This window comes from Dendrobates tinctorius, unplaced genomic scaffold, assembly GCF_039654945.1.
Source record: "Dendrobates tinctorius isolate UK_male_01 unplaced genomic scaffold, ASM3965494v1 ptg000103l, whole genome shotgun sequence".
Lineage (NCBI taxonomy): Eukaryota > Metazoa > Chordata > Amphibia > Anura > Dendrobatidae > Dendrobates > Dendrobates tinctorius.
This window is the reverse complement of record NW_027361771.1, coordinates 42,411,703-42,700,060: the sequence shown is the minus strand read 5'-3', so window position 1 is coordinate 42,700,060 and position 288,358 is coordinate 42,411,703. Positions and strand designations below refer to the sequence as shown.

Below are 288,358 nucleotides of genomic sequence, written 5' to 3'. Positions count from 1 at the left end.
CATACTCACCTCCTCCAGCAGTGCATGCAGCTCCAATGGTCTCCAGTGCCGGTATTTTCTTCCTGTGTAAGTGGTCACGTGGTACCGCTCATTACAGTAATGAATATGGATGCCATGCCACTCCACTCATAGGTGTGGTGTCCATATTCATGACCTTAATGAGCGGTACCACGTGACCGCTCACACAGGAAGAATATACCATCGCCTTGAGCGGTAACCATGCAGGGACCTCGCGAGCACTCAGGCGAGACCGAGGGAAGGCTGAGAATGAGCCCGGAGGGGGGGGAGGGGAGGATGAGAATGAGCCCGGAGGGGGGGAGGGGAGTATGAGAATGAGCCTGGGGGGGGGGGGGGAGGATGACAATGAGCCCAGAGGGGGGAGGAGGATGAGAATGAGCCCAGCGGGGGGGGGGGGGGGGGAGGATGAGAATGAGCCCAGGGGGGGGGGGGGAGGATGAGAATGAGCCCAGCCATGCCTACAAGGGGAGGGAATGGGCCCAGCCATGCATATAAGGAGGGATGAGCCCAGCCATGCATGCAAGGGGGGGATGAGCCCATCCATGCATACAAGGGGGGGGGTGAGCCTAGCCATGCATACAATAATAATTTTGCACTGTATTAAGTTTGAAAGGAATGTGGCCCACCAGCTTACATTTTTTTTTTTATGTGCGGCACATTTACTCTGCTGAGTTTGAGACCCCTGCCCTAAACTTAGATTGCATTGTATTATGTTTGCATATTGATGTATATTACAATATGTCCAACATGGTGACACATATAATATGGCAATACCAATGAGAACAGCGGTAATACACAATAGTGTAGCAGTACCGAGGCATAATCATATCTGTACAACATTTACAATATATTTATATTAGAACTCCTTAAAGGGGAGGTGGCATTAAAGGGATAGTCTACTTCAATCCCCTACACACATCATAATGCGGGAACATGACACCTGCTCATGACGTGCTATGGCCCTCATTGGTCGTTAAGGAGCTAAGAGGCACCACTAACCAAACACCATGAAGACCAAGGAGAACTCCAAACATAAAAAAGCTATAAAAAAATATTTCAATCTCTGAGGATCCCCAGAAGCACCATCAAATCCATTATCCACAAGCTGCAGAAATCCCAATCAGAGACTGGAGTAACTGTTCATAAGACCACAATAAGCCGTAACTACATAGAGGTGGCCTTTATGGAAGCGTGGGCAGAAAAAGCCTTTACTTCCACACAGGGTCGGACTGGGGCGTCTGGGGCCCACCCTACAGTTATATGCAAATATCTGTCAGTCGTTATCCCCATTATAGTGGAGCATCGGCTGTAAAACACAGGCGGCTCCTGCACATCTACTGTGAGCCCCTGGGATGTATAATTACAGTAGCTTACATTAATGGGGTTCTTTGGTTAAAACAAGTTATCACCGATCCATGGGCTCCACAGGATAGGTGATCGCTTAGGTCCGACCATTAGAAACTGCACCGATTGGAAGAATGAGGAAGTTTTATCCCTGAGTACACTTATCCCCATTTTAAAATGGAGTGGCAGGTGGGATGTCTTACCAAAGCTCCATTCATTCTCTTTGGGGCTTCTATAAAAAAACAAGTTCAGCCACTGAGGGAATGAATGGATCAGTGATCAAGTCAGACATGCCACTCCAGTTTAATGGGGATAAAAGCTCCACATTCTGCCAATTGGGTCCACATAGTCCGCCATACAATATTATTGGCAACCACATTGTCCGCCATACAGTATTATGGTCACCACATAGTCCACCATACAGTATTATGGGCACCACATAGTCCGCCATACAGTATTATGGGCAACCACATAGTCCTCCATACAGTAGTATGAGCACCCACATTGTCCACCATACAGTATTATGGGAAACCACATAGTCTTCCATACAGTAGTATGAGCACCCACATAGTCCACCATACAGTATTATGGGAAACTACATAGTCTTCCATACAGTATTATGAGCACCCACATTGTCTGCCATACAGTATTATGGGCATCTCATAGTCCGCCATACAGTATTATGGGCAACCACATAGTCCGCCATACAGTATTATGGGCAACCACATTGTCCGCCATATAGTATTATGTGCAACCATAGTCTGCCATACAGTATTATGGGCACCTCATAGTCCAGTAAACAGTATTATGGGCACCACATAGTCCACCATACAGTATTATTGGCAACCACATAGTCCTCCATACAGTATTATGAGCACCCACATTGTCTGCCATACAGTATTATGAGCACCACATAGTCCACCATACAGTATTATGGGAAACCAGAGAGTCTTCCATACAGTATTATGAGCACCCACATAGTCCACCATACAGTATTATGGGCACCTCATAGTCCACCATACAGTATTATGGGCAACCACATAGTCCGCCATACAGTATTATGGGCAACCACATTGTCCGCCATACAGTATTATGGGCACCTCATAGTCCGCCATACAGTATTATGGGCACCTCATAGTCCGCCATACAGTATTATGTGCCCCATATAATGCTACTCCATACAGTATTATGGGGCACCTGCTCCTTCATACAGTATTATGGGCCCCCTGGTCCTCCATGCAGCACATTATGGCCCCCCTGCTCCTCCATGCAGCACATTATGGCCTCCCCTGCTCCTCCATGCAGCACATTATGGCCCCTGTACTCCTCCATGCAGCATACTATGGCCTCCTCTGCTCTGGCACAGCTTCCAGCGAGCATGGTGACGAGAATCATATACTATTAAACTGCGTAGGCGACAACCATGGGCCCCCAGAAAGCTATTTTTCCTCTCAGTGGGACCCCATCAGGTAGCCGACACTTCCAGGGAGGATGGTGACGCACTATTAACACAGCATAGGGGCGACCACCGTTGCGTGGGGCCCCACACACCTAATTTTCCTCTCATTGGGGCCCCATCACCAGGGAGGGTGCAGAGACAGCAGAGCAGCTCACCACCCAGGCTAGCCAGCTCTACACAGGGCAGGCCGCAGGGCAGGAGTCAGACAGAGGGAGCCCGGTGGAGAGCACACAATCACACACCACCACAGAGCGAGGCCTGGGCTGTCACTGCAGGACAGCGGTAGTCGGGAGCCAGCAGAGCTGAATGACTCCGAGGAGGACACTGGACGCACTGGGCAGGCCGCAGGAGTCAGACAGGGAGCTTGGTAGAGAGCACACATCAGCACCACCACCACCACACAGCCGGGTCGGCACTGTAAGACAGCGGTAGTTGGGAGCCGGCAGAGCTGCATGACCGAGGAGGAGGAGGACACTGGACACATCACCACACAGCCGGGCCAGCACTGCAGGACAGCGATAGTCGGGAGCCGGTCGAGCAGCATGATCGAGGAGGACGACACTGGATGCACTGGGCAGGCCGCAGGGCTGCAGGAGTCGGACAGGGAGCCTGGCAGAGAGCACACAACAGCACCACCACCACACAGCCGGGCCGGCACTGTCCGGCACTGCAGGACAGCGGTAGTCGGGAGCCAGCAGAGCTGCATGACCGAGGAGGAGGACACTGGACGCACTGAGCAGGCCACAGGGCTGCAGAAGTCAGACAGGGAGCCCGGCAGAGCGCACACAACACCACCACCACCACCACACAGCCGGGCCGGCACTGTCCCGGCACTGCAGGACAGCGGTAGTCGGGAGCCGGCAGAGTTGCATGACCGAGGAGGAGGACACTGGACGCACTGGGCAGGCTGCAGGAGTCGGACAGGGAGCCCGGCAGAGAGCACACAACACCACCACCACAACACAGCCGGGCCGGCACTGCAGGACAGCAGTAGTCGGGAGCCGGCAGAGCTGCATGACTCCGAGGAGGAGGACACTGGACAGGCCGCAGGGCTGCAGGAGTAAGACAGGGAGCCCGGCAGAGAGCACACAACAGCACCACCACCACACAGCCGGGCCAGCACTGTCTGGTACTGCAGGACAGCGGTAGTCGGGAGCCGGCAGAGCTGCATGTCCGAGGAGGAGGAGGACACTGGACACACTGAGCAGGCCGCAGGGCTGCAGGAGTCAGACAGGGAGCCTGGCAGAGAGCACACAACAGCACCACCACCACACAGCCGGGCTGGCACTGTAGGACAGCGGTAGTCGGGAGCCGGCAGAGCTGCATGACCGAGGAGGAGGAGGACACTGGACACACTGAGCAGGTCGCAGGGCTGAAGGAGTCAGACAGGGAGCCTGGCAGATAGCACACAACACCACCACCATACAGCTGGGCCGGCACTGTTCGGCACTGCAGGACAGCGGTAGTCATGGGCCGGCAGAGCTGCATGACGGAGGAGGACGACACTGGACGCACTGAGCAGGCCGCAGGGCTGCAGGAGTCAGACAGGGAGCCCGGCAGAGCGCACATGTGGCGCCCCTGAGGCTCAGTCGCCACAGAGGTACTGCACCTTCTCCTAAGGTGTAGTGCCCCACCAACTAGGTAAGTTGGGAACTCCTTTCCACACTCCAACACCTGCACCCACACACAGGATAGCTAAGCAATGGACCAGATTGCGGCTCCATGCTCAGAGGATAGCTGAGCACCTTTCGTGGGTCCTTGCTTCGTAACACGAGATGTGCTGGGAGGTGGGTGGAATGAGATATAAAAGAGTGGGGAAGTTTAGAATTACAGGTCAGTCTGATGGGAGGTCAGTCGAAAGAGGAGGCTAGGGGGTCAATCAGTCAGGAGAGACTGAGGACGGACCTCTAGAAGGAAGGATGGAGGAAGGAGTGCTGCAGCTGCCTCAGTGACCTGAGACAGCTGACACGGGAAAGGAACAGAAGGAGAAAGACGTAGAACTGCAACTTAAGCTTCCATAAGAGAGAGAAGGAACAGCGCGGAACGAAGGAGTAGGAGAACAGAGAGGAGTTGTGGGTTGGAAGAGGAACCTTGCCTATAGGTTCTCAGTGCAAGGCTGGGGCCTGGTCCCCGAGGTTGTATGGACACTTATGGTTCTGCAGCAGACACCGGTGGAGTAGTTGGCTGTAAATGCACTACTCCCATCCAAGACTTGGGGCACAACAGCATCTGTATAGAGAGCCGGGACTCAGGATAAAGGGAGTCCCCGAAGTAGGCTACAGCTGTCTGCCGTACAAGGAAGAGTTGTTAGGAACATCTGACAGGAGGAACTTCAGAGTACCACGGTACTGGAGCTCTTCACACTAAAAGGCGCAATAGAGGAGTCGTTCAGGACAGGTACATGTTGGCGGAGTGTTGGAGAGGAGAAGCCTGACTTGCCCGGGAGGTTGATTGAGATTTACTTGCACGGCAGACAGCTGTAGCCTCTCTCGGGGACTCCTCACTTGAGTCCTGGCTCTCTATCCAAGCTGCTGTTGTGCCTCAAGTCTTAGACGGGAGTAGGGCATTTACAGCCTCCTACCCCTCTGGTATCTGCTGTAGGACCATTAGTATCCGTACAGCTATGGAGACCAGGCTCCAGTTCTTGCGCACTCAAGCTGAGGGAGCTCTCCTTCCTAGCTCAACCTCCAGCTTCTCTCTACACATCTGCACACGTCACCCTCCGCAGACCAACTAACCACTCCTTCCTCTTGGCCCTCAGAGAGCACTCCTCCCCTTAATCCTGGCTCAGAGTTCCCCCTGCTGGCCTGGAGTGGAACTGTGTTGCATGTATGGATTGACTGCGAGAGAGACCGATCATTGCCTCCAATACCCTCCCCTGGAGGAAGGCAAAGCCACTGTGGTGGTCATACTCCTGGGGGCGCCACAAATGCACTATGCCATGATTTGTAGTTTTGCCCTGTCCTGTATTTTGTATAATATGTCATTTAACTTTTCTCTGGTTGTTTTTGCTGGAAAATTAACCATGTCTCCTTCCCCAATACTTTGCAATGTCTTGTGATGTACCTGGACCATAATCTAATTTAGGCTTGTGTCAACAGCTAGTGGAACTTTGGCTATTGTTTTCCTAAGCAGAAGATAACCTACAATACACATCCTGTAGACTCAGTGGAGCCCTTACATTTCTAGAATCTTCTGATATACCAAACCATTGAATAGTAGGTGTGACCCCTACCCCCCTTCAGAAGGGCTGATCCCAGGAGCCCTGACAATACATTCTTGTTTTAAGATCAGTTGTGATTTGAGTGCGGACGTGGAAGGAGTCATGAACTGAGTTGAGGCCAGCTCGTGACGTCCGTGGGATTGTGTGGAATCCTGTGGACTATTGCAAGGATTATTGTTATCGTATCTGGCACAAGAACTATCGTGAGGTGCCCGGTTTTGTTTCCATTGTGTGGACTTCTCATGGACTCCAAGGACATTATGGATATTTGATGTTGTATGCTCCCTGCCTTAATAAATCTCGTTGGATCGTCCCTCGGCCTGTTGTCCCTTCTTGCTCTGTCGTATACCCCGTCACACACTACTCCCATCTAAGACTTGGGGGCACAACAGCAACATTGATAGTGAGCCGGGACTCAGGAGTAAGGAGTCCCCGAAGCAGGCTACAGCTGTCTGCCGTACAAGTAGAGTTCTTGGGAACATCTGTCAGGAGGAACTCCAGTGTAACTCAGTACTAGAAGATCTTCACACTTAAAGGCGCTATAGAGGAGACGTTCAGAAAGGCACATGTTGGCGGAGTGTTGGAAGGGAGGGTCCTATCTTGCCTGGAGGTCGACTGAGCCCCTGTACTACAGACTGTGAGTAAAGCTTTGGAACTGCAAGCCTTGGTGTCCTCTATTCATTCCTGCGCCAACACCCCTGGTGCCGCTGCATCTGGGTGCCAGCTTCTGCACTGTCTGCGCCTCCCAGCTTCCCCTACATCTACACTGCCCTGGAACTACAGCTCCACCTGTGGGGAGCTTCACCATCTTGGCTGCAACACACCACCAGTCCCAGAGGATCCGCATGCAGCGTCGGCCTAACATCTCACTTGCCGAACACCACAGGTGGCGTCACGAACTATTCATAAACTCTATTCACCCCATTTTGCCATGGACCGGGTCACAGCTTCCGTGACAACTCCCATTGAGATCCACGGGCCCGGTACCGAGTACCCCGCCAGCCCTGGTTGGGCGCTCCATTCTGGCGTCACGAACAGGATGATGAGACCCAATGCCATCGGGTTCTGTGTGCCTAAGATTTGTTGGACTTAAAACTTTTGAGAATGTGCAGAAGACCCAATTTGATAGACTGTGAAATGAATACTAAAAATGGCCGACAGCCTGGAGAAGAAGGGCGTGATCATATGGGTGGTCCTAAGAAAAGAGCCCGGACTGTTATGAATGAGTCACCGTAGGAGGCAAAAGCAGAAATACAAGCTAAGTCCAGAAAACCAGAGAAGTTGGCAACTATCAGATTGCAGACCCCTGAACCTATCAACACAACTAGCAGTAGCCGTGGGGGGTTCCTACGATGCCCTAGACCCCTCGATCACAGCCGGAGAAATACATAGGCCTAAAGAAAGAAAGGGGAAATCTAAACTGCCCCAGAGCAGACCCCAAAGCAATAGGCAGCCCCCAACATATAATGACGGTGAAGCAAGATGAAAATACTAACACAGACAGAAAGATAGACTGAGCAAAGACGGGGCCCCAAAACTACCTAGATAGGAAAGGACAGGAAGGCTGCTGTCTGCAATCTGCCAAAACCCTATCAAAGACATAAGCCAACCATCTGATATGAAAAAGGCCCTGAGGTAGCTAGGCTTCAAAAACTGAATCAGAACTCAGGTATTTTCAGAAGACAGAGCTAAATGAATTCAGCACACCCCAGCAGGGAATGGCAGAAATCCAGAAAAACAAAGCAAAAACAAAGTCAAAGCACAAAAGCAAAAGGCCGAGCAGCAAACTTAGCTTTGGAGGAGCAGGAATTCAGACTGGTCTCCAAGGATCCCACAGAGAAATCACCCGCAGGGCAGAAGGGCGTCGGCAGCATTATATCCAGTCCGTAACTCCACTCAGCCAGTCACAATCATCAGCCTCAGGTGTTTGACAATCAGGCTCACTACCTTTCTTTACCAGAAGAGGGAGTTCCTCGGGCCTCAGTAATGAAGGGGAAAATGAACTCACAACAGTACCTCCCCCTTGAGGAGGGGTCACCGAACCCTCAACTATGCCACCAGGGCGATCAGGGTGAGCCCGATGAAAGGCACGCACCAATCGTTTGGCATGAATATCAGAGGCGGAGACCCAGGAATTATCCTCCTGACCATAACCCTTCCACTTAACCAAATACTGGAGTCTCCGTCTAGCCAGACGGGAATCCAGTACTTTCTCTACCTCATACTCCATGTTACCTTCAACCAATACAGGGTCTGGAGGTGCCACCCCCGGAACAACAGGTTCAACAAACCTCTTCAACAAAGATTTATGGAACACATTATGGATTTTAAATGTGACAGGAAGAGCCAAACGAAAAGAGACCGGATTAATAATCTCCACAATCTTGGAAGGTCCAATAAATCTAGGCTTAAACTTAGGAGAAGCCACCTTCATAGCAATATTTTTTGATGATAACCACACCATATCACCAACCTTAAACTGGGGACCAATGGTCCTATGTCGGTTGGAAAACCGCTGGGCCTTCTCCTGGGAGAGAGATAACTTATCCACCACTTGGTCCCAGATCTGGTGCATTCTCTCCACCACAGTGTCAACACCTGGGCAGTGATAGGAACTGAAGGAGTTAAATTGAGTTCTGTCTATGTTGCATTCTCTTGTTTAAAACCTTATCTGTTCTTCGAGGAGATGTCTCAGACATCTCCCTTGTGAACCAAGGTCAAATACCTCTGCTTTTTCGCCTAAGTGACTTTCTTTGTAGAAAACAAGTTGTAAAATCATTTGTACTGCGCATGTCTGTAAAATGTTTAAATTCTTTACTATAAAAGACGGAAGCCTAACTGATAAGCCAGAGGCGTCTTGAGAGGCATCCCGAGTGGTTTTATACAGCTTGTGTCTGTGTTATCCTTCTCGACGGAGCAATTGATTAGAGACATATGGTGCTTCACACCTAAGAACATCGGTCCTTCAGATGAAAGAGTAATCTGAGGGATCCCGACAGTTTCCTGGCGCCCGAAACAGGGACCTGATATAGGCACCTCTCCAAGACTACCCGATCTACAGACCACTCCAGTTACTGATGAAATTGTGAACAGCAGACCTAAACACCTGGCCAGGTAAGAGATCAATTTTTCTCTTCTCTGCTCTTCATAATCTATCATTATAACTAAGGTCCGTATAAAGGGGAATCTAGTAGAGGAGGGGGCCGTAAAATCAGGTCCATATAAGAACTCTGAGGAAATCGGGTGTGACACGCATATGTAATTTCTGCTCGACTGAGAGGTTACTGTAGGTTCTGTCTGTGCACAGCTATTTTTAGAAAAAGAGCTGATGCAAATCAAAATGGGAGAGGTCTGACATTACGGAATATAAGGCTGGGTGAACAGTTCATACTGCGCAGCCCGGACGGACAAGTTTTTCACAATAGACGGTTCCGCACTAGGAATAGAGGAGGTTGTTGAGTGACTGCCTTGATTTGAAAGACTGTGAAAAGTAGACAAATAAGCTGCACAGTAGGTATTCGTTCAAAGAGTGGTGATATTGCCTAACTGGGTCATGTGACAGCGTCCTTTCGGGGAGGTCACCGCCTAAGCTTAAATCAACACCCTTTACGAATAAACCTTGTGACAGATAAGAGTGTGACCGAATGAGCACAGGACCGTGAAATGAGCCTGTGACAGGATATGACTGAAGAACCCCAGTAGATGGACACTTTATTTACAATCCTGTGTGTTGTGGGAGTATTTCTGTTCGGATGCTACATAGCATATAAGTACACGAAACACGTACTACACCTTGGAACAGACACTCCATTTAGCCTGTTAGCACCTTAGGAAGAAGGTAACGAGGTATAGTAGAGCCTAGTCTTGAGCTTACCCAATACACCACCTAAGGCAGGGGACTAACAGGAAGACAACAAGAGAAACAGGATAAGAATAAAAGATAAAATGGGGAACAGTCAGGGAAAGACACCTGAAGAAGGAAATCGGTTATGTGATATAATTGAGGATAGATATGGAAGTAGTGCAGCAAAGAACCTGGAAAAAGTATTAATCAAATCCAAAGTGCAAGATAGGCAGGCTGTGTGAATCCTTGTATATATGTCTATGAGAACCTCTGAATAAGATGAGAGATGAGTAATTGAGTATAAAAAAAAAAAAAAAAAAAAAAAAAAATCAGTGAATGAGCACGTATGAATGAATCATCACACATCATTTTTGTGTCAAGAGATTTGTGACCTTTCTAGTTGTGGTGGAATCCCGGACAGATGCGTTATAGATATTTCAAATCTACATCTGAGACTGAATGAATTGAGTAATGATATAGTTCGTGTTATATGTGGCATTACATTGTAAAGTTTCCTGAATGCATTTGGCCAGAAAAAGGGCAAGGCATGGTTAATCTCATTATACAGTTATCTGCCCTTACAGTGAAATCCCGTGATTTTGAGTTTCTTTGTAGAAATTGATTTTGATAAGTCTAAAGAACTACAGAATTCTGTGAAGGACGACGCTGCATTCTGATGGGAGGGGGGAAGGATGGAGCTGCGTAGTTTTTCTTCTCCCTTCGCTCTTATCTCTGCTGAGTGTGAGCTGTGCTAAAAATTCTCTGTAATTCTATCCGTAAGGTACGCGCTGAAAGATTTGTGCATTTTAAAGCAACAGTACTTAATTGAAGATTGGAAGTTAAAAGTAAGATATGGTGCCTAATTTAGAAGGGAATTGTAAGTGATTGCTTGGTCATTAATGTGTTTGAACCTGCTTCTAGTTGTGTGATTGATTTGTATAGCAAATTGTGTCAAATTACAAGAGACAGAGAAGGAAGGAAGCAGTAAAACAAGTGGGACAAATATTGAAAAAGGCAAAAATACCAGAGTGTGAATGTTTGGATGTACAAAAAGGCACAGACAAGGGAAGAAAATAGCAAGTGAATAAATGATGCTTGAGAATGTGCAGCAGTATGGGAGGTGTATTATGAATGTTTGATTGACAAAGTGTAACCAGAGACCCAGACAAAACAGATGGACTTGTAAACACTGTGGTCAGACTCAGACAAACCCAGACTGAATAGCTACTTGTGTGACCTGTGCTACTGACCTAAGAGAATTGCACTAAATCCTATCCAGACAAGATCATAAGAAGCTGACATAATAGTGTGGATAGTGGGTAGTGGGGACATTGGCCCTTGAGGAGTAAGCTGACAGTAGACATCAGACGGCCAACCCCATCAGGACCTAGAAGTGTGACTAGAATAAGAAAGATGCAGGTGTATTATCCCTGGAGCCCCTCTGACCAGCTAGCTTTGCTGAAGCAGCTGCCTGCCCCTGAAGACCAACCATTCCCGTTTTACAGACACATAAAGGAAGTACAGCAGACATATAAGTGTACCTGGGCAGACCTAGAGAGGTTGGTGAGTTTAAAGGCAGGTGACGCACTAGATCATATAATTAAGACACACAGATGTGACAAAGAATCAGGCTTGGGGCATGGATGATAAATCTGCACGATCTGGGGAGACGTACTGTGAGTCACTAAGACAATGGGCTGCAGTGGAACAATCAGAGCAGTCTGTACTCCTGACTAATGTGACACAGCAAAGAGGAGAGAGAGTAGAGATATACCTTGGACGGTTACAGCTGAAATGGGCAGACATGGGGTACATTTGCATAAACCCACTTGATGTTAGAATACTGGTGAATGCATTCATTGACGGTATGAACAAAGACTTACGAGACGCAGTACAGACAGCCAGACCTGAATGGAGACATGTAGATCCGAAAGACCTCCTTAAGGTAGCTAAAGAAATTGAGCAAACAAGGACAATAAGACAACCTGTCATGTATGCTGGAGCACAAGGAAAAAAGTGGAGACGTAATAGGGAAGACATGTGAGATGACACTGACGTTTCTTTTGACAATCTATTCCCCACATGACATCCATGCCATACTCCTACAAGTTCAACCAAAACATCTGTCTATGGCCAGACAGCTCCGACTTGAGTGTGCTCTACTAATTCCTGAGTATGTCACTCCTCAAAAGATGTAACGTTCTGAATCCAGCCACCCTCCTGCCTGTGGATTCAGAAAAGGGGGAATTGGTGACCGTATTGGCAAGTGAGGAAGGATACTTTGACATGACGCATGAACATGTCTGCATAGAACTGATGAGTCAGGAGACTGGGTTTGCACACATTCATGAAAAACCTGTTCCTAATGCAGACTTTGAGTTTCTTTTTTGTAGATGGCCCCAGATACCACCAGGATGGACGATTCTACACTGGATATGCAGTAGTATCCTCACATGAGGTAATCCGAGCGGAACCACTCTCTCCTCACATGTCGGCGCAGGAGGCAGAGTTGAAGGCACTCACTGAGGCGTGTAGAGCCGCTGCAGGTAAAGTCGCTAATATTTTCACAGATTCGAAGCCCATTAAAAATGCAGAGCTGGTGAAACAATTGATGGAGGCATTGATGTTACCAGTCCAGGTTGGCATTGTCAAGGTAAAAGCACACACAAAGGTGACTCCGTGGAGGTAGAGGGCAATAGAAGGGCAAACGAGGCTGCTAAAATAGCACAAGGCGGCCTAGAGAGAGCAGTGGACGGTGGCGGGGAGTCAGCGTATTCCAGCCACATTGGGTCTAGATGTCCTGAAATCCCTCCAGCAAAAGGCTGCCCAAACAGAGAAGGTACACCGAGGGAGACTGGGAGCTGAGCTGAACTCAAATGGAGTATGGGAGAATAAGGATAAAATGTGCCCACCAAAGTCCCTGTTCCCAATCATGGCGCAAGCAGCACATGGCCCCAATCACACCTCAAAAAGTCACATGTGTGCCATGGTAGATGCCTTCTGGATCGCTCCTGGCTTCAGTTGCGCAGCCGCGAAACTTGTACAATCATGCCTCATCTGTGCACAGCACAACCCAGGTAAAACAGTAAAAGCCCCTAAGAAAGCGACACCTAGGCCTCTCTACCCGTTTCAGAGACGGCAGATTGACGACATACAGCTACCAAGGTAGGAGTGTATGCAAATATCCTAGTATGTGTAGATCTCTTCTCTGGATGGCCAGAGGCCTACCCGGTGAAAACGGCTACAGCTCGAGCCACTGCAAAGAAACTGGTGATGGAACTAGTACCACGATTCGGTGTCCCTGAAACAATTGAATCAGACAGAGGTACACACTTTACTGCTGAGGTAATGCAAAATGTCATGCAAATGATAGGTGTAGAACAAGCATTTCATACACCCTACCACCCACAGAGTTCAGGGAAGGTAGAGAGAATGAACGGGACACTAAAATTGAAAATACAGAAAACCATGGAACAAACCCATAAACCATGGCCAGAGTGTCTCCCATTAACATTATTCTCAGTAAGGTACACACCCACGGGGAAAACTAAACTGTCACCCTTCGAGATACTGTTTGGAAGACCACCGAACACAGGGTTGTACTACCCACAGGTCTTAACACTCAATGTGGATAATTTGACAAGTTATGTAATCCAGTTGCAAAAGCATTTAACTCAAATGCATTCTCTAGTTTTCTCTTCCATTCCAGATCCAGATAGTGTGGAAGGAACTCACTGTCTACAACCTGGTGATTACGTATATGTCAAGAAACACTCCAGAAAGACCCTTGAACCCCGATATCAAGGACCTTACCAAGTACTCCTAACAACGCCTACTTCTGTTAAGTTGGAAGGACGACCAACCTGGATCCACGCATCGCATTGCAAACTAGCCACAGGAATTAACAAAGCATAAGAGTGCATAATGTTTTGGTTTGGTTTTGTTGCATTATCTGTAATAATGGTAGCTGCGTGGGACAATCTAAATTCTCCAATGTCCTTGAATAATAAGTTTATACAACATCATGAAAAATTACTGAATGATTGGTCAAATCATTTGCTGGATCTGCACACATTCACCAGTATCAGCCACTAGTATTCCGTTCCTTGTTATTCCTATGCCACCCGAGGAATTATTTGCCTGGACCAGTTGTTCTGATACACTTGCTAATAATGCCACAAATAATGTGAAGTTATGGAACACAACTGTTGGAATACCTATTGTGGGATGGGTAGGATACCCTTGGTGGCAGGGTAATCTTTCAGGAAGTAATACATACCTTCAATATCTGGCATACAAAGGGGGGGCTTGGGTACCCAGGAATAGAACTCGATTAACCTACCTGGGGCAAATTCCAATGTATGGCCTACAAGTTAGTTTTAATGTAACTTTCCACTCTGCTGATGCCTTCAAACCAATACTGCTAGAAAGAAGGTTGCATAACACGTCCTGGGAGTATTCCAATTTATTTCCCCAGGGCAATAATGAAACTTGTTTTAATATTTCAGGTAATATACCTTGCAACGAGTCATCTGGATATGAGAAAGGAACTCCCATCTGTAGAAATCCCGATGTAGGGTAGTGTAGCCCTTTAGGACAACTTCCAAATTGGTGTATGCTTCAGAATGTATCTGCGTTCATAGATTTAGTTCATAGACTGGTATTACAGCATTCAGCCCTATGGGACCTACCTAGTGACATGTACTGGATATGTGGAGACAATGCATATAAATGGTTACCAGTAGGGGTAAAAGGTGCTTGTACTCTGGGTCGTTTGACTCCAGCTACCTTTGTTATTCCGAATGACCAGTTGAATACTCAGAGCATACCTAAACACACGTTGTACAAAAGAGCTGCTGACAATACACCTCGCCTCTCTGGGAGACCACATATAGTGCAGATGAGTGTGGCTAATAAAATTGTCAGTTCTATTTTTATTTATCCTATGATTACTCAAATGTGGGATAAATTAGTCAGGGCTACAGATTACTTAGATGACCAAATATGGGATATATTGGATATATTGAACACCACCGTTGCTGTCCAAAATCAGCTTATCATAGTCACTAATCAGCATACCATAGTATTAGATTATTTAACTGCAGCGCAAGGAGGTATGTGTCAAGTCATCGGACCAGCTTGCTGTCATTATATAGATCCCAACAGCATTATAAAGTTAAAATTGAAAATAGAGGATGTTCAAAAACTTAGAGATCAGTACGATAAAGACAATGATCGTACTAAGGATAGTTGGTGGTCAGATACATTCTCCTTTCTTAATCCAGCTAATTGGTTTAAGGGTATTGGAGGCTGGATAGCTGGGATTATACTAAGTCTATTACGTATTGTTGTTTGTATCTTCGTAATATATGTGCTATTGAAACTTGTTTTTTGGTGTATCTCTGTATGCAAGAAAAGATGTAGAAATAGATAAGGAAGTTTGACTGTAAACAACAAGAATTTAACTATTATTCCTTTGAGTCCTAGATTGACATCTCATTTCTGGCATGAAGGAGCGTACTCTTGCAATGATGGACGTGGCTTCAGTATCTGGGGGATGGAGAAGGTAGAAGACCTGTCTCCCTTGGGCAACCCGTCGGCCTGGGATAGTACCTGGTGAACGAGCCACTATCCGCTGTTGTTGCAGGATCCAGTGTTCCAGATTGTGGAAAATGAAGATGTCAAAGGGGGGAATGATAGGAACTGAAGGAGTTAAATTGAGTTCTGTCTATGTTGCATTCTCTTGTTTAAAACCTTATCTGTTCTTCGAGGAGATGTCTCAGACATCTCCCTTGTGAACCAAGGTCAAATACCTCTGCTTTTTCGCCTAAGTGACTTTCTTTGTAGAAAACAAGTTGTAAAATCATTTGTACTGCGCATGTCTGTAAAATGTTTAAATTCTTTACTATAAAAGACGGAAGCCTAACTGATAAGCCAGAGGCGTCTTGAGAGGCATCCCGAGTGGTTTTATACAGCTTGTGTCTGTGTTATCCTTCTCGACGGAGCAATTGATTAGAGACATATGGTGCTTCACACCTAAGAACATCGGTCCTTCAGATGAAAGAGTAATCTGAGGGATCCCGACAGCAGGCAGAGGGCTCCACCTGCCCTGAAGAAAATCGAGGATGAAACCCAAAGTTACAAAAAAAAGGTGACATCAAAGTGGCAGAACTAGCTCTATTATTCAAAGCAAATTCGGCCAAGGGCAAAAATGAAACCCAATCATCCTGATCAGCAGAAATAAAACATCTCAAATATGACTCCAAGGTCTGGTTTGTTCTCTCTGTCTGCCCATTGGTCTGAGGGTGAAAAGCAGAGGAGAAGGACAACTGAATTCCCAGCCTGGAACAGAAAGTTCTCCAAAATCTAGACACAAACTGCACTCCTCTGTCAGATACAATGTTCTCAGGAATCCCGTGCAAACGAACCACCTGTTGTAAAAACAGGGGCACCAACTCAGAGGAAGACGGCAACTTAGGGAGTGGTACAAGATGAACCATCTTAGAGAACCTATCACAAATCACCCAAATAACAGTCATCCTCTGAGGGACAGGCATATCAGAGATGAAATCCATTGAAATATGGGTCCATGGCCTCTTGGGGACAGGCAAAGGCATCAACAACCCACTAGAGCGAGAACACGATTTAGACCGGGAGCACGTCCCACAGGACTGCACAAAATTCCTGACATCACGAGACAAGGAGGGCCACCAAAAAACCCGACTCACCAGATCTCTAGTACCAAAAATACCTGGGATGACCAGCCAAAGCAGAGCAATGAACTTCAGACATCACTCTCTTCTTCCACTGGTCAGGAACATACAACTTTCCACTGGGACAACGCTCAGGTTTGTCCTCCTGGAACTCTTCCAGAGCACGTCTCAAATCGGGCGAGATGGCAGAAAGAACTACCCCTTCGCCTAAGATGGTAGCAGGCTTGGTCACCACAGGAGAATCAGCAAGGAAGCTCCTAGAGAGGGCGTCTTCCTTGACATTCTTTGTTCCAGGAAGAAAAGAAACCACAACCGACCTGGAAACCATCTGCAGAGACTTTGAAGACTTAGGCAGGAAAGTGAAAGAACTGGGAGCACAGGTGGTCTTCTCTTCCATCCTCCCAGTGGATGGCCATGGAACAAGGAGGTGGAATAAGATTCTGCAGGTGAACAACTGGCTACGTCGATGGTGCCGTCAGCAACGATTTGGATTTCTGGATCACGGAGTGAACTACTTATACGATGGACTACTTGCTAGAGATGGGGTGCACCTTACGAAGACTGGAAAGCATGTATTTGGAAGTCGCCTTGCTACACTTGTAAGGAGAGCTTTAAACTAGAACAACATGGGAAGGGAAGCAAAAGACCAGAAAAAGCCATACACCTGACAAATGCTATTGAGAACTCTGCTATTAGAAGTGGAAAGGAAGAACAAAGACAAAAGAATCTAATTAATAAAAATATTGGAGAAAGAGAAACCAATCACAAACTAAAATGTTTCTATACTAATGCACAAAGCATGGGCAACAAACAAGGAGAATTGGAACTACTTACACAGGAAAAGAAATATGATGTCATTGGAATCACTGAAACTTGGTGGGACAATACACATGATTGGAATACAAGACTAGAAGGATACAACTTATTTGCAAGAAACAGACTTGATAAACGAGGAGGGGGTGTCGCATTGTATGTTAGAAACGCGTATATCTGCACAGAGATTGAAGCTTCAGAGACTGGGAGTTCTGTGGAAACTGTTTGGGTAAGAATACAAGGACAGAACAATGGAAAGGACACCATTGTAGGCATTTACTACAGGCTGCCTGTGCAAGCTGAAGATATGGATGAACTCTTTATGCATCAAATCGCCAAGTTCTCCAAAAAATATGACATAGTTGTCATGGGAGATTTCAACTATCCAGACATTTGTTGGGAATCTCTCTCAGGCAAAACTAACATGTCAAGGAAATTCTTATCCTCTCTTGCTGACAACTTTATCTTCCAAAAGGTAAGGGAGAAAACAAGGGGAACTGCTACCTTGGATCTAATCCTTATAAACAGGGAGGAAATGGTTGAGGAGGTAAAAGTGGCTGGGACCCTAGGAGGTAGCAACCATGCTATTTTAGAATTTTGGATAACTAGAGGCGGAAGACCTGTGAAGACTCAGACGTCAAGGTTAGATTTCAGAAAGGCAGATTTTAAGGGATTCAGAAAGAGAATTGGAGGGATCCAATGGCTGGATATCCTTAAAGACAAAAATGTCCAGGAAGGATGGGAAATCTTGAAAAATGAAATTCTCAAAGCACAGTTGTTAACAATTCCGAAAAGAGGGAAGAATAGTAAGCATTTAAGGAAACCAGGATGGATGAACACAGAACTTAAGCACATGCTAAAAATGAAGAAAAAAATGTTTATAAAATGGAAAGAGGGAGGCATATCTAAAGAAGAATATAATGCTGTCTGCAGAACCTGCAGGGCACAAATCAGATTATCTAAAGCTGAAAATGAATTGAGGCTTGCAAGAGATGTCAAAAGCAATAATAAAGGATTTTGGGGATATGTCAAAAGTAAAAGAAAAGTCAAAGATGCTATAGGATTTTTACAGGATGAAAATGATTAAATGGTAAGACAGGATGTTGAGAAGGCTGAACTTTTAAATTCCTATTTTGCATCTGTTTTCTCTCAGAAAGGAAATGTAACATCAACTGTTCTTCACTGTCCTATTAAGGGAATAGAAGAATCCAGGATATCTATAAACAGAAAGATAGTGAGGAAACACTTAGCTAACCTAAATGAATTCAAGTCTCCAGGTCCAGATGAATTACACCCCAGAGTACTGAAGGTGATAGCAGAAGAAATTTTTGAACCCCTCTCCATAATCTTTGAAAATTCTTGGAGAATAGGAGAAGTGCCAGAAGACTGGAGAAGAGCAAATGTTGTTCCTATCTTCAAAAAGGGGACGAAGGTGGACCCAGGCAACTATAGGCCGGTGAGTCTGACTTCTATACCAGGAAAGATCTTTGAACAAATTATTAAGCAACATGTATGTCAATACCTGGATAAGAATGAAGTGATTAAACAGAGTCAGCATGGGTTTGTAACTAATAAGTCATGTCAGACTAACTTAATTTCCTTCTATGACGGTATCACTGATTGGGTGGATCAAGGAAATGCTGTAGATATAGTATATCTTGACTTCAGCAAAGCATTTGACAAAGTCTCTCATACAATCCTTATTGAAAAAATGACTAAGTATGGAATGGACAAGGCAACTGTTAGGTGGATTCATAACTGGCTTAGTGATCGGACCCAAAGAGTGGTCGTAAATGGCTGCACATCCAGTTGGAAGAATGTCTCAAGTGGGGTACCACAGGGCTCTGTCCTGGGCCCTGTATTGTTCAACATCTTTATCAATGATTTAGATGAAGGAATTGAGGGTAAACTGATTAAATTTGCTGATGACACAAAGCTAGGAGGGATAGCTAATACTAGAGAAGAGAGAGAAAGGATTCAAAAAGATTTAAATAAACTGGAGAAGTGGGCAGCAACTAACAGAATGGTTTTTAACAGGGAGAAATGCAAAGTACTACATCTGGGCAATAAAAATGAAAAAAGCATATATAGAATGGGAGGAATAGGGCTAAGTGACAGCACATGTGAAAAAGACTTGGGTATACTAATAGATCACAGACAGAATATGAGTCAACAGTGTGATGCAGCAGCAAAAAAGGCAAATGCAATTCTAGGATGTATTAACAGAAGCATACAGTCTAGATCACATGAAGTCATTATTTCCCTCTACTCCTCTTTGGTCAGACCTCATCTGGAATATTGTGTCCAGTTTTGGGCACCACATTTTAAAAAAGACATCAACAAACTGGAGCAAGTTCAGAAAAGAGCGACCAGAATGGTGACCGGTCTGCAAACCCTGTCTTATGAGGAAAGGTTGCAGGAATTGGGAATGTTTAGTTTGCAAAAGAGAAGACTGAGAGGAGACTTAATAGCTGTCTACAAATATCTAAAGGGCTGTCACATTGTAGAAGGATCAACTTTATTCTCATTTGCACAAGGAAAGACTAGAAGCAATGGGATGAAACTGAATGGGAGGAGACACAGATTAGATATTAGAAAAACTTTTTGACAGTTAGAGTGATCAATGAGTGGAACAGGCTGCCACGAGAAGTGGTGAGTTCTCCTTCAATGGAAGTCTTCAAACAGAGGCTGGACAGACATCTGACTGGGATGATTTAGCGAATCCTGCTCTGAGCAGGGGGTTGGACCAGATGCCCCAGGAGGTCCCTTCCAACTCTACGATTCTATGATTCTATGATTCACAAAATCAAAACGTGTAAAAAACAAGGCCCACCTAGCCTGTCTAGGGTTCAAGCGCTTAGCCGACTCTAGGTAAATCAAATTCTTGTGGTCAGTGAGGACCACGACTTGATGCTTAGCTCCCTCCAACCAATGTCTCCACTCCTCAAATGCCCATTTCATGGCCAACAGTTCCCTATTCCCCACATCATAGTTACGTTCAGATGGAGAGAACTTTCGGGAAAAGAAAGCACAGGGATTCATTTTAGATGTTACAGGATCCTTTTGGGACAAAACAGCTCCTGCACCAATCTCAGAAGCATCCACCTCTACCTGGAATGGAAGTGAGACATCAGGTTGCCGCAAAACCGGGGCGGAGGTGAATCTTCGCTTCAACTCCTGAAAGGAAGAAACAGCCTCCGGAGACCAATTTAACACATCAGCACCCTTTTTAGTCAAATCAGTCAATGGCTTGGCAATACTAGAAAATTTTGCTATAAATTTCCGATAAAAATTAGCAAAACCCAAAAACTTCTGGAGGGCCTTCAAAGAAGTGGGCTGAACCCAATCGTGAATGGCCTGTACCTTGGCCGGGTCCATTTCAATAGTTGACGGGGACAAAATAAATCCCAAAAAAGAAATCCTCTGTACTCCAAAAAGGCATTTAGATCCCTTGACATACAGGGAATTCTCCCTCAAGATCCGGAACACAGTCCGAATATGTTCCACATGAGAATCCCAATCCTTGGAGAAGATCAAAATATCATCCAGATAGATAATCAAAAATTTATCGACAAAATCTCGGAAAATATCGTTCATGAAGCACTGGAAGACAGAAGGGGCATTAGTGAGCCCAAAAGGCATCACCAGGTACTCAAAATGTCCCTCCGGAGTATTAAACGCCGTCTTCCATTCATTCCCATGCTTAATGCGAATAAGATTATACGCCCCCCTGAGGTCAAGCTTGGTAAACCAGCAAGCACCTTCAACTCTGGAGAATAGATCAGAAATCAGGGGTAACGGATACTGATATTTAACAGTAATTTTGTTGAGGGCACGATAATCAATACAAGGTCTTAATGATCCATCCTTTTTGGCTACAAAAAAAAAAGCGGCACCCAAGGGTGACGAGGATGGTCTAATATGACCCTTCTCCAACGCCTCCTTAATATAGGATCGCATAGCCTCGTGCTCGGGTACAGATAAATTGAAGAGCCGACCCTTGGGAAATTAACTGGGGTTTATTTTTAGCCAAAGGAGTAGCATCAATTCCCCTCAAAGGGATAGGCGTCTGCAGAGGTGTCATCGGAAATTCACAACGTTTAGCAAAATCCAAGTCCATTAGGTTTAGGGCTGCTCCCGAATCCACAAACGCCTTGGCGGAAAATGTGGACAGGGAGCAGATCAGAGTAATAGCCAGAAGAAACTTAGGTTGAACACCCCCAACAGAAAACGTATGTGCAAAGCGTTTCTCTTGTTTAGGACAGACAGAAATAATATGCGAGGCATCTCCACAGAAAAAACACAACTTATTACGCCTTCTGAATTCCTGACGCTGCTCTCTGGACAAAACTATCACATTGCATAGGTTCAGACATGGAACTTCCTTGACGAGTTAGGCTTCTAGGCAAAAAATAATTTACAATTATTTTTGAAATTCAAAAATTTAGACCGGTCCCCAAAAAATACATCAGGTGTAGGAATCTTTGGTTCAGCAGCATGTGAATGAGCAAGGTAGGCGGAAATTCCCCGCACTTCCGCAGCGAGCTGCTCCACACGATCAGACAATCGCTTTATCTCCATTGAGAGAAAAAAAAAATTCCCCTACGGTCTCAGAGATATAGAGGAAAAAATATGCACACTTTTTTGTTTTTTACAATTCTTTCCTGCTATTGAGTACCCTAGAATCTGCGGTATGGCGGGTGATTCTGTTATGAATGAGTCACCGTAGGAGGCAAAAGCAGAAATACAAGCTAAGTCCAGAAAACCAGAGAAGTTGGCAACTATCAGATTGCAGACCCCTAAACCTATCAACACAACTAGCAGTAGCCGTGGGGGGTTCCTACGATGCCCTAGACCCCTCGATCACAGCCGGAGAAATACATAGGCCTAAAGAAAGAAAGGGGAAATCTAAACTGCCCCAGAGCAGACCCCAAAGCAATAGGCAGCCCCCAACATATAATGACGGTGAAGCAAGATGAAAATACTAACACAGACAGAAAGATAGACTGAGCAAAGACGGGGCCCCAAAACTACCTAGATAGGAAAGGACAGGAAGGCTGCTGTCTTCAATCTGCCAAAACCCTATCAAAGACATAAGCCAACCATCTGATATGAAAAAGGCCCTGAAGCAGCTAGGCTTCAAAAACTGAATCAGCACTCAGGTATTTTCAGAAGACAGAGCTAAATGAATTCAGCACACCCCAGCAGGGAATGGCAGAAATCCAGAAAAACAAAGCAAAAACAAAGTCAAAGCACAAAAGCAAAAGGCCGAGCAGCAAACTTAGCTTTGGAGAAGCAGGAATTTAGACTGGTCTCCAAGGATCCCACAGAGAAATCACCCGCAGGGCAGAAGGGCGTCGGCAGCATTATATCCAGTCCGTAACTCCACTCAGCCAGTCACAATCATCAGCCTCAGGTGTTTGACAATCAGGCTCACTACCTTTCTTTACCAGAAGAGGGAGTTCCTCGGGCCTCAGTAATGAAGGGGAAAATGAACTCACAACAGCGGACTGTCCTGGGCCTCCCCTGTCTAAACTTCTATGCGACAGCAACTTGGCCCACCCCCCGAGGGGTTCGTATACTGGCTTGGTATGGAGGAGTTGGAAGAAGATGCCGCCCCCAGAAGGAGGAGTGGAAGCCAGTGGCGGGAAGGAAGTCGAGACAGGAAGGAGAACGCCAGAATGGGATGAAACTGAATGGGAGGAGACACAGATTAGATATTAGAAAAAACTTTTTGACAGTTAGAGTGATCAATGAGTGGAACAGGCTGCCACGAGAAGTGGTGAGTTCTCCTTCAATGGAAGTCTTCAAACAGAGGCTGGACAGACATCTGACTGGGATGATTTAGCGAATCCTGCTTTGAGCAGGGGGTTGGACCAGATGGCCCAGGAGGTCCCTTCCAACACTACGATTCTACGATTCTAACGCCATGATGGAAGAAGAGGGAAGGAGGCCTGTGGAGCGCGGCGAGGCTGAGCTGGATCTCCCCGGCGCCATGGCTGAAGGCTCGGACCCTGCTTCTAGGCTGAATCGACGGCAGCTGGAGGAGGAGATTGCCGACTGACCCAATGTTTGCAGCTGAGGCAGGAGGCCTTGTGGAGGTTGAACTGGCAGCATGCCCGGGAGGGGCCTACACCTGCGGTAACCGCCGCTGCTGCACCGGAGCTTCCCCAGGCAGATTCCACGGAGCCGCCATCACACTACCGGCAGCATCCGGAACCCCTTCGCTGCTGCCACAGGAGGAATTGTATGAAGCCCCGGGAGCCGAAGCGGAGGAAGAGGAGCTCCCGCCCGGACCTGACGCGGCTGCGCAGGTCCCACCCGTGGCCCCCGTGAGCCCGGAGCCACCATCCGCTCCACTGCGGCCTGCTACCACCGGCCAGCTCCGACCTGCACCGGAGCAGAACCCACACTGCCAGGAGGCTCCAGGTATGTTTGATGTCCCTGCACCTGGGAAGGCCTTGGGGTGTACCGCGGTCGCAGTGGCTGGCCAGGTCGTGCTAGTTCTGGTCTGGGACCGGGATACCAGCCCCCGGGGGGAAACACCAGAACCCCTGATAGTGGCGCCGCGGTACAAAACTAGTCTTGATCGGTCTCGGGAGGAACGGGAGGACAGGGGGGAACTGGGCTAGCTGCCAAGCGACTATCCAGCAACTGGCAGCTGAACACCGAGACAGAGAGCGGCAACGGTTAGCTGTGCTGGGCCCTGATTTGGACCGCAAAGAACAGGTCAGAGCCGGTCACTACGGCCTCAGAGATGCAGCAGGTTGGGGCCACGTCCTGAATGTCAATCATGAGAGGGGGTTCGGCTTCATCCTTGACCCTAGCCGAATCACCGATCTGTTCTTCGATCGGAGGGACGTGGAACCCCACTTGAGAAAAGGACACCCTGCTAGAAACCTAAGCCTGGGAGATCATGTGACCTTCACCTGACATGAAGGATTGAGAGGCTGGTACGCGATGAATATCAGACGGGTCCCGGAGGATCTCATTAAGACCTGCAGGCAGAAACCGCCTACTGCCCCCATGTGCCAAGCTGGATCAACACAAGTCCCACAGCCAAAAGTACAGAGAACCACAAGTCTGACCCCACTGGAGGAAGAATACCTGAGGACTGCCAATGCGTTTCTCTCAACTGGTAGCAGTTCCAGTCCAGAAACCCCAGGAGGGGATAACCATTAGTCAAGATGCTTCTGGAAAAAACTCTCGTTACCCAGGAAGGTATTTGCACAGTTGTGCCTGTAACAACCCTGCTGGCATCACTGCATGGCCTCCCATCCCCCGCACACCAACTTACTTTCTGCTTCAAGCCATGCTGTGAAATTTGTCTGTTGCCAGTCCTGTGCTCCGTGCTTCTGCTCTCCATGTTTCCTGACTGTGTGTATAGGGGGGCGGCGCCAGAACTCTCTGGTTCTTATGCAGTCAGGGTGCACCTGTCTAATCTGTCCCTGACCAATCACCTAGTGCCCTTGACTATTTAGTTCCGCCACAAACACTGAAACATTGCCTGTGCAATGTCTAAACTCAGTTAGCTCCTTGCTGCTGAGCTAGCCAGGCCCTGTCCTATGTCTTGCCTTCTCTGAAGGCTCTTATCGCGTATTCCTGTGTCTTGGTACCTTGCCTAGTACTTCTCTGTCCGCCTGCCAGGAGGCAGAATATCCTGGTCCTTGTGTCTTTGTCCCTGTGTCTCCGTCTGAACTCAGTCTTACCTCTGTCTGTCAGTCTCCTTGTTTGTGGTTCCTTCTCTGCTGTGTCTTTCCTTGTGTCCTCCCTGTCTGTGCATCTGCACCCTAGCCGCTCTGCCTGCTCAGCTCCCTAGCCGCTCTGCCTGCCCGGCTCCCTAGCCGCCCAGCCTACTCCACACTCCTGCCTATATCCATACCTGCACCTCCTGTGTGAACAGGTCCAAATCCTGTTCCAACATACACCACTCCCTCCTGCCTACACCTGCTGTGTGAACAGGTCCCTACCTGTCCCTTCTCATACAACGCCAGTCTGTCCTGTGTCTCCAAGCCGTGCCTGCTTGCCCTGTGTCTCCAAGCCGTGCCTGCTTGCCCTGTGTCTCCAAGCCGTGCCTGCTTGCCCTGTGTCTCCAAGCTGTGCCTGCATGCCCTGTGTCTCCAAGCCGTGCCTGCTTGCCCTGTGACTCCAAGCCTTGCCCGCTTGCCAGTGTACCAAGCCATGTCTGCTTGCCCTATGTCTCAGCCATGACTGCTTGCCCAGTGTCTCAGCCTGCCTGTTAGTCACACCTGTCCAAGTGACTTGTCCCCGAGTGGGATCAGCAGCCACAGCCAGACACCACCCTGGAGTGGCACCCGACAGCTACCTGCCGCATAAGCCTGACCTCACCATCAGAGGCTCCAGTGAAAACTGAGGTAGCTGTCGTAGTGACGCCCCTTCCAGGGTTGTCTGGTTTGTGGCACAGTGGGGCCACACCCCCCGGCTCGCGCCATTCAGCCAAGGCGCGAGCGTGACAGTGCTTTGTCTTCTATTAAGTTTTAGTTTTGGTTTTCCAGTGTTGCCCTGTTTTGTTGGCAGCCTTAACACCTGAACTGTGGAGATCATGAACGCTAAATGATCCAGAACTGTAATTTGTAAATAGTTTGCACCTCTTTAGGTGCTCTCTCTTGGTTTTACATAGGACTCTCTCTTCGTGAAAGAAGACCTACCTTGCTATAGGGACATTTCCAGACACGATGGCCGGACCAGTGTCTACAATTGCACTTATTGATAATGCTTAATGTCATTCTTTGAATAGAAATGAGAAAATTGATATAATGAAAGTATTATTGACAGACAGAACTTTGAATAAAGATATTGAGGATGTGAATATAGAATTGAAAATACAGGTGATGAACCAGGTATCCACGGTTGTCATCCTACGTCTAGAAGAGACAGTAGAAAGAGGAAAATGTGAAAGATAGCAGAAAGAAAATGTGTTGCTAGCAAATGTGAATGTATATTGAGTTTGCTTATATAGCACTTTAAATTAGGTAGCATAATTTAATATTTAGATAGCGAGTTAAGCTGTTTGCAACGTTCAAGAAACCGTGCCTCCTATATTAGGAAGTTTAGTATAAGACATGTTTATTCAGCATTACCAAAATTTTGTATGTTCCTGTATTGTCAACTTTGTTTGCCTTGCAGCCCGCGGACGTGCGGTGTTTAACGGGGGGGTGTGGCACCCCTGAAGGTTCAGTTGCCACAGAGGTACTGCACCTCCTCCTGAGGTGTGGTGCCCCACCATCCAGGTAAGGTGGGAACTCCTGACCACGCTCCAACACTCGCATCCCACACAACACAGTAGTTCAGCAAAGCCACATTGCGGCTCCCTGCTTGGAGTGTAGCAGAGCACCTTTGGTGGCTCCCTGCTTGGAACACTAAACGTGCTGGGAGGTGGGTGGAGATTAGAATACCTAATAGAGGGGGAAGGTATAGGATTTGAGGTCAGTCAGTCAGAGTCACTCAGAGAGGAGTGAGGAAAGGAGATCCCTGAGAGAGGGATGGAGAAAGGAGTGCTGCAGCTGCCTCAGTGATCTGAGCCAGCTGGCACGGGAAAGGAAAGAAGGAGAAAGACATTGAACTGAAACCTGATCTTCCATAAGAAGGAAAGACTAGTACGGAAAGTAGGAGTAAAAGGGAACAGAGGACGTGGGTTAGAGGAAGAACCCTGCATAGAAGTTCTAAGCGCAAGGCCGGGGACCGTTCCCCGAGGTTGTATGGACATTAATGGTTCTGCAGCAGACACCGGAGGAGTAGTGGGCTGTAAATTGCACTACTCCCATCTAAGACTTGGGGGCACAACAGCAACATTGATAGTGAGCCGGGACTCAGGAGTAAGGAGTCCCTGAAGCAGGCTACAGCTGTCTGCCGTACAAGTGGAGTTCTTGGGAACATCTGTCAGGAGGAACTCCAGTGTAACTCAGTACTAGGAGATCTTCACACTTAAAGGCGCTATTAGAGGAGACGTTCAGAAAGGCACATATTGGCGGAGTGTTGGAAGGGAGCGTCCTATCTTGCCTAGAGGTCGACTGAGCCCCTGAATCGGAGGACACAGCACGGAGGCAGGCACCTGTGTGTACTACAGACTGTGAGTAAAGCTTTAGAACTACAAGCCTTGGTGTCCTTCATTCATTCCTGTGCCAACACGCCTGGTGCCGCTGCATCTGGGTGCCAGCTTCTGCACTGCCTGCGCCTCCCAGCTACCCCTACATCTACACTGCCCTGGGACTACAGCTCCACCTGTGGGGAGCTTCACCATCTTGGCTGCAACACACCACCAGTCCCAGAGGATCTGCATGCAGCTCACTTGCCGAACTCCACAGGTGGCGTCACAAACTATTCATAAACTCTATTCACCCCTTTTTGCCATGGAGCCCCAGGGCCACGGACCGGGTCACAGCTTCCGTGACAACTCCCATTGAGATCAACGGGCCCAGTACCGAGTATCCCGCCAGCCCTGGTCGGGCGCTCCAAGCACACAACACCACCACCACCACACAGCCGGGCCGGCACTGCAGGACAGCGGTAGTCGGGAGCCGGTCGAGCTGCATGACCGAGGAGGAGGACACTGGACGCACTGGGCAGGCTGCAGGGCTGAAGGAGTCGGACAGGGAGCCCGGCAGAGAGCACACACCACCAAAACACAGCCGGGCCGACACTGCAGGACAGCGGTAGTCGGGAGCCGGCAGAGCTGCATGACCAAGGAGGAGGACACTGGACGCACTGGGCAGGCCGCAGGGCTGCAGGAGTCAGACAGGGAGCCTGGCAGAGCGCACACAACACTACCACCACCACCACACAGCCGGGCCAGCACTGCAGGACAGCGGTAGTCGGGAGCCGGCAGAGCTGCATGACCGAGGAGGAGGACACTGAACGCACTGAGCAGGCCGCAGGGCTGCAGGAGTCAGACAGGGAGCCCTGCAGAGAGCACACACCACCACCACACAGCAGGGCCGGCACTGTCTGGCACTGCAGGACAGCGGTAGTCGGGAGGCGGCAGAGCTGCCTGACCGAGGAGGACACTGGACGCGGCACTGGGCAGGCCGCAGGGCTGCAGGAGTCAGGGAGCCCTGCAGAGAGTCCACCACTGTCCACCACTCACCACCACCACAAACCCGGCAGAGAGTCCACACCAGAAGGTCCAGCCAGGTCCACCACCACAACCACACAGCCATCAGCCGAGGACAAATTTGGACTAGTCTGTGACTGTCTCCCCTAGTGTCCCCTGGACCCCTTCCCCTGCTATTTTATACACTCATTGGACCCGGAGGGCTCAGGGCTGCCTGGCTGTGTAAGTTAACAGGAGCGGGAGCAGCAGGATGAGCGGCGTCGGCGACATCCTCTTCTGTTCTGTGTGCTGGCGCTGCTATTAGCCAGGCAGCAGCCAGCTACAGAAAAGGAAAGTGCGTGGGGCGGGGTGACTCACCGCCCATCAAGAACAGGCCGCCGCCGCGCAAACCACTGCAGCAAGGTCACGCAGCGGCCAGGGTGAGACTGAGAGTGACTCATCGCGTGCTGTTGTGAGCTCATTTTTGGGTTTGCCTCTGGCTTCTGGTGAGGGTTATGGAGCTGGCTGTGCTGACAGAGGAGTAGTGAGTTCTCTATCTGGACTCCCTCTGTTGGTGAAGGGAGGTAATGAAGCTGATCTAAATGGCAGAGACCGGCCACCTGAGGAAGAGGACTGTGATTGGACATCAGGAATTTCTGATTGGATTTAAGGCAGCCGACTCCCTAGTTTCTTGCTGGTGATTTCTACTGACTGTGGCTTCTGGTTTCCAGTTTGGTTCCTGCCTTCTTAAAGCTAAGTTTTCTCTGCTATTGTTCATATGAGTTTTCGTCTGGTTTACTTAGTTTTTGTGTTCAGCCAGCCCTGGCTGGGACTGGGCTGAATCCCCATTTTGTCTCTGATCAGTTGATCTCTTTTGCTCTGTCTTCAGAATATACCTGAGTGCTGATATAGGGAATTGAAGTCTAGCGACTTCAGGGCTTTTTTCTATCAGACATGTTGGACATTTTTTGGCAGGGTTTTTTGCGCGATTGCAGACAGCAGCTTTTCTTTCCTGTCCTTTCTAGTTAGTGAGGGCCCCATCGTTTGCTCAGCTTATCTTTCTATCTGTGTTTGTGTTTTCATCTTGTTTCACCGACAATACATGTTGGGGGCTGTCTCTTGCTTTGGGGTCTGCTCTGGGGCAGTTTAGATTTTCCCTTTCTTTCTTTAGGCTTATTTAGTTCTAGGACCACCGTAGGCACGCTCCACGGCTACTGCTAGTTGTTGTGGATAGGATCAGGGGTCTGCAATCTGCTAGTTACCAACCTCTCCGGTTTTCTGGGCTTAGCTTGCTTTTTGTTTTTTCCTCCTCGGTGACTCATTCATAACAGCGTGCTCTCATCAGAGATCAGGAGCCGCCGCCAGAGACAGACAGCCAGGGGGCCGCCGAACGCGCGCGCAAAGGTATGCACACGCGTGCTCTTAAAGGGCCCGGCCCCTAAACATTTAAAGGGGCAGGAAATTTAAAGGGCCCCCCGCGACCCTCGGGGCCCACCGGGCATTTACCCGATACCCTGCCAGGCCAGACCGAGCCTGCTTACACATGAAAATTGTAAGTTTTGTTTTGAGTTTGCCAAAAGACATGTGAGAGACTCCCTAAATGAATGGACAGAAGCGTAGCTAGGGTTTTGGCTCGGGATGGGGTGACAAAACTTCTTAGTGGGTCCCTAACCAGGTATCCCTCGTTACAACTTTGGTGGCGCAGCCTAATAGAAGATGTAGGAGAACCTCAGCAGATGACAGATGTTACTGTAAAAAAAATTCTATACAAAGACCAACAGATTACAGAAGAGATTATATCACAGTTATAGATCGTGATTACAGATGATGAGGTGTCTGATGAAATGGTTCACTTTTCCTGTCTTTTCCATCTGGCCCAGACTGACATGACAACTTCTTCCAGCCAGGACTCGTCTGCAGAGATTACAACAAAAACACATCTGAATTCTCACATTTCCATTCCCATCCCCATCTATTCCCAATATGCTCAAAAGCCTCATCCTGCTGATACCCCAATACTGAGCAGCTGCTGCCGTATGTGTCCCTATTACTGCATCTGCTGTGTGGAACAGTGTGCCCTATAGATGGTAAGACAACCCTCTAGAATATAGTAATGCCCTGTGCGAGTGCCCTTGAAAACAGTGCCCACATTTTGCCCCCTAGAAAGTGATAATGCCTTCTGTGTGCCCCTTTGATAGTCACAATAACCTGAGTTCCCCTATAACAGTAAGTGTCCACTTAACATTTAAAAGTGTCCCAAGTCTCCCCCCTACAGCTCCTCTCTACTCAATATGATGCCCTCTTATAATACCCCTTCACTATATAGTACCCCCTCACGGTATATTGAACTCTTAGTAACCTCAAACTGTTTGATGTCATATGATGACCCCCACACTGTACAAAGATTCTCACATTATCTCCCACACTATATGATGGCCCCCTAAATAGCCTCCATATAGTATAATGCACCAGATATAATGCACTTCCAATAGGTCTCCATATAGTATAATGTACTCCTCATAGGCCCCTATATAGTATTATGCACTCCCCATAGGCCTCAATATAGTATAATGCAATCCCCATAGTCAGATTCTATATAGTATAATGCACTCCCCATAGGCAGACTCTATATAGTATAATGCACTCCCCATATACCTATATATAGTATAATGCACTCCTCATATGCCTATATATAGTATAATGCACTCCCCATAGGCCTCAATACAATATAGTATAATGCACTCTGTTATGAATGGGTCACTGAGGAGGAGAGCAGGTTCAGGCTAAGCCACAGAAAACCAGAGAGGTTGGTACCTAAGCGGATTGCAGACCCCTAATCCTATCCACACAACTAGAAGTAGCCGTGGAGCATACCTACGATGATCCTAGATGCCTCGGCACAGCCGGAGAGCTAACAGCCTAAAGCAAGAAAGGGGAAATCTAAACTGCCCTAGAGCAGGCCCCAAAGGAATAGATAGCCCCCAAATATATATTGTCGGTGAGACAAGATGAAAACACAAACACAGGCAGGAAAATAGACTGAGCAAATGATGGGGCCCACACTGACTAAACAGGACAGGAAAGGAAAGACACTGTCTGCAATCACACAAAAAACCCTGCAAAAAGACCAACACGTCTGATGCAAAAAACTCTGAAGTCACACGAATTCGCCCCCCACTATATCAGCACTCTGGTATATTCTGAAAGCAGAGCAAAAAGAGACCAATCTAATAGGGGATAAAACAAACTGGCACAAGCAATAACATATGGGCTGTGATTCAGCACAGCCCCAGCCGGAGCTGGCTGACCCGCACCAAGATGAGATAGACAAAACCAGATCAAATGCAAACAGAATAGCAAATAAACCACTTAGCTGAACATGCAGGGACAGAGCTGGAGAAATCAGACCTCAGGAGGAACTGGAAGCAAGTCACCAGCAGGGATAGAGGGAGTCGGCTGTCTTAAATCCCAATCTGAAACCCCAGATCTCCAATCATCATCATCATTATCAGGTGGCAAGCCTCTGTCAATCAGATCAGCTCCATTACCTCCAGTAACCACCAGAGGGAGCCCAGAAAGAGAACTCGCAACACCTCTGTCGATCTGACCAGTTCCACTCCCTTCAGTAATAACCAGAGGGAGGCCAGAAAGCAAATTCACAACAGCACTCCCCATAGTCAGATTCTATATAGTATAATGCACTACCCATAGGCAGACTCTATATAGTAAAATGCACTCCCCATATGCATATATATAGTATAATGCACTCCCTATAGGCCTCTATATAGTATAATGCACTTTCCATACTACTCTATATAGTATAATACACTGCCCATTGGCCTCCATATAGTATAGAACACTCCCCATAGTCAGATTCTATATAGTATAATGCACTACCCATAGGCAGACTCTATATAGTAAAATGCACTCCCCATATGCATATATATAGTATAATGCACTCCCTATAGGCCTCTATATAGTATAATGCACTTTCCATACTACTCTATATAGTATAATACACTGCCCATTGGCCTCCATATAGTATAGAACACTCCCCATAGTCAGATTCTATATAGTATAATGCACTCCCCATATGCCTATGTATAGTATATTGCACTCCCAATATGCCTCCATATAGTATAATGCACTCCCCATAGTGAGATTCTATATAGTACAATGCAGTCCCCATAGGCAGACTCTATATAGTATAATGCATTACCCATATGTCTATATATAGTATAATGCACTCCCGATAGGTCTCAATATAGTATAATGCACTCCCCATAGTCAGATTCTATATAGTATAATGCACACCCCATAGGCAGACTCTATATAGTATAATGCACTCCCCATATGCCTATCTAATATATAAAGCTCAAAGTGTGTATGTATGTATGTGTGTATGTATGTGTGCATGTCCGGGATAGGCATCCGCACCGTCGCAGCTACAGCCACAAAATTTGGCACAGTCACACGTCTGGACCCCGAGAGCAACCTAAGCTATGTTGTGAGGTGAAATTTTAACCCCGCGCGTTCCAATTCACCAAACAATTTTGCCCCTATCTACATACTGGGGAAAAAGTGTGTGCGCGTCAAGCCCCGCCCCTCATTATGATGTCATAATGCCCCTATTTGCATACTGGGGAAACAGTGTGTGCGTATCAAGCCCCGCCCCTCATTATGATGTCGCAATGGTTGCCATGGCGACGCTGATGTCATCATAGGTTGCAAGCCCTGCCGCCGCTCATTATGATGTCATAATGGTTGACTATGGGATGGAGGATGTGTGATGGGTATATGGGCACTGGACTATGGGATGGAGGATATGTATGATGGGTATATGGGCACAGGCCTATGGGATGTTGGATATGTATGATGGGTATATGGGCACGGGACTATGGGATAGAGGATGTGTGATGGGTATATGGGCACTGGACTATGGCATGGAGGATGTGTGATGGGTATATGGGCACTGGACTATGGGATAGAGGATATGTATGATGGGTATATAGGCACGGGCCTATGGGATCGTGGATATGTATGATGGGTATATGGGCACGGGACTATGGGATGGAGGATATGTATGATGGGTATATAGGCACGGGCCTATGGGATCGTGGATATGTATGATGGGTATATGGGCACGGGACTATGGGATGGAGGATAATTATAATTTTCTATAACTAACCACAGTTAGTTACTATGCCCGGGCAGCGCCGGGCTCTTCAGCTAGTATAGTATAATGCACTCCTCATATGCCTATATATAGTATAATGCACTCTCCATAGGCCTCAATACAATATAGTATAATGAACTCCCCATAGTCAGATTCTATATAGCATAATGCACTTCCCAGAGACAGACTCTATATAGTAAAATGCACTCCCCATATGCCTATATATAGTACAATGCACTCCCATAGGCCTCTATATAGTATAATGCACTCTCCATAGGACTCTATATAGTATAATGCACTCCCCATATGCCTATATATAGTATAATACACTGCCCATAGGCCTCCATCTAATATATAAAGCTCAAAGTGTGTATGTATGTATGTATGTATGTATGTATGTGTGTATGTCCAGGATAGGCATCCGCACCGTCGCAGCTACAGCCACAAAATTTGGCACAGTCACACGTCTGGACCCCGAGAGCAACCTAAGCTATGTTGTGAGGTGAAATTTTAACCCCGCGCGTTCCAATTCACCAAACAATTTTGCCCCTATCTACATACTGGGGAAAAAGTGTGTGCGTGTCAAGCCCCGCCCCTCATTATGATGTCATAATGCCCCTATTTGAATACTGGGGTAACAGTGTGTGCGTATCAAGCCCCGCCCCTCATTATGATGTCACAATGGTTGCCATGGCGACGCTGATGTCATCATAGGTTGCAAGCCCCGCCGCCGCTCATTATGATGTCATAATGGTTGACTATGGGATGGAGGATGTGTGATGGGTATATGGGCACTGGACTATGGGATGGAGGATATGTATGACGGGTATATGGGCACGGGACTATGGGATGGCGGATATGTATATGGGCACAGGACTATGGGATGGAGGATGTGTGATGGGTATATGGGCACTTGACTATGGGATGGAGGATATGTTTGACGGGTATATGGGCACGGGACTATAGGATGGCAGATATGTATATAGGCACGGGACTATGGGATGGAGGATGTGTGATGGGTATATGGGCACTGGACTATGGGATGGAGGATATGTATGACGGGTATATGGGCATGGGACTATGAGATGGCGGATATGTATGATGGGTATATGGGCACGGGACTATAGGATGGCAGATATGTATATAGGCACGGGACTATGGGATGGAGGATGTGTGATGGGTATATGGGCACGGGACTATGGGATGGAGGATATGTATGATGGGTATATGGGCATGGAACTATGAGATGAAGGATGTGTGATGGGTATACAGTATGGACACTCGACTATGGGATGGCGAATATGTATGATGGGTATATGGGCACGGGCCTATGGGATTGTGGATATGTATGATGGGTATATGGGCACGGGACTATGGGATGGAGGATAATTATAATTTGCTATAACTAACCACAGTTAGTTACTATGCCAGGGCAGCGCTGGGCTCTTCAGCTATATAGTATAAAACACTCCCCATAGTCAGATTCTATATAGTATAATGCAGTCCCCATATGCCTATGTATAGTATAATGCACTCCCAATATGCCTCCATATAGTATAATGCACTTCCCATAGTCAGATTCTATATAGCATAATGCACTCCCCATAGGCAGACCCTATATAGTATAATGCATTACCCATATGTCTATATATAGTATAATGCACTCCCCATAGGCCTCAATATAGTATAATGCACTTCCTATAGTCAGATTCTATATAGTATAATGCACTCCCCATAGGCAAACTCTATATAGTATAATGCACTCCCCATATGCCTATATATAGTATAATGCACTCTCCATATACCTATATATAGTATAATGCACTCCCCATAGGCCTCAATACAATATAGTATAATGCACTCCCCATAGTCAGATTCTATATAATATAATGCACTCCCCATAGGCAGGCTCTATATAGTAAAATGCACTCCCCATATGCCTATATATAGTATAATGCACTCCCCATAGGCCTCTATATAGTATAGTGCACTCTCCATAGGCCTCTATATAGTATAATGCACTCCCCATAGGCCTCAATACAATATAGTATAATGCACTCCCCATAGTCAGATTCTATATAATATAATGCACTCCCCATAGGCAGGCTCTATATAGTAAAATGCACTCCCCATATGCCTATATATAGTATAATGCACTCTCCATATACCTATATATAGTATAATACACTGCCCATAGGCCTCCATATAGTATAAAACACTCCCCATAGTCAGATTCCATATAGTATAATGCACTCCCCATATGCCTATGTATAGTATAATGCACTCCCAATATGCCTCCATATAGTATAATACACTCCCCATAGTCAGATTCTATATAGTATAATGCATTTCCCATAAGTCTATATATAGTATAATGCACTCTCCATAGGCCTCCAGATAGTATAATAGTATAATGCACTCCCCATATGCAGATTCTATATAGTATAATGCTCTCCCCATAGGCAGACTTTATATAGTGTAATATAAACCTAAAGAAGTGTCCACTCGGCTAAGTAGAGCACACCCTTAAGCCATAACATTAAACCAACCAAAATAAGGATTTCTAAGTACCGTAACTAATCCAGATTTATTGAACATAAGTTCTTAATGATGAAGCCTAACACAAAATCCAACATAAAGGGTTTATAGCAAAAAAATATAAAATTTTATTAAACATAAATAACAGACAAAAAATAGGTAATATGGTGAGGAAGTAACAGCAGCTAAAAGGCCGATGTGAAAAGAGATGGAACAAAAAGTTTCAGTTACAGTACCTTGAAAAAGCATTCATGTGCTGAGAACATTTCCCCATTTTTTCATGTTACACCTGGTGACCTGGAAAGTTAAATGTATTTTATTGGGATTGTATGTGATATACCAATACAAAGTAGCAAGTATTTGTGAAGTGTAAAAGAAATGATACATGGTTTTCTAATTATTTTCAGAATATAAATCTGAAAATTGTGACGTGCATTTGTATTCAGCCCCCTTGAGTCAAAACTTTGTAGGACCATCTCTCACTGCAATTACTGCAGTCTTTAGTGTATTCTCTACCCACTTTTCACATATACAGGCAGAAATTTTTACCAATTCTTCTCTGCAAACTAGCTCTAGCGCAGTGAGATTGGATGGAGAGCAAGTCTTGCCACATATTCTCAATGGGACGTAGATCTGGACTGTGACTGGGCCAATCACACACCTTAATATGCTTTTATCTAAACCATTCCATTGTAGCTCTGGCAGTATGTTTAGGGTCATTGTCCTGCTGGAAGGTGAACCTATGCCACAATCAGGGCCAGTTTTAGGCAAAGTGGGGCCCCAAATGCTAACATATTACACATTACACAGAAGCATTTCTGTTGTAGTTACATGCACTGAGTTCAGGCCGCAAAACGAGTGTGATTGACAATATTGAAGATGTTTGCTTGTTTCCCGGCCTCTTTCCACCGTCTGAGAAGGAATGATGGGAACATAACAATCACTATTAGATCATTCTATCTCCATACAGTATCATGTTATCAGCAGCACATCTACAGTTTTTACGGGGCGATGTGTTGCTGAGAACAATTATTTTTTTTCCGGCATAAGCAATCCAATCACTCAATGAATATGCAGCATTTTGCTTGTTTAGTATAATACACCCCATAGTCCTTCATATATTATAATGTGCAACGCATTCCTCCATATTGTAAAATGCACACCCCATAGTCCTCCATATAATATAATGTGCCCCATAGTCCTCCATATAGTATAATACACTCCCCATAGTCCTACATATAGTATAATGCACTCCATATAGTCCTCGATATATTAAAATACACTGCTCAGTCCTTCATATAGTATAATAAACTCCTCATAGTCCTCCATATAGTATAATACACTCCTCATAGTCCTCTATTAAAATACACTGCTCAGTCCTCCTTATAGTATAATACACTCCTCAGTCCTCCATATAGTATAATACACTCCTCAGTCCTCCATATAGCATAATACACTCCTTATAGTGCTCCATATAGTTTAAAGCACTGCCATAGTCATCCATGTACAGTAGTACAATTTACTTCCCATAGTATAATGCACCCCATAGTTCTTCATATAGTATAATGTATTCCCCATAGTCATCAATACAGTATAATGCAGCCCACATATAGTATAATGCAGCCATCCCCAGAGTATAATGCAGCCCAGCCATACAATATAATGTAACCCCCATAGAATATAATGCAGCCCCTCCATAGAATATAATGCAGCCCCCTTATATAGTATAATTGTGATGTCATGTGTGACTGGATACATCGCCTCCAGCAGGGTGAATTTTTATAACACCCGTGAACCTGGATACACCGCCTCCAGCAGGGCGAATTTAAACAGAGTTAAGGGAAACACCGGGGAAAACGTTACAATGGAGGGCCCTGCAATAGGGAACGGGGACGTGGAGACCTCCTGCACTCCCCTGAGTCAGTGTCCCTACACTCCTGACGATCCCTAGGCAGGTTCCGCACCTGGCGACGAGCTGGATACCTCAAATCCCTAGCTCGCCCTGCACCTATCCCTTTCAAGTGAATTGTACGGTGCAGAAACATCCCACCACTGCACTAATACACACACAAGGAAAGTAACAAACAGGGAAAAACATCACTTAGCTTAGCTCTGTTACTATTGCTCCCAGCAACAGAGTATGACACCAAAGTTCAGCTTCACCCCTGAAGCTCGACACCTGAATTCAGCTTCCGCCTGAAGCAATTAAACCAGAGCTCCCCTGAGCTGCAAGGAACTCTTGGACTATCGTCTTATTGTTTGCTGTGTATGGTTACATCTATGGTTTTGAGTTCTTTAGTCCATGTAGTAATTTAGGGATTACACTACTCCCAGTATCAATTCTTGCTGTTTTGTCCTCTTGTTGCATTACGACGATATTTTTACCTTCCTCGTTTCACTAAAGCACTTAGTGCGTTAGGGCTTTTGAGCCTTTGCACTATTCTAATGTTTATATAATGCTTAGTGCCATTTTTTACTGTTCACAGCGATTCAATAACAATCATAATTTATAGGGGCGGACATCCTGCCTCTCCTATGATAAGTGTATGTGTGCATTTATACTTGTTCTAAAGAAGTTTCTGGCCGCGTGTTTACACAATGTTCAGTGCTGTCTTTTACTGTTTACAGCGTTTTAACAACAATCAAAATCTATAGGGGCTGACACCTTGCCTCTCTTATGATAAGTGAATGTGTGCACTTATAATTGTTCCAAAGAAGTTTCTGGCCGAGTGTGTACACATTGCTCAGTGCCGTCTTTTACTGTTTACAGCGATTTAACTACAATCATAATTTATAGGGGCTGACACCATGCCTCTCCTATGATAATTGAATGTGTGCATTTATACTTGTTCCAAAGAAGTTCTTGGCTGCGTGTACCCATATACATATCTGCACAGTCGATTTTTGCCACTTTGCTATGCTGTGTCTTCCTTTCTGGTATTGTTTATTTATTTATTTGGTAACAGTGATTCTATCTATTGTTTATTGTTTATTGAGATTATAATGCACGCTCATCTATGTGGGACTTATTATGGTAAAATGTAAAAATCAAAAATAAATATGCATGCACTGCAGTGTACTACCTTTTGTGGTTCTGCCTATTTCATGCAGGAAGGAGACTATTTACTTATGCGAATCCAGTATGCTTTTTGTGACACGTAGTTAAATATTGCGTTGCATCTTTTTTCAAAAAAAGCAGTATGGATTCAACCTGCATCTGCTGCGGTATTGAGCTGGGTAAGGGCTTTAATAGCCCATTGCCACCGTTGCGGTATTTTTTGGGCCTGTATGAGAGTCGTGTGTACTGGCGCTTACAGTAATGCTTATGTGGCACTGCTGCAGTAGAGCATATGCAATTGGTGTATATTATGGTCTCTATAATAGATGAGGGCTATGACGCTCCATATGTCAGCAAATACCGGCGCTTGTAACATGCAACTGATCCGGTTTCTGTGGTAAACAAGGGCTATGATGCTCTTCTTTCTAGTGGACGCATGCGTTGTGCCACCACTATGCAATGTTTGTAGTGAACCATATTTTGATCTCTTACCTTCATGACAAGCATGTTTTGCGATGCGCTTTTTGTGCCCCATGGAGAACACACATACGGCTTTTTAGAGCGCATGCAATTGGTATATATTATGGTTTCCATGGTAAACGATGGCTATGACGCTCTGTCTGCCAGCAAATGCCGGCGCATGCGTAGTATTGCCTGTAACTTGCAACTGACTCGGTCTCTATTTTAAATGAGGGCTGTGATGCTCCTTCATCTTAAGTGGACACATGCCTTATGTTGCTGCAGTTTAGCGTGTTTTGAATCTCATTCTGGTCCTTTTGTTATGGCAATCACGATTTGTGAGGGTTGTAGTACTCCAAAAAGAGCGCATGCGTGGTACTGCTATAGTAGAGCGCACACTGCTCGTATTTGAGGGTTATGACGCCCTTTGTGTCAACAAAAGCCGGCGCATGCGCAGTACTGCCGGTAACTTGAAATTAGTCCGGCCTCCATGATTAATGAGGGCTATGATGCTCTTCCTGTTAGCAAACGCCGGCGCATGCGCAGTATTGCCGGCAAAATGAAACCAACCCGGTAAGCGATGCAGCTGGGTTCCATGACTGAAATTTTATTACATATATAAAGAATCGTCCAGACCACACTCACTACCCCTGACGAAGCCACTGCACGTGGCGACACGTGTCGGGTATCTTCTTCCCCCCTGCTTCCACCCCTTACAGGTTATGCTATCTGACGCCAATGCTCCAGGGCTCATGCACAGAGTATGGACTTGTTTTATTTCAGTCCATGCTGCTGGTGCTGGGTTATATTAGCACTGCATATTTGTGTATGGTTGCCATTATAGGGATTTTTTGGCTAGGGTGACCAGCCTCTATGCATATCCATGATCTCTCAGATGCCTTTTCAAGTTTTCAAATAAGTACAGGAGTTATTTTCTCCCACTCTTGGAGGCCTCAATCATATTTAGTTATTTTGTGGTATGCTGTTTATATGAGCTGGTATTTGATCACCTGTCATTGTGGGGTGCAGCTATAGGGTGGGTGCTCTATTATGAGCTTTTGTTTGTCATGTCACATGTGTGACTTTTTTAATGTTTTTATAGTGTCTGTGGTGTTTATGTGTTAATAAAACTGTCTCTTTTTAAGCCAAATCATGTGTTCTGTGGTGATCCCCCATTTCATAGTTTATTCTTCTTTCTTCTTGTTGATGCATATGCTATTTTGAATAGGCTGGGGCTGATCCCACTATATGATCTGTGCATTGTGGTGCCCCCACTGCTTGGTTTCTATACACACAAGGAAAGTAACAAACAGGGAAAAACATCACTTAGCTTAGCTCTGTTACTATTGCTCCCAGCAACAGAGTATGACACCAAAGTTCAGCTTCACCCCTGAAGCTCGACACCTGAATTCAGCTTCCGCCTGAAGCAATTAAACCAGAGCTCCCCTGAGCTGCAAGGAACTCCTCTCTGTCGTTCCTTCCTTCACCAGACTTGGTTGGAAATGAACAATATCACCAACAGTCAGTGAGACTACCTGCAACTCCTTTATAGGTAGGAGCCAGGGAATCACACCTGCTTCATAATCACGTGCAATAACACTAGCGGCCACCGGGGGCAGCTAAACTAAAGTAACCAGAGTGCAATGACCCTAATGGCCACCGGGGGCAAGACTACAACTAAAACAACCACAGTGTAATGACCCTAATGGCCACCGGGGGCAAAAATAACTTTAAGCAAACAGCTTAAAGGAAAAAAAAAAGGTTACTTGTGCAAAATCTGTCATAATCCAACCTGGATCATGACAATAATGTAGCCAGTCCATAGAATACAATGTAGCCCTCCTCATATAGTATAATGCAGCCCCCCATAGAATATAATGTAGCCCCCTCAGAGTGCATTGAAGCCCCCCATACAGTATGATCTAGCCCCCCATAAAATATAATGCAGCCCCCCATAGAATAGAATGTAGCCCCATCATATAGTATAATGTAGCCCCCTCATAGAGTATGATGCAATCACCTCCATGGAATATAATAAATATAATACAGCCCCCATAGAATATAATGTAGCCCCCCCATAGAATATAATACAGCCCTTCTCCCCATGGAATATAATGTAGCCGCCCAAAGAATATATACAGCCCACCTCCCCAAAGAACACCTTTAGTGGAACAACCTCAACAAATAAGAAAAAAAATTCATAACCAAATGACATTATATTAGCACAGGAGATGGTGTGAACATTAGACCCTTGTAAGGTGGAGGTCCACACAGGGGCAGTGAGAAAGACACAGGCAAACAGTGACTAGGCGGGCAGGGGAGAAAGACACAAGGGGCTAGGGGAGACAGGCACATGGGTGACACAGGGGGGCTAGGGAGAAAGGCACAAGGGGCACACACAGGGACTAGTGGGCAAGGGAGATTGGCACAAGGGGACACAGGGACAAGGGACACAAGCACAAGGGAGGAAGGCACAAGGGGACTCATGGGGAATAGGAGAAAGTCAAGAAGGGCACAAGGGGACACACAGGGACTAGGGGGCAAGGGAGACAGGCACAAGAGGACACAAGGGAACTCCGAGGGCAGAGCAGATAGGGACGCACGGGGAGACAGGGCTGCAAGGGGACAGGGGAAGACGGGGGCAGACTTGGGAGCAGGGAAGAAGGAAGCACAGGGATTATGAGAACAGGGTAGATGGAGTCACAAGGGGACACACGAGAACTAGTGGGCAAGGGAGACTGACACAAGGGGACACACTGGAACAAGGGACACAAGCACAAGGGACAAGGGAGACAGGCACAAGGACTCATGGGGACTAGGAGGAAGGGGAGAAGGGCACAAGGGGACACACGGGGCAAGGGAGACAGGCACAAGAGGACACAAGGGGACTCCGAGGACACTGTGAGAAAGGAGAGACTTGAGAGCAGGGCAGACAGGTCACACGGGGACAAGGGGTAGGGAATGCATGGGGGGTGCAGGACTCAGGGCATGGGAGATGGGGAGCATTGGGGGACCAGAGGAGGAGGGACAAGGCACGTACGGGGGCCCAGAGGAGCACAGTGACCTGGGGATCTACAAGGACATGGGGCATGGGAGAGCAGGGAGAAGGGGCAGAGCATGGAGGAAACGGGGCTGGTGTCACAGGGGGCCGGTGACGCTGGGGGCCGAGGATGGCGACACACGGGCAGCAGACACACCTCACTGCCACCGGTCCCATACACCTCCATGTTCTTCCCCGGTCCGGATCCTCCAGATGGCTGAGCTGCTGTGGCATCCATCTCCTGGGCGGCTTGGTCCATGTGCCTCCTGCCACCTCCTAAAAGGGGAGCAGAGAGGTGAGAATACCCCCCTCTGGAGCCGCCTGTTCACCGTCACATGTGCAGATGCTGCACAGCAGGTGCGCGATGAAATGTCATCGCGCACCCGCAGTGTCAGAGGGGAATGATGGGAGAGGGAGCATCATCTGATGCTCTCTCCCCTATCATTGCTTTGAACTGTACCTGTACCTGTAACTGTAGTTCAATGTGGCAGCGGGGGGAGTCGGCGCTGGCGACAGGCGGGCCTTCCATCTCACGGGCACCATAGTGGCTGCGGTCACTGGCTGGGGGCCCCTGGAGGAGCGGGGGCCCTAGGCAGTTGCCTGGTCTGCCTGCCACTAATGCCGGCCCTGGCCACAGTCTCAAGTCTTTTTGCAGCCTCTAACAGGTTTTCCTCCAGGATTGCCCTGTATTTAGCTACATCCATTTTCCCATCAACTCTGATTGGCTTCCCTGTCTCTGCTGAAGAAAAACATCCCAACAGCATGATGTGGCCAGCAATATGCAGAGAGGTCAATGGTGCTGTGTGTGTGTCTGTGTAGGTGGAGGAGAGGGGAATGATGGGGGTGATGGGGAGAAGGCAATGATGGGGGTGATGGGGAGAAACAATGATGGGGGTGATGGGGAGAAGAAAATGATGGGGGTGATGTAGAGAAGGCAATGATGGGGGTGATGGGGTGATTGAGAAGGCAATGATGGGGGTGATGGGGAGAATGCAATGATGGGATGATGGGGAGAAGGCAGTTGTGGCGACAAGGCAATGATGGGGGTGATGGGGAGAAGGCAATGATGGGGGTGATGGGGAGAAGGCAATGAAGGGAGTGATGGAGAAGGCAATGATGGGGGTGATGAGGAGAAGGCAATGATGGGGGTGATGAGGAGAAGGCAATGATGGGATGATGGAGAAGGCAATGATGGAGTAGGCAATGATGGGGGTGATGGGGGTGATGGAGAGAAGGAAATGATGGGGGTGATGGAGAAGGCAAGGATGGGAGTGATGGGGAGAATATATATATATATATATATATACACACACACATATACACACACACACAGTACAGACCAAAAGTTTGGACACACCTCATTCAAAGAGTTTTCTTTATTTTCATGACTATGAAAATTGTAGATTCACTCTGAAGGTATCAAAACTATGAATTAACACATGTGCAATTATATAATTAACAAAAAAGTGTGAAACAACTGAAAATATGTCTTATATTCTAGGTTCTTCAAAGTAGCCACCTTTTGCTTTGATTACTGCTTTGCACACTCTTGGCATTCTCTTGATTAGCTTCAAGAGGTAGTCAACCCACAGTGGTCTTCCAACAGTCTTGAAGGAGTTCCCAGAGATGCTTAGCACTTGTTAGCCCTTTTGCCTTCACTCTGCGGTCCACAACTCACCCCAAACCATCTCGATTGGGTTCAGGTCTGGTGACTGTAGAGGCCAGGTCATCTGGCGTAGCAACCCATCACTCTCCTTCTTGGTCAAATAGCCCTTACACAGCCTGGAGGTGTGTTTGGGGTCATTGTCCTGTTGAAAAATAAATGAAGGTCCAACCAAACGCAAACCGGATGGAATAGCATGCCGCTGCAAGATGCTGTGTTAGCCATGCTGGTTCAGTATGCCTTCAATTTTGAATAAATCCCCAACAGTGTCACCAGCAAAGCACCCCCACACCATCACACCTCCTCCTCCATGCTTCACGGTGGGAAGCAGGCATGTAGAGTCCATCCGTTCACCTTTTCTGCGTCGCACAAAGACACGGTGGTTGGAACCAAAGATCTCAAATTTGGACTCATCAGACCAAAGCACAGATTTCCACTGGTTTAATGTCCATTCCTTGTGTTCTTTAGCCCAAACAAGTCTCTTCTGCTTGTTGCCTGTCCTTAGCAGTGGTTTCCTAGCAGCTATTCTACCATGAAGGCCTGCTGCACAAAGTCTCCTCTTAACAGTTGTTGTAGAGATGTGTCTGCTGCTAGAACTCTGTGTGGCATTGACCTGGCCTCTAATCTGAGCTTCTGTTAACCTGCGATTTCTGAGGCTGGTGACTCGGATGAACTTATCCTCTGCAGCAGAGGTAACTCTTGGTCTTCCTTTCCTGGGCCGGTCCTCATGTGAGCCATTTTCTTTGTAGCACTTGATGGTTTTTGCCAATGCACTTGGGGACACTTTCAAAGTTTTCCCAATTTTTCAGACTGACTGACCTTCATTTCTTAATGATGGCCACTCGTTTTTCTTTACTTAGCTGCTTTTTTCTTGTCATAATACAAATTCTAACAGTCTATTCATTAGCACTATCAGCTGTGTATCCATCAGACTTCTGCACAACACAACTGATGGTCCCAACCCCATTTATAAGGCAAGAAATCCCACTTCTTAAACCTGACAGGACATACCTGTGAAGTGAAAACCATTTCCGGTAACTACCTCTTGAAGCTCATCAACAGAATGCCAAGAGTGTGCAAAGCAGTAATCAAAACTAAAGGTGGCGATTTTGAAGAACCTAGAATACAAGACATTTTCAGTTGTTTCACACTTTTTTGTTAATTATATAATGCCACAAGTGTTAATTCATAGTTTTGATGCCTTCAGAGTGAATCCACAATTTTCATAGTCATGAAAATAAAGAAAACTCTTTGAATGAGAAGGTGTGTCCAAACTTTTGGTCCGTACTGTATAAACATGTCCAGGTGTTAGAATGGCCAAGTCAAAGTCCAGACCTGAATCCAATCGAGAATCTGTGGAAAGAGCTGAAAACTGCTGTTGACAAGCGATCTCCAGCCAACCTCACTGAGCTCGAGCCGTTTGCCAAGGAAGAATGGGCAAGAATTTCAGTCTCTCGATGTACAAAACTAATAGAGACATACCTCAAGTGACTTGCAGCTGTGGACCACAGAGTGAAGGCAAAAGGGCAAACAAGTGCTAAGCATCTCTGGGAACTCCTTCAAGACTGTTGGAAGACCATTTTGGGTGACTACCTCTTGAAGCTCATCAAGAGAATACCAAGAGTGTGCAAAGTAGTAATCAAAGCAAAAGGTGGCTACTTTGAAGAACCTAGAATATAAGACATATTTTCAGTTATTTCACACTTTTTGTTAATTATATACTGTAATTCCATATGTGTTGATTCATAGTTTTGATGCCTTCAGCGTGAATCTACAATTTTCATAGTCATGAAAATAAAGAAAACTCTTTGAATGAGAAGGTGTGTCCAAACTTTTGGTCTGTACTGTATATATATATATATATATATATATATATATATAGCTTTGTCGCCATAAAAGGAAGGTGGCCCAGACACATTTCTTGCACGGGGGCCTCAACCTGTCAGTGTCCGCCCCTGGCGTGCCTAAGCAGTGTAAACGCCCCATAAGTGACTCCATTTTGGAAACTAGACCCCTCAAGGAATTCATCAAAGGGTGTAGTGAGTATTTTGAACCCATAGGTGCCTCACAGAATTTTCTAACATGGAGACATGGAAATATGACATTTTCGTGGAAAATTTTTTTTTTGTATTTGCTGCAAATTTGTCAGGTACACAAGGATTAATAGGTGAAACTAGACCCCACACTTTATTGCACAATTTCTCCTGAATGCGGTGCTGTCCCATAAGTCGTCAGAAATTACTGTTAGGCCACACGTCAGGGCTGAGAAGGAAGGAGCGCTATATAGGTATTGGAGCACAGATTTTGCTAGAATAGTTTACTGGTGACATTTGTGGAGCACCAAAAGGTGCCAGAACAGCAGAAAACCCCCAAAAGTGACCACATTGTAGAAATTGCACCTCTCAATGAATTCATCTAAGGCTGCAGTGACTATTTTGTAACATCTATGCCAGGATTTTTTCTGGAAATCTGTCAGTCTAGTACCCATACATTGTGTCCCCATACAGCTTAGAGCTCCCATATATTGTAGCACTCCCATACATTGTGCCCAGTTTTCTGATTCTGGCGATACGTACTCATATTTACTGCCTTCTCTCCATTACAATAATGCCAAACATGTGGCTGCTTACTATAGTCTAGGTACATTGGGGGTCAGATGGAGGGGGACATTTGGATTTGGGAGTGCAGAATTCACTGGATTTTATTTGAGGAGTTGGGAGTCTCATGCACTGTGTACTGCAGTGCATGAGAGCAGTCAGTGAGTCACGGACTCAGCCTGTGAGACTCTGCTTATAGCTGGATCTCACAGGCCACTATACTCTGGGGTCATCACAAGACCTCAGGGTACCATGGTTACCATCCGAACCTGCGATTCTTTTTGTGTCGGTCCGATTGTTACTAAGGGGGTCTTGTGACCCCCTTGCAACAACTTAAATACCACTTTCGCTATTGACAGCAGTTTTTAATGGGTTAATTCTGCCCCATCTTACTGAGTTTAGATTAGAACATAGTTTAGATTTAATGTTTTCAGTGTTTGCATATATCTTGGCTCATACAGAGTGCTGCTGTGTTTCTTTTTTATAAATAGTGCAGTCATCGAAACTTACACCTGTTCACACTTAGGAGGTGCTGCTCAGGTCTATCTATCTATTCATCTTCTTATGTTACAGCTGTTATGAATGGCGCACACATTCCTTTGCTGTGCCATTGGGGTCATTACCTGTCTGGCATTTACTGATACCCTGCGGACTATGTTCCTCCCATCATCCTGCCCGCTCTTCCCCGTGAGTGGGGGCGAGTAGTAGTATACTGTTACCTATCAGCCTGAAAGGTAAAAAGTTTCTTTTCTCCTTCCTTCCTGTTGCAGCAGGCAGGCGTGTTGTCTGCGGCTCTCCCTCATGATATTGAGTCATACTCTACCCTCCCTCTCTTTTTTTCCTATTTAAAAAAAAAAAAAGCCACAGACTTGTACAAAAAAGCAAGCCCTTAAGAACTAGCAGGGTGTGGTGAGTAGCTCTACTGAAGACAGCAAGGAAGAAAGAGTGAAGACAAGCAAGGTGAGAATTAGGGGGCTAAAAATCTGCATTGAGGGGATAGTGTGAGAGGGTAGGACTGCATAGCTACATCCACTGGGCACAGAGAGCAAATCTTGCCCATGGGCAATGGGTCCAAGCAAACAAGACTCCACCGTTTAGTCCGGGGACCAGCCTGCAGCTATTTGAGCTGTTCATTAATTTGTCCATCTCTTTTCACAGAGTCAAGATGTACGGAGGTCCCAGTGCAAAGTAAGAGCTCAGTGTGCAGACAATGTGTGTGAGCCTGTCACCCGATACCCGTACAGCCAGATACACAACACCCGGCAGGAGAAACGTGATGGCTTACCAGGGCGCACCTACTTCGGAAAGAGTAGACAATACATGTCGCATATACAGGCTTGTCCGACACTCCTATTTCAGATCTTCAGAAGTGCCTTGGGGGGGTCATGTGAAGGCGTCACTGACTAAGGTTGTGGTTGGGTGCAATGACATGCTGCGTTTTTCTACTTCATTCCCTGAAAGGATGAGGTTTTTGTCTTCAGACATTTTTATTCCTTGAACTTTTGACCAATTTACGTGACCTACGGATGTTACAGCAAAAATCGATATTTCCAGTCTAAGGTTATTTAGTACCAGTTTTTAGTCCCTCTGCATCTGTTTCTCAATCTCTTAATACATTTCGGTTTCCTCCCCTCAATTCTTCCGCTACTCACCCAGCCTGTTTCCTTTTTCACCGAGTAACCTCAACTTGAATCTTCTCGCTATCCCACTTTGCAAACCACATTCAATCTAAGGAGCGTTTCACCTAGCCACCAATGACTTAAAAGAGTTGTCCACTAAAAACAAGTTATTACCCATCCAAAGGATAACTTGCTAATTGGCGGGTGTCTGAGTGCTGGTACCTGCACTAACCTGGGATCTTTTATCTGTTACAAAATGGAGTGGCAGGTTGGACACCCAACCACTGCTACCCTCCCTCTCTATAGGGCTGCCGGAAAAACCAAAGCCCAGTGCTCGGCAGTCCCATAGGTCACACATGCACAATGCAACTATATGAGTTCCCCTTTCTGCTGATTGGTGGAGATCCCAGCTGTTCGACCCCCATCGACTGCTAGCTATCACCTGTTTTGTGGTTATTTTCACTGGACTTAACAATTGGCCATGTAGGATCTATGAAAAGCCCCTTCAAAGCGGTTGGCCCTCCATTAAATATCACATCCACTATATAGATAGTAAAAAAATGAAAATTTGTAATTACTTGCTGTCAACACTCTCCAGCACCCCCCCAAAAAAAAAAAATTGTTGGATGAAGAGTTCTGCTAATGGTTTCTTACATAGTGTAGTGCCAGCTGGTTGTCACAGTATATAGCAATGTGTAGGTCCTTCTAATGAGCTAAGTGCTGGTCACAGATGCTCATCACTCTCCCTGCAGAGAGTTCTTGGCACAGTGAGCCCTTAGTGAACCATTAGCCATTAGAAAAGACTATATTCTTTGAAAACCAATTGACACCATCTTATTTAAGTGATTTTCATTATTCTACACTCGATTGTTATTTTTAAATCATACTAGCTGAAGAGCCCGGCGCTGCCCAGGCATAGTAACTAACTACGGTTAGTTATAACAAGTTATAATGAATATATATATATATATATATATAATCTCTGAGTGTATAGCCCCGCCCACTCCGCATAGCCACATTCACTATAATATCCCACATCATCCCGTCAGCCAGAGCCACCAGACTACTACCCCTAATATCCCACATCATCCCGTCAGCCAGAGCCACCGGACTACTACCCCTAATATCCCACATCATCCCGTCAGCCAGAGCCACCAGACTACTACCCCTAATATCCCACATCATCCCATCAGCCAGAGTCACCGGGCTACTACCCCTAATATCCCACATCATCCCGTCAGCCAGAGCCACCGGACTACTACCCCTAATATCCCACATCATCCCATCAGCCAGAGCCACTGGACTACTACCCCTAATATCCCACATCATCCCGTCAGAGCCAGTAAAAGTAGAATAGTGAAATTGCACAGAAACATGGTTCACTAAGATCCCAGGTTTTCTACTGATTAGGCTGATATTCTCACTTATCTGCCACCATAAATATCAGTCATGCTTTTCACCAATGGACAGGCACAAACCTTATACATTAGTACAGTAGAGAAACCTTCACACACATTTTCATGCACCGTCAACTTGTAATTTGTCCGGCTGAGTTGCTCATGGATGTACAGCATCTGTATGCAGTATAGTATCATATTTAATGGGTTGTTATGGGAAAAGCATTATGGGTTATATGGGTATATTCAGGTGAATTATGGGGAAAGTAGCACTTTAAAAAAACTCACAGCATCAGAGCACAGTAACACATCAATAATGCATAAAAGTGTCCGTGAGAAAATATTACATCCACATGACATTTAATATGTGCACTTTCCTACATTCATGTGTGTCACTTAATGATACCACACGGGAGGGGGGATTCATTTCTGTCATGTACTCGCTGCTCCTTTCTAGGGGACAGACGATGGCTGGAGCTTATATTCCTGGGGATACTAGATTTCTCCCACCATGTCAGTGTCTGTTGAGGTGTTGTCAAGTGGGAAAACTTGCGCATAGCAACCAATCACAGCTCAGCTACTTTTAACCAGCTCTGGTGAAATGAGAGATGCTTAGTGATTGGTTGCAAGGAAAACTGTTGGTCATAGCAACCAATCACAGCTTAGCTTCTTTTGAACAGCTCTGGTGAAATGAAAGATGCTTCGTGATTGGTTGGTGATACACACACACATTGATTTTTATATATAGAGATAAATTGCAATTATTCACATTTTATACAAAATGGTGGGCCAACCCCTTTAAGAACCCCTTTACGGACCTTCAACGTCATTCACTTTCTACTATTATTCAGTATTAGGCAGTAAATTTACTTTGTCTGATGTACCACATTTTTCATGGAAGTATCTTTATACTGTCTACATTTTTTTTTCTTTCCAACCATAGAGATCTAAGATTTCCCTCATCGATAGCTGAACCAGGGCTCCAGATATTCCGCATTGAAAAGATGAAGTTAATTCCTGTGCCCACTGAGAGTCATGGCGTGTTTCACTCCGGAGACACCTACCTCCTGGTCTTTAACTCAAAAGAAGGCAGCTACATCTATGTCTGGAACGGTGAGGTCCTGCTCTTATGTTCCTTAGAAGGAATAGAATATTATATTGTAAATGTGGGAAATGGTCAGGAAATTATTATTGGGAGTTCCGTGTGACAAAGAAAAAAAAAAAAGATTTCAGTTCCCTTTAAAAAATTCTGACACTATTCTGAAGGTAAATGGGTAGATTGGGGGTATATTACCCAGAAGAACAATTTCCAGGAGTGCACAAAATCCTGTACACTTAAAATTCACTCATCCAAAATTTGTTGAACAGTGCAAATTTGATATATATCGTATAGTCCCTTTTACTGTTAAAACCCGTAGAGGTATTCTGCATACTCCATATTATTAGATATTTTTAGGGAACATACTGTATGTGTTACTTATTGGTATTCCCTTCAATCATCAATTTCACCCCTAAACTATTTATATGCACATGTAGATCTTTCTAAAAGACAAGTCCAGACAAGAGCTACATACCCATACAAGTAGTTTGGGGAAGGAAAATCCTGTGGTCAGATTCCGTTTAAGCTAGGGATAGGATGCATCATTTCTGGTGTCTCACTCACCTTTTATCTTTATGCTTCAGGGAATGGAACCTCGGTCGATGAGAGGGCTGCTGGCGCCATCTACAGTTCTCAGCTTCACATGCACTTGGGTGAAAAACCTACTCAGAACCGGGAAACACAGGGTAACGAGACTCCAGAGTTCATGTCCTTTTTTCCTAGGGGAGTTACTTATCTGGTAAGTGAGAGTGACAAATACTGGGTAGATTGTAGCCCCATCATTTAATTGCACCCAAATTTAATAAAATGCTGTGCCTGTGTTAAAATTTTCGGCGCGCGCGTTTTGTCGTGTCGATTTTATAGACCACGCCCCTAACCACACCCATATCCACACCACCACCACACCCTTTCAGCATTGCCGATCACATTGTTTTACTTGTGTGAACCATAATCTAAAACAGAATAAATATTTCTGACAAGAATTAACCCCTTTCTGACATATGTCATAATAATCCATCCTTGTGCCCTGGGACTGTTTGACCAGGGACAGATTACTACATCATCTCGATCACACGGGCTGTGCGCAGGCGATCACCGCTGGGTGTCGTTTGATTCTGACAGTCATGCACCGCTCCTGGCACTTTAATCTCCTAAATGCTGCTATTGAATGGGATCGCGGAATTCCGGGAGCCGGCAGAGGGATAACAGCCAACAGCCCATCTGCCTTTGGATCGGAGACCCCGCGGGTTACCAGAGCTAAGAAAGTTGCTGATCATGTGGCTCAGTGGTTAGCGCTGCAGTCCTGGGTTCAAATCCCACCAAGGACATCTGCAAGGAGTTTGTATGTTCTCCCCATGTTTATGTAGGTTTCCTCCGGGTACTCTGGTTTCCTCCCACACTCCAAAGACACTGATAGGGAATATAGATTGTGAGCCCCATCGGGGACAGCAATGATATTATGTGCAAACTGTAAAGTGCTGTGAAATATGTTAGCACTATATAAAAATAAAGATTATTATGTGCAGTGTATGATCAGCAACTTTCTCTGTCAGAGCTGACAGTTTGTACAGCACAGAGATGCTGCAGCATCCCCATACTGTTCAATCGATCAGCCTGCAAAAAATGATAGTCCCATAGTGGGCCAAAGTAAAAAAAAAAGGAAAAAAATGTTTTTAAATAATTGTGCAAATATAAACAAAAATCAAATATATATATTTGTATGAAAAAAAATATAAACAAAAAAAGTACACATATTTGGCATTGCCGGGTCCTCAACGACCCGACTTATAAAACTGTCCCACTGGTTAACCCCGTTAGTGAACACCATAAATAAAAAAACAAGGCAAAAAACAATGCTTTATCATCATAGCGCCCAACAAAAAGTGGAATAAAACGCGATAAAAAGATGCATATACTGTAAATAAACACGGTACTTCTGAAAATGTAATCTTGTCCCGCAAAAAAATAGATGCTATATAGCTCCATCATAGGAAAAATAAAAAAGTTATAGTTCTCACAATAAAGGGATGCAAAAATAATAATTTTTTCTATAAACATTTTTATTGTGTAAAAACGTCAAAACATAAAGATATAAATGAGGCATCACTATAATCGTACTGACCAGAAGAATAAAACTACCTTAGCAAGTTTTACCATGCACAGAAGGCATAATCCCCCCCCAAAAAAAAAAAACACGAATTGCTGGTTTTTGTTTATTCTACCTCCCAAAAATTGGGATAGAAAGCGATCAAAAAATGTCATGTGCCCGACAATAGTACCAATAAAAACATCAACTCATCTCGCAAAAAACAAGATCTCACATGACTCTGTGGGCCAAAATATGGAAAAATTGAAGCTGTCATAATATGATGCAAAAAACTATTTTTTGCAATAAAAAGAGTCTTTTAGTGTGACAGCAGCCAAACATAAAAACCCGACATAAATCTGGTATCACTTTTATCGCACTGACCCAAAGAATAAAGTCGCCTAATCACTTACACCTCACAAGGAACAGCGTAAAACATAAATAAAACCAATTCTTCACATACTGTTGATTTTTTCATTCTGCCTCCCAAAGATCACAGTTAGGTTCGGCGCACATTTATCCTGCGCTCTGCGCTGAGCGCTTACACCAGGGTCTCCGTGTAAATCTCTGAAACAATTGAGACAGAACCTCTGGCAGTAGATTCTCTATAATGAGGCAGATGGATGCACTGTGGGCGCCGTCTTGTCTGTGATCCAGCGGTGGCCATCTTTTTAGGATTGCATAAAAGTGCCATAGGCCACAGTTTTGTGCACTTCTGAAAAGAAGGACACCGCAGAAAAGAGGCCAGACAGAGTCCAGAGTGGTCAGCATAGAGTGCCGGATAAATGTAATCCCAAATGTTATTTAAAATGTTCCCATTAAATGTTTTTTAACTCAATCAACAAAAAAGCAAGTCCCCTCTCAGGTCTGTAATCTGTTACCGGAAATATAGGGGGCTTCCACGTTAGTGGTAATACAAAGGCTCTGGAAAAGCGAAAAGGCTCCCCACCCACCAAAAGAAATTCAGCAAATTCTCCACTCCCATATCCAAATGCCCCTTCCCTTTTAAGACCCACAGTGTACCTACACCACATATTGCATCCAGGTTTTTCATTTCTGAAGCAATGAAAGCCTGCCTAAGTCACGGTGCATGCCTCCGGAAGCACGGGCAGTTCATAACGTACAGGTGACTGCAACGTACTGGTCACTACAGCGTACTGGTCACTACAACAGCAGTTTGCAATTTTCACTTTGCAACATTCATTACTGCTTGATTCTAGAAAATATCCATGTAGTCAAAATTGTCACTACACCTGTAGATAAATTAACAAAGGAGTGTAATTTCCAAAATGGGGTCACTTGAGAGTAGATTCTGCTCTTCTAGCAACTAGGGGCTCTGTATATGGAGTCAGCAAACTGTTCTAGGAAATCTGCGCTCCAGGAGGCAAACAGCGCTCAGTTCCTCCAGAGTCTCTTCGTATGGCTAAGCAGTACTGTACAGCCACATATGGGGTAATGCCACATTCAGTAGAAGTTCTGTGGTTAATTTTGGTAACATTTTAACTCACTTCTTGTGTGAAAATATAAAATCTGGGGCTAAAACAAAATTTTGGTGGTAAATTCAGTTATTTTTTTCTTCACTGCCCAATGGTATAAAATTCTGTGAAACACCCATGGTGTCAATATGATCACTGCACCCCTAGATAAATTTATTGAGGTGTAGTTTCTAAAATTGGGTCACTTATGGGGGGTTCTGCTGTTTTGGCACCTCATGGACTCTCCCAGTGGGTCATGGCACCTGCAAACCATAGCAGTAAAATCTGGCGCTCCTTACCTTCTGAGTTTTGCACTGTGCCTGAAAAATATTTCCAGATTACATGTAGGGTATTGGCGCACTCAGGAAAAAATGCACCTCAGTTTGTTGAAAAAAAAAAAAAAGTTTCCTATTAGCCCTTAGCAAAATTAAAAACTTGGGGCTAAAACAACATTTTAGTTGTAAAAATGTAATTTATTCTTTCTTCACCGCTCATTGGTATAAAATTCTGTGAGGCACATGTGTCAATATGATCACTACACCACTAGATGAATTCATCGGGGAGTGTAGTTTGTAAAATGAGTTCACATACATACATATATATATATATATATATATATATATATATATATATATATATATATAGGGTTTCTCTTCTGGCACCTCAGGGGCTCTGCCAATGTGACATGGCACCTTCAAACCATTCCAGCAAAATCTGACCTCCAATATGGCGTCTCTTCCCTTCTGAGCTTTGCACTGTGCCTCAAAAGTAGTATTTCGCCATATATGGGGAATCGGTATACTCAGGAGAAATTTCACGACAAACTTTATGGTGCAATTTCTCCTGTTATCCTTATGAAAATGCAAAATGTGGGGCTAAAATAACTTTTTTTTAGCAAAATGTGATTTTATTAGTTTCACGGCTCAACGTTCTAAACTTCTGTGATGCACCTGGGGGTTCAAGATGCTCACCAAACATCTAAATATATTCCTTGAGGGGTCTAGTTTCCAAAATGGGGTCACTTGTGGAGGGGTTCCACTGTTTAGGCACATCAGGGGATCTCCAAATGGGACATGGCACAGCATTTGATTACCAGTGATATGAAAGTGATATGTCACTGGTGATCGAATGCTGGGCTCCTCAGGGTCACCCCCAACAGCAGCTGCAGCAGCTCCTTTATGCGCAGTTCTGGCTGCTACTGTTGTGCACAAAAGTGTACATACCCCTGCAGAATGTTTGCTTTCTTGGCCTTTTTTCAGAAAATATGAATGATAACACCAACATTTTTTCTCCACCCATGGTTAGTGGTTGGGTGAAGCCATTTATTGTCAAACTACTGTGTTTTCTCCTTTTAAATCATAATGACAACCCAAAACATCCAAATAACCCTGATCTAAAGTTCACATACCCTGGTGATTTTGGCTTGATAACATGCACAGAAGTTGACACAAATGGGTATGAATGGCTACTAAAGGTACATCCTCACCTGTAACAAATGCAAGGAAAATTGTTCGGGATGCAAAGAAAAAACCCACAAATAACATCAGCTGAAATACTGGACTCTCTGAAAACTAGCGGTGTGGCTGTTTCAAGATGCACAATAAAGAGGCACTTGAATAAAAATGGGCTGGAAAAATAAGTACCTCCTTATTGTGCATCTTGAAAACAGCCACACCGCTAAACTGTAAACCTTTGAGCACAGCTGTATCTGAGTAATCATATGTACCTGCTTCTTCACTGCTGTGACTGACTCATGATATGCAGGTACACGGGGACTCGGAGAGAAGCCACAGAGGAGCACACAGGAGCTGCTGCTGCTGGAGGTCATTGTTCTTTCTCTGGCTGTAGAAAATACCTCAGTCCAGGAGAATGTAAGCAGGACGATGAGCTGAGCTTTCTGAACAAGGAGAAGAGGGGGTGACAGAGGGGGCGTATCCTGATACACAAGGGGGCGTATTGGCTGCTTCTCACTAATACAGTGCGGGAAAAGAAGCTCTTGGCCGGGACTACGGGACAGAATCTCAAAATCATGACGGTCCCGCTATATATGGGACGGTTGGGAGCCATGCATTTCACAGCTGGCAAAGAATTGTACGTATGTTTTATAGATTTTCTTGCAAATTGTCTCTTCAGAGAGAAAGAAGGCTGGAACTCTAGTGCTATAAGTAGCAATCCTAAAAGTCAATATTGACCGCGTACCGAGCCTTGTCACATGACTTAGGATAAAAGCCAAAACCAAAATCTCAATTTTGCAGACACCGTGTTTTGGGGTACTGCCTCTTGTCAGTGTAAACTGTGTTTGGCTGGGTGAAAGGCATCTGAATTGAAGGGGTATCATTTCGTGTAACATGTAAAACTATGCACATGTATTAGCAGTACTGTGATTTATTCTAGGATTTCATAGACAGAATCTTATAGACCACTCTGAGCTGTTCTCTTTTCTTCACTATCTGTCATTCAACCTTCTTAAGAAGCAGACGTTATTACTTTGTTGTGTAATCCAATGAAAATACAATGCCTATAGGAACCCTAGAAATTCCTTTTATCTGGTATCAGTGGGTCTTGATAGGTTTATCAAATTTTTTGCAATATCGGATTCCAGATTAAAGAAACCATACTGATAGCGACTCTGATCATTCCCATCCCTTTCTGTGTGTTATAGGATGGAGGAGTTTCTTCAGGTTTTCAACAAGCACAAAAGGATGCTGTTGCTCCTGCCAACCATCTGTACCATGTGAGGGGAAGGAAACAGATTCGGGCTACGGAGACTGACTTGACCTGGGAAAGTTTCAATACTGGAGATTGCTTTATTCTGGACACTGCAAAGGTAATAACAACAGGATGCTGTGATCAAGGGTGAGGAGGATTCTGGTGGTGTGATCTCACTTATAAAGGGGAATTGGAAAGGGGGCACTGATCTTACAGTAAAGAATGACATGCATAATGCCACCCTCTTGTCATCATTGTATTATTATACATTTTTGTTATTATTGTATTATTTTACCTTTAGTCCCATAGTTCTCATATTATGTGCCAACCACAAATATGACTGTATTAAAAGCCTTTTGAAAAGTTCAGATAGCGTACAAGTCATTATCCCGGTGTAGTCTGGAATTTATCTCATCATAGAACCTGATTTGGTTCATTTTACTGCAGCGTGCCACAATCAAACAATTGTGGGTTAAATTATTTTTATTGAGATATGTCAGAATAGCATTTCTTATAAAAATTTTTTCCCACAATAAAGTTTAGTTTTAAAAGTTGAAAGTTTCTGGGCTCAGTGGTTTTTTTTTTTTTTGTTTAACCCTTTTTGGATATTGGCACTACATTTGCTGTGCACCAGTCCTGTGGTGCAGAGATTTTCGTTATACTTGACTATTAGATATAAAAGGTATCTAATTCCTGCAGAACTGCGGGTTCTCTGAACCCAGTGATTGAGGACCGTTTTAGTATTTTCTTTTGTATGTGGCACCGCACTTTTTGCTGCTTATTCAAGTAACAAGTATTGTAGAATTTATTGCATGCCTAAACATGTCATCTACCATTGAATTTTTTCTGTGTAAATGCTGAAGGTAAGATTTTTTTAAAAAGGTATCGGCCTGTCACTCACCCTCTTCCGCCACTACAACCAGGCCATTTCTGAAAATAGTCTGAATCGCATTCTCAGGAACTGCTCTCCTGTGTTATTGAGTCTACGCTTAGGAGTTACAGCCCCTCCATTCATGGGATTATCATGGAGATGTCTAAAGCCCCCTTTACATTTAGCGATGCACCAGCGATCCCGACCATGATATGACCCGGTCAGGATCGCTGGTGCATCGCTAAATGGTCACTAGTGAGCTGCTAAACAGGCAGACTCACCAGCGATGTAGCAACGCAGCAGCGGTTGTTACTTACCTTTCAGACGCGGTGATCCTGACGTCCTCCCGCCCGCATCCAGCAGGAAGCAGCCGACGAGAAATGGACCTGGACGATCTCGCGCGATCAGCGATAACCAGCGGGGAGCCGGTCGGAGGTAAGTATCACATGTAGCGATATCGCTAGTGATATCGCTGCTGCATCACAAAATCGGTGACGCTTTAGCAATATTGCTAGCGATATCACTATGTGTAAAGCCCCCTTAAGATGCTGTCTATGGCTACAATCACAGTAATGGTGGTGATGGTCAGGTCAGATAAACCTTCAGGCAGAGGAGATATCGGTCCATCAGATCTATAGCCTGCCTATATAGGGGCTTACACCGCTAGGATCACTGATATGTATGATTATGAATGTTTAACCCCTTAACGACCGCCGATGCGCCTTTTAACGGCGTCATTTAAGGGTGCTTAAAGCACAGCGCTGTTTTTTAACGGCACTGAAGTTTAAGGTTATATCGCCCCCCAGCGTCAGAATTTCTACGGGATATCGGATGCTGGGGTTAACAGAGACCCCAGACAACATGATTTGGGTCGGTTTTTACCGACCACAGTGTTGCGATCGGTATAACGGTGACCGCAAAAAAAAGTCAGATTTTCCATTTAATTTCTCTCTCCTCTGATCAGGAGATCTGCCGGCCGGCACCCGGCAACAATAGATTTTTTTCTATTGGTTCATTTTGATCACTGTGATAGACCCTATCACAGTGATAAAAAAAATAGTAAATCAAACCCCCCTTTATCACCCCCTTAGTTAGGGAAAAATTAAATAAAAAAATATGTATTTACAATGCCATGCAAAAGTATTCGGCCCCCTGGAACTTTTCAACCTTTTCCCATATATCATGCTTCAAACAAAAAGATACCAATGTTAATTTTTGGTGAAGAATCAACAAGTGGGACACAATTGTGAAGTTGAACGAAATTTATTGCTTATTTTTAATTTTTGTGGAAATACAAAAACTGAAAAGTGGGGCGTGCAATATTATTCGGCACCTTTAACTTAATACTTTGTTGCGCCACCTTTTGCTGCGATTACAGCTGCAAGTCGCTTGTGGTATGTCTCTGTCAGTTTTGTACATCGAGAGACTGAAATTCTTGCCCATTCTTCCTTGGCAAACAGCTCAAGCTCAGTGAGGTTTGATGGAGATCGTTTGTGAACAGCAGTTTTCAGCTCTTTCCACAGATTCTCGATTGAATTCAGGTCTGGAATTTGACTTGGCCATTCCAACACCTGGATACGTTTATTTTTGAACCATTCCACTGTAGATTTTGCTTTAAGGCCCTGTCACACTAAGCGAGATCGCTAGCGAGATCGCTGGTGAGTCACTAGAACTGTGACGTTATAGCGATCTTACCAGCGAGATCGCTGTGTGTGACAGTGACCAGCGACCAGCCCCCCTGCCGGGTATCGCTGATCGTGCCCGAAATGTCTGGACATTTCTTTGGTCGCTCATGTCCCGCTGAGTTGCTTGTATCGTCACGTTTGACACCTAGCCTAACGACCTCGTTAGCGACTCAGAAGCAAGACAAGGCGGGGATTAGCGTTCCCGTTTCCACGCCTACCTCGGCTCCGATTGGTGGTCACTACAGCGTCCTGATTGGCGTCTGGGTAAATCAATCTGGAATCACGGCCCGTGAACGCTATTTGGACAGCCGGTGAACGCTACTAGGGCAGGCGGTGAACGCAAATAGGACATCGATGACCGTTACTCGGGTGTGCTAGCCAAAAGACGTGTTCGAGAACAATGAAGTGGAGCGCTAGTATGTCACCTTCTTTTAAATGCACGGCCAATCAGGACGTGGTAGCGTCCACCATTCAGAGCTGAGAGGGCTTGAGAAAGGGAGCGCAATCCACTCCTGTGTAAATATAGCGTCACACAGTACATCCCTCATCGAGGTGTGAATCGTCAATGGAACATGCAATGTGACAGGGTCCCAACAACCACCGACATCATTAAAAGGTCGCTATGACACGCTAGATCGTTGCTCCGTCGTTGGGTAGATTGGACTGTCTGACATCTCAATAGCGACCACATAGCGATGCGGCAACGATCCCTGTCGTGTCGTATCGCTGTCGGGATCGTTATAGCGTCACTAGGTGTGACGGGACCTTTATGCTTGTCATTGTCTTGTTGGAAGACAAATCTCTGTCCCAGTCTCAGTCTCCAACAAGTTTTCTTCAAGACTGGTCCTGTATTTGGCTCCATCCATCTTCCCATCAATTTTAACCATCTTCCCTGTCCTTGCTGAAGAAAAGCAGGCCCAAACCATGATGCTGCCACCACCATGTTTGACAGTGGGAATGGTGTGTTAAGGGTGATGAGCTGTGTTGCCTTTATGCCAAACATATCGTTTGGCACTGTTGCCAAAAAGTTCAATTTTAGTTTCATCTGATCAGAGCACCTTCTTCCACATGTTTGGTGTGTCTCTCAGGTGGCTTGATGCAAACTTTAACCCCTTCCCGACCTGTGACACAGCGTATGCGTCATGAAAGTCTGTGCCAATCAGACCTGTGACGCATATTCTGTGTCATGGAAGGATCGCGTTCCTGCGGGTCAGGTGACCGGGGTCACTGAATGGTCACCTGACCTGCAGGCACAGGATCCTTTGTGCTTTCCCCCCCGGGGGGGTGGCTTAGCCCCCCCGTGGCTATGATCGCTCTGATTGCCTGTTTCACTTTTGACATCCAATCAGAGCGATTGTAATATTTCACCAATGAAATTTGGTGAAATATTACAATCCAGACATGGCAGATGCTGCAATAGCACCTGCCATGGCAGGAGACCGAGATCCGACCCCCCCCCCACGACTAACGGGGCCGATCAGCCGCCGCCACCGACTGACGGCGACGATCAGCCGCCGCCGTCATCATCTGTTCCCCCTCCCCTTCCCTCCGCACCCCCCCACCTTCCGATGACCCCCCCCTCACCCTCCACGGTGCCTCCTATGTTCCCCTGGCCGTGCCGGTGTCCCTCCGTCCCGGATCATGGGCGCCGCCATCTTGGAAAATGGCGGGCGCATGCTGGAATCTGCCAGCTGCAGATTCATTCATTTATTTTGATCACTGTGATAAACCTCACAGTTTTCAAAATAAAAAAAAAGTAAATCACCGTCCCCCTTATCACCCCCATAGGCAGGCACAAATAATAAAATAAATATTTTGATTTTTCCATTAGGGTTAGGGTTGGAATTAGGGTTAAGAGTTAGTGGTGGGTTGGGGTTGGGATTAGGGTTAGGCTTGTGGTTATGATTAGGGTTGGGATTAGGGTTAGGGGTGGAGTTAGAATTGAGGGGTTTCACTAGGTCTCCAAACGCAACATGGCGCCACCATTTATTCCAGCCAATTTTGCGTTCAAAAAGTCAAACAGTGCTCCCTCCATTCCGAGCCCCGAAGTGTGCCCAAACAGTGGTTTACCCCCACATATGGGCTATCAGCATACTCAGGAAAAATTGCACATCTTTGGGGGTCTAATTTCTTCTGTTACCTTGGGAAAATAAAAAATTGAGGGCTAAAAAATTTTTTGTGGAAAAAAATGATTTTTTATTTTCACGGCTCAGTGTTATAAACTTCTGTGAAGCACTTGGGGGTTCAAAGTGCTCACGACACATCTAGATAAGCTCCTTGGGGGGGTCTAGTTTCCAAAATGGGGTCACTTGTGGGGGGTTTCAACTGTTTAGGCTCTGGGGCTCTGCAAAAGTAACATGACGCCCGCAGACCATTCTATCAAGTCGGCATTTCAAAACGTCACTACTTCCCTTCCGAGCCCCAACGTGTGCCCAAACAGTGGTTCCCCCCCCACATATGGAGTACCAGCGTACCCAGGACAAACTGGATAACAATTTTTGGGGTCCAATTTCTCCTGTTACCATTGTGAAAATAAAAAACAGCGGCTAAAAAATCATTTTTTGAGGAAAAAATAAATATTTTTATTTTCACGGCTCTGCATTATAAACTTCTGTGAAGCACCTGGGGGTTCAAAGTGCTCACTATACATCTAGCTAAGTTCCTTAGGGGGTCTAGTTTCCAAAATGGGGTCATTTGTGGGGGAGCTCCAAAGTTTAGGCACACAGGGGCTCTCCAAACACGACATGGTGTCTGCTAACGATTGGAGGCAACTTTCTATTCAAAAAGTCAAATGGCGCTCCTTCCCTTCTGAGCCCTGCCGTGCTCCCAAACAGTGGTTTCCCCCCCACACATGGGGTACCAGCGTACTCAGGACAAACTGGACAACTTTTGGGGTCCAATTTATCCTGTTACCCTTGGGATATAATATAAATAAAAAAATAGCGGGCTAAGAAATCATATGTACTCAGACCCTTTGCTCAGACACACATATTTAAGTCACATGCTGACCATTTCCTTGTGATCCTCCTTGAGATGGTTTTACTCCTCCATTAGAGTCCAGCTGTGTTTAATTAAACTGATAGGACATGATTTGTAAAGGCACACACCTGTCTATATATGACCTCACAGCGCATGTCTGACCAAATGAGAATCATGAGGTCAAAAGGAACTGGCCAATGAGCTCAGACAATTGTGGCAAGGCACAGATCTGGCCAAGGTTACAAAAGAATTTCTGCAGTACTCAAGCACAGTGGCCTCCATAATCCTTAAATGGATGAAGTCTGGGACCACCAGAAGTCTCCCTAGACCTGGCCGTCTGATGAGACAAACTTAGAGCTTTTTGGTGATAATTCTAAGCGGTATGTGTGGAGAAAACCAGGCACTGCTCATCACCTGCCCAATACAATCCCAACAGTGAAATATGGTGGTGGCAGCATCATGCTATGGGGGTGTTTTTCAGCTGCAGGGATAGTGTGGTGCTTGCAGGTACGCAGGATGGAGTGACGAGTCGCGAGACGGGTTTGTGCTTTTTATAATAACGTTTATAGGCCTAGAGGTAACTATCCTCAGTCTCAGCCTGACCAGCAAAAGGGGTAGCAACGGTTGCCCTTGCAGGGGCTCTATACAAGCAAACACAAATGGGGTAGAACACGAATAGCCGGTCACTATAGGGCCGCGGTATGGCCGACTACGGGTCCTTAATTATATAGTCAACTTAGCCGTCCAGACGTCCCTCGCCGTTCGGGATGGTGGTCTTTCGGCGTAGCAGTCGCTGGGCCCAGTTGCTGAAGCGATGACGAAGTCTTTGAGCGTTCCGGCTCTCTGATGATACTGGAGCACCACAGGCCCCGGCGGAGTCCTTGGACGGATGGGCTGCAGCCCCCGGACTGGGGCAAGTGGCAGAAATGCGGGGTGGCGAGGGGCAGGCCACCTGGCAGCTAACAGCTGCGACAGGGAGTCCGCGGCAAGCCGAGGCTCGGCCCCTGCCGCGGACCGGAGCGGGACAGTGGTGGCCGCCGACGGCACTGAACTTGCCGCGGCCGCCGACGGCACTGGACTTGCCGCGGCCACTGTTGAGAGCAGGGCGGCTGCGGGTGGCGGGGAACAGGCCGCAGCCGCGGACTGAGGTGAGGCGGCAGCGGGCGTGGACGACCGCGGGTAGGCCGCAGCCGCGGGCTGAGGTGAGGCGGCAGGGGCCACGGGCTGAGCTGGGGTCGTAGTGGCCACGGGCTGGAGCGGGGCAGCAGTCCCAGATGGTCATCTTGGCACCGTCCCTCTGGAGTCCTCAGTGAGCGTCTTCCCTGGCACTGGTAAGTCGCTCTAGCTTCCAGTCGCTCCCACGGTCTCCTGCTGCCTCTGTCCCGGTCTGCTGACTCATCGTCCCGGGCGTTTCCCGCCCCCTTTATACTGGCTCCTCCCCCAGCCCATCTGTCTATCACAACGGTCCGTCCCTGAACTCTGTCCCCCGGGGAAAGTTTCCCCCGGAACCTAGATGACAGCTCCCTTGGTTTTCGGCCCAGACACTCGACGGGGGCCGTTCCTCCCACAATAGGACGACTGGTTGCAATTGAAGGAAACATGAATGCGGCCAAGTACAGAGATATCCTGGATGAAAACCTCTACCAGAGCGCTCTGGACGTCAGACATGGCCGAAGGTTCACCTTCCAGCAAGAAAATGACCCTAAGCACACAGATAAAATAACAAAGGAGTGGCTTCAAAACAACTCTGTGACCATTCTTGACTGGCTCAGCCAGAGCCCTAACCTAAACCCAGTTGAGCATCTCTGGAGAGACCTGAAAACGGCTGTCCACCACCGTTCACCATTCAACCTGATGGAACTGGAGAGGATCTGCAAGGAAGAATGGCAGAGGATCCCCAAATTCAGGTATAAAAAAAAACTTGTTGCATCATTCCCAAGACGACTCATGGCTGTACTAGCTCAAAAGGGTGCTTCTACTCAATACTGAGAAAAGGGTCTGAATACTTATGACCATGTGATATCAGTTTTTCTTTTTTAATAAATTTGCAAAAATTTCTACTTTTTTTTTTTCAGTCAAGATGGGGTGCAGAGTGTACATTAATGAGAAAAAAAACCTTTTTTTTTTCAATTTACCAAAAAGCTGCAATGAAACAAAGAGTAAAAAATGTAAAGGGGCCTGAATAGTTTCCGTACACACTGTAAATAATTGGCCCTGCCATGACGCACCAGTCACCTGTATTTGGTTTGAACAGTCATTTTGTGCTGACAGAGTCTCTTTATTAGATTTACTCATACGTAGATACTTCATACACAAGGCAGATTTTAAAGTATAAAAAAAGCTTTTACAGACATCATTGACACTTGGAGAGGAGTTAGGCTGTTTGCACACGTTGCGGATTCTGCTGCGGGTCCGCAGCGTTTTTGGCCCTGCGGATCCACAGCAGATTTTGCTGCGTTGTACAGTACCATTGTATTCAATGGAAATGTAAAAAATGCAGTGCACATGCTGCGGATTATTCTGCGGTTTCAAATCCTCAGTATGTCAATTCTATGTGCGGAATCCGCAGCGGTTTTACACCTGCTCCATTGTCCAAGTGTCAAACAGCAGGGGAAAACCGCAGGCAAACCCGCAGGTCTTTTGACCTGCGGATTTACCTGCGGATTTTTACAAATCCGCAGCACCATCCACTACGTGTGCACATGGCCTTATTGCGACATATGCCTAGAATTAAAAGCTTAGCTTTCAACATTTTTCCAAACCAAAGTGCAAGAAAAGAGTGCACACAAGAATATTGCACAATGCTTTACATCCAGTTCTCAATTTATCATGAAGGTGGCAATAATAAAGTAATATCGTAAGAACACAGTCTGAGAACTCCATTTATCTCATGAAGATGAACCCTGTCCATATATCCTAGTATGCTCCTCAATAGTGCGAGCAGAGACACAATAGCCCCCATTCCATACCAACTACATGGTGCCTGTAGCCATCAGCTAGGCTTAATGCTCTTCCCCTCAACTATTGACTATGTAATGGCGCCACTGGTCTAACACCACTGATATTGTTCTCATTACTCCCTAGGTTATTTATGTCTGGTCGGGGTCTCAGTCAAATATACTTGAGAGGAACCGTGCCCAGGATCTGGCCAATCAGATACGAGACAGCGAACGTCGGGGAGCTGCAAAGGTGGAAATTATACAAGAAGGAGAGGAGCCAGAAGAAATGATCCAGGTATCACCCACTACCCAACAAGGGCTTGTCGAGAAAGGGAAAGCCCAAAGGACGAAAAGCATGTTTGGGTTTTTCAAGCACTTGGGTCCCTTCTGTGACATTGGTCACAACACCTGAAAGGGGAATAGCCCAACTGCATTTCTATTGCCATGATATGCCTCAATCCCCAAAGCGTGCAAAGTGTTTATTTAAGAGGGAAAAAAAAACCTTTGCAATTTACATATTAAAAATGCTCAGTTTTTCAAGAACAAAATAATTTTTTTTCACTTCTTTGCTGCTTGTTGCCTAGGATAATCGGCTACTGCTGCAGTCTACTGAGATATGCGCAGTGCTTGCAAGTTTTTTTTTTTTTAAAATAGAGATAGTAATGCTGTGAAGCTGGCCAGGATAGCAGGACTACACGGTTAGCTCCCAACCCGGTCAGCTTCAGTGCAACTGTGTTCCTCCGAAACTCCAAAGGCAAAAGCAGTCTATGCTTGCAGCATCTGAGCCCGCATAGATTGTTCCGCTGGCCCTATGAATCACAAAAGCACACCGGCAAGTAGGAAGCCTGAGGAGTGATCCTGCCGACGAGACGACAAACCTTTAACCACACTTAAAAGCTGAGGGGAAAAAAAAGGGAAGGAGGGTGACTGAAGTTTTAAGAAATGGTTAGTTTTCCAAAATTACAACTCTCGTGACTAAAGACCTTCATTCACATTAGACAAGCGTCAGCAGGTTTGGATAGCAGCCTAATGTGTACGGAAGGTGCCCACACAACAGATTGTCGAGGTAGATGTTGATTGGACAAGTCCGATATTCGATTGCCATTTGCCTTGTTCTCCTGGAGATTAGCTGCTGCCAGTCACTTCTGTTGACAGCTCTCATGGAGAATACAGGAATGCTCCTATGTATGGAGGAGCTAGCAGAGATGGCTGGATGCCAAACGATTGTTCGTCCGATAGCCATCTAATGTGTTTGGGCGGTTTAAAGCACCACTCCAGCATTTTGTTTTTTTACCCACTGGAGTGGTGCTTTAAGCGCAAGTCCCTTGCCCCGTTCATATACTTCACCATTTTTGAGCACCGCTCTGGTCCTGCTGCACCATCTTATGAGCGCATCTTCTAAGTTGCAAGTCTACGAGAGCCATGACGAGTCTGTCATAGACTAACATAGATTAGTGGCCTCCGGCGCACTCCTTGAAACACCGGAGCAAACAGTAGGTCACAAAAAAAATATATATATATGCAGTGGCGAAAATAGATGAAAACGACAGAAGGCTAATATCAGAGACATGGGGCAAGGAACTTGGATTTTAAGCGCCACTACAGCGGTGAAATATTTTACTGAAAAAAAAACCCATAAAAAAGCATGAGTGGTAGTGAAATATATAGTCTACTAAATGGGCAATATATACCCAAAAGGTATATTCTGTATTGCTACCTTCAAATTCACAATATTCAGAGATAATTTGTGTAATTTCTAGATTTTGGGGAAAAGACCAGAATCTCTCAAAGAAGGATGTGCTGAGGATGACAAAGAAGCAGATAAAATACATACAAGAGGAGCTGTGCTTTATCAGGTATACACCAATTAATGCTTTAGTGTGGCACCAAGTTCATGTTACAGTCTCACAGGCATTGTCAAATGGCACAGGTCTCAAACGCAAGCGGCAAGATGCAGGTGTCTCGAGTGGCCGATGGGGCAATCTTCCGAAAAGAGCAGTTATTATCAGATGACTGTTTCATCCTGGACACTGCGGGGAAACTCTACGTTTGGAAAGGTATTCATAGCTTATAATGAGCAGCAACCAAAGTGCATATAATGTTAAGCAAACCATTACAAAGCAGAACAGTTACGCTAGTCACATTGGCAGTCGAGTGACTGACTGACAAAGTAAATCTGGCACTTAGTAATATATTTAGAAACTAAGTTTAGAAACAAGTCTACCTTTTTACGCTATGTAATAAACTTTAAACAACATTGCTTTTTACGTAGAAAAAAAACCCCTCTAGAAATCAAATAGGTAGTCCTATCGTCATGAACCAGCAACACGCTAGAGTAGGTCATTGTAAAGTCCTGCGACATCTGGTGACTAGTGATGAGCGAACAAGTGCAGATAAGGCGTTACTAACAGTGTCTTCAGCATGCTTGAAAAATATAAATCCTACACAAAACACGGAGATATATTCCAAAAAAATATGATAAAAATACATTTTATTGTTGCAAATACATAGAAACTGGTACGAAATACAGACAAATGACAAAAGTGCTCATACAAGGCTCACATGTGGTAACCGCTAACAACACCCTATATAGCAGATTGGGTAATGAATGTATATGAAGCAATGAATCTCAATGCTGCCAATATGTTCATATCATAACGATATTATATATGCATAGTGCACAGGCCACCATATAGGGAGAACAGAGCTATCACACTCCAAACAATTAATTAGATAGAGCACAATACAAAGAGTTAATATCATACCCATATAGTAACTGCACGTGAGCGCGGCACAAGACAGAGCAGCCCCGATGTGCGTTTCGCGTGGGCTTCCTCGGGGGGCTGTGTCTGTGTGTTGGACATATGGCCATTTTATGTAGGGGATCCTGGTGTACATAATTCTTAGCGCCATTATCGGCGCATGCGCAGTGTTAGGCAAGACGCCACAAAGCATCGCCCACAGCCGCCCATGTGACCGGAAGGCAGAGGGAAATCCCTCATGACGTCAATAGCCTCCCGTGTCACCGCTAGCCGCCGGAGAGTTGAATCATGGGAGCCACCACACTGGGCATGCGCACACACTGAAGCCACCATCTTTAATAGGGGCAGAAAAGAGGGCAAAGATGTCGCTGTATCTCATGTTGATATAGACAATATTATAGTGAGTAAAAAAGATATAAATACCGCAAAATCTCATATTAATGAGAACAATAATAAAGTGCAACATGTGACTATTATAATAGCAAGGGCAATAAAAAAATCACCCCTGCTAAACAGACAATATAAATATAATTATGCAATAAAACATAATATATACAAATTTATATGTGATAACAACAAAAATAAATGTATATGTGAAGTATGAATACTAGGATTATACTAATGAAATCCCAGGAAAAAAGGGGGAATTATGTTGTGAATGACAAGAAATATATATAATACATAGTGATAATACATCAACATATAAAGATACAAAAAAAAACCCCATATGGAATAATCAACCCAGTAGTGAAAGGACCGCTTCAGGATAGCCGTATCTTGAATAGCCAATTATTCTGAATCCACTCGATGATCCCCAATCATAAGATACTCGAACATCAGACAATGATGGAATGAATACAATGAGCGATAATACTAAATAAACAAAAAAACAACAACACAAATTAAAATCCATGAAATAGGGACATAGTTCATATTAGAATTACTTACAAAAAAGATGCGAAACTCAGCTGCTCGTTCAGGCCTAGAGGACTCATAGTCCCTAGGACAATGATCCAACGACATTCCACCTGTGCCAATAAACGTTTCATATCCCCACCCCTAATGCCGCATCTAATTCTGTCAATGCCAAAGACCCGCAAGTCACCGGGGTTGGATTTATGATGTATTTTAAAATGTTGTGGAACAGTTTTTAGAAGTGCAATGTCCTCCACCTCCTTTGCTGCTATGATATCTCTGACATGCTCACGAGTGCGAATTCTCAATTCGCGTGATGTCAGTCCCACATACAAAAGATTACAAGTACACTTAGCCACATAGACTACAAATGTAGTACTACATGAAATATACTCTGTAATTTTAAAATCTTTTTGGCCATCAGCAGACATAAAGGAAGTGGTACGCAGGGGCGTATCTAGGGGGGGCAGCCGGCAGGGGGTGCAGTCCGGGCCGCGTAATGCAGCGGTCCGCAGTGTCCTCCCTGGCGGCTGCGTTCTGCCGCCCCCCTGGCCTGAGAGTCGGCGGTTCTCTGTGTCAGCTGTCAAGCTGACAGCTGGCGCAGAGAAGGTGCGCGTGCAGGCTCCCAGGCAACAATTGTACTGGCATCAGTACAATTGCAGCTCTGACCGCCGGGCCAGAGCGACATCAGTAGCGTGACATGTCATGTGATCACGCTGCTGACGTCACTCCCCGGCGCCCAGAGTGAACGCTAAGCGCTGGTGGTAAGTGTGCTCCAATGTGGAGCTGAAGAAACCACCGAAGATGGGGGATGTTAATGTGTGGCGATGGGGGTTAATAAGTGGGGATGGGGTTAATGCGTGGGGGGTTAATGAGTGGAGATGAGGTTAATGTGGGGATTAATGTGTGGGGGGTTAATAAGTGGGGATGGGGGTTAATGTGTGGGGGGTAAAGAGTGTGGATGGGGGTTACTGTGTGGGGGTAAAGAGTGTGGATGGGGGTTAATGTGTGGCGGGTTAATGAGTGGGGATGGAATTAATTTGTGGAGGGTTAATGAGTGGGGATGGGGGTTAATGTGTGGGGGATTTGGAGTGGGGGGGTACATAATGTGTTGGGGGATTTGGGAGTATGGACGGGGGGTTAATGAGTGGGGATGGGGGTTATTGTTTGGGGGGGTAATGAGTAGGGATGGGGTTAATATGTGGGGGATTTGGAGTGGGGGGTACATAATGTGTGGGGGGATTTGGGAGTGGGGATGGGGGGTTATTTAATGTGTGTGAGGGATTTGGAGTGTGGATGGGGGTATTTAATGTGTCTGAGGGATTTGGAGTGGGGATGGGGGATTTAATGTGTGGGGAGATTTGAGGACACAGTATGTATGAGGAAACAGTATGGGGGTAGGGTGCAGACAGTATGGGAAGCGAACGGGTTAATGTATGTGGACACAGTATCGGGAGTCAGGGGTATGTGTGAGGGGGTAAATATATGATGAGACAGTATGGTGAACAGGTGGGATGTTAGAGGAGACAGTATGAGGAGGGAGGGGAATAGTGTGAGGTGACAGTATATTGCAGACATTTTTATTTAGGGGCATTATAATGACACTTCTATCTTTAAGAGCAACGTGTGGAGATTTGCTGCAGAAGACCGGAGAAGATGGAAGTCTGCAGAGACGGCTGTGGATGAGAAAACTCATCATGGGGTTTGGACACGAAGAAGAAAAGGAGAACGATTCCAGAGACGACGTCATCTAGAAGGTACCTGGATGTAAATGTTATTTGTGATACTGACTTATTCTCATGTTTTTATTTGTTAGGAGCATTAAAGGGCTTGTTTAGGTTTGTACGGAGTCTGCAGTCATTCCTTGTGACTGCAGACTTCTGAATTCTCACAGTGTTCACTGAACGCTGTCAGGATTCTCTCGTGCCGGTAATTTACATACGAGGGGCGATCCAAAAGTAATGATAATCAATAATAAACACAATGAATATAGTAAAAAAATTTTTTTTATTTTTCTACATAGTCTCCTAACAAGTCTATACATTTAGTCCATCTCTTTTCTAAACTTAGAATTCCCTTCGAAAAAAATTCTTGATCTTGACCCTCAAAAAACTCCCCAACAGCGGTTATCACGTTGCTATTGTCGTCAAATTTCTTTCCCCGGAGGTGTTCCTTGAGCCGAGGAAAGAGAAAGAAGTCACTGGGGGCTAGATCTGGCGAATAGGGGGGGTGTTCCACCAGTTCAAAGCCCGCTTCTTGAATGGTAGCCATGGTAACTGCAGCTTTGTGAGCCGGTGCGTTATCTTGGTGAAACAGCACTCCAGCCCGCAGTTTGCCGCGCCTTTTCTCCTTGATAGCCTCCTGCAATCTTCTTATTTGTTCTGCGTAGTAGGAGCCCGTAATAGTGGCAACCTTCTCCAAATAGTCCACCATAATAATTCCTTCAGCGTCCCAAAAAACGGACGCCATAACCTTCCCTGCTGAGCTTGACACTTTGCATTTCTTCGGCGTCGGTTCGTCGGCTCGTTTCCATGTCATCGATTGTTGTTTAGTTTCGGGATCAAAGTGGTGGATCCAGGTCTCATCCATGGTCAAAAAACGTGACAAAAAATTCTCCTTGTCTGCTTGGAACTTTTCGAGATTTGCTATTGAAAAGTCAACTCGTTTCTTCTTTTGCTCGTCGGTTAACATTTTTGGCACCCAACGCGCGGAGACCTTTCTCATATGCAATTCTTTTGCAAGGATTCTTTGAATACTGCCATATGAGATCCCTGTGACCTCAGCTACATGCCTGATAGTCACTCTTCGATCTGCCAACACAACTTCAACTTTTTTCACGTTTTCTTCATTGAGGGACATGGATGGGCGTCCTTCGCGATGTTCATCTTCCGTCGATGTTCTTCCCAGCTTAAATTCCTTGGCCCAACGTGCAACTGTGGAATATGTAGGAGAAGAGTCCCCCAATGTTTCCACCAAGTCGCTGTGTATGTCTTTGGTAGACATTTTTTTCAAGCAGAGGTATTTGATGACAGCTCTGAGCTCGTTTTTTTCCATTTTGATGTTCACTCCTCGGCAGTTCATATTCAAATGAATGTAGCTCCCGGGAATCGTGGCCTATTTAAGTGATTTTTTTTTCCTGATCTAGTGGGTACCTAAGAGAGAAGAAAACATTTTATTTTAATTTCTGTGTGCAATAGAAATAACCGATTATCATTACTTTTGGATCGCCCCTCGTACATGCGGTTGCATGCTGACTAGACATGTGTGGCCTCACTCATTGAAAATGAACGGAGCGAGGCCGGGCACGTCTAGTCGGAATGTGGCCAGAAGTATATAAATCACATACTTGTGCTGACATGACTGTACATCGGCAAGGGAGAATCCTAAAAGTGTGCAGTGCATTCGTTGTGAGAATTCAGAAGCTGCAATGTCAGGATTCAGCTCTGCAGGTTCCAGTAGTCATCACACGGACACTTCACTCATATGCGATTTTCATACTTGACAACGAGCTTCTCTCCCTGCTTTCAGTTTTTTACTGAACATTGAGAGCATTAGGGAGAGCAGCTCGTGGGTACATGGCTAAGTGTGCAAGTCGCATATGTACTTGGTGTGGGGGGGCCGCCAAACCAAATTCTTGCCCCGGGTGCCAGGAAGCCTAGATACGCCTCTGGTGGTACGGACATGATTTCGGCATGCTAGGCAGTCCCCACAGGGATAAAAACCCCATTTTCGTTTGCCAGCTCCAAAGGGATCAGGTTTTTTGGGGACATAATGACTCTGTACCAGAATATCTCTCAGATTCCTACTCCTCCTGGCCATCATGAGGGGAGAATCCGAGAGATATCTGGACAGCGTCTGGTCAGTTTTCAATATTGGCCAATGTCGTTTGAGAATCGATCTCATAGTCTCCCACCTGTGATTAAATGTGGATATAAACCGAATTCTTAAATCCTCTTTTTTGACCTTCTTGTTCATTGTGAGCAGTTCAGTCCATTTAGAACTTCTCGCGCGATACTATCCTCTCTTAATACTCCTCTTACTATATCCTCGCGCTTGAAATCTCTCCCCAAGGTCCACAGATTGACGCTCAAATGTCTCCTCAGTAGTACAAATCCTCCTCATCCGTAAAAACTGTCCAATAGGAATCGTTGCTTTGTGGCGTCTTGCCTAACACTGCGCATGCGCCGATAATGGCGCTGAGAATTATGTACACCTGGATCCCCTACATAAAATGCCCATATGTCCAACACACAGACACAGCCCCCCGAGGAAGGCCACGCGAAACGCGCGTTGGGGCTGCTCTGTCTTGTGTCGCGCTCACCTGCAGTTACTATATGGGTATGATATTAACTCTTTGTATTGTGTTCTAATTAATTGTTTGGAGTGTGATAGCTCTGTTTTCCCTATATGGTGGCCTGTGCACTATGCATATATAATATCGTTATGATATGAACATATTGGCAGCATTGAGATTCATTGCTTCATATACATTCATTACCCAATCTGCTATATAGGGTGTTGTTAGCGGTTACCACATGTGAGCCTTGTATGAGCACTTTTGTCATTTGTCTGTATTTCGTACCAGTTTCTATGTATTTGCAACAATAAAATGTATTTTTATCATATTTTTTTGGAATATATCTCCGTGTTTTGTGTAGGATTTATAGTATAGTGGAGTTTCCCGAGTCATTCTAATGTCCAAAATTAAGGTTTGTTACCTATATGAGTAATGGATGTGTATTGGTAGTTTATATTATTATGCTTGAAAAATGTTAGATTATTCGGTCGTCCATGACAGCACCACCTGAGAGAGGGGATCCACCCCTTAGGAACAGGAAACCTACAGATACAAAAAGGGTGGCACCTCTCCCACGCATCAGTTGGTTTCCTGTTCCTAGAGGACAGGACTCTCTACAGATCATCCGTCATGGAGTCGTCGTTGAGTACCCAGGCCGGCTGACCGACTCAGGTAGCGAGGGGGTCTCCTACCTCGGTCAGTGCGGGGTCCCTGGAAGCGCCACGGTGGGGCCGGGTAGGTCACCATGGCAGTGGACGGAGCAGGTGGAGCAGGGGTCCGGTGGATGCCGTCTCCAAAAACGCCAGCACCTGGTACGTATGCCCCGGTCCTGCTGCGCTTCCCCAGGCCCGGTCCTCCCGGTCAGTGCTGGCCCCTGGCGGGCTCATGGCGGCGTGCGCAGAGGGGCAGTGGGGCATTCCGGCCAGGAGGCGCTGCGCGGCTCCTTCGCGCGCGCTCCCGCAGGGCTCTAATGAGCGGCGGAAGTGACGCGACGGAAGGGGCGGAGCGATAGCGCCGATACCGGAAGTCGGGTGCCGGCCGGCCTCCGGCGCGCGCCGCGGGTGCATGCCCGTCCGGGGGTCGCGCGGCGACCCGGGTAAGGCGAGGGGGGCCGGCGCATGGGGGAGGGAGTGCGGAAAGCCGGGTGGGTGGTGCTATGGCAGGATACCTGCTGACCCGGACACCAGGAGGCCATATAAGGCAGATGGGGATGCCGCTGGGGTGCTTCTGAAGGCCCCAGCAATGGATTCAACGGAAGCCCCCTTGGACCAGCAGGACAAGGCGCAGGAGCGCCCGCAAAAACAGGCCACGACAAAACCGCTTGCGAGTGGCCAGCAGAAAAAACAGAGACGAACTAGCGACCAGAGCCGCGAAAGTTCCTCCAGAAAGGACCCCCCTGCCTCCCTCCGTGATCCGGTACCTGCTTCATCTGCATGGGTAAGAGATCTCCGTGAATGTACCCTGATGCAGTGTTCCCTTATGTTTTTTTTCAGGGGAAGAAGGCTACGGGAAAACAGAAGCACAGGGAATGTGCCCTCTGTAGTTCCCCCCTACCAGATGGCCACCCTAAAAAATTATGCCAACCATGCATTCGGCAAACGGTAGGGGTTATTAAAGACAGGGAGTCCAGGGGTAGATTGTCAGGCCCTTATACTCTCCCCCGTTTATGCAGGTAGCGGAAGAGACACCTGACTTCACTTCGAACCTGAGAGAGATGATCAGGGCAGAAATGAAAGTCTTACCTCAAAGAGAACCTTCTAGGAGAAGAGAGGCTAGTGGTTCAGGCTCGGAGACCTCAGTCGCCCCTAGGAAAGGTGACAACTCCTCGGACTCCTCGGCCTCCTCGTCGTCTTCCTCGGATGAAGACTCTAGCCGGTTCTGCTTCCCCTTAGACCAGATGGACAGATTAGTGAAAGCAATACGGTCCACCATGGGGGTAGCGGACAAAAAACGGGAACTCTCAGCACAGGACATAATGTTCGGGGGTCTAGACCCCAAAAAACGCAGAGCTTTTCCATTAAACGATAAGGTTCAGAACCTAATTGACAGAGAATGGAAGAGACCGGAAAAAAGGGGCTCCATGCCACCAGCCTTTAAGCGGAGATACCCCTTTGATAACCCGGTAGTAAACAGATGGGATAAAGCCCCGAAACTAGACGCAGCAGTAGCCAAAGCATCTAAAAATCTGCCATACCATTTGACGATATGGCCTCCTTGAAAGATCCGCTAGATAAAAAAGCGGATTCTTTTCTTAAAGGGACATGGGAGATGTCAGCAGGCGCGTTAAGACCAGCGGTAGCTGCCACCTGTACAGCCAGATCGATGATGGTCTGGCTAGATCAGCTGGATTCCGAGCTAAAAGACGGAGCTTCAAGATCATCTATTCGGAAAAGTTTGCCGATCATTCAGAATGCCGCGGCGTTTTTAGCCGATGCTTCTGCAGACTCTGCAAGAATGGCGGCTAAAGCCGCGGGTCTATCTAATGCAGCGCGAAGAGCGCTCTGGTTAAAATGTTGGCCAGGAGATATTCAAGCCCGGTCCCGTCTCTGTTCAATTCCCTGCGAGGGGGAGTACCTATTCGGCCCTGTCTTGGACGAATTGTTAGAGAAAGCTGGAGATGACAAAAAGAAATTTCCCAGTCTCCCGAACCCCTCGTACAGACGTCCTTTTACCAGAAAAGGTTTTTTCCGGAGAAGGCCGTCCAGAGATTAGGGCAGATGGGAGGAGAAAAAAAGGAAAGGTACAGGATTCATGTTTGGAGGGGGGCGCCAGGAAGGTCCAGCTCGAGATACGAAAAAGCCGCCCCAATGACTAGTTACCCCGGTAGGAGGGAGACTAGCTGCCTTCTACCCATCCTGGTCTCTGATCTCTAATAGCAGCTGGATATTGGGGATAATAGCCGTGGGACTACGACTAGAGTTTTCTAGGGTTCCCCTTGATCAATTTAAAATCACCCCACTCAGGTCGTCTGCTTCAGAACAAGCTGCCCTGGAGGCCGAGGTTCATGACCTGTGCGCCAAAAAAGTCCTGATAGAGGTTCCAGAGGCAGAATGGGGGAAGGGATTCTACTCCCCTCTGTTCCTGGTCCGCAAACCAGACAGCTCCTTTAGGACAATAATAAACCTTAAGGCCCTCAACAAGTTTTTGGTCATACGTCCTTTTAAAATGGAAACAATTAAATCTGCAATAAAATTGCTGTTCCAAAACTGCTTTATGGTGGTGTTAGATCTGAAAGACGCATACTACCATATACCCATCCATGCAGGCCATCAGCGGTTTCTCAGAGTGGCGGTTCAGTTGGATGGGTCAATTCGACATTTCCAATATGCGGCCCTCCCTTTTGGAGTGGCAGTCGCTCCCCGAGTGTTTACTAAAGTAATAGCGGAGGTCATGGCCCATCTACGTGAATCGAACAGTCTGGTGATCCCCTACCTGGACGATTTTCTTATTGTAGGTAAAACGGCGAATCATTGTTCACAACAGCTACAAAAGGCAATGTCCGCCCTAGAACGGTTAGGATGGTTGCTGAACATCAAAAAGTCTCGGTTGCAACCAATGAAAGTCCAACAATTCTTGGGCCTAACCCTGGATTCTGAAAAACAGGAATGCCGTCTGCCCCCGGAGAAGCTTGTTCGCCTCCGTTATCAGATCCTGAACGCCTCCAATAACCCCACCATGTCCCTCAGGAAAGCCATGTCCCTTCTAGGCTCTCTTTCGGCCTGTATCCCGGCAGTCCAGTGGGCCCAGTTTCATGCAAGGAAACTACAGAGCGAGGTCTTATTACATCAAAAGGTCCTTGGGGGTTACTTGGAGGGTCAGCTAACCTTGTCCCGTAACACAAGGGAGTCCCTAGAGTGGTGGTTAGACAAGGATAACTTGTCTAAAGGGGTGCCCTGGGAGTATAACGTAACCCGCATAGTCACCACGGATGCTAGTCCTTACGGTTGGGGAGCTCATATGGGTGAAATATTAGTCCAGGACCAATGGCAACATGATCAGTTAGGAATGTCATCTAACCTAAAAGAATTGACAGCAGTAGAACAGGTGGCTAAAAAGCTCCTTGTGTATCTACAGGGCCATCACGTGCGGGTGTTCTCCGACAATCAGGTCGCCGTGGCATATATCAATCACCAAGGCGGGACCCGTTCCAGACCCCTGATGATTGTAGCAGAGCGGTTGTTCCATCTAGCAGAACAATTCTTTCTATCTTTAACAGCGTTGCATATAAAAGGAAGAGACAACATCACGGCAGACTTTTTAAGCCGCAATCAGCTAAAGCAAGGGGAATGGTCCCTAAACTCCTCCATATTCAATCTGATTGTTCAAAAGTGGGGATATCCAGAGGTAGACCTCTTCGCCACCAGAGACAACAGGCAATTGAAACAATTCTGCTCCCTAAATCCCAGAGAGAATCCTCTGGCGGTAGATGCCTTCCTGATAAAGTGGGACTTCAAACTAGCCTACGCCTTCCCTCCCCTATCTCTTCTACCCCTGGTGATGAGGAAAATCAGGAAAGACAGAGCGAGGGTTATAGTCATCGCTCCATTTTGGCCCAGGAGAGCATGGTTCTCATGCCTCAGGACCATGTCGGTGTCCGATCCTTGGGTTCTGCTGGACATCCCGGATCTCCTGTCCCAGGGCCCAGTCTTCCATCCTCAGGTAGCTGGCCTTCATCTGACGGCGTGGAGTTTGAACGGTCATTATTAGAAGAGAAGGGCTTCTCCGCAGACCTAGTTAACACCCTACTTAAGAGTAGAAAAATCATTACCACAAAAATTTATGTCAGAATTTGGAAGAAATTCCTTCAAAACTCAGGAGTAGTCGCTGGGGATTCAGCGCCTATAATGCAGATATTAGAGTTCCTACAAAAAGGTCTGGACATGGGGCTCTCTACCAGTACCCTTAAAGTACAAGTGTCAGCCTTGGGGGCTCTGTTTAGCTGTAACATCGCTGGTAATTATTGGGTAAGCAGATTCATTAAGGCGGCAGGTAGATCCAGGCCAATAATGAAGGATAGGTTCATGCCGTGGGACTTGAACCTAGTCCTCACTGCTATGACAGAGACCCCATTCGAACCTATCTCGTCGGCTTCCCTAAAAAACCTGTCCCTCAAGGTAGCCTTCCTGGTAGCTCTAACATCAGCCCGCAGAATAAGCGATATCCAGGCTTTATCTAGGTGTCCTCCTTATTTACAGTTCAAAGAGGATAGGGTAATACTTAGACCTGACCCAGCATACTTGCCGAAGGTAGTGTCTAGTTTCCATAGGACACAGGAAATAGTTCTTCCATCCTTCCTCCCTAATCCAACTAACGAGAAGGAAAAGAAACTACACACCCTGGATGTCAGGAGAGGCCTCATAGAATATCTGACAGTCACCGATCCCTGGAAGAAAGATAATGCCCTATTTATCTCTCATCAAGGCCCCAGGAAAGGTTGTAGAGCATCAAAAAATACACTAGCCAGATGGATTAGAGAGGCGATTTCAATAGCATACACCTCAAAGGGCAGGTCGCCACCCGGGAAGCTGAGGGCGCATTCCACCAGAGCCATGGCAACCTCATGGGCCGAAAGATCAGAAGTCTCCATTGACCAGATTTGTAAGGCGGCTATTTGGTCCTCTCCGAGCACCTTTTATAGTCATTATAGGCTAGACCTGGGTGCTTCCACAGACCTCTCTTTTGGTATAAGGGTGCTGCAGGCTGTAGTCCCTCCCTAAAGCTGATATTACTCTCTGTAAATCTCTCAGGTGGTGCTGTCATGGACGACCGAATAAAGTCTTAGTTACTCACCGGTTAACGGTATTTTTCGGAGTCCATGACAGCACCCGTATATTCCCTCCCTTATAGTTTGATTGGGGTGTGCACATCTATTTCTTGTATATGCTCACTGGTGATAAAAGTTTATAATTGTAAAGAATACTGTACATAAATCATGCATTAACCTTGGAAGTCCTCTTGTGCTCTGTAATCCAACTGATGCGTGGGAGAGGTGCCACCCTTTTTGTATCTGTAGGTTTCCTGTTCCTAAGGGGTGGATCCCCTCTCTCAGGTGGTGCTGTCATGGACTCCGAAAAATACCGTTAACCGGTGAGTAACTAAGACTTTCCCTGCGGGTGCATGTCTCGTGGCTGTTAGACAGGCGCAACACATGCAGGGAATGCCTGTCTGTTAGGCAATCTAAGTTTACAGGGCAGTGTAGGCTGAGATTACACGCCCAGTAATCAGTTTTTTTTTTTTGTTTACTCACTTGGCAAGAAAAAAAAAAGTTAAATCCACCGCTAGCCCCCCCCCAGAAAATAAGTATTTGATACACTGCTGATGTTGCAAGTTTTCAACTGTGAGAAACAAAAATTATTTTTCCTAGATCTCTCTGAATGGAATATTCCAGTTGCAAATTTTTATTCATTGCATAGTGGAATCTGTTCAGAACAATAAAACATAATTATCAAAGTAGATCAAGATGAATATCCCATGGAGTTCTTGATTTGTAATGATACTTAAAATCAAAGTGGAAAATCAAATTACAGGCTGATCCAACTTCAGTGGAAATGCCTCATGACAAGCTAAAGATGCTCAGTAGTGTGTGTGGCCTCCACATGCCTTTATGACCTCCCTACAACGCCTGGGCATGCTCCTGATGAGGCGGCAGATGGTCTCCTGAGTTCTGAGGGATCTCCTCCCAGACCTGGACTAAAGCATCTGCTAACTCCTGGACAGTCTGTGGTGCAACATGACGGTGGATGGAGCGAGACATGATGTCCTCAATCGGATTCAGGTCTGGGGAACGGGCAGGTCAGTCCATAGCTTCAATGCCTTTATCTTGCTGGAACTGCTGACACACTCCAGCCACATGTGGTCTGGCATTGTACTGCATTAGGAGGAACCCAGGACCAACCGCACCAGCATATGGTCTCACAAGGGGGTCTGAGGATCTCATCTCGGTACCTAATGGCAGTTAGGCTACCTCTGGTGAGCACATAGAGGGCTGTGCGGCCCTCCAAAGAAATGCCACCCCACGCCATTACTGACCCACTTCCAAAACGTTCATGCTGAAGGATGTTGCAGGCAGCAGATCGCTCTCCACGGCATCTCCAGACTCTGTCATGTCTGTCACATGTGCTCAGTGTAAACCTGCTTTGATCTGTGAAGAGCACAGGGTGCCAATGGTAAATTTGCCAATCCTGGTGTTCTGTGGCAAAAGCCAAGCGCCCTGCACGGTGTTGGGCTGTGAGCATGACCCCCATCTGTGGACACCGGGCACTCAGACCATCCTCATGGAGTCGCGGGTGCAGTCACGCACGTGGAGACAGAGCAAAGGTTAAATAGGTTTATTTACAGGGGGATGTGCTCCACGCAGGGAGTGAGGGATTGTAGGGTGACGGCGAGGAATGGGGCAGAACTGGAAAGTTGGCAGGATAGGTGAGGGACAAACAAGAGTTCAGTAATAAAAAGGTTAAACTTATCGGACTGTAGCCTTCTGTTGTGAGGGAGTACAGGGTTCCAACGATGGCACAGGCAACAGCGGCGCGGGTCATCTCGTCGCAGTCTCTGACAGGCGGGAATCCAACGGTGCCACCGACAACAGCAGCACATGCAGTCTCTCAACTCTCTATCCACGATAAAGAAACAGCCTCCAGGGAAAACAACAGGATGCTGGGCTGTGAGCGGGGGTCCTGCTCTCAGCACTCTTAGTCACAAGTCCACACTCAGAACGTGTCACCGCAGGAACAGTGCCACGCTCCTTGGTCAGTCCAGCTACTACTCTCAGGGGCTCAGGTCTGTCACTGCGCACGCCGGCCTGCACACATTAGCGTCTGTCTCAGACTTTTCAAGGGAGTCTACTCCTGTCACGGAGGCTGGCGGGTCTACGTTTACACAGAGGGCACTCATTGTGTACTGTCGGTTTGTCTCAGTCCTCAGCAGGAGGTCTTTGAGTATACGGTCACTCTTGGGCACAGCGGGTGCGGTACTCACTGTCTCCTAGTGTACGGCACGTGGCTTAGCTCCACTCTGCTGACATTGCTAGTTCCCCCAGCACCACAGCTCCTATTCCGGGCAGCAGCAGCATGGCCTTTCACAGGGCCAGCACTCTCTGGAGGGGGAAGCAGAACGTGCTCTCCTCTGCTCTGCGCACTGCACTTACTTGGCACCAACTCCTGCTGCAGCGCGCACTTTTCCTCCTTATACCCATGTCAGCATGCTCTCTCTGGACTCTCCCCGCCCCCTTCTGTCAGCAGGAATCTCAGTCTCTCCTCTCCTTCCCTCCTGCAGCAGGGGAAGGTCCGCCTCCCTCCAGCTTCCCCCCAGAAACAGAGGATGCAGCACCTTCAGTTCCAGACCTGGCATGCAGGTACCCACGGTTCGGTCCACCTCCTTACGCATGCACATTTGTGGCCTGCGGAGGTCATTTTGCAGGGCTCTGGCAGTGCTCCTCCTGTTCCTCCTTGCACAAAGGTAGAGGTAGCGGTCCTGCTGCTGTGTTGTTGCCCTCCTATGGCCCCTGTTGTGAACACTCTTGACCTGACTTCTGAGTTTGGGCTCCCTCTGGTGGTTGCTGCAGGTAGTGGAGCTGGTCGGGTTGACAGAAGTCAATCACCTGAAGACGATGAGTGGAAGTCAGGTGTTACAGACTGGGAAGATATAAGTGAGCAAGCTTCCCTCAGTTGCTGCTGGTGATTTGGTTTTCTTCCTGTGCATCTTGAAGTCCGCTTGTCCCCTGCTTGGTTCTGCATCATTCAGATAACTTATTTGTTTGCTGGAATTTTTTTGCATTTGATTCAGTTTTGCCTTTCTCTGCTTTGCTGTGTGGATTCGGCATTGTTCCCTGCTGGGACCGGTGCTGGACCCCGTTCCATATGCCACAGCTTATGTCAGTCAGTTCAGTATTGCTAATCCCCTGTTATATCAGTATCTTTTGTTTTGCTTCCAGTTCACACCAGAATGGTGATCTAGTGGGGGAGAGCTCGTGTGGCCTCAGTATTTTTTGCATATCAGACGTGTTGGATTTTTTAGGGTTTTTTGTGTGATTGCAGACAGTATGTTTCCTGTCCTATTTAGACAGTTTGGGCCCCATAGTTTGCTTGCTCTATTTTCTGCCTGTGTTTGTGCCTCATCTTGTCTCACCGGCAATATATGTTTGGGGTTCTGCTCTGGGGCAGTTTAGCTTTCCCCTTTCTTGCTTTAGGCTTAGTTAACTCTTTGGCTGTGCCAAGGCATCTAGGGCATCGTAGGCACATCTCATGGCTAATTCTAGTTGTGTTGTTAGGTTTAGGGGTCTGCAATCCGCTAAGTTACCAACCTTTCTGGTTGCCTAGCTTATTTCCCAGCTATCTTCCTCAGTGACCTAAATCATAACAGGCCCCCTCCACGTCTCCTGGTAGCGCCTCCAGCCTCTGGACACTACGCTGACAGACACAGCAAACCTTCTTGGCACAGCTCGCATTAATGTGCCATCCTGGATGAGCTGCACGACCTGAGCCACTTGAGTGGGTTGTAGAGTCTGTCTCATGCTACCATGAGTGTGAAAGCACAACCAACATTCAAAAGTGACCAAAACAGCCAAAAAGCATTGGTACTGAGATGTGGTCTGTGGTTCCCACCTGCAGAACCACTCCTTTATTGAGTGTGTCTTGATAATTGCCAATTTCTGTTGTCTATTCCATTTGCACAACAGCATGTGAAATTGATTGTCAATCAGTTTTGCTTCCTAAGTGGACAGTTGAATTTCACAGATGATGATTTACTTGGGGTTAAACAGAACATAAGTGTTCCCTTTATTTTATTGAGCAGTCTAAGTTTTACATGGATCTAAAAAGCAAGAGAAAAAACCTGCCACTCAGCCACCTTTAAACTGCCAAGGAATAGCCTTTTAAGATTGGGTTGTCTGAGTGGCTTATAAGAATCAGTATGATCCTTTGAAGAGTTCCAGAGTTATTACCACAAAGTGATAATGGTCAGTTAAAAAAAAAAAAAAATTTGGACTGGTCATTAACCCCTTCACGACCCAGCCTGTTTTCACCTTCCTGCCTCTGCCAATTTTTACAATTTTGACCAGTGTCACTTTGAGGTCATAACTCTGGAGTGCTGCAACGTACCCTGGTGATTCTGAGAATGTTTTCTCGTGACATATTGTACTTGATGATAGTGGTAAAATTTATTTGATATGACTTGTGTTTATTTGTTAATTTCACAATATTCAAACTCTTAATTTTTACGCCCAAAGAGTCATATCACAAAATAGTTAATAAATTATATTTCACACATGTCTACTTTAAGCCCCCGTCACACACAGCGAGATCGCAGCTGAGTTACAAGTTTTGTGACACAACAGCGATCTCACCAGCGATATCACTGTGTGTGACATGGACCAGCGACCGCCCCCCCCCCCCCCCCTCCCCCTGCCGGGTAGCGCTGATCGTGCGGCGCTTAGCAATCCGCTGTTTACCTTGGTTACCAGCTCCCAGCGCCAGCATACTGGTATCTAAAAGGTACACAGCGGGTAACTAAGCGACGCGTGCGCTTGTTACCCGTGTCGTCGCAGGTCCTGATCGCTGGCGAGATCTGCCTGTTTGGCAGCTCACCAGCGATCATGTAGAGAGGCACCAGTGATCCTGACAAGGTCATATCGTTGTCGGGATCGCTGGTGCGTCGCTATGTGTGACGGGGGCTTTACATCAGCACAATTTTGGAAACAAAAAAAATTGCTATTAGGGTTAAATGTTGACCAGCAATTTCCCATTTTTACAACAAAATTTGAAAAAAAACCTTTTTTTTTTTTTTTTTTTTTAGGGACCAGCTCACATTTGAAGTGACTGAGTGGTGCAGTTTTTAGAATGGTGTCACTTTGGGGTATTTTCTGGCATATAAGGCACCACAAAAAGTACTCAAAACCACATTCAAGAAGTTCATTAACCCTTCAAGTGCTTCACAATAATTTTTGGAATGTGGAAGTTAAACAAACTTTTGTGAAAGAAAAGTAAATGGTTAACTTTGGACCTATTTTTTTTTTCTTTCGCAAAGGTGACAGGAGAAGATGGACAATAAATTTTGTTGTGCAATATCTCCTGAGTTCACAGATACCCCATATGTGGTTGAAAACTACTTTTGAGACACAATGCAAAGTTCAGAAGGGAAGTAGCATCATATTACAGTGCAGATTTTGCTGCACTTGTCATGTCACACTGGCAGAACCCCCCCATAAGTGACCCCATTTTACCAATTAAACCTCAATTACTCTAGGGGTGCAGTGATTATATTGACACCACAGATGTGTCACAAACTTCTATACCAATGGGCAGTGAAGAAAAAATCATTTACATTTTTACCACTAAGATTGTGTGATAGCCCTACGTTTTACATTTTCACACTGGGAAATAGGTAAAAATAGCATAAGAATTTGTCCCACAATTTCTACTGATCGTGGCAATACCCCATATGTGGCTGTACAGTACTTAGCCATACGGAGAAACCCGGGAGGCACAGAGCGCTATTTTTCTCCTGGACCACAGATTTTCCTAGACTAGTTTGCAGACTCCATATAAAGAGCCAGTAAGTACTAGAAAAGCAGGATCCCCCTCAAGTGACCCCATTTTGGAAATTATTACCCTTGGGGAATCTATAGATGTAGTGACGATTTTGACTCCATAGGCGTGTTCCAGAACACATGCAGAAATGGATGTTGCAGAGTCAAAATTGCAAATTGCCATTGTAGTGACCAGTTCGCTGTAGGGACCAGTACATTATGCCCAGCTCATGCTTCTGGAGGCAGGCACCCGTAAGTTAGGCAGGCTCTCATCACTACAGAAATGCCAAACATGGGGGTGTTATATGTGGTTTAGGCACACTGGGGCTCAGAAGGGAAGGTGGCATTTGAATTTTGGAGCAGAGATTTTGTTGAATTACTTTGGGGACGAGGAGCCATTTAGCTTTTTCCAGTGCCTTTATGCTACCAGTAACAGGGAATCCCCCTATATTTCCGTTAACATGACAGATCTGAGTGGGAACTTGCTTTTTTTGTGGATTGAGTTTACATAACATTTGGGATCATAGCATTGCGATGTCCCGTGGACGCGCACAGGGAGCCCCCTCCCTGGGCGATGATTCTCTATGCCGCTGTTGACAGCGGTATCAAAGTTGTTAAATGCCCACGATCGGTGCTAGCACCAATCGTGGGCATTGATGTGGGGTGTCCACTGCCACATACAGCTGACACCTGCACATGATCATCGCGGCGCAGTATATGTACGGCGCATGTCGGGAAGGGGTTAAAGCATTTGCCCCACAAACAAAAGTTTTTTATTATTCCAAGACCCATATATTATACACGTGCCCCTGCTGTGTACTGTGTAATGTCTGTGTCTGACTGTGCAGGAACATGATCTGATCATACCACAGCTCTTGGGCAGGGGAGGAAGCAAAATAATATACAAACATTACAGCACGGGATCACAGCTGATTCTTTTTGTGAGAAAACATTTCCCTGAGGTGTTTTAAACAATGTTTTACTTGAAAGAAAATTATTTGGGATCTCATTTTGTCCTGTCTGTATACTCTTGCTTCCCTCCAGTCAGACACAGCCATTACACAGTACAAAGCAGAGGCATATTTATAAGATTAAATAAAATGTTCCTGTGCTGAGATAAACACATCCTGTTGTGGAAATTATTCCAAGATCTATTGATTAAAATGAACTTTTGTTTGTGGAAAAACCCTTTAGGCTATGTGCCCACATTGCGTGTTAAAACGCACACTGAAAACCGGACTCCTTCCCAGAAATCGCACGTTTTTTTCCACGCGATTTTCTCAAGCACTTTCCAAGCAATCTGAAGCATCGCTTGGAAAGTGATTGACAGGCTGGTCACACTCGTCAAACAGTGTTTGACAAGTGTGAGCAGCTTTTTACTATTGAGGCCGCCTATGCGGCATCAATAGTAAAAGATAAAATGTTAAAAAAAATAAAAATCGGGGTATATTTACCTTCCGACGTCCCACGCTGCATTCCCGGGCCACAGCGTTCCCAGTAATGCCTTGCGAGACCTGTGATGACGTTGGTCTCGCGTTACTATAGCGATCTCGCGAGATCACGTCATCACAGGGCCTTGCCGCAAGGCATTACTGGGAACGCTTAGGCCGGGAATGCAGCGCGGGACGTCGGAAGGTAAATATACCCCGATTTTTTATTTTTTATTCTTTTTTTTTTTACAGGGGTATGGTACCCAGGGCCTGGAGGACAGTCTCCTCTCCTCCACACCGTGGGTACCAACCGCACATGAGACGCTTAACTTCCCGCATGGTGGGCATAGCCACATGAGGGAAGTAAGCGATTCTCATGCATTCTATGGGTGCGGAATCGCGGCAATTCTTTGCGATTCCGCACAAAAGAATGAGCATGCTGCGATTTTTTCCGCAATGCGATTCAGCCGCGGAAAAAAGCGCAGCATTAGCACAGCATGTGCGGAATGCCACAGGAATGCATGGGGGGCGTTCTGTACACGATTTTTAAATGTTTTCGCACCAAAAACGCTTAAAAATCGCATCGTGGGCACACAGCCTTAGACTGCATTATAAAATTTATAACAAATCAAGACACTTCACATATCACCACAAGACAAAAGCGTTAAATTGAATCTGTCTGAATAATTTCACACCCCAAACTATTTACAGTATACCCAAATGTAGCGCTTTTAAAAAGTCCAGTACCTTCACCTAGCTGGTGCATTCTTGTGTTATTGAGAAATCAGTGTTTGAATGGATATGCCATTTTTAGGTCTGAAGTCTCTGACTCCATTTCCCACCCAGAGCACCTTCTACTCTTGACTGACAGCCTATGCTTTACGGCTTCAGGCAAAGGAGCAGTCAGTTAAGTAGGATAAAGCAATGCTTGAAAGGGTATAGAGCTTGAGTGACAGAGGCTTCAGATCTACAATTAGTTCTTTAACCTCATTTACATACCAATTCAAACACCGATTTCTCATAAAGGCTGGGATCACACACGCGAGAAACTCTGACGAGTCTCGCATGTAAATAGCCAGCACTGCCTCCGGCACTCGGGAGCGGAGCGTGCGGCTCAATAGAAATACATGCAGCCGCACGCTCCGCTCCCAAGTGCCGGATATTAAGATGCGAGACTCGTCCGAGATTTTCTCGCATGTGTAATCCCGGCCTAATGGAGGAACAGGTAAAATGTATTTCTGGACTTTTTGAAAGATTTACATGCAGATAAATAATTTGTGGTGTGAAATCCTACTGACCGATTCTTTTTAATATCACTCTCCCTGCATTTCAAAATATGTCACATTATGATAATGCACAGGTTAACTAATAATTACTAAATTTGGATGTACTGGTGATCAAATGAAAATGACATTGACAGACAAGGTGATTTTTACAGGAAAAAAAGCAAATAAAGAAGAACGGGACCAGTCACTGGAGATAGCCAATGAGTTCCTGACACTAATGAAATATTCTCCAAAAACTCAGGTGAGTCTCAGCCCTTCCAACTAAATTCCAGATTAGCTTCTGTGTTCCAACTGTACAGTTCTTTTGCATCACACATCTAGGTTTGTTCCCTCTGTGTATGTTCTTCTTGCAAATGTATCAAAAGGCACGTGTATGTTTTTAGCAAAATATAAAACAAACATTGCAGAAGGAGCGATAATAAAATGCTGGGTGGGAGCAAACAGGTTTCCCTCTGTCTTAATTTTACGTTATCTGCTAGACAATGTGTTATTCCAGAGAAATCCATATATTTCTTAATATGCAAAATGTGCCGTTAAGATCAATGGGCCGGAAATTGATCTCAGAATCTGCCTCCAGAGCTTCTTTTAAATGGAAAGGGGTGTGACCAGTGTATATCAAAAGAGCAGATGGTCACACTGATAAGGTCCCTTTTATTTAAAAGAGGCTCTAAAGGCAGATTCTCAGGGAAATCAATGTCTGGCCCATAAATCTTAACTCCCTCCACTGGAATAAAGGCCCTTTTACATTTAGCGATGCACCAGCGATCCGACCCGGTCAGGATCGCTGGTGCATCGCTAAATGATCGCTAGTGAGCTTTCATACAGAAAGACCTCACAGCGATGCAGCAGCGACGCAGCGCACGATACTTACCATTCACACACAGCGATCCAGACGTCCTCCCGCCCGCCTCCACGCGTCGCTCGTCTCACACAGCAGGAAGCGCCCGACGAGAAATGGAGCCGGACATTCTCGCGCGATCAGCGATGGACAGCGGGGGAGCCGGTCGTTGGTAAGTATCACACATAGCGATATCGCTAGCAATATCGCTATAACGTCACAAAACCAGTGACGTTTTAGCGATATTGCTAGCGATATTGCTTAGTGTAAAACCCCCTTTAGACATCGTATTGCAGATAAGGTATCATTTTATTCAACTGTGTGACTGCATGCCCATATAGATGGCTTAGGAGGGGTGGATCCTACTGACAGATTCCTTTAAATGTCAAAACCCATTATTATAAGGGATCCTTTTTGAACTTGCTATGGAGCCCAATATTTTGTTAAACATTTATTTTTTTTTTACCCTCAGGTCCAAGTAGTGTCTGAGGGCAACGAGTCGCCGCTCTTCAAACAATTCTTCAGCAACTGGGTGTGATTCTCTACAATGTAACCAAGAATGGTCCAAGCCGGCTCAGTCTGGAATAGTACAATGCATTTCAGCCCTGCGCTAACTTTGGTATATATATATATTTTGCTATCAAATAAAGAGCAGAGTATTGGTGACTGAAACAGAGGAGGATGTCTGGAACACTCTGCAGACTGGGACTTTTTATTCTGCACATTAAACTTTGATTGCAATCTTTGTATAGAGTTAATCATTATTCACTTGGATCCCAAGCGTGTGCTACCTACCAGCTGTAGTTACAATGATCTAGCCAGCATTAACAATGCATGAAAGCTAGCACCTGGATGACACTCCACACATGGCCTTCTAAGCATTCATTGCATGCTTCACTACCCAATCCTTGAGATAATTAGACAGGAGCACATTGGATTCTCAGAGGCCACACTTTTTTTTGTAATTGATCTTTATTTCAAGAAAAAAAAAATATAGCGAAAGAATAAAACAATTGTTGGAAGACCGAAATATCAAGATGAAAGTAAATCACTAGCAGTAAGATCAGAGCCTTTAAAAAGGAATAACACAGGATAAGACAAGTTCAGGGCTTTACTTTCTTCGTGACATTCAGAGAATTAAAAATTAACCTATATAGACATTTTGATCCATCACACCAGTAATGTCCAACCTGTGGCTCTCCACCACCTGCAATCCCACTTTTGGAATAACTGACAAGTCCAAGGTAAATGACCACTGCATTAGACAATCTGTGGAGACAACCCTCCTCTTTCATCACCAATAAAAGGGTAGCCGATATTTAAGCAAGTCTCCGCCCAATTTTATGTGACCAAGGTACAGTCACTATATATTGACATCTGCTCCCGTTTCTCCTCATCGAGGATTAGTAGAATTATGGAAAGTCTGAATCACGCTCTGGCTGTAAATGGACACAGCACAGTTGTCATAAGAGTTGGTCTATCCCACACCAAAGGTAAGGCAGGTGAGACATGATTCACACCAACCCCAGCACTCTTCATGCCCAGCAACAAAGAAATTGGGGCACTGATCTCTGGCAATAAAAAAAAATGCAGGTCATGGAGGGTCTTTAAATGCTCAAAGAATAGTTTCAGAGCTAATTTGGTCCAATACACAATGTCCCTTCCTTAAAAGGAAATCTGAGCCAAATCTATACAGCTCTACGACTTGTTCATGACTGAGGGGGTTGTGCATAGAGTGCCTGGAATGCTCCTTTAAGCCCCTGCAAAAATAGTAATAGGCGAGGCTATCACAAATAAGCAAAAATTCTAAGCAGTTTACAGTCACAGACCAAAAAAAGAACTGCTTGAGGTTCAGGACATCAGATCAGATTTTTTCTAAAATAACAGCTGTCATCGCTAGACATATAGACCATGTAAAATGATGTCATCATGAAGGACAAATGCATTTATTTTGCATTCATTTACATCTACTGAGTAAAACCACTTTTAACTTTAAGAGCACCAGCAGAAGCAGCACCAAGAAGAGGAACGTGGCAGCAATGATGAATCCTGGGAGGGTTGAGGTCAGGTTCTGGAGACTAGTCACTCCTGAGGAAACATTTGTAAGATCCATATGAGTACCTTGAATAATTTGGGATCTTGGTTAAAAAAAAAAAAAAAAAAAAAAAAAAAAAGTTTACTTACCCAATTCTTGCTCCCGATGGAAAATCAGGGGTCCAGGTGTGCCCACCACATACAACGTAGTATCACTCTGAGCACGGCGACCTATAAAAACAGTTTTGCTAATGTTAGCATCAAAGCCCACCACTGTAGGGAAGGAGCCATTGACCAAGTTAGAGGTTGACTTGACATGTAATATAAAATATAAAGCCTTATGTGCATTTAATGGAGAGGCAAGAGACTGCTGGAGACCTCTCCCAAAAATAAAGAGATCCAGCAGGTCAAATTTAAAGTCCCCGACCATCCTCATCATCCCAACTGATGAGTCAGGGAAACTTCCATACACATGAAACAATCGGGTTGTGCAGACTTTAGTCTAATGTGTATGGAGGGCCCAAGCATTCTCCGAGTATTTGAGTTAGGCAGAAATGCCTCAATGCATTGTGCAAGCAGCCGAGGCAACAGAGGTGATCTGTTACTTCAGCAAGACTAATAACTACTGGTCAAAAAGTGGTGAAACAAAAGGCATGGGAGGAATAACTTATCTACCCCCAAATAACACGCGCTACCAAAGGTTTTCTTCCCTCTAGGAGAGTGTTAATTTTCATACAGTTTCCCCATGGAACACAGACAAATTGATTCCATGCATAATTTTACTTATTTTAAACGAAATCTGGCACCAGGTTTTTGCAGTTCGTCTGAGCATGCTGTAGGGGCAGGAACCCAGATTCCAGTGATGCATCACATACTGGGCTGCTTGCTGCAGTTTAATAGCCATGTATTATCAGTTGCAGAACTACCAGTTTGCTAAATGTGGAGTTTTGTATAACCACACACACACACCAGATTGGCAGCTGTGTAGGAGGGTTGAAGGGTAGAAGAAGTCGTGTCTACAGGGGAGTCGATTGATAGTTTGTTCTTGACTTATATGTGTGATTTAGAAATTTCCATTTTATTCCTAAGGACGGTATTGTGTTTTGGTTCTCCTAGAGACCATCTACCTCAAGGCCAACCCTGGGAATGGGGGAGGTCTGTCCACTAGGCGGACCATTACCAGCATAGGGATACAGTTTGACCGACACAGAAAAACAGTTAATTCATGGGAATAGTCCACTAGTTAGCAGAAGTTACATTAATTTATAGGTAAGCACTTCCTGCAGTGGAGTATTAGTCAAGAGTCGAGTGAGGACTTTAGGAGAGTCAAGTGTGTGAGGTAATTCTAAGGAAAGTGCTAGAAAATGATGGAGACAACAGGTTCTAACAAAACGGATGCAACAGAGGCAGAAGGGTTCTTGCAGTACAAGTCTCCTAACAGTAGGTCACGTCCCACGGTTCATGTGGACGCCAGGACGGTCTTGGGCCTAGGACTCAGAAGAGACCGAGCAGGGCAGTTTCTAGGGAATTTTGCCAACAGGGCGAACATAGAAAAGGCGCCCCACCCCCGAACATTAACATGCTGAATACTTTAGATAAACGTGTCCTCATGTCACTGTTATTAGCGGCAGCAGGTGTAGGTTGATAGGAGTAATAGTCCCAAAAGCCTCCACTTGCTGTCATTGTTCTCACCTTAATATAATGCTCATCATTCTCCCCTGCTCGCGCCGATCGCTGGCAGAGCAGGGGAGAATGATGAGAGCAGTCTTCGGCACCCGCTGCCGGGGAACAGTGCTTCCTGTAGCGCTTCTGCCCCGGCGGCCTCCTGTGTTGTACTGTTGTGGCACACGGGCGGCACACGGTTGCCACACGTGTGCTGCAAGTATTACACACTCAGTCACGGATATCTCCGGTACCGGTTTTTCCAGTACCAGAAATATCAGGACGTGTGAAACCGGCCTCACACACAGTGACTCACAGACCCTGCGCTATCTGCAAATTGCAAAGATTACAGTGTGTGAACAGTATATGTAAGACATCCATCTCTATTCTAGGAAACAATGGTTTTCATTTGGGATGATAACGTATGAGAATAACGAGAGTGGCTCCCGTCCTCACCGAACATCTGTGAGCCGGTAATGGTCCACCATCATCTATAGGAGCCGGCGCAGACCTCCGACCCTCTCCTGTGCCATTACATCACTCACCCCCCTACCAACCAGGACATGACAAGTGACATCAGCGAAGCCTCCCAAAATCACTGGGGCAGACACTGAGGTATACACACACACACACACATCACTGGGGCAGACACTGGGGTATATACACACACATCACTGGAGTATATATATACACACACACACACACACACACACACACACACACTGGGCTATATACACACACATCACTGGAGTATATACACACACATCACTGAGGCAGACACTGGGGTATATACACATCACTGGGGCAGACACTGGGGTATATACACATCACTGGGGCAGATACTGGGGTATATACACACACACACTGGGCTATATACACACACATCACTGGAGTATATATATACACACACACACATCACTGAGGTATATACACATCACTGGGGCAGACACTGGGGTATATACACACACACACATCACTGGAGTATATACACACACACACATCACTGAGGCAGACACTGGGGCAGACACTGGGGTACAGTTGTGGCCAAAAGTATTGACACCCCTGCAGTTCTGTCAGATAATACTCAGTTTCTTCCTGAAAATGATTTCAAACACAAATTATTTGGTATTATCTTCATTTAATTTGTCTTAAATGAAAAAACAAAGAATTTTCCTAAAGCCAAATTGGATATAATTCCACACCAAACATAAAAAAAGAGGGTGGACAAAATTATTGGCACTGTTCGAAAAATCATGTGATGCTTCTCTAATTTGTATAATTAACAGCACCTGTAACTTACCTGTGGCACCTAACAGGTGTTGGCAATAACTAAATCACACTTGCAGCCAGTTGACATGGATTAAAGTTGACTCAGCCTCTGTCCTGTGTCCTTGTGTGTACCACATTGAGCATGGAGAAATGAAAGAAGACCAAAGAACTGTCTGAGGACTTGAGAAACCAAATTGTGAGGAAGCATGAGCAATCTCAAGACTATAAGTCCATCTCCAAAGACCTGAATGTTCCTGTGTCTACCGTGCGCAGTGTCATCAAGAAGTTTAAAGCCCATGGCACTGTGGCTAACCTCCCTAGATGTGGACGGAAAAGAAAAATTGACAAGAGATTTCAACGCAAGATTGTGCGGATGTTGGATAAAGAACCTCGACTAACATCCAAACAAGTTCAAGCTGCCCTGCAATCCGAAGGTACAAGTGTCAACCCGTACTATCCGTCGGCGTCTGAATGAAAAGGGACTGTATGGTAGGAGCAGGGTGGATAAAAATCAATGTTTTTAAAAAAAAAAAAAATCGGATTTTTTTTTATTTAAATCGGATTCTTTTGATTTAAATCGGATTTTTTTTTATTTAAATCGGATTTTTTTATTTAAATCGGATTTTTTTCAATAAACTGCTTTTTGAGGAAAATATTTTACCATCCAAAGGTTCTTCCATCATGAGATAAAGCAGAGTTGTTTAACTCAGTAGAATAAAGGCTGTATATGTGTAACATTCACAATGCCATGCTCTTCCAGAGGTTTCTGTAGGATTAGTGGGCAGTTTCTCTCCTATATTATCACAGACGCTCGCTTTACTTACGCAGTTCTCAAAACTGAATTTGACTCCGCAGAGGTCCCAGCCTCTTCTTCACGGCAAAAATTTTACAACATGAACAGAGTTGAGAAAAAGACCTTAATCCTATTGTTCTACAAACCTATGAATACAGAATCAACCCCTTCAGTGCCAAGTCCAAGAAGTTAGACAATATGTTTCTGATTGTTTGGAGTGGAATAGATCTGCACAACACAAGAAGAATGTGAATCTAAGTGTGAGGAGGAGGAAGGGCAAGCAGACAAGAAAATGAAAGTGAAACTTTGAGCACAATACTGCAGCATAGCCACAGACAGACAAGTCTGGATCTGTTTGTGTGTACGATCTGAGGTTTATTACATTCTTTCCTTATAATGGCAGCAGGCCGTAAAAGAGACCCAGTTTGGGAATATTTTAATGAAGCTCCTTCGCCTATCGGTAAGGCAGGCATGCGTGCAAAATGCAAACGATGCAACAAAGAGATGCAAGGCCTGGTGGCGCGAATGAGGCAACATCATGAGAAGTGCGGTGATGAAGATGACCAAAGAAACACTTCTGAACAGGCAGGATCTTCAGGTTGGTAAACATTTTTATTGAATCCTATTTCTAAAGACTGAACTGTCATGTGTGAGAAAAATTATATTTCTTATTATTACTGCATGTTACTGTCATTTGGTACAGCTATGAAGAAAAACAAATATTCCTTTTGGGGCAGGGATGTGTTGTGTACAATAAGCAGAAATTGTATAAACAATAAAATAACAGCATTGACTTTTTTTGTTTAGGGGAATTCATGGATTCTGGAAACTATCCACCTCCAAGATCACCATCATCCTGTTCTACAGTTTCAGAGTTATCCATCCAGGATAGTGCTTCATTAGCAGCAGCATCATCATCAGACACCCACAGCCACATATCACCATCACCCAAAAGGAAGAAAAAACCTTTACCTCCTGGAACCACCATAGATAGGTTTGTGATAAGAACTAGCAGATTAGAAAAAGAGTTGATTGATGAAAAAATTGCCCAGTTTATTTATGCAACGAACTCTTCTTTCCGTCTGACTGAGAACCCACATTTCATTAATATGGTTCAGTCACTGAGACCAGGATACAGTCCACCCAGCAGAGCTGATGTTGCAGGGAAACTGCTCGATCAAGTGTATGACAGAGAAATGGAGCAATGTGCAACAGCTCTGGAGGGTAAATTGTTAACCTAAGTATTGATGGGTGGAGTAATGGCCACAATGATCCTATTGTATGTGCTTGTATAACAACAGAAGAAGGTAAAGTCTTCCTTGCACAAACAACTGATACGTCAGGAAATGCACACACAGCAGAATACTTACAAGAAGTGGCAGTAAAAGCTATAACGACATGTGAACAAAAATTCAAATGTCTAGTACGCAGTTTGGTCACTGACAATGCTGCAAACGTATCCAAGATGAGAAGAGATTTAGAAGAGCAGGGAGGGAATACAAAGCTGCTAATAACATATGGTTGCAGTGCTCATTTGCTGCACCTCTTAGCCAAAGACTTAAGTGTTCCAGAAATAAAGGCTAATGTTGTTGAAATTGCTAAATACTTCCGTAATAATCATTTTGCTGCAGCAGCTCTGAAAAGGATGGGTGTAACCAAGCTAACGCTCCCACAAGATGTTAGATGGAACTCTGTGGTGGACGGTTTTGAGCAGTATATCAAAAACTGGCCTATTCTGATGACACTTTGTGAAGAAAATCGAGATAAAATAGATGGCACTGTCACGGCCAAAATCCTCAACATTGGGCTTAAGAGAAATGTTGAACATATGCTGAGCTTCCTGAAACCCATCTCTCAAGCTTTAAACAAAATACAGAAAAATAGCTGTTTTATTGCGGATGCTGTTGAAATTTGGAAGGAACTGAGTGAACACTTAAAAACAGAACTACACATGGACAGAATTAAATTACAAGCAGTAAACAAACGAATGGGACAAGCACTGACTCCAGCTCATTTTTTGGCAAATATTGTCAATATCCAATATCAGGGTCAAAACCTAAGTGCTGAGGAAGAGGAGTTAGCTATGACATGGGTATCCAGCAATCATCCATCTTTAATGCCAACTATAATACACTTCAGAGCTAAGGGGGAACCATTCAAGAAATATATGTTTGCTGAAGATATTTTAAGGAAGGTCACACCAGTAAACTGGTGGAAGTCACTTAAGCGCTTGGATTTAGAGACTGTTCAAGTAATGATTTCACTTTTAACAGCAGTAGCTTCTTCTGCAGGCGTTGAAAGAATATCCTCTTCCTTTGGACTCATTCATTCTAAATTGAGAAATCGGTTGGGACCCAATAAAGCAGGAAAGCTTGTTTTTCTTTTCCAGATTATGAATAGGAACAAAGAAGAAGATGATGATGATGAAGATGACGACAAGTGAGCTACAGAGGACAGCAGGGACAGTAGTATTTAAGTTTTTCATGTGTTGGCTGGGCTGACAGTCTAAGTTTCTTAAAGTATATATATATTTTGTTTAGCCAAATTAGTTAACAAACATGGATGTTTGTTTAAGCAAATAACTTATGCTGTAATGTTATTGTTTCAGTTGAATAAATCTATTTAAATTGTTATTAAGGTCAGGATTATTTTTCTCCTTCCTAAGTACAACAGAACAGTGGTGTCCAAATATGAATGATTAACCCATTAAACTGGGGAGAAAAAAGTAATATAAAAAGTGATTCTAAAAATCTTCATCTACTTGCATGTTAAAGTAGCAAGAACTAGTTTAGGTAGAAACTTTGATTTAAATCACTGATTTAAATCAAGCCTTACTGGACTAGTGATTTAAATCGTGATTTAAATCAAATCCACCCTGGGTAGGAGACCCAGGAAGACCCCACTTCTTACCCCGAGACATAAAAAAGCCAGGCTGGAGTTTGCCAAAACTTACCTGAAAAAGCCTAAAACGTTTTGGAAGAATGTTTTCTGGTCAGATGAGACAAAAGTAGAGCTTTTTGGGCAAAGGCATCAACATAGAGTTTACAGGAGAAAAAAAGAGGCATTCAAAGAAAAGAACACGGTCCCAACAGTCAAACATGGCGGAGGTTCCCTGATGTTTTGGCGTTGCTTTGCTGCCTCTGGCACTGGACTGCTTGACCGTGTGCATGGCATTATGAAGTCTGAAGACTACCAACAAATTTTGCAGCATAATGTAGGGCCCAGTGTGAGAAAGCTGGGTCTCCCTCAGAGGTCATGGGTCTTCCAGCAGGACAATGACCCAAAACACACTTCAAAAAGCACTAGAAAATGGTTTGAGAGAAAGCACTGGACCCTTCTAAGGTGGCCAGCAATGAGTCCAGACCTGAATCCCATAGAACATCTGTGGAGAGATCTAAAAATGGCAGTTTGGAGAAGGCACCGTTCAAATATCAAGGACCTGGAGCAGTTTGCCAAAGAAGAATGGTCTAAAACTCCAGCAGAGCATTGTAAGAAACTCATTGATGGTTACCGGAAGCGGTTGGTCGCAGTTATTTTGGCTAAAGGTTGTGCAACCAAGTATTAGGCTGAGGGTGCCAATACTTTTGTCAGACCCATTTTTGAAGTTTTGTGTGAAATCATCAATGTTTTGCTTTTTGCTTCATTCTCTTGTGTTTTTTCATTTAAGACAAATTAAATGAAGATAATAATACCAAAGAATTTGTGTTTGCAATCATTTTCAGGAAGAAACTGAGTATTATCTGACAGAATTACAGGGGTGTCAATACTTTTGGCCACAGCTGTATATACACATCACTGGGGCAGACGCCGGGGTATATACACATCACTGGGGCAGACGCCGGGTTATATACACATCACTGGGGCAGACGCCGGGGTATATACACATCACTGGGGCAGACGCCGGGGTATATACACATCACTGGGGCAGACGCCGGGGTATATACACATCACTGGGGCAGACGCCGGGGTATATACACATCACTGGGGCAGACGCCGGGGTATATACACATCACTGGGGCAGACGCCGGGGTATATACACATCACTGGGGCAGACGCCGGGGTATATACACATCACTGGGGCAGACGCCGGGGTATATACACATCACTGGGGCAGACGCCGGGGTATGTACACATCACTGGGGCAGACGCCGGGGTACATACACATCACTGGGGCAGACGCCGGGGTACATACACATCACTGGGGCAGACGCCGGGGTACATACACATCACTGAGGCAGACACTGGGGTATATATACAGACACTGGGGTATATATACAGACACTGGGGTATATATACAGACACTGGGGTAGACACTGGGGTAGACACTGGGGTAGACACTGGGGTAGACACTGGGGTATATACAGACACTGGGGCAGACACTGAGGTATATACAGACACTGGGGCAGACACTGAGGTATATACACATCGGGGTATATACACATCACTGGGGCCGGGACTGTGCATATAGTAACAGATGCTCCATGTCTGGACTCACCCAGATCCTGATGAGGGAAGATGAAAGGCGGGAACGCAGAGCAGGTTCCATAGACAATACAGGCACAGAGCAGACTCCATAGAGACAACGGGACGGAGCACAAACTCCGCCCACAGAAAAACTTCCTTGCCGGAGTCAGACATGTGACACAGCAGGGGTTACAGGGAGAGTCGGCACCACGTTATCTGACAGGGGGGCCGCTCTGCCGCCCCCTGTCTTCAAGAAGCACTGCCGCCTGAGGCAAATGGCTCAACTTGGCCCATGATAGGTGCGGCCCTGCAGGCGCCCCCTGGCTTGGGTGGCGCCCCGAGCGATCGCACCCCCGTCCCCCCCCTAAAAACGGCCCTGAGACTGTGTGTCGTGTCTGTCTGCCTGATGGGGAAGAGGAGAAAGAGAAAAAGAACAAAAAAGGGAAGCATCCTCCAGCAATGAAACAAAAAAAAAACCCAGTAAGGCTATGTGCCCACGTTAGCATTTTTAAAACGCTTAGAAGACCGGACTCCTTCCCAGAAACCGCACATTTTATTTCCGCACGTTTTTTGCACAAAAATGTGCGTTGGTGTGTTTTTTTCAGCGCGGTTTCTGGGAATATTGGAAATGGCTAAAAACGCGCAGCTATGCGGAAAATAATGAGCATGCTGCGTTTTTAGCCACTAAGCGTTTTCTAAGCGTTTATAAATGCATGCATTGGCACAAATAGCCAAAAATGCATTAAATTTGATGGGAAGCTTCTTTTAAGCGTTTCTGCAGCGTCTGATCTGGCTCAAACGCTGCGGAAACGCTTAAAAACGCAACGTGGGCACACAGCCTAAAAATATAGAAACTTTATTAGAACAATTGCAAGGACATAAGTGCTGGTCACCACGTGGAGCCTGGGACTACCAACCGACATGTTTCAGCAAAGAGCCATAATCATGTGTGTCAGTATTACAAGACAGGGCTCTCTTGCAAACTGTGATTGCATGATTCTCCACCTGTGCAGAGCAATCAACAGATCATAAATTTAACTCTAAATAGTGGAGAGCAGATGTTGCGGTCCAGCGCCTCCCATCTAATAGCGGTGACGTCCTCATTGCTGCCTGTCGTGGCTCCTGCGCAGGTGCACTGCTCTGCCCTGTTGAGGGCAGAGCAGAAAACTGCAGTGCACAGGCGCCAGACCTCTCCCAGCACCTGCGCACTGCAAGACTCTGGGCCTGCGCAGGAGCCATGACAGGCAGCAAGGAAAAGTACATTATCGCATGAAAATGGGAGGCGCCAGACCCGGACCCACGGCACCCATCGGACCAAAACTGGACCTGGACCGCCCCTGGGTGAGTATGATAACTAATTTTTCTTATCTTTCAAGTTACAAATGCTGTAGATAAGCCCCCGATGGCGGTGCCAGCAGCTGATACTCGAAAAATGGGGTGACAGATTCCCTTTTAAAGTTCACACCAAGGGGCACCCTAGTCTAACTTGAAAATCCAAAAAGATTCCCAGTGCAACATTTTTCATCTCAGGTTGCCGTAGGAAAAAAATAGAACATTTTTTATCACACAAATCAACAAGTTCAATTAACTCTTGTTGCCACATCTTCTACCTGCCATACATATGCACAGTGTAAACAAATCCTCCAATCAGTGGTAGAGGCGGGGTTATACAGAGCTCATTAATATGGAGATCTATATGAAAGTAAATTTACTAGTCCTCTAGTGATAAATCACTTAGTAGCAGATGAAAACTACAGCAACCAACACAGAAAAGGACATTGCTGTAATCAATTTCTGTGTATTATGCTGCTCTTAGATTAGCTGGTAGAGTTGAGCGACTTTTGGTTTTTTAGGGTCGCGTTTCGTTTCGTGAAACCCGACTTTTCCAAAAGTCGGGTCGAGCAAGATCATCCGATTATAGGGAAAAGTCGGGGTCGTCCTGAAACACGAAACCCAATGTAAGTCAATGTGGAATAAAAGTCGGCAGTGAGAGGTGGACAGGAAACACACCAACAGTGCCCATTTGAATGCCAAAAGCATCAATTCTTCTTACTTAAGCTTGTCAACCTTAATTAACTTCATAATACAAGTTACGCACTGAAAAATGGGGGTTATTTGGCTACAGACTGTGGGGGGGGGGCTGGATCCAGGTTTTCATGTGCCCTGGGCGAAAGAGCGCCCCTTTAACACATACCACAACTCATCATGCTCCGATACGGCAGAGAAATAGCGGTATAGTACAATGAAAAATACCTCACTTTTTACATCTCATGACGAGGCCCATCTATTTCTCCATACAGAATCATTGGTCCCATATAATGTTTGAAACAGTATATGATGAGCTCCACATAATGCTACAGTATATGTTGGTCCCCATGGATGAAGCTCTACTGTCTTATGGGCCCAAATAATGCTCCAAACATAATGGGCCCCATTTCTAATGCTCTAGTGTATAATGGGCCCTGTAAATGCTGCTCCAGTGTCTGATGTCCACCTTTGGAATGTTCCAGTGTATGGTGGGCCCCATCTATCATTCTCAGACGGTGTTAGGCCCAGTATGGATTGCACGTGATTGCACAAAGGTTAGAAAGGGTACCGTATCCCCAGATAACATGTATGGATAGCGTACACATTCAAAATATATGTCTCAGGAGGCAGGCTCAGACGGTGTTAGGCCCAGTATGGATTGCACGTGATTGCACAAAGGTTAGAAAGGGTACCGTATCCCCGGATAACATGTATGGATAGCGTACACATTCAAAATATATGTCTATACATCAGGAGGCAGGCTCAGACGGTGTTAGGCCCAGTATGGATTTGACGGCCCAGATTACACAGCGGAGGAGCAGGGAGAGGTAAAGATTGCAAATGCTGGGGCCCTGCCCAAGCAAGGGGGGCCCACTCGTGGGCGTCGGTACTGGCACTGGGCCCCTCATAGTACGGCGGTGTGACTGACGGCGGGTGTGCACCACCACCGTCAGAGACACTTGATTGCCCTATGAGGGACCCTGTGCCAGTGCCCGCGCCCAAGAGTCGGCCTACCCACCTGTCCAGGGCAACGGCACTCACACGGTGTCGTGCGCTAGGTGGTGACCCCGGCCATGGGGGGGGGAGGCAGCACAGTTAGGGAGTTTTAGAAAGTGGCATATGTTGATGTTGGACATTCAGCTGATGCAAAAGGCGAAATAGGTGAAGTACCAGGAAGAGGTGGACCAAAGCAAGCCATTTTTCTGTCACCCTATGTGTCATCAGGGGAAGGTGGGACAAAATCCTTGGAAACCCATGCGTGGTTCATTTTAATGAAGGTTAGATCATCCACATTTTGGGTTGACAGACGGGTCCTTTTTTCTGTCAGGATTGATCCAGCTGCACTGAAGACTCTTTCCGATAGCACACTTGCAGCTGGGCAAGCGAGCTCCTGTAAGGCATATTGGGCCAATTCAGGCCAGGTGTCCAGTTTAGCGGCCCAATAGTCAAAGGGGAATGACCTGTGTGGGAGAACATCGATATGGGAGGAAAAGTAGTTTGTAACCATAGTTGACAACTGCTGTCTCCTGTCACTTTCCATCGATGCAGTATTACCAGTTGTGTGAGCGGTATTTGAAAAATCAGTCCACAACATTGTCATGAAACCCCTGTCTCCAACGCCACTTCTGCTGTGTGCACCACGAACACCTCTGCCAAGCTGCCCCCGGCCCGTACGGCTCGTGTGAGAACCATCACCGCTGCTGTGTGCTGGGAATGCCTCAAGCAACCGATTTACCAGAGTTGCTTGTTTATTAGCCAATATTAGGTCAAGGTTCTCCTGTGGCATGATGTTTTGTAATTTGCCTTTATAGCGTGGATCCAGGATGCTGGCCAACCAGTAGTCGTCATCGTTCATCATTTTGGCAATGCGGGGGTCCTTTTTAGGATCCGCAAGGCATAATCTGACATGTGGGCCAATGTTCCCGGTGTCAATGATGCACTGCGAGTGCTGTGTGGAGGAGCACTTTCTGGCAAATCCACATCCCTCCAGTCACGCACAAACCCTGTACCAGACCTTGCCACGCCAACATTTTCACTTGCCCCACGAGATGCATCCTCCTCCCCTAAGTAATCATCCCCATCATCATCCTCCTCTTCTTCCTCCACCTCGTCCAGGAGAGGTCCCTGAGCAGACAATGGCTGAATGTCATCAAGGATTCCCTCCTCCTCTTCCTCCTCATCAACATTGGCTGCAGACGCCTGCTCCTTAAGGTACGTCAAAGTTTGCATGAGCAGACGCATATGTGGGATGCTCATGCTTAGGATGGCGTCGTCTGCGCTTACCAGCCGTGTGCATTCCTCAAAACACTGAAGGACTTTACAAAGGTCTTTCAGCTTCGACCACTGCACACCTGTCAACTCCATGTCTGCTCTCAAAGTGCCTGGCCGTGTATCCTCCCACAAATGCATTATGGCCTGCCTCTGCTCGCACAGCCGCTCCACCATGTGCAGGGTGGAGTTCCACCTTGTTGCAATGTCGATAATGAGGTGGTGGTTGGGAAGGTGGAGCAATCGCTGCAGCTTCTGCATACGAATGGAGTGTACAGGCGACCGGCGGATGTGCGCGCACAGTCTACGCACCTTCTGGAGCAGGGCTGTTAACTCCGGATAATTTTTGAGGAAGCACTGCACCACCAGGTTCAAGGTGTGAGCCAAGCAAGGTATGTGGCTGAGTTTTGAAAGGGCTATGGCTGCCACAAAATTACGGCCGTTATCACTAACTACCTTGCCTGCCTCAAGATGTACACTGCCCAGCCATGACTCAGTTTGTCGCTTCAAGTACTCGGCCAGCACCTCGGCGGTGTGTCTGTCGCCCAAATACATCATCTGCAACACAGCCTGCTGACGCTTTCCACTAGCTGCTCGATAGGGGGACACATCGTGTGCAACAGTGGCAGCTGCAGATGGAGTGCTCGTACGACTGCGCTCTGTGGACGAGCTTTCGCTTCTGGAGGAGGAGGAGGAGGAGGAGGAGGGTCGAACGCCTACAGCCAACTGTTTCCTATACCGTGGGCTAGGCAGCACTGTCCCACCACCGCTGTCCCCTGTGGACCCTGCATCCACCACATTAACCCAGTGCGCAGTGATGGACACGTAACGGCCCTGGCCATGCCGACTGGACCATGCATCAGTTGTGAGGTGCACCTTTCCGCTCACTGACTGCTTGAGTGCATGGGCAATGCGGTCTTTCACATGATGGTGGAGGGTTGGGATGGCTTTGCGAGAGAAGAAGTGGCGACTGGGTAGGTCATAGCGTGGTACTGCATAGGCCATGAGTTCGCGGAAAGCTGTGCTTTCCACCAACCGAAAGGGCATCATCTCAAACGAGATTAGTTTGGCAATGTGGGCGTTCAAACCCAGTGTACGCGGATGAGAGACTGAGTACTTTCTTGACCTACTCATAGTGTCTGGGAGGGTGAGCTGGACTTGAGAGCTGCATATGGTGGAAGTAGCGGTGGACAGGGCGGACTGAGAGAGGGTTGATGATGGTGATGGAGTTGGTGTTCTTTCTGATGGCCTAGAATCAGTCTTTCATTGATATAACAGTGGGATTCCCTGACTGCTGTGGCCTTGCAACGACACCTCAACATTTGCTGCTGTGCTAACCGGTGGGCTTACAGTGGGGGAAACAATGTAGCGTTGCTGACTACCTTCGTTATGATCAGTTGCACATGTGGCACTTGAGGTTTGGTGTTGTGTCCACGCTTGCAAGTGCATGCTGGTTAAATGTCTAAGCATGCAACTGGTATTCAAATTTTTCAGATTTTTCCCTCGGCTAAAGGTCTTTGCGCACTTCTTACAGATAACCTTGGCCTGATCATGAGGATTTTGGTCAAAAAAGTGCCACACTGCACTCTTCCTACTTTAGCAGACATTTTGCGGCCTAGCACGCTGTGATCTTTTGACCCTCTGGACAAGCTGTCCAGCAACTCTTTTGATGTTTGGAACCTGTCTTTGGAGTGCTCCGGGCCTGCCAGATAACAGCTGTTGCGATGTCGATGTCTGCTGTGGATGCTCCTCATCTGAGCTATTGGAAGCAGCACCCTCTTCCCCCAATGGATGCCAATCTGGGTCAACAACTGGGTCATCCATCACCTCCTCTTCTATGTCATGTGCACCTTCCTCTGTGTCACCGTGTATGGTGGTATAGTGTGCGGGAAGGGGCACCTGAGTCTCATCAGGGTCAGAATCTGGCTCTGTACACTGCGAGGACAATGTAGTGCTCTGAGTGAATGTACCAGCAGAATCATCCATCAGCGGCTGTGCATCAGTGCACTCCATGTCAGATTCATCTTGGCCTGGGTAATTCACCATTTCACTTGATAATCCAGGCATGGTATGTGAAAACAGCTCCATGGAGTAATCAGTAGTATGGCCTGCGTCATCCTTCAATCTTGGTTGGGGTGAAGGACACAAGGAAAGGTGTGGTTCATGAACATGAGCCTCCAATGACGACTCAGTGCTTTTACTTTTTACAACTGAAGAAGAGGAGGCGATAGAGCTGGAGGCTGAGTCAGCAATGTAAGACAAAACTTTTTCCTGATGCTCTGGCTTTAAAAGCGGTTTGCCAACTCCTAGAAAACTAAGCGTTCGAGGCCTTATGTAGCCAGACGATGACGCAGGCTCAGCACCTCCTGCATTCGGTCCTATTTTGCTCTTGCCACTACCATCAGATCCACCAAAAGCACCATCATTACCAGCTGCCAACCCCCGCCCAATTCCACGGCCTCTTCCACCAGCCTTCCTCATTTTTGGTAGAAATGTAGACAAAATCCAACAAACTATATAGTAATGTAAAACAAGGTACAAGGTGTCTATAGGACAGGGGAGATTTTGAATCTCTGCACACACTTTTGGACACTGGACACTTTTGGATTGTGTGAGGCCCAATGAATATCTGAGCGCTATGTGACAGGCTCGATGGCACAGCTGTGACAATAGTGACTAGAGGATAAGGGAGATTTTGAATCTCTGCACACACTTTTGGACACTGGATGGACACTTTTGGATTGTGTGAGGCCCAATGAATATCTGAGCGCTATGTGACAGGCTCGATGGCACAGCTGTGACCAAAGTGACTAGAGGATAAGGGAGATTTTGAATCTCTGCACACACTTTTGGACACTGGATGGACACTTTTGGATTGTGTGAGGCCCACTGATATCTGAGCGCTATGTGACAGGCTCGATGGCACAGCTGTGACCAAAGTGACTAGAGGATAAGGGAGATTTTGAATCTCTGCACACACTTTTGGACACTGGATGGACACTTTTGGATTGTGTGAGGCCCAATGAATATCTGAGCGCTATGTGACAGGCTCGATGGCACAGCTGTGACAAAAGTGACTAGAGGATAAGGGAGATTGGATTGCTTTTAAAAAAGCAGTTTGCGGAGCAGTGGGTAAACAGCAATGCAGGAATGTCAGGAAGCCTTAGAAGGCAGCCCAACAACCAACACCACTGATACACCACTATATAGCCTCCCCTTGCACTGCACACACAGTGACTGGTGTGTTGTGCAGGCCAAATTGCTAGCAGCAGAAGCAGTTTTTTTGTCTTCTTCCCTGCCTAACGCTCTCCCTACAGAATCAGCAGCAACCTCTCCCTATACTAAGATCGGCAGAAGTAAGATGGCGGTCGGCGTGCACGCCCTTTTATACCCCCTGTGACGCCCACCAAAGCAAGCCAATCACTTGCATGCCCTTCTGAAAGATGGTGGTGACCCGTGCCTATGTCATCACGTTGCCCACAGTGTCCGTGGATCCTGATTGGCTGAAAAAGAGCGCAAAACAAACTTTTGAAACGCGACTTTGGCGCGTAAGTCGCCGACCTCGTGGCCGACCTCATCCTAGGGTCGGGTTTCGTTTCATGAAACCCGACTTTGCCAAAAGTCGGCGACTTGAATTTTTCCGACTCGTTTCGCTCAACTCTATTAGCTGGTAAAAACCTGGTGACAGATTCCCTTTAGGGTATGTGCACACATTGCAGATTCTGCTGCGGATCAGCAGCAGATTTGGCCCTGCGGATCCGCAGCAGTTTCTGCTGCATTTTCCATAGACTTTAAAGGAAATGTACAAGGAGAAACGCAGTGCACATGCTGCAGATTTTTCTAAGCGAATTAGCTGCGGATTGAAAAGGGGAAATATACTTGTCTCTATAATAAACGTGTGAAAGACAAGGGACACACAGGTAAGGCCTCTTTCACACTTCCGTTTTTGACCATCAGTCAAAATCCGCCAGGTTTTGAAAAAAACGGATCCGCCTTTTTTTTGCGGATCCGTTTTTTTCCCCCATTGAGTTGCATTAATGGCGGATCTTGATGGATGGCCATCCATTGGATCCGTTTTTGTGAGGATCAGCCAATTTTTTTTTCATCCGCCAGCATGCCTGGACGGACCTTGCAATGTTTTTTTTGTAGTTGGATCCGCATTTTCCATTGCGCATGCCCGGAAAAAGGAAGTCAGGGAGAAAATTAACCCTGAAATCCTTTCTGGCGGACGAAAAAAAAATATTCTCTCTCATGAGGGGTTAACGCAGGAGCCAAAAGGGTCTGAGGCAGACGATATGCCCCTTTTTCTCCAGGTCCTTCTCCCTGCTTTGGGCAGAGGTGTTCTCAACAGCATCAGGGGCTCTACATTAACACATGAATCACAGCCCCTTGTCCGTGGCTCGGTCTCTTTATACAGGTCTCGGCTCAGCTACTGAATGCAGCCTGTCTGCAAGGAAGCGTCTTGCCACTATCACAGTCTCTCTAAGGAGGTTCACAGGGAAGTCTCTAATCACAGCATACAGCCCTTGCTCTGGACACAGACTTCACATGGGGATCAGGACACAACCAGGGTCGGACTGGGGTGTCCGGGGCCCACCAGGGGAATGGACTCCAGGGGCCCACGCTACGGTTATATGCAAATATCTGTCAGTCGTTATCCCCATTATAGTGGAGCATCGGCTGTAAAACACAGGCGGCTCCTGCACATCTACTGTGAGACCCTGGGATGTATAATTACAGTAGCTTACATTAATGGGGTTCTTTGGGTAAAACAAGTTATCACCGATCCATGGACTCCACAGGATAGGTGATCACTTAGGTCTGACCATTAGAAACTGCACCGATTGGAAGAATGAGGAAGTTTTATCCCTGATAGGACACTTATCCCCATTTTAAAATGGATCGGCAAGTGGGATATGTGACCGAAGCTCCATTCATTCTCTTTGGGGCTTCTATAAAAAACCAAGTGCAGCCACGGAGGGAATGAATGGATCAGTGATCAAGTCAGACATGCCACTCCAGTCTAATGGGGATAAAAGCTCCACATTCTGCTGATTGGGTCCTCATAGTCTGCCATACAATATTATGGGCAACACATTGTCCACCATACAGTTATGGGCAACCACATTGTCCGCCATACAGCATTATGGGCACCTCATAGTCCACCATACAGTATTATGGGCACCTCATAGTCCGCCATACAGTATTATGGGCCCCATATAATGCTCCTCCATACAGTATTATGGGGCCCCACTGCTCCTCCATGCAGCACATTATGGCCTCCCCTGCTCCTCCATGCAGCACATTATGGCCTCCCCTGCTCCTCCATGCAGCACATTATGGCCTCCCCTGCTCCTCCATGCAGCACATTATGGCCTCCCGCTGCTCATCCATGCAGTACATTACGGCCCCGCTGCTCATCCATGCAGTACATTATGGCCCCCTGCTCCTCCATGCAGTATACTATGGCCTCCTCTGCTCCGGCACAGCTTCCAGGGAGCATGGTGACGAGAATTATATACTATTAAACTGCGTAGGCGACAACCGTGGGGCCCCAGAAGCCTATTTTTCCTCTCATTGGGGCCCCATCAGGGAGCTGGCACAGCTTCCAGGGAGGGTGGTGAGATAATATATACTATTACACACTGCGTAGGCGACCACTGTAGGGGCCCCCAGACTGGGGGCCCCCACGGTGGTCACCTACACAGTGTAATAGTATATTTCACCACCCTCCCTAGAAGCTGTGCCGGCTACCTGATGGGGCCCCAATGAGAGGAAAAACAGGTTTCTGGGGGCCCCAGAAACCTATTTTTCCTCTCATTGGGGCCCCATCAGGGAGGGTACAGAGACAGCAGAGCAGCTCACCACGCCAGGCTAGCCATCATTCTCTACACAGGGCAGGCAGCAGGGCAGGAGTCAGACAGGGAGCCCAGCAGAGAGCACACACCACCACCACCACACAGCCGGGCCGGCACTGCAGGACAGCGGTAGTCAGGAGCCGGTTGAGCTGCATGACCGAGGAGGAGGACACTGGACGCATTGGGCAGGCCGCAGGGCTGCAGGAGTCAGACAAGGAGCACACAACACCACCACCACACAGCCGGGCCGCCACTATCCGGCACTGCAGGACAGCGGTAGTCGGGAGCCGGTAGAGCTGCATGACCGAGGAGGACACTGGACGCGGCACTGGGCAGGCCGCAGGAGTCAGGGAGCCCGGCAGAGAGCACACAACACAGCCGAGCTGGCACTGCAGGACAGCAGTAGTCGGGAGCCGGTAGAGCTGCATGACCGAGGAGGACACTGGACGCGGCACTGGGCAGGCCGCAGGAGTCAGGGAGCCCGGCAGAGAGTCCACCACCACCACCACACAGCCGGCAGAGAGCCCACCACCACACAGCAGTCAGTCGAGGACATTGGACTGTGACTGTCTCCCCTGGACCCCTTCCCCTGCTATTTTATACACTCACCAGACCCGCGGACCGGAGGGCTCAGGGCTTCCTGTATACACTAACACACAGGAGCGGGAGCAGCAGGATGAGCGGCGACGTACTCTGTTGTGTGCTGGCGCTGCTTTTAGCCAGGCAGCAGCCAGCTACAGAGGAGGAAAGAGCGCGGGGCGGTGACTAACCGCCCATCAAGAATAGGCCGCGGCGCCGTGCGAACCACTGCAGCAAGTTCACGCGGCGGCCAGGGTGAGTGACTCATCGCTCTCATGATCTCATCAGACGCTCAGGAGCTGCCGGAGACAGCCAGCCAGGGGGCCGCCACCCGACCGTGCACAAAGCCGGTATGTGCATGCGTGCTCTTAAAGGGCCCTACACATTTAAAGGGGCAGAAAATTTAAAGGGCCCCCCCGAGACCCTCGGGGCCCACCGGGCATTTACCCGGTACCCCGTCAGGCCAGACTGAGCCTGGACACAACTTATCTGTCACTACAGACTCCAACTGTTGTAGTCACGGGCTACAGTCTCTGCAAGTCTCAGTCTGTCCACGGGGTCAGGGCGCAGCTCCACAGTACACAGTCTCACGTACTAACATTCTGCTGTCCCTATGCATGATACCCCAGACTCTCTCTGTGACCGGGAGTTCTGTCTCTTCTGCAGTCTCCATCAGCGTCCTTCCCCTTCAGCTCCCCAGGCTGCACTCAGAGAAAGCCCGGGCAGATTTCCCGCTCTCCTCTCCTGGCCCCTTGTGCTCAGCCCCTCCCCTATCCAATGGTTCTGTGCATGGAGCAGAGGAAGCAGCCCTCCCCCAGCTGCTCTTGTACTTCACCTCCTTACATTCTCCCTCTCTTTTAGCTCGACATTCCACGGGCGAAGGGGTCTTCGTGCTTCTCATTGCTCTGTTGCGGGTAGAGAGAGATACCTGTAAACCTCGCATCTGCTCCAGTCTTTGTTCTGCCAAATACTCCCGAACTAACTGATTTAGGAGTTGCTCATCGGTTAGGTTTGGATGTTCTTCCTCTACTTCATCGTCAGCCATAGAAGACAATTCCTCAGATGCCTTTTGTGTTATTGCATTAACACTTCCGACAGCTTCTACTGTCTTTTTTTCTTCTTCTTCTTGGCTTTGCCGCTAACAGACGTTTCGCCCTTTACTTCACCATCAGCGGGAAATGTAGGGACTTCTTGCCTGGGCACCTCAGTTTGGGGACTTAGTCCTGCCAATTCTTCTCCACAGCTCCCCCCCCCCTCTTTGACAGGAGTACTTTCGTCAAAACTAGAACCGGAGGGATCAGGGTCATTCAAGCAGAAATCTTCAACATCCACGTTGGGCGTCACTTTCCAGGACTTTTCAGCCACACTCCCTGTTTCACACCACTGTTCTATCTTGTTTTCCCAGTTGGAATCTTGTGAGCCGGCACACGGCACAGACCCCTCCTCAGGGGATGACACCAGTGGCTCTTTCTCCTCATTGACTGAAACCGCAGGAATGGGCATTTCAGAAGCTCTTTTCTCCTTGGCCAGTAGCTTGTGGCGGGTCCGATAGTAACTCATCTCGATGGACCACTCGGGCAATAGTCTCTTCCTCCTCTATGGGTCGAACTTTACCGTTGTGGCCTCCAGACCCAGGTTGGGGTTCTTCCAACCCCGCCTCCACGTGCTGGGACAGTACAGACATACACTCACTGGCCACTTTATTAGGTACACCATGCTAGTAAGGGGTTGGACCCCCTTTTGCCTTCAGAACTGCCTCAATTCTTCGTGGCAGAGATTCAACAAGGTGCTGGAAGCATTCCTCAGAGATTTTGGACCATATTGACATGATGGCATCACACAGTTGGCGCAGATTTGTCGGCTGCACATCCCTGATGCGAATCTCCCGTTCCACCACATCCCAAAGATGCTCTATTGGATTGAGATCTGGTGACTGAGGAGGCCATTTGAGTACAGTAAACTCATTGTCATGTTCAAGAAACCAATCTGAGATGATTCGAGCTTTATGACATGGCGCATTATCCTGCTGAAAGTAGCCATCAGATGTTGGGTACACTGTGGTCATAAAGGGATGGACATGGTCAGCAGCAATACTCAGGTAGGCTGTGGCGTTGCAACGATGGTCAATTGGTACCAAGGGGCCCAAAGAGTGCCCAGAAAAAATTCCCCACACCATGACACCACCACCACCAGCCTGAACCGTTGATACAAGGCAGGATGGATCCATGCTTTCATGTTGTTTACGCCAAATTCTGACCCTACCATCCGAATGTCGCAGCAGAAATCGAGACTCATCAGACCAGGCAACGTTTTTCCAATCTTCTACTGTCCAATTTCGATGAGCTTGTGCAAATTGTAGCCTCAGTTTCCTGTTCTTAGCTGAGAGGAGTGGTACCCAGTGTGGTCTTCTGCTGCTGTAGCCCATCTGCCTCAAAGTTCGACGCACTGTGCGTTCAGAGATGCTCTTCTGCCTACCTTGGTTGTAACGGGTGGCAATTTGAGTCACTGTTGCCTTTCTATCAGCTCGAACCAGTCTGCCCATTCTCCTCTGACCTCTGGCATCAACATGGCATTTCCGGCCACAGAACTGCCGCTCACTGGATTTTTTTTCTTTTTCGGACCATTCTCTGTAAACCCTAGAGATGGTTGTGCGTGAAAATCCCAGTAGATCAGCAGTTTCTGAAATTCTCAGACCAGCCCTTCTGGCACCAACAATCATGCCACGTTCAAAGGCACTCAAATCACCTTTCTTCCCCATACTGATGCTCGGTTTGAACTGCAGGAGATTGTCTTGACCATGTCTACATGCCTAAATGCACTGAGTTGCCGCCATGTGATTGGCTGATTAGAAATTAAGTCTTAACACACAGTTGGACAGGTGTACCCAATAAAGTGGCCAGTGAGTGTATGTTCGTGAACAGTCGACATCCTCTCCACCACTTCTTGGCGTCTGACACCAGAACACTGTCTTGCTCTACGTGGGGCTCTCCTTCTCCCGCCATACCTTTCCTTCCAGGGGCGACGTTTCCTCCAATTAGCAGGAACCTCAGAGGGGTGAGCGGATCTCTGCCACCGCCGTCCTCGGGTCGAGCAATTTCTGGACAGGTGTCCCACTTTTCCGCACGCCCAACACTGACGGCTGCATCTATATGGTGGGCACTTTGGTCTGTATCGCCGACCAAGGTGGGAAGCGTCACTCATCAGTGGTTTCTCCTCACTCCTGGACACATGATCACGCTCAGGTGCAGTTGCTGAAGTCGCCTTCATGCTCTGCACTTCTCTACCTTTCTCGGTGTGCTTCCACACGTTACCTCGGGACATGCCGCTGGTCCCCAAGACAGCAGTAAGGGTTTCTCCCAGACTCAATCTCCTTCCAGATTCTTCTCATCTTCAGTTGGGAATCCTGGGTCCATGCTGTCTCTTCTTCATTCGAGCGGAGTACTCCACAGTTGCAGCATTTAGACCGTCTTCGCACTAGTCTCACGTTGGGGGGAGTTTCTATAGTAGGGGCCCTCTTATATTCAGCCGTTTCCTCACGGATTTGCTTAATCTCTTCTTTCAGGGCTTCCACCCATTGAGGGGCAGCTACCTCCCGGCTCCATACCTTCCCCACTGGTGCTAACACTCCATGCTCCTGCATACACGCTGTTATGAATGGGTCACCGAGGAGGAGAGCGCAATAGACTATGCCACCAGAACACCAGAGAGGTTGGTCGCGCAGCGGATTGCAGACCCCTGATCTTAACATAACTAGCAGTAGCCGTGGAGCGTTACTACATTGCCCTAGACGCCTCGTCACAGCTGGAGGACTAACTAAGCCTAAAGACAGAAAGGTGAAATCTAAACTGCCCCGGAGCAGATCCCCAAAGGAATAGACAGCCCCCCAAACATATATTGTCGGTGAGACAAGATGAAGCACAAACAGACAGAAAATAGACTGAGCAAATGATGGGGCCCACACTGACTAGATAGGACAGGACAGAAAAGGCACTGTCTGCAATCACGCAAAAACCCTAACAATTCCAGCACGACTGATGTACAAAAATACTGAGGTTTGCACAAACCTTGCCCCCACTAAATCAGCACTCAGGTGTGAACTGGCGGCTAGCAACAGGCTAATACAGCAGGGAACTGAGCAAACAAACACAAGATACAAAAATACAGGGCAGGAGCCAGCAGCCCCTGGGTGAGCAAGCTGACCCCTGACAGCAAGGCAAAATCAGATGCAAAGGGTTTAGCAAATGACACTTAGCTGAAAAATGCAGGATCAGGCAGGAGACAGAAATCCTCAGATTAAGAGCGTTCACAACAGCGCGCCTCACTCCCAACCTGAGAGAAAGTCATGTCTGGTTTCTCCCGCATGCGCTCTCGCAAGGCCTGCTTCATCAACATGTCTCCCAAGCCCGTCACCAGCTGGTCTCGCAGCACAACGTCAATTGACCCTACGCCTACACCGTCCTTCCGTTTAATAGCAGTGTGAAGCTTTTGTAGGGCGTTCATAAACTGAGTCACGGTCTCCCCCCTCTCTTTGTACCCGGCAAAACAGTCGCATTCACAGCTCCCCTACGTCAGTGGGGTCCCCATGCGTCTCCTCAAGTATCCGTAATACTTTGTCCAGGGTCTCTCTCTCCCGGGGGGGACCTATGCATGACAGAATTCCGTGCCTCCTCCTCCTGGGCCATCAATGCTATCTCTGCCTCTAGGCTGGAGTCATGGGATGCATCCGCATCATTCCCTGGATACGCTCCGTCCAACCCCACAACATCACATTGCTCCTATTAAACCTCGGCATCTTATTCAACATGGCTCCCAGTGGAATGCTAGTCCTGGGGCCTTCCCTGACTGCTTGGTCCACCTCGTCCATGCCTGCGTGTGACATCTTGCCGACTACGCCAAATGTAATAAGGTGCAGGAGAGATATACGTCACCCCGTAACAGGCAGACCAACAGTAAAAAGGAGGTTTATTTACAAGGGATAATACTGGTAAAACATACAGTATAACAGAGAATGAGATATAACAGATTATAACAACAGCAGAGAGACATATATGGGGTTCAATCAGTAGAAAAGGTATTCTCCTATGAGACAAACTTATCAGTCCCGGGGGTCTTGATTGGAGGGGATCACTCTTGTCCAACGATGGCACCGAGGTACAAGCGGTGCTTAATGTCCTCTGTCTCTGGGATCCTTCATGAAGTCCAGCTGGAGTATGAGGGGTTAACGCAGGAGCCAAAAGGGTCTGAGGCTGACGATATGCCCCTTTTTCTCCAAGTCCTTCTCACTGCTTTGGCAGAGGTGTTCTCTCACCAGCATCAGGGGCTCTACATTAACACATGAATCACAGCCCCTTGTTGGTGGCTCGTTCTCTCTATACAGGTCTCGGCTCAGCTACTGAATGCAGCCTGTCTGCAAGGAAGCGTCTTGCCACTATCACAGTCTCTCCAAGGAGGTTCACAGGGAAGTCTCTAATCACAGCATACAGCCTTTGCTCTGGACAGACTTCACATGGGGATCAGGACACAACTTATCTGTCACTGCAGACTCCAACTGTTCGTAGTCACGGGCTACGGTCTCTGCGGGTCTCAGTCTGTCCACGGGGTCAGGGCGCAGCTCCACTGTCTCCACAGTACACAGTCTCACGTACTAACATTCTGCTGTCCCTATGCACGATACCCCGGACTTTCTCTGTGACCGGGAGCTCTGTCTCTTCGGTAGTATCAGTGTCCTTCCCCTTCAGCTCCCCAGGCTGCACTCAGAGAAAGCCTGGGCAGATTTCCCGCTCTGCTCTCCTCTCCTGGCCCCCTGTGCTCAGCCCCTCCCCTATCCAATGGTTCTGTGAATGGAGCAGAGGAGGCAGCCCTCCCCCAGCTGCTCTTGTACTTCACCTCCTTACATTATCACCCTGTGAGCCCCACAGCCAAAGATAGGAGTTTGAATACCTTTTCAAAAGGGGCGTACGTCCTCTAACACAGCCTACCAAGTGAGGTCAGCAAGGGAGGAGTCCCTTGGTTTTGGGAAAACCATAAAGCTGAAACGCTCACTTGGGGAGGTGTCAGATGCCTGGAGAGCCAGCTAAGATGCTGTGCTGATGAACCATTTTCTTTGGGAAGGCTCTCCTCCCCTTTATCAACATGTCATACCTGTGACAGAGTAAGTTTCATATTTTAATCCCTTTTATATCTATTGTCTGTACATACTGTATTTTGTCTCCTTTGTAATATCTTTTGTATTTTTGTAAACACTGCCTCTGTTTTCTGGAAACGTACTCCATGCCAAATCATGCTACCTGTGGGTTGGTTCTTGACCCGATATAGGCTTTAATATCAAACGAGGAACTGGTGGCATTGGGAAACCCTGGCAGTGAAGGATCGGAGTTTTATGTGTATATTCGCTACCTGGGGCTGGTGAGATACATACCGCCCTCACTGCAGAGTGCCCGATAATCAGTACGCAACAAGGCAGCCTTTCCGGTGACTACTTATCCTAGGTGCAGTTCCCTGACTAACCTGAGGATAAGGGGGGTGCCAGAGAGCTGCAAGTTCCAAACCGGAACGGAAAGTGGAAACAAGTTGTGGGGTGATATATCTCATGACACCAGGACCTTAAATTCGTGACAGACAGACACTGTCAGGTTGGTGTTCTACTGACTAAATGATACCTGAGCTGATTAAATCCATCTTGTGATTTAATCTTTATTTGTAGTTTTCAGTTAATGAGATTGTTGTGCTTTGGGGTGGTCTGTGGAGGGGTATTTATGCAGTGCTCACATGCATCTGTGCAGGCTTATGACTGATCCTTCAGTGATCTGCCCCCAGGCTTCATTTTGATGAAGTAATTTTTTTCTAACCCCACAGTAGTATATGCAGTATGTAAAATAGGGAGCAAGTCACTGAAGGATCAGTGACTTGTCATATGAATATGTAAGCAGAGCACCACAAAGCCCCACCGCAGTGGCCGCCACGAAGCATGAGCATTTCAACTGAAAACTGCAAATAAAGATTAAACCACAAGACTGATGATTTCATCAACCCAGGTATAATTTTATATCAGTATAACGGCACCGACCTGACACTGTCTGTAGTTTACTGAGCACAATCCTGCTGACAGGTTCGCTTTAATAAATGACAGAAAGCATGATGCATTAACTTACTGCGTGTGAGATTCGCACAATCTGATGTGCAGCTTTCAAATGAGGATGGCACACAAACCGAGACACTACAGAAGAAATAAACCTACAAAATAAAGGATCATCATAGTCAATGAATATAAAAAAAATTAGTGACACGACTAAGCTGTTAAACTGATTTAACTAAAGCACATCATACTTGGTGTGATGTGATTTCTCAGATTCAAGATTACGGTTGCCATTTTTGATTTTTTTTTTTTTAAATATAAAAAGACTTAGAGATACATTAGAAAACCATAATAAATCTTTGTAGTTACAAGTAATACAGGTCTACAACCCATAAGTGTGATATGAAGATGGCTGCATTCACCATTACAGATAATTACAGTCAAAATGGTCATCCTTTAAGTTTCTTATCTATAGTGTACAATCATATGGTGATAAGGGGAGGGGGGATATATGGGTTCTGTCATGGGTTTTGGAAAAAATGGCTACAGGCAAGTAACCTTTGTGTGTTTTCCCTTTGTAAGGAGGAAGACCAGGTTGCGGGTACCTGCATTGAGCCGGGTCCGGAACTGTCGAGGCTGCATCCCATGTTCCCCAGGGGAAGGAATAGGGGACTGGACAGGCCCCATGACCCGGGAAGAGCGGGGGCGTGTGAACCGGAAGCGAAGGAGAATGCCTGCCACTTTGCATGCCATTTCCCACCGTCAGGGAGAGTGCAGGAAGGTGAGCAGCGTGCTCCGCACCCCGAGCCTCGGCGCTGCGACATTCGCCAGCCGACATCTCTGGGTAACGTCAGAGAGACAGCAAGTGTAGGGAGCGCCCAGTGGCAGTTAAGACCGCGCACGAACCTCGGCGCTGCGACATTCGCCAGCCGACATCTCCGGGTAACGTCAGAGAGACAGCAAGTGTAGGGAGCGCGGTACGCCCAGTGGCAGTTAAGACCGCGCACGTGCAGAGGAGCATGGGCCGTCTAGAGGACATTAGATTGCGGGGCCGTATGCCGTACAGTGAACTTCAGCCCAGGCTTGATTCCGGGATTGCGGCAGCTCTTTGCCTTGGCTGCGCAGGCTCACGGACTAGTGGCTCAACGGGTAAAACCAGAGACTGCTCGTTGCCAACAGAAGTTGGACAGTCGTGTGCAGGACCCCATTTGTGGTCACTACCCCGGTCATCGGTGCTACAACCTCCAAAGGATCATCTGAGGTGGAGGAGCATAAGGACACGATAAGTTTGATATTTGGACTGCTGTTATATCACATCTTTTCTTTCCAAATTAACTTTATTTCCCTGCGAAGAGATTCTTTTTGTGTCCATTAAATTGATATATTGTTAACCCCTGCTCTGCCTCCCTTGCATCACTGCATCCTGTAACCTGCTTACACCTTCACCTATAACAGAACGCCTGAGAGATTTCTGGAGAATTTAAACACCTTAGCAGGGCCGGACTGGGACAAAAATTCAGCCCTGGCATTTGAAGTTACACAGGCCCACTAGTCACATGGTGACTATATAATATCTTTGTACACTTGTAGGTTACAAGAAGTGAGAGGAGATTAACACAACCATATAACATGTAGTCACAGCTGTGCCCAGGATTTCAGCTCAGTCCTATTTATTGCTTTTAGTTGCAGTACTCCTCCCAAAGCTCTGTCCCCTTTTGTACGCATGGTGACAGAATTCCTGGCAGAATTGCTATCCATTGGGTAACCAGACCCCCTGGTCATAGCTGCCCCTATCATACCTCCCAACTTTTGAAGAAGGGAAAGAGGGACAAAGATTGCGGCCATCTTAGGCCACGCCCGACCACACCCATTTCACAACTAGTCACACCCATGTCCACGCCTAATCACACCCATTTAGCACTGCTGATCACACTGACTGGTACTGAGGGCACAGTGGCTGGCATTATGGGCACACTGACTGGCACTAAGGAAGAGAGAAAACAGAGAAAAGAAAAAAGAAAGAAAGAACAGAGAAAGAAGAAAGAACAGAGAAAGAAAGAGGGGAAAGAAAGAACAGAGAAAGAAAGGAAAGAAAAAGAAAGAAAAAGAAAGAAAGAAAAGCGAGAGAGAGAAAGAAAAAAGAAAGATTAGAGAGAAAGAAAGAACAGAGAGAGATAGAGAGAAAGAAAATGAGGGAAAGACAGAACAGAGAATGAGAAAGAAAGAACAGAGAAAGAAAGAAAAAGATAAAGAAAGATTCTATAAAGATACTATAGCAGCCCAGCTCCCATTGTAGTGCCCACCTGAGCCTCCCGATGCAGGACATATCATGATCCGCTCACATGGCCGGCATCCCCGATTCCAAGGCGATCCTGCTGTCTGCGCTGTCGGAGGAGGACACGGTGATGGATCTGAAGCATTCCTGGTTCCGTCACAATCTCCTCAAGAAATTCTCATTTCCGGTCAGCTTCCAGCACATCACTTCAGGTGGAAAATCATGTGTGTGTTTTAAAATGCTCCTCGGGGCTCCGCCGTGTACTCCTGTGTCCGTGGGAAAAGCCCGCTTTGCATGCTTCGTACACACACTGCTCCGCTCCGTACACCTCGTACATACACAGCTCCGCTCCGTACACCTCGTACACACTGCTCCGCTCCGTACACCTAGTATACACACAGCTCTGCCACATCTACCCTGTAAAACCCCTCCTGACCCCACACATACTTACCTCATCCAGCACCATGACAACAGCACAGCAGAGTCTTGCAGACACCAAGAGGCAAGGCTGAGCGCACAGGACCTGTGATGAGGTCACAGGAGGGGCGGGGTCAGGGGGTCACATGATCAGGGGTCTGGACAAAGGCTCCTGGTCATGTGACCCCTGACTCCTCCCCTCCTGTGACCTCATCACAGGTCCTGTGAACAGAAAAGAGAGCAGGCAAGTGACGCTGTGAGTGGCTGCGGGGGGGGGGGAGGTCTCATGCTACAGCGAGGATGGGGTGCGTGGGGGGGGGGGCGTGGTGGCTCATCTCCCTGCAGTGCGGGAGGGTTGGAAACTAACCGCCGTGCCCGCAGAGGGCCGGCGGCAGGAGCAACAGCCAGGCCAGTGGCCGCATCAGCTGGCAAGCGGCCAGATGATTGGGCGCTGCTGGCAAGCGGCCAGATGATTGGGCGCTGCTGGCAAGCGGCCAGATGATTGGGCGCTGCTGGCAAGCGGCCAGATGACAGCGGCCCAGCGGGAAAATGCCCGGTTGGTTATATTACCAATCCGGGCCTGCACCTTAGGGAGGGACCACTGCTTTCAGCACCCTACTACCAAAAGGTTAAGTGGGCAGAGGCGGATAGATTCAGTCTGTAGTGCCTAAAAGAAGGTAGATCGTGAGGACCAGGTAGCGGCCTTACAAATCTGATCAAATTGATACTTCCACTCTCTATGCCCAGGAGGTTGCCATAGCTCTGGTGGAGTCAGCCTTGATACCTTCAGGAACTGGTACACCACTTGCAGAGTAGGACAAATTAATGGCCTCCCTGATCCATCTGGCAATTGTACCTTTGGGTACCTTATATCACTTTGTTATCCTGAAAGGCTATGAACAGGGACTGGGCTTTTCTCCACTGACTAGTTATATAGATATATACTCCAACAGTGTTCTTCTGACACCTAACCTATGGAATGTTTCCGCCCTCAGATTCCTAGGGTTATGATAAGAGGGCAGAATCATTTTTTGGCTACCTTAGGAAGGTAGGCCGGGTCAGGTCTTCGTATGACCTTGTCCTCATATCGGTGTATGAGGAGGGCATATGGACAGGGACTGTATATCACTCACCCTGCAGGCCGATGTCAGTGCCACCAATATAATGGTTTTAAGCACAATTAATTTAGCAGACAACTCCTTTTGGAGGTTCGAATGGGTCCTTGGTTAAGGTCTCTAGTACCAGATTTAGAGCCCACGGGGGAACTCTTGCAAATGTTACTGGCCTGGACCTACCACAGAATTTTATGAATTGTGACCCACTTATTGGCCGCGAGATTACAATTGTACAACTCGCCCAAGACTGAAACCTGAGCCTTGAGGATATTAGTCGCTAATTCTAGCTCAAGTCTTGAATGTAGAAATTTTAGAATGGCACTTACTGGAGCCTTCTCCACTAGAGGCAGCCCTGAAAACTATAGAAAATTTTTCCATGTCCTGCCATAAATCCTTGTTATGAGTTTCCTACTCTTTAAACAAGGTGGAGACTAACCCTGATGAGAAACCTTTCTGACTTCCTATTGCTCCCTCAAAATTCCATGCTGCTAGATGGAAGCCCTTCAACTGAGTTTGGAATACTGGGCCTTGAGCAAGAAGGTCCGGGATCTCCAACAGGGTCCATTTATCGGACACAGACATTGCCCTTAACAGGAAAAACCAAGGTCTCTTTGGCCAAAATTGAGTAATCGGAATCACCATGGCCTGATCTTCCCTTATCTTTCTCACGACTGTTGGAATCACTACTGTCGGAGGGAAGGTATAAGCAGTCCTGAAGTTCCATGGAATCTGAAGGGAATCTAGCATGTACGGATTTTCCCTCGAGTCTAGTGAACAAAACTTTACCTTTCTGTCCTGCTTGTCGGTAAACATGTCTATTTCCGGCCGTCCCCATGCAAGAACTATCTGCTCAAAACACTTGGGAGTCCAAAGTCCATTCCTCCTATTTCAGCCTTCTGTGGCTCAGGAAGTCTGCCTTTGTATTCTCTACCTCCTTTATATGCAGTGCTGTAAGGGACAAAAGGTGTTCTGCCAGCTGGAAGTTTGCTTGCTGCCATCATTAGGCAGTGGGACCTTATTTCCCCCCTGGTGATTGATATACGTTACTGTAGCCCGGTTGTTCGACATGATCCGGACATGGCGACCAAGAAGGAAGGGAAGAAAACCCCTTAGAGCTCTTTCCACAGCCCTTTCAGATTCGATGCCTGGATTCTCTCGAGAGCTGACCAGGTCCCCTGAATTGTGCGATTTCTCAGTTGTGCCCCCCAACCAGAGTTATTACTTCAGTTGTATCATTTACTGGCCTTACCCATTGGACCCCTATTGTCAAGTTTACGCTGTCTGCCCACCAAGAGAGTTTCTGACCAATAAAGAAACTTCCACCTTCCCTACTAAAAAGTCCTTTTAGCAATTCTGTGCCCAACAGAATTTTCCACTGCAACTGTCTCACGTGGAGTTAGGTCCATCTTATGGCTGGGATGCAGGATGTCAGGGATTCCAACAGGGAAATTAATTTCTTTAGGGTTATTTTCGAAAGATCTATAGCTGTTGAGGCCAAGTTTACTATCTTGTCCATTTTGTCGAATAATAGACAGGTCTGGTATTCGGAACTTAAATTCCATCCTAGGCCTGGTTCTGTCTTCTCTGGTCTTAGAAGATCATGGCTGGATGGTGAACACTCAAGTCAAGGCAAAGACAACTCTTACATCTCAGCTGTGATGCACAGTGGTCTTCTAACTGAGAAAGTCAGACAGTCTTCCAGGTAAGGGATGAAAACGGTGTTCTGAGTGCAAAAGTAGGCAGTCATCTCCCATATAATCTTTGTGAAAATCCTCTGAGCCACTGACAACCCAAGTGGAAGAGCTCGGAATTGATGTTTGGATTTCCCCCTGAACATACAGGGCTATTTTCCGGTATCTGATGGTCTGGATGAATTGGGATGTCATAATACGTATCCTTTGAAAAAAAAAAAATAAATAAATTTGATGAATGCCATGAAAAACAGTTGTGATAAAGTAGCTTTATGGCTGTGTTCACCAATTCAATCTTGAAGTGGGTGTCAATTTTTTACTTGCCGGTTGAGGTTTTTCGTAGAATGATGATAGTTCTGAAGGATCCTTTTTTTTTTTTTTAATCAAAAAGAGGGGTAAATAAAATACCTTTCTCTTTTCTTCCTTCGGGATCCTGCATAGAACCAGTTTTCTTATTAGACCCATGAGCTCTTCCTCCTGGGCTAGTTGTTCTTCTGATGACTTCCTGTGGGGTGTCACTACAAAGGTCTGACACGGTAGGTGGTAAGAGTCAAATCTTTGGACCTTATTTTACTATGTTCAGAATCCAGCGATTGGGGGAGATGTTCTCCCACACCTGAATAAAGAGGGAAATCCTTCCCTCTACTGCTAGTCTGGTATCTTTGAGAGGACTTCTTGGAAGTTGAAGAGGGGCCACTGAACATAACGACTGCCTCCTTTCTACCTTTTTTATCTCCAACTTCCTTTCTTCTCCTGGAGGACATCCCCTATTAAAATTTTTTCCTCCGAAAGACTTGTCACTAGAAAATCTAGGAAAGCCCTTTTGGTCACCGGCCTTTTCCAGGATGTTGTCTAATTTTTTCTGAATAAAAAATTGGACATCATATAGTATAAATGCATAGTATATTATTTTTAGACTGCATGTCTCCCCAACAGCCTTTAAGCCATAAGGCTTGTCTTGCCGCATTTCATAGCCCCGCCGACCTAGCTGCTAACTTCACCGAGTCTGTGGTTGTATCAGTCAGGAATGCTGCAGCTCCATGCAACAGGGGAATGTTGGCTAGAATCTTCTCCCTTGGGGTTTTGTCCTTGAGCTTTTCCTCTATAGCAGCCAAATCATGAGTGTGAGTGGTACTGGTTCCAGCAATCGTCAGCTTCAGAACCTCTGCTGCTGCCTTCCAAGTGTGCTTTAGATATTCATCCACTTTATCTAGTGGATCTCTGAGCACCCCAGAATCCTCAAAGGGTAGGGCCCACCTCTGATTTAACTGCCGCTCCATCAATCCTAGGGACTTTATCCCATATTATCTCCTCTTTTGAGGATGGGGCAAGGCACTAGTCCGTTCCATTTTTTTTGACTCAGTTTTACTATTAACCAGAAAGGTGAGCTTTTTCCTCTCCTCCAACCCTCCGAACATCACGTCCTCCAGGGACCTAGATCTTTTAAGCCCATTGCTGACCTAACAGCTTTGACTAGCCCATAGATGTCCTCTGTTAGAAAGAATGACATACCCCAGCCCCCCATGTCATTGTCCGAGGAGGATGAGGATTCACTATGATATTCTACTTTTTATACTGGAGAATTGTCAAAAGCAATAGAGACTTCCCTAGATCTTTTCTTAAAAGGGTTTTTAGGGGGCCTTCGACCTCAGCCCTCATAACAGACCTAAAGCTTGTGGCAGAGTCTGGGGTCTCTTTTCTGATTGCATTCACAAGACAATCTGAACAGAGATTCTTCTGTCTGTCCACTGCTAGCGAGATTTTAAATAGAGCCAAGAAGAGGAATAGAGTGTGCCCTAGCTTTTCTAGACTCTGGATTTGGAGGCTATTCAAGGATACATAGGACATACTTCTGGACAACTGGACACAGAGGAATCCTGTGACCCTCTACTTCTCTGGCTGGTATGGCTGCGGTTCCTGCCACTTGAATGGCAACCCCCTTTACTATGCCCACACTGCTGATGTAGAACTGGTTATTATGGCTGCTGCTGCTGTCGTCTCTGGTCCTCCATGACAGAGGAGAGCTTGACCATAAGCGCTGTTCTATGGATTGTCACCAACCACGCTACCCCTCGGTCCCGCCTCTTTCGGTGTCAAGTGATTGCCCCTCTAATCCGCCCAAACCAGATATCCAAATATCCTTGCTATTCCCGGCTGGAGTTTTCACCTAGGATGCCACCATTTTCTCTTGGCGCACCCCCGTCACGTCACTAGGGCATGCCCATTCCCAGCGTGCCTTGGGCCTATGACATCAGCGGAGTGCACCCATACCGGAAGCACAGGCTAGCCGGGCAGCATGCTGCATAGCGGATGCTGAGAGAGGGGAGTGCAGAGATGGGGCGGTACGGTGGACCGAGACATGTCATGTATCTCCGTCTTTGCGACCTGCACCCACACATCAGAGCCCCCACTGGACCTGTGGACAGCACCTCCAGTACCCTGAAGGCTGGCTCACAGGCATATAGCCTACTCTTCTGGACACCATGACAGGGCTGCGTAAGGAAAAATTATTTTCAGTAATCTGCTGATTCCAACACAAGGTTCCAACATCAAGGACAGGAAATCATCTTATGCAGGGGTGAAATACCACACTTCTATTTCAGTAGGTTTCCTGTCCTTGGTGGGTGGATCCCTCTCTCAGGTGTGCCATCACGTGTAAGGGGGGGGGGGGGAAGGAAAAAACTCCCAGACGACTCAAATTTATTTTTACGGACAAATAAAAAAGGTGACCTATTTTATACAGATGGTCCTGGAATTTCTGGACAATTGGCATCCCAGCTCAATATCCAGTAAACTATTTTTTTTTTTTAAATAAAGAAACTTTTCAGAACGTATGTCAACAGTTACATCACAACAGTAGGCAATAAAAACAGAACCTTATATACCTCGGGTACAAAAATAGCATGCACAAAAACCAATGTTCATACATCTTTCATACTAACTGCTTCCTCCATACAAAAATGCCCCCTCTTCCCTTTGGTTATTTTGCACTACACATCACAATCTAGTTAAAGTGAGGTTTATGTTAATATATCAGTTATAACATAATACAGCTAAAACTGGAATTAGAAATATAAATCTAGTCTCCTCATTGTTTCCCCAGTTTACTAAAGGCTCCCCTCTTAATCCAAACCTCCCCCCACCATTAAAGTTAACCTGTCAGCAGGATTGTGCTCAGTAAAACTACATGCGCTGTCAGGTTAGCACTGTTAGGCCGGGGTCAGACTTGCAAGAAACTCGGACGAGTCTCACACGTCAATACCAGGCACTGCTGACGGTACTCGGAACGGAGCGTTCAGCTGCATGTGTGGCACCCCTGAGGCTTCAGTAGCCACAGAGGTACTGCACCTCCTCCTGAGGTGTGGTGCCCCACCATCCAGGTAAGGTGGAGACTCCTGACCACACTCCAACACCTGCACCCCACACCACAAAGTAGTGTAGCAAAGCATGTTCGGCGGCTCCCTGCTAGGAACACAAAACGTGCTGGGAGGTGGGTGGAGCTTAGTACATACAATAGAGCGGGAAGAGTTGAGGATTCAGTCAGTCATTCAGCATTCAGTGATTCAGTCAGTGAGTGAGGATGCCGAAGGACAGAGTACAGAGAAGATCCCCGGGAGAGGGATGGATGAAGGAAGTGCTGCAGCAGGCCACAGTGAACTGGGTCTGCTGGCACAACAGCATCAGGAGTGAGCCAGGACTTAGTAGTCAGGAGTTCCCGAAGCAGGCTACAGCTGTCTGCCGTTCAAGTAGAGTTCATGGGAACATCAGACAGGAGGAACTCCAGTGTAACTCAGTACTAGGAGTACTTCATTTAAAGGCGCTATAAGAGGAGACGTTCTGAAAAGACACATGTTGGCGGAGTGTTGGAAGGGAGCATTCCATCTTGCCTGGAGGTTGACCGAGTCCCTGACCTGGAGGACACGGCACGGATGCGGGCACCTGTTTGCACAACAGACTGAGTAAAGCTTTGGAACTACATGCCCTGGTGTCCTCCACTTATTCCTGCGCCAACACATTCAGCACTGCTACATCTCAGTGCCAAACACCACACAGTCTGCGCCTCTCCCCTATCTCTTCATCTACTCTGCCCTGGGACTATAGCCTGTGGAGGGCTACAAAGTCATAGCTGCACTACACCATCAGTCCCAGAGGATCTGCATGCAGTGTCGGCTTAACATCTCCCTTGCCAAACACCACAGGTGGCGTCACAAATTATCATTCCCCTCTGAGACACCAGCCCGGTACCAAGAACCCCACAGCCCTGGGAGGGCGACCCACATGTATTTCTATGCAGCTGAACGCTCAGATCCGATTGCCAGTGGCAGTGCCGGGTATTGCTGTGCGAGACTCGTCCGAGTTTCTTGCAAGTCTGACCCACCTTATACTGTTTGCTTTATGTGGTGCTCTGCTTAGGATATTCATCTGCACGGGTTTATGTCCGGTTACTGATCCTTCAGTGACCTGGTCCCTATTTTACATACTACATATACTATTGTGGGATTGCAAAAAATAAAATTAAAAAAAATAAAAAAAAACATTTCAACTTCATCAAAATGGCAGCGGCACCTGCGTAGTAGGATCCATCACGTTACGATAGCTGCTACTCCGCAAGCGCCGCCGGTATTTTGCTGGAGAAATTCTATCAGAATGCGCAATGAGTTACTCATTAACTGAAAACTACAAATACAGAACAACCACAAGACTGTTTTCAACAACCAAGGTATCATTTTATAACTTTAATCAGTATAACAGTGCCAACCTGACAGTGTCTGTAGTCTGAGCAAAATCCTGCTGACAGGTTCACTTTGCTTGTATTATTCAAGTCCTGAACCACTTCCTCCACCAAAGGGGTCCATTAAGGTCTTGTTTGACTCAGCTGTAATTGCAAAACTGCTGTGCTTCAGGATGCCACTGTGCCAAAACTGAGAGAGGTCTCTGCACAGGGGCATACGAGTTTACTTTATTCATATTCCCAGTGATTAATGCTGGATTTCTGGTATCAAATAACATCAAGTTAGTTTGTTTTATATTAAGTGAACATTTCAGTATTAAAATTTGAGTCCTGAGTGGTTGATACCTTTTAATGGCTAACTGAAAAGATGGTAAATAGCAAGCTTTCAAGACTACTCAGGTCTCCTCATCAGGCTCAGTATAACAAAATTTTAAGAGTCACATTTCTCAACAGGACAAAAAGATAATGTAAATGTGGCGCCCCTGAGGCTCAGTCACCACAGAGGTACTGCACCTTCTCCTAAGGTGTAGTGCCCCACCACCTAGGTAAGTTGAGAACTCCTTTCCACACTCCAACACCTGCACCCACACACAGGATAGTTCAGCAATGGACCAGATTGCGGCTCCATGCTTAGAGGATAGCAGAGCACCTTTCGTGGGTCCTTGCTTCGCAACACGAGATGTGCTGGGAGGTGGGTGGAGTTAGATATAAAAAGAGTGGGAAAGTTTAGAATTACAGTTCAGTTGGAGAAGTCCGTCTGACAGTAGGTCAGTCGGGAGAGGAGTCTAGGGGGTCAGTCAGGAGAGACTGAGGACGGATCTCTAGAAGGAAGAATGGAGGAAGGAGTGCTGCAGCTGCCTCAGTGACCTGAGCCAGCTGGCACGGGAAAGGATCAGAAGGAGAAAGACTTAGAACTGCAACCTAAGCTTCCATAAGAGAGAGAAGGAACAGCGCGGAACGAAGGAGTAAGAGAACAGAGAGGAGTTGTGGGTTGGAAGAGGAACCCTGCCTATAGGTTCTCAGCGCAAGGCTGGGGCCCAGTCCCCGAGGTTGTATGGACACTTATGGTTCTGCAGCAGACACCGGTGGAGTAGTTGGCTGTAAATGCACTACTCCCATCCAAGACTTGGGGCTCAACAGCATCTGTATAGAGACCCGGGACTCAGGATAAAGGGAGTCCCCGAAGTAGGCTACAGCTGTCTGCCGTACAAGGAAGAGTTGTTAGGAACATCTGACAGGAGGAACTTCAGAGTACCACGGTACTGGAGCTCTTCACACAAAAAGGCGCAATAGAGGAGTCGTTCAGGACAGGTAAATGTTGGCAGAGTGTTGGAGAGGAGGAGCCTGACTTGCCCAGGAGGTTGATTGAGTGTCTACCCCGGAGGACACGGTAGGGAGGCAGGCACCAGTGCGTACCACGAACTGTGAGTAAAGCTTTGGAACTACAAGCCCTGGTGTCTTCCAGTCATTGTGCGCCAACACCGTCAGCACCGCTACATCTGGGTATCCTCCTTTACACTACCTGCGCCTATACACTGCCCTGGGGTTACAGCTTCACCTGTGGGGAGCTACACCATCTATGCTGCAATACACCATCAGCCCCAGAGGATCTGCACGCAGCGTTGGCTTAACATCTTGCTTGCCAAACACCACAGGTGGCGTCACAAACTATTCCATTAACTACATCCCCCATTACTTGGGCGCCCAGGGCCACGGACCGGGTCACCGATGCTGTGACATTCCTCCAACACCGGCCCGGTACAGAGTACCCCACAGCCCTGGGAGGGCGACCCATAGACCGTCCCCCGCAAGAAAAAAAAAAATTTAAATAAAGGGGGGGGGGTCTCATGGCAACACAGGCCTGAACATGCTAGCTATTGTTAGTGAACTGAGGTCAAATAAAGGTCACTTGTCAGTTATGCCACGTGCAGTCAAATCTGGTTTTAACTTTTTTTGGCGGTCTTTTTTAATGCCTTTGATTGGTCAGTTATTTGGCGGGCAAATTTTTCCTATTTAAACCCAGCTGTTGAGGTACTCCTCATTATTTATTTGAGTACCTTGGAAGAAAGATAGAAGATTCACCCGGATATGGAAGATCTCCTGCATCAGCTGATCTCACAGGCCGGTGAGAAGGATGAAGAGGAATGGCTGAGGGGCTGCCTTGCTATAAAACCTTCAGCGGCGGCCCCCAAAGCTATCCCTCCTCCTCCGGACTTTGTCATTCACCCTCAGATGCCGTGTCAAGATGATCCTGCATCGCTGTCCCCTGGCAGCGGCACCCAGTGTAGGAAGCCCCGGTCTGCATATTCTCCGCAGTCTTCATCCCTGCGACCCAGAAGCTGCGCACCGGGAGTACGCGCGAAACCCCGCCGCTCCCGGACATTGAAGTCTCGCAGCCCGGTGCGAGATTTCCGCCACCGTCAGGACATTGCGACGGTATCAGAAGCTGCCGGTAGAGCCCCCGATCACCGCAGCCGTAAAAGCACTGTGGCGGTTTTATCACAGCGGGCTACATCGGCCTCTCCCTCTCCCATGCTTACTGACCGGGACCTGAGGGCATCATCAGATTTTCAAGCAACGCTGTGGGATGATGAAGACGGCGGTTTGCCATCAGCTGCACTCACCCTGCTTATAGGGCTTGAGTGCTGGCTGCAACCTGAATCCAGATCTGGACGCTGCAGCTAACAGGATTGACAGTCACTTTGGATATGGGGTTTGTGTGGCCTCACATTGGGCAGCTGGAAATTGGACAGATTTTTGGGTTACAAGAAAAATCATCTAATGGTTCTTGAGCTTTTTTCTATCCTTATGGGTATACATGTATGGGGCCCTTTACTTGCTAACAATAGGATAGTTTTATTGTCTCTCAACCAAGGTGTTCTGTTTTCGATTAACACACTTTCTTCCAAAAAATCCTTTTGCATCTAAAATCTTGAGGCATTTAGTTTCGGTGTGTTTAAGATACAACATATGGTTAAAAGCTAAAATGGGTGTGAGTAAACTCATTAACAGCTAACTTTGTCGCCGCCAGTGGTCCCTATTTCAGCAAATGACACCAGAAGTGGACGAAGAAGCAACTCCTTGCCCCCACTGTCTGTGGGACCTAGTACTAGCATAATACCCTATTTTATCGAACAATTTTTAGCAGAGAGATCATGGGCTGATTACTCAGCTGCATGGCTTCAATGGAGGAATTTTGTACTTTGCATAGCTTTAACTTTTGGGTTTCCAACCCAGTCTTTGGTCTTAAATTTGCTGAATTTCTAGTAAATAAAGGTTTATCTTATTCAGCTGTGGCAAAAGTGGGTCGCCCTCCCAGGGCCGTGGGGTACTCAGTACTGGGCCGGGTGTCAGGGGAATAGGTTACAGCAGCAGTGACCCGGTCCGTGGCCCTGGGCGCCCAAGTAATGGGGGATGTAGTTAATGTAATGGAATAGTTCGTGACGCCACCTGTGGTGTTCGGCAAGGGAGGTGTTAAGCAGACGCTGCAGACCGATCCGCTGGGACTGATGGTAGGGTGCAGCAAGGGTGTAAAAGCTCCCCACAGGTGAAGCTATAGTCCCAGGGCAGTGTAGATGTGGTTGGCACGGGGATGTAGCAGTGCCAGAAAGGTAGGAAGCAGACAAGACACAGCGGGGTGCAATTTCTGTACCTTTACTTGATAACTGAAGTCCAGGGTCCTGATTACAGATGGTAACGGAGCAGGCTAGCCTGGAAGCAACTCAGGGATTCTCTCTCAGCAGACGCGCTTATTTGAATGAAGTACTCCAGTACTAAGTTACTCTGAAGTTCCTCCTGTCAGATGTTCCCAAGAACCTCACTTGCACAGCAGACAGCTGTAGCCTCTCTCGGGGACTCCTCACCCGAGTCCTGTCTCTCTATCCAAGCTGCTGTAGTGCCTCAAATCTTAGATGGGAGTAGGGCATTTACAGCCTCCTACTCCTCTGGTATCTGCTGTAGGACCCTTAGTATCCGTACAGCCGTGGAGACCAGGCTCCAGATCGTGCGCTCTCTAGCTGAGGGAGCTCTCCTTCCTAGCTCAACCTCCAGCTTCTCTCTACACGTCTGCACACTTCACCCTCCGCAGACTAACTAACTACTCCCTCCTCCTGGCCCTCAGAGGGCACTCCTCCCCTTAATCCTGGTTCAGAGTTCCCCCTGCTGGCCTGGAGTGGAACTGTGTTGCATGTATGGATTGACTGTGAGAGAGACCCATCATTGCCTCCAAGCCTGGCACTACCCTCCCCTGGAGGAAGGCAAAGCCACTGTGGCGGCCATACTCCTGGGGGCGCCACAAAATCTTTTGCAGGAGTGTCTTTCTTTTTGAAGCCAACTAGTTTAAAACCTTTTAAAAACTGCTTTATTGGATATAAACAGAAGAATTTTAAACCATTTAAACCAGATTCCAAACGCCCTATAACTATTAGTTTATTAAAAGAGCTTTGCTTGGCTCTTAATAAAGTTTGTTTTAATTCTAATGAGACCATTCTGTTTTCTTCTGCTTTTTCTTTAGCTTTTTTTGGCGCCCTGCGGATTGGTGAGCTAGTTTCTTAAAAAAATCTGCCCCTTCCGGACTTAAGCTTTCTGACGTTAAGCTTTATGATTCTTATGTCAGTTTGTTCATTAAAAAGTCTAAGACCGATCAGATGGGTAGGGGCTCTACAATAAAACTGGATTACAATCCAGACCAAGTAATTTGTCCAGTTAACAACATTAAGAAATGGCTACAAATAAGGCCTACCTCCCCTGGCCCATTGTTTATTCACAATGACAATACATCGGTAACAGTTTTTCAGTTTAACTCCTTATTAAAGAAATGTCTTGTCATCTTGCAAAAGGAGGATCTTAGAATAACTGCTCACTCTTTTCATATTGGAGCAGCCACAGAGGCTGCTAGATCAGGAATGTGTAATGCTAAAATTGTGGAATTGGGCAGATGGGATTCATTTAGGTTTAAATTGTATGTTAGACATGACCTATATGATTACTAACTGTTCTACTCATTTTCAGGTCCCTTCATAGTATGGATAATTGGACACTCCTTTGTTTATTGGGCTCAGAAGAGGGCTAGTCAGCCCTGTTACACTAAGAACCTGTTATTCAATCCACATTTTATCCAAGTTTTTTGGCATAGTTTGAGAGGCATGAAATGGTCTAATTTTGTCCATGAATATGAAGAGCTGATTAATAAATTTCTGTACCCTGACAATTTTCCATTTGGGGGGGCTATAACTATTTTTGGGAAAATCAAAACTTTGGCTTTATTGGATTTTAGGAGGTTGGATATTGCCAATCTTAAACAATCTTTTCCTCACACAAGTTTTGTTTTCTCGGAAATTGTTCCAAGGTTAATATGGAAAGCCAGTAATTTATCATATTTAGAAAAAGTTTGCAAATAAGTGAATAGAAGTATGGGAAATTTTTTTGCCACTAATAAATAGATTTTCTTTTAGGCATTCCAAGTTGGAAGGTTTTGTATCTGGAATTAATAGATCAGATTTTGTTCATTTATCAGACATCGGCATAGTTATTTTTAATTTAGACTTTCAGTCTATAGTGGAGAAATGGCTCGGATGTTGTTGGGGGGGCATGCATTGTGAAGTCATTACTTTTGGGTAAATCGCCTATTATTAGGGTGGATTGGTTTCTGGTGGAGAAGTTATTGGTTATTTTGGTGAATTGAGTTATTATATCACATTTTATGTAACCCTAAATAAAACATAATGGCCATTTCTTCTAAATTTATTGTGTTATGTTTTTATTTATGAGTATGTTTGGGTCATGTGTTGCCATGTAAGCCATGTAAAGTTTTCTTGTTCTTCGATTGAGGTCTGGTCCAAGATTGTGATGCTTCCACGAGGAGCACTTTCCTTAATTGATGTTAAAATATAAGTCCATGAGACACATTCATCACTGCTCACAATGTATCCTTCAGTATCATCAATTTCATGTCCATGATTGTGTGATCAGTGACAGAAAGATTTGGCCACAGGTAAATCTACTCTTTTATTGGGTGGCAATGAGAATTCATCCTTTTTCTAAGCTTTTGTCCCATCTCCCCCACATACAGACCCGAAGCTGGACATTTGGTCCCTCAATGTCTGTCCACTAATTTCATCCTTCTTCTCCGCTAGATTTCTGAAACTCAACATGGACAAAACAGAATTCATCATCTTTCCCCCCATCTCACGTGACCCCCCCTACGAACCTATCAATTACAGTAAATGACTGCCCACTCTCCCCAGTCCCACAAGCTCGCTGCCTCAGGAGTAATCCTTGATGCTAATCTCTCCTTCAAACCACATATCCAAGCCCTTTCCACTTCCTGCCGACTTCAACTCAAAAATATTTCACGAATCCGTTCATTCCTCACCCAAGAATCTGCAAAAACCCTAGTTCATGCCCTCATCTCTCGCCTTGACTACTGCAACCTCCTGCTCCGTGGCCTCCCCTCAAACACTATCGCACCCCTCCAATCTATTCTAAACTCTGCTGCCCGACTAATCCACCTGTCCCCCCGCTATTCCCCAGCATCTCCCCTCTGTCAATCCCTTCACTGGCTCCCAATTGCCCAGAGACTCCATTACAAAACCCTAACCATGACATACAAAGCCATCCACAACCTGTCTCCTCCATACATCTGTGACCTCGTCTCCCAGTACTTTCCTGCACGCAACCTCCGATCCTCACAAGATCTCCTTCTCTACTCCCCTCTTATCTCCTCTTCCCACAATCGCATACAAGATTTCTCTCGCGCATCACCCCTACTCTGGAACTCTCTACCACAACATATCAGACTCTCACCTACCATCGAAACCTTCAAAAAGAGCCTGAAGACCCACCTCTTCCGACAAGCCTACAACCTGCAGTAACCACCAATCGACCAAACCGCTGCACGACCAGCTCTACCCTCGCCTACTGTATTATCACCCATCCCTTGTAGATTGTGAGCCCTCGCGGGCAGGGTCCTCTCTCCTCCTGTACCAGTTATGATTTGTATTGTTTAAGATTATTGTACTTGTTTTTATGTATACCCCTCCTTACCTGTAAAGCGCCATGGAATAAATGGCGCTATAACAATAAATAATAATAATAATAATTTGGTGCATATAATTAATCATGGTGCATCTGAAAGTACCTGCATCTTGTAGTCCTGACACGAGTTGGGAATTTCAGATGCACCATGACTAATGTAGTGTACGGTACTCCATTGTATGCAACAAATCTCTAGACAAAGATTAACACTGATATTACCCCCATACAGTTGTGGCCAAAAGTATTGACACGCCTGCAATTGTCAGATAATACTCAGTTTCTTCCTGAAAATGATTGGAAACAAATTCTTTGGTATTATCTTCATTTAATTTGTCTTAAATGATAAAACACAAAAGAGAATGAAGCAAAAAGTAAAACATTGATCATTTCACACAAAACTCCAAAAATGGGCCAGACAAAAGTATTGGCACCCTCAGCCTAATACTTGGTTGCACAACCTTTAGCCAAAATAACTGCGACCAACCGCTTCCGGTAACCATCAATGAGTTTCTTACAATGCTCTGCTGGAATTTTAGACCATTCTTCTTTGGCAAACTGCTCCAGGTCCCTGATATCTGAAGGGTGCCTTCTCCAAACTGCCATTTTTAGATCTCTTCACAGGTGTTCTATGGGATTCAGTTCTGGACTCATTGCTGGCCACCTAAGAAGTCTCCAATGCTTTCTCTCAAACCATTTTCTAGTGCTTTTTGAAGTGTGTTTTGGGTCATTGTCCTGCTGGAAGACCCATGACCTCTGAGGGAGACCCAGCTTTCTCACACTGGGCCCTACATTATGCTGCAAAATTTGTTGGTAGTCTTCAGACTTCATAATGCCATGCACACGGTCCAGCAGTCCAGTGCCAGAGGCAACAAAGCAACCCCAAAACATCAGGGAACCTCCGCCATGTTTGACTGTAGGGACAGTGTTCTTTTCTTTGAATGCCTCTTTTTCTCCTGTAAACTATGTTGATGCCGTTGCCCAAAAAGCTCTACTTTTGTCTCATCTGACCAGAGAACATTCTTTCAAAACGTTTTAGGCTTTTTCAGGTAAGTTTTGGCAAACTCCAGCCTGGCTTTATGTCTCGGGGTAAGAAGTGGGATCTTCCTGGGTCTCCTACCATACAGTCCCTTTTCATTCAGACGCCGACGGATAGTACGGGTTGACACTGTTGTACCCTCGGACTGCAGGGCAGCTTGAACTTGTTTGGATGTTAGTCGAGGTTCTTTATCCAACATCCGCACAACATCAACATCTTGCGTTGAAATCTCTTGTCAATTTTTCTTTTCCATCCACATCTAGGGAGGTTAGGCACAGTGCCATGGGCTTTAAACTTCTTGACACTGCACACGCTAGACACAGGAACATTCTGGTCATTGGAGATGGACTTGTAGCCTTGAGATTGCTCATGCTTCCTCACAATTTGGTTTCTCAAGTCCTCAGACAGTTCTTTGGTCTTCTTGCTTTTCTCCATGCTCAATGTGGTACACACAAGGACACAGGTTGAGTCAACTTTAAGCCATGTCAACTGGCTGCAAGTGTGATTTAGTTATTGCCAACACCTGTTAGGTGCCACAGGTAAGTTACAGGTGCTGTTAATTACACAAATTAGAGAAGCATCACATGATTTTTCGAACAGTGCCAATACTTTTGTCCACCCTTTTTTATGTTTGGGGTGGAATTATATCCAATTTGGCTTTAGGACAATTCTTTGTGTTTTTTTCATTTAAGACAAATTAAATGAAGATAATAATACCAAAGAATTTGTGTTTGCAATCATTTTCAGGAAGAAACGGAGTATTATCTGACAGAATTGCAGGGGTGTCTATACTTTTGGCCACAACTGTATGTGGACCATATAGTGGTAGATCAGAGTCCTCCAGTCTGCAGATAGGAGATTATAGTACAGTTATACATAGCAGCTTACAGCTGACATTCTGCGGAGTCGCTTTTTTCCCCCCCTCGTCTTTTTCATCTTGGTCAGTGATAAGACAACATCTCCAGCCACAACTCATCTCCAGAGATTACAACAAAGACATTTGACTTCACATTTTCAACACGGTCTATGTATTTGCAACATGCACAAACTCCTTATCCTGTCCATACCCCAATACTGAGCCACTGCTGCTGTATGTGCCCCTATTTATTGTACCCATTGTGTGGTACAAAAAAGTGCTCTTCTTACTGGCCCACATAATGCGCACCACAGAGCCCCTTACATAGTTTAATAACTCCTTTGTGCCCTCAAGATGCCAAAATTGCCCCATGAAAAATATTAGTGCCCTGTGCAAATGCCCTAGAATGCCCCTCACATTAGCTTGCACGCTGCGTAAGGAAGGGCCCCCACTTTGTATGGCCATCCACACATTTTAAATAACATCCTATACTCCCCCAATCCAGGATCCTGATTAGTTCCTCTGCTAAGCTCTGTCATTGCATGCACAGGACAGCAGAGTCCTGGCACCACCTGCTATTCAGGAGACGGCAGGCTTAAAGACTGTGGTCTGCACAATAGAGAGTGATAGTGCAGGGAGATCTTGTCTCCCTGCTCTACTGCAGAGATTAACTGTTGGCACTAGTTAACAGTAGTTTCTGGGTGGGCCCATCCAAGCCAGCACTTGTCTTATTACATTATTCCTGTGTCCTGTTGTGTATGAATGTGACTTCAGATTTTGTGTTCCACCATGAAGCCTGATACCCGAGTAGCCTCAAAAGCTTGCCATTTGTTATCTTTTTTAATAGCTAACTGAAGAGATGGTATCAACCAGTGAGGACTCAAATTTTAATATTTTTCTATCTACTGGCTAACATTGTACAAATATATATATTATTCCTGTATCATTTCCATATTATACACTAAAAAGGGGTTGTCCAGGATTTGTTTTTTAACTGGACTTAAAAGTAAGGCATGCAAAATTGAACAATATGTACACTGATCTGCCAAGTCCCCAACAGTTCCAGAAATGCTGCTCCAGTTAATTGGCCTAAAAGATTACATAGACACTGTAGTGAATGGGACAATGCCAAGAATTCTCTGCACCACCACTACTAGGTAGACACCATACCATGTAGCTAGACAAATCAATGAAAAAAAGGTTAAGATTGCCAACATGCCCAACCATGTAGGCCAATTTATTGGATTTATATATAACCAACATTAGCCCTTTTGGAATTTCCAGTTAAGTACCATTTAGATGGGCCTAAATTTAGCGAACATGGGATCTAGTGTAAACTTGTTGGCAGATTGTCCACAAGTGTAACCCTTGTGCCAATCATGCGTAAAGTAAGCAAAATGCTCATTTATTGGGTGATTAAATCATATGCTGGCATATAAATTATCTGTTTACATTGGGCAATGTTGTTGATTATTGTCACGGTCACGTGTGTCTGGACGCAGCGAGTACCACAAGGCGAACCCATATGACACACGTGACCCTGGATACACCGCCTTCAGTTGGGCAAATTTAAATAATAACACGTGCAGCTGGATACTCCGCCTCCAACAGGTGAATTTAGGTAATACATGCAAGTCTGCAAACCCCGCCTCCAGTAAGGCCAATTTAAATAATAAAGGGAAAACCTGGGTAACAATAACGGAGGGCCCTGCGATAGGGAAACTGGGAAGTGGAGACCTCCTGCACTCCCCTGAGTCAGTGTCTCTACACTCCTATCGTTCCCTATGCCGGTTCCGCAGCGGGCGACGCACAGGAACCTCAAAACCCTGACTCGCCCTGCACCTAAACCCTCACTAGGGAATTGGTCGGTGCGGAAACTAATCCCACCACTGCACTAAACACACATAAGGGAAAATGACAATACAGGGGGACACCACTTAGCTTTGCTCTGTTGCTTATGCTCCCCGCAACAGAGCCCACCACCTGCGTGCATCTTCGCCTTCAACTGGATCCATCACCATAACCGAATCCACCACCATAGTGCAGCCTTGGAGCAGAGTCCACCACTAGTTGCAGCTGCCCAGTAAACAGAGTCCCAAAGATGAGTCCAGCTTCTGCCAAAAAGTCCAGCATGCTTGAGTCCAGCTTTCAGCAACCAAGTCCAGCATGCTGAGTGCAACTCTCACCATAGTCGCCACTCCACCAAGCCATGCAAGCACTTCCTGCTGACACCATAAACTGCGACTCCACCACGCTATGCCAGCCCTTCTTGCAGACCACATCGTTGGACTCCACCAATCCATGCCAGCACTCCCTGCAGACTCCATAGCTGCCACTCGTCCCCTCTGGCTGGGCTGCCCAGGACTCACGTTCAGCTCCATCTTTCACCCAGGCTTACTTGTGAAAGACTAACTGAAGACCTATCACCAACCGTGATTGAACACACCTGACACTCTTTTATAGAGCATCACACCTGTTTTATAATTACGTGCACTTAACCAAAGAAACTAAAGTGCACTACCGCTCACCACCACCAGGGCAACTTAGAACAAACGACACCACAGTGCAATAATTCTAATGGCCACCGGGGGCAATCACACCACTTTGGCAGACAGCCAAAGGGAAAAAAGTTCGATTTGTCCTTTTAACTTGTCAGATCCAGCCTGGATCATGACAATTATGACGACTGTTCTTCATATTTTTTTCCCCTTCAGCCCATATAAACAAGTATCAAACTTACTTTTATATAGTTGATCTACATTTCTTAACCCGGTAAAATCAGCCACCCAATCTAAATGGGCCTTTAGTCAGTCACATTTTAGCAGTTGTACCTGTGGGTTATATGGAAAGCCAACAAAAGTAAAGGCGGACACTGAAAATCTTTGATAGCTTGAGGGAATGGATCCTGGCAGAATCTTAGTCACTGGGTCATCTTCTGAAAATGGACATCTGCAAGACAAGAGCATCCTTCCTACAGTTATCTGGTCTCCAAACTGAGGATACAAATTTAAGTTTAGATGAGTTTACAGCGAAAGATTATAAATATGGTGGCCAAGTACTTTAATAAAGACAGAGCATGAAAATATATAACATGAGCAAAAATAGCAAAAAATCAAGCAAACTCGATAGCTTAAGTGGCCGACCTTCCATATCCCTTGTAGGTCACCATAGGAAAATAAATCTTTCTACCGAGAAGAAAGTTGTGTACATTACATAGTGGTGTATTGTGTACCAAATTGAAAAGCGGCATATGTCCTGTGCTCAGTGCACTTTTCTAGCGACCAACTAGTCACCTAAAGGGAACCAGTAATGTGGAAAAAAAAAAAAAAATGCCATTATTAACCAGCAGATATGGAATTAATAGTGTGCTAAAGCTGTGCAGCCGTTGCACTGAAAGCTCGGCTACTGGAAGGAAATTACGGTAAGTCTTTCAGTCAGAGGCGCAGCTTCATTCACCACTCAGTACATAGTGAGTGGCAGCAGTAAAATACCCTGGCAGTGACTGACAGCCAGCTCAGCAGTGCATAAACACAGAGCTGGCTGTCCAGTTAGTTCCAGGTTGTAGTTACAGCCACTGCTTGCTATGTACCGAGCGGCAACTGAAAGCCTAAGGCTCCTGGGAGGAATAAGTTTATTTTCCTTCTAGTAGCCAGGCCTCCAGTACAGTGGGTTCTAGAACGCTATTAACCTGCAGATTGAACCCATATCTGCTGGTTAATAGTGTTTTCCTTTTGTTGTGGCAGGTTCCCCTTTAAGGCCTGTCCAGCTCAGTAGGTAAACTATTAGTTGTGGAAACTGCCTTGATGCATTTCCTCATTCATTTGGTTCATCAGGAGGATTAGTAAATGGATGGTGTGACGACAGCATTTTATCTTAACCCCTTTCCTACATTAGACGTACCATTCCGTCCATGTGACCTGGGACCTAAGTCTGAAGGACGGAATAGTACGTCTAGCGTGATCAGCTACGCTCAAGGGAGCGCAGCTGATCGCGGCCGGGTGTCAGCTGATTATCACAGCTGACACCCGGCACTATGCCCCCCGACACGTTAACCCCTGGCACATTGCGATCACACATGATCGCAGTGAACCGGAGGGTTTACGGAAGCATAGGGAGGGAGGGGGCTCCCTCCGGGCTTCCCCGAGACCCCAGGAGCAGCGCGATGTACAGCGCTGCCGCGGGGGCCTCCCTCCCTGCAGGTCCCCAGATCCAATATGGCAGCAGGGACCTTCGGGGGCCTGCAGGGAGCCGGCTTCCTCATGCCTGCAAGCGCGGGCATGAGTTAGCCTGCAGCACTGCCTGTGACAGATCAGCAATCTGTCACATGACAGTGATGTCCCCCCTGGGACAATGTAATAGAGTAAAAATAAGTTATAATAAAAATCAATAATTAAAAAAAAAAAAAAAAAATTCCCTAAAATTCATTTTTTGAAAAAAATAAAAGTACACATTTGGTATCGCTGCATCCGTAATGACCCGCCCTATAAAACTGTTCCACTAGTTAACCCCTTTATTGAACCCCTTAATAAAACAAAGCAAAAAATAAAGCTTTATCATACTTCCGAACAAAAAGTGCAATAACGCGCGATCAAAAAGACAGATATAAATAACCATGGTACCGCTGAAAACTTCATTGTCCCGCAAAAAACGAGCCGCCACACAGCATCATGAGCGGAAAAATTAAAAAAAAAAGTTATAGCTCGCAGAATAAAGCGATGCAAAAATAATTTATATAAAATTGTTTTCATTGCATAAAAGCGCCAAAACAAAAAAAAGAAGACCTAAATGAGGTATCGCTGTAACCGTACTGACCCAAAGAATAAAACCACTTTATCAAATTTTACCGCACTCGGAACGGTGTACACGCACCGCACAAAAGAAATTCAAGAAAACGCTGGTTTTTGTTCATTCTGCGTCCTAAAAATCGGAATAAAAAGCGATCAAAAAGAGTCGCAAAAAAATAAGACCTCACATGACTCGGTGGGTCAAAATATGGAAAAGTTATAGCTCTCAAAATGTGGTGATGCAAAAACTATTTTTACAATAAAAGCATCTTTTAGCGTGCGACAGCTGCCAAAAATAAAAACCTGCTATAAATAGTAAATCAAACCACCCCGTTATCACCCCCTTAGTTAGGGAAAAATAATAAATAAAAAAAATGTATTTATTTCCATTTTCCCATTAGGACTAGGGTTGGAGTTAGAATTGGGGGGTTTCCACTGTTTCGGCACATCAGGGGCTTTCCAAATGTGACATGGTGTCCGATCTCAATTCCAGCCAAAAACATCAAATGGCGCTGCTTCCCTTCTGAGCTCTGCCATGCGCCCAAATAGTGGTTTACCCCCACATATGGGGTATCAGCGTACTCAGGACAAATTGCACAATAACTTTTGGGGTCCCGTTACTCTTGGGAAAAGAAAAACTGGGGGCGAAAAGATCATTTTTGTGGAAAAAAAACATGACTTTTTAATTGTATGGGTGTATGTTATAAACTTCTGTGAAGCCCTTGGGGGTTCAAAGTGCTCACCACACATCTAGATAAGTTCCTTGGGGGGGGGGGGGGTCGAGTTTCCAAAATGGGGTCACTTGTGGGGGATTTCCACTGTTTAAGCACATCAGGAGCTCTCCAAACTTGATATGGCATCCGATCTAAATTCCAGCGAGCTTTGCAGTTAAAAAGTCAAACGGCGAGCCTTCCCTTCTGAGCACCGCCATGCGCCAAAACAATGGTTCCCCCCCCACATATCAGGTAATAGCGTACTCGGGAAAAATTGCACAATAACTTTTCCAGTCCAATTTCTCCTGTTATTCTTGGTAAAATAAAAAAATTCGACCTGAAGTAATTTTGTGAAAAAGTTAAAATGTTCATTTTTTTTTTAAACATTCAAAAAATTCCTGTGAAGCACCTGAAGGGTTAATAGACTTCTTGAATCTGGTTTGAGCACCTTGAGGGGTGCAGTTTTTAGAATAGTGTCACTTTTGGGTATTTTCCATCATATAGACCCCTCAAAGTGACTTCAAATGTGATGTGGACCCTAAAATTAAACTGGTGCTGTAAAAATGATAAATCGCTGGTCAACTTTTAACCTTTATAACTTACTAGAAAAAAGAATTTTGGTTCCCAAATTGTGCTGATGTAAAGTAAACATGTGGGAAATGTTACTTAAGTTTTTTGAGTGCCATCTCTCTGTGATTTAAGAGCATAAAAATTCAAAGTTGGAAAATTGCAAAATGTTAGCCAAATTTCCTTTTTTTTTTTTCACAAATAAACGCAAGTTATATGAATGAAATTTTACCACTAACATGAAGTACAATATGTCACGAGACAACAGTGTCAGAATCACCGGGATCCATGGAAGCGTTTCAGACTTATAACCTCATAAAGGGACAGTGGTCAGAATTGTAAAAATTGGCCCGGGTATTAACATGCAAACCACCCTTGGGAGTAAAGGGGTTAATTAACCAGAAGTCTATTTTCAGCATGCCAGGAGGAACAGACTTATCTATATGTTGACTTTTGATTTCATGTGTTTCTTTCTGGTTGGTCAAGAAAACAGACTTTCGTTTGTATAAACCTGTAATATGGACTTGTAAGTTGACATTTGATGTAACATACTGTGCTGTTATCCTGGATGACTAGTGAAATTTGCTGGATATGCCGATTACACATCGTCTAGGCCAGCTAGTTTGTTGACTTGCAAAAGAGGAGGAAAAACTATGCAAATAGATTAGAGGCGAGCTGAAATGGTCTCTCTTATAGCACAAAGTCTGGGTTTTAAATATGTCTCTGAACCAAGTTGGCGTGAGGTATTGGCCAACAAGTGTATGGTTCATTAAGGTAAATAGGACTCCCTTGTCCACATTACGCTGTGTGATCACGCTCTGATTGCAGGATCAAACACTAGAGGCTGCATTCACGCTATATACTATTGAGAATGCGCCACTGTCATTTCCGGGATCACTAATAATAGATCACTAATATATAGATCCTTTGGTTGCACTCCAAGACAGTTTCCACAACTAATCGTTTAAATTATACACTGCTCAAAAAAAAATAATAAAGGGAACACTCAAATAACACATCCTAGATCTGAATGAATTAAATATTCTCATTGAACACTTTGTTCTGTACAAAGTTGAATGTGCTGACAACAAAATCACAAAAATCAATGGAAGTCAAAGTTTATTAACCAATGGAGGCCTGGATTTGGAGTCACACACAAAATTAAAATGGATCAGGAGATCAGGAATACTTCTTTGAGAAAATAGCCAGTGATAAAAGCCCTGCCGCTATCTCCAGTTAACAGGACATAATGGAATCCTAATGGGTAGAAATGGATTGGATGAATACTCAATCTATGACTGAACCTTCATGGGATCACATGTTAATACCCTGATGAATTTGTTGCAGTGGTCGTATTGGGTTTTATTTATGAAAGGTACAGCATCACTTCCTTTTGAGATTGTATATATAAGGGAACTGACTGAGATAATTAGATGAATTTATTATGTCACTTTCACTTATTAATCGGTACAATGTACACAGCACTATACTTAGTGTGACAACTGATTAATGGACTGTGACTGGCATTGACAACTGGATTTACTGCGCATCTCCACTTTTGATTGAGGAGTGGAATTACTGATCTGTTTTTATAACATCAAAGTGGTGTCTAGTTTGGCTTCCTTTTAGTCCTTTTTAAAATTCAATAATTAAACAAGTTACATTTTAATCCTACCTGCTGGTTCCTATTGTTATTAGAGTTGACTTCCTCCTTTTTGATAAGGAATGTTGGCTGCTTTTTCTATAATATACCATACCTGCACCATGGAGACGGTCTCCCAGTGCCAGACTACTAATTGGGATGGGAACAGGACTGGGTTCTGCAGATGCAGGGGGGGGGGGGGGGGGGGGGGAAGAACCTGAACCCTCCATGCTAAACACACAGGATCTTTCTACCTTAAGGCGACTTATCTGGGGCTCTTATATGGATGACCAGCTACAGCACCCTACTCACATTAGAGGAACTCCTCCCCCTGATGTCCAGGTATGAAAGCTAGGATCTTTGCAATCACCGGCAGGCACCATTAACCAGCATTCCATTAACCAGCATGGCGGGGCTGCATTATACTATATGCGGGCTGCATTATACGGTATCGAGGACTATGTGGAATACATTATACTGTATGAAGAACTATGGGGTGCATTATACTATGGGAAGTGAATTGTACTACATGGATGACTGGCGGTGCATTATACTATATGGAGCACTAGGAGGAGTGTATTATACTATATGGAGGACTGAGCAGTGTATGACTATGGGGTGTATTATACTAAACAAGCAAAATGCTGCATATTCATCGAGCGATTGGATTATTTATGTCGGAACAAAAATCATTGTTCTCGCAGCATATCGCCGGTATAAACTGTAGATGTGCTGCTGATAACATGATACTGTATGGGGACAGATTGATCGACTAGTGATTGTTCTGTCCCATCATTGTTTCTCAGCTGGTGGAAAGGTCAGGAAACAAGTGTCGAACGACTTCAATATTGTCGATCAGTCGTTTAGCGGCCTGAACTCAGCGCATGTAAATACAACCGAAATGCTTCTGTGTGATGCGCAATGTGTTAGCATTTGGGGTCCCATTTTAAACTTTTGCTTAAGGCCCCACTTTGCCTAAAATCGGCCCCGGTTCTGCCACGACATGCTAGCCCCAGAAGCATCTCAGGAGACCGATGCTTCTGTCTGAGAGAAGAGATGGGCTGGAGAACTCAAAGAGGCCTCCAGCCTGAATAACCCTTAAGACTTTGCCCAAAGGTACAGACTGGAGAGGAGTCCAGAGTCTTTCATGGAGATGGGAGCAGTGTTCAGGGAGTAGAGGTAGGCGCACTCTGTCCCCTGCTACCCAGCTATTTTTTAATCTCCCTGGGTAGCTGTTGCGGCACAGCACACCCTCGGATGACCCCTTTATCCCTGATAGAGACAGGTAAAAACACTGGAGGGAGGTTGTGGGAGGGACTATTTTACCTATGTGTTTCCTGTCCTTAGAGAGGGGTTATATCCTCTGGTGTTGTATCGGGGGGGGGGTTATTAGAGAAAACTCCGCTCACACTCACCACTTCATTCTCATTTACATACAACTGGGCGCATGATTACAGTAAGCAGTATATCCTTCTAGAAAAAAAAAAAAAAGTTGTCCTGGCACTAGATATTTCGTGCCATTCCACACACTGGTTACACAGTGCTTACTATATGACTTAACATTTAAAATGTTATAGTTTAATACAGCAATATTCAGTGTCTTTCACTTCTGGGCCCTGTAATATGAGGAAACTACATGTCCACATATTGTCATGGGTTTACCACGGCAAAGGAGCCAGAAGATCGTGCCGTCTGAATTCTCATACTCCTGCACTGACTAGAAGCAGTTCTTCATATTAACTGGTGCAGGTTTCTTCTAGAAGTGCAGGGGTTAATCTGCTCAGTTGAGAGCTCCTGGAAGTTTACCTGTGTTGATGCTCTCAGCTGTTCAGTGTTGGCCACTCCCCTCTCCTATATGAACTAGCCTCTGGCAAGCAAGTAGTGCTAGAGTTAGCTTCATTGTTGCATGGTTCAGGAGTTTTTGGAGAGTTGTTGTTTAATAAGGTGTTTTGTGGATTTATGCAAGACTGGCTTTGGTTGCATGCAAATCCTTTTTCTTCCATTTCATTTTTTCCCACATGCTCCACTCCCCGATGTTTTCCACTCTGTGTGTGCATGTTTGTATGATTGGCATTTTCCTTTATCCCTGTTCTTATTACCTTGTTAGTCTGGTTGGTATACACCTCTACTCCCCTCTTTCCTGGGTGAGGGAAGGAACAGACTGACAGCAGATTCAGGAGCTCAGCAAGGTACGTGGCCCAGTGTCTTCACCATTAGAAGAAATCCAGGGAACAGAGCTAGCTAGAGCACCATCTAGTGTTGAGGGCATGGAAGGAGTTCCCCAGTCCTGAGATTTTAGACAATTGTGATACATATGGGTTTGCTGTACCAAAGAAAACCTGCTTAACATTATATGGAGAGTGTCTTTAGTGGTACAGCATACTGGGCTGTAAAATTCCATAACTATGGAAAGTGCAATTTTCATTTCGCCCCATCCACTGTGCATTCATGGAAGTCAGTTGTGTAGCCAAAATGAGAGCTATACCCCATGATCAATGCCTTGATCCATATAGTTTTCCTGGGGCCAATTCTTCAGGAAGGGGGCGTGGTGGTTTTTACTATTCAGTATCTGCAATTCTAAACTATAATATGTGAAGAGATTACAGCCACATGTAGATTTTCTAAAACCTACAACATCTTATAGTTAGAGAAGTCTCTTTATATTGGTAAAAGCTCAATACCGCATATGGCCACTGAAATGTCATCTGGAGGTTGCAGAGTGAAAAGACATTTTTCTCCACAATGTTCACTAAAAACCACAAACCACCATTTTACCCATGCAAATTTACTTTGTAGGTGGAAAATGTGGCAACCCCATCTCTACTTCGCAAAACGGAAAATAAAAACAGATGCTTGATCAGGGATAAGTATTCCTTCTGACTCCTCTATACACTTTCACAGTGAGGAGGGAAGGATAAATCGCTGTCAGAATGGACGTCACGCAATTTATTGGGCTGGACACCTTAGAGTTTATTGCATCTGTAATATAGGAACTTGCATGAAAATTAACTTAGAGATGTTACACGAAGGCTTTGAAGAGTCTGCACTTTGAAAACAAAAGAACTCACAGGGCCATAAAGCTTTTACTTCAGAAATTCAAAGAACCTACTCAAAACCGAACATTTGACTCAATTAGTTCTTTTGAAAAAAAATCAAATATCTGTATGTGAACATATTTCAAGCAACACAATCTTCATTAGGTTACATTTAATTTATATACATCTCAGCTTTGAGTGTTTGTTTGATTTGTCTTTATTCTAATAAATATAATATTTGCTCCAATTCAGCCATCTGGAACAACCACCCGCAGCATTACACAACTAAGCCTGCCCTTGGGAAACCAAACCAACCGACTATTTTTCTATGTAAAGAAAATAAGAAAACTTCTTTGTGTTTACTACAAGTCACATAGCTTTCAAGATAAAATTATGTGATTAAAAATCAACAAATGGTACAAATGCCACAATGTGCTTATGAATGACATTCTATGTCCTGTTTAAAACTTATTGGGATATTTTTTACCGACTTACTATAATAAAGGGCTACCCCAGGTTTGGCCCCCCTGAGAGACTACACCGTACACACAGTGGGTGTATATTGTTTCCTCGTGTGACCCCTTCTCAACACAAGAGGGAGATAACTTTTCATTTCAGAATACACAGACAACAGGCTCCAGATTGCTTCACAAAAATACAATTTCTGGAGCCTCAAATATTTCTCCAGCAACATTCTTTTAGGCCACATTCAGTATTTGGTCAGTTTTTTCATCAGTATTTGCAAGCCAAAAAGCAAGAATGGAACAATCAGAGCAAAAGTATCATACAAACGTCACCACTTGTGCATTTTTCACCCACTCCTGGTTTTTGGTTACCAATATTGATGTAAAATACTAGCCAAACACAAAGTGTGAACGTGGTCTTATTGTAACCCAGTTTTAAGACCAACTCTAGCTTACATGTCTTGCATTGAAGCAACACACCTCACACTGTCCATGTGTCATTCATAGTACTCAGGTCTTACATGGCAGATGAGCAATTGTGCCCCCTGAGATCTTCCCAACCTATAGCTATGCGCCTGAGTAGGATTGAAATAAATCAACACTTTACTCATGTAACAGTCATTGATGGAATAGCCAAAGTAGAAAAGTTCATGACAAGTTAAGATTGCCATTTGGGGACTCACCCATCATATATAACCAGCCATCTCAGTGTAGTTGTTGGGTCTATGCTTGGAGCTCCCCAGCAGTGGTGGAGACGGAGGTGCAGTCTTGGATCGGAGGGTTGCAGAAGACGAGCCTCCAAGAACACAAGCTCACGAAGTTGAATCTGTAATGGAAAGTCTTCTGATGCGTAGAATGTGGAAAATGATGAACCTGTACCATAATAAATAAAAAGGCACTTGACACATGACATTGGCTACTCTTTAGAGCAACAATTGTAAAAAAATTTTTTTTTATGTTTTGAAATATTAAAGTGTAACATGTTACTGCCTCAATAATTACAGTCTTTTACCATTGAAAAGGCTTTCCAAAAGACACTTCGCTGGCATCCATATGCCCTCATGGCATGTGGTGTCCCTAGCTCTAGAGAACTCTGCTAATCCATGCATTGCCACTGCCGAGGAAGTGTACAGCTAGCTTAATTGTCCCAAAGCAATTCTAGGAACTGGACCAAGGGATTTCAGTGCAGTGGATCTTTTACATAATGGATCGTCTTCATGAGAACACCTTTAAAACTGCAGCTCAAATTCAGTGGATCAAATAGAAGCACTATGCATATTGATAAAATTTTAGCCAAGGTCTAGATACCTTTAGAAATGCGCAGCTCCACACGCAGAACCCCCGTACTGGTCACCATAGGAAGTTGTGGGGTTAGCACCACCACAGAGATATTTGACAGTGTGTTATTATACATGCACTGAGAAACAACCCTGGAAAAAGAAAAGTTTTTAATATAAAGACACACAACAATGACATTGCCACAATACAAAGCTTAAACAAAAAAAATTATAAAATTGCAATTAAACTAAACCTAATTTTCCATATGGTTTGGACTTATTTGAGGTATTGAAACGGTTTGTAAATTCTGCCAATATGAGTATTTTCACCAAATTCAACCCAAAATACCACTGTTACTGACTCCTGCAGTCTCAAAAATAGTCAACACCATTCAAGAATTTAATAAAAAAAAAAAAAGAAAAAAAAAAAAGGGAAACATTTTTATTCCACACGAAAACATTAGATACAGATATCACATGTCAAATATCCATACTCATTTTACATTTTTTCCAGTAAATAACCTTGCTCCCCCCCCCAACCACATGGAGACCATTCCAGGAGCAGACAGCAGTTCGACCATAGTTATCAATGACAAGTATTGATTCAGTTCGCCGTACAAAATTAATGAATTCTGTCCAACCATAGTTTATGAAATAATTCCAGCTTATTTCTCTTGGTATATATACACTTTTCTCCAGTTGTATTATTGTCAAGGTGAAAATATATTTTCTTATATAACTTTTATACTTTTATACTGTGAAACAATAAGTTTTTCCTAATTGCTTGCTAATGCAAATGTAACTGTATTAAAGATGGCTGCCAGTGTTCACTTTCACTTAAATTCAGTGTCTAAAGAGTTAAGTTAAGTTTCATTTCTCCTAAAAAAAGATAACTCAGGAATGTGAAGAAGTAACCATCGGGAGACTTTTTGACGAATCAGAGAGAGACTGGACACAAGATGTATACTGCATAAACCCCGCCTAATGCACGCCTTCCCCTAACACTCAATATAGTATTGTGTATTTGTAAATAAAGCCAGTTGTTGTACTGCTCCTGACAGGTGTGGATGCGGGACATTAGCTAAGACTGAATCAGCTGCGTGTCTGAGTCATTCTTAATTGGTACCAGATGTTTTGCGCCCGCACAATGATTTGGAATGACTGGTGAATGAGGATTTATTGTCGTTTACGACCCCGACATTATATGGTCCGATTGAGCAATAAATTGACGTCTGGACGGAGGCTCCTCTCTGATCCAATATTTAGCAATCAATTTCCTTGCAATAAATAGTCTTGCAATTGCAATTTTGGTCGTACTGTGTTATTTCCTCCACATATCCTAGTATGCATACCAGCGGATCCCTAGGGACCACACATCCAAACACCACTCAGCACAACAATCCAAAAGGCTGACAGTCTGGGACAATGCTAGCGCATATGTAATATACCCGCCTGAGATGGTGAATGTCTTGGGCAGTCAGTTAGACTTCAGCCCCGCCTTGAATAACATTATCACAGCTTCTATAAACCCTATGGATCACATACAGTTGTGACAGTCTCCCAGGTTCACTCATGGATATCTTAGGTACGTACTCCAAAATAGATTCCCTACTATCATTTATTTCCCCCAAATTCATCTCCCACTTTCTTTTAGCTTTGATAGGGTGATCTCCCAAGAAAGCGTGTAGCAGGTAACCATATATTTCCGATATTGCCCCCTTCATTCCACTACTTTTAAGTATAAAATCTAACGCGAGATCAGTTTGTCTCTATGGGCCCTCTTCTACTTGGAGATTGAAACGCATGTTGAACCAGTCTATACTGATAAAGATATAAACCTGGGAATTGAAATTCCTCTTGTAACACTTCAAATTTTTTTAGCTTTCCCTGGTAAATCAATTGACCTATCAAACTAATGCCCACCTCCTTCCACTCCCCAAAACCCTCCATAAGACTGAACTGGAAATAACTTATCCTAGATAGGCAAAAAACTTAGTGAAACCCGTTACCCACTAATCTGCTTAGTTTTCTGCCGTACACTATGAATAAGATTAAAAGTCCCGCCTCCATACCCAATGGCAAGTTCTCAATTAGATACCTCAAACAACTAGTTGTCTGTCCCTTCCCCAACATCTCCCCCCATCCTTTAAGGTGCTGGCAATGTGCAGATAGAAAATATATCCAGGGATTAGGATTAGTATTGCTAGCCCCCCCCCCTTCTTTCGACCTCTGTAGAATTTCCTGCTTGAGCCTCGGACTCCTTCCACCCCATTCTAGTTCACCAAATAATGATTTTATCCTGCGAAATCTACACAAGGGAAGCCAAACAGGGGAGTTATGTAACACATACAATAACTGCGACATAACTCATCCTAAGGAGGTTCACACTAACCACCACCGATAGATGTAGCTTATTACACACTGAAATCTATCTTTGTACGTATTCTTTGCAGTAACAGGCCTAAATTAAGTTCCTCAAACCATGTCAGTGGAAGAGCTATATGGATCCCCAAATACTAAAACTTTTGAACCACCTTTAAAAATTAGTACATGCTTCCACCTCCCCAGTACAAATCTAACTCCATCAATCGGCAAAACACATGACTTGTCCCAATTAACCCCTTAACATCCATTGACGGACATTAGTCATGAATCAACCAAAATCGGACTTACATAATCAATAGCCGAAAGAAGAGTCCCAGATTCAATTGCGCTGCATTTAGTCCGATGGACCAATCAACCTCGCTATTACATATACTTCGCACGGTAATAGGTGCGCGCATTAATCCCACTATAGTATTTAAGCTCCATGTGTGCCCACCTCTGACACGCCCCCGGAAGAAGCTGGATGCGAAACGTGCATCGGGGTGAGGAGGGACTTGCATCTACAGTGTCGCTGCTGCCTTCACCAGTTTTCTGCCTTCCCTCGTAATATGCCCTTACTTTTCTTAAAGTTGTCATCGGATGTTTAATTGTGATATACGGTGGATTGTATTAGCGGTGGTGTTATGAGCAGCCAAATAATTGACATATGGTGTTGTTCCCTCCTAGTTTGAGCGCTTGTGTATACCTTGTATATTTTATTGTTAACATGGATTTTTAATAATTTAATAAAATATGGTATGTATTTTTAATTGAATCTAGGACTCTTCTTTCGGCTATTGATTATGTAAGTCCGATTTTGGTTGATTGATGTTGGGAAGTGCCAGAGTTGCATATTGTGCGACATTGGTGTAACAGGACATTAGTCATGGCAGGATGTCAGTTCCCGCACCATGACTGACTATACCAGTCATGCATTTAAACTACCACTGCGTGTAAACACACAGTGGTAGTTCAATGCCAACAGCTGTCTGTAACAGCCGAGAGGCATGGCAATGGGAGCAGGGACCCATGCAGCTGGTCCTTGCACCCAGAAAGCTGTGATCAGTCAATCTGACTGAACGATCACAATATGACCGCGCAGGAGGTGCTGAAATATCAGCACCTCACGCCCAGTCAGTGCAGGAGTTCAGCGCGGCCAGTGGCTGAGCTTCTGCACTAGCAGCCAGGAGCGGCATCTGCACCACCCCTGGCTGTTAACCCCCTAATTGCTGCGATTGAGCTCGATAGTAGCGGTCAGGGGGGAGGAAAAGGGAAGGGAGATCCCTCTGCTTTCTGATAGGTGTCCCCGATCTATGCCATGACAACCCCCGGGTCATCAAGCTATGGAAAGCCTCTGACACCATGCTCACAGAATGATGTCAGAAGCTTTCACCATAGGTATAATGCACTGCAATGCTAGTGCATTGCAATGCATTATGACTGCAATGAATGTGAAAAAAGGAATAGGTAAAAACGGAAAAAAAAAAAAAAAAAAAAAAAAAAAAATTTAAAATCTAAAATCTGCTAATACACAAGTAAAAAAAAAAAAAAAAAAAAAAAAAAAAAAAAAAATATATAATACATATTTGGTATCGCAGCGTTCGTAAAAATCAGGGCTGTGGAGTCGGTAAGACAAACCTGCGACTCCGACTCCTCAATTTCCCTTACACCGACTCCACATATATTGCTTATATTTAAGTGAAAAATTTATTGTAGTACAATGTGAACATCAGACATTTAATCATTTCTATGATGCAATAATCAAGATAGATAGGGATTATATACATATTTTTTATATATATATATATATATATATATATATATATATATATATATATATATATATATATATTTTTTATATAATACATACATACATACATACATACATACACTGACTTATCTCAGCTAAGATGAAGCCTAGATCCTCAGACTACATTCACACTATGGGCGTAGCCAGGATCAGACCGGGGGGGGACCTCATACTGTTCAGCAGAATTTCATACTGCACACCTCAGCTGCTGCAGAACCTCATACTGCACACCCCTACACTTGAAAATAAAGCCTGCACCTTAAGAAGATGTGGTGGTGATGAATGCAGTCTATTTATTCCAACTATCAATTGATGTTGATGTGTTACTGAAGATGAGCAATGCCTGTCCTGGGCGTCCTTTTGGGCAGCTATGAGGTGTACCTGACTGGTGATAAAAATAGCTTAGCTACTCACCGATAACGGTGTTTCTCGGAACCCATGACAGCACCACGGAGAGAGGGGGTCCACCCATCAAGGACAGGAACCTACAGATAAAAAGGCGGCACCTCTCCTCCGCCCCCAGTTGGTTACAGAGCATCAGAGGGTCTCCAGGTTAGTTAACAACAAAAGTATATACATAACATTATAATATCATATTATAGAGAAGCACCGTGTCTAACAAACCACTCTATACATATTAACTCGTGCTCACCGCACACGTGAAAGGGGGGAATAAGCGGGTGCTGTCATGGGTTCCGAGAAACACAGTTATCGGTGAGTAACTAAGCTATTCTCTCTCACCCATGACAGCACCACGGAGAGAATTTCAGAGATTGGTAGCTTAGGGAGGGACCACCGCCTGAAGGACCCTTCTCCCGAAGGTCAGGTCAGACGTAGAGACTAGATCTAGACGATAGTGCTTGAAAAAGGTAGAAGGTGTTGACCAGGTGGCCACCTTACAGATCTGCTCTATTGATACCTCTGATCTTTCTGCCCATGAGGTTGCCATTGCTCTCGTAGAGTGGGCTTTTAAAACTTCTGGGATGGTATTCCCAGTGGATGAGTAACGCCAGGGCAATCGCATGCCTTATCCACCTTGCTAGGGTACTCTTGGATGCCTTGAGCCCCTTTCGAGGTCCCTGGAAACACACAGAGAGACCCTTCCTTTCTACACCCCTTGGTGGCCTCTAGGTACTGGACTAGGCACCTCTTCACATCTAGAGTGTGAAATTTCTCCTCTCCCCTATTCTTAGGGTTTGGGCAGAAGGAAGGACTACCTCTTGTGACCTATGAAAGTGTGTTGACACCTTAGGTAGGTATGCCAGGTCAGGTCTTATTATGACTATCGTCCTGGATTTTAGTGAATGGGGGTATCGCTGACAAGGCTTGAATGTCACTCTGCGAGCGGATGTTAGGGCCACTAATAGTATCGTTTTTAACGATAAGGTTTTCAGGGGAGCTGACTGAATGGGCTCGAATGGGGGTCCTGTTAGGGCAGACAGTACTATGTTTAGATCCCATGATGGTATCTTCTGGGTGGTTATTGGTCTAGACCTGGCTGCGGCCCTCATAAATCGTGTTACCCAAGGGTTGCCTGCCACATCCTGATTATAAAGGGCGCCTAGAGCCGCTACCTGTACCTTCAGTGTATCAGTCACCAGCACCTGTTCTAACCCCTTTTGCAGGAATTCAAGGATTTTATCAATTTGTATTCCATCCTGAACCTTTACCCCAGAGCTGGATAGAAATTTTCTCCACGTTCTACCATAGGCCCTGGTTGTGACCGGTTTCCTACTTTTTTGTAACGTGGAAACTAGATTTTCTGAGAACCCTTCCCCCCTCAGCAGTGCCCTTTCAAATTCCATGCTGTTAAATGGAGGTTCACTGCTCGAGGGTGTAGCACGGGACCTTGAGACAGAAGGTCAGGGAGATCTGGTAGAACCCAGGGGTCGGTTACTGACATCATTCTCAGCCATGAAAACCAAGTTCTTTTTGGCCAAAAGGGGGCAATCAATATCATTCGTGCCCTGTCTTCTCTGACTTTTCTTATTACCGCCGGAATGAGAATGGGCGGCAGAAAGGCATACATTAGGCCCTGTGTCCATGGAAGCACAAAAACGCATCCAGGGTCCAAGGATTCCCCTTGGGATCTAGGGAACAGAATGCCTCCACTTTTCTGTTCTTGTGGTCGGCAAACAAATCTATGTCCGGGGTCCCCCACATTTTTACGATCTTCCGAAAAATGGACTGTTTTAGCACCCACTCTCCTTGATGTAGCTGGGTGCGACTCAAAGTCTGCCATCTGGTTCTCTGCTCCCCGTATGTGTAGTGCCGATCGGAATAGTAGATTTCCCTCGGCTAGCTTGAGTATTTCAGATGATGTGTCCATTAGTGTCCTGGACCTTGTTCCCCCCTGGTGATTTATGTAAGCCACCGTCACTCGACTGTCCGAAAATATGCGGACATGATGGCCTTTTAATACTGGTAGAAAGTGTTTTAGGGCGTAGCCTACTGCCAGCAGTTATTTTTGGATTGAGGAGGCTTTTAGTTCCTGACCCCCCCATTCCCCCTGAGCCACCCTGTTGCTCATGTGTGCTCCCCATCCCACGGGACTGGCATCTGTGGTGATTATGTGTGTGATATTTGTAACCCAGGGAATCCCTTTGGACAGGTTGTCTCTCTTCCCCCACCAGGCTAGGGAACGAATAGTTTCTGAGTCTAGTGTGACGTAGCCTTCCAAGTGACCTCCTGATCTCGACTGGTTGCTCAACACATCCCATTGGAGATTTCTCATGTGTATTTGCGCCCACTGGACCGCCGGCAGGCATGCAGAGAGGGACCCTAACAGAGACCCTAACAGAGACAATGCTTTTCTTAGTGTCATGGAAGGGTTCTGTGTTGCTCTTGCTACCATGTGAGAAATCCTCTCCTTTTTTTGATCTGGTAGGCAACACTTCTGGGTGTTTGAATCCAGTGTCAGGCCTAAGAACTCCTGGATTTTCCTGGGCTCCAGTCTTGATTTTTTTAGGTTTAGGAGCCATCCGAGGTCTTTTAGAGTGCTCATCACTCTGTCCCTCTGTTCCCAGCATTTTTGGGCTGAGTTGCTCGCTTTTAAAAAGTTGTCCAGACTATTAGAACATCTTGTTCTCTTAGGTGAGCCATCATCTCTGCCACTAGTTTCGTGAAAACTAGCGGGGCTATCGAGATCCCAAATGGCAGGGCCCTGTACTGAAATTCTCTTATTTCGCCTGCTATAGAGACTGCCAGTCTGAGGTATTGTCTGGAGTCTTTGTGAATGGCGACATGATAGCTGAGGTCCAATACCACCATAAAACACTGTGGAAAGAGAATTTTGATGGTCGACTTGATCGACTCCATTTTGAATTTTTCGTTTTTGACGTAATCGTTCAGTCTTTTTAAATTTATAATTGTCCGGAAGGTCCCGTCTGGTTTGGTTATTAGGAAGAGAGGCGAGTAGAATCCTCTGCCTTTCTCCTGTGTGGAAACCTCCTGGAGGACCTTTTTGTTCAACAGGCTTAGGAGCTCTTTTTCGAGGGCTTCTTGTTCTTTATTTGATGATCTTATCGGGGGTCACTATATATTTTCGAGGTGGGAGAGAGAGGAAGTCTATCCTTAACCCTGATCTTATCAGATTTAGTAGCCAAGGGTTGTTTGATATTTTCTTCCAGGCTGGGAGAAAAAAACCTTAGCCTCCCTCCCACCCTGGGCAAACAGTCACTTGGAGAGCTTTTTGTCCCGGGACGAGTTACCAAAGAAGAACCCCCTGTCCCTTCTTCTATCGTCCCACTTCTGCTCTCTCGGGGGGGTCTCCTTTGAAATAATTTTTTGTTACGAAAGGACCGTTTAAAGCCTGTAGGGCCTAGATTTGGAAAACCCTTCTTTTTGTCTCCCGCTTTCTCAAGGATGTCATCCAACGTCTCTCCAAACAGGAATTTCCCTTCACAGGGAATGGCGCATAACTTCATTTTAGTTTGTAAGTCTCCAGGCCAACATATTAGCCACAGCGTCCTTCGGGGTGCATTTGATAGGGCTGCCGTTTTGGATGACAACCTTACCGAATCCGCCGAAGAGTCAGCCAAGAAGGCTGCCGCATCCCTTATCATAGGAATGGATTCTAGGATCTTTTCCCTGGGTGTACCTTCCCTTAGCTGCTTCTCTAGTTGGTCTACCCACACCATGAGAGCTCTGGAGGTACAGGTTGCCGCTACCGCTGGCCTAATATTTCCTCCTGCTGATTCCCAGGTGCCCTTGAGCAGGGTATCCGCCTTTTTGTCTAATGGGTCCTTCAGAGTACCCATATCCTCAAAGGGGAGTGCAAATTTCTTTGAAGCCTTGGCGACCGCCACATCCAGCTTGGGGGCTGTCCCAGGACATGGAAGCTTCCTCATCAAATGGGTATTTTCTCTTTAGGGAGGGAACCGTGGAGTTTTTTCCTATCCGGTCTCTCCCATTCTTTTTTTATGAGGCCCTGTACGTTCTCATTTAACGGAAACACTCTCCTTCTCTTTTATCCCAGTCCCCCGAACATTATGTCTTGGACTGATCTATCGGGCTGGGGATCTTCCACCCCCATGGTGGACCTTACTGCCTTTACCAACGCATCGACTTCATCCAGGGGGAAACAATGGCGACCCTCCGTTTCCTCATCAGAGGATGACGAGTCGGTGTCTGAAGTGTGGGAGGTCACTTCCCCTGATGTTGAGATCTCCGACTGGGATCCTATTACCGTTTCCCCTCTTTCTTCCCCTCCCTTTCCATTTTATAGACGAAAGGGCACTCAACCTCCGAACGGATTACTGCTCTTAGGTCTGAGGCGTAATCCGGGGTTTCATCACAGAGAAGCTCCTGTTTGCAGGAGTCGCATAGTTTTTTATCCCAGGAAGCTGGTAACAGGCTTTTACAGGTGGGGCATTCCCTGTTTGTTTTTTCTTTCTTCTTTCCCTAATAAGGGAAAGAAGTCTATTATAACGTGGAACATTCACGAAGATCACTTACCCCCTATGTGCGGTTGCAGGTACCGGTTCTGGAGGTGGATTCAGATCCCTCACTGGGCGATCCACGGCAGGTGACTTGCTCCTCACAGTCGATTTACTTCGCTGCGTGGAGTGACTACTGAACCGGCTCTCATGCCCGTCCTTTTCTTTTTGCCGGCGATGGTGGTGTTGCCTATGTTGTTGCTGCTGCTGTTTAGGCTGCTGCATTGACTGCTGCTCTTGCTGGTCGCTATCCTCCATGTTAATGGGACGCTTCCAGCGTGTAGCATCTCTGTGCTCCTCTTTTTAAATCTCCCGGCGATGACATCACCTGCTCCTCCCAGCCTGCACCGCTGTGCCCCGGGGAGCGCGCACCGCGCATGCGCTGACCGCAGGGACCCGGAAGTCTCGTTTCATTTCCGGGGCAGCGCCATCTTGGTACACCTCTGTACCACGGCGCTGCCCGCGTGTGCCGGTGTCCCCCATCCTCCTCTCCGGAGCGGCGGCTCGGTCCTCCCCCGCCCGCTCACCCTGACCAGCCCATCAGCTGCAGCGGTGGCGGCTTCAGGAATCGACCCCGCCGCGACAGGGGCCTCCCCGCTGCTGGATTGCGGACGGGACGGCCCTGGACTCTTCCTGCGTTCTCCGGTAAGCTGCTGCCGCCGCTGCTTCCGGTTCCACGGGTTACCCGTCAAGGACAGGAACCCAACTGGGGGTGGAGGAGAGGTGCCGCCCTTTTATCTGTAGGTTCCTGTCCTTGATGGGCGGACCCCCTCTCTCCGTGGTGCTGTCATGGGTGAGAGAGGAAAAAGGAGTGTTAGTCTGTGCGCTACCCGGCTTTCATTCATTTTGGTACACATATGATATGGATAGACAGATATGGAAAAATGGATATATAGATAGAGCAGATTTCTAATCTGCTTTTGCTATTGAAAACATTAGCTATGAGATCAAAAACCTTTCAGGTGATGCGTTTTTTTTAAAAAGCTGATCTGCTTTTGCAACTGAAAAACGTATCCTCAAAAAACGCAGGAAAAACGCTGTGTGTGAATGTAGCCTTAGATCAGGAATAGAACAGCCATTTATAGGACATTTCATAACTTTTCCAAATTCCTATGAAAAAATATTCAGCACATTCTGCACTGAACTACTGTACCCAATTTATTATATATTTTAGGAGTCGGAGTCGGTCCATTTTATACCGACTCCACGATTCCGACTCCACAGCCCTGGTAAAAATCCCATCTATAAAAGTGTTACATTAACCCCTTCAGTGAACGCCGTAAGCAAACAAAATAGTAGCATATTATACTTTTTCCAAGCGGTATCATCATACCGCTTGGAAAAGTAGAAGACGACGCTTTCAAAAATTGAATGGTAATAAAAATAGTATCACTGAAAGCGCCATCTTGCAAAAAACAAGCCGCCATACAGCTCCATCAGTAGAAAAAAAAAAAAAAAAAGTTATAGCTCTCAGAATAAAGCAATGCAAAAATAATTGTTTTTCTATAAAAAAAAAGTGTGTAAAAATGGCAGAACATAAACAAAAAAAAAAAAAAAATGAAAAAAAACATTAAAAAAACCTATATAATGAGGTAAATCGCAATGACACGAAGCATAAAGCTGCCTTACCAATTTTACCACACGCGGAACGTAGGAAAAAAACAAAACAATTCTTGAATTGCTGTTTTTAGTTCATTCTGCCTCCACAAAAATCAGAATAGAAAGCAATCAAAAAAGTCATGCGCCCGAAAATGGTACCAATAAAAACGTCAGCTCGTCCCGCAAAAAAAAAAAAAAAAAGCCTTCAAATGACTGTCGGACGAAATAGGGAAAAATTATAGCTCTCAAAATACTGCGATACAAAAACTTCTTACAAAAAAAGCGTCTTAGAGTGTGACAGCTGCAAAACATAAAAACCCGCTATAAATAGTAAATAAAACCCCCCTTTATCACCCTTTTAGTTAGGGAAAAATAATAATTTAAAAAAAAAAAAAAAAAAAAAAAAAAAGTATTTATTTCCATTTTCCCCATGAGTGTTAGGTTTGGGATTAGGGGTGTGTTAGTGTTATTGTTAGGGTTGGGGGTGTGTTTCCACTGTTTAGGCACATCAGGGGCTCTCCAAACGAGACATGGCGTCTGATCTCATTTCCAGCCAATTTTGCATTGAAAAGTAAAACGGCGCTCCTTCCCTTCAGAGCTCTGTCATGCGCCCAAACAGCAGTTCACCCCCAGATATGGGGTATCAGCATACTAGCTAAACAAAGAAAAAAAAAAAAATATATAATATATAAATCTGGTATCTCTAATCGCACCGACCCGAAGAATAAAGTCGCCTAATCACTAATACCGCACGAGGAACGGCGTAAAAAATAAAATAAAAAATTGGGGGTAAAAAGATAATTTTGGGGAAAAAAAAATATGATTTATTTTCACAGCTCTACGTTATTAACTTCTGTGAAGCACTTGGGGGTTCAAAGTGCTCACCACACAGCCAGATAAGTTCCTTGGGGGCATCTAGTTTCCAAAACGGGGTCACGTGTGTGTGTGGGGGGTTCCACTTTTTAGGTACATGAGGGGCTCTCCAAACGTGACATGGCGTCCGCTCTCGATTCTCCTAATTTTACGCTCAAAACCTCAAACGGCGCTCCTTTTCTGCCGAGCCCTGCTGTGCACCTAAAGAGTGGTCTTCCTCCACACATGGGGTATCTGTGTACTCAGGAGAAAATTAAACAATATTTGTTGTGTAATTTCTCCCGAAACCCTTAACAAAATAAAAAATTGTGTATGAAGTAAAATTTTTGTGAAAAAAAACTTAAATGTTCATTTTATCCTTCCACATTGCTTCAATACTTATGAATCACCTGAAGAGCTAACCCCTTTACCCCCAAGGGTGGTTTGCACGTTCATGACCGGGCCAATTTTTACAATTCTGACCACTGTCCCTTTATGAGGTAATAACTCTGAAACGCTTCCATGGATCCCACTGATTCTGACATTGTTTTCTCGTGACATATTGTACTTCATATATTGGTGGTAAAATTTCAAGTAACTTGCGTTTATTTGTGAAAAAAACGGAAATTTGGCGAAAATTTCACAATTCTCCAACTTTGAACTTTCATGCCCTTAAATCACAGAGATATGGCACACAAAAAACTTAAGTAACATTTTACATATGTTTACTTTACATCAGCACAATTTTGGAACCAAATTTTTTTTTTTTATTAGGAAGTTATAAGGGTTAAAAGTTGACCAGTGATTTCTCATTTTTGCAATACCATTTTATTTTTACAGACCACATCACATTTGAAGTCACTTTGAGGGGTCTATATGATAGAACATACCCAAAAGTGACACCATTCTAAAAACTGCACCCCTCAAGGTGCTCAAAACCACATTCAAGAAGTTTATTAACAGTTCAGGTGCTTCATAGTAATATTTTGATTTAAAAAAAAAAAAAAAAAAAAAAATGAACATTTAACATTTTTTTCACAAAAAAATTACTTCAGGTCCAATTTTTTTTTATTTTACCAAGGGTAACAGGAGAAATTGGACTGCAAAAGTTATTGTGCAATTTCTCCTGAGTAGGCTGATACCTGATATGTTGGGGGGGGGGGTACCACTCTTTCGGCGCATGGCAGAGCTCAGAAGGGAAGGAGCGCCGTTTGATTTTTTTCAATGCAAAATTGGCTGGAATTCAGATCAGACACCATGTCATGTTTGGAGAGCCCCTGATGTGCCTAATCAGTGGAAACCCCCCACAAGTGACCCCATTTTGGAAACTAGACCCTCCAGGAACTTATGTAGATATGTGGTGAGAACTTTGAACCTACACAAGCTTCACAGAAGTTTATAACGTACAGCCGTACAATTAAAAAATCATATTTTTTCCACAAAAATGATCTTTTCATCCCCAATTTTTATTTTCCCAAGGGTAACCGGACCCTAAAAGTTATTGTGCAATTTGTCCTGAATATGCCGATACCCCATATGTGGGGGTAAACCACTATTTGGGCGCATGGCAGAGCTCGGAAGGGAAGCAGCGCCATTTGACGTTTTTGGCTGGAATGGAGATCGGATGCCATGTCGCGTTTGGAAAGCCCCTGATGTGCCAGAAAAAGTGGAAATCCCCCCACAAATGACACCAATTTGGAAACTAGAACCCCCCCCCCCCCCCCCCCCCAAGGACCTTATCTAGATGTGTGGTGAGCACTTTGAACCCCCAAGTGCTCCACAGAAGTTTATAACACCCGGTGTGAAAACAAAAAAATCATTTTGCTTCCACAGAAATGATATTTTTGCCCCTAATTTTTTATTTTCCTAAGGGTAACAGGAGAAACTGGACCCCAAAAGTTGTTTTGCAATTTGTCCCGAGTAGGCGGATACCCCATAGGTGGGGGTAAACCACTGTTTGGGCGCATGGCAGAGCTTGGAAGGGAAGGAGCACCATTTGACTTTTTCAACGCAGAATTAGCTGGAATTGAGATCAGACACCATGTTGTATTTGGAGAGCACCTGATGTGCCCAAACAGTGGAAACCCCCCCAATTCTAACTCCAATCCTAACCCCAATACACCCTTAACCCTAATCTCAGCCCTAACCCTAATGGGAAAATGGAAATAAATACAATTTTATTATTTTTCCCCAACTAAGGGGGTGATAAGGGAGGTTTGATTTACTATTTATGGCGGTTTTTATGTTTGGCAGCTGTCACACGCTAAAATACGCTTTTTATTATAAAAATAGTTGCTGTATCACCACATTTTGAGAGCTATAATTTTTCCATATTTTGACCCACTGAGTCATGTGAGGTCTTATTTTTTGTGGGACGAGTTGACTTTTTTATTGGTACCATTTTCAGGCACGTGACTTTTTTGATCGCTTTTTATTCCGATTTTTGGGACGCAGAATGAGCAAAAACCAGCATTTCAAGAATTTCTTTTGGGGGGGTGCGTTTACACCGTTCCACGTGTGGTAAAATTGATAAAGCGGTTTTATTCTTCGGGTCAGTACAATTACAGCGATACCTCATTTATGTCTTTTTTTGGCGCTTTTATGCACTGAAAACAATTTTATATAAAAAATTATTTTTGCATCGCTTTATTCTGCGAGCTATAACTTTGTTATCTTTTCACTGAAGCTGTGTGGTGGCTCGTTTTTTGCGGGACAAGATGACGTTTTCAGCGGTACCATGGTTATTTATATCCGCCTTTTTGATCACGCGTTATTGCACTTTTTGTTCGGCGGTATGATAATAAATCATTATTTTTTGCTTTGTTTATTTTTATTTTTTTAAGGGGTTCGCTAAAAGGGGTTAACTAATGGGACAGTTTTATAGGGTGGGTCGTTACGGACACGGCGATATTAAATATATGTACTTTGTTTTTTGTTTTTATTTCCAAAAAATGAATTAGGGATTTTTTTTTAATTTAGCGATTTTTTATAAATTATTTTTACCTTTTTTGTTTTTTAACTTTATTATACTCTCCCAGGGGGGAAAATCACTGTCATGTGACAGATCGCTGATCTGTCACATCACAGATCACTGTGACAGATCAGCGATCTCCGATCTATCACAGGCAGTGCTGCAGGCTTCTTCATGCCGGCGCTTTGCAGGCATGAGGAAGCCGCCTCCCTGCAGGCGCCCGAAGTTCCCCACCGCCATTTTGGATCAGGGGACCGGCAGGGAAGGAGGCCCCCGCAGCAGCGCTGCACATTGCGCTGCTGCGGGGGTCTCAGGGAAGCACAGAGGGAGCCCCCTCCCTGCCGATGTTTCCCTAAACCCCGCTACACTGCGATCGTGTTTGATCGTAGTGTGCCATGGGTTAACGTGTCGGGGGCAGTCCGTGCCTGCCCCGACACACAGTGCCGGGTGTCAGCTGTGATAATCAGCTGACACCCAGCCGCGATCAGCGGCTTTCACCCTGTGAGCTCTGCTAATCGCGCTAGACGTACCATCTCGTCCATGGGCATAGGGGCCCGGGTCCCATGTCAGAAAGGGGTTAATAAACTTTTTGAATGTGGTTTTGAGCACTTTGAGGGGGTGCAGTTTTAAAATTGTGTTGAAACAATGAGAAAAATCGCTGGTAAAATTTTATCCTTTATAACTTCCTAACGAAAAAAAAAAAAAACGGATTACTTACCGGTAATACTCTTTTGTAGATTCCACGACAGCACCCACTGAGAGAGAGGGGATCCACCCCAGAAACAGAAAACCTACAGAGAGATAAATGGGGCGGTCCCCCTCGCTCCCTCAGTTTGGGTTACAGAGAACCAAGAGGAACCGCCATACATGTTTTAGTCAATTTGATAGTTAACCAGTTGACACTTATCTATTACTTGCTATACACACTAAAAGATCCCTTATCCTCTTTTTTTTTTTTCATTTTTCCGCACCACCAAGGAGAGCCACGTGTGAGTTTCTAAATTAAGGGAGGGAAGTGAACGGGTGCTGTCGTGGACTCTACAAAAGAGTATTACCGGTAAGTAATCCGTTTTTTTTCTCTTCGCCACGACAGCTTGGGAGGGTACACTGTGCTAAGGACCACTCTACCGAAGGCTAAGTCGTTCGAGGAGGATAAATATAGTCTATAGTGGTTATAAAACGTAGATGGAGAAGACCAAGTTACAGCCTTACATATTAGCTCTATTGGAACGCCTGCTTTCTCTGCCTAGGAGGATGATATGGCTCGAGTAGAATGCGCTTTTACTCCCTGTGGAAGGTCTTCTCCCTTTGCCAAATATGCCATCGTGATTGCATCTCTGATTCACCTGGACAGTGTGCTTCTTGTAACTCTGGACCCCTTCTTGTTACCCTGGAAGGAAATAAAGAGAGACCTACTCTGCCTCCAGGGACTGGTTCTATCTATGTAGGTCAGGACTGCTCTTCTGACTGTGAAATTTAACTTCTGGTGTCACTGGGTTCACATAGAAGGAGGGAAGACAGACTTCTTGGGCTCTATGAAATCTAGCAGCACGCTTGGGAAGATATGACGGGTCTGTTTTTAATACCAGTTTGTCATGACTTACTGACAGGAATGGGGGATCTACCGATAGTGCCTGGGGGATGTGGACTGGAGTCTCCCTCTGACAAGCTGAAATAAATCGAGTTACCCATCTATTGCCTGCCACATTATGAATTATATTATATTCTCTCTCTCTCTCTCTCTCTCTCTCTCTCTCTCTCTCTATCTCTATCTCTATCTCTATCTCTATCTCTATCTCTATCTCTATCTCTATCTCTATCTCTATCTCTATCTCCTAGAGCCGATACATGAACTTTTAGGGTATTAACCGAGAGTTTTAACTCATGGCCCCTATGCAGGAATTCTAGAATGGCTCTAATGGGTACCTCACTGGAAAGGTTTGCGGTGTGCAAGGGTAAAAATTTCTTCCATATTTTTACATAAATTTTTGTTGTTGACTCCCTTCTACTCTCTAGTAGCGTGTTAATAAGATTATTTGAGAACCCTCTTAATAGTCTCCTTTCAAATTCCATGCCGCTAGGTGCTAGGATTTGACTCGGGAATGGTGGCAGGGTCCCTGGGAAAGAAGGTCCCGATGTAGCGGGAGAATCCAGGGTTCGGTTATCGACATCGCTCTCAACCATGAAAACCACGGCCTCTTGGGCCAAAAAGGGGCTATCAGGATTACTCTCGCACCTTCTTCCCTTATCTTCCTGACTACTGTCGGTAGCAATATCATTGGAGGGAAGGCGTAGGCCTGTCGAAATGTCCAGGGTATCTGCATGGCATCGAGGACGTCTGGACTGTCCTCCCTGTACAGTGAAGCGAACATTTCTACGCGTCTGTTGGCTCTTGTCGTGAACAGATCTATATCTGGTTTGCCCCATTTGGCAGTTATCATTCTGAAGAGGTCTCGGCTGAGAACCCACTCTACCTGGTGTAACTTTTGGCGACTGAGATAGTCCGCTCTGGAATGGTCTATTCCTCTGATGTGGGTGGCAGATAAGGAGTGGAGATGTATTTTGGCCATCTCTAGAATATCTTCCGCGATAGACATGAGTGGTCCTGATCGCGTACCTCCTTGCCGATTTATGTATGCCACTGAGGTGATGTTGTCTGTTTGGATTCTCATGTGGGTACCTTTTAGCTGCGGAAGAAATTTAGATATAGCAAAATATATCGCTTTTAGCTCCTTCACGTTAGATGAGCTTCTTGTTTCGCGTTCGGACCACCGACCCTGCACCATGTTTTTTCCTAAATGGGCTCCCCATCCCGAGGGGCTAGCGTCCGTGGTAACCACTCTAGAGGGGATAATCCACCATGGAACGCCTCCTGTTAGATTGTTAAGGTTTAACCACCACCATAAAGAACTAATTACCTCTGGTGACAGGGATATTCTCCCATTCAACCGCCCCTGTAGTCTCTCTGTCTCACGTAAAATGGCCCACTGCAATTTTCTGGAATGGAATTGGGCCCATTGTACTGCTGGAATGCATGATATTAGGGACCCTAATAAGGACATGCCTTCTCGCAAGGTTATCGAGTTCTTATCACATGCCATCCGTACTTTGCTAATTAAGGTTCGTGTTTTTGTTTCTGGTAAAAAACATTTTTCACTTAGAGTCTACTTGACGGCCCAGGAACATCTGACAGGTTACCGGTTGCAGTCTGGACTTTTCCCAGTTGACCAGCTAGCCTAGTCTCTGCAGGGATGAGATTATATTAGCTACTCTTCCTTCGCATTGGGATACCGAATTTCCCACTATAAGCAGGTCGTCCAAGTACGGGACTATTAAAGTGTCGCTTTCCAAACAAATTGCCTCTCTGTTTGGCATCTTTATTACCCCAACATTCCTGGGGTCTGAAATCTTTTTTCCCAAATGGAGGCTTCCTGAAGGCTCTCCTGTTAAAGGGAATCTATGGGTTAGGGAATCCTTTCTTCCTCTCCCCCACTTTTGTCAGGATGTCATCCAACTGTGTGCCAAACAGGTACTTACCCTGACACGGCATAGTACAGAGTTTTGTTTTAGTTTGTACGTCACCTCTCCACCCCTTCAACCATAGGGCCCGTTGGGTCATGTTGGTTAAACCCGCCGTTCTGGCAGATAGGCGGAGGGAATCAGCTGAGGTGTCGGATAGGAAGGCGGCCGCTCCCTTAATAAGGGGAATGGAGGAAAGGAGCTTATCTCTAGACGCTCCACTCTTTATTCTATCCTCTAATTCGTCCAACCATACGATCATGGACCTTGCCGTGCAAGTGGCTGCTATAGCCGGCTTAAAGGCTCCTATGCATGCGTCCCAAGACCGCTTGAGAAAAGTGTCTGCTCTGCGGTCTAGTGGATCGGACAAAGTTCCAACGTCCTCTACTGGTAGGGAAGACCGGCGGGAGGTGGAGGCTACTGCCGCATCCACTTTGGAAGGTTTAGACCAAGACGCCAGCTCGTCATCATCAAAGGGGTATTTTCGTTTGGAAGCTAAGGGAATAAATGCTCTTTTCCCCAGTCTCTCCCACTCCTTTTTAACCAGTTCCTTAATAGCTGGTACCACGGGGAAGGCTTTGATTTTCTTTTGGGCGATGCCCGCGAACATAATTTCCTGTGTGGTTTTGGGTTCTTTAACGTCACATAACCCCATGGTATTCCGCACGGATTTGACCAAATTGATCACGCTGTCTGTGGGGAAGCAAGCCTGCTCTTCCTCTTCCGAGGTTAGGCATTCCTGAGACCTGTCTGAATCCAATTCCCCAGTCTCCGAAGGCGACCCCAATGTCGGTGACCTTACTCCTCTAATGGAGGTCTGTCCACCATGACTACTAGCACCGCCTAAAGCCTGTAGCTCTTCCCTGATAATCATACGAATATTCTCCTTTCTACCGGAGGACTCCTCCCGCAGGGTTTGATCAATACATAACAGTTTAGGGTGACCATCTGGGAGGTGATGGGAGCATAATGCACATTCCCCGTGTTTATTTTTCTCCGTTCTCTTGGCCTGAGGGTATATAAACAGAAAAAAGAACGGAAGGCCATCAGCTAAGAGCTTGACCCAAAACACTCACCCGTGAATTTCGTCAGCTCAATACCGGCTGTGGGGCTCGAGGTTCAGGCTGAGGTGAGGAACGAGGTGCCTTCTTCCGCGTCTTCTCTGAAGCTTCGCTCTGTCTAGAGCATCCGCTGGTTTCTCTTCTGGAGCTGCTGCTCCTTCTGGTGTTGCTATTTCTTCGGGTACCGCTTTGAGAGGATTCTCCTAGCTGCCCCTCGAGGAGCGAAACCGGGTCGTTTACCGACGACATGGCCACGCGCCGGTGTGCCTCTGGCCGGTGCCTTTATGTAGCCTCCCAATTTCACTTGCTTTCCTCGTCTCCTCTTTTTTTTTTTTTCCTTCTTGCGCTACTGCACATGCGCGGTCACCCCGTAATCTCGTGCTACCTCTTCCTACCCCGGAAGTGCCCCTACCACTTCCGGGTCGCCTGGCCTCCTTACAATGGCGCCGGCCAATCACTCTCCTGGCCGCGCTTTCACCCGCTGCCCCTGCACTGCCGGATCGTCATACCGCTACATAGCAAGGTATTTGCATATTCCACCATAGTGCCTGTGGCACACCCTGCGTCCTGCTCAAGCTCAGGGCATCATTCTCCACCCTGGCCTTGCCATCCCCGGTTTTCCTTGGGGCGGGGGGGGGGGGAATCTTCTCCAGGTTCTCCGGACCCCCCCCCCCCCCCCCCGACGCTGTGCCACACTTTGTCATGCGTAGTCCCCTCCGAGGCATTTCCCAGGTGCTCCTCCAATGCACCTCCTGGTGAGCCAAGCACTCCTCGCCACGGCATCACCCGCATTACCAGCAGAGGGGGGATTCCTAATCTGGATCCACCCGTGCTGCTTCCAGCTCTGGGGCCCCCGTTGCTCATATAATGCCGAGGGCGGCTACCAGGCCAGGAAATCCTCTTCTCTGTGGATTCCTTCCTAGGAACAGGAAACCAAACTGAGGGAGCGAGGGGGACCGCCCCATTTATCTCTGTAGGTTTCCTGTTCCTGGGGCGGATCCCCTCTCTCTCAGTGGGTGCTGTCATGGCGAAGAGAAAAAATTTTGTTTCCAAAATTGTGCTGATTTAAAGTAGACATGTGGGAAAGGTTATTAAGTATTTTTTGTGACATCCCTCTCTGATTTAACGGCATAAAAATTAAAAGTTTGAAAATTGAAAAATATTAGAAATTGTCACCATATATCCATTTCATTAATAAAAAAAAACGCAAGTTATATCGAACAAATGTTACCACTAACATGAAGTACAATATGTCACGAAAAAACAAAAAAATCTCCGAGTCAGTGGGATCCGTTGAAGCATTCCAGAGTTATAACAAAGTGACAGTGGTCAGATATCAAAATTGAGGCCTCATCATTAGCCTACAAAGTGGCTTGGTCCTTAAGGGGTTAATCTTCAGCCCCGAAAGCTGTCCAAATCCCTCAATTAGGTCCACTACCTTTCTCAAGGACTCCCCAGAATTTTCCAAGAAAAGCAGGATATCATCGGTATAGAAAGCCACCTTCTCCTCCATTGTCCCATATATAAACCCCTTTACCTCTTGAGTTCTTCTAATTTTAGCAGCCAGTGGCTCCACAGCAAGGGCAAAAAACAACTGGGACAGCGGACACCCCTGTCTCGTACCCCTAAACAGTGGAAAACTATCCGACAGTTTATTAGTCACTCATTGTAGCCGTTGGAGGAGTAAAGCAATTTCACCCATGAACAGAACACTGGCCGAAACCCAAAGCGTTCCAGCATGACCACAGATAATACCATTCCACACTATCAAAAGCTTTGTATGCGTCCAGAGATACCACCACGCTTTTACCGAGTTTTCAGCTGGGATTTGCATATTTAAATATAGCCTTCTCAAATTGACAGCAGTGGATTTATTGGACATAAAACCAGATTGGTCCGGATGGACCACCCTATTACCCAGATCAGCCATGCTTCACAGTAAGCATGGTGTTCTTTGGATGCAACTCAGCATTCTGTCTCCTCCAAACAAGTTTTGTTTCTACCAAACAGTTCTACTTTGGTTTCTCCAGACCATATGACATTCTCCCAATACTCTTCTGGATAATCCAAATGCTCTCTAGCAAAGGTCAGACAGGCCCAGACATGTACTGGCTTAAGCAGGGGGGGGGGGGGGGGACACACATCTGGGCACTGCAGGATTGAGTCACTGGCTGCGTAGTGGGTTACTGATGGTAGCCTTTATTACGGTGGTCCCAGTTCTATTCAGGTCATTCACTAGGTCCCCTGTGCAGTTCTGGGATTATTGCTGACCGTTGTGATCATTTTGAGCCCATGGAGTGAGATCTTGCATGGAGCCCAGATTGAGAGAGATCATCAGTGAACTAGTATGTTTTCATTTTCTTATTATTGCTCCCACAGTTGATTTCTTCACACCAAGCTGCTTGCCTTTTGCAGAAATCACTCTTCCCAGCCAAGTGCGGAGCTACAATTTTGTTTCTAGTGTGCTTAGACAGCTCTTTGGTCTTCACTATAGTGGAGTTTGGAGTGTGACTGTTTGAACTTGTTATCAGTATAAAAGACACCTGTCCACAACCTAAAACAGGTAACATTACTACAGGTAATGAGTGGAGGACAGAGGAGCCTCTTAAAGAAGTTACAGGTCTGTTAGAGCCAGAAATCCTGCATGTTTTTATGTGACCAAATACTTATTTTCCACCATAATTTTCAAAATAAATCTTGCCAAAATCAGACAAGGTGATTTTCTGGATATGTCTTCTCATTTTGACTCTCATAGCTGTGGTCTTCCTATGATGTCAATTACAGGCCTGGTGGCTGACTAAATACTTTTTCCCCACTGTACTTCAGCTGGGATGCAGTCTGTCCCCAGAGCCCTGCCCCCCGCCATGGATGCCAAGGCCTCCCTCAACTCCTCCTCTGAAAGCGGTTCATCCAGCCAGTTTCTCTCCTCATTACTCAATTTAGGCAATTCAACCTCTCACAAAAACCTGTTCATCTCCCCTTTCACCTGCTGCAACCTTGAGAGGAGTATAACCTACTAGAGCGACGCCAGCAGCGCGATCAGGTCATGTGGTGGTAAGTTAGTGGGGCTGAAGACACCGAAGATAGGAAGGGGGGGTGTTGTGTGTGTGTTTATGGGGGGGGGTTGTGTGAGAGTGTATTTACTATGTGTGTGATGGGATATTTACTGTCTGTGGAGGAGGGTATTTACTGTGAGGGGGATATTTACTGTAATGGGGCAGAAAGAATTACGGTGATGGGGTATTTAGTATAACGGGGCTGGGTGAGATTTTGTGTATAGGGGTATGATTTGAGGACACAAATTTAGGGAGCAAGGAAGGTGCAGACACTGAGGAGAGGGAGAAATTTGAAGACTGAAGAGGAAGGTAGGAGATGGGGGCATGTATGGGGGGATGGGTGCAGACGGTATGGTGACTGGTGGTATGGGTGCGAACACAGTATGAGGAGCAGGGGGAAAATGTATGAGGACAGTATGGGGGTGATGGGATGGGTGCGGATACAGTATGAGGAGCAAAGGAGGGAAAAAAAAAAAAAAAGTGTATGAGGACATAGTATGGGTTGTGAGGGTGATGGGATAGGTGCAAAGACAGTTTAGGAAGTCGGAGGAATGTGTGAGGAAGAAGTTTGGAACGTGAAAAGGTAGATTTATGAGGAGGGAGGCAGAAATGTGCAAAGAGACAGTATGGTGGGAAATTGCGAGTGGGCACAGAATAGAGACTGAGTGGATTTTGCACCTTTTCTATTTTGCACTCTGCGAGCACACACTCTTGCCTTTCTGAGTCTATGTGAAACAGCAAAAAGAGCAAAGAAGTTTACCCGTATAGGCCTCCAGACAAATGCACTATCAGGGTGCAGTGGACCCATATAGTTAAGATGGCAACACAGGTGCATGAATACCGATATAAAACAACCGCTCACAGCCTACCAATGTATGGAGTGGGTGGTTGCCTGGTATGTTAATGCACAGCAAAACACTTGTATGCGGCGCTGTTCACACTAAGGCCATGCACAGCATCCAGGCCAGCCTAGTAGTGACACCCTTCTATTAGCTCAGGCGGGCTGGCTCAGCGCTATCATCTGTTCACATGGCATGCATTTTGATAGCGCTGAGCCAGCCCGCCTGAGCTAATAGAAGGGTGTCACTACTAGGCTGGCCTGGATGCTGTGCATGGCCTTAGTGTGAACAGCGCCGCATACAAGTGTTTTGCTGTGCATTAACATACCAGGCAACTGCCCCCTCCATACATTGGTAGGCTGTGAGCGGTTGTTTTATATCGGTATTCATGCACCTGTGTTGCCATCTTAACTATATGGGTCCACTGCACCCTGATAGTGCATTTGTCTGGAGGCCTATACGGGTAAACCTCTTTGCTCTTTTTGCTGTTTCACATTATTGGTGGACTTTCAAGTCCTCTTTTTGTGCTGTATTAGCCTTTCTGAGTCTAGTATAAATCCTAGGAAGGTGTTTTTCTAGGGGTTGCAATTTTGATTTTTTGAAATTGACTATCCACCCTAATTCCTGCAAGGTGTTGATCACCCGGGTCAACTGCGCTGTACAGTGGTCCTCTGAGCCGCCCACTATAAGAAAATCGTCCAGGTATGGTGTTATGACCGTGTCGTGAATCCGGACCGACAGTGGGGTTCCTTCCAGGACAGGAACCCAACTGAAGCGGGGGAGAGGTGCCGCCCCTTATGTCTCAGTAGGTTCCTGTCCTAGCGGGGCGGATCCCTCTCTCAGGTGGTGCTGTCATGGGTAAAGGGAAAAGGGACCTAAATAAAATAAACTGTTTTAATGTCTACAGGCCCGGTCTCCAGTCTTTGGGAACATACTTCAGCCGTTGCAAGGTACGGAGCGTGCTGTAGGGACCACCCCCCCAGTCGGCACACGATCCTACACATGCACCGTGAGAATTTAGAAGCCTGCAGCCACCTATAGTGACTGCAGACTCATCTGAAACCTGGACGCACCCTTTAATTATAAAAAGAAGCCCTGCAGCCAATCCTAAGAGCCTGAAATTTACTCACTGTCAAGATTCAGCTCTGGTTGCTGGTTCCAGCAGTCGTCACATGGCTGCTTCACGCATATGCGATATTCATACTGTTGCGCAACAACGAGCTTCTCTTCTGCTTCTCTCAGTTTTTAACTGAACATTGAATTAGGGAGAGCAGTTCCTTGGTACATGACTAAATGTGCAAATCGCATATGTGCTTGGGGGAATTGGGGGCACCAAAAAACCTAGATACACCTCTGCTTCTGTTCGTAAGCGGATGGTTAGAAGTCATTGAACCTTCCAGCATGACAATGACATCAAGGTTTGGTTTCAGAAGAAGTCCTAGAAGATTCTGTAGTGGCTGTCACAGCCACCAGAGTTGGAAGAAGAAAAAAAAAAAAAACACAAGATCTTTGGTGGGATTTGAATAATGTGATTGCAATGTGCAAACTCAAGTTAGTTAGCTGAACACCATTGTCTATGAGGAATGGGTCAATATTCCTCAGAATTGCTGGTGTTTGGCTATACATCACCTTTTGTACCAGGTCATAAACAGGGAAAATGTTCTCTACCAAGTACTAAGGATGCTTCTTGTGAAGTGGTTGAACAAGTCGAGTCTGAACAAGTCGAGTCTGAACAAGTCGAGTCTGAACAAGTCGAGTCTGAACAAGTCGAGTCTGAACAAGTCGAGTCTGAACAAGTCGAGTCTGAACAAGTCGAGTCTGAACAAGTCGAGTCTGAACAAGTCGAGTCTGAACAAGTCGAGTCTGAACAAGTCGAGTCTGAACAAGTCGAGTCTGAACAAGTCGAGTCTGAACAAGTCGAGTCTGAACAAGTCGAGTCTGAACAAGTCGAGTCTGAACAAGTCGAGTCTGAACAAGTCGAGTCTGAACAAGTCGAGTCTGAACAAGTCGAGTCTGAACAAGTCGAGTCTGAACAAGTCGAGTCTGAACAAGTCGAGTCTGAACAAGTCGAGTCTGAACAAGTCGAGTCTGAACAAGTCGAGTCTGAACAAGTCGAGTCTGAACAAGTCGAGTCTGAACAAGTCGAGTCTGAACAAGTCGAGTCTGAACAAGTCGAGTCTGAACAAGTCGAGTCTGAACAAGTCGAGTCTGAACAAGTCGAGTCTGAACAAGTCGAGTCTGAACAAGTCGAGTCTGAACAAGTCGAGTCTGAACAAGTCGAGTCTGAACAAGTCGAGTCTGAACAAGTCGAGTCTGAACAAGTCGAGTCTGAACAAGTCGAGTCTGAACAAGTCGAGTCTGAACAAGTCGAGTCTGAACAAGTCGAGTCTGAACAAGTCGAGTCTGAACAAGTCGAGTCTGAACAAGTCGAGTCTGAACAAGTCGAGTCTGAACAAGTCGAGTCTGAACAAGTCGAGTCTGAACAAGTCGAGTCTGAACAAGTCGAGTCTGAACAAGTCGAGTCTGAACAAGTCGAGTCTGAACAAGTCGAGTCTGAACAAGTCGAGTCTGAACAAGTCGAGTCTGAACAAGTCGAGTCTGAACAAGTCGAGTCTGAACAAGTCGAGTCTGAACAAGTCGAGTCTGAACAAGTCGAGTCTGAACAAGTCGAGTCTGAACAAGTCGAGTCTGAACAAGTCGAGTCTGAACAAGTCGAGTCTGAACAAGTCGAGTCTGAACAAGTCGAGTCTGAACAAGTCGAGTCTGAACAAGTCGAGTCTGAACAAGTCGAGTCTGAACAAGTCGAGTCTGAACAAGTCGAGTCTGAACAAGTCGAGTCTGAACAAGTCGAGTCTGAACAAGTCGAGTCTGAACAAGTCGAGTCTGAACAAGTCGAGTCTGAACAAGTCGAGTCTGAACAAGTCGAGTCTGAACAAGTCGAGTCTGAACAAGTCGAGTCTGAACAAGTCGAGTCTGAACAAGTCGAGTCTGAACAAGTCGAGTCTGAACAAGTCAGAAAAAAGTATTTTGAGCGGAATCTGGAGAAACCACTGTTATATTAGTTGAGCTACTTAAAATTGTTCTCGATTAATTTAAGGCACAAAGCAGAAAGTTGTAATTTTAACTAAGACTTCTAGTTTACAATGGGCATTGAAAAATAAGTTAATTTATATAGCACAAACATGTTCTGTAGCACGTTACAATGAAGATAATGTACAAACAAGATACTGTTATCGAGTAACTCAGATCAACATCTCACAGGAGATGGGAGGAACCCATTAAAGGGACTCCGCAATACCACACTTCCATTCCATTGAAACAAATAAAAACAATGATTTTTTCATTCAGTAACAGTTAAGTCCATGAAGTTATTGAAGGTGGCACAAGATTGGCAATGAATGACATAACTGGTTATGTGACCTGTGAATATGATCGGCAAATTGGTGGCTAGCTAATGTAGTCTCCAAAGATTATGCGAATGAAAAAGTAGAAGTGACTTTTCTGCACCCTCTGGTCCATCCCAATCCTTTGTGTATCTAAGAAAACTACACATTAAAAGTAAACAAAAATCAAATATCTCAGGCAGCGCCAAACACCATAACAGCCAGATATACTCAAAACAAAAAGGATATGGATATTGTTAGTAAGATTGTGAACAAGATAAAAGCTCACCCAGTACAAGGGACAAATTGTTGATAAAAGCTCAGTTTACAGACTTGTTAATTGTTGAGAATAGTTCATTTTATAGCTTGATCATTTAACTACTATACTCTGTTTAAAACTTGAAAAAGGACATCTCTAGTGTCATAATTTTTTTTTACATGTATATTTAAATATTGCAACGCATGATTAGGATGAGACTATATTTAGAAAATCACTTAAAAAATATGATCCCAACATGAATTCTTGTACAAATTTAACCAAGAATTCAACACATGCCTTTTTTGAAAAATTTTATGAACACTTTTCAAAATGGCGCATCAAAATTTTGATTTTGACTCCACAAATACAAAATATCAAACAATCTTGTGATAAATCAAATTAAAGTCTGTACTGTTCTAAACAAAATGGAGCATCTCCCATCTCGATCATCATAGAAGCCAAAAATTCAGACTTTAACCCCTTCCTGACATTTGACGTACTATCCGGTCCATAGGACCTGGGCCCCTATGCCCAGTAAGTCATAGTGATCAGCGCCGCTGATCGCGGCCAGGTGTCAGCTGATTATCACAGCTGACACCCGGCACTGTGTGTCTGGGGCGCTCACGGACCGCCCCCGACACGTTAACCCCTGGCACACTGCGATCAAACACGATCGCAGTGTACCGGGGGTTTAGGGAAGCATCGGCAGGGAGGAGGCTCCCTCTGTGCTTCCCTGAGCCCCCCGGAGCGGCGCGATGTGCTGCGCTGCTCCAGGGGCCTCCTTCCCTGCAGGTCCCCTGATCCAAAATGGCAGCGGGGACCTTCGGGGGCCTGCAGGGAGCCGGCTTCCTCATGCCTGCAAAGCACCGGCATGAGGAAGCCTCCAGCACTGCCTGTGACAGATCGCTGGGGGGACAGTTTAAAAAAAAAAAATAAAAAATAAAAAAAAAAGCTAAATAAATTAAAAATAAAAAATTATTCCCTAATAAATTCATTTTTTGGAAATAAAAAAAACCAAAAAACCCCCCAAAAAACAAAAGTACACATTTAGTATCGCCGCGTCCATAACGACCCGCCCTATACAACTGTTCCATTAGTTAACCCCTTTAGCGAACCCCTTAAAAAATTAATGAAAAACAAAGCAAAAAATAATGCTTTATTATCATACCGCTGAACAAAACGCGCGATCAAGAAGACGGATATAAATATCCATGGTACCGCTGAAAACGTCATCTTGTCTCGCAAAAAAAGATCCACGATACAGTATCAGTGAAAAAATAAAAAAAAGTTATAGCTCGCAGAATGAAGCGATGCAAAAATAATTTATATAAAGTGGTTTTTGTTGCATAAAAGCGCCAAAATATTATATATATATATATATATATATATATATATATATATATATATATATATATATATATATATAAAAAAAAAAAAAGCCATAAATGAGGTATCGCTGCAACCGTACTGACCCGAAGAATAAAACCGCCTTATCAATTTCACCGCACACGGAACGGTGTAAACGCACCCCCCAAAAGAAATTCTTGAAATGCTGGTTTTTGTTCATTCTGCGTCCCAAAAATCGGAATAAAAAGGGATCACAAAAATGTCACGTGCCCGAAAATGGTACCAATAAAAATGTCAACTCGTCCGACAAAAAATAAGACCTCACATGACTCGGTGGGTCAAAATATGGAAAAATTATAGCTCTCAAAATGTGGTGATGCAAAAACTATTTTTACAATAAAAAGCATCTTTTAGCATATGACAGCTGCCAAACATAAAAACCCACCATAAATAGTAAATCAAACCCCCCGTTATCACCCCCTTAGTTAGGGAAAAATAACAGAATTAACAGAATTAAAAAAAATGTATTTATTTCCATTTTCCCATTAGGGCTAGGGTTAGGGCTGAGATTAGGGGTGTGTTTCCACTGTTTGGGCACATCTGGTGCTCGCCAAACTCAACATGGCGTCTGATCTCAATTCCAGACAATTCGGCGTTGAAAAAGTCAAACGGTGCTCCTTCCCTTCCAAGCTCTGCCATGCGCCCAAACAGTGTTTTACCGCCACATATGGGGTATCAGCGTACTCAGGACAAATTGCAAAACAACTTTTGGGGTCCAATTTCTCCTGTTACCCTTAGGAAAATAAAAATTTTGGGGCAAAAATATCATTTTTGTGTTAAAAAAAAAAAAAATATATATGATTTTTTTTTTATTTTCACGCCCGGGCGTTATAAACTTCTGCGAAGCACTTGGGGGTTCAAAGTGCTCACCACACATCTAGATAAGTTCCTTAAGGGGTCTAGTTTCCAAAATGAGGTCACTTGTGGGGGGTTTCAACAGTTTAGGCACATCAGAGGCTCTCCAAACGCAACATGACACCCGCAGACCATTCCATCTGCATTCCAAAACGTCACTACTTCCCTTCCGAGCCCCAACGTGTGCCCATACAGAAGTTTTCTCTCACATATGGGGGTATCAGCGTTCTCAGGACAAATTGGACAGCAACTTTTGGGGTCCAATTTGTCCTGTTACCCTTGGGAAAATAAAAAAAAAAAAAATTTGGAACTAAAAGATCATGTTTGTGGAAAAAATATGATTTTTTAAATGTACGGCTGTACGTTATAAACTTCTGTGACCCTTAGGGGTTCAAAGTTCTCACCACACCTAGATAAGTTCCATGGGGGGGGGGTCTAGTTTCAAAATTGTGTCATTTCTTGGGGGTTCCCACTGTTTCGGCACATCAGGGGCTTTCCAAATGCGACATGGTGTCCGATCTCAATTACAGCCAAAAAAGTCAAATGGCGCTGCTTCCCTTCCGAGCTCTGCCATGCGCTCAAATTGTGGTTTACCCCCACATATGGGGTATCAGCGTACTCAGGACAAATTGCACAATAACTTTTAGGGTCCTGTTACCCTTGGGAAGTTAAAAATTGGGGGTGAAAAGATCATTTTTGTGGAAAAAAAACGGGTTACCGGTAATACTCTTTTTTAGAGCCACGACAGCACCCACAGAGAGGGGATCCACCCCTAGGAGGAAACCTACATAGATAAATGGGGCGGTCCCCTTCGCTCCCACAGTTGGGTTACAGAGAACAAGAGGAACCGCCATACATGTTTTAGTCAATTTTTCCTTGGTAAGCGATTCTAATCTATAGTCACTATATGCTTACTACATTTATTTACATATTCATATATTAAAAATGCTCCACCACCAGAGAGCCTCGTGAATACTATATATTACGGGAAGGAAGGGAGTGGGTGCTGTCGTGGCTCTATAAAAAGAGGATTACCGGTAAGTAAGACTTTTCCTCTTTGCCACGACAGCACCCACTGAGAGATTTCCAGAGACAATCACCTGGGAGAGCCCACCGTGTCAAGGACAGATCTACCAAATGCTAAGTTCTCAGAAGAGGCTAAATCTAGCCTATAGTGACTATAAAAGGAAGAAAGAGAAGACCAGGTTGCAGCCTTACATATTAACTCATCGGGACATTCGCCCTTTCAGCCCAGGAGGAGGACATGGCTCGTGTAGAATGTGCCCTTATACCCTGCTGTGGGTCTTCTCCTTTTGCTGAATATGCCACCGAGATCGCGTCCCTGATCCAACGGGACAGCGCGTCTCTCATAATGCCGCACCCCTTTTTGTTACCCTGGAAGGAGACAAAGTCCTGCTCTGCCTCCAGGGACTGGTCCTCTCTAAGTAGGCTAGGACTGCTCTCTTTACGTCTAAGGTGTGGCATCTATCCTCCTCTGGTGTTACGGGGTTATCATAGAAGGAGGGCAGGTAGATTTCTTGGGATCTGTTGAATTTAGTGGCTCTCTTAGGGAGATAGGACGGCTCAGTCTTTAATACTAGCCTGTCCTGGCCTATTGACAGGAAGGGTGGATCTACCGACAGGGCTTGGAGATCACTCACTCTCCTCGCTGTCACTAGAGCTACCAGTAGTGCAGTTTTCAATGTAACGTATTTTATTGATACCGAGTGTATGGGCTCGAAAGGGGCCTGTGTGAAGGCATCTAAGACTAGACAAAGGTCCCATGATGGTAGTCGGGTAATGTGGACTGGGTTCGTTCGCTGACAAGCAGAAATAAATCTAGCCACCCATCTGTTACCTGCCACATCATAGTTATATAAGGACCCCAGGGCTGACACTTGGACCTTTAGAGTATTGACTGAAAGATTCAACTGCCGTTCCTTTTGTAGGAATTCTAAGATAGCCGGGATAGGTATTTCACTAGAACACTTCGCTGAATGGAAGGCTAAGAATTTCTGCCATACTCTAGTATAGATCCTTGTTGTGGATTCCTTCCTACTCTGTAGGAAGGTGTCTATTAGACCTTCCAAGAATCCTCTTAGCCTTAACTCCCTTTCAAATTCCATGCCGTGAGACTCAGCCCCCTGACCTGAGGGTGGTAACCGGGTCCTTGTGAAAGGAGGTCCCGATGTAGTGGGAGAATCCATGGGTCTGTGATTGTCATGGCTCTCAGCCATGAAAACCACAGCCTCTTGGGCCAGAAGGGGGCTATTAAGATGACCCTTGCCACTTCTTCCCTTATTTTTCTGATGACTGTTGGCAGTAGTATCATTGGAGGGAAGGCGTAGGCCTGATGGAACTCCCAGGGTGCTTGGAGGGCATCGAGCAAGTCTGGGTTGTCTGCCCTGTATAGCGAAGCGAACTTTCCTACTCGCCTGTTGTCTCTTGTGGCGAACAGGTCTATTTCCGGTCTGCCCCACCTGGCTGCTATCATCTCGAAGATGCGCTGGCTGAGCACCCATTCCCCCTGATGCAGGGTGTGGCGACAGACAGTCCGCTCTGGAATTGTCCACCCCCCTGATATGGAGTGCCCACAAGGAATGGAGGTGTACTTCGGCCATATTTAAAATTTTCTCCACGATAGACATGAGCGGCCCTGATCGCGTGCCTCATTGCCAGTTTAGATAAGCCACTGCAGTGGTGTTGTCTGACTGAATTCTTGCATGGGTTCATTGAAGCTGTGGGAGAAATTCAGATATGGCATAATATATCGCCCTTAGTTCCCTCATATTGGATGAATCCTCTGCTTCGGACCACCGTCCCTGAATCATATCTATCTTGGTGGGCTCCCCACCCCAAGTGACTAGCATCCGTAGTGACTACCTTTGAGGGAATAATCAGCCATGGAACCCCTCCCGAGAGATTAATCGGGTCTAGCCACCAACTGAGGGAGCTGGTCACCTCTGATAGGAATATTTTGCCTTCCAACTGCCCCTGTATTCTATCCACCTCCTGCAAAACAGCCCACTGCAACTTCCTAGTATGGAATTGGGCCCACTGAACTGCTGGAATACATGATGTTAAGGATCCCAACAAGGACATGCCTTCCCTTAGGGACATTGTTGGTCTACTGACTGCCCTCCGTACTTTATTAATTATGGCCCGTTTCTTTGTATCTTTGCCTCCATTTTAGACTTACTGAGTCTAGATGAAGGCCCAGGAACGTCTGGCAGGTGACCGGTTGTATACTGGATTTTTCCCAGTTGACTAGCCAGCCAAGCACCTGCAAGGATGAGATAATATCAGCTAATCTACATCTGCATTGAGAACTAGAATTCCCCACTATTAGTAGATCATCCAGGTACGGGACTATTAGGGTGTCCTTTAATCTTAAGTGTGACATCACCTCCAGCATTAATTTGGTAAATACGCGGGGTGCCATGGACAGCCCGAACGGCATTGCCGTAAACTGGAGATGTCGTATTCGGCCTTGTAGCATGATTGCCACTCGAAGGAATCTTTGATGCCTCTTGAATATTGGAAGATGATAGTAGGCATATTTGAGGTCCAAGACTGCCATGAGCACCTAGGAAACAAGAGTTTTATCGCAGATCGTATAGATTCTATCTTAAAGGATCGTTGCCTTAAAGTATTAAGCCTCTTCAAATTGATTATGGTTCTAAACGATCCATCAGGCTTAGAGACAAGGAACAAGGGAGAGTAGAATCCTTTCCCTCTTTCCTCTGTTGGAACGTCCACAAGAACGTGCTTGGCCAAGAGGCCTGTAATTTCTAATTCCAATGCTTCTTGCTGAACCGGGGATTTCGGAGAAGTCAATAGGAAGGAGTCCGGAGGTTATTGGGCAAATTCTAATCTGAGGCCCTCTGGAACGATGTTAATGGCCCAGGGATTAGCCGTTATTACTTCCCATTGGTGGCTAAAATATAGTAACCTGCCACCTACCGTTGGATTGGTGTTACCGGAACTTGTCCCCTGATTTGAAGGGGCGTTTCCCAAATAGGTTACCCTTTTGTTTGGGATCCTTGTTGCCCCAGCGGTATTGGGGTCTGTACTCCTTTTTTTGCCGAATGGGGTCTTCCTGGACGACATTGCTGCGCACCAGTGCTCCTCTGGCAGGTGCTTTTATGCAGCTTCCTGTTTCGCCCCTCTCTTTTTTTCCCTTCCCCCCCCCAGTCCGTGCATGCGCGGCCGCTACCTGTGGGTGATACTGCGATGTTTACCTCTCACCCGGAAGTTCAGAGGCATCCACTTCCGGGTCACCTCACTGCTGCATGGGAGCGCCGGCATTACGTCCACCGAGTGCCTCTCGGCCATCACTGTCCCCGCACCGCCGGATTTGATCATACCGCTGACACCACCGGAGTCAGGAATGAAATTCTTCTCTCACCGCGCTTCGGCACCTTAGGCGTCCCTGCGAGCTCGGCGGTCATCTCCGGTCCTGGCCTCGCAATACCTTGGGGGGCACACACACTACAATAGTAGTCCCGACGCTGTGCCGCGCTGTCACATGAGCCCTGCTTGACTTGTAATGCCGCATCCCCGAGGGAGCTAGGTGCCGGCTCCTGCACCACAATTGTGAGCAAGGCACATTATTACCTGCTCCACGTGCATTACCAGCTGAGGGAGGAGCTGAATATCAAGTCTCCCCCGACGCTGCTTCCGGCTCTGGGGCCCCTGCCGCTCCCCCGGACGCTGCACAGGCGGCACCCAGGCCAGGCATCCTCTTGCGAGCTTCTCGCTATGGGTTCTCTCTAGGAACAGGAAGCCAACTGTGGGAGCGAGGGGGACCGCCCCATTTATCTGTCTGTAGGTTTCCTGTTCCTAGGGGCGGATCCCCTCTCTCAGTGGGTGCTGTCGTGGCGAAGAGAAAAAATATGATTTTTTTTAATTGTACGGCTGTACGTTATGAACTTCTGTGAAGCCCTTGTGGGTTCAAAGTTCTCGCCACATATCTAGATAAGTTCCTTGGGTAGTCTAGTTTCCAAAACGGGGTCACTTGTGGGAGGTTTCCACTGTTTAGGCACATCAGGGGCTCTCCAAACGTGACATGGCGTCCGATCTGAATTCCAGCGAATTTTGCATTGAAAAAGTCAAACAGCGCTCCTTCCCTTCTGAGCTTTGCCATGCACTGAAACAGTGGTTCCCCCCCACATATCAGGTATCCGCGTACTCACGAGAAATTGCACAATAACTTTTGCAGTCCAATTTCTCCTTTTACCCTTGGTAAAATAAAAAAAAAATTGGACCTGAAGTAATTTTTTTGTGAAAAAAGTTTAATGTTAAACTTTAAAAAAATTCCTGTGAAGCACCTGAAGTGTTAATAAACTTCTTGAATGCGATTTTGAGCACCTTGAGGGGTGCAGTTTTTAGAATGGTGTCACTTTTGGGTATTTTCCATCATATAGACCCCCTCAAAGTGACTTCCATTGTGAGGTGGTCCGTAAAAATAAAATGGTGTTGTAAAAATGAGAAGTCGCTGGTCAACGTTTAACTTCCTAACAATAACAAAAAAAAAAATTGGTTCCAAAATTGTGCTGATGAAAAGTAAACAGATGTGAAATGTTACTTTAAGTTTTTTGTGTACCATATCTCTGTGAATTAAGGGCATAAAAGTTAAAAGTTGGAAAATTTTCAAAATTTTCACCAAATTTCCGTTTTTTTTTTTTTGTTTTTTTTTTACAAATAAACGCAAGTTATTTGAATGAACTTTTACCACTAACATGAATTACAATATGTCACGAGAAAACAATGTCATAATCAGTGGGATCCATGGAAGCGTTTCAGAGTTATTACCTCATAAAAGGGACAGTGTTTCAGAATTGTAAAAATTGGCCCGGTCATGAACGTGCAAACCACCCTTGGGGGAAAAGGGGTTAATTTTTTTTTTTATATACAGTGGGGAAAAAAAAAGTGTTTAGTCAGTCAGCAATAGTGCAAGTTCCACCACTTAAAAAGATGAGAGGCGTCTGTAATTTACATCATAGGTAGACCTCAACTATGGGAGACAAACTGAGAAAAAAAAAATCCAGAAAATCACATTGTCTGTTTTTATTTCATTTTATTTGCATATTATGGTGGAAAAAGGGAATTAGACCTACCGGTAATTCTGTTTCCTGTAGTCCCTCAGGACAGCACCATGGAGGACGTCCTTCCTTGCCCTATAGTGGGACAGGATCAGAGAGAGGTTAAAAGGCCCCTCCCACCTCCACCCTCCAGTGTTTTTTCAAAGTACCACCGAGGATGGATGGAAATGGTCTAAACACGCCCTTACAAACGCGTCTGTAAGACCCTTTAGCGGCTCCATCTCCATCTCGAGCCACGATGACCTGATGGATGAACAATCTGCCGATCGATTCCATGCAAGCCTAAAGACAAACATAAGGGAGGGAACTAAGGGTGCTGTCCTGAGGGACTACAGGAAACAGAATTACCGGTAGGTCTAATTCCCTTTTTCCCTTACGTCCCTCCGGACAGCACCATGGAGAATACCAAAGCAAAGGTCTCAGGGTGGGTACAGAAGCCCCCAGATCAAAGTTCTAGGTAAGAACCAGGCTAGATCCAGACATTATCTATAAGATGAGAAGAAATATAGATATCGAAAGGGATCTACAAAGGTAATCACCGCAGTGAGTGTCTGATATATGTCTATAATGGCCAATTTCAGTATGAATGTGGCAACAAGATTTGCAGTGGAACAACCTGTTGCACCCCAATACCACTAATGAACCGCAGTGAATTACAGTTATTGTGATAGATACTTATGAACACCGCAGTCACAGAAATAGGATTAAAACCTTATTGTCCAGCAAAAGGTATGGTGATAACCACAGCCATAATACAAAGAGGACTGTACAGACCGTTTATTCGCTGTATTTGCTTATAACACAGGATAGTTCCTTCGTCGGTCCTCCTGGGCCCGGCTTAAATCTTGGCTAGAGACCACCTTACCATACTACAAGGAAACCTGCAGGCCAGAGACCCTGCTCCGCTGGCCGATCAGAGCAATAACAGTACATGGAAAATAGCGGAGTATTGGGACGTATGTACCCTACTCATCCAGGAGGTCTTGTGTATTCTGAATCCTTTACATGTCTAAACCTCAAGAAAGGGTTGGCTATTATTTAAGACTAAGGAAATACTCCATCTGGCAGGTAACCTCTCCTGCCACTTACCAACATTGGCTTTTCATTAGAAGCATTGAAAGGGAAATGTGGATCCTCACGCCTGTTTTACTGATGTTAGACACGGGAGTCTGGACTTTGGAACTGAGGAGAGTAAGTGTGTGCTTCTATACAAGTCATTAGCCCAGACACTGTAAATGTGTAAACTTATTCATATGTTATATCCTAAAAGGCAATCTTCTTAGAGATATTTATACCCCTGACTGCTATGGTGCGAGGAACCACACTCTTTAACTAGAGGGAAGTAGGTTTCCTCCCATCGCAGAGGGGATTGACTACTGCGAGGCAGATGGGCTATGGGTTCTCGACTGCCAGAGTCATGGATACCGCTTCTTTACCTTAGGAGCCCTGACTCCCGTAAGAGCAGCGAGTATGGGATCCTCTGCCACCTGATGCAGGGCTGCTGAACCGTCACCAGGTACAAAAAGTAGTGATGCCACCCCTGGTAAACATAATAGAACTGATTTATAGGACAAGAATCTGCCTAACGGGTCTCTATCAAGGAAACCAGTCCGACTGCTCTATGTGGAGTCGGGAAGAATTGTTTCCTCCCACCTTATGGGATTTTCTGCACCCAGGCTATGTCCACTTAAAGGATGAACCCCAAAGACGTATGTCTCGCTTTAAAAGTTGACTATGAGAGGGACCTGCCTTTAGCCCTCAAGACAGTAACTCGCTTTAGAGTTCTGTTCCAAATAGAAGAAATGCTAAGTTACTAGGCCAATTCAAGCATAACTGTTCGTCTGGCTAAGTCCAGCTGCCAAGAATGAAGCAACCGAAACTGGGTCTAGGCCCGAAACACAAAGACCAGAGTTGGGGCCTGAGACAACCATACAAGGTGTGGCCCACAAAAATGCCTAGGACAGAAGGTCTAAGCCAGAGGCCCAAAGCCACAGCACCCGAGGTATTATGAAGCATAGAGGTATTAGGACCCATAAACGACCCCCTGAGGCGCAGGGGTACCAAAGCCTTATGACGCCATATGATGCACAAAAGCCTTATGCTGTACAGAAGCGCTATGAAGCAATATGATGCATAGAGCCACTGTGAAGGCTTATGATGCAATATGATGTACCCAGGGACTATGAAGCTATATGATGCAGTATGACGCACAGACACTATAGAGCTCTATGTTGCAGCACAAAGGCACTATGAAGCCACATAGTGGAATACGCTGCACAGAGGTCCCATGATGTCGTATGGTGAACAGAGGCACTATGCAGCCCCCTGATGCAGTCTGATGCACAAGGGAACTATGAAGCCACATGATGTACAAAGGGCACTATGAAGCCATATGATGACGTATGATGTACCAAAGTACTATGACGCCATATGATGCACAGAGGTACTATGAAGCACAATGATGCAACCTGAAGCGCAATGATGCAATATGATGCACAATGATACAATATGATGCACAATGATACAATATGATGCACAATGATACAATATGATGCACAATGATACAATATGATGCACAATGATACAATATGATGCACAGTGATACAATATGATGCCCAGTGATGCAATTTGATGCCCAGTGATGCAATTTGATGCACAGTGATGCAATATGATGCACAGTGATGCAATATGATGCACAGTGATGCAATATGATGCACAGTGATGCAATATGATGCACAGTGATGCAATTTGATGCACAGTGATGCAATTTGATGCACAATGATACAATATGATGCACAATGATACAATATGACGCACAATGATACAATATGACGCACAATGATACAATATGACGCACAATGATACAATATGATGCACAGTGATACAATATGACGCACAATGATACAATATGATGCACAGTGATGCAATATGATGCACAGTGATGCAATATGATGCACAGTGATGCAATATGATGCACAGTGATGCAATTTGATGCACAGTGATGCAATTTGATGCACAATGATACAATATGATGCACAATGATACAATATGATGCACAATGATGCAATATGATGCACAGTGATGCAATATGATGCACAGTGATGCAATATGATGCACAGTGATGCAATTTGATGCACAGTGATGCAATATGATGCACAATGATACAATATGATGCACAGTGATGCAATTTGATGCACAGTGATGCAATATGATGCACAATGATACAATATGATGCACAGTGATGCAATTTGATGCACAGTGATGCAATATGATGCACAATGATACAATATGATGCACAGTGATACAATATGATGCACAATGATACAATTTGATGCACAATGATACAATATGATGCACAGTGATGCAATTTGATGCACAGTGATGCAATTTGATGCACAGTGATGCAATTTGATGCACAGTGATGTAATATGATGCACAGTGATACAATATGATGCACAGTGATGCAATTTGATGCACAGTGATGCAATATGATGCACAATGATGCACAGAGGCAGTATGGCGCACGGCGGTCGTATGGTGCACGGCGGCAACATATCGTGCACGGCAGCAGCATGTCGTGCACAGCGGCCGTATGTCGTGCACAGCGGCCGTATGTCGTGCACAGCGGCCGTATGTCGTGCACAGCGGCCGTATGTCGTGCACAGCGGCCGTATGTCGTGCACAGCGGCCGTATGTCGTGCACAGCGGCCGTATGTCGTGCACAGCGGCCGTATGTCGTGCACAGCGGCCGTATGTCGTGCACAGCGGCCGTATGTCGTGCACAGCGGCCGTATGTCGTGCACAGCGGCCGTAAGTCGTGCACAGCGGCCGTATGTCGTGCACAGCGGCCATATGTCGTGCACAGCGGCCATATGTCGTGCACAGCGGCCATATGTCGTGCACAGCGGCCATATGTCGTGCACAGCGGCCATATGTCGTGCACAGCGGCCATATGTCGTGCACAGCGATACGATGCACAGAGACAAAACGATGCCCCCATGATGTAATATGATGCACAGATTACGGCCCTGCTTGAAGGTGCCAAACAAGAGGCCAGGTCCCCAGCTACCTCCAAGAGAGCAATCAGAGATCCGGATAAACCTTCGCTCTGAATAGTATATCTCAATTGTCAGACCAGCTCCACCTGAAGGAGCTAATTAATGAGACTCAGGTGGAGAGCAGACTCCCTGGAGACCCTGTGTTGCATTCCACCATGTGTCCAGCCATAAGGCTCTGTGCAGACCTGGTCTGCAACTAACTGAGGTCCCATTATGAGATGTGGCTTGGACAAATGGCCTTACTATAGCCTAGAGGTCCAAGGCCTAGCTGCTTATATGTGGAGCATATCTCAGCACATGAGGCTCTAGGCCCAGCTTTGGCACCAAGGCATGAGGCTAGTATTAACCCAGAGGCCAGGCTCTGAACACAACATTCCAGCGTGCACTCACCTGTGCTGGCTCCACACCTGCTAGAAAGACAGGGGGAGCTGGTAACGCCGAGAGCCTACCATGGAGGGAATTGGCGTTCGGTCAGGAATGTTGTATTACTGCCAGTGATTTCCCCACGAGATCCAAGAAACTAGGCTGTTGCCTGTCTCGTTCTGCACTTCCGCGTTCTGCCGTGGAACGCACGCCGACCTTATGCTGACGTTGCCGGAGGCGCGGCGGCCTTCTCCACCGCATGCTTTCCGGAATTAACCGTGTTTTGCCGGCCGGCGTCCGAGCCGAGAGCCTCCCACCGGGAGGAGCGGCTCAACCCAGGAGCACGTCCGCTCGACTGGTCTCTGGGGCAGAGGGACTCCCCACCGGGAAGTGTCGGCCCTGGGCCCCTTGGCAGGGGGAAGGATTGGACGCACCGCACGATCCCCCTGAGCCCATCATGCAGGCTGGCTGAGGAACTTCTCTAAGAGGTGTCAGCCACGGTCCACTTGACAGCGGGGAAGAGAGGGCTGAGACCCCCAATCCCGTCTGGTACAACGAATGACGGCTGAGGGACCTCTCCCAGAGAGGAATCAGCCACAGACCACCTGCCAGGGGAATGGAAAGCAATAAATGTCCACAGGCTATCTTCGCTCTAAGAGCAACCTCTCATACAACCGTCCCCTGCCGGGACAGGAAAAACACTGGAGGGTGGAGGTGGGAGGGGCCTTTTAACCTCTCTCTGATCCTGTCCCACTATAGGGCAAGGAAGGACGTCCTCCATGGTGCTGTCCGGAGGGACGTAAGGGAAAATAAGTATTTGGTCAGAAACAAGCAATCAAGATTTCTGGCTCTCACAGACCTGTAACTTCTTCTTTAAGAGTCTCCTCTTTCCTCCACTCATTACCTGTAGTAATGGCACCTGTTTAAACTTGTTATCAGTATAAAAAGACACCTGTGCACACCCTCAGTCTGACTCCAAACTCCACTATGGTGAAGACCAAAGAGCTGTCAAAGGACACCAGAAACAAAATTGTAGCCCTGCACCAGGCTGGGAAGACTGAATCTGCAATAGCCAACCAGCTTGGAGTGAAGAAATCAACTGTGGGATCAATAATTAGAAAATGGAAGACATACAAGATCACTGATAATCTCCCTCGATCTGGTGCTCCACGCAAAATCCCACCCCGTGGGGTCAGAATGATCACAAGAACGGTGAGCAAAAATCCCAGAACCACGCAGGGGAACCTAGTGAATGAACTGCAGATAGCTGGGACCAATGTAACAAGGCCTACCATAAGTAACACACTACGCCACCATGGACTCAGATCCTGCAGTGCCAGACGTGTCCCACTGCTTAAGCCTGTACATGTCCGGGCCCGTCTGAAGTTTGCTAGAGAGCATTTGGATGATCCAGAGGAGTTTTGGGAGAATGTCCTATGGTCTGATGAAACCAAACTGGAACTGTTTGGTAGAAACACAGCTTGTCGTGTTTGGAGGAAAAAGAATACCGAGTTGCATCCATCAAACACCATACCTACTGTAAAGCATGGTGGTGGAAACATCATGCTTTGGGGCTGTTTCTCTGCAAAGGGGCCAGGATGACTGATCCGGGTACATGAAAGAATGAATGGGGCCATGTATCGTGAGATTTTGAGTGCAAACCTCCTTCCATCAGCAAGGGCATTGAAGATGAAACGTGGCTGGGTCTTTGAACATGACAATGATCCAAAGCACACCGCCAGGGCAACGAAGGAGTGGCTTCGTAAGAAGCATTTCAAAGGTCCTGGAGTGGCCTAGCCAGTCTCTAGATCTCAACCCTATAGAAAACCTTTGGAGGGAGTTGAAAGTCTGTGTTGCCAAGCGAAAAGCCAAAAACATCACTGCTCTAGAGGAGATCTGCATGGAGGAATGGGCCAACATACCAACAACAGTGTGTGGCAACCTTGTGAAGACTTACAGAAAACGTTTGACCTCTGTCATTGCCAACAAAGGATATATCACAAAGTATTGAGATGAAATTTTGTTTCTGACCAAATACTTATTTTCCACCATAATATGCAAATAAAATGGAAAAAAAACAGACAATGTGATTTTCTGGATTTTTTTTTCTCAGTTTGCCTCCCATAGTTGAGGTCTACCTATGATGTAAATTACAGACGCCTCCCATCTTTTTAAGTGGTGGAACTTGCACTATTGCTGACTGACTAAATACTTTTTTTCCCCCACTGTATGTATGTATGTATGTATGTATGTATGTATGTATGTATGTATGTATGTATGTATGTATGTATATATATATATATAAGTTTTTAACTAATGAAGATAAAAATGCAATAAAAAAAAAAAAAAAAAATTTCTACAGCTTGCTTAAAATTATGGACACTGGAAATTAACCAGATTGACTGGGCTAGTGCATTTTAGAGACCTGGTCCAGCATGAGAAAAGACTTAGGCTGAGTTCACACGTGGCTTTTTTTTGCGTTTCCGCGGCGGTTTTAACCGCGCGATTTTGCCGCGAAAACGCGAAAAATAAGCATCCCATGCATTCCTATGGGATTTCACAATGCTGTGCTAATGCTGTGGTTTTTACCGCAGCATGCTCATTAATTTTGCGGAATCGCGGCGATCCCGCACCCATAGGAACGCATTGTTTCGCTTACATCCCACATGTGGCTGTGCACACCATGCGGAAAGCAAGCAGAACATTTGCGGATGGTACTCACGGTCCGGAGGAGGGGAGACTGTCCTCCGGGCTTTGGGTACCATATCCCTGTAAAAAATAGAATTTAAAATAAAAAAATATTGTTATTCTTACCTTCCGGCGTCCTGCGCAGCCTTCCCGCTTCTTTCCACGCTCTCGTTCCCAGTAATCCATTGCGAAAATGCCTGCGAATTACCGCGAGACATCGCAATCCCGCGAAAACGGACGTCATCGCGGGCATTTTTGCAAAGGATTACTGAGAACGGCTGGGCGGGACGTCGGAAGGTAAGCATAACACCATTTATTTTTTTTTTTACATTTTATCTTTTACTACTGATGCTGCATAGGCGGCCTCAGTAGTAAAAAGTTGGTCACACTTGTCAAACACTATGTTTGACGAGTGTGACCAACCTGTCAATCAGTTCTCCAAGCGATGCTACAGATCGCTTGGAAAACGCTAGCATTTTGCAAGCTAAATACGCTTGCAAAATGCCATTTTAAATTCCCTCGATTTTCCCGCGGAATGGAATTCCGGAATTCTCGCTGTAATTTCCGCGAGAGTTCCGGTACGTGTGCACATTCCCTTAGGCTACTTTCACACATCCGGCTTTTTGAATCCGGCACGATGCGGTGAAAAAAGTGTGAAAACCGGATCCGGAATTGAATCCGGTTTTGTCACATAGAAAGTAATGATCGCTGCATCGTGCCGGATGCACATGCGGTGGCACCGGTTATTTCCGGATACGGCAAAAATGCGCCGTCCGGCATCTGCAAAAAAAGTTCCCTGCAATGTTTTTTTGCAGCGCCGGAACGGCTTTTTAAAGTGCGCATGCCCGGACACAGATTTAACCCCACATGTGCCCGGCAAGCGCAAGTTCTCTCTCTCTCTCCCCCCCCTCCCCGCTCTCTCCAGGTGGCTCTCGTCGGCTCTATACAGCCGACTCTCGTCCCCCGGTGCTGCGGCTCCTTTAAATATTATCCAAGCCGCATCAGGCGACGCATCTACATCCGGTGTCACCGCTACAGGCCGGATCCGGCGGCACGGCTTTTCGCCGCACGCCGCCGGAAGCCTGACACCGGATGTGTGAAAGAAGCCTTAGAGACAGGAATGTAAAGTTTGGATTATGGTGGAACATTAGAATGTCCACTTGAATCATTTTAACTGCATAACACAGTGACACTTGTCAAGTGAAATGAATGAGGCTGCAATATCAGGCAACTTTGTCCAATTATGGAGACAACGCCAATCAGTCGGCAAAGTCGGCAGGATTTGGGCAGCACATACCAAAGTTATTGAAGTACCTGTGAAAGTTATGCAGGAAACTGTAGTTTTGCAACTAAGGCTACTTTCACACTTGCTTTTTTTGCGCTGTATGCGCAGTGCAAACGCGCATAAAAAACGCATCACGCCAATGCGCACCCATGTTAAGTATAGGGAAAAAAAAACGTATGCGCAAAAATGCAGCACAAAAAAACGCAAGTGTGAAACCAGCCTAATGGGGATCAAATATTGGGACAATACAGGTCAAAGTTTAAAACATTCGTAAAGTCTAAGGCTAGTTTCACATTTGCGTTTCAGGGCGCAGCGCCGGCCTGCGCACGGCCACCGCTAAGCCCCGCCCCTGCCACGCCCCCTCCGATAGCTCCGCCTCCGGGCACATGACGCTGCATGCGTCCCCTCTCTTTATCACTGAGGATGCAGGCCATGCGCAGTATGCGTTTTGGCGGCGCCTGCGTCCTTTTGACGGTGCGCCGACCAGCGCCAAACGCAGCCTGTTGCAATTTAGTTGCGCTCGGCGCACCGTCAAAAGGACGCATACTGCGCACGGCCTGCGTCCTCAGTGATAAAGATAGGGGATGCATGATGCATGCAGCGTCATGCGCCCGGAGGCGGAGCTATTGGAGGGGGCGTGGCAGGGGTGGGGCTTAGCGGCAGCCGTGCGCAGGCCGTCACTGCGCCCTGAAACGCAAATGCTAAACTAGCCTTAGGCTAGTTTCACACTTGCTTTTTTTTGCAGCGCGTTTTTCCCGCAAAAAAACGCATTGAAAAAACGCATACAAAAGCATACAACTGCTGCGTTTTTTTCAAGCATTTTTATGAGCATGCATGAAAAAAACGCAGCGTTTTTATGCGTTTGTATGTGTTTTTAGTGCGTTTTTACCGCGTTTGCGTTTTTTTCCAACATTTTTAGGTGGCCCCTCACACTACCCAAACCATGACTTTACTAACCCTGACCCTAACCCTAACCCTAACCCTTAACCAAATCATACTTAACCCTAACCCAAACCCTAAACCCTAACTAACCCTAACCCTGACCCTAACCCTAACCCTGACCCTAACCCTTAACAAAACCATACTTAACCCTAATCCTGACCCTAACCCTGACCCTAACCCTTAACCAAACCATACTTAACCCTAACCCTGACCCAAACCCCAACCCTAACCCTGACCCTGACCCTAACCCTAACCCTAAACCCCCTTAACTAAACCTAACTCTAACCCAAACCCCTAAATTCCATGGTTAAAAAAAAAAAAAACGCATATGCAAAAAAACGCATACATGAGCATGCCAGTGCGCACATATGCGCATCCATAGGCTATAATGGCCATTTTTAGCGCAAAACGTGCGCATATGTGCGCATGCGCTTTTTTGCAGGGCCAAAAAATGCAACATGCTGCGTCTGGAAAATACAAACGCACACCCCAAAAAAACGCAGCGCATGAAAATCGCATACATGCGCTTACAAGCGCGCAGGTATGCGCACCCATGTTAAATATAGGGGAAAAAACGCATGCGCACATATGCGTTTTTTTCCAGCGCTAAAAAACGCAAATGTGAAACCAGCCTTACATAGTCTTATTAGAGACTACTATAGAAACAGCACATGCCATTCATATTAGAAAAACACTTACGTGAGGCTGCTATCTCGGGTGATAGATCCTAAAGGGGAGACCAGAACATCTTGCTTTGCAGTTAGAAACAGTTCATACACTGGACGTTCGAGAGACTGAAAGACAGACCAGACTGATTCAGTAATCTCAATGAGAGAGGATTTTTAAAGGTCATAGAGAAATGTTTCTCACCTGTAGGGTGCTGCATGATGATAGATGACCTTTAAATTCCAGGAAATCTCCTAATGTTTTAGGAGAGGGACAAGTGCCAGGACCCAGAACAACTGAAGATAATTGCAGTGGAGGGTTGGTCACAAAACGAGACAGTATCAGTTGGAAAACCCCATCAGGAAAGCAGTGAATGGTTACTAAAGGAACCAAAAGGGGATTTAAGAATCACATACTATCCATTTGTACAAAGCTGTTAGATGACAATTTTTAACAGCCAGCTATTTTTGAAGCTATACCTGACTATTTGGCAGATAAACATTTAACAGAAAAAAAAACAAAACCACACTGCAGATTGAGATTACAGTGCAGACACCCAACTTTACACATTGAATGGCTTTTGCCGTGTTCTGTTTCCAATTACAGTTTTCTGTATTCTGATAACCTCTTATAGAAAAGGAATAACCAATACGTGTTCTGATAAATTCTGGAACCCATAAATACAGAGAGGTGTGTTGGAGAAAAGCTATAAAAGATGGTCACTTGCATTGAATACTCACGAGACTGCAGTAGTAGATGTTTTAGGACAAACTGAACAATTTTCAAATACTTACTAGCATGTCCATAGTAGCAAGGATTGATTGAGTCTACAGGGTCATGGCAGCAACTGTAACCTAAACACACATCACGAGAGACCGATGCATTCAGGCAAGTTATCCTCCCTTTTGGAATTATACACTCTGAAGAAGTCCAAGTATCTGAAGAATTAAAAAAAAAAAAATAGTATCAGAAGGAGAAAAAAAAAACAAAAAAAAACCCATCGCAAAAATGTAGACAAATGCAAACAGTGAATTTAACACTACCAGGACTCTGTGTTATTGGTACCAAATCCGTATGCTTTGAAGATGTGACTTTCTGTGACAATTCCTCAGTTTGTTGCTCAGAGCGGGAAACCACATCTTTAGTGGTACCTGCCACCATGGTTCTGAAGTCTTCTGTTGGCCATGTTACAACTGTGTCTTCGTGGGTTCTGCCAGTTGTTATGATTTTGGAAGTTTTAATTGTAGCAGTCTGTAACGGTAATCTTGTTACAATAGGACTTTTGGATGTTCTATACGGTGTTGTTTTCCAAAGATAGCCAGTAGTAGTGAGCTTAGACATTTTTGTAGTGCGAGGTTTCTGTGTATGATTCATTCCTCTTGGACGCTTAATTTTCGGCTTTGGGCAAATTAAATCCAGGTCTTCAGATTTTGCTTGGCCAACCAGTCTTATACGAAGAAACCACTCTCCTTCCTACAGGTTGAGCAGAAGACAAACCTTTAGGCAGTACATACTTTATGAAAAGCCTTCTTGCTCATTCACACATTTAGATATTTGTTCTGATTGAACAGCAAGATTAGTGGAGTATTGGACTTGTAGAATATACTTGTACCAGACTTCACTAGTGGCTAAATTTTGTATTGTAAGCAAGAACTCATATAGATTAGAATCTATGCTTGACCATGGACGTGGCAAGGACATGTATAGGTGCAATAAGTGCTAGTTAACAGTGGTTGCTGCATCCTTTAAAAAGGTAACCTGTCAGGTAACCCATGCCCTCAAACCTAGCAGCATTCACAGTGTATTACCAAACTCCCTCCCTGACCAGCCCTGTATAATGTTATTCAGCTAAATCAAGGTAAAAAAAAAACAAAAAAACAACATTTTAAGGTCTGCTTTTCCTATGCTAATTAGGGCTTTGACTAGTCGATGGGGTGTTAGTTTCCCCAGACTAGTCAGCCCTCTTCCCATGTTATCACCATACCTGTGGGTGTGATAATTTGTATGAGCTGGCGTCATTGCCAGCTCCTGAAAATTTTGCACAAATCGTACACCAGGCTACAGAGGCGTAGTGACGCTGCCGAAATGAGTCACGCACATACGTGAGATTTACAGGAGTTGGCGATGACTCCACCTCATGCAAATTATGTTATCACACCCTCAGGGGCGTGATAACATGCAAAGCGGTCCGACTATTATGAGGAAATTAACACCCCATCAACTAGTCAGATCCTCAATTAGCATAGGAAAATCAGACCTTGTAAACTTTTTTTTTTTTAAAAAGCAAACAAACACTGATTTAACTGGCCAACATTAATAAAGGGCTGATTAGGCAGGGAATTTAGTCATACATAGGTGACTGCCACTGGGTTGGAAGGCATGGGGGACCTGACAGATTCCCTTTAACCTAGGATTATTTGTGAAGTTGACTGTTCTACTTTTACCTACCTTCTGAACAGCTTGGCATATTGTGTAAGAAACATAAAATATGCTTTCTCCTTTTGGACTGCGTGTTGAGAGAACGCATTTTGACAGACAGCCATGTAGGTCATATCCCATATCAAACTCATCTGTGGAGAAAAAAAGGTTAAAAAAAAAAAAAATAAAAAAATTTCCCCGGAAACAAAAAACATGTTTCACCAACATTACTATTTATGTCCCCTAAATTAAGAGCATATACTGTTATTACCAGCTATGTGGCTTAAATACAAAATATTTTTTACCAATACAATCCAGGCATGACATTTTCAATTGAGATCATCCATGACAACATGACAATGTTTTTTACTGTTTTTATTGTGCACTTGGTGTATCTGGCTATTGTATGCTCAATAAAAGCTTTTTTTTTTTTTTTTTTTTTTTTTTTTTAACATGGTCATCCTGCTGTGCTTGTGCACGTTATTCTGTGCTTCTTTCCTTTGGCACAGTGTTGCACCCAGCAATTTTGTATATGGTATAATTCCTGTGGTGCCCACCTGATTACTTACATACTGCTTGCCCTTTCCAAGTTTCTGGGTTTCTAGGTGGTGGCACACATTTCAAATAAATTCTATTTAAGTTTATTTGTATCGGTTACCATTTATTTTTTTCATTTCTGCAGTGATCTATATATGGCTTTTGACCTCAATGCCAGAGAGGCCACCTGGAGTAGCCAGGGTGAACAAACCCTGTTTAGTTCAGTGGTAACTGATAGTTCAGATTTTGATAAAAATTGGCAGAGAGCCGATTGATACACACAAGACATTAACACGTGTTTGGTGGAATGTCCGCTGTTTGGAAGAGTACTTAAAACTTACTATTTTTCCGCAGGGCCTTCGGGTTCAGATCTTTCCAGCTTGGGAGGTCACGGCCTTGTTTAAATCTACATGGGAAGCTGGTCTTGCTCAGTGCTCCAAAATCATTATTAATTTATTGATTCAGCATTATAAAGATCTTTTGCTTACATTGAAAACCAAGATTAAGGCTATGTGCCCACGATGCGATTTTTAAGCATTTTTGCCACGATTTTCGGCGCGAAAACGTTTAAAAATCGTGTACAGAACGCCCCCCCATGCATTCCTATGGCATTCCGCACATGCTGTGCTAATGCTGCGCTTTTTTCCGCAGCGGAATCGCATCGCGGAAAAAAGCGCAGCATGATCATTCTTTTGTGCGGAATCGCAAAGAATTGCCGCGATTCCGCACCCATAGGAATGCATGAGAACCACTTACTTCCCGCATGTGGCTATGCCCACCATGCGGGAAGTTAAGCGTCTCATGTGCGGTTGGTACCCACGGTGTGGAGGAGAGGAGACTGTCCTCCAGGCCCTGGGTACCATACCCCTGTAAAAAAAGAATCGGGGTATATTTACCTTCTGACGTCCCGCGCTGCATTCCCGGCCTAAGCGTTCCCAGTAATGCCTTGCGGCAAGGTCCTGTGATGACGTGGTCTCGTGAGATCGCTATAGTAACGCGAGACCATCATCGTCATCACAGGTCTCGCAAGGCATTACTGGGAACGCTGAGGCCCGGGATGGCAGCGCGGGACGCCGGAAGGTAAATATACACCGATTTTTTATCATTTTTCACATTCTCTCTTTTACTATTGAGGCCGCATAGGCGGCCTCAATAGTAAAAAGCTGCTCACACTTGTCAAACACTATGTTTGACGAGTGTGACCAACCTGTCAATCACTTTCCAAGCAATGCTTCAAATTGCTTGGAAAGTGCTTGAGAAAATCGCGGCAAAATTGCGGTAAAATCGTGCTGAAAAAAACGCGCAATTTCTGGGAAGGAGTCCGGTTTTCAGTGTGCGTTTTAAAACGCAACGTGGGCACATAGCCTAAGGGATTAGAAGCACAGTGGCAAACTTTTGATCTGACTGCTCAGATTCAACCTTTCCAACAGAAGTTGAAGGATCTCATTCTTAACTATGAAAAGGAGATTATTGAAGGTAAAAGAAGTAAGCTTGCACGTGATAAGCAGGACTACGAGAAATATCTGGCCTATAAGTGGAGACATTCAGGAAATAGAGGCATTTTTCCTAGAGCCCAGAGTACAACAGCTTCACATTCAGACAATAGTTCTAGTGATTTTTTTAGTGTCGGACAACAGCGACGTAGACGGCGGACCCGGCGTGGTAGAAGGAAGAAAACACGAGACAGCACAATTATTAAACCACCCAGAATAGGAGATACAAGCGGCAGATGTTGATAATCAACAACTTTAAGTGATCAACCTGTCTACTCATTTGCTGGCTGATTAAGAGAGGTCAGTTTTACAACAGGGTCTTACATTTTCCCCAATGCAGACAGTTGATAAATTCAAAGACCTTTTCTTATTTTGCAGAAAAATTATTTTACAGGCTTTACGCTCAAAACCAGAATTGTCGCAATCTTCCTCATCGATTGACAGATGTGTTTTTCTTGATTTGCTTGATCTATTGAACGAGAGTGACAGAGGTAGGAACCGCATTCCACATAGAAATCCTTCTTTAACATCTCCTCCTTTGTGTCTCATACCCTCAGTCAATAAGTTCTTCGATGTTATGAGGAACGAGATTTTACATCTTCCCCAGGACCTCACTAACAAACTTAAGGTCTAACAGCACCTTTTTAATTAAAATGGTGGATAAGGGGGGGGGGGGGGGCGTTGTTCTCTGACCCACTGAACTTTATGTCAGTGAGGCTAGAAGACAGCTGGCCAATCGTGAGTATTATCACAAATTGCCCTCCGATCCGAACAGCGTGTTCAATCTAAAACTTGAGCGTTTGCGGTCTGCAGCATTTGATAAAGGTGTGATCACAAAGCTGGAGATAGAATATATCTGTCAAAAAACGGTTGTGCCCACTTTTTATCTGTTGCCAAATGTGCACAAAAATTTATCTAATCCACCAGGCAGGCCCATTGTTGCCGAAATCAGGAGCCTTGAGAAGGCCTGTATATACTTGGATTTTTTTCTTGAGCCCTTGGTCCTGGATTTACAATCTTATTTGAGGGATTCTTTGGATTCAATTCACAAACTGGATTTCTTTCCAAATATCGAATTCGGCATTATTAGTTGTAATTGATGTTGAATCTCTTTACACGAATATTCCACATCAATTGGGACTGAGGGCTGTGGAATATTTGAGTCGTCAGGTTAATTGAGATTCGGGACACAATGATTTTCTCTTAGGTCTATTAACCCCTTCACCCCCAAGGGTGGTTTGCACGTTCATGACCGGGCCAATTTTTATAATTCTGACCACTGTCCCTTTATGAGGTCATAACTCTGGAACGCTTCTATGGATCCCAGTGATTATGACATTGTTTTCTCGTGACATATTGCACTTCATGTTAGTGGTAAAATTTCATTCAAATAACTTGCGCTTATTTGTGAAAAAAAAAATGGAAATTTGGCGAAAATTTTGAAAATTTCGCAATTTTCCAACTTTGAATTTTTATGCCCTTAAATCACAGAGATACGGCACACAAAAAAACTTGATAAGTAACATTTCCCACATGTTTACTTTACATCAGCACAATTTTGGAACCAAAATTTTTTTTTTTGTTAGGAAGTTATAAGGGTTAAAAGTTGACCAGCGATTTCTCATTTTTGCAACACCATTTTATTTTTACGGACCACATCACATTTGAAGCCACTTTGAGGGGTCTATAGGATAGAAAATACCCAAAAGTGACACCATTCTAAAAACTGAACCCCTTAAGGTGCTCAAAACCACATTCAAGAAGTTTATTAACCCTTTAGGTGCGTCAGGAATTTTTTTAATATTTAAAAAAAAAAATGAATATCTAACTTTTTTTCACAAAAAAAATACTTCAGGTTCAATTTTTTTTATTTTACCAAGGGTAACAGGACAAATTGGACTGCAAAAGTTATTGTGCAATTTGTCCTGAGTACGCTGATACCTGATATGTTGGGGGGAACCACTGTTTCGGCACATGGCAGAGCTCAGAAGGGAAGGAGCGCCGTATGACTTTTTCAATACAAAATTGGCTGGAATTCAGATCAGACGCCATGTCGCGATTGGAAAACCACTGATGGAAACCCCCCACAAATGACACCATTTTGGAAACTAGACCCCCAAGGAACTTATCTAGATGTGTGGTGAGCACTTTGACCCCTCCAGTGCTTCACAGAAGTTTATAACGCCCGGGCGTGAAAATAAAAAATTCGTATTTTTTTCACAAACATGATCTTTTAGTCACCAATTTTTTTTAATTTTCCCAAGGGTAACAGGAGAAATTGGACCCCAAAAGTTGTTGTCCAATTTGTCCTGAGTACGCTGACACCCCATATGTGGGAGAAAACTACTGTATGGGCACATGTCGGGGCTCGGAAGGGAAGTAGTGACGTTTTGGAATGCAGACTTTGATGGAATGGTCTGCGGATGTCATGTTGCCTTTGGAGAGCCCCTAATGTACCTAAACAGTGGAAACCCCCCACAAATGACCCCATTTTGGAAACTAGACCCCCCACGGAACTTATCTAGATGTGTGGTGAGCACTTTGAACCCCCAAGTGCACCCCCGGGCGTGAAAATAAAAAAAAAAAATTTTTTTTTTTCCACAAAAATGATATTTTTGCCCCCAATTTTTTATTTTCCTAAGGGTAACAGGAGAAATTGGACCCCAAAAGTTGTTTTGCAATTTGTCCTGAGTAGGCCGATACCCTACATGTGGGGGTAAAACACTGTTTGGGTGCATGGCAGAGCTTGGAAGGGAAGGAGCACCATTTGACTTTTTCAACTCCGAATTGGCTGGAATTGAGATCAGACGCCATGTTGCATTTGGAGAGCACCTGATGTGCCCAAACAGTGGAAACCCCCAATTCTAACTCCAACCCTAACGCCAACACACCCCTAACCCTAATCTCAGCCCTAACCCTAGCCCTAACCCTGGCCCTAACCCTAATGGGAAAATGGAAATAAATACATTTTCTTTTAATTTTATTATTTTTCCCTTACTAAGGGGGTGATAACGGGGGGTTTGATTTACTATTTATGGCGGTATTTATTTTTGGCGGCTGTCGCACGCTAAAAGACGCTTTGTATTGTAAAAATAGTTTTTGCATCACCACATATTGAGAGCTATAATTTTTCCGTATTTTCATATCAGGTCTTATTTTTTGCGGGACGAGTTGACGTTTTTATTGGTACCATTTTCAGGCACGTGACATTTTTTGATCCCTTTTTATTCCGATTTTTGGGACGCAGAATGAACAAAAACCAGCGTTCCATGAATATCTTCTGGGGGGGTGCGTTTACACCGTTCCGCGTGCGGTAAAATTGATAAAGCGGTTTTATTCTTCGGGTCAGTACGGTAACAGCGATACCTCATTTAGGTCTTTTTTTTAATGTTTTGTCGGTTTTATGCAATGAAAACTATTTTATATAAAAAAAGAATTATTTTTGCATCGCTTTATTCTGCAAGCTATAACTTTTATTTTTTCGCTGACGATGCTGTATGGTGGCTCGTTTTTTGCGGGACAAGATGACGTTTTCAGCGGTACCTTGGATATTTATATGTGTCTTTTTGATCGCGCGTTATTGCACTTTTTGTTTGGCGGTATGAAATTATTTTTTGCTTCGTTTTTTATTTTTTAAGGGGTTCGCTAAAGGGGTTAACTAATGGGATAGTTTTATAGGGCAGGTCGTTACGGACGCGGCGATACCTAATATGTGTACTTTTATTGTTTTTTGTTTTTTTATTTGAAAAAAATGGATTGGGGGGAATATTTTTTTTTCTAATTTGGCGATTTTTTAAAAATTATTTTAATTTTTTTTTTTTTTTTTTAACTTTATTACATAGTCCCAGGTGGGACATCACTGTCACAGGCAGTTCTGCAGACTTCCTCGTGCCTGCGCTTTGCAGGCACTGAGGAAGTCAGCTCCCTACAGGCCCCCGAAGGCCCCCGTCGCCATCTTGGATTCGGGGGCCTGTAGGGAAAAAGAGACCCCCGCAGCAGCGCTGCACATTGCGCTGCCGTGGGGGATCAGGGAAGCACGGAGGGATCCCCCTCCCTGCCGATGCTTCCCTTTAACCCCCGGTACACCGCGATCATGTTTGCTCACGGTGTGCAAGGGATTAACGTGTTGGGTGCGGTCCGTGACCGCCCCTGACAGTGCCGGGTGTCAGCTGTGATAATCAGCTGACACCCGGCCGCGATCGCGGTAGACGTACTATCCCGTCCATGGGCATAGGCGCTCGTGTCCCATGGACGGGATAGTACGTCTGATGTCAGGAAGGGGTTAAAATTATAATCGCCTGGCTTCAAAGAACATGCATTTTCATGGTTTCGATTTATCGATATTTTTTTGATTTGGACTGGATCTGTTTTAGACTGAACTTCATTGCGTCGCTGAATCAGAATTCCTTTAACATACATTTGACTCATCATATTCCTATCTCCACTGTAGAGTTTTTGGATCTCAGGCTTTCTCTCCGAGGCAACGGCAACTAATAGTCTTTTAGCCTACAGAAGTTTTCATCCGGAACATTTAAAAAGGGATATACCCTATGGACAATTTGTGAAATTATGCTGGAATTGCACTGATTTTATGTCAGGGCTCAATCTAGGAATCTTTCTAAAAGATTACGTGAGAGACACTATCTGAGGTTCACAATAGGTCAAGCATTTCGTAGGGCCACCTGTTATGATTGGGTCACCGAGGAGGATGGCATGAACAGGCTAAGCCACCAGAAAGGTTGGTAACTAAGCAGATTGCAGACCCCTGATCCTATCCGCACAACTAGCAGTAGCCGTGGAGTGTTCCTACGATGCCCTAGTCGCCTCGTCACAGCCGGAGAACTAACTAAGCCAAAAGACAGAAAGGTGAAATCTAAACTGCCCCAGAGCAGATCCCCAAAGGAATAGACAGCCCCCAAGCATATATTGTCGGTGAGACAAGATGAGACAAACACAGGCAGAGAACAGACTGAGCAAATGGTAGGGCCCAAGCTGTCTAGACAGGACAGAAAAAGATACTGTCTGCAATCACGCACAAAACCCTGAAAAAGTCCAACACTTATGATATACAAAAAACCCTGAGATCACACGATCTCACCTGCCGCTAGATCAGCACTCTGGTATAAACTGGAAGCAAGCAAAAAGATGCTAACAGAGGACTGAACAAGCTGCAACATATGAAGCAGAGCCCAGCACTGCCCCCAGCAGGGATCACGCTGAACCTCAGCAGCGAAACAAACAAAAAAAAAAAAAACCACCCAGATTAGATGCAAAGGATTAGAAAAAGAATCGCCTAGCTGAACATGCAGATCAGGCAGGGGACAAAAGAGCTCCAAATGCACACAGAGAAAAAAAACAAAAAAAACACTAGCAACCTTCAAGAGCAGCCAACTCCATTATATGCTCCCAACCAGCAATCCCAGATTCCCAATTATCATCGCCAGGTGGAGAACTGTTATGAATGGGTCACCGAGGAGGAAAAAACAAAACAGGCTAAGTCACAGAAAACCAGAGAGGTTGGTAACTATGCAGATTGCAGATCCCTGATCCTAACCACACAACTAGCAGCAGCCGTGGAGCGTACCTACGATGAACCTAGACGCTTTGTCACAGCCGGAGGACTAAATAAGCCTAAAGCAAGAAAAGGGGAAAACTAAGTGCCCCAGAGCAGACCCCAAAGGAAAGACAGCCCCCACATATGTATTGACGGTGAAACAAGATGAAAACACAAACACAGGCAGGAAAATAGGCTGAGCAAACGATGGGGCCCAAACTAACTAGAAAGGATAGGAAAGGAAAGACACTGTCTGCAATCTGTCAAAAACCCTACAAAAACAATGTCCAACATTTCTGATAACAAAATTAACCCTGAAGTCACTAGACTTCTCCCACTATATTAGCACTCTGAAATATTCTGAGACAGAGAAAAAAGAGGCCAATCTAATAAGGGACAAAAAAGGCAAATTGGCAAATACAGATAAATAAGAGTGGAAATTCAGCACAGCCCCAGCCAGGGCTGGCTGACCACACAAAAAACTGAATAGACCAACAAAATCAAAGTGTGAACATTAGCAGAAAAACTTAGCTTTAGATGACTTGAACAGGGCTGAGAACCAAGACCTGACAAGCCAGAAGGAATCACCACCACCAGAATAGGGTGTCGACTGTCTTAAATCCAGTCTGAGATTCCTGAGGTCCAATAGTCATCCTCCTTATCAGGTGCAGATCTCCACTGATTAAATCAGCCTCACTACCTCCTGTTACCACCAGGGGGAGCCTGGAAGGAGAACTCAACTGGTAGACCAGAAAATGAACTCACAACAGAGAACCTCCATCCGCCTGGCCAGCTCCACTACTCTCAGTAAGCACCAGAGGGAGCTTCGGCTCAGAAATCCGAGCAAGGGAGTTCACAACAGCCACCTGTGTCACTCGAGATGATCTTTTGAAACCTGTCCCACGTGTTGGAGACAATCAAATTAGATTTATCACAATGTTCCACAATCAGTGGGCTAAAATGAGGAGACAGACTCACTGGCAGATCTTGAAGACCGATATGCGTATTTCCAATTTGCTACCGGAGAGACCTATTCTAACTGCACGGAGAGCACCAAATTTGCGTGACTCACTCATGAAGAGTCACTTTGTCAGGCCCACTGTGAGGACCCAAACAGGCTTTCGCATAAGGGGATCTTTTCCGTGTGGGGAATGCAACGTGTGTGGCTTCATGATCCGCACCCATGGATTTACTAACCCACAGGATGGATGTGAGTACCAGTTGAAAGATTACATCAATTGCAAAACAACGCTGTATATGCATTGACCTGTACATGTCCTAAAGTTTATATTGGACAGACATCTCAAGAGCTGCGCAAATGCGTGTAGCAGCATACTTCTAATATCAATCTGGCCTGGTCAGATCTGGCCAAGGATAAAAATTTGACTTCAGTGGCTTCCCATTTTTTGGAGTGTCATAATGGACAGACTAGGGGCCTCACAGTGGTGGGACTACAGAGGGTAATACCCATTATTCGTAAATCTGACCGGCAGGGTGAACTACTACGATTGGAATCCAGGTGGATTTTCCAATTGAATACAGTCAGACATGGGGGCATCAATGAGGATTTATCCTTCTCTGGTTTCTGGACAGTCAAGGCTCTTCTTATGCTAATTTAATATATATCTCCATTTAGTCTTGTTTCACCGTTGAGGGAAATGGCAATATTCATGCCATTTGGTAATTCTTTGTCCTTTGTCATGATCTGGGGTACTGCAATTTTAGTCAGTTTAGTTTCTTTTTTGTGGGTACCACATCTTGGGATTAGCGCAACTGTCTTAAGGCCCCGTCACACACAGCGAGATCGCCAACGAGATCGCAGATTTTGCGATGCCACAGCGATCTCGCCAGTGATATTGCTGTGTGTGACATGGATCAGCGACCGGCACCCCTGCCAGGTATCGCTGATCGCGCTCGAACGTCCTGGCCCATTTTTTGATCGCTGGTCTCCCGCTGGCCAGCGCGCATCGCTGCATGTGACAGCGAGAGACCAATGATCAGCGACGCTGAGAGCTGGTTTCCAATGTAAACAGAAGGTATTTAAGAGCCACGCGGCTCTTAGATACCCGCTGTTTACATTGGAAACCAGCTTGCTCGCTGGTCCTGATCGCTGGTGGGTCTGTATGTGACAGCTCACCAGCAATCAGCTAACTACATCCCAGCGATGCCATCCACGTCGGATCGTTGGTGGGATCGCTGGGACATTGATACATGGAACGGGGCCCTTAATCCGACATGGATGGGATCGCTGGGTCATAGACAGCCCCTCCAGGGACAGGGCCAGCACGGCTCTCGGTCACCTGCTGTTTACCTTGGAAACCAGCATCTAGCGTCGCTGATCTCTCGCTGCCACACGCACCGATGCGCGCTGGCCAGTGGGAAACCAACGATCAAAAAACAGCCCAGGACATTCGAGCACGATCAGCGATACCCGCCAGGGGGAGGCCAGTCGCTGATACATGTCACACACCGCGATATCGCTAGCGAGATCGCTGTGGCGTCACAAAATCAGCGATCTCGCTGTGTGTGACGGGGCCTTTAGTCTCATAGTAACTTTCTATGAGGCTAATGTGAATGAGTCATTTGTAAGGTCATTTAGATGTGCTATTGTATATTTGATTTGTTTACTCATTAAATAGTCTGGTTGGCTCCTTAATGCTTGTCCATTATTATGTAGTCCTATAGCAATAATATAAAAAAAAAAAAAATCTTATGAGGGCAATGTGAACAAGTTATTTGTATGGTTATTTAGATAGACTATTGTTATTTTAATTTGTTCACTTATCAGTTTGGATGGCCCTTTAATGTATGCCTATTATGTACAGAGCAGTGTGTGGTATTAGTGTATTTGCTTTAGTATCGTCATCATCTTCTATGGAACTTATTTTGAGCTAGCCTTTCATATTGTCATCTAGACATTTGTTATTGTTATTATAATGTGTTTATTTAACAAATAGTCTAGATGGTGGTTATAATGTTCGCCCATCATTTTGTATTAGTAATATAGCTCATCTAATACCATTGCTCCACATTATGCATTGTATTGTGTGGTGGCTATCTGTTGGGCAATTAGGATCTATTGTTTACTCACTGCGATTCATTGAGATGTGGTTCCTGTGTCATCTGTGTGCGATTACTCCTCCCTCTTGTTTAGCTCATAGAGCAGCAATGTTAATATGCATGATATGGAACGCATATGTCACTTCCGGCTGTCTGGAACGCATGATTTCCTGTCCCTGGATCGCACGCATCTCATCAGCTACTTCCTGGAACGTAAGGAGACCATATGCGCATGCGCGATAATCTATTCTAGACCCACGTTCTCTTCATCACACAGCTGACGGCGCCCGCTGATGTGATTGCAATTGCGCTATATAAGGGACATGATATCATTCCTGGCTACTTCCCCTGACGAAGCTGCAGGAGGCAGCGACACGCGTTGGGCATTGTGGGCAGTGTGAGTATTCCCAGGCTATCATTATATAACCCAGCATTGCACTTTATTGCCTATGGACTTGCATGAGATTTGTTTGGACTCTTATGTTAATGCATCCATCATTACTATTTTTTCATTATTTATGCGATTTTTTTTTATATAAAAGGAAATGTTTCTCCTGCAAGTTCTTCACAAGTTTCAAATAAAATTATAATTTGCATTACATATTAAATTAGTAAGAAAGCCGTGTTGGGAATATACATTTGGGATATATGTAATGTTTTCACATGTATATATATTGCATGTTCTTATATAATAATATATCCACCTGCCCACAGTTGTTTAACTGTTTTTATTGTGCACTTGGTGTATCTGGCTATTGTATGTTCAATAAAAACCTTTTTTTACATGGTCATCCTACTGTGGTTGTGCACGTTTGTCATGTTCTAGAAAATGAAGAGCAAGAACCACAGACTATGTCCAAAGCATCCTAAAAGGAGAGGCTAATCTATAATACTAGATGGTGGCCCGATTCTAACGCATCGGGTATTCTAGAATATGCATGTAGTTTATTTATGAAGATTCCGTGCCAATATCGCCGATTTTGACAAATCCCTGCGGCAGGAGATTACCCGCGGCAACCGTTGGGAGATCAGTGGCTAGCGCCGCAGATCTCCTGACGGTAGCGGTGGCGTGCGTCGTTCAATTTCCGTGCCAATTCGCGGCCAGATGCAGCCTGTCGCTGATTGATCGCGCCTGGCGCGATCAATCAGCGACGCAGGATTTTCGTTACAGAAAGTCTATATATATTTCTCCCCTCATACAGACGTGTATATACAGTATATTTCTCCTCATACAGACGTGTATATACAGTATATATCGCCTCATACAGACATGTAAATAATTTTTTTTTTCCTCCTCATACAGCCGTGTATCTACTATATCATCTAATTCTGTCTCTCTGTAACGGAAATCCCGCCTGTTGCTGATTGGTCATAGCCTAGAAAATGGCTGGCCGCGACCAATCAGCAACAGGCGCAGCTTACAGTTACAAACAGCTGCGCCTGTCGCTGGCGGCCATGACCAATCAGCGACGCAGGATTTCGGTTACAGACAGAATAAGACAATTATATAGTAGATTAGCCCTATATAATATCAGCGTGTCCCAACACTGCCATCCTAAAAGGTGTGCTCCATGCATATAGAAAAAAAAACTAAAATGCCTCTAATATTAAACGAAAGCATCACCACTTACAAGTCTCCTTCCATTCTACTATAGACTCTTCTTTATTCTACCAGTCCAGGGGGTGGGCAGTTAGTTTTCCTGAGGGGCCACATGACAGGCCATGACTGTTGTGGAGTGCCGAAACAACAGCTTGAAATTAATTCTACTCAATATTATTAATTGTATCACTTAATATTGAGCAGAATTAAATATGCCGACACTATATATATATATATATATATATATATCTATAGATATATATATATATATATATCTATAGATATAGATATATCTATATCTATATCTATATCTATATATCTCTCTCTATCTCTATCTAGCTATCTATCTATCTAGCTCTTTGAACCCAAGTACAGCCCCTTCTGTATATTGTATGAACCCCCCACAGCCTCCCCATATACAGCATGAGCCCCACACAGCTTCCCCATATATTGCATGAGCCCCACACAGCCTCCCTATACACTGCATAAGCCCCACACAGCCTTCCCATATACAGCACAAGCCCGACACCTTCCCTATATACTGCATGAGCCCCACACAACCTCCCTATATACAGCATGAGCCCCACAGTCTTTCCACATACTGAATGAGGCCCAACACAGCCTCCCCATATACTGCATGAGGCCCCCATAGCCTCACCATATACTGCATGAGCCCCACACAGCCTCCCTATATATAGCATGAGCCCAACACAGCTTCCCCATATACTGCATGAGCCCCACACAGCCTCCCCATACACGGCATGAGGCCCCCATAGCCTCACCATATACGGCATGAGCACCACACAGCCTCCCCATACACGGCATGAGGCCCCCATAGCCTCACCATATACGGCATGAGCACCACACAGCCTCCCCATACACGGCATGAGGCCCCCATAGCCTCACCATATACGGCATGAGCCCCACACAGCCTCCCTATATATAGCATGAGCCCCACACAGCTTCCCCATATACGGCATGAGCCCCACACAGCCTCCCCATATACAGCATGAGCCCCACACAGCCTCCCCATATACAGCATGAGCCCCACACAGCCTCCCCATATACAGCATGAGCCCCACACAGCCTCCCCATATACAGCATGAGCCCCACGCAGTGTCGCTATATATTGCATGAGCCCCACACAGCCTCTCTATACACTGCATAAGCCCCACACAGCCTTCCCATATACAGCACAAGCCCGACACCTTCCCTATATACTGCTTGAGCCCCACACAACCTCCCTATATACAGCATGAGCCCCACAGTCTTTCCACATACTGAATGAGCCCCACACAACCTCCCTATATACAGCATGAGCCCCACAGTCTTTCCACATACTGAATGAGCCCCACACAGCCTCCCCATATACTGCATGAGGCCCCCATAGCCTCACCATGTGCAGCATGATACCCCCATAGCCTCCATGTGTGCAGCATTACACCCCCATAGCTTTTGCACAGCTTCTGGATACCCACTTTTGCAGTAGAAACTTCACAGAGCAGATTACATGTGATAAGCTTTTACTTCTCAGAACATGAGGTAAAGGACAAGATGCACAGTCAATCATTACTGCACCAGGAAGAAAAAAAACTGAAAGTGCAAGAGAGGCTTTTTCTTTTACAATACATTAAGCAAGGAAACCTCACAACATCGCCATCTATTGTCAGGTCAGCATAAAGTGTTCCTTCACACAAAGAAGTCCACAACTGTTGCATATACCAACACCCTTTGGCAAACAGTAAGGATTTATTCAGTCAAACCTAAATTTCTTCATTAGTCTCTCATGTTTTTCAGCATGCAATGCCTTTGTGAAAATGTCTGCTGTCATCTCTTCAGTTGGGCAATATTCTAATTTCAGGATTCCGTGTTCCTGATGATCCCTCAAGAAATGATGCTTCACATCAATGTGCTTGGTTTTTGGGTTAACTCTTTTCATCCGAGCAAGAACAAGACATCCTTGATTGTCCTCATTTATTTTTGTTGGTTCCAACTGTGGTTGTCCTAGGTGTGTTAGGCCTGTTTCACACTTCCGTTTTTGTGTCCGCCAAACGGATCCGTTTCCGTTTTTTTTTACGGAAACTGATGCAAACGGATCCGTTTTTTAAAAACGGATCCGTTTTTTTGACGGATTCGCGGTAACCGTAATGGAAGTCTATGGGACAAAAAAAAACGGATCCTGCAAAAAATGGCGGATCCGTTTTTTTACGGAAAACGGATTTTGACGGATTTGAAAAAACGGAAGTGTGAAACAGGCCTTAGCAATTGTCTTAACCATAGAACTTCTTGACTCGCATGTGCTGCTGCAACATATTCTGCTTCTCTTGACGACAACATTACTATTGATTGGTCCGCCTGAGAGAAAGGAAAAGATAGCCACTGGTAGATTTTCTGTCAGTTGGATCTCCAGCCCAATCTGCATCAATGTATCAAGTTAAAATGCATTTATCACTTGTAGGCAGTTCCAGTTTAACATTGCTAAATCCTTTAACCCCTTCCTGACATCCGACGTACTATCCCGTCCATGGGACCCGGGCCCCTATGCCCATGGACGGGATAGTACGTCTACCGCGATCAGCGGCGCCCACAGCGGCCGGGTGTCAGCTGATTATCACAGCTGACACCCGGCACAATGTGTCAGGGGCGGTCACGGACCGCCCCGACACGTTAACCCCTTGCACACCGCGATCAAACATGATCGCGGTGTACCGGGAGTTAAAGGGAAGCATCGGCAGGGAGGGGGCTCCCTCCGTGCTTCCCTGAGCCCCCCACGGCAGCGCAATGTGCAGCGCTGCTTCGGGGGGCTCCTTTCCTCCAGGCCCCCGAATCCAAGATGGCGACGGGGGCCTTCGGGGGCCTGGAGGAAGCTGGCTTCCTCAGTGCCTGCAAAGCGCAGGCAAGAGGAAGTCTTCTTCAATGCCTGTGACAGATTGCTGATCTGTCACAGTGATAAAATAAAAAAAACCAGTGTAAAAATAATTAAAAAAAAATAATATATTATATATATATATATATATATATATATATATATATATATATATATATATATATATATATATATATATATATATATATATATATATATATATATATATATATATATATTTTCCCCAATAAATTAATTTTTTGAAAATAAAAAAAATCCCAAAATAAAAGTACACATATTAGGTATCGCCGCGTCCGTAACGACCCGCCCTATAAAACTGTCCCATTAGTTAACCCCTTTAGCAAACCCCTTAAAAAATAAAAAACGAAGCAAAAAATAATGATTTATTAGCATACCGCCAAACAAAAAGTGTAATAACGCGCGATCAAAAAGACGCATATAAATATCCATGGTACCGCTGAAAACATCATCTTGTCCCGCAAAAAACGAGCTGCCACACAGCATCATCAGCGAAAAAATACAAAAAAAAAAAAAAAAAGTTATAGCTCGCAGAATAAAGCGATGCAAAAATAATTATTTTTTATATAATAGTTTTCATTGCAAAAAACCGACAAAACATAAAAAAACGACCTAAATGAGGTATCGCTGTAACCGTACTGACCCGAAGAATAAAACTGCTTTATCAATTTTACCGCACGCGGAACGGTGTAAACGCACTCCCCCAAAAGAAATTCATGAAACGCTGGTTTTTGTTCATTCTGCGTCCCAAAAATCGGAATAAAAAGCGATCAAAAAATGTCACGTGCCCGAAAATGGTACCAATAAAAACGTCAACTCGTCCCGCAAAAAATAAGACCTCACATGACTCGGTGGGTCAAAATACGGAAAAATTATAGCTCTCAATATGTGGTGATGCAAAAACTATTTTTACAATAAAAAGCGTCTTTTAGCGTGCGACAGCTGCCAAAAATAAAAACCGCCATAAATAGTAAATCAAACCCCCCGTTATCACCCCCTTAGTTAGGGAAAAATAATAAAATTAAAAAAATGTATTTATTTCCATTTTTCCATTAGGGTTAGGGTTAGGGTTAGGGCTAGGGCTGAGATTAGGGTTAGGGTTGGCGTTAGAATTGGGGGTTTCCACTGTTTGGGCACATCAGGGGCTCTCCAAATGCAACATTGCGTCTGATCTCAATTCCAGCCAATTCTGAATTGACAAAAAACATATGGTGCGCTCCTTCCCTTCCAAGCTCTGCCATGCGCCCAAACAGTGTTTTACCCCCACATGTAGGGTATCAGCCTACTCAGGACAAATTGCAAAACTATTTTTGGGGTCCAATTTCTCCTGTTACCCTTAGGAAAATAAAAAATTGGGGGCAAAAATATCATTTTTGTGGAAAAAAATGATTTTTTTATTTTCACGTCCGAGCGTTATAAACTTCTGTGAAGCACTTGGGGGTGCAAAGTGCTCACCACACATCTAGATAAGTTCCGTGGGGGGGGTCTAGTGTCCAAAATGGGGTCACTTGTGGGGAGTTTCAATAGTTTAGGTACATCAGGGGCTCTCCAAACGCACATGACACCCGCAGACCATTCCATCAAAGTCTGCATTCCAAAACGTCACTACTTCCCTTCCAAGCCCTGACGTGTGTCCATACAGTAGTTTTCTCCCACATATGGGGTGTCAGCGTACTCAGGACAAATTGGACAACTTTTGCGGTCCAATTTCTCCTGTTACCCTTGGGAAAATAAAAAAATTGGGGAATAATTGATCATGTTTGTGGAAAAAATACGAATTTTTTATTTTCACACCCAGGCGTTATAAACTTCTGTGAAGCACTGGGGGTTCAAAGTGCTCACCACACATCTAGATAAGTTCCTTGGGGGGTCTAGTTTACAAAATGGTGTCATTTGTGGGGGGGTTCCACTGTTTTGGTACATCAGGGGTTTTCCAATCGCGACATGGTGTCCGATCTCAATTCCAGCCAAAAACGTCAAATGGCGCTGCTTCCCTTCCGAGCTCTGCCATGCGCCCAAATAGTGGTTTTCCCCCACATGTGGGGTATCAGCGTACTCAGGACAAATTGCACAACAACTTTTAGGGTGCTGTTACCCTTGGAAAAATAAGAATTGAGGGTGAAAAGATCATTTTTGTGGAAAATATATGATTTTTTAATTGTACAGCTTTATGTTATAAACTTCTGAGAAGCCCTTGGGGGTTCAAAGTTCTCACCACATATCTAGATAAGTTCCTTGGGGGGTCGAGTTTCCAAAATGGGGTCACTTGTACGGGGTTTCCACTGTTTAGGTTCATCAGGGACTCTCCAAACGTGACATGGCGTCTGATCTGAATTCCAGCCAATTTTGCAGTGAAAAAGTCAAACGGCGCTCCTTCCATTCTGAGCTCTGCCATGCGCCGAAACAGTCGTTCACCCCCACAAATCAGGTATCAGCGTACTCAGGACAAATTGCACAATAACTTTTGCAGTCCAATTTCTCCTGTTACCCTTGGTAAAATAAAAAAAATTGAACCTGAAGTAATTTTTTTGTGAAAAAAAGTGAGATGTTCATTTTTCTTTTAAATATTCAAAAAAATTCCTGTGACGCACCTAAAGGGTTAATAAACTTCTTGAATGTGGTTTTGAGCACCTTAAGGGGTGCAGTTTTTAGAATGGTGTCACTTTTGGGTATTTTCTATCATATAGACCCCTCAAAGTGGCTTCAAATGTGATGTGGTCCTAAAAATAAAATGGTGTTGTAAAAATGAGAAATCGCTGGTCAACTTTTAACCCTTATAACTTCCTAACAAAAAAAAAATTTTGGATCCAAAATTGTGCTGATTTAAAGTAAACATGTGGGAAATGGTAGTTATCAAGTTTTTTGTGTGCCGTATCTGTGATTTAAGGGCATAAAAATTCAAAGTTGGAAAATTGCGAAATTTTCAAAATTTTTGCCAAATTTCCGTTTTTTTCACAAATAAACGCAAGTTATTTGAATGAAATTTTACCACTAACATGAAGTACAATATGTCACGAGAAAACAATGTCAGAATCACCGGGATCCATAGAAGCGTTCCAGAGTTATGACCTCATAAAGGTACAGTGGTCAGAATTGTAAAAATTGGCCCGGTCATGAACGTGCAAACCACCCTTGGGGGTGAAGGGGTTAAAATAAGGTATTACTCTCTTCACAGCATTCCAATCTGCTTTATTTGGCTTGGACACTTTTCTACTCAGAATTCCTACTGCTGCTGCGATGTCTGGCTTTGTAACAGTCACTAGATACAGTAATTTTCCTATTGCCATTCTGTATTCTTAATTATTTGGTAACATTTTTCTCACAATTCATCTCTTTAAGATAATTAGTTTCCATTGGAGACTGCTGTTTTTGCATCCTTCAATCAAAATATTTTGGTTATGTCTTGAATCATTTGATTTTGATTAAGTAGGAAATGCTCAGCTACTTACCGGTAGCGGTGTTTTTCAGGAGCCCATGACAGCACCACAAGAGAGGGGATCTGCCCTTCGGGGACAGGAAACCTACAGACACAAAAAGAGCGGCCCTCTCTCCCGCCTCAGTTGGATTACAGAGCATGAGGGGACCTCCCTGGTTAGTAGCAATTCATATATGCACAGTCAAACTAAATATTCTCTACTCCCGTGACAAATTTTTAACCAAAGTAAAGGTGCTGATCCAAGACGTGAGAGCAGAGGGAGGGAAAGTAGAGGTGCTGTCATGGGCTCCTGAAAAACACCGCTACCGGTAAGTAGCTGAGTATTTATTCAGTCGCCATGACAGCACCACAAGAGATTTGCAGAGATGAAGAGAACTCTAGGGAGGGATAGCTACCTCAAGCACCTTTCTCCCAAACGTGAGGTCGGCAGACCCGCCTAAAGCCAATCTATCGTGGTTTAAAAAAAAAAAAAAACGCGGATGGAGAGGACCACGTGGCTGCCTTACATATGGCCCGAGTAGAGTGCGCCCTTATGCCTTCCGGAACCTCCAGCCCACCTGCTGTATAAGCAAAAGAGATAGCCTCCCTAATCAACCTAGCTAGGGTGTTTTTGGACACGAAGTCTTTTTCTAAACTTCCTGAAAAGATACAAACAGGGCATTGTCCCTCTTCCATGGTTCTGTGGCCGAAATGTAACTATGGAGGCACCGTCTCACATCAAGGGAATGGAGCTTCTGCTCGGTCGGGTTAATGGGGTTCGGGTAGAAGGACGGGAGGACTATTTCATGTAGCCTATGGAATTTCGAGGCGACTTTGGGTAAATATAAGGGGTCTGGCTTTAAGGTGACCCTATCTTCTATAAACTGGGTGTACGGCGGTATTCTAGAAAGTGCTTGTAGATCACTAACCCTCCGGGCTAACATTAGGGCAACCAACAGGACAGTCTTGAACGAAAGGATCCTTATGGGGACAGAATCAACAGGCTCAAAGGGAGGCTCTGTTAGAGCTGATAAAACTAAGTTGAGGTCCCATGGAACCAGCCTATGTTTTATGATGGGTCTGGATCTCGCTGCTGCTTTAATAAATCTTGCCACCCAGTAATTGTTTGCTAAGTTGCAGTTGTAAAATGCCCCCAGAGCCAAAACTTGGACTCTAAGCGTATTTGTGGCTAGACCCATCTCCAACCCCCTCTGAAGGAATTCCAGTATCTGAATAATGCGGATTATCTGACCAACCTCCGCCCCCGAGACAGCTAAAAAAAATCTTTTCCAGACTCAGGTGTAGATATTTGTTGTGGAGGCTTTTCTACTTTTTAAGAGGGTGTTGACTAGTCCTCGGGAAAACCCCCTCTTTTTTAGCAGCTACCCCTCAAACTCCATGCCGCTAGATGTAAGTTGGAGACCTGTGGGTGATATACTGGACCCTGGGACAGAAGGTCCGGGAGAATCCATGGCTGGGATAAAGACATTTTCCTCAGCCAAGGAAACCGTGACCTCCTGGGCCAGAACGGGGCAACTAGGATAATGTGGGCCCTGTCTTCCCGGATCTTTCTCAGCACCATCAGAATCAGATTCAGTGGGGGGGGGGGCATATTCTAGGCTGAAGCTCCACGGAATCAGAAAAGCGTCCACTGCATACGGGTTCTCTCTGGGATCCAGAGAACAAAACATAGGGAGTTGTCTGTTCCTTTTGCTGGCGAACAAGTCTATTTCTGGGAGTCCCCAACTGTGTACAATCTGTCCGAAGATGGCCCTTTTTAATGCCCTCTCTCCCTGTCTGAGCCTGTTGCGACTTAGGAAATCGGCTGTTAGATTTTGTTTTCCTATAATATGCAGCGCTGTATGGGATAGGAGAACCTCGACAATCTGGTTGTCAGAGAACAGTCTGACATGTTCGGTCTATAGGGACATAAGGAAGGCACTTACAGCCCGCCCCACTGCTAACAGCTCCTTTAGGTTTAGAGAATTTTTGTTCTGACAGTGACCACGCTCCCTGGACCCAGTTATCTCCCATATGAGCCCCCCAGCCCCTGGGGATAGCATCCGTGGTTAGAATTCGGGGAGATCTGGTTTACCCAAGGAACACCCCCTCCGCAGATTTGAAATCAGCGATCACCAACGTAGGGACTGAATCGTATCGTTAGATAAGGTAACTCTACCCTCGAGGCAACCCTCTAGCTGACAGGTGTTGTACAAGATGTCCCACTGCAGGGTTCTGGTGTGGAATTGGGCCCAGAGTACTGCTGGTATAGCTGCCGCAAGAGAGCCCAACAGTGACATTGCCCCTCTAAGGGTAAGCGATGGATTATCTATTACCCTGCGTATTTGACGCTGAATGTTGAATACTTTATATTCTGGTAACCGACACTCCTGAATATCAGAGTCTATGATGAGGCAGAGGAACTGTTGTACTCTGAGGGGCTGCAGACGTGTTTTTTTTTTTTGTTTTTTTTAATTAATTAAATGATCCAACCCAAACCCTAAAGGCTGGATATTACCCGCCCTAATTGGGCGGTGCAGTGAGATTCCAAGTGCCCCACAATTAGTAGATCGTCTAGATAGGGGATCACGAGAATGTCCTGTTCATGCAAGTGAGCCATAACCTCCGCCATTATCTTTGCGCAGACCCAGGGTGCCTCAGCCACCCCGAAGGGAAGTGCCCTGTATTGAAAATGGCCTATAACTCTGCCCAGTGAAACTGCCACCCTTAGGAACTGCTGATGATCTGCGTGTATCGGGACATGAGAATAGGCGTCTTTAAGGTCTAAGACTACCATAAAGCACTCACTGAATAGCAGTTTAATTGCCGATTTTACCGACTCCATTTTGAAAGAGTGAATTTCAATGAATTTATTGAGGCTTCTGAGATTAACCCCTTCATGACCCAGCCTATTTTGACCTTAATGACCTGGCCATTTTTTGCAATTCTGACCAGTGTCCCTTTATGAGGTAATAACTCTGGAACGCTTCAACGCATCCTAGCGATTCTGAGATTGTTTTTTCGTGACATATTGGGCTTCATGTTAGTGGTAAATTTAGGTCGATAATTTTTGCGTTTATTTGTGAAAAAAAATCAGAAATTTGGCAAATTTGGCTATTTTTTATTTTCACAAGGCTAACAGGAGAAATTGGACCACAAATGTTGTTGTCCAGATTGTCCAGAGTACACTGGTACCTCATATGTGGGGGGGGCACTGTTTGGGTGCACGGCAGGGCGCAGAAGGGAATGAGCGCCATTTGGCTTTTTGAAATGAAAATTAGCTCCAATCGTTAGCGGACACCATGTCGTGTTTGGAGAGCCCCTGTGTGCCTAAACTTTGGAGCTCCCCCACAAATGACCCCATTTTGGAAACTAGACCCCCTAAGGAACTTATCTAGATGCATAGTGAGCACTTTTAACCCCCAGGTGATTCATAGAAGTTTATAATGCAGAGCAGTGAAAATAAAAAATCTTTTTTTTTCCTAAAAAAAAAAAAATTTTTTAGTTGGCAATTTATTTTCACAAGGGTACCAGGATAAATTGGACCCCATAAGTTGTTGTCCAGTTTGTCCTGAGTACGCTGGTACCCCATATGTGGGGGATAACCACTGTATGGACACACGTCAGGGCTCGGAAGGGAAGTAGTAACGTTTTGGTATGCAGACTTTGATGGAATGGTCTGTGGGCATCATGTTACATTTGCAGAGCCCTTGATGTACCTAAACTGTGGAAACCCCCCACAAGTGACCCCATTTTGGAAACTAGACCCCATAAGGAACTTGCCTAGATGTGTGGTGAGCACCTTGAACCCCAAAGTGCTTCACAGAAGATTGTAACGCAGAGCCATGAAAATAAAAAATTTTTCCCCTCAAAAAATGAATTTTTAGCTCGCAATTTTTTATTTTCACAAGGGTAACAGGAGAAATTGGACCCCAAAAGTTGTTGTCCAGTTTGTCCTGAGTACGCTGGTACCCAATATGTGGGGAGGGATCACTGTTTGGGCACACGTCAGGGCTCGGAATGGAAGTAGTGACGTTTTGAAATGCAGACTTTGATGGAATAGTCTGCGGTCGTCATTACGTTTGCAGAGCCCCTGATGTACCTAAACAGTGGAAACCCCCCACAAGTGACCCCATTTTGGAAACTAGACCTTCCAAGGAACTTATGTAGATGTGTGGTGAGCACTTTCAAACCCCAAAGTGCTTCACAGAAGTTTATAATGCAGAGACGTGAAAATGAAAAAAACATTTTTTTTTTTCCTCGAAAATAATTTTTTAGCCCCCAATTTTTTTTTCCACAAGGGTAACAGGAGAAATTAGTCCCCAAAAGTTGTTGTGCAATTTTTCCTGAGTACGCTGATACCCCATATGTTGGGGTAGACCACTGTTTGGGCACACGTCGGGGCTCGAAATGGAGGGAGCACAGTTTGACTTTTTGAACGCAAAATTGGCTGGAATCAATGGTGGTGCCATATCGTGTTTGGAGACCCCCTGATGTGCCTAAACAGTGGAAACCCCTCAATTCTAACTCCAACCCTAACCCAAACACATCCCTAACCCTAATCCCAACCCCAACACATCCCTAACCCTAATCCCAACCCCAACACATCCCTAACCCTAATCCCAACCCCAACACATCCCTAACCCTAATCCCAACCCCAACACATCCCTAACCCTAATCCCAACCCCAACACATCCCTAACCCTAATCCCAACCCCAACACACCCCTAACCCCAACACTAACCACAAGCCTAACCCCCATTCCAACCCTAACCCTCATTCCAACCCTAACCCTCATTCCAACCCTAACCCTCTTTCCAACCCTAACCCTCTTTCCAACCCTAACCCTCTTTCCAACCCTAACCCTCTTTCCAACCCTAACCCTCTTTCCAACCCTAACCCTCTTTCCAACCCTAACCCTCTTTCCAACCCTAACCCTCTTTCCAACCCTAACCCTCTTTCCAACCCTAATGGAAAAACAAAAACAAAAATATTTTATTTTATTAGTTATGCCTACCTTTGGGGGGTGATAATCGGGGGGGGGTTCATTTACTTTTTATTTCATTTTGATCACTGTGAGAGTGATCAAAATGAAATAATGGAATCTGCAGTCGGCAGATTCGGGCAGGCGCACTGCGCATGTGCCCGCCATTTTCTAAGATGGCGGCGCCCATGAACCGGACCCGCCGGACACCGGGAGCGACGGGGGGGACTTAGAAGGTGCCGGGGGCGGTGACAGTGGGTGAGGGGGTTATCGGATGCTGGCGGGGAGCGGAGGGAATGGCAGGGGGGCGGGTCGAATCGGTGTCTCCAGCCATGTCCGATGCTACAGCAGCATCGGCCATGGCTGGATTGTAATATTTCATCAATTTTCATTGATGAAATATTACTAATCGCTCTGATTGGCTGTTAAAAGTGAAACAGCCAATCAGAGCGATCGTAGCCACATGGGGGCGAAGCGACGCCCCCTGTGGTGAATTACAAAGCCCCCTGTATCTGCGGGTCAGGTGACCCTTCAGTGACCCCGGTCACCCGACCCGCAGGGGGGCTTTGAATTCATGACACAGGGTATGCGTCATAGGTCGGATTGGCACCGACTTTCATGACGCATACGCTGTGTCACAGGTCGGGAAGGGGTTAATAGTGGTGCGGAAGGAGCCGTCCGGCTTTTTAACTAGAAAGAGGGGGGAGTAGAACCCCTTACCTCTTTGTAGCTCAGGAACCTTCACCAAGACCCCTTTCTGGAGAAGATCCTGGATCTCCGCCTCCAATGCCTTCTGTTCTGTAGATGCAGAACGGATAGGGGTTAGAAGAAACTTTTCACACGGAGTCTGCTGGAATTCAAACCTCAGTCCTGTTCTACTGATGTTCCGTATCCACGGACTATTCGAAATACGAGACCAGGCTGGGTAGAAGGACAACAACCTCCCTCCCACCTGGTCCGGCAGTCATTTGGGATCGCTGCGGTCCCGAGGGGTATTAAACATATACCCCCTACCTTTCCTCCTGGGGTCATATCTGGGTCTTTCCCTTGTTGTTCTCCTACGATCAAACCACCTTCTGAAGGAGTGTCTTCTGTAAGGCGGTCTTCCTAAATAGGGAAAGCATTTCTTGCTGTCGCCGGCTTTCTCTAAGAGCTCTTCCAGCACTTTACCAAGTAAGTAAATCCCTTTCGCATGGGATACCACATAACTTTGATCTGGCCTGCACGTTACCTGTCCAGCATTTGAGCCATAAGGCCCAAAGGGCGGCATTGGAGAGGGCTGTGGATCTGGCCGCTAACTGCACCGAGCCTGCCGATGCGTCTGAGAGGAAGGCCGCCGCTCCCTGGGCCGTAGAGAGGGAGAAAAGAATGTCCTGCCTTGGGACTTTATCTCTAATCTGCTCTTCCAACTGGTCCAACCATACTGTTAAGGACCTGGCGTTGCATGTGGCCGCCTTGCTGGCCGTAGGGCTCCAGCTGATGTTTCCCAGGTTCCTTTAAGGAACCCGTCTGCCTTTCTGTCCAGCGGGTCTTTTAAGGTACCAAGATCCTCCAAGGGTAGGGAAGTCTTTTTGCATGCTTTGGTGATAGCCACGTCCAATCCTGGGCTTTGTCCCATGAGGATGAAGCTGTTTCTTCAAATGGATACCTTCTTTTAAAGGCAGGAGATAGGGAGCTTTTCTCTTGGCTTTTTCCACTCCTTGTAATAAGGGCACTAATCTTGTCTACCAATGGAAAGGACCTTCGATTTTTCCAGTCCAATCCCCGGAATATTGAATCTTGTACTGACCTGTTCTAGTGGGAAACAGGAGTGGCCCGATCTGGATTCAGATGATGATGACTCTGATTTTTAACTCCCGCGAGTCACCATCGGAGACCAGAACGGGGGATTTTTTTTTTCCCTTCTTCTGGACCTTGTAACTGGAGATAGGGATCTAACCGAACCCCTAACCTCCTGTCTGAGTATCTCCCCTATACTGGAGGTCAAGTCAGCGGTCTCTTCCGAGACCAGGTGATGTATGCAGGGTCATAGAATCATAGAATCGTAGAGTTGGAAGGGACCTCCTGGGCCATCTGGTCCAACCCCCTGCTCAAAGCAGGATTCGCTAAATCATCCCAGTCAAATGTCTGTCCAGCCTCTGTTTGAAGACTTCCATTGAAGGAGAACTCACCACTTCTCGTGGCAGCCTGTTCCACTCATTGATCACTCGGTCAAAAAGTTTTTTCTAATATCTAATCTGTGTCTCCTCCCATTCAGTTTCATCCCATTGCTTCTAGTCTACACAGCTTCCCTCCCTGACCGTCTGGGAGGGAAACCCTGCATTCAGCACACTCTATGCTTGCTCTTCCCAGAGCACTTCTTCCCCTGGCAGAATGGAGAGGGGGAACATAAGGGGGGCAGAGAATCAGCAAGGTGAACTTTCTCGTAGCTCACTTACCCTGGCTGTTAACAGCACAGTACCGGGTTCTGTGGGGGGTCCATCGGAGCCGCCGATCCTTTACGGCTTGTGAACTTTTCAGGTTTCGCCCTCTGAGTATCCCCACGTTTCTCAGAGCAGCTGCTGCTGCTCGATCGCTGCTGGGGCCTCTCTGAAGCTTGAGGCCGTGTCTGTGGCTCGTCCAGAGGCTATGGCTGCTCCTGCGACGCCATCCTGAGATAACACAGGGCCAGAAGAGCCTCTCCACTGACCTGAGGAAGTTAATTAGCCGGCCACTCCCGGTACCACCCCCTCTGGGGCCAGCAGGTGTCATTCATTCGGCCTGCCGAGTACCTATCCTGACGTCCAGCTTCTTCCCCCCCCGACCGTGGCAGGGACCGGAAACCCCCGGCCGGGCGCGTGCCCCCAGGCACGCCGCGCATGCCCAGGCCACCCAGCTCTCCCAGAGGCGCACACCGCCGACGTCACAGCCACGGCCCACAGCCGGTGTGTCACACAGCACGACCAGGCCGCATCATCAGCCAGCGCCCGCGCCTCAGCGGCCCCCACCTCCGGCGGAAGCCGACGCCCCAGCAATGCCACGGACGCCCCCGGGTCCGCGCCACCCCCCGCCGAAGGGGACCGCCGCCCCCCAGGACCGGATGAGGAGGGAAGCGAACCTACTCACCTGGTACCGGCGTCGGGCCTCCAGAAGTAGGCTCTCCCCCTGAAGGCCACCTCCACCTGCTGCCGCCTGCACCAACAGTCCCCCTGCCGTGCGGCGCTTCCAATGCTCCGGACAAGCCGAGGCAGGGGACCCCCGCTACCTGAGTCGGCTACCGGGCATGGGCTTCCATCCGGACTCCTGAAGGTATGTCTGAAGGGATCCACTGTCAGGGACAGGAAACCAACTGAGGCGGGAGAGAGGGCCGCCCTTTTATGTCTGTAGGTTTCCTGTCCCCGAAGGGCGGATCCCCTCTCTCGTGGTGCTGTCATGGCAACTGAACAAACTTCCATCTTCTCCATCTGTATTCCTAGGTACTGTTTCATATTTCCCAAGTCTGAGCTCAAAATGTTGATTCAGGATTTAGCAGGTCCTCTTTATCCCTTTCTTTTTCAAAACAAACTAAAATGTCTTCAACATATACGAGTACATAAATCCATCTGTCTATTAGTCTTTGAGTACAGGCAAGGATCATCTTTGCTTCTTTGAAATTTTTCATTTGTGAGCACTTCCGTGATTTTATCATTCCACGCTTTAGCAGCTTGTTTTAAACCGTATATACTTTTCTGTAATTTGCAAACCATGTTTGGGTTACTTTCATCTTTTAATCCTGCAAGTTGTTCCATGTTAATATTGTTCTGCTAAACTTTCATTAAAAATGCTGTCTCTACATCCAGATGTTTCAGTTCCATTTGTTTCATTGCTGCAACTGCAAACAAAAGTTCTTATTGTGGTATGTTTGACAACTGAAGCAAAATGTTTCATTATAGTCTTCTCCATATTTTTGAGAATAACCTTTAGCCACGAGTCTTGCTCGGTATCGTTCAGCTGTGCCATCTGTTTGGTACTTTACTTTAAAAGCCCATTTACATCCTATAGCTTTTCTTCCTTCTCGTAATTCTTTTAGTGTCCATGTCTGAGTCTTGCATGGATTTTATTTCTATTTCTTTTGCCTCTATCCAATTATCAGCTTCTTCAGGAAGTCGAGATATGTCTTCCCAAGAGGTAGGCTCATAAATTTTAACTTGTACGAGAGGCATATTGGTGGTTTTCCTTTGTTTTCTCTTATTGAACGTCTTGGTTCTGTCTCTGCTTGTAGTTGTATCTCTTCACTTTCAGTATTTTTTTTTTATTTTTTTTTATCAATTTCAACTTTGTTTTCATCAGATATTTCTTCAGCTATATATCACTGCTGTTTTTCTCATTTTTTGTTTCCAGTGAAATCATAGTGTCTTCATTTAGATCCTCAATTAATGTCACACTGTTACTCACCGTAACTCTGTTTTGGTATCTAGGATTCTATATCCTTTGCAATTTTCACTATATCCAACAAGTATTCCTTCTATGGACCTATTTTGAAGTTTGGAATATTTTTCTGTTGGAATGATTACAAAAGCTTTGCAACCAAAAACTCTTAAACAATTAACACTTGGTTTCATACCTTGCCACAGTTCATATGGGGCTTTATTCAATTTTCTGGAAAAAAGTTGGTTTTGTAGATATGTAGCCGTCATTGCTGCTTCACCCCAATATTTCTCTGGTAGTTTCGAATCGGTCAGCATGCACCTTATCATTTCAGTCAGAGTTCTGTTTTTCCTTTCTGCTACTCCATTTTGTTCAGATGTATATGGAACAGTCTTTTGATGCTCTATACCATTTTGTCTTACGTAGTTTTCTATTTCGTGTCCTGTAAATTCACCTCCATTATCACTTCTAATGACAATTGGCTTCCTCTGAAACTTATTAGACTTTGGCACGTAGTCTAGTTTATTGAAAACTTCACTTTTGTTCTTGATCAAGTATGTGACGGTGTATCTTGAGTAGTCATCTATAAAAGTCACCATATATCTATTGCCTCCTGATGTAGTCACTTTCATGGGTCCACATACGTCAGTATGCACCAAATCAAGTGGTCTTGTGCTTTTCATTTCACTTTTAGGAATAGATATCCTTATGACTTTAGATTTTATACAACATTCACATCTTACGGTAATTGAGCAATCAGATATCAATAGATCCGTTGACAATTCTTTCCTTTGTAGCTCTATTATACTTTCAGGATGTCTGTGTCCTAGACTACTATGCCACATGTGAATACAATTCTTGTGATCATGTGTACACAACTTCATCTGTTCCTTTAATGTGTCTAGATGATATAATTGTTCATCTGCCTTGACATTGGTTATTACCTTATTTCCTGCTAGGATTGTACATTCGGCATCTTTGAAACTTACATTAAGTCCTTTAGATGTTAGACGTTTTCCAGATAACAGTCGTCCTTCTAATCCTAGAACATAACACATCCTGCATAAGTATTTTTGAATCATGCCCAAACTTATTAGAACAGATTAGCATTCCTTGTCCAACACATTCTGCAGTTATTTTGCTTCCATCTGCAAGATAACTTGATTTAAAATTAGAAGGAATCCATTTAAGTAAAGAAATTTTTATTACTTGTCATGTGACAAGTCCTGAGTCAAAAGAAATTACCATTGGGTTGATTTTAATCAGTTACTTTAAATGTGCCATTCCAATTATTTTTACATGAATCAGAAAAAGTGTTTTCACCTTCTGTGTATTCTCTTTATGGTGTAATTTCTGTTCTGCTTTCCATATAGTACAGTCTCTTTAAATGTCCTTTTTTCTTACAACTGAAACATTCTGTTGTCTCTTTATTATAGTGTCTTTTTGATTCTGTAGCTTTAAGAACATTTCTGTTATCTTTTTCAGTAGAAGAATCATTTGCTTGTTCTTGCTTTCCTTCTTTGACATTCATCTATGAGTCTGGTCTTCACAAACTCTAATGTAATGACTGTTTCAGGTCTGGTCTCTAGTGCATTTATTAAAGCAGTGTATGAATCCAGCAAACTGCACAATAATATTGCTGCTACATAGCTTTCCTTAATATCTTCACCAATTGATCTCAGCTGGGATATCACTTCCATAATAGAGAATATATGATTCTGCATGTCATTGTCTGCACTTAGTCTCATACTGGAAAGCTTTGTTAGCAGAAATAACTTGTGATTTAAGCTGGGTCTTTCATTTAGCTTTCTTAGTGCTTCCCACATTCCCTTTGCTGTATCCTCATTCCTTATGTGGATTAATTGAGCATCATCCACTAATAGGCTGATGGTAGCTCTTGCTTGTCTATTTTTTCTACCCCATATCTGATTATCTTCATCAGGTATATCTATAGTGATTACCTCCCATAAATCTTTAGACAACAACATCTCTACTTTGAACTTCCATTACTGATAGCTGAATAATGAGAACTTAGCTGCTGTGAGTTTTAGCTCTGTGCTACTTGTCATCTTTAACTTGTCTTGTTTGAAGAGAATTGTACCGAATAATTCTTCTGCATTCGCCAGGGTCTTGCTGAGAGTTCCGGTGTCCTGGGTGTGTGGGGTCCTTGGTGCCAGTGCCTGAGATCCTCGGTGCCTGGACCCATAACCTGTTGCACAGCTTCTGGATACCCACTTTTGCAGTAGAAACTTCACAGAGCAGATTACATGGGATAACAAGCTTTTACTTCTCAGTACATGAGGTAAAGGAAAAGATGCACAGTCATTCAGTACTGCACCAGGAAGTAACAAAACTGAAAGTGCAAGAGAGGCTTTTTTTACAATACATTAAGCAAAGAAACCTTACACAACATCGCCATCTATTGTCAGATCAGCATAAAGTCCTCCTTCACACAAAGAAGTCCACAACTGTTGCATATACCAACAATAGCAGCCTCCCCATGTGCTGCATGTCACCCCCCATACAATCCCCATTTGCTGCATGTCACCCCCCCATACAATCCCCATGTTCATACACATAAAAAGAAAAAGCCACCACATACTCACCTCGGTCCCGCTCCCTGGCGCTCTGCTCCTCTCCCTGACTCTGGTGCTCTGACTCTCAGGCAGTACACAGCTGATGCAACGAAATGACAGTCGCATCAGCTGTTTCACACGGTGATTGGTGGAGGAAGAGGCCAAAGGCCCCTCCTCCACCATTGCTGACGGCGCCTAGGGAGACAACGGAGAGAGTCAGCAGGCACGGTGCGGCCTATGGACCTCTGGTTTCCAGCCCCACGGCTGTCTCCGCTCCGCACTTTGCCCAGGTCTGTACAAGTCCTTTTACCCAGATCCAGCTACAGTGTGTCAACACATGACCTCTACTGCACATCATGGCCTGCAGTTATGTCCTCTGATGGACAGCACATCACTGTTGGAGCCAGGTAAACAGATTATAGAGACCGGAGAGGTGATGGGGAGCAGAAGGGTAGTGGTATGGACCATTACTCATTTTAGAAAAATTAGCAGCAGTTTGTACAAAAACATGCTGAAAAAACAGAGGACAGCACCTTCAAAAGTCATACAATGATCTAATACCGCTAGGCAAAATTATAACACTGAACAGGAAGTTCTTAGTTAAACATTCTGATCATACTTTAAGAAGCCCACTACCACATCACAACAAAACTCATAGTGGGTCTTACCGCCCTAACGGAGCGGAGTCGTGTGCCGACCATCGACACAGCTGCTACTGCACAGGCGCCCTGGGCACCATTTTCAAAATTACTTTTTTCCTCGTTCAAGTACATCTGTAAAAGGGATTATCTGCACATTAACCATGCGACTATGCTGCAGTGCAGGTGTCACAGCCGGCACCTGCCTGCAGAAGCATTTTTTTTATCCAGTATGTGATGGTATTCACTATGTAAACTAGGGGGCAGGTCAGTGAGGGATCAGTGACCTAGCAGTCTGCATTATGAATATCTAATCAGAGAACCACACCCCCCACTGCCTTAGGGCATGAGCAGGGGCTGGCTGGCACTTTTCAGCCTGGGGGCAATCACAAGCCAATGGCCCTCCAGTTGCGGTTCTTTTGCCCTGCTTATCTCTGGCCGCTGCATTAAAGCAGCAGAGATAGCAGGCTTTAATAACAGGCTGGTACATAGATATGGGAAGAGAACGGAGCTAGCTGCATATATATGGGAGCAGAATAAATGTTTGCTGCCTACATAGATACTGTAACAGAAGCAAGCTGACTACATAGACACGAGACCGGAACCAAGTGCTACGTAGACAAGGAAACTGACTGGAGCATACTACAGAGAAATGGGAGCAGAACCAAGCTTACTACAGAGAAATGGGGAAAGAGCAGAGTTTACTACAGAGATATGGGAGCAGAACAGAGCTTACTACAGAGATATGGGAGCAGAACCAAGCTTGCTGCCTACATAGATACTGTAACAGAAGCAAGCTGACAGAGATATGGAAGCAGAACCGAGCTTACTACAGAGATATGGGAACAGAACAGAGCTTACTACAGAGCTATGGAAGCAGAACCAAGCTTACTACAGAAATAAAGGAGTAGAACCGAGCTTACTACAGAGATAAGGGAGCAGAACAGAGCTTACCTTGTCTACTACAAGATACAGAACCAAGCTTATAGCATACATATTTTACCAGAATCTAGATTACTACATCAATACAGTATCAGAACCAAGGTTACTGCTTAGATATGGTACCATTACTTTTCATTTTTTTTAATCCAAAGATTTTTATTGAATTTTCAAACAAGAAAGGCAATGCACAAAACAAGACAAGGCATAACATCATACATTGCAAGAAAAGGGGGAAGGGGGGGCGGGGAGGTAACTTACAACAATACAGCAAGAACATTTATTGCACAGAAAAAAAAAGTTGTTCTAAACCACCGGTTACAGAACTACCTGTCCAGCCTATTACAAGAGCAGGCTATCACCATTTTAGAGGGGGGAGAGGCCGACCACATCGCCCAACGTTTTTGAATTTTTAAGGCCAAAGAGACACTGCTGGCTAATTGAGTTTCATAGTGGAAGTGCATGTTGATTTTAGCAATCACCTCCTCCAGAGCAGGAATTTCAGGGGACCTCCACCTAGCTGCGATACACTGTCTGGCCGAGATTAGGATGTGAGCGATGCATTGAGCAATGGGAGCAGGAAATGCATCCAAGCCCATGTGTAAAATCCCCATTTGAGGTGAGGGAGGAAGTCTAGTCTCACAAACCTCTGCCACTAGATCAAAGCTCCAACCCCAGAAACTATAAATTAAAGGGCAAGACCACCAGAGATGTCCTATTGTCCCCACCATGCCACAACCCTTCCAACAGAGGGGAGAGTAATCCTCTGCAAGCCTAGCAATCTGGGCTGGGCACCTATACCAACCCATGTGTACCTTCTTAATCTGTTCCAAATGGTTAAGGCAGGCGGAGGAACCCAGTACCATCCGGGAGGCCACATGCCACTGCCGAGGCGGCAAGGGGAGAGACAGCTCTTTTTCCCATATTGTCATATATGTTGGTGTCTTCCCCTCCACATCAGAAGCAAAGTGGCGATATAATAAGGACAAGCCCTTGACCGGTGGCGAGTCCTTCAATAGAAAGTCTGCCAAAAACCTATGTCCTGATGCTGAGGAACTCAGGTGGAAAATGCTTAGGAAATGCCTAATTTGAAGATATTGGTAGAAAACCTGCCTTGGAAGGTTGAATTTGGACATCAGCTCAGGAAAAGGTAACAGGGAGCCCTTGTCATAAAGATCTGACATACGCATTGACCCCAACTGATCCCAAGCCCTGAGGTCAACATCAGGAACACAAGCCCTAATGTCCTTAAAGGGCAACCTCCAAATCAGACTGGCCACAAGCTCCGATGACCAATCCCTCCAGTGCCACCTCACCGCTTCGACTGTGCCCAGAATGGAATGCCGGACCAACCGATTTTGAATCAAAGCCTCAAGCAGTTTTTTTGTTGAACCTAGTGGACTTAGGAATCCCTCAATCTGCAGCCATCTATGATCCTCCGTCTCTCTCCACCAGTCCCTGACAGACTCTAAAACCGCCGCCCTGTGATATGCTACCACATCAGGCACACCCATTCCGTCTTCCCCAAATGGGGGGTGAAGTGATTGAAGGGGTATTCTAGATTTCTTCCCAGCCCAAATATATTTGGGGATAAGGCCTTGTATACCGGACAGGGAGTATCTCGGAATCTTCAAAGGGAGGCATCTAAAAAGGTATATCAGCTTTGGGAGAAATAACATTTTAAAAGCGTGAATTCTGGCCAACCACGATAAAGGCAATGCAGAAAAGCGCGGGAGCTCTTTTCCCAATTCTTTGGTCAGTTCTGAGATATTTTTCCTTACCAATTGTTTAGTTGTTGTAAGATGGATTCCCAAATAGGGAATACTATGGTCCACCCAACGAAATGGCAAGGATGTGGTGAGCCTCTCCCTTTCAGCCCGGGGAACAAAGAAGGGAAGAATTAGGGATTTATTTGCATTAAGTTTATTAAATGAAACAGCAGAAAATTCCTCAAGAACCGATAGTACATTAATTAAAGAACTCTGTACTTCAGAACAGGAAATAATGTCATCAGCATACAGACCCACAACATGATCAACTTTACCAACTGCCACCCCCACGATACCCTTATGCAACCGAATGTACTCCGCCAAAGGCTCCACCACCAAAGCAAAAATTATTGGGGAAAGAGGGCATCCCTGACGGGTACCATTAGATATAGAAAAACTACGGGAGGCAAACCCTGAAGCGAGAACCTTAGCGTTAGGATTGGAGTACAGGGAGAGAATTGCAAATAAAATTGGTCCCCGAAATCCAAATTTCTCCAAAACATTCCTTAGGAATTCCCAGTGCACCCTGTCAAAGGCTTTTTCCGTGTCAAGGGGCAGGAGAACACTGGGGACCCTCCTACTCTCTATCACAGCTATAAGGTCAATCAAACGTCTAGTCCCGTCTTTAGCCTGACTTCCGGCAACAAACCCCACCTGATCTGGAGCTATCAAGGAGGGAAGGATCTTATGTAAACGAGAGGCCAAAATTTTTGCATATATTTTAAGGTCACAGTTGAGCAGTGAGATAGAGCGAAAGTTCCCTGGAGAGGTTGGGGGCTTCTCCGGCTTAGGGAGGGTAGTAATTATCGCTTCTAAATTGGAAGGGGCGACCAAGGATTGATTTTGCCAATATGTGAAAGTCCTGCACAAATAAGGACCCAGGAGATCCACAAATTGTTTATAGTATAAATTAGAAAATCCATCTGGGCCTGGAGCAGAATGTGTCTTTGTAGCTTTGACCGTTTTTTGGATTTCTTCTATAGAAAAGGGGGCATTTAGAACCTCCAGGTCCATTTGAGACAGTCTAGGCAGGTGTAGTTTACCTAGGAAGGCCTCAATAGCAGGTTTCGTTGGCTGAGGGGTGGACGGGTCGTCTTTTAAATTGTATAGACCCTGGTAATAGTCTGCACAGGCATTTGCAATGTGAATAGGATTTTTAATTATAGAGCCCTCCGGGGTATGCAAAAATTCAATTCTGGACTTCATTTCCCGACTTTTGACCCTCCTAGCTAAAATGGAACCAGCTCTCTCCCAAAGAGTAATGTTCAATTTTAAAAGCTCTAAGATTTTTTTCATATTTGAAGATAAGAATTTGCCTTAGCTGTAACCTTAGCTCTTTTAATTGGGCCGAACACGAGGGTAAGGGGCCAGTTTTATTTAGTGATTCTAAGGTTTGAATCCGACCAAGAATATTCGCTGTCAACTGTTCTCTTTTCTTTCCCCCCCCCCCCAAGCAGTAATTTTAATAAAAATTCCCCTAATTACCGCCTTATGTGAAGACCAAAGAGTCATCTGAGACTGAATTATCATCATTCAGAAGAAAAAACTCTGATAACCCCCCAGATAATTCTTGTAAAACATGTTGTTTAGAGAGCAAGGAATCATTTATTTTCCATCTATGAAAAATTGAGGAATTATGACCCTCATTAATTGTTAGGGAGACGGGCACATGGTCAGACCATGATATGACTCCTATTTGAGACTCCGAGCACTCAGCCAGGAGGCTACTATCCACTAAAAAATAATCTATGCGGCTATAAGAGGAGTATCTAGCAGAATAATACGTGTAGTCCCTTTCTTCAGCATGGGTGTATCTCCAAACATCGTGAAGGTAATGTTGTGCTAAACGCTGGCCAATTTCTTTCCTATGAGCAGTGTTAGCGGAACAGTCTAGTTGTTTTGAAACAGGGATATTGAAATCTCCACAGATTACCTTATGACCCACAGCTGTTTGGTCCAGGATTTTTTTTAGGAATTTCCGCAGAAATCCGATTTGCCTTATATTGGGAGCATTGTATAGTACAAGTTATTTTTATATGGTTTCAATCAGTTTAATATAATATACACTGAGATGAGTAAGCTTAAAGGTCACTGAAACTTACTTAAGATAAAGGAATGTAAATTACTGGTCATTTGTTTATCCATCAACAAAGGACCATTGATATTCAAGGCAACTACCCTAATTAGATTGGGTGTGTTAACTTTCCCCATGGATGTTATCTTGTGCTCCGAAGCCCCTCCTCCAGCTTGCTGTATTTCTGCCATGTGGCACACATGAGGCCCCTTTCCTCCAGCTTCCTGTATTATATACTGGTTAAAACAGGTATTGAGGGGATGTGCTTATAGCCAATGGACAATAGACTTGTGACATCATTCCCCATATGGTGGGGCTGGACACACCTTTTAGCTGGACATTTTAAAAGAACTAGGACACATGTTCTCTGGCACTCTCTCGCTTGGCTCATTGAGGATGACTGGTCGACGTCTATCTGAATAATGTAATGTATGAATAATGTCGGTTTCTGATTAATGCAAATGTATTTATAGTTTTATACTGTTTATTATTTGATCTTATCACTTAAGTAAATCAATTTAGTAAATTCAATTCTTGTGTGAGCATTTTCTTATTCATCACAATCCAATGGAACCCTTACAATACAAATTAATACGTGTAGTCCCTTTCTTCAGCATGGGTGTATCTCCAAACATCGTGAAGGTAATGTTGTGCTAAAAGCTGGCCAATTTCTTTCCTATGAGCAGTATTAGCGGAACAGTCTAGTTGTTTTGAAACAGGGATAAATTGAAATCTCCACAGATTACCTTATGACCCACAGCTGTTTGGTCCAGGATTTTTTTTTTTTTTAGGAATTTCCGCAGAAATCCGATTTGCCTTATATTGGGAGCATAGACCCCGGCTAGAGTGTATATCACATTGTTCAGGGAGCACACTATAATCAGAAATCTGCCTTCTGAGTCAGAATGTACAGAATCCAGCTTAAACGCCACTGTATGCTTAATAAAAATACTAACCCCAGCCCGCTTTTTACTAAAGTTAGCATGAAAATTATGAGGGAACAACCGATTGTTGAGCCTGAAATGGTCAGCTGCAACCAGATGAGTTTCCTGTACACATAGAATATCACATTTTGACTTGTGAACCTCATTCCATAACATGTTACGCTTAACCAGGGAATTTAACCCTTTAGTGTTCAACGATAACTTTAACCCCATTTCAGATCATGCAGAATATTTGTTACCTATAGGAAGGAAGGGAGGGGGGGGGGGAGGGAAATGGTAAGAGGAAGAAGAAGGAGTGGGTGAGGAAAAAAGCATGATAACTAGAAGGAAAGAAGCAGAAGCTAGCAAAAATAACATGAAGAAAACATGCAGTCAAATAAACAGCTTTAACAAGAAGCTGTATCACCACCACAAAGGGGGTAGCTGGTGGCTAAAAATGAAACTGAGCCACTTGGGGGCACCTGGTGAAGAAAGAAGAAAAAAAAAAAAAAAGAAAAAAAAATATAATAGACCAGAATCTTGAGCAACAGTGAGCTGGCACTCAACTTCAGGTTTGGATCCATTCCTCTGAGATCTTATCCAACTGGGAATTATCTTGAGGGCGACCTGCAGCCTCACAATGTGGGAGAATGTTCCAGGATTCCATCAGTTTTGCTAGATGGGCAGGAGACCGGCAAACATGGAGGGCACCGTTGTGTGAAACTGAGAGACTGACTGGGAAGCCCCAGCGGTATTTTATTCCAGCATCTGAGAGCTTTAGTGAGAGGAGCATATTCCTTTCTTTTTGCAAGTGTCCCTGCAGATAGATCCGGGAATATCAACAAGGCTGCATATCTTGGGGATAAAACCGGCTGTCTCCTCAGAGCTCGCAAGAAGGCTTCTTTAGTCTTAACAAGATGTTACCGGGCCAGGGTATCACGTGTGATGTCAGCTCCGAACGATCTAGGCTTATGCACTCTGTGGACCCGATCCACCATGAGACTGGCCAATTCAGCCTCAGGGAGCACCTCAGATAAGAGACCTTGTAAAAACTCTGACAACTCCCCATCTGGTACCGACTCGGGGATTCCACGAATCCTTACATTATTACGGCGTGACCGATCCTCCCAATCTGTAACTTTAGCTTGAAGGCCACTAACGTGATCTTCTAAAGTAGAATGGGCGTCTATAAGGTCGTTATGAGACTTGGTTAGCTCCGCCATTTTAGATTCTAAATGATCCGTTCTGTCCCCTATAGCCGTTATGTCCTCCCGGATCCCCGCCAGCATACTTCTCAGATCCTCCTGTAAAGAAGCTCTCAGTGAGACCAGCAGGCTCTGCATTGTTTTCTTTGTCAGCTGGATGTCTGGCGCCGTGTCAGAGTTCACCTCTGAGGCTCTTCTGGAGGAGCCGGAAGAAGTGGAGGCAGGGGAAGCTGCCATCTTCCCCTTCACCATGCTGCCGTCTCTGGGGAAGAAGTCTAAGTTTGTCTGGAGAAGGACGCTTAGCAGCTTTCCCTCTGGTCATCTTGTTCCTGGGAGTCACGCAGGTAAAACTCACAACCCCAGCCAGGAGAGAAGGAGGAATGAATCTATTTGAGCCGATTTAGAGCAGCTCACATGGGAGCTCAGAAGTTATGCAGCCAGCACCATTGCCAGTCAGGCCACGCCCCCGATATGGTACCATTACTGAGCTTACTTACAGACATACAACGCCAGAAACAGACATTTAAACACACAATATGGCAGGGGCATTGCCAGGGTCCATAAAGCTCAAGGGCCCAAGCCCCAAAAAGCATGTCTCCCCATAAGACCAACCTTTAGCCATTTAAAATAGCATGTATATATAATTACAGTATACCACTGTTGCTACCCAAAAACACACAATGCAAAGACCAATATGATCTATATTACTACTATAAAAGGCCAAAACAATACGTCTGCACAATGCCCACTACCATCACCACCACACCGCGAATACATAATATAATATGACCATTACCTCTACATAACAAAACACTCTAATCAGACCAATGACACCACCATACACCTTCTACTACATAATGACCGAAACACATTAAGCTGTTACTAAATAAATAAAAAAACAAAAGCTACTAAAAAGAGCACTAGTCCCACCTTACAGGAACCGTATATTGGTAGATACCAGTCCTGCAGAACACATACATGATTACAGTCAGGGCTGCCACTAGGAATTTCGGGGCCCCATACTGGCAAAATTTTCGGGACCCCTTGAGACTCCACCCAGGCTCCACCCCAGTTCTGCCTCCACACCTCGAGCCTGCCATAGTCCCACCGCCTGCTCTTGGAAAAACTCATCTTCTACACCACGTCCTCACCAATCTATTAACAAGTTCCCAGCAAACACCAGATCACATACATAACCAGCAGCTTTTGTTTTTTGCCAAAAGAATTTTTAAGCCACCACCACAACAAGGTAGACTCTTTTGGCCGGGCCATATTCTACTCTTACCTTATTAAAGATTTCCTAAAACATCCAATACTCTTTTTAGGTTTATTTTTATTTATTTTTCTTTAAGGGAATGAGTCGCATATATTTTTTAGAATGACCATTAATACCACATACGAGGGACAAAAACTGTCACACCATGACCAGACCATATATTACCACCACATAGCGACCGAATAATACCATATATAAAAGGAACAAATACCTCCATACCATGACCAGACCACATATTACCATCACATAGTGCCAAATAATACCTCATACAGGGAGAAATACCACCACACAATAACCAGATCACATACTACCACCATATAGTGACCGAATACAATACAGATCATTAATAAAAAAATACACAACACTAATGCCATTAAACACAGGAGCTTTGTATATAGTGTACAGGTAATACAGAGCTCAGTGACATTATACACAGGAGCTCTGTATACAGTGTCTGTCCAGGTAATACAGTGATCACCAGTGACATTATACACAGGAGCTCTGCATATAGTGCACAGTGAACAGGTTATAGTATATAGTGTCAGTGTACAGGTAGCACACTGACTCACCAGTGATGTGTCCAGCTGATGTCCCTCATCTTTGCTTTACTTTTTTTATGCAGGGCAGACCACCATCACTTTGAGCCAGGACTCGTCTCTGCATAAAATAACACAGTTACCTAGAGCACATTCCCCATTTTTCCCCCTTTCTTCTACACTACACATCTAAATACAGACATGCACCCACCATTAATATATAATAATCCACCATTCCAATTCCAAATATAAATTATAATTCACCACTGCGCCCCGACCAACAATAGCAATTTCCCCACCTAATATACATTAATTAGCCCCTGTACTCTTCCTCCAATTCATTACCAGTCACTGCATCCTCAATGTCCCCCAATATGTGCCTCCCGCTCCCCCAATTCATTATATTTATATGCCCCTTCCGCCCCAATTCATTGTCATGTCTTTCTCTCCCACCCTCTATTCATTATCAACTGCTCTACCCCACATTCAATACATCATTTACTCCCATCACCCTGAAAATTCATTATTTGCTCCCCCCGGTCCTCATTTGTTCTCCCCCATCCCCCACCTTCAATTCAATTGCTGTCCCCGTCCCTCATTTCATCATTTGCAGTCCCCCTTCCCCCCTCTCTTCATCATTTACAGTGCCCCATTCTCCACCCATTTCATGTGCAGTCCCCTATCCCCTTCCATCATCATATGCAGCACCCGCCCGTCATTTGCAGGCCCCATTCCATAATTTGCAAATTGCAGCACCCCCCTCCATCATTGGCAGCCCCGCTGTCATCATTGGCAGCACCCCCTCCGTCATTTGCACTGCAGCCCCCTCTCCGTCATTTCCAGCCCCCCCTCCATTTGCAGGCCCCTCCATCATTTGCAGGCCCCTCCATTTCCAGCACCCCCTCCTCATCATTTGCAGCTTCCTCACCCATTTAATAAGGAAAAGAAAAAAAATGTTTTTTTCATACTTACGTCACCAGTGATCCCCAGCAGGCACAGCTGCAGGTCCTCTTGTCATGGCAGACGCTGTACCTGGAAGGAGCCCATACATTGTATCACCTTCAGCAGTGAATCATTTAGACTGTATGGGCTGTAGTCAGGACCTGCAAGGAGCCCCTACATTCTAGCTACAGCCATGTCACATGACCAGAAGTCCAGGGAGGGCGGAGGGAGAGCGTCGGAGGCGGAGCTGTGCAGCTGTCAAGGTAAGGCCTCTTTCACACTTCAGTTATTTGCCATCAGTCAAAATCCGCCAAAATTTGAAAATGGCGGATCCGCTTTTTCTTGTTGCGGATCTGCCATTTTCCCCATTGGGATACATTAGTGGCGGATTTTGACGGATGGTCGTCCATTGCGTCCGTTATTCGGCGGATCCGCAAAATTCCTTGCGGATTCTGTCTGAGGGGGACGGAGCATGTAACGTTTTTTTCCGCCGTCAAAATGGCGGATCCGCCGTCATCCGCCATGCGGTAGAATGGTCGCCTATGGGCGGCGGATCCGCGATTTTGCGGAATCCGCCGGCAGGATCCGCAAAATCGCACTGCGCATGCCCAGAAAAAAAGATACATTTCCAGACAGTCCCAAAACTATATAAGATGGGCTAATTGGGCCCAGACATGCAGTAGCAGCCAGACAGCAAGCAAGCCATCCACCCACCAAGCCTGCCAGACCACCCACCCAGCCTGCCAGACCACCCAGCCTGCCAGACCACCCACAAAGCCTGCAGCCACACAGCTATCAAGAGGCATGCCAGTACCAGCTTACCAAGTGTGAGTATACCTATGACATTTCTGTGTGTATGGCCTGCTAGTGTGTAGCGTGTGTGTGTGTGTGTGTGTGGTCGGTCTGCGAGTGTTGCATGTCTTTTTTTTTTTATATTTTTTTTTCTGTTGCTTGTGTACTGCATTTTATTTTCATACAACTGTAATTATATTGTATTTTTTATGCTGTGATTGCTGCGATTGAGTGGTGTATGGTATGTGGTGTAATTGGGCCCAGACAATCCGGCACCAGCAACACTGAAGACGCCAAACCAGATATCCGACTGCAGCCTGCCTGATAGAAGATTCAACTAGAGCTATAAAACCTGTCTGCACAGCTGCAAGTCTACCACCTGCAAGACCCCTGGAGAGTGTGTGTGTGTTGCATTTTTTTTTTTTCCCCATCTTTTTTTTTTCTGTTGCATGTGTACTGCATGTTATTTTCATACAACTTTAATATTGTATTTCTTGCTGTGATTGTGTGGTGTAAGGCCGGTTTCATTTTTGCACTTTATAGCGCAGTGATAACCTGCACACGTCCGCCACTAATCCCAGTCCCATCTGGTCATCACCGCCTACTAGCACACATGGACGCTTGCGATCTGCACACCCTATCTTTAGTATGGGGTGTGCAGATTGCAAGCGTTCATGTGCGCTAGTAGGTGGGGATTAGTGGCGGACGTGTGCAGGAAATTGCTGCGCTATAAAGTGCAAATGTGAAACCGTATTGTATGGTGTTATTGGGCCCAGACATCTACATCAAACACCAGCCTGACTGTATCAGTCAGGCTGGTGTTTGATGTAGATGTCTGAGCCCAATAACACCACATACAATACCATTTAGGCCGGTTTCACATTTGCACTTTATAGCGCAGCGATTTCCTGCACACGTCCACCGCAATTACCAACCCATCCGGTCATCCCCGCCTACTACCGCACAAGAACGCTTGCGATCTGTGCACCCTATCTTTATCAGAGGGTGCGCAGATGGTGCGCTGGCAGGATTTTACCGTGTGCTGCGCACTTTTGAAGGTGTGCCCTTGTGTGCCAAACGCAGCATGTTGCATTTTGGCGCAAACAGCACACCTTCAAAAGTGCGCAGCACACTGTAAAATTCTGCCAGCGCACCATCTGCGCACCCTATGATAAAGATGGGGTGCGCAGATCGCTAGTGTTCATGTGCGGTAGTAGGCGGGGATTAGTGGCGGACGTGTGCAGGCCATCGCTGCGCTATAAAGTGCAAATGTGAAACCGGCCTAACTGGTATTGTATGTGGTGTTATTGGGCCCAGACATCTGGCAACAGCCACACTGAAGACACCGAACCAGACATCAAACACCAGCCTGACTGATAGAATTTCAAACTCCGCTGCAAATCTTCCACCTGCAAGACACCTGGAGTGTGTGTAGCCTGGCTGTGTGTTATGCGTGTTTGTGTTTTTTTTTAAATATTTTAATTTTTGTTCTTTTGAATGTTTCTTGGATTTTATTTTCATATTGTGGTGTGATTAATGTATCTGTTGTAAATTTGCGTTTTTTTATTTTTCACTTATTGTGGTATTTAAAATAAAGAGCAGAGTAGCTCCTATTTGTTGGAAAAAAAAAATAAATAAATTGTTTTGAAAAAATCTCCTTTGTATCATTTTAAAAAAGGTAAAATTAAGTTACCATAAAGGTAATTAAAATTTTTTGGTATACAAGTGTGGTTAAAAGTGAGATTGCAACATACCATGAAAAAATGGGTATACACAGCTGAGTTTTTCAGGGAATTCAAAAACATGCAAACACAGTGGGTATACACAGAAATTAAACACCTTCAATCACTGGTTACACTCTTGAGAGTTTCAGGGAATGCAAACACTGGTATACACAGCAATTACACACCTTCAATTACTGGTTACACTCAGTTACAAAACACAAAGAAAGTGGGTTTACACAAAATATTACACACCTTCAATCACTGGTTACACTCTGAGATAAGGGAATGTAGACATGCAAACACTTAAAATTGCATATAATTAGTTTCAGGGAATTACACATACAAAATGTTTTTTTGTTTTTTTTAAACTTTCATATCATTTTCTTTCAGTTCACACAATGAAGCGCCACCATACAAGCAGGAGAGACGGCCAGCCCAACCGCAGCAGAGATTCAGACCGCAGCAGGGATCAACAACGCAGCAGAGATAACCGGTCAGACAGCAGCAGAAACAGTAACCCTGACTGCAGCAGAGAGGAACAGCCACACCGCGGCGTACAGGCAACCATTAGTTTCCCTGTAAGTATAAAGACCTGAAAGCTTATTATGATCCTTTGTATAGTAGCTTAACAAGTGTCTTTATACTTGCAGATCACTTCAAGCACTACCAGCAATGCCGCAGCAGAGAGAGCAGCAGCAGAGAGGGCCAGCCAGGCCGCAGCAGAGAGGGCCAGCCAGACCGCAGCAGAGAGGGCCAGCCAGACCGCAGCAGAGAGGGCCAGCCAGACCGCAGCAGAGAGGGCCAGCCAGACCGCAGCAGAGACTGCCAGCCAGGCCGAAGCAGAGACTGCCAGCCAGGCCGAAGCAGAGACTGCCAGCCAGGCCGAAGCAGAGACTGCCAGCCAGGCCGAAGCAGAGACTGCCAGCCAGGCCGAAGCAGAGACTGCCAGCCAGGCCGAAGCAGAGACTGCCAGCCAGGCCGAAGCAGAGACTGCCAGCCAGGCCGAAGCAGAGACTGCCAGCCAGGCCGAAGCAGAGACTGCCAGCCAGGCCGAAGCAGAGACTGCCAGCCAGGCCGAAGCAGAGACTGCCAGCCAAACATTGTTTTCCCTGTAAGTATAAAAGCCTGAAAGCTTATTATGATACTTTGTATAGTAGCTTAACAAGTGTGTTTATACTTGCAGATCAGTTCAGGAAGCAACGCAGCTGCCCCAAGCCGTAATGTCTTCTCCTGAAAGCTCCCCCTCACATCATCAGCGAGCTGAGGTAAAAAAAAAATTGTTTTTTTTTATTTAAAATAATTTTTTTGGGGTTAAAAACACTATCCTATTATGTTTTAACAGGAAGCTGATTCAGAGGAGCTTCCAGGAGGAGACGTGCAGGGTGGAGAGACACACGGAGGGGGTGCGCAGATTGTAAGTTTAGCACATACACAGATACATAATGCTACACCCAACACAAACATTCATCACAGTGCACACACCATAACTACGCATCCATACAAACAAAATTATTTTTTTTCCCCACAGTCTTCAGAATCCGGTGCCCACACTCGAGTGACTCCCAGGACATCCCAGGGTCGTCAAGGTGATGCCTCTGGTGGTCAGCAAACGGTAAGTAACCCTATTTGGATAATTGTTTAAATGAACATCATGTGTTTGAATATAATGTAATTTTTTGCTTTTTGTTTTGTTTTTTTATCTTCACAGGTTTCACAGCGTGCTCCCCGCAGACATCAGGAGGAGGGTGTCCTTATTGATACCGATGACCTCATCCATGAGGTGGAAATCCGGGAGCCGCTGTGGAACATGGCAAACCGTCTTCACGCCGACCAACCAACCACCCGACGGCTCTGGGATGAAGTCTGTTCTTCAGTTATTGACAACTGGGAGGAACTCAATGCGAGGGCCAGGGATTTTGTGCACAAGTATTACAATTTCAGTAACTTATATTTCCAGCATGTGAAGTGTTGAATACTAAACTTTTTTTTTTTTTTTTGCTTCACAGGTGACAGGGTTATCACACGGTGGCGGTCGCTCCGGGATCGCTTCAAGAGGGACTACAACAAAGAGATTCAGACCCCGAGTGGATCGTCGGGAGGACGCCGGGGACCCCAGTACAAAAACTACAAAGCCCTGGCGTTCCTGCGATCTACAATGGCGTGCAGAAGGTAAATATTCCCCAAACAATTCCTGTAGTAGAAATGTTTAACCAATTTTTTTTTTCAGCAGACTTAAATTAAATATCAATATTTTTAATATACATTTTTTTCTCCTTTTTTTAGTACCATCTGCAGCACTCGGGAGTCTGCATCAGAGTTGCGTCCCTCTGGAGTGATCCCTAGTGAGACCGCCCCCGGTGACCACATCGAGGTATCCGACCCCTCTGTACCTACCCTCTTGTCTCATCCCTCCATCCCCTCCACCAGCACTGGAGCAGCAGGGCAGACTTCATCACATGAAGCTGCTGGTGACGACTTGTTCCCTGTTCCCCACCCCTCAGACACTGCCGCAACATCTCGACCAACTTTTGGTTCTGGCCGGCAGCGTCTGAGGAGTCAGGAAAGGCTGACCTTGTCTGACTGTTTGAGTCTAAACTCAACTGTTCAACACAGTTTCCACACTTATGGACAACGGTTATCTTCTGGGTTGACCATGATCAATCAAAGTATCATGGAACTCAGGAGATACATGGAACAGATGAATTTAGAATCAAACCAGACACCAAGACATACCTTTTTTCAATCTGTTGTCCGGCAAATGGAAGGTTTAAGTACTCACCAGCAGATGCGTGTAATGCAAGCCTGTCAGAATGCTCTAGTGGAAGTGCTTGCTGAAGCATCTCATCCTCCCCCTGTCTATCCTTCCACCGTCCATCCTTCCCCCGTCCATCCTTCCACCACCATCCATCACACAGCCGTCCCTCCTCCTACCACTCCCTCTCCTTTCTCTAGTTCCCCATTCCATTCTTCCCAGTACCTACCTTCCCCATTGCATTATACCCCAATGCCCTCACCATACCCACCCCCACATACACCTTCAATGTACCCACAAACCTCGTCTGTCCATCCACTCCAGTCCCAACCACATGTGTTAAACCCCCCTTCCACTTCTGGTCCTCACCAACTCCCTCCCCAGTCCCCTACCCCCCCAATACTATCTCCACCCAACATTATCATAGTTTGTAATTTTTCTGTTGTAATATACAAAAAAAAAAAAAAATAGGTAATATACCAAAAAAAAAAATTAAAAAAGGTAATATATTATACCAAAAAAAAGTTACCAAAAAGGTAATATATACCAAAAAAAGTTACAAAAAAGGTTAAAGAAAAAATTTAAAAAAAAAACAAACAAAAAACAGTTAATACAAATTGTCAGAAAAACTTTTTTTTTTTCAAAAAACTTTATTGTGAAGCTTATTTTTTGCTTCTTTCTTTATTCAAAATTACACCAGTGGTGTAAAAGGTTAACACAACACTTGTTAACACAACACTTGTTAACACAACACTTGTTAACACAACACTTGTTAACACAACACTTGTTAACACAACACTTGTTAACACAACACTTGTTAACACAACACTTGTTAACACAACACTTGTTAACACAACACTTGTTAACACAACACTTGTTAACACAACACTTGTTAACACAACACTTGTTAACACAACACTTGTTAACACAACACTTGTTAACACAACACTGGGTAATATTTCACAGTACACCGGTGGTGTACAAGGTACAAAAAAACACTTGGTAGCACAACATTTGATAACAAACACTTGTGAACATTTCAAAGTGTAAAACGCTTGGTACACAACACTTGGTAACATAGGTACATAACACTTGGTAACTTTACGCTTGGTACCCAACATTTGGTAACACTGCAAAGTGTAAAACTAACCAAATCACATGGTAAAACACAATGCTTGTGCAAAGCAAACACTTAGTAAAATTTCAGAAAAAAAAAAAAAAAAAAATTTACTCACAATTGGTATGAAGAAAATTATATCATGTCATCTTGCCAGTCCACTTGTCCCTCTGGTGTCACAAAATAATCTGCAAAGGTGTCCCTGATTCTTGCCACTGAACCAGTACTCCGAAAAGTTTGCTGCTCATAATCCCACAAGGTGGTTTCAGACACATTTTCATCGATGGAAACTGGTTCCTTTGAAAGGACAAAATTGTGAAGGATTACACAGGCCTTTACCACCTCATCCACAGTCTCGGTTTTCATTTTCATGGCAGTTAACAGGACTCTCCATTTGGCAGTTAAAATTCCAAACGCGCACTCCACCACTCTGCGCGCTCTGGTTAACCGATAGTTATAGATTCTTTTCCGGTGTGTTAATCCACGACTACCGTATGGTTTGAGTAGGTGTTTAGAAAGTTGAAAAGCATCGTCGCCAACGCACACAAAAGGCATTGGTGGGCCTGTTGTTCCAGGGAGTGGTCTTGGAGGTGGGAAGTCAAAATTGTCTCCATACAAGCGACGACCCATGGTGGAGATCTTGAATACCTGAGAGTCATTAGAACGACCGTATGCACCAATGTCCACGGCAATGAATTTGCAGTTTGCATCCGAAATGGCCATAAGCACAATAGAAAAGTATTTTTTATAGTTGTAAAACTGTGAACCAGATCCCATGGGTTTCACAATCCTGATATGCTTGCCATCCACGGCACCGATGCAGTTTGGAAACTGGCAGATTTCTTGAAACTTCTCTGCAATCTCCAGCCACCTCTCCTGGGTTGGCTCTGGGATGTATTCCTCCTGTAGAGAATCCCATAATGCCCGGCAGGTCTGTTGTACAATTCCAGCAATAGTGGAAATCCCAATCCGGAACTGGAAATGGAGGGAGGTGAAGGATTCTCCAGTTGCCAGGAATCTTAAAAAAAAGGGAAAAAAGTAAAATTAATACAAACTACAAGCCATAACATAACAATAAAAGCCTGCAGAATCTGAAACATTTTAAAAAGGTAGATAACTTACCGAAGGGTCACCATCAAACGCTCCGCCGGTGATATAGAAAACCGCATGTAGGCGTCCCTTCTCCGGATTTGTTCTCCAACACGATCCACCAATATCTCAAAGAATTCCATCCGCATGCGCACGTAGTTGAAGAACTTGTCCGGATTCTCCCTCAATTCCAGGTACAGTGTGGTAAAAACGCCACGGGTGAACCTCTGCGCATTAATGGGATGAATCCACTGGCACCGTCTCCTCATACGCAGGATTCGCAATCTTCTTTTCTCCCTCTCGAGAGCAATAATTGCCAACCGATTCAAGTGAAGATCCAATTCCACACAGAAGCTGTCAATACTCGCAATAACTCCTTCCATCGCTGCCACTAGCTCTAAAACCTTTCAAAGAAATTGTATCACAACACCCTAGATATAGTTCTCCCTAGTTTCCAGTATCCAATCACATTTGAGAGCATTCTCCAAGAGCGAATCAAATTTGTGAGCATCCCATTTTGGAGGTGTGGAAAAACGGATCCGTAAGGCCGGTTTCACATTAGCGCTTTTTCAGCGCACGCACGGCCGGGGGTAGCTCCGCCCCCGAGCCGGCTCTCTGCCCGGCGTGCCCGCCCCTTGCTTGTAGCGCCGCCTGCGATCGGCGCACCCTATCTTTAGCATAGGGTGCGCAGGCCGTGCGCTAGTTGCGCTTTGACCTGCGCTGCGCACTTTTGACGGTGCGCCGTGCGTGCCAAAATCCGAAAAGTTTGATTTTGGCGCGCACGGCGCACCGTCAAAAGTGCGCAGCGCAGGTCAAAGCGCAACTAGCGCACGGCCTGCGCACGATCTGCGCACCCTATGCTAAAGATAGGGTGCGCCGATCGCAGGCGCCGCTGTCCGCTAGTAGGCGGCGCTACAAGCAAGGGGCGGGCACGCCGGGCAGAGAGCCGGCTCGGGGACGGAGCTACCCCCGGCCGTGCGTGCGCTGAAAAAGCGCTAATGTGAAACCGGCCTAAGAAAACGGATCCAACGGATGTACAAAACGGATGCCAGCGGATGGAACGGATCAGTTTTGTTAAGGATCCGCACTAAATCGGTATAGCGGATCCTTAAAAAAAACGGATCCGTTCCATCAGCTGGCATCCGTTTTTGTTCATTTTTTGCGGATCCGCCATTTTCAAATTTTGGCGGATTTTGACTGATGGCAAATAACTGAAGTGTGAAAGAGGCCTTAGACAGCTATGCACAGCTTAGAGAAAGCTGCCGACCCACGTGTGCGCCTGGGGGAGCGGCCTGGGGGCATATGCCTCCCTGCCACCCGGCCCAGCCCACCCCTGGGCACGAGCATATCATTAACACAAAACTGAAAACAGATTAAATAAGTCTTGTGGCTGTTTTTTAATCAACCAAGGTATCATTTTATTCAGTATAATGGCACTGACCTGACACTGTGTAGGTTACTATGCACAATCCTGCTGACAAGTTCCCTTTAATGGCACCATTTAGGGTACATATCACCTATTTATATTGAATTCGTTGAAGACGTGTGATTATTTAAAAATTTTTACTCATTTATTCCACAGTCTAGATCCCCTATCAGTATGTCTTTGGAATGTGGGCAGAAACCCACACAAACACGGGGAGAACATACAAACTACTTGCAGATGTTGTCCTTGATGGGATTTGAACCCAGGACCCCAGCGCTGCAAGGCTGCAGTGCTAACCACTGAGCCACCGTGCCTCCACGGTTTAACCCCTTCCTGACATGAGACGTACTATCCCGTCCATGGGACCCGAGCCCCTATGCCCATGGACGGGATAGTACGTCTACCACGATCAGCGGCGCCCACGTGGTGAGCGCCGCTGATCGCGGCCGGGTGTCAGCTGATTATCACAGCTGACACCCGGCACAAAGTGTCAGGGGCGGTCACTGACCGCCCCCGACACGTTAACCCCTTGCACACCGCGATCAAACATGATTGCGGTGTACTGGAGGTTAACCCCTTCCTGACATCCGACGGTATATCCCGTCCATGGGACCTGGGCCCCTATGCCCATGGACGGGATAGTACGTCGGCGCGATCAGCGGCGCCCACATGGTGAGCGCCGCTGATCGCGGCCGGGTGTCAGCTGATTATCACAGCTGACACCCGGCACTATGTGTCAGGGGCGGTCACGGACCGCCCCCGACACGTTAACCCCTTGCACACCGCGATCAAACATGATCGCGGTGTACCAGGGGTTAAAGGGAAGCATCGGCAGGGAGGGGGCTCCCTCCGTGCTTCCCTGAGCCCCCCACGGCAGCGCAATGTGCAGCGCTGCTGCGGGGGGCTCCTTTCCTCCAGGCCCCCGAATCCAAGATGGCGACGGGGGCCTTCGGGGGCCTGAGGAAGCTGGCTTCCTCAGTGCCTGCAAAGCGCAGGCATGAGGAAGCCTTCTGCAGTGCCTGTGTCAGATCGCTGATCTGTCACAGTGATCTGTGATGTGACAGATCAGCGATCTGTCACAGGACAGTGATGTCCCACCTGGGACTATTTAATAAAGTAAAAAAAAAAAAAAAAGTGTTAAAATAATTAAAAAAAAAAAAAAAAAAAAAAAAGCCAAATAAATTAGAAAAAAAAAAAAAAATATTCCCCCAATAAATCCATTTTTTGGAAATAATAATAATAATAATAAAAAAAAAAAACAATAAAAGTACACATATTAGGTATCGCCGCGTCCGTAATGACCCACCCTATAAAACTGTCCCATTAGTTAACCCCTTTAGCGATCCCCTTAAAAAATAAAAATAAAAAACGAAGCAAAAAATAATGATTTATTATCATACCGCAAAGCAAAAAGTGTAATAACGCGCGATCAAAAAGACGCATATAAATATCCATGGTACCGCTGAAAACGTCATCTTGTCCCGCAAATAATGAGCCACCACACAGCATCATCAGCGAAAAAATAAAAAAGTTATAGCTCGCAGAATAAAGCGATGCAAAAATAATTATTTTTTATATAAAATAGTTTTCATTGCATAAAACCGACAAAAACATAAAAAAACGACCTAAATGAGGTATCGCTGTAACCGTACTGACTCGAAGAATAAAACCGCTTTATCAATTTTACCGCACACGGAACGGTGTAAACGCACTCCCCAAAAGAAATTCATGAAACGCTGGTTTTTCTTCATTCGGCATCCCAAAAATAGGAATAAAAAGCGATCAAAAAATGTCACGTGCCCGAAAATGGTACCAATAAAAACGTCAACTCGTCCCGCAAAAAATAAGACCTCACATGACTCGGTGGGTCAAAATACGGAAAAATTATAGCTCTCAATATGTGGTGATGCAAAAACTATTTTTACAATAAAAAGCGTCTTTTAGCGTGCGACAGCTGCCAAATATAAAAACCGCCATAAATAGTAAATCAAACCCCCCGATATCACCCCCTTAGTTAGGGAAAAATAATAAAATTAAAAAAAAAGTATTTATCTCCATTTTCCCATTAGGGTTAGGGTAAGGCTGTGTGCACACGCTGCGGATTAGGTGCGGATTCATCCGCGCGGATTTTGTAAAATCCGCAGGTGAAACCGCAGGTCTGCGGATTGCTCTGCGGTTTTGTCCTGCGGTTTTTCATCTCCTCAATAGAGGAGATGGCAAACCGCAGGAGAATCCGCAGAAAGAATTGACATGTCAATTCTTTCTGCGGATTGAAAACCGCAGATAATCCGCGCGGAAAAGTCTGCACTGCGGTTTTTGATTCCCATAGGGAATCATGGTACTGTGCACCGCAGCAGCCAAAACAGCTGTGGAACCGCAGCAAAATCCGCAGCGTGTGCACACAGCCTTAGGGTTAGGGCTAGGGTTGGAGTTAGAATTGGGGGTTTCCACTGTTTGGGCACATCAGGGGCTCTCCAAATGCAACATGGCGTCTGATCTCAATTCCAGCCAATTCTGAGTTGAAAAAGTCAAATGGTGCTCCTTCCCTTCCAAGCTCTGCCATGCGCCCAAACAGTGTTTTACCCCCACATAAGGGTATCAGCATACTCAGGACAAATTGCAAAACAATTTTTGGTGTCCAATTTCTCCTGTTACCCTTAGGAAAATAAAAAATTGGGGGCAAAAATATCATTTTTGTGGAAAAAAAATGATTTTTTTATTTTCACGCCCGAGCGTTATAAACTTCTGTGAAGCACTTGGGGGTTCAAAGTGCTCACCACACATCTAGATAAGTTCCGTGGGGGGCCTAGTGTCGAAAATAGGGTCACTTGTGGGGAGTTTCAATAGTTTAGATACATCAGGGGCTCTCCAAACGCACATGACACCCGCAGACCATTCCATCAAAGTCTGCATTCCAACATGTCACTGCTTTCCTTCTGAGCCCCGACGTGTGCCCATACAGTAGTTTTCTCCCACATATGGGGTGTCAGCGTACTCAGGACAAATTGGACAACAACTTTTGGGGTCCAATTTCTCCTGTTACCCTTGGGAAAATAAAAAAATTGGGGATCATGTTTGTGGAAAAAAGCCGGATTACTTACCGGTAATGCTCTTTTAATGAGTCCACGACAGCACCCACTTGGAGAGAGGGATCCGCCCATAGGAACAGGAAACATGCAGAGATAAAAGACGGCGGTCCGCCTGTCCTCCTCAGTTGGATTTCAGAGTACCCGGAGGACTGCCAATTATTAGGCCATTATATTATTCTATATGCTCATTCTATTTCTACAACTAGGATATGATAGATTATATATATATATATATATATATATATATATATATATATATATATATATATATATATATATATATATTTATTTTGTTAACTTCTAGCTAGGGTTAGTGAACGGGTGCTGTTGTGGACTCATTAAAAGAGCATTACCCGTAAGTAATCCGGCTTTTTACTCTTCGCCACGACCGCAACCACTTGGAGAGACTTTCAGAGACCTTCACCTGGGAGGGACCACCGTGCCGAGGACCGCTCTACCAAAGGTTAGGTCGGATGAGCATGATAACTCCAGTCTATAGTGGTTATAAAAGGTAGACGGCGTTGACCAAGTAGCAGCCTTACATATAGACTCGATTGCGACATCTCCCCTCTCTGCCCAAGAAGAAGCCATTGCTCTGGTGGAGTGTGCCTTGATACCTTCCGGGGGATCTTCATTGCTCGCGGAGTATGCCAGGCTGATCGCATCTCTGATCCATCGTGACAGGGTACCCCTTGTGACCTCATATCTCTTCTTTTGGCCCTGGAAGGAAACAAGTAGAGCCCTACTCTTCCTCCAGCTGCTAGATCTCTCGATGTATTGTAATACTGCTCTTCTAACATCTAGCGTATGAAATTTCTCTTCCTCTGGAGTAGAATAGTTACTAAAAAATGAGGGGAGGTGGATTTCTTGTGATCTATGGAACTTCCCTGCTACCTTTGGTAAGTATGAGGGGTCTGGTTTTAATATTAGCTGATCCTGGAATGTTAATAGGAAAGGGGGTTCTATCGATAGTGCTTGTATGTCGCTAACCCTTCTGGCTGAGGTTAGTGCAACTAGCAGTACTGTTTTGAGAGATAGGTGTTTAAGGGATATTGAGTCTAATGGTTCAAACGGAGCACGTGTAAGGGCCTCCAGCACCAAATTCAAGTCCCAAGGAGGGACCCTAGGTATGTGTACCGGTTCGCTCCGCTCACAGGCCGAGATAAATCTGGTAATCCATCTATTCCCTGCCACATTATAACTATAGAGGGCCCCTAGAGCCGACACCTGGACTTTTAGAGTGTTAACAGATAGTCCTAAATTTTTTCCCTTTTGTAGAAATTCTAGGATTGCTGTTATTGGAATTTCTCTGGAATCAGGGGCTGTGTGAAACTCTAGGAATTTTCTCCACACCCTGGTGTAAATTTTTGTTGTAGACAATTTCCGACTTTGTAGGAGAGTGTTGACTAGCCCTTCCGAAAAACCTCTTGCCCTCAACATTTCCCTTTCAAGTTCCAAGCCGTCAAGTGGAGATCGTCCACTTGAGGATGGAAGAATGGCCCCTGCGAGAGTAGCCTGGGGGTTGAAGGAAGCACCCAAGGGTCGGTCACTGACATTGCCCGCAGGCATGAAAACCACGGTCTCCTGGGCCAGAATGGTGCTATTAAGATTATTCGAGCCTTCTCTGCCCTGATCTTCCTGATCACCTGCGGTAATAGTATGATTGGGGGGGGGGAAGGCATATGCCAGTTTGAACCGCCATGGGGCCTGGAGGGCATCCAGGATTTCTGGGCTGTGTCACATTCAGAGAGGCGAATCTTCGCACTTGTTTGTTTTTCCTGGTGGTGAAGAGATCTATCTGGGGAAGGCCCCATAGTGACACGATGTTTGTGAATATTTGCCGGCTCAGGCACCACTCTCCTTGCCGCAGTGTGTGGCGGCTTAGAAAATCCACTTCCGCATGGTCTTCTCCTCTTATGAGGAGGGCTGAGAGAGATGAAAAATGTTTTTCGGCTAAAGACAAGATCTTCCTTGCGGAAGACATTAATGCGACTGATCGAGTCCCACCTTGCCTGTTCAGATATGAGACCACTGTGGTGTTGTCTGACAGGATTCTTACGTTCTCTCCTTGTAACTGTGGGAGAAAATGATATAATGCATGACCCACTGCTTTTAACTCTTTCAAGTTTGATGAATCGTGCCCTTCCCTTATATCCCATAAGCCTTGGGTGAAGGTGTTTCCCATGTGGGCTCCCCATCCTGTGGGGCTGGCGTCAGTAGTAATTATACGGGAGGGTGTTACTACCCATGGTGCTCCTCCCGATAAGTTATTCTCGTCTAGCCACCATGTTAGGGAGGTTAGGACTATCTGAGATAAAGTGATTTTTTTACTTAAATTCCCCTGGTCCTGAATCTCCTCCAAGAGGATTTGATGCTGTAAATCTCTTGTATGGAATTGGGCCCACCGAACCGCCGGGATGCAGGAAGTAAGGGACCCCAGGAGGGACATTGCATCCCTTAACGACATGTGTGGTTCGTTTATCGCTAATCTGACCTTCGTTTTAATTGTTGTAATCTTTACCTGTGGTAGCAGACATTTTTGGCTTATGGAGTCTAGCTGAAGACCCAGGAAGGACTGAACTGATTGTGGTTCGATTCTGGATTTCTTGAAATTTATTACCCAACCAAGAGCCTGTAGGGATAAGATTGCATCAGCCACTCGTTCATTACATTGTTTAGTTGAGTTACCCATTATCAAAAAATCATCCAAATAGGGTACTATCAGCGTGTCCTTCTGGTGTAAGAAAGCCATCACTTCCAGCATCACCTTTGTAAAGACTCTTGGAGCGATGGAAAGGCTGAATGGCATGGCTGTGAACTGAAGGTGTTTTATGGTGCCCTCGAGGAAGACCGCCACTCTGAGGTATTTCTGAAATCTGTAATGGATGGGAAGATGATAATAGGCATCTTTCAGATCCAGGCCTGCCATCATACAATTGGGAAAAAGGAGCTTAATTGCGGATCTAATAGACTCCATCTTAAATTTATGATTTATTACAAAAGTATTCAGTTTCTTCAGGTTAATTATCGTCCTGAAGGAGCCATCGGGTTTAGGTATCAGAAAGAGAGGGGAGTAAAATCCTCTCCCTTCCTGTCCTTTTGGCACCTGGACCAAGACTTTTTTGTCCAGAAGGCTGAAAATTTCAGTCTCTAAGGCCCGCTGTTGGACTGGGGAGTTAAGGGATGTTACGATGACTGAGTTACGGGGCACATGATGGAATGCTAATTTTAGTCCTTCTCTAATAATGCCCAGGACCCAAGGGCTGGTCGTGATTTTCTCCCAATCCTGAAGGAAAAATTTTAGTCTCCCTCCTACTGGAGGGACTGGTTCTTTAGCTCCGATCTCTGCAGAAGGAGGATCCCCTAAACATAGCACCTTTTCCTTTTTTCATGGCCCAGCGGTTCTGATTCTCTGCTGTTCTTCCCCTACCAAATGGTCGTCTCCTGAACGCTCTCCTATAAAATGGGAGAGAGGGGTTAAGGAACCCTTTTTTCCTTTCTTTTGCTTTCGCAAGGATTTCGTCCAACGCTTTTCCAAACAAAAACTCACCCTCACAAGGTATGGCACAGAGCTTTGCCTTGGATTGGGTGTCACTTCTCCAGCTTTTAAGCCATAGGCTTCGTCTGGCGTTATTAAGCAAGCCTGCTGTTCTGGCTGCCATGTAGTGAATCGGCTGATGCGTCTGCTATGTATGCCGCTGCGCCACGAATCAGTGGTATAGCTGCTCGTAGCTTGTCTCTGGAGACTTTTTGCTCCACTTGTTGGTCTAGCTGATCAATCCAGACCAGCATAGAGCGAGCTGTGCACGTACTGGCTATTGCCGGCTTAAACGTGCCCGTGGCTGCCTCCCATGCTCTCTTTAGTGAGGCATCCGCTTTCCGGTCCAGTGGGTCTTTTAGAATCCCTGCGTCTTCTACTGGTAAGGCCAACTGCTTTGAGGCTGAGGCAACTGCCGCGTCGACCTTCAGGACCTTAGACCACGTTAACAATTCCTCGTCGCTAAAGGGATACCTTCTTTTTGAAGCCGAGGGAAGATAACCTCTCTGATCCTGCTTCTCCCATTCCTTTTTCACTAAGGCCTTTATTGCCGGTATAACGGAAAAACCCTCCTCCTCCTATCTGTCAATCCCGCAAACAATCTCTTGGGTCGTTTGCAGCTCCTTAGTGTCTGTGCAACCCATGGTGTTTCTTACAGATTTCACCAAGTTGTCCATGTTCTCTAATGGAAAACATGAACGACCCTCCATATCAGAGGAAGATGTAGACGTATTGGAGCCGTCAGAGACTACTGCTTCGTCTTCATCTGTATCTAAGCTAACTGCTGTTGGTTTGTTAGCCTTAGTTTTCTTAGATATGCCGCTAGACTGGGTTAGGGCCTGTAGTTCCTCCCTTATTATAGCCCTAATATCTGTGGCTGATGTTGAAGCCTGTTTTATAATTTTCAGAAATGCATTTTTTGCACAGCCTCTTTGTATACGAGTCCAGTAAAGGACGTGTACATAGGGCACATTCCTTGTTTTTTGATTTTTCCTTCCTTTTAGCCTATGGTGGACATAGCAGAGGAGAGAGCGAGAGCGAGAGCGAGAGCGAGAGCGAGAGCGAGAGCGAGAGCGAGAGCGAGAGCGAGAGCGAGAGCGAGAGCGAGAGGTTCTTTAACAACTTGATAGGCAGAGAGTCGTCCACTCACCCCGAGAAGCTGTAGGCACCGGTTCAGGAGGCTGAGAAGGGGTTCTTTTGGCATGACTTCTGTGGCTCCTATCTGAGGAGCCTCGCCGTTCCGCTGCCGCTGCATCACCTGCCTGGGGATGCGTGTCCTGTCTTGGGGAAGACATATCTGCACGCTCTATCACTATCCCCCTCGGTTTTTTATGCCACCCTTCAATACCTGGTAACTCCCCCTCCCAGGTGCGCCTGCTTCCAGTGCATTCATTTAGCCTGCGCCCGGCCTGGAAACACCGTCCGGCGCCACTATATTAAATCATGTCCCTTTTTTTTTCCTCCTGGAGGGGGCAGGGACTGCTCCTCTGCTGGTATCGCGTGGCTGTGAAAGACCGCGCATGCGCTGTACGCTGAGGAACCTCCGGTAACCCGGAAGTTCATCCTTACCTCTTCCCAGCGCTGTACCTGCGTCCTCGCAGTTTCAGAACGCCAGAGATAGCTTCTCTATCTCGGCTCCGCACTCCCACACGGACCGGGATGGCTGCCTCCAAGATCCCGGTGACGTGTATCCATATAAGAAAACCCCCCGTCGGCTCCACCCGGTACCGGTGTTTCTTTTTGCGCTGCCACCGTCTCAGACGAGGGGGGAGCCGGATTCCAGCACTCCCCCGACGCTGCTTCTGGACCGGAACCCCTGCCGTTCGCACGGACACTGCACAGGCGGTTCCTTGGCCCAGGTATGTCTTCTGTAGAGATCCTGTGGTTCCGATAGGAACAGGAAACCAACTGAGGAGAGGCGGACCACCCTCTTTTATCTCTGTAGGTTTCCTGTTCCTATGGGCGGATCCCTCTCTCCAAGTGGGTGCTGTCATGGCGAAGAGTAAAAATACGATTTTGTTATTTTCATGCCCGGGCATTATAAACTTCTGTGAAGCCCTTGGGGGTTCAAAGTGCTCACCACACATCTAGATAAGTTCCTTAGGGGGTCTCGTTTCCAAAATGGGGTCATTTGTGGGGGGTTTCCACTGTTTAGGTACATTAGGGGCTCTCCAAAGGCAACATGACACCCGCAGAACATTCCCTCAAAGTCCGCATTCCAAAACGTCACTACTTCCCTTCTGAGCCCCGACGTGTGTCCATACAGTAGTTTTCTCCCACATATGGGGCGTCAGCGTACTCAGGACAAATTGGACAACAACTTTTGGGGTTCAACTTCTCCTGTTACCCTTGGGAAAATAAAAAAATGGTGACTAAAAGATCATGTTTGTGGAAAAAATATGAATTTTTTATTTTCACGCCCGGGCGTTATAAACTTCTGTGAAGCACTGGGGGGGTTCAAAGTGCTCACCACACATCTAGATAAGTTCCTTGGGGGGTCTAGTTTACAAAATGGTGTCATTTGTGGGGGGTTTCCACTGTTTTGGTACATCAGGGGTTTTCCAATCGCGACATGGTGTCCGATCTCAATTCCAGCCAAAAACGTCAAATGGCGCTGCTTCCCTTCCAAGCTCTGCTATGCGCCCAAATAGTGGTTTACCCCCACATGTGGGATATCAGCGTACTCAGGACAAATTGCACAATAACTTTTACGGTCCTGTTACCCTTGGAAAAATAAGAATTGAGGGTGAAAATATAATTTTCGTGGAAAAAAAAATATGATTTTTTAATTGTACGGCTGTATGTTATAAACTTCTGTGAAACCCTTGTGGGTTCAAAGTTCTCACCACATATCTAGATAAGTTCCTTGGAGGGTCTAGTTTCCAAAAATGGGGTCACTTGTAGGGGGTTTCCACTGTTTAGGTACATCAGGGACTCTCCAAACGTGACATGGCGTCCGATCTGAATTTCCAGCCAATTTTGCATTGAAAAAGTCAAACGGCGCTCCTTCCATTCTGAGCTCTGCCATGCGCCGAAACAGTCGTCCCCCCCACATATCAGGTATCAGCGTACTCAGGACAAATTGCACAATAACTTTTGCAGTCCAATTTCTCCTGTTACCCTTGGTAAAATAAAAAAAATTGAACCTGAAGTATTTTTTTTTGTGAAAAAAAGTTAGATGTTCATTTTTTTTTTTTAAATATTCAAAAAATTCCTGTGACGCACCTAAAGGGTTAATAAACTTCTTGAATGTGGTTTTGAGCACCTTAAGGGGTGCAGTTTTTAGAATGGTGTCACTTTTGGGTATTTTCTATCATAAAGACCCCTCAAATGTGATGTGGTCCTAAAAGTAAAATGGTGTTGTAAAAATGAGAAATCGCTGGTCAACTTTTAACCCTTATAACTTCCTAACAAAAAAAAAAAATTTTGGTTCCAAAATTGTGCTGATGTAAAGTAAACATGTGGGAAATGTTAGTTATCAAGTTTGTGTGCTGTATCTCTGTGATTTAAGGGCATAAAAATTGAAAGTTGGAAAATTGCGAAATTTTCGCCAAATTTCTGTTTTTCACACAAATAAAAGCAAGTTATTTGAATGAAATTTTACCACTAACATGAAGTACAATATGTCACGAGAAAACAATGTCAGAATCACCAGGATCCATGGAAGCGTTCCAGAGTTATGACCTCATAAAGGTACAGTGGTCAGAACTGTAAAAATTGGCCCGGTCATGAACGTGCAAACCACCCTTGGGGGTGAAGGGGTTAAAGTTTATGTTATGCCAGTTTCACACGTCCTGATATTTCCGGTATCGGAGATATCAGTGTCCGCGTGTGTACTACGTGCGGCAGGTGTGGCAACAGTGTGCTGCATCAGTACCACACGGACGGCCGCCGGGGGAAGAAGCGCTACTGTAAGCAGATGTCCCCCAGCGGCTGGTGCTTAAGCCGGCTGTCATTCTCCCCTGCTTTGCCGCGATCAGCGCGAGCAGAGGAGAGTGAACAAATGAAAAAAAAAAAAAAACTGACCTGCTGTGACCACTGGACCGTCGGAGAATGCAAGTGATGAGATCTCTGTGTCAGAGCTTGAACTGCCAGACCTCATCACTTGCATTCTTCTACGGTCTGGAGGTCACAGCAGGTCAGCATTTTATTAATTCATTCTCCTCAGCTCCCCAGCAGACCAGGGAAAAATGGATGACAGCCGCATTCAGCACCTGCTGCTGGGGAACAGCGGCTTACAGTAGTGCTACTTCCCCAGCAGCAGTCTGTGTACACTAGGGTGACCGCAAAAAAAAAAAAAAAAATCGATGTCGGAATTTTGTCCGTCTGGACCCCACAAAACGATTCCCCTTTCCAGATATTGAGATAGCCAAAATTTGAGCTCGATCAAACGACGTTAACCCGTGCCGCTCGTCGCTCAAAGTTTGAAAAAATCCAAAATTGAGGTATTTTAAGATTTAGGTATTTTGCATAGTCTGTTAGACTATAAAGAATGTGACAACGACATTACAGAAATAGCCCTGACCAAATTTTCGAACCATTTGTGGTATTTGAATGCAGAGTTGGTGCGATTATCGTTTTTTGATCCCACCATTACAGACAATGAAAAGTTGTTAATGGCTAATAAATTGCTCAGTAGCACAGATGAACCATCAGAGCACGCTACGGTTGTAAATCCAAAAGTTAGGAAAGAAAAATTAAAAGAGGTAGGAAGTAACCGACTTTAACGACCTTCTGACAAAAGATGAAGAACAAAAGCAATATGTCCTGCAAGTTGTAAGCAAATGCCGAGCATTATATTCTGACGTTTCAAAAACTACTTTAACAAAAGCTCTAGAATAGATTAGATAACTATGTAAAATTATCAACTCATGTAGGTTAGCGTGCTCTGATGGTTCATCTGTGCTACTGAGCAATTTATTAGCCATTAACAACTTTTCATTGTCTGTAATGGTGGGATCAAAAAACGATAATCCCACCAACTCTGCATTCAAATACCACAAATGGTTTGAAAATTTGGTCAGGGCTATTTCTGCAATGTTGTTGTCACATTCTTTATATAGTCTAACAGACTATGCAAAATACCTAAGTCTTAAAATACCTCAATTTGGATTTTTTCAAACTTTGAGCGACGAGCGGCACGGGTTAACGTCGTTTGATCGAGCTCAAATTTTGGCTCTCTCAATATCTGGAAAGGGGAATCGTTTTGTGGGGTCCAGATGAACAAGATTCTGACATTTTTTCCCCCCCATATGAGATCCGGTCACCCTAGTGTACACGGACGACTGTGTGCACTGTTCTCCGAGAGCAGGACGTTTTGTGGCCCGTGCGTCTGGGAGAAAACAGACATGTCAGCGTGTTTTGCACACGGACACACGGTCTGTGAAAACATGCTGACATCTGCATAGACCCATTCATTTGAATGAGTCTGTTTGTCAGTGTCTCCGGTACATTAGAAAACTGTCACCACACGTACCGGAGACACTGACGTGTGAAAATCGGCCTTATAGGACATGTTCCCACAAAGTTTATTGATGCTGTGTCTTTTCACAAGCCTACAAGAAGTAATTTTCTCTTGTGGGTAAAGCATTTTAGTGCATTTCTGCATGTACCCCGCATATGAGTAAATCAATAAAGTTTTCACAAAGCAAGATACCAGGAAATAAAAAACAAAAGCAGCTTCATTTAAAAACATTACACATCAAAAATCACATGCAGCCTAGCTTAGCTAATAGATGCAGAAACGCTGAAAAAAATCTGCCACATCAAAAACTCAAAGGGTATGTTGCTCTCCCGTCAAAACGATGCACGTGGATACATCCACATACAACGCATGTCGCTGCGTACCCAGTGTTAAAGATGGGTAAGCAGGACAACGCAGGGCGCATGCCGAAGTAGGCAGAGCTTAAGGCCGGGGTCACACTAACCAACGCAAAATACGGTCAGTATTTTACATGCGTAATACGGATGACAGACCCCTAAACAGTGCTCCGTAGGTCATCCGTAATCAAGGTGTGGTCGCGTATTTTGCGCATGTCAGCATCCGTATGGCGAGATTTTCTCGCAGGCTTGCAAAATGGACATATAATGGAGCCCTATGACAGTTTTAATAAAGAAATGAAAGAATAGATATAGACACATAGAATGCGTATATATATATATATATATATATATATATATATATATATATATATATATATATATATATACACACACACACACACTCATTCATTCTATGTGTCTATATCTATTCTTTCGTTTCTTTATTACTGTATAGCGCACTGAATTGCCGGCTTTGCTAAAAGACACCGGGTGCGTATTTCTCGCAGGTCACACGTGTGGTCCGTGTGTAATCCGTATTTTTTGCGCACCCATAGACTTGCATTGGCGTATTACGGCAGTAGTACGCTGACAATCGCAGCATGCTGCGATTGGCACGGACCGTAGAATACGGATGAGAAATATACGGCTGGTGCGAGGGACCCCATAGAGAATCATTGGTCCGTGTCTAATGCGTGCTTTTAGCGCCTCTCACTCCGCCGTATTCCTCGCCAGTGTGACCCCGGCCTAAGGGAAGTACACAGCCCTATGCAGACCAGCCAAACGCTAATGTGAATGCGGCCTTACATCAGTGAAAGATAAAAAAAAAAAAAATTTAGGAACTTACAAGTTGATCAGCAATTTCTTATTTTATCAACAAAATTTACAAAACTCATTTACATCACATTTGAAGAGACTTTGGGAGAGGGGGCTAAGTGACAAAATACCCAGAAGTGACACCTTCAAAACACTGCACCCCTCAAAACCACATTCATTAAGTTTATTAAACCTTCATGTGCTCACAAAAGTGTTATTTTGGCACCAACTTTTTATTTTCACAATAGTAAAAGGAGAAAAGACAGCAAAAATGGTTATGCAGTTTCTTCGGAGTACGCGGATACTCCATATGTGGAGGGAAAACAAGGCAGGGCTTGTAAAGGAAGGAGTAACATTTTGGAACACAAACTTTGATGAAATAATCTGCAGGCGTTATGTCATGTTTGGAGAGCCCCTGATGTGCCTAAACAGTGGAAACCTCCTAGAAGTAACCCTATATTGGAATTGATCTAGAGTTTTCCTGGGATATGAATTTTATAATGTGGTGGCATATGAAAATTGCGTAGTGGGCATCAGGTTGGCATACGTGAGTTGTGTCAGTCAGAAATAAATGTCCATGGATGAGTGGTAGACTCTCAAACAGTATTTCATACACAGACTAGGTGTCATTTCATTTCCCCTTTCTGTAACACACTTTACACCTTTTTTGCTACCTTCCTCCCTTTCCAGTTTGAGGGACATATTGCTATTGTACAACACGTGCACCTTCAGTTCTGGAGGTACTGGGGCCCATTCCTTCCTGATATCCAAATATTCGGGCCTTGATCACTACCTCCTGGAACTGATGGTCATGGTCACGGTCTGGTATGCACATCGTCATAGCATGAAGGCGTTACACGATGTCATTTGTACAATGTGCGTGGCCAGCTTCTTGTACCTCTCCTTGGCTTTTCCCTTGGGCTCTGCTTTCACCCCTTTCTGAGCAGCTGTCCAATTAGCATCTTAAGAAGATCTGATTTTTTGCAGACAGTACTGCATGGTACTGTAGCTTTAGCAGAGAGGGAAGCTGGTATAAAAGTTATCTATGTAGAGATAATAACCTTGATCCAGCAGTGAGTGCACCAATTCCCACCCAATTTTCACCCACAAACTCACAGGACAGTGGTGCATTCAGGTTTCCTTCCCTTCATAAAAACTAAACCTGTGGGTGAACCTCGAGAAACTCTACAAACTGTGCGAGAGTACAAGTCCATACCTGGCCCTCTTGCTGTACAGGTATTGCCATAAATGGAGCCTCCCCTTGAAAAGGGTTAGAGAGTCAACTATACAGATGTCCCTTTTAGCAACGTACACTTCAGGAAACTTGTTGCTGAAGTGATGAATGACTAGCCGAACATTGAAAATTCAGGGTCATCTTGGGGAGGACATTATCACTGTAATGCAAAAATTTGTGGATAGCCTCAGAGGGTGTCCAGGGCATAGCCATGTGGAACAGGGGAGTGTTATATAAAACATCAGCACTCCAATATTGCTGAATTTCTGGCTTCTTCCCTGTCCCCATGTGAAGAACAAGGCCCCAAAACTAGATGTCTAATGAATCTACAGTTGACAAATGATAGAATGAATAGGTAATAGACATATTAATGTGGACGCCAGACAATCAATGATTATAATGGCCATAAAAAATGATCAATAATATATATATTTTATATCATGATCCACATAATAATCTGAACAATATAGGGAAAACTGCACATTTGATAGAAACAACGCAAAGAGAACCAGCAGTCAAAAGATCCATAAAATGCAGTATTTTATTGAATGATTCAAAAATATTATGGACATACAGTGTATTGATAGGGAGAAACAGAAAATATGGACATACAGTGGTCATAGGACCAGCCACACTGCAGACACAGCACCAACAGCAATGATGGAATAATTACAAGATACTAGTAATGAGTCAGGGACACATAGAAAAATAATGATCTTATAGCAAGGAGTGTTTAGAAAACATCACCATGTAGCAAGTGCTACTGCCCTTATATAAACTAAAAAAGTTCCCTGATAGTTGGAGACACACATTATGGCTCAACATTATAGCCGATGGCTACATTCATGTACCTGGAAGCAGTGGTGACAGTGGGGTCGATCCAGTCCCCTGTCACCACTGCTTCCAGGTACATGAATGTAGCCATCGGCTATAATGTTGAGCCATAATGTGTGTCTCCAACTATCAGGGAACTTTTTTAGTTTATATAAGGGCAGTAGCACTTGCTACATGGTGATGTTTTCTAAACACTCCTTGCTATAAGATCATTATTTTTCTATGTGTCCCTGACTCATTACTAGTATCTTGTAATTATTCCATCATTGCTGTTTCCTGGTGCTGTGTCTGCAGTGTGGCTGGTCCTATGACCACTGTATGTCCATATTTTCTGTTTCTCCCTATCAATACACTGTATGTCCATAATATTTTTTAATCATTCAATAAAATATTGCATTTTATGGATCTTTTGACTGCTGGTTCTTTTTGAGTTGACAAATGATGAAGTGGGATTTTAGGATAAAAATGCTGTGCATACAAGTTTGTCTGGGACACCATGAGATCTATAAAGTTGTTAGAGAAAGAGACTTTGAAAAGTCAATTTCTTTGTGGATGGTAGTTTAACCCCTTCCTGACATGAGACGTACTATCCCATCCATGGGACCCGGGCCCCTATGCCCATGGACGGGATAGTACGTCTAGCGCGATCAGCGGCGCCCACGTGGTGAGCGCCGCTGATCGCGGCCGGGTGTCAGCTGATTGTGCCGGGTGTCAGCTGTGATAATGTGTCAGGGGCGGTCACGGACCGCCCCCGACACGTTAACCCCTTGCACACCGCGATCAAACATGATCGCGGTGTACCAGGGGTTAAAGGGAAGCATCGGCAGGGAGGGGGCTCCCTCCGTGCTTCCCTGAGCCCCCCATGGCAGCACAATGTGCAGCGCTGCTGCGGGGGGCTCCTTTCCTCCAGGCCCCCCGAATCCAAGATGGCGACGGGGGCCTTCGGGGGCCTGAGGAAGCTGGCTTCCTCAGTGCCTGCAAAGCGCAGGCATGAGGAAGCCTTCTGCAGTGCCGGTGTCAGATCGCTGATCTGTCACAGTGATCTGTGATGTGACAGATCAGCGATCTGTCACAGGACAGTGATGTCCCACCTGGGACTATTTAATAAAGTAAAAAAAATAAATAAAAAAAAGTTAAAATAAATCGCCAAATAAATTAGAAAAAAAAAAAATATTCCCCCAATAAATCCATTTTTTGGAAATAAAAAAAAAAAACAAAAAAAAAACCACAATAAAAGTACACATATTAGGTATCGCCGCGTCCGTAATGACCCGCCCTATAAAACTGTCCCATTAGTTAACCCCTTTAGCGAACCCTTTAAAAAATAAAAATAAAAAACGAAGCAAAAAAATAATGATTTATTATCATACCGCCAAACAAAAAGTGATCAAAAAATGTCACGTGCCCGAAAATGGTACCAATAAAAACGTCAACTCGTCCCGCAAAAAATAAGACCTCACATGACTCGGTGGGTCAAAATACGGAAAAATTATAGCTCTCAATATGTGGTGATGCAAAAACTATTTTTACAATAAAAAGCGTCTTTTAGCGTGCGACAGCTGCCAAATATAAAAACCGCCATAAATAGTAAATCAAACCCCCCGTCATCACCCCCTTAGTTAGGGAAAAATAATAAAATTAAAAAAAGTATTTATCTCCATTTTCCCGTTAGGGCTAGTGCTAGGGCTCAGATTAGGGTTAGGGGTGTGTTGGGGTTAGGGTTGGAGTTATAATTGGGGAGTTTCCACTGTTTGGGCACATCAGGGGCTCTCCAAATGCAACATGGCGTCTGATCTCAATTCCAGCCAATTCTGAGTTGAAAAAGTCAAATGTTGCTCCTTCCCTTCCAAGCTCTGCCATGCGCCCAAACAGTGTTTTACCCCACATGTAGGGTATCAACCTACTCAGGGAAAATTGCAAAACAATTTTTGGTGTCCAATTTCTCCTGTTACCCTTAGGAAAATAAAATATTGGAAGCAAAAATATCATTTTTGTGGAAAAAAACGATTTTTCTATTTTCACGTCCGAGTGTTATAAACTTCTGTGAAGCACTTGGGGGTTCAAAGTGCTCACCACACATCTAGATAAGTTCCGTGGGGGGTCTAGTGTCCAAAATGGGGTCACTTGTGGGGAGTTTCAATAGTTTAGGTACATCAGGGGCTCTCCAAACGCACATGACACCTGCAGACCATTCCATCAAAGTCTGCATTCCAAAACGTCACTGCTTCCCTTCCGAGCCCCGACGTGTGTCCACACAGTAGTTTTCTCCCACATATGGGGTGTCAGCGTACTCAGGCCAAATTGGATAACAACTTTTGGGGGTCCAATTTCTCCTGTTACCCTTGGGAAAATGAAAAAATTGGGGACTAATTGATCATGTTTCTGGAAAAAATACGATTTTTTTATTTTCATGCCCTGGCATTATAAACTTCTGTGAAGCTCTTGGGGGTTCAAAGTGCTCACCTCACATCTAGATAAGTTCCTTAGGGGGTCTAGTTTCCAAAATGGTGTCATTTGTGGGGGGTTTCTACTGTTTTGGTACATCAGGGGTTTTCCAAACGCGACATGGTGTCCGATCTCAATTCCAGCCAAAAACGTCAAATGGCGCTGCTTCCCTTCCGAGCTCTGCCATGCGCCCAAATAGTGGTTTACCCCCACATGTGGGGTATCAGCGTACTCAGGACAAATTGCACAATAACTTTTAGGGTCCTGTTACCCTTGGGAAAATAAAAATTGGGGTGAAAAGATCATTTTTGTGGAAAAAATATGATTTTTTAATTGTACCGCTGTACGTTATAAACTTCTGTAAAACCCTTGTGGGTTCAAAGTTCTCACCACATATCTAGATAAGTTCCTTGGGGGGGTCTAGTTTCCAAAATGGGGTCACTTGTAGGGGGTTTCCACCGTTTAGGTACATCAGGGACTCTCCAAACGTGACATGGCGTCCAATCTAAATTCCAGCCAATTTTGCATTGAAAAAGTCAAACGGTGCTCCTTCCATTCTGAGCTCTGCCATGCGCCGAAACAGTGGTTCCCCCCCACATATCAGGTATCTGCGTACTCAGGACAAATTGCACAATAACTTTTGCAGTCCAATTTCTCCTGTTACCCTTGGTAAAATAAAAAAAAAATTGAACCTGAAGTATTTTTTTTTATGAAAAAAAGTTAGATGTTCATTTTTTTTTTTAAATATTCAAAAAACATGGATTTTTGGGAGTACTCACCGTAAAATCCTTTTCTCAGAGACACTCATTGGGGGACACAGAGACTGTGGGTGTGTGCTACTGCCGTCTGGAGGCTGACACTAGGCATACAAAAAACAAGTTAGCTCCTCCTCCACCGCATACACCCTCGCCCCTATAGCGGGCGGAAACCAGTTTAGTGCAAAAGCAGTAGGAGGACATACAAAAATTAGCCTTAATGCAATAAATCATATGTCTGAAAAAAGGATCACCCTGTCTTAAACAAGAAAATATGTTAAATAATAAGTATGAGCCAACCAGCTATCAGGGTGGGTGCTGTGTCCCCCAATGAGCGTCTCGGAGAAAAGGATTTTACGGTGAGTACTCACAAAAATCCATGTTTCTCCTTCGTCTCATTGGGGGACACAGACTGTGGGACGTCCTAAAGCAGTCCCTGGGTGGGATAACACTCACCGATCCAAGCCGCATGCCTTCCTGTTTAAAGGTGTGCCACTGCTGCTTGGAGAATTTTTCTGCCCAGGCTCGCATCTGACGAAGCCTGAGTATGCACACTGTAATGTTTACAAAAAGTGTGCAGGCTGGCCCAGGTTGCTGCCTTGCATACCTGTTCTGCCGAAGCCTGGTGCCGAGGCGCCCACTGCCCGAGTAGAATGCGCCCTTACTCCAGCTGGAACTGGCGTGCCTCTAATACGGTAAGCCTCCTGAATGGTTAGGCGAATCCATCTGGCTATGGTTGACCGTGAGGCTGCGAGGCCCTTCCTGTGCCCTTCGGGGATCACAAACAACGAATCCGTCTGGCAGAAAGGTGCTGTCCTCGACACGTATCTCCTGAGAGCTCTTACCAGATCCAATGTGTGGAGCGCCTTTTCCACCCTGTGAACTGGCGCTGGACAGAAAGAAGGCAGCACAATGTCCTCATTAAAATGGAACGAGGACACCACCTTTGGTAAAAAAGGTGGCGGAGGCCTAAGGACTACCTTGTCCTTAAAAAAGGTCAGGAAAGGGGCTCTACAAGAGAACGCTCCCAACTCCGATACTCGCCTAATGGATGTTATGGCTACCAGGAACACAACCTTTCTGGATAGATATGCCAATGAAACATCCTGTAGTGGCTCAAACGGAGCCTCCTGTAGTACCGACAGGACCAGATTAAGATCCCAGGCCTCCAATGGTGCTCTGAAGGGAGGTACTAAATGAACGACCCCCTGCAGGAACGTTCTGACCTGCAAATTGGTAGCGATCTTTCGCTGAAACAGGACCGACAGGGCCGATATCTGTCTTCTAAGGGAACTTGGCGCCAAACCTGCGTCTAGGCCAGACTGAAGGAAAGCCAGTATGTTGGGCACAGAGAAGGACAATGGCGGAACCCCGTGTTCCCGACACCACTGGAAGAAAACCTTCCAAGTGTTATAATAGGTCCTTGCCGAGGCTGGCTTTCGGGCCCTTACCATTGTCGCGACTACCTCGCGCCCAAACCCCGCCTGGGTCAGCACCCAAGATTCAATGGCCACGCCGTCAAACGCAGGGCCCCTAAGTTCGGGTGGCAGATCGGTCCCTGGGACAGTAAATCTGGTCGTTCCGGTAGCCGCCATGGTACGTCTGCGATGAGCTGTACCAGATCCGCGTACCATGCCCGTCGGGGCCAATCCGGGGCCAGCAGAATTGCCGGAACCCCCTCTGACTTGATCTTCCTGATAACCCTGGGGAGAAGTGGCAGCGGCGGGAACAAGTATGGGAGCCGAAATTGGTTCCAGGGTATCACCAATGCGTCCGCTGTGATTGCTTGCGGATCCTGAGACCGGGCGACAATCACGCCCACTTTGGCGTTCTTCCTGGAGGCCATCAAGTCCACGTCTGGTGTTCCCCAGCGCTGGCAAATCTGCTGGAACACCTCGGGATGTAGTGACCACTCCCCGGCCGTGATGTCCTGGCAGCTTAGGAAATCTGCTGCCCAATTCTCGACGCCTGGAATGTGAACCGCTGAGATCGAGTGGGTCCTCTCGGCCCAGCGGAGCACGTCCCACCTCGCGCATGGTTGCCCTGCTGCGTGTGCCCCCCTGGTGATTCACGTACGCCACTGCCGTGGCGTTGTCCGACTGAATCCGAATCGGGTATCCTGCTAGCACGTGTTGGAACTGCTGCAAGGCCAACCGTATTGCTCGAATCTCCAACAGATTGATAGGGAGACGAGCTTCCTGAGGCGACCACTGCCCCTGTGCCGTGTGGTGGCAGAAGATTGCTCCCCAACCGGAGAGACTCGCATCGGTCGTGATCACTAACCAATGATCCGGAGGAAAGAGCTTTCCCTGCAGAAGCGACCGATCGCGTGTCCACCATCGAAGGGTCTGTCGGACCTGAGAGGACAACCTGCACGGGTGATCGAGTGAGAACGGGCTCCTGTCCCAAGCCGCTAACAGGGCATGCTGCAGGGGGCGGAGATGAAACTGAGCAAACGGGATTGCTTCCATCGCTGCCACCATCCTGCCCAGGACCCCCATCCCGAATCAGATAGTATGGAGGCCTGGCTGTTGAAGTCTTCGAGCTCCCTGTCGGAGTGCCCCAGCCTTGTCCTGAGGGAGAATTACCAATCCCTGGGAGGTATCGAATATCATCCCTAGGAAAACAATCCTCTGGGCCGGCGTGAGGAATGATTTCTTCCTGTTGATCATCCATCCTAGACGAGACAAGGTATCCAGTGTGATGGTGACACTCTCCTCGCACGCTGGACGGGACGGGCCCTTTACCAGAAGGTCGTCCAGGTATGGCAACACCACAATGCCCCAGGAGTGAAGAGTGGCCATGGCGACCGCCATCACCTTCGTGAATATTCTGGGGGCCGTGGCCAAACCGAAAGGCAGCGCCACAAACTGGAAGTGCCGTCCCTCGACTGCAAACCGTAGGAATCTCTGATGCGGGGGAAAAATAGGGATGTGTAAATATGCATCCTGAACATCGATTGAGGCCAGGTATTCTCCCTTCTCCATGGAGGATATAACCAACCGGAGGGACTCCATGCGAAAATGCCTGACCCTGATGAACCTGTTTAGTAGCTTTAGGTCCAGAACCGGCCTTACCGCTCCATCCTTTTTGGGCACTGCGAACAGGTTGGAATAAAACCCTTGGGTTCTTTCGCTCCTTGGCACCGGAACGATGACCCCTTTGTGCTGCAGCACTTCGATGGCCCCCCATAACGCCTCTGCCCGAGACCTTGACTTGGGAAGCCGGGAGGGAAAAAATCGTGTTGGCGGACTTTTTATAAACTCTATCTTGTACCCGGAAGATATCAGCTCCATCACCCATGCGTCGCGTGCCACCGCAGCCCATATGTGACAGAACCGTTGCAGACGACCGCCAATCCTGCTGTCCTCGGGTACCGCACTTCTCGAGTCATTTTGTAGAGGGCCTCTGGGACCTGGCCCCCCTTGATCTGGGCGGACGCCCTCGCATCCTACCCAACGGGTTGGTCCTGTAGGTGACCTGACGCTCTTTGTCATGGTTATAGTGCGCAGGAGCGGGGGTACTGGCCGTTGCCGTCCACGCGGGTGCGCGAAATGCCCGAAAACGCGCCTGAGGCTGACGAAATGGCGTCCTTGTCTTCTGTTGTGGGAGAAAACTACTTTTACCCCCTGTTGCGTCCGAAATGAGTCTATCCAATTCTTCCCCAAATAGTCGGTTACCCTGAAAGGGCAGGGAAGTCAAGGATTTTTTAGACACTGAATCAGCCCGCCACAGCCTTAACCACAAGGCTCTCCTAATGGCGATTGCGTTTGCTGCTGCAAGTGCTGCGTTATTAGCTGCATCCAAGGATGCATTAATTAGATAGTCACCCGCCATTGCGATCTGACTTGTTATCTCAGCCACCTCTGCTGGCAACTCCCTATCCTGCAGGATCTCATTTAAAGAGTCCGACCAGGACATCATGGCTTTGGCTACCCATGTTGCCGCAAAGGAAGGGAAGAGTGCTGATCCTGATGCTTCGTATACCGAGCGCGCTAATCCCTCTATGAGCCGATCCGTGGGGTCCTTGATGGCCGAACCACTAGGCACTGATAACAGGGATCTCGAGGCCAGGCGGGATACCGGGGGATCCACCGCCGGAGACTCTGCCCATTTTTTACAGAGCTCTGGCACAAATGGATATCTTGATCCTAGCGTCTTCTGTCCTGAAAAACGCTTGTCTGGCCGTTCCCGGTGCCGCTGCACTATATCCTCGAACTCAGGATGAGTGCTGAACACTCTCCGCGGCTTCCGGGCCTTTTTAAAAGACACCTTATGCCCTGCGGTTAGGGTGACCTCATCATCAATACCCAGAGTCTGGTTGACAGCCTCAATGAGACTGTCCACCGTCTCCCGGCACCCTGGGGTGTCCAGGTCCAAGGATTCTTCCACATCCTCTACTGAGCTCTGCTCGCTCCCTGAAAGGGGTGACGGCGAGCGTGATGCCACACTCGCAGATGCTGAAGCACCGGAGGGGCCTGGCGACACAGAATGGGTTCCCTTTCTATGTGCCTGCCTAGAGAGAGTGCGGCCCCTGTAGGCCGGCGGCTCATGTGAGGAGGCAGAACCACCCAACCAGGCGAGCCGTCATCTCTACCCCTATCCGGGGCCTGAAGGGTCTCAATTGCCTTTGTTAATGATACCATAGACCGAGAGAGGGATACCGCCCACTCTGGGGGTTCCGGACCCCTGGGCTCTGCTGCGGGGGAGGGCTCCTGGGCGCGTTCGGTGACACAGGTTTCACATAATTTACTGGTCTGCGCTCGTGGGAATCTAACCCCACAGGAAACGCATGCGGCATAGAAGGATGCGTGCGCTTTACCTTTTCCAGACATACTGCTGGAAAAGAGAGAGAGAGAGAGAGAGAGAGAGAGAGAGAGAGAGAGAGAGAGAGAGAGAGAGAGAGAGAGAGAGAGAGAGAGAGAGAGAGAGAGAGAGAGAGAGAGAGAGAGAGAGAAGAGAAAAAGAGAGAGAGAGAAAGAGAGAGAGAAAGAAAGAAAGAAAGAAAGAAAGAAAGAAAGAGAGAGATATTTTTTCCCTTTTTCAACGAGGGCGAATGCGGAGGAGAGGGGAGCCCTATATGCCCTAGCGTGGCCTTCAGGCCGGGGTCACACTTACCCCTCTGTAGTCCTTTTCCTGGCTCCTGCCGTGGGAGGCCCCTCCAGCTGCGTTGGTGGCGGTCTCCGGGGACTGCCGCGCTTTGCGGTAAGCTCCTGCAGCCTACCCCGGACTGCTGTCGGGGACTCCATCTTATCCGGCGCCCGCCCTGCCAGGAGGGGGGGCGGCGCCGGAAGTGACGCCGACGGACGCCGCACTGAGGGCGGGACTTCCGCCCGCGGATCAGGCCGGAGACACGGCCTAAATTACGATACCCCCCGCCCCGGATCCTGTAACGCCGATACCGGGGACGGGGGGGCGCCGAAGCGACGCCGCCTAAGACGCAGCCGGAGCGCTGCCTCCCACTTCCGCCCGCAGCCTAGGCCGAAGCCGCGGGCTAAATTAATGGCGCTACCCACCTGGGGTCCAAACGCCGGGCCCCAGCGACGTCCTCTCCTCCACCTCCTGTGCAGGCACCCTAACTCCATCTGCCCTGTAGGGGCGAGGAGAGGGACCGTCCGCCGCCGTGCAGCACCGCCGTCAAGCGTTGGTGGAGCAGTGGGGGCGCACAGACTAGTCTTGTGCCCGTGTGCAAGCCCATGGTTTCCATACCTAGGGGTGGACAGGGCTAAGTCTGGCATAGTGTCCCACGTCGCGGGAGAGGAGACGTGGAGGGACTCTCGCCCGTAGTCGCCCGTTGCTGGTTTGGGGAAATCGGATCCTTTCTATAGGATGCGTTGCCCCTTCTCGTCTTCAAAAAATAACACACACAAAAAATAGATGTCTGGGGAAAAGTCCCAGAGGTGTCCCTCGGTGCGGGAAAGGATACGCGGAGCGATGCTCAACGCGTGCTCTCCCGTTGATGGTTTGGGGAGATCGGACCCGTCGCCCCTATCTCCTCTTCATAGTGAGAACCGAAAAAGAAACCTAGTCTGGAGAAACCAGACTGCGTGTGCCTCCAAAGACACCAAGCAAAAAACTGGTTTCCGCCCGCTATAGGGGCGAGGGTGTATGCGGTGGAGGAGGAGCTAACTTGTTTTTTGTATGCCTAGTGTCAGCCTCCAGACGGCAGTAGCACACACCCACAGTCTCTGTGTCCCCCAATGAGACGAAGGAGAAAATTCCTGTGACGCACCTAAAGGGTTAATAAACTTCTTGAATGTGGTTTTTGAGCACCTTAAGGGGTGCAGTTTTTAGAATGGTGTCACTTTTGGGTATTTTCTATCATATAGACCCCTCAAAGTGGCTTCAAATGTGATGTGGTCCTAAAAATAAAATGGTGTTGTAAAAATGAGAAAATCGCTGGTCAACTTTTAACCCTTATAACTTCCTAACAAAAAAAATTTTGGTTCCAAAATTGTGCTGATGTAAAGTAAACATGTGGGAAATGTTAGTTATCAAGTTTTTTGTGTGCCGTATCTCTGTGATTTAAGGGCATAAAAATTCAAATTTGGAAAATTGCGAAATTTTCAAAATTTTCGCCAAATTTCCGTTTTTCTCACAAATAAACGCAAGTTATTTGAATGAAATTTTACCACTAACATGAAGGACAATATGTCATGAGAAAACAATGTCAGAATCACAGGGATCCATGGAAGCGTTCCAGAGTTATGACCTCATAAAGGTACAGTGGTCAGAATTGTAAAAATTGGCCCGGTCATGAACGTGCAAACCACCCTTGGGGGTGAAGGGGTTAAAATTGGATTCCTGATTGCACCACAAAATCAAGAACCTGTGGGTGAATTTTCAGGAAGTGAAGTCCATGACTAATTTTCTGTCCTGGGTAGTCTGCATGGCAGTTCCATGTAACAAGGTGGCACGGGATGGTAGTCAAGGCCGAGTTTACTAAGACAGTTAGTGAGCACCCCGGCCCCTTTCACATGCAAAGACAAGTGAAGTCCCAGTCCTGCGGTATAGTCAACTACCTTTATCACACACTCACTTCAGCCGCTGGGGATGAGGATTCAGGAAAACACCACAGGCACAGTTCTGTTCCAACTGGAAAACTTTACTGTACATGAAACAATGCTTCCTGCAACTTATTGAGCCTGTCCAGCATCACTAGCTCCCAACTGGGTTGGGGAGCAGCAAAAGTCTTTCTGTGGTCCGTCCACACTGCCCAGAAGTTCTTGGCAGCTTGTATCCCCCGACTGAGTACCCTCTGCTAGGGGCTGAAAATAGTGTCCTGCCCTGGGCAAGCCTTCCCAGGCTCTGCTGAAATTACTTCCCTGTCAGCTTGCTGGACCGGCCCCTTTTCTTAACCCCTTCTATCCCTGAGCTAACTTAACCCCTTCGTGACCGAACCAATGTCACTTTATGTGGTCATAACTCTGGAATGCATCAACAAATCCCAGTGATTTTGAGACTGATTTTTTGTGGCACATTATAATTTATGATAGTGGTAAATTTAGATTGATATATTTTGTGTTTATTTATTAAAAATATCAGAAACTTGACAAAAATGTAAAAAAAAAATTGCAATTTTCAAACTTTGAATGATTATCCCTTTAATCCAGATAGACATACTACAGAAAAACATTAATAAATAACATTTCCCACATGTCTGCTTTACATCAGCACCATTTTTAAAAAGCCAATTTATTTTGTTAGCCTTTTAGGAGGTTTAAAAATGTAGCAATAATTTTTCTTTTTTTTCAAGGAAATTACAAAATTTATTTTTTTGAGGGACCTATCCAAGTTTGAAATGGCTTTAGGGGTGCTATATATTGGAAAACCCCAAACATGATACCATTTTAAAAACTGCACCCCCTGACATATTGAAAACTGCTGTCAGGTAGTTTATTGACCCTTCAGGTGATTTTCAGGAATTAATGCAAAGTGACATAGCCGGAATGAAAAAGTGTTTGCTTACCACCTAAATGTCACTAACTTCTGAACTGACCGCTGTAGCCGGCAGACTCTAAGGCCGCTATTTGGCCATGAAATGCTATGGCAAACATCAGGACCTCACAATCATGATCTCAGAGTGTCAATTAGACTAAAGTGCAAGCCCCAACAATCCATTAACCATTTATTTGATGTAGTCACTTTTGACAGCAGCAACTAAGGGGTTAAACGGATATGGATGGTGCCAACACCGATTATTTGTGACAGCAAGTTGTCAGATATAGTGGACAGCCGACAGCTGCTGGATTGTCACCTGTGTGGGGATGATATTCCCTTATATCTCAGGTCAGTAAATATATGGGTCGCCCCTCACACCCAGGGCAGCGGGGTACTCGGTACTGGGCCGGTGTCAGGGGGATGTGTCACAGCAGCGGTGACCCGGTCCGTGGCGCCCAATATCAATGGCGGTGATGTTAATGGTGTTAAGGTTTAATTGAATGGTTCATGACGCCACCCATGGTGTTTGGCAAGGTAGATGGTAAGCCGACGCTGCATGCAGATCCGCTGGGACTGATTGTGTGGTGCAGCAAAGATGGTATAGCTCCCCACAGGTGGAGCTGTAGTCCCAGGGCAGTGTAGGTGCAATGGATGAAGAGAGGCACAGAATGGTATAGATGCTGGTACCCAGATGTAGCGGTGCTGAAGGCGTTAGCGACGAATGAATGGAGGACACCAGGACTTGTAGTTTCAAAGCTTTACTCACAGTTCATGGTACCCACTGGTGCCCGCCTCCGTGCCGTGTCCTCCGGGGTAGAAACTCAATCAACCTCCCGGGCAAGTCAGAGTTCTCCTCGCCAACATGTGCCTTTCCTGAACGACTCTTCTATTGCGCCTTTTAATGTGAAGAGCTCCAGTACCGTAGTTCTCTGGAATTCCTCCTGTAAGATGTTCCTAGAACCTTACCTCTATGACAGACAGCTGTAGCCTCTATCGGGGACTCCTCTCAGAGTCCTGACTCGCAAATCGGTTGCTGTTGTGTCCCAAGTCTTGGATGGGAGTAGTGCATTTACAGCCAAATACTCCACCGGTGTCTGCTGCAGAACCATAAGTGTCCATACAACTTCGGGGACCGGGCCCCGGCCTTGCGCTGGGAACCTATAGGTAAGGTTCCTCTTCCAACCCACAACTCCTCTGTTCTCCTACTCCTTCGTTCCGCGCTGTTCCTTCTCCCTCTTATGGAAGCTTGGGTTGCAGGTCTAGGTCTTTCTCTTCTCTTTCCTGTGCCAGCTAGCTCAGATCACTGAGGCAGCTGCAGCACTCTTTCTAAACTGAATTCAAAACTAACTTCAGAACTGAACTCCTCTCGCCTGACCTCGCGTCAGACTGACCTACTATCCTCAACTTTCCCTCTCTTTTATACTAACTCCACCCACCTCCCAGCACATCTTGTGTTACGAAGCAGGGTTCCATGAAGGGTGCTCTGCTACCCCCAGCCTGAAGCTGCTAGGTGCACCTACTGAACTATCCTGTGTGTGGGATGCAGGTGTTGGAGTGTGGAAAGGAGTTCCCAACTTACCTAGTTGGTGGGGCACTACACCTTAGGAGAAGGTGCAGTACCTCTGTGGCGACTGAGCCTCAGGGGCGCCACATATACGTATTGGCTGCCACGAAGGGGTTAATACAAAAATACAGCCAACATTTCACATTACATACCAGGACAATATACAACATTAATACTCAACAGAACTGTATAAACATGAGGGAACCATTGGGGTGCCGCATGGACTCGGGGTGTAGAAGAGAGGAGGCAATTGAAGGTCCCCGCCACCTCCTTACATCCATATTACTTAAGGAGGAGGAAAAAGAGGAAGGTGTGATCCTCTCCTTCACTAGCAGTGTCAAAGGCAAGGCAGCCATGCGCCTATTCGACTGAATACCATGATTAGGACATGCGTGTGCGTTTAACTTTTTTTTTTTTAAATTAAATTTGCGCTAGAAGTTAATAGAAATAGAAGAAAAGAATCAAGAAAAAGGTAAAAATATAAAAAGTAAAAAAACAAACACCCAAGGCGATGCCTGGTGCCCTTATGTCAGAAACAGTAGGTACCTTCTTGCAATCACCGTGCGTTTAATCATGGTGATCGCACGATTGTCATGATGTATATATATTGCATTGGTCGGAAAGCCCTTCACTTCCATGACGCATATATCGTGAAGAGATTAAGGGAAAGTTCACACAGGACTTTTTTGTTGCGTTTTTTTTTTCATGCTAATTTTCAGCTGCTTTTTCCGTTACCAGCAAAGCCTATGAGATTTCTGAAATCTCATGCACACACATTGTTTTTTTTTGTGTGATCAGTATTTTGTGCTTGGCTGCATTTTTTGGACACAGAGCATGTCACTTTCAGCGTTTTTGCCTTTTCAGCGTCTTTCACCAGTTGACGAACGGGTGTTGAAAAACCACTGCAAAAACGCAGGTGTCATTATTTACAGCGTTTTTGCTGCAGAAAAGTCATGGACAAAGATAAAAAAAAGCACCTAAAAACACAAAAAAACCCGCACCTAAACCTGGATTTTTGCCACAGCTTCTTTCCTGCCAAGAAGATCAGGTTTTGCTGCAGAAAAAAAAAAAGCAGCAAAAAAGTCCTGTGTGAACTTACCATAAACGCTCATGTGAACTTGGCCACAGCCTACACGAGCATAAAAATATAAAGTTATCTGAGTGTCTCCAGAAATGTTGATTTTCATAATTCATTTTTATACAGTTATTTTAATAAGCCCAAGTACAATTTCACATTTAAGAGTTGCAAAGTAGCCATAAAAAAAAAACAAAAAAAAAAAATAAAAATTGATCTGGGAGAGATCAATTTTTTTTTTTTTTTTACTTAGATTCTATTTTACAACATTGTTTCCACATGTGGGCTTGAGCGTGTGATCATTTGACTACATCGACAATACACTACACCACTTATGTAGTGGAGTGTGCTATCCTAACCTGCCATGCCATCATTAGTCCCCATTCATTTATTTTTAATGTTCTATATTTTATTCAACACAAAAAGCTGCAGACAACACAGTTAGTTCTGACAACAAAGAAACCAGGCCCTCTTAGGCTATGTTCCCACAATAAGTTTTTCGGGATTTTTTTTTTTTTTTTTTTAATAGTGTTCATTTTAGAGAACAAATGCAAGTAACATATTTTAGTTAACGGGTGCAGAAAATCTGCAACATCAAAAACTAATCATAGCAACAAAACCTTAGGCCATGTGCACACATTGAGTATTTGGTGAGTTTTTTACCTCAGTGTTTGTAAGCCAAAACCAGGAGTGGAACAATCAGAGGAAAAGTATAATAGAAACATTTGCACCATTTCTGCATTTATCACCCACTCCTGGTTTTGGCTTACAAATACTGAGGTAAAAGACTCACCAAATACTAAGTGTGTGCATGTTGCCCTAGATTTAGACGATTCCTTGAAATCCCCTTTACACCAATGCCCTCCAGAAACTCACCTCGAACTTGGAAGGAGACTTCTTCCCCCAGATAACCTGGGGCCACCGTGAGCTGTACCCCTTCCTCCCCACACTTATAATCTGTCTCACTGGAGTCAGTACATGGTCCAAGAGGAAGCCACATGGCAAAGAGCAGCAACCACAAACCATCTGATAACTTTAAGGCTGCCATTCTGTGCAGGGAGGAGCAGTCAGGGGGGATTGTTATAGACTGGGAGGAGGCGCCATGTAACTTACGGGTCATACATATAAACTAGGGTGTCACATGGTTAGCGTAATGGATGTCAGAAGTTGCCAGGTTTTTTTAGCAAGGTTATATGTCAAATAATGATCAGAATATTAATTAGGCCAAGTTCAGTATTTCATCTCTATATTTGTGATTCCAAAACAGGAGAGGAACAATCAGAGAAAAAGTATAATAGAAACACGTCACCACTTCTGGCTTTGGCTACAAATACTGAGGTAAAAAACTGAACAAATACTGAAAGTGTGAACGTGGCCTTACTAATTATATGCTTCCTTCTACAACCCACCTGCAATTAATCAGCTGTAGACCAAATGTAGATCAGACAGGTCCTTGTGGCCACCTTGGGGTATTGCTTTTAGACAATTGATAACTTCAGACTTTACAATTGTGACATAATATGTAATTTTGAGGCTCAGTCTTGTATAGGACTGCAGATGCATTACATGGAATATGTATAGGCCTGACCTCAAAGAAACATGATCATGTAGGCACGTGATGATATATTGCAATGTATTTTAGCATGTGGTGCAGGTATGATCACGAGAGGTAAAACTCTGGAGCATCCAAAAAACTAAAGGTGGACACACGCTCTAAGGCCGGGATCACACTACCGTGTGTGATGCGAGAAACTCGCACGAGTCTCTCGTATCAACACCCAGTGTGTGCAGCTGCATAGAAATTCATACAGCCGCAGCTCCGTTCCTGAGTGCCGGCGGCAGTGCCGGGTGTTGATGTGAGAGACTCGTGCAAGTTTCTCGCATCACACACGGTAATGTGATCCAGGCCTAATAAGGCCACATGCACACATTCAGTATTTGTTGAGTTTTTTTATCTCAGTATTTGTAAGGCTGTGTTCACATACAGCGTTTTTATTTCCGCGTTTTCCCACGGATTTACCAAAAAATCCGCTCAAAAAACGCTTAAAAGAAGCTTCCCATTCATTTTAATGCATTTTGCACTTTTTGTGCATATTGATGCGTTTTTTTCCACGAAAAAAAAGCTTTGCGGTAAAAAACAGCATGCTAATTAATTTCGCAGAAAAATCCACATTTCTAGCTATTTTCTATGTGTCTGGGGACGCGCAGAAAAAATCGCGGCAAAAACGAGCTGAAAAAAACGCACATTTTCTGGGAAGGAGTCCGGTTTTTATGGGCACATAGCCTAAGTCAGAACCAGGAATGGAACAAACAGAAGAAAAGTATAATAGAAACACGTCACCACTTCTGTATTTATCACCCACTCCTGGTTTTGCCTTTAAATACTGAGGTAAAAAAAAATCACCAAATACTCAACACGTGCACATGGCTTCAGGCTTTGTTCTCACCGTGAGCTTTTGGTGAGTTTTTGATGTTGCAGATTTTCTGCATCCATTAAGTAAACTAGGCTACTTGCATTCTTTTCCAAAATGTGCAACATGAAAAACTTCCCAAAAACTCATGGTGGGAGCGTAGCCTAAGGGCTCATACTCACATGCGAGAAACTCACACGAGTCTCGCATGTCAATATCTGGCACTGCCGTTGGCACTCGGTTCGGAGCATTTAGCTGCATAGAAATACATGCAGCTGAATGCTCCGATCTGTGCCGGTGGCAGTGCCGGGTATTAACGTGCGAGACGCATCCAAGTTTCTCGCATGTGAGTATGAGCCCTTAGGGCTTATTCACACATCAATATTTGGTTAGTATTTTGCATCAGAGTTTGTATGCCAAAATCAGGAGTGGAATTACAGAGAAAAACTATAATTGAAAGATTGATACCTGTTCCATGTTTTAGAGACACTCCTGGCCTGGCTTTGGCATACAAATACTGATCAAAAATACTGACATGTGGATAAAGCCTTAGGCCACATACACACATCGTGTATTTGGTTAGTTTTTTACCTCAGGCCATGTGCACACGCTGCGGTTTTGCTGCGGTTTTGGCCCTGCAGAACTGCAGCAGTTCCGCAGACATGGTACTTTACCATGTTAGCCTATGGGTTTTCAAAACCGCAGTGCTCACGCTGCGGTTTTTTACCTGCGGAAAAGCTGCGTTTTTTTTTTCCGCAGCATGTCAACTGTTTCTGCGGATTCTGCTGCGGTTTCACACCTTTAACATAGTAGAGGTGTGAAACCGCAGGGCAAAACCGCAGGCCAAACCGCAGCAAAACCGCAGGTCACTTTACCTGCGGTTTTACCTGCGGTTCCGCAGGAAAAAACCCGCAGGTGAATCTGCAGTGTGTGCACATACCCTCAGTATTTGTAAGTCAGAACCAGGAATGGAACAGAGGAGAAGTATAAGTCTGGAGTCACCCACAACGTAGAAAAATACGTACCGTATTTTACGTCCGTAATGCGCATAAATGGTCCCTAAATAGTGCTCCGGATGTCATCCGTTGTCAGGGTGTGGCCGCGTATTTTTCTCATGTAAGCATCCGTATGTAATCCGTATGGCATCCGTATACCGTTTTTTTCTCGCAGGCTTGCAAAACGGACATATAATGGAGCCCAATGACAGGTTTTCAAATCCAAACAAAAGAATAGATATATATACACATAGAATATATATATATACATGTCATTGAGACACACATTTTATATATATATATATATATATATATATATTTATATTTCACAGAGTTCCTCATAGCAGAATAGCCGCTAATTCAATTGCCAGCTTCTGTCAAATCATTCCCCAACCCGACATGAAATGACACATGGTTTACATGCAGTAAACCATTTCATTCCATGCTTTTTTTTATATGTCCCTGACTAATAATTAGATGAGGGTTTGTGTGCAAAATTTGGGAGGTGTAGGTGTTAATTTAAGGGGTTAATTCATTGTAAAAAAATGCGTGGGCTCCCGTTGTAATTTGTCAACCAGAGAGGTAAAGCAGGTGAGTGAGGGCAGATTTTAATAGCCATGAGAGGGACCATTGTTTTTGGCCCCCCCCAGCTACAAAAATCTGCCCCCAGACACCCCAGAAATGGCGCATCTATAAGACACCGATCCATTATTAAACCTATACTAACCCTATACTAAGAAAGGGTTAAAAACCACACACAGACATTAATTAAAAAGTCTTTTAATGAAATAAATACACCAAGTTTTTTTTTTTAAACTATTTTTATTAATTTAACAATTTTAACAACAAGGACAAGGTACAGATACAGTATATTTATGAGATTAAGCCAAAATCCCATCTTTTCCTTCCCCCCCCTCCCCTTCCTACAATCGTCATGATTTGAATGGATTCCTTAAATTGGTGCATGTCCACTGATGCTTTGTAGCAGGTACCATCTGGTGCTCTCAAATTGCTTCTTAAGTCTGTTCCTAGATTCTGTATCCAAGGATGGAACAAAAAACGACCATCTGGTGAAGAACTTCTCTGTTAATTTTTCTTTGTTGGTCAAGGTTTCCAACCAGTCCATTTTAAACAGAAAATGCATTTTTGTCAATAGTAACGATTTTGATGGAACGTTTGAGTGTAACCATTGATGTATATACTTTTCCTTACTGCTGAAGCCCAAATCACTAACATGGCTTTGGTGTGCTTTGGCAATACTCTTTGGGTCTCCTCTAGGATATTAAAAATAGCCCATTGTGGGGTAAGAGGGAACTCAAAACCACTCAATTGTTGCAACTCAGAGTGGATATCACGCCATAACTTTTGAATTTTTGGAGGACCCCACATATGATGGAAAATATCAGTATTATGTAGACCACATTTTACACATTGATATGAATTTGTGGGAGACATTCTAGATTGGACGTACGGGGTAATATAAGCCCTATGTAGCAATAATATGGCCATATCTGTATAACTATTATATGGAATAACTTTCCTTTGTGTCTCAGTAGCTGCTAATATATCTCCCACCTCCAGACCTTCCATGTCCCGGAGCAGAGGTTTTGGCCTCCCAAGACCATTCCTTCCGCAGAGTGGAATATATGGTACTAGTTGACACCAAGTGAGCCCTGCCTTTTCTGCGACTGATATCCAATTTATCGCCTAAACCCTCACTCCGCTTGCTAACTATAAACCTAAGAACCAGACTGCGTGCTTGCAGGAATAAGAACGGCCGTCCTTCAAATATGGGATAACGGGATACTGCCTCGTCAAAAGTGATCATAGAGAAACTATGGTCTAATAGATCCACCCCAAGAACACATTTTTGTTGCGCTATAGTTTTATACATTTTTGGCGGTTTACCTTTCAAAAACAATGGGTTACCCAGAAAAGGCTGGAAAGGTGACAGTCTACCTTTCAAATTACACAATTTCCTCCCTCTTTTCCAAGACAGAATAGTTTGCCACAATATTGGATTATCTCTAATTTCATCAGGGAGTTCCTCGTTAGTCAGATGTAACAAGGCCATTAATGAAATATGTGGGTAAATCTGCCCCTCTAGGCGAGTATTGGCGAAGTGGGATGTCCCCCGCATCCAGTCTACTACATATCGTAAATTGGCCGCTATGTTATATCGGACAATATCGGGGAAGTTAATGCCTCCCTCAGATCTTGGGAGTTGTAATTTACATAACCCAATACGTGAACGACCCCCCACTCCCCATATAAACTGTCGAAATGTCCTATTCAAAAGGTTAATGTCCGATTTTGATAGCAGAAGTGGTAATGTTTGAAATAAATATAATAATTTAGGAAAACATTTCATTTTAATTAAGTGACATTTCCCAGTAAAAGACAACATGAAATGTTTCCAGGAGTTGAGGAGGCTAGTAACCTTATTAATAATGGGTCTATACAGCGTCGGACTGGCCCACCGGGGAACCGGAGGATTCTCCGGTGGGCCCTGGCATCTGGTGGGCCCTGGCACCTGCAGGCATACAGGGCCAGCAGTTGCCTAGGGCCCCCGCTGCTCCAGGGGCCCCCAGCCAGTGGTGTGTCGCACACCATGCAGCTGCTATGGGGGCCCCTGCCAGCAGAGCAGCAGCGGGTGTCAGGAGGCAGGAGCCCCTGTCCCCGCTGCTAAAGAGAAATGAATATTCACTGCGAAGCAGTGAATCTCATTTCAGGACTCCACCCCAGAGGCCCCGCCCCCAGCCCAGTGAGCCGCTCTGCATCAGGGCCGGCGCCGCCCTCAGGCCCCTCTGCTCCTGACTCACAGCCAGTGCGCGATGACGTCACTACATCGCGCACCCGCTGTGTGTCTGGCAGAGGGGGCAGCTCCTGACACTGAAGCCGGGATCAGCGTGGGAGCGAGGAGGAGAGGTGAGTATTGTTTTTTTTTTTTATATCTCTCTCGCTCTCTCTATCTGTCTCTCTCTATCTATCTATCTCTCTATATATCTCTCTCTCTATCTCTCTTATATCTATCTATCTTTCTATCTCTATCTATTATCTATATCTATCTATCTCTATATCTATCTCTATCTATTATCTATATCGCTCTATCTTTATATCTTTCTTTCTATCTCTACATCTATCTCTATATCTATCTATCTCTATATCTTTCTATATATATCTCTATATCTATCTATTATGTCTATCTATCTCTATATCTATCTATCTTACTCTATCTATCTCTATATCTATTATCTCTATATTTATTATCTATCTAGCTACCATCTATATCTATCTATCTTTATCTATATATATCTCTATCTAATATCTATATCTATCTATCTATCTCTATACCTATCTATCTATTTATCTATCCGTTATCTATCTCTATATCTTTTCTCTGTATCTATCTATCTCTATATCTATATCTCTCGCTATCTATCGCTCTATCTCTATATCTATATCTATCTTTATATCTATATCTATATATCTATCTCTATCTATCTCTATATCTATCTCTATTTCTCTCTATATCTATCTCTATATCTCTATAGCTATCTATCTATATATCTCTATCTATCTCTATATCTATCTCTCTATCTCTATATCTATCTTTCTATCTCTATATCTATATATCTATCTATCTTTATCTATTTATCTCTATATCTTTTCTCTGTATCTATCTCTCTATATCTATATCTATCTCTATATATATATCTATTATCTCTATATCTATATCTATTTCTCTCTATATCTCTCTATATCTATCTATCTATTTATCTCTATCTCTATATCTATCTCTCTGTATATCTATCTATCTATCTATCTCTATATCTATCTCTATATCTATCTATCTTTCTCTTTCTATCTATTTATCTCTATCTATTATCTATATCTATCTCTATCTATCGCTCTATCTCTATATCTATCTTTCTATCTCTACATCTATCTCTATATCTATCTTTCTATCTATATCTATCTATATCTATATCTATCTATTATGTCTATCTAGCTATCTCTATTATCTATATCTACCTATTTCTATATCTTTCTATCTTACTCTATCTCTATGTCTATCTGTTATCTCTATATTTATTATCTATCTTTATCTATCTATCTCTATCTATTATCTATATCTATATCTATCTCTCTATCTATTTATCGATCTCTGTATCTATCTCTCTCTATATCTATCTCTCTCTATCTACCGCTCTCTCTATCTCTATCTATCTTTATATCTATGTCTATCTATCTCTATAATCTCTATATCTATCTACCTATCTATCTCTATATCTATCTCTATATATATATATATCTGTTTCTCTCTATATCTATCTCTATATCTCTCTCTCTATAGCTATCTATATATTATCTCTATATCTATCTATCTATATATTATCTCTATATCTATCTATCTCTATATCTATCTATCTCTATATCTATCTATCTCTATATCTGTTATCTCTATATCTATCTTTCTATCTAACACTATATCTCTATATCTATCTCTATATCTCATTATCTATCAATCTCTATCTCTCTCTCTTTATCTATCTATCTATTGATCTATCCATCTATCTCTATATCTATCTCTATATCTATCTATTATATCTATCTATTATCTATATCTATCTATATCTATATATCCATCTATCTAGCTATCTCTATCTATCTCTATATCTCTCTATATCTATCTTTCTAACTCTATATCTATCTATCTCTATACATATCTCTATATCTAGCTATTATCTCTATATCTATCTTTCTATATCTATCTTTCTATATCTATCTGTCTCTATATCTATCTCTATATCTATCTCTATATCTATTATCTCTATATCTATCTATCTCTATATCTCTCTATATCTATTTTTATTTATAGCCATCTATCTATATATATTTATCTCTATATCTATCTATATATGTCTATATTATTATTATTATTATATCTGTATATCTCTATCTATTATCTATCTCTATCTATATATCTATCTATCTCTATATCTTTCTATCTATAGCTATCTTTCTATCTATAGCTATCTATCTCTATATCTATCTATCTATCTATCTATCTATCCATTATCTATTTTCTACTATCTATCTCTATATCTATCTACTTATCGATCTATCTATCTATCTATCTATATTTCTTTCTATATCTATCTTTATATCTATCTCTATCTATCTCTATGAATCTTTCTATCTATATCTATCCATTATCTACTTTCTATCCATTATCTACTATCTATCTCTATATCTATCTATTTCTACATCTATCTTTCTATCTATTTCTATCTAACTCTATATCTATATATCTATATAGCATTATTCCCTATGAGGAGGCAGCATTATACCCTATGAGGAGGCAGCATTATACCCTATGAGGAGGGCAGCATTATTCCCTATGAGGGGATGCATTATTCCCTATGAGGGGGGCAGTATTATACCCTATGAGGGGGGCAGTATTATACCCTATGAGGAGGCAGCATTATACCCTATGAGGGGGTGCATTATTCCCTATGAGGGGGGAAGTATTATACCCTATGAGGGGGGCAGTATTATACCCTATGAGGGGGTGCATTATACCCTATGAGGGGGTGCATTATACCCTATGAGGGGGTGCATTATTCCCTATGAGGGGGGCAGTATTATATTCTATGAGATGGCTGCATTATATTCTATGAGATGGCTGCATTATACTATGTGAGGGGGCTGCTTTATATTCTATGAGGGGGCTACCCCAACTCCTGCTACATAATTAAGACATGTACAACCTTATATTATACCCGGATATTAGCGTGTTTTACCGCATAATTGGTGGTCTGGTATTTAACTCTATGCAGCTACATAGTGGGCCCCAAGAATGATTTTCTCTGGTGGGCCCAAGGTGTTCCAGTCCGACGCTGGGTCTATAATTAAGGCAATACAATTTATGTGGATCCGCTGGGAGTCTAATGCCCAGATATCCAATAGATTCACTCCTCCATTGAAAGGGGAACCAACGCTCATCTATTTTGCCCGCCCTGAATATCGCTAATGCTTCTGACTTATTATAATTAATTTTAAAGCCAGTAAGATGTCCAAATTCTTCAACTGTTGATATTATGGTTGGGATAGCTTGTGTTGGGTTGGCAATAAATAGTAAAATATCATCTGCAAAAGCCAATAATTTTGTTTCCGTGCTCCCTTTAGGAATCCCATGGAAATCCAGCATAGTTTTAAGAGTTCTCAACAAGGGATCTAATGCCAAGTTAAACAATAATGGGGACAGTGGGCATCCCTGCCTCATACCCCTCTGAATGGCAAAGGGCTCCGATAAAGTGTTGTTTATAAAAAGCCTAGATGTGGGGTCCCTATATAATAATTTAATAGCATTGCAGAACCATGACCCAAACCCTCTGACCTCTAACAGCTTATATAATTAATTCCAGGAAACTCTATCAAAGGCCGTATCTGCATCAAGACCCACCACTATGCTTCTCCTGCCTTTGTTGACTCTACAACTAGATATAGCGCCTATCGCTGTTCTTATATTATAGGATATCGATTTTCCATGTACAATCCCCGTCTGATGTGGTGAAATTAACTCAGGAATAATTTGCTGAACCCTGGTTGCCAATATTTTTGTCAAGAGTTTAAAATCTGCATTGAGCAGTGAGATTGGGCGGTATCCCTCCACTTGCAGTGGATCCTTCCCAGGCTTAGGAAGCATAATGATACAAGCCTCATTAAATCTGTCTGGAATATAACCTTTTTCCATAATTCCATTAAATAACTCAACTAGATGTGGACCTACCCATGGGCCTAAGATTTTATAATATTCTCCACTAAACCCGTCTGGACCCGATGCCTTAGAAATCTTAAGAGTAGAGATGGCTGACAGAACCTCCATAATGGTAATAGGTGAATTAAGCAAGTTTCTCTGGTCCTCCGTAATACCAGGAGCCACCCCATCCCTGAAGAAACCCGATGCCTCCGAAATCTATCAGCATACAAAGACCCCAAAAATTGTCTGAATTCCTCTATTATTTGTTCATTATCCGTTATGGCTATGCCATTTTGGTTACGAATCCTGGTAATCCTAGTTGCTTGTCTGAAAGGTTTAGTGAGAGAGGCCAGTAACCTCCCCGGCCTGTTTCCCCATTTAAAATATTTGTCTTTTTTGATAGTCTAGACCAGGGGTCCTCAAACTTTTTAAACAGGGGGCCAGTTCACGGTCCCTCAGACCATTGGAGGGCCGGAATATAGTTTTAAAAAAAAACTATGAACAAATTCCTATGGCCTGCCCTATGCACACTGCACATATCTTATTCAGAAGAAAAAAGAAACAAAACAAGAACAAATACAATTTTTAAAATGAAGAACAAGTGTTAAATCAACAAACTTACCAATATTTCAATGGGAACTGTGGGCCTGCTTCTGGCTAATGAGATGGTCAATGTCCGGTTCCATATTTGTCACTGCTAGTCGTAACAAGTGATGCAAGTGTTCATCAGTTAGTCTAGATCTGGTAGGAGATTTCAGGTGTTTCATTCTGGAAAAAGTCTGTTCACAGACATAAGTGCTGCCAAAGATGGTTGCCATTTTGAGTGCTTGCTTCCTGAGATTAGGATATGTCTCAGAGGGGAGAGATGCATAGAAATTAGGAAGGCTGCTTGACTTGAATGCGTCTTTCAGAGAGTCACAATTCTGTAGTTCAGCCAGTTCCATTTGGTAAACTGTATCCACATTTTCAATGTCAATAGAAAATGGGTTACGGAAAAGCTGTATGTCCTGTCCATGGAGATGAAGCTCTTTAAATCTAAATTCGAATTGCTTTAGTAAGATTTCCAGTGAATCCACACATGTTTTGTTTGGGAATGCAACCAGTGGTTTTTGCGCTAACAGATTTTGAGTTGTGGGGAGATGGCAGAAATTTTCCTCCTTCACTTGTTTGATGAGGAGGCCTAATTTTACTTCAAATGCTTTCACATGTGATTGCATATCACAGATGAGCTTCCCCTTTCCTTGAAGTTGCACATTGAAACTGTTAAGTAACTCTGTTACATCTGTCAGAAAGGCGAGTGCCATTTCCATTCTGCATCATTGAGCTCTGGTATTTCTTTGTTTTTTGAAAGCAGAAATTCTGTAATCTGTGGAAGCAAGTCATAGAAACGTTTCAAAACTCTCCCTCGACTCAGCCAACGGACTTCTGTGTGGTACAGAACATCTTCATAGCCAACATTTAGCTCAGACAGAAATTCCTGAAATTGTCTGTGGTTTAATGCATTAGCTCTAATGAAGTTAACACAAGATACCACAATTTTCATAACAGAGTCCCACTTCAGTGATTTACTACACAGCGCCTGTTGGTGGATTAAGCAGTGTATGGCTATTGGATGAGAATGGTTATACTTGTCCATCTCTTGGTTAATGCGAGCAATTACTCCTTTCTTAGACCCCACCATGCTAGGAGCACCATCAGTTGTCACACAGGCTAGTTTAGCCCAGTCCAGCTCCAAACCATTCACAGTTTGGCAAACCTTTTCATAGATGTCCTCTCCTGTAGTTGTTCCTTTGATGCTTTGCAGTGCAGCAAGCTCTTCTGTGACTTCAAAATAATCATTCGTCCCACGAATAAAAATTAGAAGTTGTGCAGAATCACGAATATCATTACTTTCGTCGAGTGCCAAGGAAAAATAGGAAAGTTTTTTTGCGGAGTTTTGCAAATGCTGATGCAAATTGTCTCCCATTTCTTCAATCCTTCGTGTAATTGTAGGTCCTGAAAGACTCACTGTACTAAATAAATCGACCTTCTCTGGACACATCTCTTTGGCTACAGAAAGAAGGCATTCTTTAACAAATTCTCCCTCCACGAATGGTCTGCCAGTGCACGCTATTAGCTTGGCAACTTGAAAACTTGCTCGCAGTGATGAAATATTTAGCTGCTTCTGCTTCACAAACGTATTTTGCTGAGTTGTCAATGTATTTTTTAGATTTAATATTTTATCTTTTCTCACTTCTCCAACCAAACAATCATATTTATCTTTATGTTGAGTTTGATAGTGTCGACGCAAATTGTATTCTTTGAACACAGACACTATATTCTGGCATATCAAACAGACAGCTCTTTCCTTGTACTGCATGAAAAAGTAATCATAAGTCCACTGTTCCTTGAATATCCTACACTCCGAGTCAATTTTTCTCTTTCTCGATGTCATTGTTTCCTAGAGATTCAAAATCGCTATTAGTAAAATACCAATATATATACAGCTCTACAAAAACTACACCAGAAATAAAATTACCCACACGGAGACATACAGACTGCACTGCCCATCATTGCAATGTCATCAGTGCCTATCAATGCAGCCTTGCCAGTCCCCAATAGACAGGTAAATGTCCCCAATAGGCAGCATAATCCCCCATAAGCAGCATAGTAGTCCCCCATAGGCAGCATAATCCCCCATAAGCAGCATAGTAGTCCCCCATAGGCAGCATAATCCCCCATAGGCAGCATAATCCCCCATAGGCAGCATAGTAGTCCCCCATAGGCAGCATAGTAGTCCCCCATAGGCAGCACAGGTCCCCAATAGGCAGGTAAATGTCCCCAATAGGTAGCACAGGTCCCCATTAGGCAGAACAATGTCCCCACTAGGCAGAAAAATGTCCCCAATAGGTAGCGCAGGTCCCCATTAGGCAGAACAATGTCCCCACTAGGCAGGAAAATATCCCCAATAGGTAGCACAGGTCCCCATTAGGCAGAACAATGTCCCCACTAGGCAGAAAAATGTCCCCAATAGGTAGCACAGGTCCCCATTAGGCAGAACAATGTCCCCACTAGGCAGGAAAATATCCCCAATAGGTAGCACAGGTCCCCATTAGGCAGAACAATGTCCCCACTAGGCAGAAAAATGTCCCGAATAGGTAGCACAGGTCCCCATTAGGCAGAACAATGTCCCCACTAGGCAGAAAAATGTCCCCAATAGGTAGCACAGGTCCCCATTAGGCAGAACAATGTCCCCACTAGGCAGAAAAATGTCCCCAATAGGTAGCGCAGGTCCCCATTAGGCAGAACAATGTCCCCACTAGGCAGAAAAATATCCCCAATAGGTAGCACAGGTCCCCATTAGGCAGAACAATGTC

General features: G+C 45.3%; 2 protein-coding genes across 3 annotated transcripts; one reads left to right on the top strand and one right to left on the bottom strand.

Moving 5' to 3' along the window:
• The first annotated feature begins 47,809 nt into the window (after positions 1-47,809).
• On the top strand, positions 47,810-89,648 carry CAPG (capping actin protein, gelsolin like). Its single transcript, XM_073588294.1, has 10 exons — positions 47,810-47,955; positions 48,154-48,183; positions 50,955-51,124; positions 51,695-51,849; positions 57,334-57,498; positions 66,000-66,149; positions 67,615-67,710; positions 67,785-67,911; positions 88,218-88,306; positions 89,376-89,648. Exons 2-10 carry the CDS (start codon positions 48,161-48,163, stop codon positions 89,439-89,441), a joined length of 1,041 nt encoding a protein of 346 aa, XP_073444395.1. The 5' UTR covers positions 47,810-47,955; positions 48,154-48,160; the 3' UTR covers positions 89,442-89,648.
• Positions 89,649-90,827: 1,179 nt separating this feature from the next.
• Positions 90,828-275,914, bottom strand: LOC141100086 (zona pellucida sperm-binding protein 1-like). Of its 2 annotated transcripts, XM_073588292.1 has the most exons (12): positions 275,707-275,914; positions 196,039-196,160; positions 194,634-195,063; positions 194,385-194,528; positions 193,795-193,970; positions 193,624-193,718; positions 148,604-148,725; positions 147,979-148,168; positions 138,922-139,039; positions 117,010-117,091; positions 91,088-91,168; positions 90,828-90,991 (listed from the first exon to the last, which is right to left on the bottom strand). In XM_073588292.1, the coding sequence occupies exons 1-12, from the start codon at positions 275,876-275,878 to the stop codon at positions 90,861-90,863; spliced, it is 1,863 nt and encodes a 620-aa protein (XP_073444393.1). In that variant the 5' UTR covers positions 275,879-275,914; the 3' UTR covers positions 90,828-90,860. The 2 variants fall into 2 exon arrangements, with proteins under 2 accessions (XP_073444393.1, XP_073444394.1); XM_073588293.1 differs by lacking the exon at positions 117,010-117,091 and having other exon boundaries at positions 275,707-275,913.
• Positions 275,915-288,358: the final 12,444 nt, after the last annotated feature.

Excerpts from the sequence above, each read along its gene's own strand:
- CAPG (XM_073588294.1), top strand. The coding sequence starts at position 48,161 with ATGTACGGAGGTCCCAGTGCAAA. Across the intron at positions 67,711-67,784 it reads GAGGAGCTGTGCTTTATCAG|GTCTCAAACGCAAGCGGCAA; the intron begins GTATACACCAAT and ends CAAATGGCACAG. Across the intron at positions 88,307-89,375 it reads AATATTCTCCAAAAACTCAG|GTCCAAGTAGTGTCTGAGGG; the intron begins GTGAGTCTCAGC and ends TTTTACCCTCAG.
- LOC141100086 (XM_073588292.1), bottom strand. The coding sequence starts at position 275,878 with ATGGCAGCCTTAAAGTTATCAGATGGTTTGTGGTTGCTGCTCTTTGCC. Across the intron at positions 194,529-194,633 it reads ACCAATAACACAGAGTCCTG|ATACTTGGACTTCTTCAGAG; the intron begins GTAGTGTTAAAT and ends TTAATTCTTCAG. Across the intron at positions 148,169-148,603 it reads GGAGCTGCGCATTTCTAAAG|GTTCATCATTTTCCACATTC; the intron begins GTATCTAGACCT and ends ATTATGGTACAG.